At 41.5% G+C, this 261,522-nt stretch overlaps 2 protein-coding genes and 4 long non-coding RNA genes across 8 annotated transcripts in view; 3 read left to right on the top strand and 3 right to left on the bottom strand.

The window, feature by feature from the left end:
• Positions 1-31,597: 31,597 nt before the first annotated feature.
• On the bottom strand, positions 31,598-126,599 carry LOC134158212 (uncharacterized). Its single transcript, XR_009962651.1, has 4 exons — positions 125,911-126,599; positions 92,417-92,515; positions 85,499-85,622; positions 31,598-31,962 (listed from the first exon to the last, which is right to left on the bottom strand). It is a non-coding gene; the product is annotated as an uncharacterized LOC134158212 (long non-coding RNA).
• Positions 56,235-64,770, bottom strand: LOC134158211 (uncharacterized). Its single transcript, XR_009962650.1, has 3 exons — positions 64,531-64,770; positions 64,265-64,446; positions 56,235-56,965 (listed from the first exon to the last, which is right to left on the bottom strand). It is a non-coding gene; the product is annotated as an uncharacterized LOC134158211 (long non-coding RNA).
• Positions 126,600-127,682: 1,083 nt separating the features above from the next.
• On the top strand, positions 127,683-187,656 carry FAM20C (FAM20C golgi associated secretory pathway kinase). Of its 2 annotated transcripts, XM_062607997.1 has the most exons (11): positions 127,683-129,432; positions 131,237-131,409; positions 140,340-140,418; positions 147,033-147,125; positions 173,242-173,334; positions 175,062-175,177; positions 183,000-183,180; positions 183,774-183,883; positions 185,458-185,539; positions 185,640-185,699; positions 186,504-187,656. In XM_062607997.1, exons 1-11 carry the CDS (start codon positions 128,912-128,914, stop codon positions 186,754-186,756), a joined length of 1,761 nt encoding a protein of 586 aa, XP_062463981.1. In that variant the 5' UTR covers positions 127,683-128,911; the 3' UTR covers positions 186,757-187,656. The 2 variants fall into 2 exon arrangements, with proteins under 2 accessions (XP_062463981.1, XP_062463982.1); XM_062607998.1 differs by lacking the exon at positions 147,033-147,125 and having other exon boundaries at positions 127,693-129,432.
• LOC134158247 (uncharacterized) lies at positions 140,431-142,769 on the top strand. The gene is made up of 3 exons (XR_009962673.1): positions 140,431-141,871; positions 141,967-142,309; positions 142,386-142,769. It is a non-coding gene; the product is annotated as an uncharacterized LOC134158247 (long non-coding RNA).
• Positions 187,657-216,483: 28,827 nt separating the features above from the next.
• On the top strand, positions 216,484-221,900 carry FOXL3 (forkhead box L3). Of its 2 annotated transcripts, none has more exons than XM_062607996.1 (3): positions 216,484-216,671; positions 217,528-217,594; positions 217,941-221,900. In XM_062607996.1, the coding sequence occupies exons 1-3, from the start codon at positions 216,565-216,567 to the stop codon at positions 218,421-218,423; spliced, it is 657 nt and encodes a 218-aa protein (XP_062463980.1). In that variant the 5' UTR covers positions 216,484-216,564; the 3' UTR covers positions 218,424-221,900. The 2 variants fall into 2 exon arrangements, with proteins under 2 accessions (XP_062463980.1, XP_062463979.1); XM_062607995.1 differs by having other exon boundaries at positions 217,426-217,594.
• A 35,813-nt stretch (positions 221,901-257,713) lies between these two features.
• The window catches only part of LOC134158244 (uncharacterized), a 4,346-nt gene continuing 537 nt past the window's right edge, over positions 257,714-261,522 (bottom strand). The window contains exons 1-2 of the long non-coding RNA XR_009962671.1: positions 260,884-261,522; positions 257,714-257,830 (exon numbers count right to left, since the gene is read on the bottom strand). The exon at positions 260,884-261,522 is cut by the window's right edge and continues 537 nt beyond it. This is a non-coding gene — a long non-coding RNA (uncharacterized LOC134158244). The remainder of the gene's footprint in view (positions 257,831-260,883) is intronic.

Here is a 261,522-nt window from a genome sequence, read left to right as displayed (position 1 = left end):
CTTTCTATTTCAGCTATCGATTCAAGGTTGAGTGTAGCCTACAGCAGAGCTGAGCTTGGGGAATCAGAGTGCAAGACGAAGACTTGTATTTTTCTATAGAAATTATAAGTTTTCATAAAAATTAGAGACACAGAAAAACAAAGTTTTGATTTATCTTCTAAATCATATATAACACACAGGGATCTGTGTCATCAGATCACAGAAAACCAAATGGGATTTCAAGCTCTTCCAAATTTGCTTGTCTTGTTCAGACTACGAACAAAATAGTTCATTCATTGGATAGGTCTGAAACAAAGAATCTCCATGGAAAATGCAACCTTTATAATTTCTACCACAGACTCTATCAGCAAACTAATGATGTGTCCTGTTTCGTCTTCAGATGCAAAAATGCTGTTCTTACCACTGCATTGAAGAGTAGGGCTGTAGCAGTCTGGGAAAAAGAAATGTCTGCCCTGATACTGCTACATGAGGGAAGAGTATCTGCAGAACTGAAGAATTTCATTTTTCATATCCATTTCCAGAAGGAATCAGACAGAGGCAATTCCCTAGGTGATCTTTTCACTGAACAGAGTGCTTCTTTGTGTGGGCAAAGGGGAATCAAAATGATCTCATGAGTATGAAATATTTGATAATGAGGCAATCTGGGGGGACAACATACGCCCAGGAGATTAAAAAAAAAAATAAATCTACTAGCTTTCAAAATGCATGCATGCTTCTACTGTGGGGTGTTAAATCGCATTACAACTATTGAGACATCAATGTTCACCAATGTTTGCAATTCAAATATAAGCATAGAGTGGAAAATGGTGAAACTATTTAAAGGTGTCAGTGTATGGATCTGTAAGCAGAGGTTTGTGTATAATTTGATAGCTATTTCTTTCTTGTTAATGCTTATGATGGCCTGTGATGTTCCATGTGATACGAGTCGTATCTGATGGGTAAATGGAACCAAATCAGTGTTTTGCAAATACAGGATATTTTCATATTTGGCCAGTGGAACAAAAAGACTTCCTAGAGTGAGCATGCTATTAAAATGCTAATAGACTGTATTTGAGAAAGCTCACTCAAGCCTCAGCAGGAAACATATGTGCCATTTATATATGAAAGATCTAGATATGGTTTTTAACATAAAAGGGTTTCCCTTTCCATGGAATTGCAAGAACCTTTAGAAAAGACCCAGAATAATGGGATAAGCCCCATGCAAATGAAGAAAAATATGTGGAGGGCTAATGAATTTCATTATGTTGAAATACAGATATAATTGTGAGCATGAAGTATGTGCATATAATGTGCTAGCAACCTTTTACGTTTCACGTTCTAAAAGGAAATCAGCCTAGTGAACTACTGGTGAAAAACACTATAAATACTGTCACAATATGCTTCATCCCATCAGAGATTTTAACCTAAAGATGTCAGAGTTTGATTTGTGTGTGTTTGTTTCATTTGCTTCTGGATAGTTCTGCAGCTCAGTCCTCCAAATTACTCAATACTGAAGGACTGATCAGGTGGTGGTAGGGATTTTGCCCATGACAGGAGAGGCAAACAGTAAGAAAAGAAATGGGAGCACAGCTATGATTGAAATGGAGAGGATCTGTATATGGATACCTGCCACCACTGTACAGGGGAGCAGGCAGGGCACTGAGCAGAGCTGACATCAGATAAGGTCACAAACGAGGCACTTACTGTATATTGCATGGCATTCAGTGATGAGCACCGCCTTCCGGACATCAGGATGTGTGTCTGAGAACTGCTGTGAGCTGTAACGCAAAGTTCAGAATGAGAAAATAAAGAAGAAGATCTTGATGTACCACTCAGTCCCTGGTGAATTCATGAGCAAAGCGGCACTGGCTTCAGCGGGATTTGTTCTATATCCAATAATTGAACTGCACTGAAGATGGCAGGGTCAAAGAAAGCAGAGAATTCAAGAAGCCTATAAAAACAGGGTCCAGATTTGCTGGAGTGCTGCAACCTTTCAGAAATGTAATTAAACAAACAGGCAAGGAGTGTTTGGGATTGAAATCTCTGTTTAAACATCCGTTGTTACTTTATTTGAATATCAGAGTGGAAAATAGAGTTCACATGTTGAAAAAGGCCAGAAAACTCCTTTTGTCTTCTTTTTTGTCTTTTCTTTGTTTGTTTTGTTCACTCATTCTGAACACTGAATAAACATAACATGAATTGGATTGGTCAGTAGGGTGACAGGATTTGAACTCTTCCATTTGGAAACAAATTCCTTGCCGAAACCAAATTCTTTTACTCTGGCTTATACATTCCCAGCTCAATAGAAATAAAATACACAAGCTCAACTCAACTCACTGACAAATGGCTTGGATATTCAAAATATCTGTGTCTCAGAAACATTTAATAAGCAGTTTGGGTTATTTTATGTTTTGGCTCCTTTTACCCTGAAGTGTATGTACATCAATTATTTTATGCAAATGTCAGTACAATCCATTGCCACCAGCTTAACACATTTCCTCCAAATGGTTGGACCCCCATTGTAGGGAGAGCAGAAGGCTTAAGACTTCTCCCAGTGACTGAAAAAATAGCAAAACAAAAAAATGGAGGAGAAGATGAGAAATTATTTAGCTCATGGATTTGTTTTGCTTTCCTGAAACAAAATAATTCTAGATTCTGCTTACTGGAAATCTACTTGGTTAAGAAACATTTAAATGAAAACTGCATAAGGCTGTTTTGCTTTGTTGGCTTTTTGTTGCTTAGGCTTTTTGGAAAGGTTTACAGTGGAATTACAAAATCAAAATAAGCAATAGTTTAGCATTTTGCAGAATCACATGGACAAACAAGACGTTCTGATTAAGAAGACTAAATCCCACAGAGTTTATTGGGAACTTTTGGATGAACATTTTTTTGCTAGAAAATGACATAAAAATCTCTTTCTCTAGATACATATTGGTAGTGAGCAATTTTTATATGAAATGTCCCCCCATATACCCATCTTAACCACTGCCTCCATGGCTTCTAGGTCCAAAGGACTTCCAAGACTGATGGTTGCAGACCTGTGATACCACCTCAGTGCTACCCAGTCACAAACTTAGATGAAGAGGAATGGCCCAATTTACTTCTTGACCTAGCAGCATTCCTCGTAAGACCTTGTCAAACCTCAACACACCCTCACTGAAACTGCAGCTATTGGAGCTAACAGGGTCTTTCTGGGAGCCCACAAAGACAGGGCTCAGCTATTGTATTTGCAAAAGGGAAACAGCAACTGTGTGAATCTTAAGTGGAGTTAAGGATGTGGGAAAGTCTCAATCTGCTAACAGTACTGGCTCAGAGGAGAGCTCCAGATTATCTTCCCTGGTGCAGAGCAGAGGATCTGGCAGGAGCTGCTAACCAAGCCCAGCTTGGCCATGTTCAGAAGCTTCCCTGCTCTTACTGTTGTGACAGCTTTGGTGTGCTGGTGGCCAAGAGTATCCGTCCCATGACCTTCATTCCTGATCCTGCTACTGTGCCCACAGGAAGGGTTTCCCTTGTCTATATATCGTTTTTTCCAACTGCCATTCTGGTGTGATATTTACCTTGGGAGTGTGTGTGTGTGTATAACATATTAAAACTATGCCTGTTTCTCTTGCGTGGGTACCTGCAGAGACAAGCACTATGGAGCCCTGACCTCATCTGAGGCCTGAAGACATACACTCCTTTAATGTAACTGTCTCTTAGAAAATACACAACAAACAGACCAGAGGAAACTAATTTTCTGCTTTCTATTTAAATACACTGCCATTCAAAAGGCAGGATCCTTTCATCATCTGTCTTTCCCATGTACAATGTTCAAGCAATTACAAGTAGAAAAAAAGCTGAAGTTGTGCAGTAGTTTCAGCTACTTAAGTTCATGCTCTCAGAGCCAGTGTCCCTGGCGGCTGGCTGAAGTCAAAGCCAATGGCTAGAAAAGCTTCCCAGGGAATCACTGGAAATCACCATTTCCAGGATGAGGTGTATGTGCTGCCAGTCATGAGGTTAAGCTCTTACACAACCCATGGAAGTTTGAATGACAATGAAAGTACAGAAGTATTTCCCCAACTTGCGCTATAGGTTTATGTATTAAATTAATGCACATGTGTACCCTAGAAACCTTGACTGGGAAAAGCCACACAGTGGCATATTGATCTGAATTATTATTTTGCAATAGGTTTGTATTTTTTTTGCCAGTAGGCTTTAATTATACTGATATAACAGCACTGTCAAGGTGCCCATTTCACTTATATCAGCATCCTATCATCTTGAATATGTTTTTTCAATAATAGCAATACTGAACACAGAAAACATTAAGTACATCTTACTAACCAGAAGGCATTCCTCTAATTCAGATATTCCTTCTATAATGGAAACCACTTAAGAAATAGCTTTGATTAATTTTGTTGCTAAGTCAGTACAATCTGCCGCGTACACGGAGCAAACATGAGTCAGTCTCAGTTTACACTTTCTAGGCTTTTTTGGAATGTGTAGAAGTACAGCACTTAATTGCTGCTGTTTAAAGAAAATGTGAAAATCTATTTTGACATATATGCTGGGTAGCTGTGAGTTAAACACAGAGAATATAATATGTAGTGGGTGGGAGTTTCAGATGACTAGTAAATAACAGAAGTGTAGTGATTTGCCCTTTTAAAAAACAGAGGATATGTTATTAAATTGCATGAGAGATGACAAGAGAAAAAGAGAAAAAGCAATTAGCTTTTATTAGAATCCAGATGGTGCCTAGATGATGTCGTGGCCACAAGTAGCACACATACAACCTTGCACTTGGTGCCGCTGAGGGCGTAAAAACCGAATGGTCTGTTATTCTCATGTTCCTCATTAAAAGTCTAAGGTAACCTGGCTCTTACCCCTGCACAGAAATGAGGGAAAAAACAGTGCATAATCTGAGTGCTCTCAGTGCAATAGTACCTCACCAACAACTTTAAAATCACTATTTTGAAAACAACTTGGGTTTGGTTTTTGGCTTAGGTGCTATTTTTGGGTTTTGTTTGTTTTTTTTTAGTTTTCAGTAGACATTATCCTTTAGAAGAGACTTTGCTTTTTACATTTTGTTTTACACTTCCCTCATTCAAGAAACTACATAGTTTAAGAAAGCACGTGGTTTTGTCTCACTCAGTTATAACTGACCCCAGTATACCTGAAACAGCATTTTAAGTATCACTGTTAAGTATTGTATAGGTCACAGAAGAAGCCATTTGCGAACACAGTTCAAGCTTTAATCCTCATTTTATAAAGGGGGGCAGAGAAGAGTTTCAGAGACTACTTAAAATATCACTAGACAAATACTCGAGACAAGAGCTGTGTGATTTCTCTCTCATGTTAAAAGCAGTCCTTGTCTGGCCTGTTCCTTTCCAGTAGGGTCCAGATGTCTTCAGCCCCTTTCAAAACAGGAATAAAACAAAACCACTGATCCCAGCAAATTAATTTTCCAGGCAGTAACTGGTGACCTGCTCTGTTGTCTCACAGAGTGGCCTGGCAGCATCTCTCTGCCAGGCTCAGCCATGGTAACATGCCCTAGATGACCCAACCAGCTGAGGATTGTACACACATATTCCTATGCATGTACATACACACCTTTATGTGGGTATATAGAGGACAGTTTCAGAGTTGCAGAAGAGCTGTGCTACCTTTAAGAAATTAGTTTTGTTAACATACCTTACCTTATATGATTTTAATACCTTTTTTTTAACTGCAGTTAGTGGCTTTTAGACAAAATCATAACAACCGCTAATCACTGGCAACCAGGTTATGTACACAAAGGAAAATAAAAGCCTCAGAATACATATTAGCTTCTGGACTACAATGTTTACAGAACCTCCAGTATTTTGATCTGTGCACATCCCTAATATGCCAAATGCTAAAAATCCAAAACAACTGCCAAAGCTTACATTTGGCCTGATTATTTCCTTGTTTATCATGGTTAGCATTCCCAAGATAAGAGATAATATTGCAAGCTCAATAACCACAGAGAGTTTTGAAGACACACTTAAAGAGAAACACAGCTATTTTCCTAAAACATGGTTCAAAAGGAAACTGGCATGAAACTTGGTAGATTTTAATGGAGTAACGCACAGCAATGCTCTGGTCTCACTCACGAAAAATTCTACCTGATTTATGTCCCAAGTAGATAGATGAAAAACTGAAATGGTTCCTTCACATTGGCATTTGTCTTTCACCTACTAAAACTGTATTTCAGCTGTCTTTTTATAAATCACTGTAAAATCATTCCTGAAATTCCACCAGTAAGTAATTTTTTGCATGCAGTCACAAAGATCTCAACAGAATTGGAAACATCTTGTCCATTTTCTCATAAATCTGGATTATTGGCATAGAAATAGCAATTATTGTATTGCTGTTACAAGCTCCCCATAAAGGTATCAATGAGTTGATAGGACTTACTGCCACAAGCCCCGGCTAGACTGAAAAGCTTAGCAGTATTCAAACAGGTTAGTGCTTTGTTCACTGAACAAGAATTTGCAGATATAAACACATGCCAAAAGGTTTTTGCTGGAGACAAAAAAGGCCACACTTCACATCAAGACAGCACCACATGGTTGGGACTTAGAAAGAAACAACAGAGTCAAAAGGGTCCATTGCAAGCTTTTTCCTCTTTCAAAGCATTCCCCTCAAGCTTTTGCTAGCTCTGGGATGGATTAGATGGTTGATTGCTCTTCATGAACATAGCAATCTCCAGATTCGTAGAGAGCCTTATTGTTCACCATCAGTCTTGGCACAGTGCATCTGGCATGTCTGCAGTTGGATAGCACTCTATAAACAGGTGAACCAGACATGTGAAAAGTTAATATTCTGCTGTTGTGACAGTATAATTATCTCTAATAATAAAGGAAAACAGCTGGTTCAAATAGTCTTTCACTTAGAAAGTGTTTGCATCATTATATTTTGACTTTTATCATCTGTTTTCTGGATAAACTCCCAATGTGGTTTAGGGTTCTGCAAAATGGTAACATCTTATTTTATGAATGACAGACAGATGGGCTTTGCTGCAAGGCTTATTGATAGTAAAGCACGTAAGACTGTTCAAGATGCTTAACTGCAAGAAATACTGGAGATAACAAAATATTGCCTTCTCCCACTTTCCAAGACTCCTGTTACTTATTGTCACTAGTTTCAAGTTTTCTCTTTTTAAGTATTCAGTATTATCACCTGAAAATCCTAAAACTTTCTGATTTTTGTTCCAGCGCACAGAGAGGAAGGGACAGCTGTTTTACAATCAATTGAAAGCCAGTGGAGATGTAGTCCAGATTTCAGAGTAAGGTCTGTTTGTAGGAGATTTGTATGTCATTCATCTCTTTCTCTCCCTGCCTCCCTCCCACCCCCAGCAATCATCTAATTGGATTTTCATGTCCAAATCCTGTTCTCTTAATCAAAAGGCAAACAAAATCAATCTTATGGGTTCCCAGAATCCAAGGGAAGCTTTTAGTCTTAAAGCACTGAGAGACTTATTCTGCAAAGCTCCTCTGTCAGACCCAGCTTACTAAATTAGTTAACCCTTGTCTCTAAAAGCCAAAGTAATCATTCATGAGATCTGCTGCAGTAATGTTACTTTTTATGGTATTAGGAAAGGTTTTATTTTCTCAAACATTTACAAAATCCATGCATTTGACTCAGGGCAAATGGTTGGGGAATTCTTCAGTTGTTTTTTTTAACTGTTATCAAAACTTAAGCATCTGGAAGCAGATACTTCAAATACATGGTGATAGCATGTAACATTCAACCAGGAAAGCATCAAAAATGCATTTTTGTAATTGCCAGATATTTAGTCTGACAGACCAGATCTTTGAAACTGGAAATTCAGCTCTGCTTCTGTCTTCCTTTAAAACCATCTATGTCTTAGGACATAAAGCAAGGGCTGGGTGCTTCCCCACATTGCTTTCACTCGGCTGCACCCTTCCAGCAGTGCAGAGCTGCTTCACCTCTATTCTAAAACCCTCCAGAGTGATGCAGCAGAGGTGGAGCATAGCTGTGCCCCATGATTTCCAGATAGAAAAGTGTGCAACAATAACTGAAACCCCAACTCCCAGCTGCTATACCAGCTTTCCAAGGTGCTAGGGAGCTGGGAGTCAGTCTGCATGGTCCCCAGATCCATCAGCCACAAAGACAAGACACAGAAAGTGAATTAATCTTGCTCAGATTTTGTACTGACAAGTCTATATGGAGTCTTGTGAGAGACACAACTGCAGTACTCTGTGAGCAAAGGTGATTTTAAAGGCTGCACAGTTTCCCACAGAACACAACAATTTGAAATCATCTGTATATGGACTGCAGTAAACAGCTGGAAACCATTTCTCATGTAGGAAATTGAGACTTCTGGTAGTTAATAAAGTGGTGAATGTTTGTGGTCTATGTGGTAAAGGTATTAAGTGATGATTCATTGGGAAAATTTACAGCTTCCAGTTGTGTCCAGTTGCTCAGTGTTCTCTATGTGCAGTGCTGCTGCCCAGGACAGCCTGCACATTCACCTGCAGCATCAACAACGGTGAGTTGCAGAACAGTGTGGGCATCTGTTTGTTTCTTCCCTTTTCTGTATCTTCACCAAAAAAAGAAAACATCTTATTTTTAGCAACAAAATTAATTCCTTGTAAAAGTCCCTGGGAGTTTCTGGCATCCCAAGTGAAGTGCCAACACTAGATGTGAGGGAGCACAACCACTAGCAGCAGGCTGGATGGACGTAGCCCATGGTGTTCTCTGCCTCCAACTTATAGTCAGCATCCCTTAGCATTTGGAAATGGCCTAAACCACAAGTTTTTGACTGGGATGTACCATACACGCATGGTTCATACTGGGGAGGACAGCAAACAGCGTTTTGCTCTCCTTCAGCCCTCTCCTCAGCAAGTGATAAACACAGTTGAGCAGATCTCATTTTCGATCCTTCACAAATTACAGTTAGGAAGCTCACAGAAGGAAATAGACCAGGTAGAATGCAAGAGCACAGTCAGACAGTGCTGCACATCACCTGCTGCAGCAGCCTAGGGACTACTCTGGATTGTGCAGGTGGATCCAGACCAATTGCTGCAGGGGCTATAGGCCCCTCTGTATTGGGTAGTGCATACGATGCTTCATGCCCTTGTATTGCTACGTAGTGCATATGATGCATAGTGTTTATGCACCTTAGCTGAGGTGGCTTTAAAGATGAAACTGGCAAAGCAAAGCCTTAGGCTGGTGGACACATTTTTTCATGGAAATGCTTCTCTAGGTCTTGTGTTTGACATAAGAAATATGAGCTGGCACAGGACAGGCCTTTAAAAAAATAGTGAGAAAAAGTGGCTATGAGATATAATTCATTGGGCCTGCTGAATTCTGCAGTAGCTGAAAAACAGCTCAATTATACAATCCCACTGCTGCATTAAAAATCTGAATATCCAGACTATGAGCGGCGTCTATGCTGAAAAGGGAATAATGAGAGACTGTGCTATCCCAAGTGATGCTTGGTCAAAACCATATATTAAATTCTAGTATCAAGAATTCAATGAAAATTATTCCATGGGAAAGTAATCAGGCATATATACCATTGATGTGTTACTGACATGTATACTAGCAGTGTGGAAAGTATGTTTTAGCTACCCCTTTCATTTGCCTGTGAAAAGAAGCAAGTTTCTTTTTTGTTCATCCAAATCCTTGAATATTCAAGTTGCTTAACTGAAAATGCTTCGAAGGAACAGACAGCAAAGAAAATGACAATGCATAACAGAAGGAGCTTCAAAGAATGCAAAGTTAAATTTTCAACATACTGCCAGTACCTCTTATAGAGAGAAGTCTTTGTCTGCAATAATATCAGTGCTTCTGTTCTCCTCAAAAAGGACCTTACAAACGCTGGCAGGAGCACAACCAATGAAAGCTACAATCTCACTTGTTTACTGCCACCAATGTGCAGCACTAGCCCTGTCCCACACTATCCCTGTTATTATGCAGGGAAGAACTTGAAAACTGCACACTTCAAAGAATATAGCTGAAGTGGACACAGAAACAATACAACACAGGCACTGACATTAACCTCAGGTAACAAACCTTTATTTAAAACCAGATATTTACTTAAAACCTTTATAGCGACTGTTTTCTTACCATGCTCCAACATAGACCCCCAGTAACAAAGATGTAAAAAAATAAAAAGATGAAATTATACCTTTGTATGATTATGTTACTACAGCATCACCTTGCAACTGAGATTCGCCTGTGTCACAGATCCTAGAATCTCACTAGTTAGGGTGTGAGGAGCTCTGCTTTCCTTTGAATGTCTCTGACTCATCCTGAGGCTCTACTGCCATCTGAGCAATGAAGAAAATAATCTTTTTGCACATATTTTTGGTTGCTTTTCAACAGTGGTTGCCAACATGCTGTCTTTCTCAGCTTTCTCACTGAGAATCACCAGAAAGGAAGGCCCCTCTGTTATTCACTCCATCTCGATGAAGTGGCCCCCTGATGCTCAGCTTCTCTCAGACCAATGCTCAAATGAGAGCTCCGCTACCCTTTACTAGGCTGAAGTTACCCTTTCATATCTACAGGTTAGATTCAGCTCCAGACACCCTAACCAGGAATCTCAGAGTCATATTCATCTTTAGCTGTCTCATGAGAGAGCTCTTAAAGCATCACAATGATCACTGCATGGGGATCCAGTTGGGGTTAATCCCTGCTCACAACAACGACACAAAGGAGACCTCTGGTTTTGGAGAGAAGACTCTAACCAGGACCCACCCAAGTAATTTAGGCCATCCTGTCCCAAATTTTTCAGTGGGTTGGAGGAAGTCTGCTTGAGCAAAAGCAAAGAAAATGACCTTTAAAAAGGAACAAAAGGAATTGTACAGATTGCTTATGGCTCACGACAGACTCAAAGTGGCTGTATTGAGTGTCAGTATTGACTGCTGGCTGCAGTTCAACATTACAAGACAGACTGCCAGCTGAAAAAACACAACTTGATCCCAACAAAAATTCTTAACAATAATCTTTGCTGGAAAGTCACTGCGTAACTTTGGGAACCCTATAAAATTCCTCTAGGGAAGAATTTTGCTCATGCTGCAGCAAAGCCAGTGTTTCTTCTAGTACTGAGCACATACTTAGCAGCTTTATAACTTTTTGAAATGTGTTATATCAGGGCTTGTGACAAACTTCCTGATCTCTCTTTTACAGGATACATCTAATGTTTCAAGTCCATTACACAGATTCAGACTGCAAAACAGTTTCTCCAGGAATTGCCTGAATAAATCCAGTGAGACAAGTTCAGAAGCACTTAAAGCCAACAGACTGGGTCAGTAAGGACTGGGGTAGCCTAATCTGTGAAACTGCCTTTGTGATTCAAGGCAAACACGTAATTAAAGACGTAAGTAGAAGATTTACGCACCCATTTATATAGTTATGTTATGAATTCCTCAGTGGGGTATGCGGAGTTGTACCTGAAAAAGCAGAAATCATCAGAGGCACAAAATGTTTGGTGTGTTTTATTGCATCTCATAGACTATTTCTATTGAATGATAGCAGACAGGTCTGCAGCTTGTCTCTTCTGTTTGCCACCTACATGTAGCAAGCATACGATTGCATGGGGAGGGCTCCTGCTCTCCTGGGCAGGGGTACTGCTAATGCAGGCTAGCAAGGGCAGAGCTAACACACATGGGAGCATAGGCGGAGCAGCTACTGAAAATGTTTTAGTTGAGAAGCAAAGGAGGCAGAACATGCAATAACATGTAGTACTGGAAAACACAGAGGCTCACTATAAAAAGCAACAGAAATTGAAAAGCCACACCTGAACAGGAGCCAGTAGCTCATGGATCTTCCTCTTTGGCAACTCCTTTGCATACATTAGAGTGGGAAAACATTAATTATACTACAACAATCCATGCTTCAAAAAAAAAACCAAAGTCTATTCTATTTTCCCATGCTGTTGTCAGCCTTCATCCTAGTTCTGCAGTCATTATTATATTCAAAAACACACCCAGCATTTCAGCTGTAGCTGATGGAAACACCAACCTCACACTGAACACAGCCCACCTAAGTAAAAGAAACAGCTCCAGGCCTCTATCTTATTCCCACCAGGTCCTCTGCACTTCTAACCTCTCATCCCAGATGAAATAAGCAGATACCATATCCCAGGTTTGCAACAGACTCTGTATGAGCCTTATGGCTCACACAATACGAATTGAGCATTTAATAGTCTGAAGAAGTGAAACCAAGTCCTATTCCAAATATTATTCACAGTACAGTAATCCATATCGTCCTAAGAGGAGCCATCAGCTCCATCATTCTGGTCATGCCATCATGTGCCCTGATAATGTCTCAATACAAAATTTCATCCAAACAGAAGCTGATCAAATGGAAAAAATCCAAGTAAAATAGGAATATTAAAATCCACCATATAAACTGCTGATGAACTTTATGACCTAAACTAGAGACAGTGCATAAGAGTAGGACAGGAAGAGGCAAGTTCAAAAGGCCATAGATAGAAGAAGATTTTAGCAAACTTATAATAGTTAGTTATCCAGATCCTAACTGAAATACATTTATGGGACTCCTGGAGACTATGTATTTTTAAAACGCAACATGCAACAGAAAATATAAAGTGCTGGGAACTTGAAAGCATATGTGGAGTGTGAAAGATGAAAGACTCAAGGGCATCCGTTCAACTGTTCAACGATTTCAGGGGCTGCTGTCTACAGAATGAGCCCTGATACAAGCCAGACACAAATGAGATACGAAAATCAACAGCTATGCATAAGTCTTCTATTAAAATAAAAATTTGCAGGTTACCCTGTGTTCAAAACTCAGCATCTCTTGTTGGCTCTGCCCTCAAAACACATCCGGTTGTATTTATGTTTAGTGTGAACATCTGTGCCCATTTTTCATTTTAAATAAACAATATCTGCCTGATGATAAGGTGCACTGGAACACGTGTTCTTGAATGTTTATGTCCACTAACTTCTATATGAACTTAATATATCAGTCTTTGTTTTCATCAGTCTTGACCTGGTTTACAGGGATATAAATCAGAACAAATCAGGTTTAGGTGGCAGTAAAACCAGAACAATTTCAGTGGACATTAACTTTTAAAGCCTTTGCAGCTGACAACAGAGAAGAGTGCATATGAACAATTCTAGCTCCTGGACACCTGATACAACACTGTGAAAACATTAGTGGATCTTTAAACTGCGACACAAGCACAAAAAGAATAAATGAAATGAGAGGGATATTTCCATTCCACATGAGCTCACATTCTGTTTCAAATGCAGCTTAAATACCTCTGTGTACAAACAGGCCAATATCAAGTCATTCCTCAGATGAAGACATGTATTTGCAGCTTTCAGCAAGAAGTTCTGAGATTCTTTGTTCTCAGTCACACATTTGAGTGGTTTTAAAAGGTTGGCTTATTATCATGGTTGAGCATACTCCTATGTTATAAATACAGCATTTGCTCCAGTAAAAAATTTTCAATTTACAAAAAATCAGATGAATTCAAAAGAGGGAGAAAAAAAATTTGATTAACAGAGTTGATGAAAGCTATAAAAGCAATTATTCGTGTTAGTTACTCCTGAGGAAAGAAGTACTGAAATTTTATTCTAATACTCATTTATAGGAGTCAAAGATCCTTCTAATAAATTGTACCAACTGTCAAACAATGGATTGATAGTTCTGCCTCAGCATTCCCAACCTTAAGCATTTGCTGATGCCTTCCCACCCAGTCCTTGAGTACATTCACAGTATTATCTTTGGGGTACATTGTACAACAGTTCCTAAACCTGCACTGCTGCTGAAATCCCCATAATAAGCAAGCATGACATCACAATATTTGATGAAGTCAGTGATGATCTAAAATATTCTTCTCATGGTATCATGGTGGAAACAGGTAACAGACACGAAAATTAATGACTGAAAAAATTTAAGTGGTGTTCCCAAGGTCACACATTAAATTGTTTGCTACAGAGCTAGTCCAGCACCTTAGGAAATCCCAAGATGAGAAGAAATCAGCCAGTGTCTACATGCCCCAAAGATGTGATGAAGTGATGACTCCCCACAAAATACTATTTTCCTTGATTTCACTTTTCATTACAAAGACATGTAGCAGGGCTGAGATTGATTTACTTCAATCAAATCAAAGCAGTGCCCTGTACACCCAGCTGCAAGGGCAATAAATAAACAGAAATCACCTGTGGACTGGAAAACGGAGAGCAAAATGGGCAGAAATAGGGTGAAAGAATCTATTTGTAGAGCTTTGTGTGTACCTTCGGAGCAAGTTTTAAAAGCTGCACAGGCTGAATGAAGAGACCAATATGATAGAGGCCTTTCAAAATGTCAGAATGTAGGATTAGAGACTTAGAGGAACACATCACAGTTTCGTGATAGTAAAATCACTTACGACATGAGGGAGGAGTAATGTTGAAACATAGAGCAATATTTCCTACAGTTTATTTATTAAAAATATTTTGTTTTAGAAATAATCATCTGCGTTCACAGAAACTGCTCTTCTCCAGAGAACAAATGTAGTCTATTAGCTTCCCTGTATATATCCTGTATTGTTATATTGAGCAATACTTGAATCTAATTCTTCTGACACACAGTTATGAAAAAAGTAATTTTAAAACCTTAAAATATTTACAGAGCTAGTGAAACTTACACAATTAAAGTCTGAATCAAATTGTCATTTATATGTGGTATACAACAACAGATTGGTTAAATTCAATCAGTTAAAATAAAAGCAACAATAAAGTATCACCAGACAAGAGGAACCCATTTTGTCTGCATCCAGCTGCTTATTTATGTATTCGTCTGCTTAATAAATTTCTACCAGCTTTGCAGATGTGCACATTTTAACAATGATTTTGGACAAGCAACATAATGGGATTGAGGCAGAGCAGACACAAGCTGTCTTCTCAGCCAGGAGCATGGTGTACTAAAGTTTCCAGCTACGGTAAATTCATTTATTTCTATTATAGCCTTAGTTACAGTAATATTTGGCTGCTACAGTACCCTTTTTGGACTTGTACACCCAGGTTAGAGTCTTGAAACCCACTACAAGAAGCACTATATCACCACACAAACTGGCTCAATGAAAGCTGGTTGCATCAACATTCACTACAGAAACAGTGACTGTGAAGCTTGTATATGTGCTCAGGATGTTAAACTTTTTTCTTGCCTAACAGGTTAGAACCTGTTAGGTCCAGTAACTGCGTTTATACAATGACTTAAGTGATCAAATTCTGTCCCAGGAATGAAGCTCATAGAAAGTATGGGATCAATAATATTAAGAATAATACTACTTATTAGTAGTAATAGTTTGCCAAACTGATTAGTTTTTCTCACTTTTATTTATCTTTTCTGTCTGCATGAACCCTTATTACACACAAAACATGGAAATAGACTTGAGTGCCTACTGGCACCTAATCTTTTTCAGCAATTTTGTTCATTAGTGGGATAAAAGCACCCTGCTGCATTCAGTGCTCCACTATATGTTCTTTGAGCCTTTAGCTTAAACCTTTCAATATTAAGCCAAACAAAGATCAATGTGTCCAGCATTCCTTAGAATGACAGAGACAAGTCTGCTTACTATTGAAACCTCACAAAGGAAAAAAAAAAAGAAAAGGTAAAGCTTTTTTCCTTTTTTTTTCTTTTTTAAACTTAGGAGGGGAAAAAAGTCTTAATTGATTGTGATTAGTAAAGCAAATACTTCGAGATGTTGTCTAGGTTACAAGATTTATTGTCCCTTTCCAGCAGTCTTGGCTATTACTTAGCTATTGGATTAATTGTATGCAGAGTAAATCATCTGCTATTTTATTTTATGACTCATTAAGCAAGTACAGCAGACAGCCATTACTGCTTTTTGGCATAAGAAGATTTCAAAATTTAGGCACTGCTAATGATGCTAGAATTAGGAAAAGCAAATACCTTGGCTGTGTGCAAAGGTCAGAGTAAGCACTAATGGAATACTTATCTGCCCCAAAAGTAAATTAAATCAATTTCCTGAGCTTTGTAAGAGGTATAAAGCTGAGACAGGAAGCTGCAAATGAAGAAATTGCAGTGACACTCTGATGTAGAGCACTGTTAACTGTACAACCCAGCAAGATTTGCCAAGAGACTTCACCACTGTAAGGAGGGATGTGCTTTAGACACTTAGCGCCAGCTAGGAACATGTCTGGATTTTGGGGAAACTTACGTTTAATGAAAGGAAAAAGGTTTTACTGAGACACACATGGCACACTTTGGAAGGACAAAAAGGAGAGAAAGAGGTTTCTTTTGCCAGGATGGGAAGAGTACCTGTCTATGCTATTATGTTTTTTCTGGAGTTGTCTCATGATCTCTCACCCTCAGTCTGTGCTCTCCCTCAATCCCCATTGCTCTCTGTAAGATATATCTGCTCCTCTGGCACATGAGAGCTTTGCCATTTGCCTGTGAAGCATCACATACACTTCTGACCTTAATACTGTAATGCCTCATGCAGATATGAAGAGAAAAAAGAGGAAAAAAGCAGAGCACGGAGTGAAAAAGGTAGAAAATAATTGTTTATGAATAAAACTTGTTTCTTTGGAAGTAGGGTGTGCATTTGCGCATGTCTGGATGCAGAGCAGAAGACCAATTAATTTACATTGCTGATGTGCCTTCTCTCTTTTCTGGATCTCTTGATCTTATTCTCTTTCCATTTCTCTTCAATGTTTTAATAACTGTTCTCAATATTGATCACATCTAGGCATATTTTACACTTATCCTATTAAAAATAGAAATTTTCTTTCATTCTTAAAATATTAAAACCATGGGAACTTAAAGGGGACTATCCTAGTGAAAACTTAGGTCAGGATAAAATGCTTTTACGAGATGGGAAGAGGCAGGTAAAACATGTAAGATGTCAGCACAGAGCCCTCTAAGTCTCACTAGGTTAGGAAAAGCCTATGTATGTGGGGTTATTTACTCCAGGTTTAAAACTGGAAAAGGGCATTCACTAAGAAAAAACCAAAGTGCCCCTATGGAGCCTGTAAATGGTGGCCTATATCAAGGAAACCCACATTACAAAGGCATGACAAATTTTTGGGAGCATGGGAGGAACTCTTTGGGATTAGGTATTAGAAGAAGAAAGGAAGGAACTTGCACGCAATTCCTTTGTGACTGTGTTTCCACCACAGCGATCCACAGCATCAGAGCAAGAGGAAAGCTAAAACACTGCAATACCCTTCTTTTAAATGAATTTCATCTTCTCCTTCATTTGCGTTGTCATTTCTGATGTAAAACTTCAGTGATTAAACAGCAGGGAGGCATCCGGCTTGTGTGGCATCAGGTAACCCTAGGACTAGATGAAGTCTTTGAAATGACTTACTGTTGGTCGTTGCAGCATGTTCTAAGGACTTGCATAATGTTTGTGACCTGTTTGGCTTAATCCTCTCTCTGATAAATGAGTTTTCATAGATCCAGGACAACTTCCTCATTTTTCTTTTCCTTTTCATAGAACTACATAGCACAGCTCCTCTGGAGCTGGCACCTTGTAGGGCTGTTTTATTGTTACCCAAGTTGCTGTAACGCTCTCCTTTGAGTGAATGCTAACGCTGGTTTCCCCCTGCCCCCCTCAATTTACTTTTCTCCCATCATTCTGTGCAACTGCATGAGGTAAGAAAGATGTCTCAGCTGTTTACCAAGAGAAAGGATTGCTTTATTGTGCTTGGAAATACGAACGTTTCCTTGTTCCGCCAGCTTTCCTCACCTAAAACTAGGAAAATACATAACCTGAAAGTGGCCTATGTTTTGGAGATTGAACATATTTTGGGGCTATCAAATACAGGTCAGGTAAACAGATCGTTGTTGCTTTCTTATTTCTATTGCTGGAGGAGAGAGATAAAAATGCCCTATAGACGGCCTGAAGGTCTCAGAGGAAGTCTTCCTCACTGCACAGCAGTCCTTTATGGCCTCATTGGTTACTGTTTACAAAATGTTCTATACTGAAAAAATCTCTAAAATTATTATCAGTAGTATTATTAATATTATAGGTATATTTGTTCATAAAGTACACTTCTTTGCCTTAATGCCACAGAAAAAAAAAGCTCATACATCGTATCACAGCTTCTCACCCTTCCTTTGTTTAATACTACCCAAAGGGTACCATGGAAGGTACTGTTATTTCCTCAGATATCTTCCCCCCATCTTCTTTTCTATTTCACCTCATTTAACATACTAAGTACATGCTAGGATTGCAAAAAGAATTGCCGTACATTACCATCTGAATGCAATAGGAACCCATTTTATACTGCCTTAACTTTGGATTTCTAGTGCTTTGAATGCAACTGGAGTAAGCATTTTGCTTAACAATGGCGTGCTATTATTAAGAAAATAGCAGTTAGTGGCCATATCTTCTTGCTCTGAGAACTCTCAACTGCACTGAAACAAGGCAAATCCAGTATTTTGCTGCTCCAAATGAAAGCACCACTGTAGGTGAGATGTTTTGATTGTGCTGCCAAGAACTGTCCTTTATTCAGGATTTAACCTGCTCAAGTAATTTAGCTGATACATAACATTATTTTAGACATTTTTATTATTATTATTTGCAGGCAATTGCAGTTTATTATCTTACGTGTCTGCTAAACCTTCTATTTAACTCCCCTAGTGTTGCAGGTCATTCTAATTGGCCTCAGGAACATCTCGGGTTCCCAGTGACATGTTTTCTGGAATTACAGCGTCACAGAGCCTAACTAGAGGCTGGCAATCAAATGAAGCAGCTTCAAGTGGAATGGTCTGGCTGTAACAGGCAATGCTGACTGGCAAGGGCTCTGTCTGCAGGTGAGTGAGCGCAAGGTGCCAATCACTGCATGCTGATAACAAGCGGCAGGGGAGCAGCACGCTGTCATAACCCCAGCTTTGGATTTCTACCATTATAATGAACCTGTGACAACTCCAAAATCTCCCAGGTGGCCAGAGGCTTACAATAGCACATGAGCATTCATAAATACGTGAGAGCTTGTGCCTTGCTTGCTGAATTCATCGACCCTGGCATTTCCACAAGACAGGGATATATACACCAAGTTAGTACTCGGTGAAGCAGGGCAAAGTGCTCCCAGTGCTCACCCTAAAAAGATCTGGCATTAAGCAGGCCAAATGAGGCTTCTCAGCAGGAAATGAACATGGATTGTCTATCAATCTGTCATGGTAAAATCAAGCTCCAAGCAAAGGTATTATTGCTGTTATGGACATGGATACACTGAGGTGCATGAAAAGTGGGCTGCCACAAATGTGTTGAATAAAATGACCTGGAAGCAGAAAGAGAAAGGAGAGATGGAAATGAGAGCAGAGATGTTATTAAGGCGGACAACTGAGATAGCCTTGGAGCTACCAGCATATGTGTCAAATAGCTGGTTGGTCAGAGTTTTAGTCAGTGTTCTCAGTTCCTCATCAGCAGACCCTGACTAGAGTCACTGAATTAATTCCTTTCAATATCCTCATGAGTTACTTTTAGAAATGCAATTTTGGTACCTTTTCTTGTACCCACTTTACCAGCAAAGTTCAGAACACTCCACAGAAGTTTCCAAGGGGTTAAAATATATGGCCCTTGTGTTTTAATTGTAAACACGAGGGATAAAATCTTATATTCCTAAGATAAAGTGAAAATACGTATTATGTATTTTGTATTACTTCCAATGCCATCTGCAGCATTTTAACACTAGATGACTTGCTAGCAACCACTATAAAAACCAAAGTGTTTATAAGAAAGATACATGGTACGAGTTGGCCTATTAGTCTTCAATGGTTTATTTTATAACTTTTAAAGATACCAGGCTCTGATCTGCACTCAAGTCCAATTAATGTTAATGGAAATTATGCGAACATTCAGAGTAGTTATATGGCCCTTAAACTCTTGGTACAACAACTCTCATTGTCTACTAGTCTAAATTTACATAACCAATTAATGTCTCATTAATGTCTCATTAGGAACTCATATGGTGTGAGGGAGAAAAGAGCATTAGTGCCTCTATGGAAACTGAATTAGACCATACATGAAAATTACTTTACTGGTTTCATCTTGTTTTGCATTTGTACATGCAGGATAAAAGAGACAGAATTGCAGACACACACAATTCGGCGGAGATCAGCACAACTGCTCTGGAGTAAGGCAGACCTGCAACTGCAGAAAATGTTTCCAGTTAGATACAAGACATTTTGGCAGGGACCAAAGAAAGCCCACTGAGCTCCTCTGACAGCAGAGCAAGCTCAAACCATGTGCATTAAGGTCTGCAGTTAGGAAATCCCATACTGAACTTCAAACAATTGAGTAGTCCCATTGAAGTCAGTTAAAGACTTATCCTTTGCTGGGCTGCAGCCATATTCCCTTCACACTTGCAGAAATCAAAACCACTTAGATTTGAGTTTGTTCTGTTATAATCACTGAACCAACAGGCTAAAACAATAAGTATCTTAGAATCATAGAATAGTTAGGGTTGGAAAGGACCTTAAGATCATCCAGTTCCAACCTCCCTGCCATGGGTAGGGACGCCTCACACTAAACCATGTCACCCAAGGCTCTGTCCAACCTGGCCTTGAACCCTGCCAGGGATGGAGCATTCACAACTTCCCTGGGCAACCCATTCCAGTGCCTCACCACCCTAACAGGAAAGAACTTCTTCCTTACATCCAATCTAAACTTCCCCTGGGATTGCTCCGACCCAGGTGTAGGACCTTGCACTTGGCATGATTAAACTTCATGAGGTTGGCATCAGCCCACCTCACAGGGGTGTCAAGGTCCCTCTGGATGGCATTCCTTCCCTCCAGGGTATCAACCTAACCACACGGCTTGGTGTCATCGGCAAACTTGCTGAGGGTGCACTCAATCTCACTGTCCATGTCAGCAATGAAGATGTTGAACAAGACCGGTCCCAACACCCATCCCTGAGGAACACCACTCGTTACTGGTCTTCATCCCATAGCCTGAAAGGTTGTTCAGGTTACTCTGCAAGGCTGGAAGCATCTTCAGCCTCTGTAACTCCTAGCTCACTGTTGAGGTGTTCATCCACTAAAGACCTCGCTGAAAAAGAGGTGGCAGCATAGGGAGCAGTATTTTGATACTGTATATTTCTAGATGTATGCCCTGGATTTACAACAAATTCTGAGACAAAGTAATTATATTTGCAGGTACAGCAGAGTACCAAAGCTGATATCAGACCTGTCTCAAACATCTGATTTTAAAAATCTCTGTACAAGCTACACCTCCCTAGTAGGAAGGCTGGTCATTGCTGGAAGAGCTGGGGTTTTCACTGTGCTCTGTATTTAGATGAGATCAAAAAATTTGGGTCAGAACAATCTGAACCAGAGCACTGGCATATAAACACTGGCATCTGAAGATCAGAATCTTCATTCTGTCCTAATAAAGCTTCCTGTGAAAAGCCCAAAATTTCTGCAATACTTTATGATGCTGAGAAGCCTTGATGCAGTTGCTATGTGGAGTGTTTTAAGGACCAGCAGGTGAAGGAGCATGTGAATGACTGATATATTCAAGTGGACCCTCTTGAAACAACAGTCAGGAGCTGGATGGAGCCTCCTTAACTAAACTGAAAAAGCTTTATGCTGCCTGAGAGAACCCATTTCTTTCTCAAGGAAATCTAATGGGGATTCATTCTCTGAAGTCAAAGAACTATTAACTGAAAATATAACTAAATGTTCTTGGTGTGTTCATAAACCCTAAGAGAGCTCATCCAGCACTCTCAGCCCCTGTTAGCTGTTACTCATACCTTCAGCATCCTTTTGGGCTGCTTCAGCAAGAACAGCTGTAAAGAGCAGCACGTTTATTCTGAAGAGTCCCAAAGGGATTCAGTGGCTCTAACCAGGCTGTGCTTTCATACGTGCAGTGCTGTTTCTTACATTACTGAAATTCCTCCTGCTTCAGCTGGAATATTGTGGTATCTTCAGTTCAGTGGGGTTAGACAGCCCCTCTGAGTGTCAGCTCGTCAGCCACAGTGCCCTGGGCCAAAGCTTACAGCTGGTGTGCCAAAGAAAAATAGCACAAAGTGCTCTAATTTTCAGTGGAAAAAGGAGATGAAAGAATTAAACCAAGCACAGTGCAGTCCAAAATGGAGAGACAAGAGCAGTTAATCAGAAGAGCAGGCACAATGCTTAAATGTACCCATGGTAATTTATAGAGAGTAATTTTTCTGGATAAGCTGTTTGCTATGCAAGTACATGGAATTAATCCAACACTGATTTGTCAGGATATGGACCACAGCACCTGAAGAATACTCCTGGCAAATATTTCAGATCCAGCTACTCTGAACTGTACCTCTGATAGCTCTGAAAGCTGCTGGAACTGGTGTTAGCTGGATTGAATGAACACATGGGAGAGACCTTTGCCTGGGAAATGGTGAAGATTGCAAAAAACAGAAGACTGTTCCAGAGCAACAAATGGGAATGCTGTAGGACAGCGGGGATGAGACACATACAAGTGGGAAAAGTGCAAGTTTTCTGATGCATTCTTTGAAAGAGTAATTTCTACGTTTCTGTGCAACTTAGAAATCCTAAAAGGCATGAAGGTTTCTAAGAGAAATTTATGCATTCAGTCCTGAGAGCAGATGCAGTAATGCTACCCACAAACCAAACAAGAGTCCAAAGGAAGAAAAATGCTGCTCCTTCTTTTAGCACCTTATCCCTGTCCCTGGAAGGCAGCTTACACATCACCTTTAAAAGAAAAATCACTAAGACAGAAGGTAGTAGTTGGTAATGAGCGACACAACCACATGTTCTGTCTGCGGTCTCACAGGCATGTGGTTTTTCTTTGGTTCTGCAATTCGTTTATTGCTGATTTCTGCATTTTAGGGTCATTCAGATAACTGCAAAGAATTAGTAACCACAGTGATGCAAAATGTCCCCCGTTTCTCTAAAATACTTTTATTTAATATTCTTTCTGGTTTCTGTAAGTAAAATCTGTATCTCTGAGATGAGAATGGATTGTTACCCAGTGGAAAAATTAATACTTCTAGGTCTTGTTTTGAAACCATTTGAATTAGAGGCTTCTGAGTTTGACCCATTTGCACCTGCTAAAAGTAGGGGTAGCTACTCAAATAGCTGGAGGTTGAAGCTGGTGGCAATATATTTTTTCCTCTTCAGATAATCACCAATGCAGAGGGCACCAGAAGTGAATTAAAATACTGAAAATAGAATAAAGTCCCCTCCTTAACTGTGCTGAAGACTGAATTATGACAATCTCTAAATTAATAGAGATCTTACTATGCCACACACTATCTTCTGTCCAACAAAGGTCCCTCTGTAGAGCTGGTTTAGTAACTAGAATTTCAAGACTTGCATGTAGAGAAAACTGAAAACCAGGGTAAGCTGGGCAACCCCTGAAATTCATGTAGTTATACTAGCATGAAGGGACTGACCTCATTGTGTAACATGATGCAGGTCAGACAGTTCTGTGTTTTGAAGACAAAATGGCCCAAGCTCACTGGTAGCCATCAGCACACAGAGGGTTTGAGTTTCACTTAGCATGTGTAGGGTGATTCAATGAATTTAAGGAACTGACCCAGCAATAGCCAGCCTCAGAGAAAGACAAGAGAGCTTTTATTATTTAATATTAAAAGGCAGTATGCAATTAGTTGAGAACTGTGGCTATTTGCAAGTCTCTACCTACCTCCTTGATACCACAGATGTTTTATTGTTTTGCTGAGTGCATCTGTATTGTTCATTGAATCTGAACAAACCCAGCCACTCTGATTGAAATAGAACTTAACTCATGCACATTGGAGATAGCTGTCAAAGGAGAGTTCTCCTGCATATTTGCACATTATTGTAAAATAACCAGTGTTTTCTGGACAGCGTTTTGCAGTGTTCCATAAGCCTTTTGGTAAATGTGTGAAGGACAGCTTTTCTAGTAAACCAGAACAGATCCGATGTATTTTCTCTCCATATCAGAATAACAGTATACTCAGTCTTAATTGTCTTTAAGGGACAGGGAAAGAAAGAGCAACAACACAGATGTTACTGAAATAGTCACCTCCTATGATTAAATGCACTGGCTTCAGTAGGGCTAAGCCTCTCTTGTGTGAGCAATGTCAGCATTCACACCAGTCTGCTAACCACCAGCCTCATGTTTTGCGTGTATCTGTGGATAAAGGAGATGAAACGTTAACCGTGTTTATCTCTACTTTTCCATTCTGCCCTTTTGTAAGAATTGATTTACTAATCAATATTTCCAGAAATGAACAGTGCTTAAAAAAATACTTTTCCTTAAACAGTTGTACTGCTAGTGGGTTTTAAACCACACGTTTAAATGTTAGAGACAGTCTGTTAAATTTTCGTAGCAAGTATGCTTTATTATGCTATAGGACTTACTTTGGACTTTGCAAGTAAAGTTTTATGTCAGCTTTTAATTAAGAGTCTTTCTGTAAAAGTATAATTTATTTCCAGTGGAGTCAACAGACTATGTGAACAAAGCATGCCTCCGTCTCAATCGAGCAGCCCAAAGTTCCAGATGTCTTCTCTGAGGAAGAAAAGCATTTTGGGTTGGATTTTTTTCAGTTCTTAGTTGCAGTCCCCAGGCCAACATAAACCACCATGTTGGCATCCAATAGGACAGTCAAATGGATGGTTAATGATAATGATTTCATTGGGTTTTGGTTTAATCAAGTGAATGATGAGAAAAACATTTGCAAAATGGGTGCTAACAAGTATATTCTCCAGTGTGGTTCTAAAAAGGAAACTAAAGTTAAGACAAACAGGCACAGCACTGAGATACTGATGAACAGGGTTGTATACAGCCTTAATCATAAGAAAAACTGGTTGGTCTACATGCCCTGCAAACAGAGCACAAGCCAGCTCCAAAGTTGACACCGTTGGCTCCTTGCTGGGCTTGGGTTTCTAATTCCAGGCTCTCAGCAAGGCTCGGTCACAACAACTGCATCAAGACAACATGATTATGTGGCTCCTGGGCCAGACCTGCATTGTGGCAGGCAACCCCAGGTCCAGTGGCTGTAGCACCATCTTTGCCTGCCCTTCTGAAGTACCTATGTTGTGACACCCATCACTAACTCTCACAGCTAGAGAGCTGGCTCCCAGCCCTCCTGGAGGCAGCAGTGGTGGCTGCATGGGGCATCAGCTCTGAAGATAACTGCTTTCTTTACAGGAGCAGGAAAAACGGCACCGCATCTGCTTTCCAGGCTCAGCACTTCCATTGCCAACATGACTCAAAAGCAGTGATAGTTTAATTCAACAGTGACACCCAGCACAGAGGCATCAAATGAAAGAGGGAGCACAAGTCAGAGCCCTCAGTCTTCTTGCATCCCTAATTGTTTTCAGACTAAAATCTCAGTCCAAAATCTCAGTCCAGTAACTATCTCACCCTCTGCGTTTTCTACAGTGGCACAACCATAAAACAAACACACATGCTGCTTGTGCTGACAAGTTTGGCTCTGGTGGTTCAACAGTTCACCTTAAAATATGAAAACTTCTTCTGCCAAGAGGGAAAAGACTGTCTGCATAAGCAAGCTTATTGGCAAGAGTTTTCTCCCACATTCTTTCTCTCTCTTCTGCTTTAAATATTATTACCCTAATACAGCTTCAGCCTACAGATCCTTGAGTACTAAAATGCCATAAGAAAGCATGCCGCTGTGTCCTGAGATAGGCTGAGGTTCATAGAAATTGTACAAATTTGTAACATCCTGTTTGTTTTCCTCGCATTATGGAAAGTGTGTGTGTAACCCAGCTTTCGGTGTTTCACTTCTTGATGCCTTGTTAGCAACAATTGCAGCTCCCAGGAGGACGTAACCGTGTAGAGTCTCATACTAACTCTATACAGAATGATTCTTTGGGGAATTTCATACTTCACAGTACAAGCTATCAATACAAAAAATCATAATTGCTGCTGGCCGCACAAATCTTAATGCAGTTACTGTACAGGCAGGAATGTTAACTCTTTAAAGCCCCTTTATCTGATGTTCTCATTTCAAACCACACTTATCTCCCAGTATCTCTGAGGTTCAGCAAGTCTTGTCTGAAATGGCATATTGTAATTACCTTCCTTCCGCCCTCCTCCCTCCCCAAAACAAATACAGGCTTTTATATCTTACCTCCCAAGCTACTATGAAATGCCTTTGTTTTTGAACACAGTAGAACAAAAATAATATTGCATTATTCAGTAGCCGTGGGAAATAGTTCTTTATTTGGATGCAATTAAACTTAAATGGTTAGTTCTGCTTTTTATCAAAAGCCTCTATGAAATATGTATAAACACAGCAATCTTTGCCTGCTCATTTATTCACTTTGAATAAACTATGCAGAATTAAATTGAGCTTTATTTCATTCTTGCTGTTAATAAGGTGGATAACTAGCTAGTAAGTTCTCAGGACATGTTACATGCTGTATTGATCTTGTTTCTTTAATCTACTTCCAGAAAAAAAGGGACAGGATTCTTCAGCTGCCAGTATATTCCCCTACTAAAAGTGTAGCACTGTGGACCAGCTGAAACTGGTGGATTTTGGCCCATCTAGTTCTCATGAAATCAAAGGGCATTTTCTCATTGATGGCAACATCTGAGAGCCTGTGGCTAATTCTCATGGCATAAATCCACAGTGCTTTGGAAATCACAGTTTAATCTGCAATGTTCCTTAAGCTTGCTTTCTGCCCAAGTTTTTGGAGTGGGAGCAGATCTACCTGAGGTTTTCCGAGAAGTACTACCGCAAGGAAGCTTTAGAGGAAGCAGAGGAGGCTCCTGTAAGAGACAGCGTGAGAAATCACCACCAGTTTGCTAGTGAAATCAGCATCCCTGGTGCAAACCCCTCAGGCTGCTCCAAGGTAGAGGCAGAACTTGCACAGTCCAGCTTCATGACTACAAATGCTTTAGGGCTCCCCTGTGCACTGAATGAAACTCCAATCCCCCCATCCAGTTAAAGATCACTTCCATTTTGTTTTAGAAAGAACCAGCAACATTTGAATTTTGTCATTCCCACCAAAAAAAAAAGTTACTATTTTTTCCTTAAAGGAAAATCAGGTTCATTTTCATCATATTTCTGAATGAAAACTTGTTCACAATGAGGGGAGTTCCTGTAGGATGGAAATGTTGAAGATTTTACAGTTTTACCTATTGGAACCATCAGACAGCTGAAGCCACAAAATTATGAAAAAGATCAGGTTGCCTGGGCAACAATTTTTTCACAGTCAGCAGATCAGTCTCACAACTTATTTTTAGCTTTTCTCAAGAAGAGAAATACCATTGCAGAGGGATGCTGGCAACAAACAGAAAAATGTACTGTTCCTGGAAGTAGTAAAAACACTAGTTTCATTACACTGCTATAAAAGAAAATACCATCTATGCTTCTGAAAAAAGGCAAAACCCCAGGCTTTTAGAGTGAGAATTCACAAAACAGATCTGAAACACTCTGATTTTGAACCTGATTTGCATGAGCACAAAGTCAGCTACTTACACATATAAATGGCTAGTTAAACATCTAAGAGATAAACATGTTTTCCCTGTGCAGAACCCAAAATCTGCTGCTAAATCCTACAAAGCAGCCATAATCTTTTATTTAGCAAGACCCTGAAATTTATATTCATGTTATATGCATTTCAACATTTGTGTAAATATATTTGAGAATTTGCCACACTTCTCAGCTGTCATGTATTTTATTTTAGTGCTTGTTTATGTGGAGTGACATTAAAAAAGAAATTAAATAGGAAAGAAATGTATACAATTAGTTATGATGTTCAAAGATAGTTTTTATTACCATTTATCCTTGTGGGCAGGAAAATGTGCTCAGCAACTCAAGACTCAAATAAATTGGCTCTAACAATGCATTTTACGCACTGACATAACATTATCTCTAAGGAAACAGTTCAAATATTTCAAGGGGGAGCAATAGGCAAAAAGCATGCTCTGAAGACCCTGGATTGCCATCCCTTGTTGAAGAGGTGTTATTTCTATCTCCGTTGTAGTGAAACTCCCCAGTGATCAATAAGCCTGGTCTACAGACACTCTGGAAACAGTACTTGTCCCAGTTTTATGAATTATGCCTTATTTCGAAGTATACCTGAAACTCTTTTTTAAGAAGAGATTCTGAGAACCACTTTCCAATTAGATGTAACTGTTATCTCTCTAACCAGCAGAAGTTTGATTTCTCAGCTCGGCACAAACTTCTACTTGGAGTTTAAATGTGGAGAGGATACTCAGGTAGATGTTTTATTCCCTGTTAAGCTACTAAGGCTTAAAAAGTTTTAGAAAGATTTCTTGTAAATGCAGTTCCAGGTGCACTCTGAAACAAGCATGAGTGCTTTACACAGTTAAACAGTCTTGCTCTTTCTAGGCAGCTGCCAAAGCCCTCTGTCTTTCTGGACCTGTTTTGACTTGCTTATACTCAGGTTCTGCAGAGGAGGGATGCAGGAGGACAACTGAAATAGCTTTTCAATTGCAATTCCCTGGGTGAAGAATTTTCTGTCTTTGGAGGTGTCGAGCCAGGCTGCTCTGGATTGTGTGGGTACCAGCAACACTACAGCTCTGGACCATGTATGCTGGCCTCTGCCTATCAGAAAGGTCTTAAGAGGCTACAGAAAGCCCATGAGAGAAAGTGCTGCCTGGAGGGAAAGGAAAAGTTATCATCAGGAGCTGGGTCCCTTCGTTTTTCAGCTGTGTGCAAAATGAGGGTAACACTTGGCCCACCATGTACTTCCTATTCCTGTACAATACATGCATCTAAGATAAGCGGATAGATGAGAGGAGAAGGAAAGAAAGATCAAGTATCAAATGGCCAGCCCTCGGCCAAAACACATTATGTCACTAGTAGCATCTGTGCATACTGCCCCACTTTGTGAACCTTTCTCAGTTCTGTTGCATAACTCTACTGCATCATTAATTAATAACATGCACTAATCTGCACTTACACTTCCTTTGTACCCAGATGTTGATATGACCCCTAGCTAGTAACTCATGACTAGGTCGATATATCATCTGATAAACTCAGGCAGCTTTCCTCCTCTCAAACTGAAAATCTCAGGAGCATAAAGCATCTAGTATCTCAAATAATGAATCTCTGGGTATTTTTTACATCCAGCTCCTATCTGTTATTTCTCCATAACTGGGACACGCTCTGACTTATACCCCCTTACCTGTCACCCTTAATTCTGGTCTGAATGTATGAGATTCAGCTGTGTATTTCAGATGCTACCAGCATTTCAAAACCTAGTGCAATATGAAGGTTTCCTTAGCAACAGTCACTGTAGGAAGCTCTTTAAAGATGACTTTCCTGACTCGTCTAATTCTGCTTTTCAGGGATTTATACAGGTAAATCAGATATAAAGTTTTGATGTAAACTTACAAAACAGCAGCAGAAAAATAAGTGTATTGAGTTTGAATGCAAATAACTTATTTGTGAATATGCTCTCAAAACATATAAGCTCGTAGTATAAGCTCATAGTAGTATATATCCGTCCAGCAATTTGCTCAAAAGAAAGCAGAGGGGATAACTTTTATAAAAAGAATAGCCAAAAAAACTCCTCTCTTCCAAGAAAGCCCATTTGTGTGATCACATTGGATAGGAATGAGCCACACTATGTATTTATTATCTGCCATGTTAAGATAATTAAACAGCTGGTTTATGAACCATTGAACTATTGTGTTGGTTGATTATGCTGTAGGCTTAGTTGCAGTTCATACTCAAGTCCATCTTTCATAATAATTTAACAATGAGGTATCAATTATCATCTTTGAAAGTGTGGAAAATGCCAGTGCTTCAGTAATGTGTTCAGTAATGTTTTATTTTCTCTTTAATTATATCCCAAAAGCAAATCCAGCCAATATAGCTGCAGCAAAGTCACCAGTTGTTTATGGCACAGTAGCAGACCATTAATCAATAGGCTCTGTGCAAGGAGATACCTCTTCTATGCCGATCAAAACAGGAGTTTGATTTTACAGGAGGCATAAGCAATAAAATACCTACCAGTAATATCTAATGTGATGATTCCCTTTTACTTGTGTATCTGCCGCTGTGAAATATTACTGAAATAAGCCGTTTTCAAGCATGATGCTTTCAGTAAATCAGCGTTTCACTGGCAAGTCAAAAAACCATCCTTATTTATGCAAGACCCCTTGCAGAAACATACTGTTTCTGGAAAAGGCAGCCATCATAAAATGTTTCTCTCAGGAAACACAGCTGTCATCCATGACAAAGAATTATCCAGATCTCAAAGCAAGACAGAAGCATGGAGAGTGCAGTGAAGAAGATGAAGCTTTGTTAATGGAAGGACGTCATTTTAATTCTGCTCTCTTTGCTTGGGAGGCTGTCAAGCCTTTCCTGCTGCTGCTAAGGTTTCTTCTCCCTAGCAGCCTATGGACAGTGCCCTCTCCCAGCCCTTCTCTTAGCGCACATTTGCATACAAACCATTTAACAAACAAGAAGTTTCTAGTTGATGAAACTCTAAAAAAAGTAGTAAAAAAATCTGTCCCCTTTTACAGATCCTGATGTCTGCTCTGCCTTTCCAAGACCTCCGCTTCTGGAGAAAGGGATTGCATCCAGCCAAGGCTGCCACTGGGACTATGTGTCCTGAAGCAGGTCAGCCTAGGCATGTATTCCACTCTCTACAGACTCTGTGAGGCACCAATTGCCTGGATAAAAGAAAATGCTTAATACCCCCTAACACCATGAAGAAGTCTTCAGGTATAATCAAACCAGAATATTCCAGGAACAGTCAGAAATTTGTTCAAAACCACTTAGCAAAGTTAGATTTCAAAATAAAGCATTGTTTGGGACAGGAGCAGGGTTTTGACATGGTTTCATCATCTGTGCTAACGGACATCAGCTTCTGCATAGGACAAGCATGTTACTCTGAAACGAAACCTGCCCATTTGATACAAGAGGGTCTGCCAAAGGGCCAGGTCTCTGCTGCTGTTCACATACTCTTAAAGCCTACTTACCAAGAAACACAAGTAGATTATATAGATTCACTTTTTCAAAGTGGCTGGAGTAAAGGCTTGTGAGTTTTGAAAGGTCAGTCATGGTTATCGACTGCTTCATAACAGTACTAAAAGCCTTTTCATAGCAAAAGCACTTGATCACTGACAAAATATCGATTCAGGCACCAGAAAATACCACTATGTAGGACATGAAGCATATTGCAGAGCAGGAGAACTTAAACATACAAAGAACAATTCATAAAAGCTTTTCACAGTTAGCTTTAAAGAAAAAACATTATTAGCTATTTATTATTTTTAATTGCTACCTGAACAAACCACTGCTGCATTATGTTGATTTTAAGGAGCAATATAAACACATGCTTTTTTTTTGCCCTCTATGTGGTTTGCCCTCTTTGACTTTCCCTTCTTAGAGAATCTGTTGCCTGGCTTGTGGCAACTGTGGTATTCACGCCCAAGGGGTTGACTTCTCTCCATATCCATTCCTAAACAAAATCTCATTTCTTCACCTTTTGCATCATATCCAAGGCATTTGGGTATACAATGGGATTAACTTGGAAAAATGGGACAGCACCTTTCAGCTGAACATTTTCTGTTGTTCCAGGTCATTGTTGCAATAGGTATTTTATTAAAAATAGTACAAGTGCCTATACTTGGGAATGAGTGGATAAACGCCAATCCCACAGTCTACACCGTGAATGCACAAAACTTTGCAAGCCACAGATGTCAGGAGATTTCTTGAGTCTGCCAACACATATGCAAGGTTGCTTCCAGAAGGGACATTTGAATGCAGTTTTAGACAACTGCATGAATAGACAAAAGTGCCAAGCTGTCCCTCGGGAGTAAGTTCGTGGCTGCAGTGTTAACATGGAATGTCATTCTAGAGATACAGAAGTTGCTTAATCCAGGATTAAGATGTTACGATTCCTTCTCTTAGGTTTCTAAAGCTCAGGTGGCAAACAAGGACAATTGAAGTCATGCATCCTCTGAGTCTATGCCATAAGAGGAACATACTATAAATAACTTGCCCAATATCCTGTGGCATTTTCTGGGGTTAAATCCTAGAAGAGGGGGTTAGTTGGCCTCAAATAACATCACAGTCAAAACCAGGGAATTTCCTGAAAACAGGAAAACAGAAATGAGCTATGGTGACCTGGAGTCAGCTTCTTCTACAGTTTCAGTGGTAGAAAAAACATAAGAAACATAATTATGACTTTGAAAAACTTAACTTGTGACACTGAATAAAGCATTAACTTATCTGGTATTTGCTTTGAAGCTTCAATAGCACCTTCTGTTTTAGTATTTGCTATACAAGATATACCTTGATCAATATCAAAATAAGATGTATTCCCCAACATAGTACCATCCCCACATGTGATGCTGACGTCCATCAACATATGTTGTTCAAAAGCTTCCTAAATAATCAAACAACATGAATTTGGGAATGGCTTTTGCATCAGAGTTCAGAATTCAAATATACTTGCCAGAATAGAATCTTGGTTTTATTCCCTAAGCAAAGCAAAGCAACTTCAGTGGCAGTGGAATAGTTGTTTGCTACCCATTGAAAATTCAGAGTTTTTCTTAAAAATAATCTCCAATAATGCAGCTCAGTTGATTACTATCACGCATTCTCTTCCCTACATTGCTGCAAGAGACCATTCAGGTTTCAGTCATAGGAGCCATGATTCACCAAGAGGCTACCCTCACTTCCATTAACATATTTTGGAGCAACTCTCTTTTCCAAGCCACAATTATATCTATAAGGGCTGGATGGTTTTGCAAATACACACACATACTTTATAAGTGCACCACTACAAGAGAGACAGATGTGTTACTGATGGTAATAGGAGCAAAAGAATCTCATGTTATCATCAGTCCACCCTGGAACAAAAAAAAAATCCCTTAAATCAATACTTAAATCCCAATGCATTCAGTCTATACTAGCACATACATTAGCACAGTCTTTAAGACATGACAATCTAGGTTGTTTTTTTTTCTGTATGTATTCTGTCTGCTATTCTACTTCTTCCATTACTGCATTTTCCTTTTTGCCTTTTCTCTACTCAGCTTCACAAACGCGGACAATAAAACCAAAGAAAAATGTTTTTTTCTGCTGTGAGAGTCTCATTTTTTTAAGCAAATATCTTGCATTTAATACACTTAGGGAAAGTTCAATTTCTCTTCTTCACCACTGAAGAAGGAGAAAGATGCATCCGAAATTATTTACCTCTGGATAAAATGCTCTTGCTATGCAAGCAGGAGCTGAAACCTGCTTTTTCCCTTCTGTAGGTAGGTCACCTACCTAGCACATGTGCTTCCAGTTGCTATCTAGTCACAAGCACATAATGTAGATGTTTTACCCCAAGGCTGTAAGTAAAGAGGTACTCAAAGAGAACCACTTTAGAGGGATTTTGGAGAAGAATGAAATCTTCCACAGACATCCTTAACAATTATCCCCATGCATGTAAGAAGAGATAAAGATTTAAACCACAGCAAAGAGGCTTTTCACTATAAAAACAGGACAACTTTTCATTTGCTGACTTGTGCACAGAGATCATTTTTGAACTGCTTATGTATGGAGAATGCATTTTTCACACCAGATAGCAAATATGTTCTTCTGAAAGCTAAAACCATACTCTGTGGCAGTGTTTGCTATATGTTCATTAGAGAAAGATTAATCATATAGGGCTAGTTTTTAAAGATGAGCTGCGTAGCACTTTGTTTGCATACTATTGTACTGAGCATATGTTTTCTGCTACAGTTGACAGGTGGTACTTTTTTATTGAAAACAATTAACATCAGGGTCAAAATGGTTGGATATTTCATTTTCCTGTTCCAGGTCTCGTAAAACCTAATTAAAAATAATAGACAGGTGCTTATATTAATCTTTAACCATGCTTATGCCCACTTGGCTGCATAAACAGCCGTTAAACCATAAACATGTTACACTGTTCATACCTCAAAAGGCAAATGAACATGTTAGACCTGAAAAGCTTATTTCCCTCTGAAGTGACACAAACCAACATATACAGAAATTTAGTAGTATCTTTTAGTAGCAGGGAAGTGAGGGGCTCAGTTGGGTTATAGGCAGATAAACCTCATTTATGAGGTCTAACAAAAGCTTCCCCTTTGATAGATCCTGCATTTACACAGCTGGTGTTCACTTGGTCAGTTACAGGGTAATAAGGAAAATTGTAATTCCAACTCCTAATTTGGAGGTTTTATTCCTTCCCCAGCAAATATTTAAAGTAAGCACAGAATTGCATATTTATTTTTTCCTATTTTAAAGACTTCCCAAATTTTCAGTAGCTTTGAAAATCCTAGGAAATATTTCCTTTGGAAATCTTGCCCTGATTTTCCCCAAATGACTAGTAAGCTCTGCCTACAGTGCACGGATCACCTGCCCTTTAGCTCTGTCGTCCGCTGCCCTCAACCGCCTGTTGCTTGTATAAATGAATAAATGCATATAACCTGCTTTTAAAATTTCAAATTGTAGGAGATTTAAGAAGTTGTAAGGTCCGTTCTTTAAAAAAAAACCAACATTGGTCTACTTTTTGCTTAAAGTCTGGATTTTTTGTGATTTATTTTTTATTTCTGCTGAAATAAAAAGAAAAAAAGCTCAAAGCAAGCAGTTGTGAGAATAAGATTACTACAGGAAGAATATTACAACTGGATTTTTATTTACAAGGATCCTTACATCTTTTGGTTTACCAAAATTAATACTTTAAATTAATGACTAAGTAGAAAGTTAGTAAAATGCTCCTTTAATTACAGATTGTCCTCTAGTCTGAAGCAATTGCAGACAAAATACAGACTGAACTGCACCAGTATTTTAAGTGAACTTGTATCATTTAGTGCAGACAGAAATGAGATTAAAATCCCCATCAAACTAAAAAACCACCCAGTTTGTTCAAGCTTATTCACATCATTGTGGGGGGAAAAATGTACTAAACTACACTCAAATCAAAAAATGAAATTTAGAATTTCAGAATAAATCTCTGAGAAAAGCTGATCACCGACCTCCCATATTATAATCATTCCAACTAAGATGAATTTTAGAAGTTATTCCAACTTATGTATTGGACCACTTAAGAATAAAGGATTGTACCTTGATAAAGTACATTGCCAGAGATGTGAGAAAATAAACACGTGTAATGTTTAGCATGAAGCCAGTATTAATGTAGCTATTAAAACTATTTATTCTGTCCACAGCTCTGTGATTTCTTAACCAGTTTCAATACAGTATTACTATTACCATTGCTAAGATTTATTTCCTGGCTTAATGTCCTATTTTAACTTTTAATTTCAAGCCATTTTAAACTCAGCATATAAACTGTCAGTTCAGAAAGCATGTTCATTAAATTACAGAAACAGGCAGAAATTTTGTAATTATCTCTGAGCTAGAATCCAGCTTCTAAACCACACATCCCGATTTTCCCATTATTTAAGAAAAACACTTACATGGGGGAAAAGGCTTCTGAAATTTATTTAAAGGGAATTTTTATCATAGGGATTATGCCTTATCTAAGTTGATGTTATTTAATTTGGCCATCACAAGCACTAAGGTGTTCTCTGTAGATGAATACCAAGTCTCTGCAGCAGTTCTGGGATCAGTGTACATGTATCTGGCTGGCTGAGTTGCTAACTGCGGCGTATGACTTGGCTGAGGACTCAAAGAAAAGCAGGCAGTATGTCTAATACTCATAGATAGCATCCCCTATTCATACCTCAAACTCCAGCAATGTTACTTACTGCTGTACCCAAATTAAAATTACTCCCTGATTGGTATGTGAGGTAGCAGTCTTCAGGACCTGTCACCTCAAGTACAAATTCACAACTTAGCCTAACATCTAACATGAATTCCTATCATGTGGAGCACCTCTCTGGCTATAAGAAACTAATGTGGCAATGAGGAGAAACACTATCCCAGTGTGACCTATTCCTTCCGCTTTCAGCGGCCAGGACCATGCACAGGGCTCGGTCTCTGCCAGTTTACAGTACCTAAAACACCTTGATCTTTTTCCAATTTCCAGTGCATGTTGTGGCAGATTATTTTTAAGAATCCATAAAATAAAGCCAAACATTTTACTTCCAGTAAAACACAGGACTTATTTTGCAGCCAAAATAAAGTCTTTCTCTTTTGTGGGAACTCAATTCAGCATCATCACATCAGCATACTAAAGTGGAAATGGGACTGTGGGAACACAAATCTCAACATAAATCACTGTGAGCTGTCCCCTACCAGCACCTACCCCTCTCCTAGCAAGCAATAACATAGCTGACATTTCTTTTTTTCCCCCCAGGACATCCTGAAGCCAATTAATCTGTTGCATGGATTAATGAGATGAAAGAACACCCTGACAGGTAAGAAACCTGTAAGAACCATTTTGCCATATCTTTGTATTTTAAATGTTAAGAAGTGAGCATAAAATAGATAAAACTTTTATTGGTAGAAACAAAGCTGTAGACCATGATGAATGGATCCAGAAGATCTGGTGTGACAGCACATTGCTTTTAAACATGTATAGTTAAAATGCACTCCTACTAATAAGACTCTCAGAAGTCAAGTTTTTAATCACTCAACTCACATTTGCAAAACTGGTGCACTGTTTTGCACTACCACCTCTGCTGGCAGGACCCAAGGAGTTTATGATGCTAAATACATCATATTTTATAGAGGGAAGTGGCAGATGACTACCATAATCAATTATTCTTATGTTGTAACACCCACCCACAGCAGGAACTCTGCCTCAGACATAACAATCTCAATGACTTGATGCATTTTATCTGTTTGAATTTACAGATCATATAGTAGTATCCGAGATGCTCTTACAGACTCTGCTGGTGCTCACTGAAACTGAGTGCTAGTTTCAGTGCTTGTCTTTGGGGATTCAGAAAGACAAATTGGAGTCATTTTCTTTTAAACAGACAGTTGAAAACTTCATTTGCCACCCCTTATATAACAAAAGAACACAATCTAGCCAAAAAGAGATAAGAAACCTCAAAAAATAATAATTCCTCCATCCAACAACTCAGAAAAGCCTTTTATATTTATACCAATTTATAAATGTATACATTTGTATAATTTATAAATGCACTTTATATTTCATTTCGTGGCCTTTTATTTACAGGATGAGCCTTTTCCATGAAGTCATCAAGCTCGCTGTAGAGACAGCAAGTTTCACTTCCAGAACTCGTCACCCACCAAACTGATGATTCATGGAAATAAATGGCTTAACCATGCTTTAAAAAAATTACTCTCTTGAATAATACTTTCATTTTAATGCAGAAGCATCTCCATTATTGTTCCTGTGTTTAAAACCTGATTTGTCTCTTGCCAAGTACTTCAGAGATCCTTATTGAAAAATACTGGGAATTGCAGAAAAGATTTCATAGAAACTTACACTGCCTATCCAAAACAGCTCAAGTAATTGAAATATTTCCTCCCTAGAATCTGACAAGTCAAGTAGTGTGTATATAAGGTAATGATCCACATCTCCAACTAGAACAAAACAGAGATAAGAGCAAAAAGAGAGAAAATGGATGTACTCCAACTACTGTAGCTCTAAAGCAGGGGAACAGATAACTGTAATATTATGTTCACATCATTAAATATGCTTTAATGTAGACAGTCATGTTTTAAGGGGATCCTCTGGTCAGATCTATGTGACATGGCCCAGACTACACTTTGAATTCCTATTCATGAGCCTAGTGAAGTGCTCTGGTTTAAGGGCATAACCTATGCTAGGATAAAATCTTTTTGGCTGTGTCTTGACTAGAAGCCACAGAAGCCTATTGTTTCACCTGAAAAGCTCTTCACCAGGGATATTATGTCTCACACTAAAAGTGTGCTTTACTTCTTAGCGTTTGCCTGACTCCATCTTTTAGCTACTGCCTCCTGCAAGACCGCACTGCTTAGATCCAGCATGGAATAAAATGCACAAAGAAAATCCTCAGTTTATGAACCCTCTTGCAGGAAATGTGAATCCAGTCGACTGCAGAAGCAGCCCTCACTCAGGACATGTCTTCCAACCTGAAAACCTGAAAACCACTGCTCCAACCTTCAATGCTCTCAACAGCTAAATATCAGCCATTTAACTCTCCAGCAGACAAGACAGGCTTGTTACTCCGGCATAGTTGTCAGCCCCTGCAAAGCAGCACCATGACGATGCTCATTTTCTCCACACAGAAGTGCATAGTACAGCCCTTGGTTAAGTGCATCATTATTTAAGTAGTAGAGTAAGTGCCCTGAAGAAAACATACACCTCTCTGCGCAGAGGACTACTGGAAATTCAGCCATGCTAATGGGGCTGCCTGAAGGGTGGTCTGGGCTCAAAACACAGTTTTCTGTACAACCTGAAGCTCAAAGACTCACAGCCACAGACCCAGCATTGGGGCAGGGTTCAAAGCTTTCTGCAGCTGATGCACCACTTCACCTCAGGCCAGCAGGAAAGCAAGCACAGTTCCCCAAAAGCTCCAGGCTTGGAGAGGAGAATTCAGCTTCTTTGCTGCCCTTCCTCACGGAAGAAAGCAAAACACTTGGGCTTTCTGCAAGCAGACACCATATCACTTGCTCCTTGCCAACTTTAATTCTGTTTAAACATAGGCACTGTAGGCTTCCTCCCTGTGCTGCCCTGCACTGCCTGTCTCCTTTGACCATCCTGACCAGAGCACAAAGACTGCCAACATCATTGTGAAAGTGGCCTGTTTCACTCAAGCACAAACAAGCCTTCTTTTGCCCTCCCTCCTGTTTTCCCCAATAATCTTCCCTCTTCTTGCCACACACTGCAAGTGTTGTTGTAAATAAAAATTCAAACAAAATCACCCCCCAAAACACCAGCTTCCTTAAATCCTCATTCTAACATCTTACACAAAAGATGCTGTTTAGTCCAAAGTGGTCTCAAATCAATATGCAGTTCTTGAGCTGAGTATCTGTAGTGTTCTGTGTAGGCTATAACAACTTGAAACTGTAAAGAATGAGCTAGGGCTGTTTTGTCACCATTTATTATGTTGATTGTGTATTTATTCCTTGAAGCGGGATTCTGCTTAATGTTCTGTGCTCTGAAAAAGCCTGGCAGCTGGTGTAAATGAGTTATAGACCCATTTGCCACCAAATCAAAGCCCAGAGCCAGATCAAAGCCAGATCAAAAAAATCATTTTTCTGTCACAGACTCGATGGCTTCTTCTTTACCCTGTAAATAAAATTGATAATATTTCATCCAACTTCTATTTTCTCCTGATCAAAATATGATTATGTCTAATACTATCCTGTCCAGGGCACTGAAGTTATACGAGATGTGAAAGCTTATTGATGTATTCAATTACTGGATGCAGCTCCATTGTCTGCTGAGCAGAGATGCTCAGTTATCAGTCCTTTAGAGCTGTACATTTCTGCCTAACAAAGTCATAACTCCCACAATTACCTGCCTGATGGATGGAAAACAGAAATATCTCACGAGTCCAATGCCGTTATCAGCTCTTCTCCATCTCTAAAATTGTTTTATATTAATGAGATTAGGACTGTGAAAAAGGTATCACAAAATTTAATTATTTATATTTTTCCTCCTGTGGTAGCAACACTCATGTTTCTTGATCTGCATAATGATTTTTCTAAAGTACAGCATTTCCACAGTAAGAACTGGATGAAATATGAAAAGCAATGAAATGTAACCTTTCTAAAGGCTTAGGAGATTAGGACTTGCATATCTATTTTCCCACCATTTAGATGTGTAACCCATACACACAGTATTGTCACAGTATTGTCACCACCACTCTTGTCACAAGAGTCTTTAGCAGAACCTGCACTGAAAACATAAGAAACAACCTTGTGTTTAATTAGGCTGAACACACAGTGTAAGCCCTCAGTAGCTAAGTGAATCTACTGCAGGCATCCTTACTATTTATAAATGTACTGAATATCAGTGACATTTTTCTCCCTATAGCTTTCCAGCAACAACTGTCCATGCGCTATAACTGTACCAAGTAATGAGCTGGCAAATGCAGAATCCTGCTTGCCAAATGACAATATATTTTCACCTATACTGTTTTCCTAGCAAATTTAGTTGGAGGTTATATGACCGCTGGTGGGGTATTTTACCCCTGCCTTAGGCTTGCACAAGTTTGGGGGCTTTTTTCATCAAATTGAAACACCTTCTCCTACTACAATTTACTCTGACGAGGCAGACAAAGAGAGATATTTTCCACACAGTTGTTGTGGGATGCTAGCCTTGCTGTAAATGTTGAGATTTTAATATAAACAATATAGCTGTGATACAACACAACTGCCCTAAAGGCTGCTGAGGCTAGTTCTATGTTTATTAGTGTTTGTGTTACACAAAAAGGCATTTCAGCTTTGTCATCATTAAACAGAGCAAGTTTCAATCCCACAAGGAAGAAGTTATTGTGGGAGTGAAGCACATGGAGATGACCCTGTAAGTATAGCAAATGGAAAAAAATCCTGGTCCAAACTAGGCTTTTTTAAATGCTGCTGCTCCCTGAAGTGTGCAAATAAAATATTTAACCAACTAAGAGATTAAATTCGCTTTCCTTAACACTTGGTAATAGATGATTTTGGTTTGTTCCAGCACAGGGTGTAGTTTAATGCTGAGGCTCCCTTCACCTCCTGGGAGTGATTAGATCATTTAGCAGCACTTTCTGGCACTCCTGACTGTGTATTGCATGCAGTTGGTGACATTTAATTCATCATCCTCAGCTCCCAGGAGGTGGAATTATGGAGCTCTTCAGAAGTGACCGTACAGCCCCACATCCTGCTACTCCTCCCACCTACTTGTCTCTGCCTCTGACTGATGGTCTTTCAAACAAAAAGGGTTAAAGTGTCACTGCCACACAGATGATTTTAAGCGGTATTTCTCTTGCGCAGCTCATCATTCTGTAGCAGGCTGAGTGCTGCCACCCTCCTTTACTATATACAGCAGATGACAGGAGTAATCTTTAGTTCAGGGATGACAGTTTGTTTTATCAAAACCTTAGCGTGGTGTACACAGTATTACTTGGTATCACTGGCACATAGCTTGAGGTACTCACACCAGTGTCAGGAATAACATCTTTCTTTTAGGCCCCAAATTCACTTTGGATGCAGTAATACAGCATTTTTGCCAGAGTTCATCTGTTGCAATATTTAAGGAGGGAGACATTACACTGAAGGTTGATACTGCATTTCATTCAGAAAAGCAAAATAGGCATTTTTCGGACCAGAGTAATTAAAGCAGTATAGATAAAATCCTGGGACAGCGGCTTTGAAGGCTAGACATCTGCATTTATTTAATGATTGATCTCTTTGGACTTGTACTTTTCACCATTTATCATGGTTTTCCTTCTTCACTCAGGAGCCTGTAGCTCTACTGTAAGAAACTGCGAATCAAGATAGTTCATTGGTATTTGTTTAGAAAGCATATGTTATCATGTGAAGTGGAACTACTCATGACATTTTCAGAAAGCTATGAATAATCACACATCATTAAAACTGTTGATTGAAACAGTGCTTTGCCATGACATTTTTAATCCATGGCGTAAGAAATGTAAAATCTCCCTTGCAAAAGGAAAAACCCACCCAAAACTCAGAATATTATGCCCCAAAGCATTCCATCTACTGTATTCTAGATGTAAAATAAAGAAAAGGAATGAGTTACTGGCAAAGACAATAGTAAAACTTCCACTGATTTCAGTGGGATCAGGTTTACTCCAGTTGTAGTATTTCGTAGGGAATAAAGAGTATATGTTGCCTTTGGAAAGAAGCTCAAGGCTCTGTTCCCTCACACACTGAATCTTTCAATAGCTCTACATTCTTCACATTAAAAAGCTGCTTTATTTCACTGAATTCAGAATAACAGCCTACTCTGTTAAAACCCAAACCAGTAGTTTCTTGTAATGTACATGCTGGGAATAAATCCTCTTGTTTATAGAAATTGTTAAGACCCAGGAGAGTGAGAAATTGAAAGTATAAAATTTAGCCAGCACAGAGTATAGGAGAACTGGTTTACCAGAATATGGAGCAAGTTCTCCTCGTACCCCATGTGGTGGGAGTTGATAGATTTATCACCTACTGCATATGAACTCAGTACGTCTGAAACAGGCTGCCATTTCAAACCGCCCAGGAAACAGTCCTCACGAACATCAAGATACTACTTTTTGCCAAACATGTCTATTCTAAACAAGAAACAACCACCTAGGAAGAGACATTCGTTTCAAACCTGGTTTCTTAGTGGCCAACGGGAATAAAACAAAGTACGTTATGCAGAACAGTCTTTCCTATCCTCCATGGCAGACAATAGTATTTTAAGAATATTTCATTCCTGTAAAGCTAAACTGGAATTTTATATATATATATATTAAAAACTACTAACAAGGATGCTGTGTGTGGCTGACATTTCAGAAAAAAAAAAAGTCATTAAAAAGAAAATTAATCAGTAAAGAACATGATCCAATTTCCAGTAGAAAAATATCTTCATATAGAAGCTATGCACAGGAGAGCATTCCCCACTTTGTCTGCAAAGTCTCTACCCTTTGCTATGAACATTTTCATGCAGCATCCAACTCTGCAATCTAAAGAGAACACCATCAGCCAGGTAGGTTTTCCCTTGTGTCCTAAACCTATTTCTTTAGTAGAACTAGGTGCACTTTCCCATGTGGCTCCACTTCCATTCAAGATTAGTAAGGAACAGGAGGTTGTGAGAGTGCAGCAGACAGCTTGTCTGACTGAAAATCTGAACCTTGCAACAAGTTCAAGCATCATCCTGGACCTAGCCACCTCCCTGTACCCCAGCTCCTTCCTTTATTTTCAGCCTCAATAGCTCTTTCCATATCTCTTAGTTCCACTAATCTCTGCAATACCATGAGTTGGGCACAGCTTTAGACAGAGGCGACTGTCAGCACATGCACATACCCGATGTGAGCTTGCCAAAGACAGAATTTAAGTTCCCAAACCTCTGTCCGAAAAAACCAAACCCAAGTATTTCTTTAAACAGAAAAACAAAGACAAACCCTGTTCAACCCTGAACTAAAGCATACTCAGCCAGATCACAATCAAGTTGGACTATTTTAGGCTGGATGGTATTGCTGAAGCTCATTCGCTCTACCACCATGGTCAGGCATTGTCAGAAAGGCCTGTCCTATCCTCCTAAGCCTGTGAATATTTATAGTATTTATCAATAACACACCTATTCTCTGTGAGATGAGTACATCACTGGAATGAGGACACAATATCTGCAAAACTCCAAAGGGCTACACTAGACCTTCACAGAAGCATTCCATTTCAAGCTTAACTAAAAACCACCATTTCTCACTAGACTTTCTGGCTAGTTTTCCACAGGAAACCGTGGTCCAAGACAGATAACTAATTAACTTCCTCTCAAACTGGTGAAAGTTTGCCAAAATTACAAGCAACTGAAAATGGGTGCGTATGACTCCTTAAGGGTAACTAATGTTTCCCAATGTCACTGCTTTCATCTTGCATAAGAGACTAATATACAGATTTTAAGAACCCCGCTCTAAATATTTCTCAATATTATGCATTTACCCACCTTAGAGAATTGCCCCAAACCAGGCACTGCTATTAAGCAGCAGGCTTTTCAGTTGAATCATATTCTACATCACTGAGACTCATTCCATTTCTCAGTTGTTTCTAAAATCCAGAATCCAGTAGCAAAGTTACAGTTGTGTCTGGTCCCTGTATCTAAGCAGGTGTAAGATATGACAATATCTTGAAAAAAGAAAAAAAAAAAAGAAAAAAGAAAAAAAAAAAAAAAAAAAAGAAATGCACACACTGAAATAAATCCTCACTGCTGTTTTCCATATGCTTTTTATTTCGGACCTAATCCAAAATCCACTGAATTCAGAAGAATCATATTCACTATATTTGGATAAAGCCATTTATGAAAAATACTGCTTCCAAGCATGCTCCGATTAAACATAATAATGTACCCACATCTCTCAAGCAGCAGATAGTCAAAGCAAACAATTTACAGGCTTTATTTACAAGATCTATGCAGCAAATACCTAGGAATAAATAATGCGTTTGCTGAAATCAGGGTCAACTCACACATCAGAGGGACAGAAAACCAAGACTAAATGAGGAATGAATTCATTTTCATTGCATGGGTTAGCCAGCTCTCACTATATGCAAACTGGACAGAGTTGAGCTGGCTTTGAGTTAATTTGATTGGGATTATTTTACTGCACTGCAGGAAATCTGTAGGTTTGGGACAAGGGAATCTGAGCTTTTTTAAAAACATACCACTCCACTCCCCCCACCAGAACATCACCAAAAAGCACACATGGCAAAGCTTCCACTTTGACACTTGGAAGCAGACAGTCAATAGGAAGAAACATAAACCCCAAATAAACAGCCACGTTATACAAAACATCATCCATCAGGAATGGCTGCACTGCCCTCCACAAAAACTCAGCCTGGCTTCATGCCTGCCAACGCGAGGATGGCAGGCAGCAAGCCATCAGCACTAAGCACTGGCAGCAAAACACCACACTGGCTTGCCCAAAATGACTGATAATTGCCTTGCACAAAAGCATATGAATTCCACAGAAATGTTGTCCAAGATGCCATAGAGATGTAGGGTGTGCGGCTGCTGGGGACCATCAGCTGAAATCCCACACACTGATGCTCTCCTTCCTTTATGCGCTTTATAGTGTCATTCTGTGCTGGCAGTTGCTTTTCAGAGCTTCTGGCTCCAGTGAATTTTTAGCATATTCATTAAAAAACTTGGACTAAAGTTACTGCTTTTCTGCCAAGCAGATCTGTTTGTGAAGGTAATGTCACTGGTGGAGATATTTATCTTGAAACATCAACCTTTCAAGCTTATATTGTCCAGTGAATTGTTCAAACAACCTCAGATATCAAACAGTTCAACAGAATATACGTGAAACTTTATTCCCATTTACATCAGTATTACTCCTCTTACAGTTTAAACCAGATGTGAAGTCTGAGACATATGGATCTGTTTACTGGCTGGAAGGAAAGTTTAGCTGCTCATTTTGTCCCTAGAAAATAGTCTGATAAAATAGTCAAATACACATCTCACTTATAACTACAGCTTCCAGAAAGCAGCGTGAATACTTGCCTTATTCAGATTAATTTTTCAAGTGTGCAATTTTATTTCTGCAATAGCATGCAATGTAATATTGTTTAATGCTGTAAAATAGGATCCCTGGGATACCAAATTACCATCAACTACACCTTTTGCAAATGTAACCTAACTTGCTCTAGAAATGTTAGTGAGAGGCAAAACTTATTAGGAATTAAATATTGTCCCAAAAGTAATTAAAAATATTAATGATACTAAACAAGAATACAATTATGCCCTCTGGATGCCCAGTCTGAAGCAGTAAAAATAAGCTGTAGAAACAGAACATGGCAAATAGCTGGATTTCAGAAAGGGCCAAAGAGATTTTCTTGACACAATAACAACATTTATTTCAACTTCTTCAATATCAAATGAAAGCTGTAGCGCTTTCTGAAAACACAGTGCTCAACAGCAGCACCTGCTTGTGCACTTCATTCTGCATGCCAAATGCATAGGCAGGAAATCTTTAAACTCATTTAACTTCACAATTTTAACAAAATAAGAGCTGAACACATGCCAGATCTGAAAAAACCTCTAAATATGGTTCAAGTTCAATGAAATAATCACATTTGATTTGTTTGCACTGAAATACTGCCTTTGACTCTTTTGTGGTAGAGATGGTCATAAATTTCAAGTCTCAGGAGGTTTTTATAGTGTCATCTTTTTTAAACTCTGATATTTTGCTCCCCAGAATCTTACAAGCCATAATACTCTTAACCGCACAGTCAGTTCAAGGGGATGCAGTTCTCAAAATGAGCCTCTATTAAAATTCCTTGCAACTGGATCACAGTTTTTGGCAGTATTAGCAATAATTATTACATCCAAGCAAAAAACTTTTGACAGAAATCTGGGGGTTTGACCAAAGAGAATATTTATGAAAAGTATGTGGTTTTATTTTAAAGGAACTTTCCTTGGAGAAAGAACTTATTCTGATTGCTTTTGGTTTACAAAAACATGAAGTTGACATTTTCTGCAGGAAGTACAGCATTTTCTGATTAGCTCTAATAGCCACTTTTGGAAGATGCTGCAATTTATCCCAGCATTTGAAGTAGTTGAGTGTCATTAATTGCTATTCACTAGGGTATTGAAGGCACTTAGTACCTGGTAAAGATGGGAGCTAGAAATCAGACTGCAGGCCAGGACTGAACAAAACACTTCAACACACGAATGACGACTGAGCTTAACACAAAACTCATGCACTTTGCTGACCTGGAATTGTGCTTTATAAACCCCTGCAGATGTGTCAGATCAAGTGCTAGGTTAAGTATCTGATAGCAAAATGTGTGTCCCTTATTTGTTTTTCTAGTTTCAAAACCTAAGCATCTTTTTTCATATATAAAGTGCTGCTAGAAAGTTTTCCAGATTTTCTCCCCCTACATCACTCTCTCTTCATTCTTCATGTTTCTCAAAAATACTCCCTCCAAACTAAATATCCTTCAGCTCAATATTAGAAACACAACTTTGTCACCCTGATAAACCACATCTTGATAATGACGAAGCTACAGTAATACGTAATTCTCGTCAAAAGAGTCACTTACTTCATTTCCCGTCCTCGGAGATTGGTTTCTGATGGAAACAAATGAAGGCAATGGTTTGTCTTGAATAATAAAGCACCTGCAGCTGTTTGCAGCATTTAGAATGATGGCTTATCATTAGCAGAAATGCTTATATATTCCAAACACCCTACATGCCTTGCAGGTAGGATGCCAGGGTCTGTGTCATTTACCTTAGTTTCTCATAATTTTCCAATAACAAGATCATCAAGGATGCAGCATATACATCACCTGCCTACGAGCCTGGATTCACTCTCGACAGCAACCTTTGAATAAGTTCCCTCTGCCCCTCACCAAATGTCAATAGGAAAGATTTCCTTAGACTTGAATCTATAGAGCAGAACTTCCTTCTGGGTTCAGGAGTCAGTGAGCATAATGGGAGCCTGGCCTGTGGCTGGGCAGTGATAAATGCTAAAAAACTTCAGAAAGGATTTTAAGGGCAGTTGTACATGCAGGTATTCCCCAAGCTGGCAAAGCTTTGAAGACCAACTGCCAAGTTTGTCTGTCTTTGTTCTTAACAATCCCAATGAGGTAGGACCCATGCACACAATCCTGTGCAGACTTGAGCATGAAGCAGCAATACTGCTGGGGAACTGGAAGCAGGGCTGTGCCAGCCAGCTGATATGGGAACTGGAAGCAGCTTTTACAGTGAGTAACTCAACTTCATTCAAAATAGATTAACTCATTACAGAAAACAGGAGAATAAATTGCACAGAAATAACTGAAGGATTTTCAAGGGAGTTAATGCACTCTAAACCACCATGAAGATCCTGTATGACTAGAAAGGATGAATTTGTAGCAGCATAATTTACCATTTAGAAAGTTCAAATAATTACACATGAATTGCTAAAATATTAATTAAGAGAACATGTCAGATCCCTTTACTCAATAGAATAGCTTTATTTTTTTAACAATTCCATAAACACAGCCAGGTGAATCAGTTACTTGTCACTATCATTCAAATCTTTGGCGACCTATTAAGAAATAACAACTCCATGCAGCTACTGTTTCACGATTACATCTTTGAGTCAGCATTATCTCTAGCTGCAAACTGACAAGTTACAACTCCAGTGCAGAGTTAATACTAGATCAATTACTATAATTAACAAGATCAATAATAGGTTAACAATAATGTATTTTTCCTCTTAGGATAAACTGTACTGCCTTCACTAAACTGAAACAGATCCACAGCTGAACACAGAAGCATTAACATCAAGCACAGAACCTTCCTGCCAGTACTTGCATGAATCCCTTCCCAAACTCAGTCTGACATCTGGTTTTGCTTAGGACAGACCATAATCAAAGCACAAAAATTAACTGGGCCAATTTTCACTGCCTTCCATGTAGTCTCATGCAGCCACACCATGGTCTTTGAAACACCACTGACCCAACCCAGCAACACATGTCCAGAAGGAGCTGTACCTGCTGTTTTCAGCATGATGATAACCACATTCGGTTGCTGTGTCTCTGAGCATCCTGTACAGCTTTTGCTTGTCCTATTTTCAGTTTATTTCAGTTTAGACACTGCTGCCTTCAATTTCCTCCTACCCGTGAAAGGATATTCCCAATTCCTCTGCTCCCACTCTCTGCCTTCCCAAGTATGCTCCTTCCAAGAAGCAATACTCTCACAGACATTAGAGAAGACAACTTAGAGCTCTACCAGTCCAACAGACCCATCTCCACCCATCTGAAGGCATACTGCAGCATGCTCCACAAGCCAATTTTTATATTTGCTGCATGCCATACACTATGCATCATCAACCTAGCCCACAACTGCTCTGTCCCAGAAGAAGAAATGAAGGAGGGCAGCTGCCTAACCTCCTCTTTGGCAGTATGAGGCTCAGTGCTACAGAGGAGTGGAGTAGTTTTGGACAAACACAACCAGTTTTCCCAGACAGCTCAGGGAGATTGTGGAAGTGGCACCAGACAAAAAAGAGCAGCAATCTGCAGCCAGCAAGATACAGTTCTCCTTTTGCTGAAAGGTTGATTTTAGCAGCCAGGAGACTGCTTAGTTGTATTTGCACTTTCAGTCAGAGCATGGGAGAGAAGCTGGGAGCTAATGTTGAATAGTCTGGCAGTGCTTCTAGATCAATTCCTGGCCTCCTACTGGCTTTCTGGCCAAAGCACCCTGTCCCGCTTGATACAAGCCATGGTGTCTGATCTTCTTTCTGTCCCCACAGCGACTATGTGACCACTGGCTCCATCACCCCACACAAATGGGCACAGAACTGGCAGGAGAGTGGAGGACAGGCTTGTGCCACACATAGAAGATGAGGGGATGGCTCCTTTCCCATGCATGATGCTTGTGAACAGCTGCACTCACACATGGAGTTAAGAGAAACCTATTTACAACACTGCCAACAAATGAAACTCTCCTTCCCTTGCTCCCCTCAGAAGAAACATGAAATCCTAGAAAAGTAGCACTTGAAAAGTCACATAATGTATGCCCTCAAACCCAAATCACCCTCAAATGTATTCCTAGCAGACTTTGTCTAATCTAGCCTTTAAAAAGCTCTGGAGATGGAGGGGTTTTTTACTGTGCTTGGTTAGGCTATGCATAAATGTTAAGAGATTTAGGTAATAGCATGCAAGCTACTACAGCAAATTTTGCAAGCTTGTGCACAAGGCTATTATCATATTCCAATATTATTGGCCTTTACTTTTGCTGTGGGTTGCTGAACTAATATGAAATTCTGATTGAATTTGCACTGCCAGTGGAAAAGCTGGAAATCAGTAAACACACCAAGAGCAGACAGTGCCTGCAAGAGCACCCAGCAAAAGATTGCCATGGGAAGGAGGTAAAAGCCTTGAAGAAATGCTTCAGAGTGAACAAGCCCTGCTAAGCCCTCCAGAATTGCTGTGGGAAGTCTGCCCTTTGTTGCGGGGATGCCTGCAGTGGTTTGAAGCCAGTGGGTAACACATCATCTAATGGCACTTGAAACAAGAGCAGAAAGAAGAAAAGCAGAGAGGAAGAGATTATTTCAGAAGCTTTGCTCACACCACAAAGAGGTTTCTGCTTTACAGAAAACATCATGTTACCTCGGATTTCTTATACAGCTGGATCTTATGCAATCTGTCAGAGATTACAGTTTGGGTTTATTTCCATGCATTTTCACATCTCTTTGGCGTGACCTTGAGAGCTGCCATTCTGCAGCAGCTGAGTTTCAGGGAATCAGCTTAGCTGAAGCATATCATCTGCAAGGCATTTCCCCTTTTCCTTCCACAAACTTGTGCATTGATGTTAGTTACCAAACACTTGCAAGTCTGATAGGGCTCACATAGTCGCTTTGGCCCCTAAAAAGCCTTTTCTCTTGCATTAAGGCTCTGCCAGGCATGTTTTCCATAGTTCAAGATGAACAAGCATCACTTCCTTCTGAAAAAAGAAAAGGTGAACTCATGGGTAATGCCCAGAGGCCATGCTACTCCATCCCTGGACAGGCACATAAACTCACTGTGCCAAGTGAATCAACACTAAATATTACAGAGCTCCACTCTGGTTCTCAACCACCACAAGGGACTTTAATATGTATTAATTTTATCCTGAACAAGTGCGTGCTTCAAAGTGGTGTTGCAGGCAGACATGGTTGCATACATCTCTTTTCAGTCCTTAATCAACATCTTCAAATGGATGTTTCATCTAAGCATAGACATATCCTATAGGACTGCTGTTAAAAAAACTAATTTTTCTGAACCAATGTAACAACACTAATCATAACCCTCACTATTCTTTTTAGCTGTTCCCAAGTGATGACTGCACATGAGCAACACAGAAGTAAAATTCAGAATTATTCATGGTACCCAAAACACATTGACAACAATGTTACTCCTTCTTGTGTTCACTCTGGCTCTTGGTTTAGGAACAGAGAGCATAAATTAGGATTAGGAGCAGAGTGGAAAGAGTCAGGACAAAGATTAGGATCCAATTGTTTATGTAGCAACCCGTTTTGCCTTGAATCATGGTTTATTTTTCATGTCAAGCCACACACAAAAGGTTTCAGGAGATCTACACTTCATTCCCAACACTTGTACAGATCTAATACAGCTGTGACCAGGCCATTTTATTTCTCTATTACTCAGTTTCCCACACATGAAAAAGCAGCTAATTTTCGAAATAGGTCATTAAGATAAAATGAATAACGTTTGAATGGCTTAGCTATTATTGTGGTGGTCTATGTGACCCGAAATATAGCTGAAGGCAGTGCTCATTTAAAAGAATGTGTAGGGCAAACCAGCTTTCTAGATCAAAATGAGAAAATCTAATTTCAAATCAGAAAGGTAGTTTTACATTTATTTAATTATCTTGCAATTAATGCTTTCACACCCCCCCCCCAACAGAGGATGTTCGGTTTCCTGAAGTGATTCTACAGATGCCTCTTTCAAACCTTAATTTCTCTGAATGAACCAGCCAGATTCAGGGCTAACTAATGATTGAAACTGCCATTCATTCAGAAAAGCAATTTAATTTTGATCAGGACCTACCTCTCAGCTTTGAATTCAAATTAGGATAGACCACAATTTTTGGACGTAGTTACTTTTAAAATGGAAGAGATTTTGCTGCCTGCAAGAGACAGACTCCTACTATACCAAAAATTTGTGTTAGACAGTTGGTACTTGAAACACAATTCTCATTAGAATGGTTTGTAACATTCATGTCCTGAAAACATGAAGAATAGAGACTAACGGATTAATCCATGGAGAGTGCTACAATAATCTTTACCTTCTCCTTGCTAGAATAGCCCTCCTACAATCCCCTTTCCTTTATTCAACTTCTAACAAACAAGGAAGCCAAGCTGAAAACAATTCATTGAAATTAAAGTGGCCAAGAATCTTAAGCATGCCTCTAGTCGTATGGTGCGACATAGGTAATGGCACATCTGACTGCTCCATTAAGTCCAAAACTACCTTATAATATCTGCATGTAAGAGAATGTACATCCGAAAAACGTTTCCAATATTTACATTAGATACATTTTAATGAAAATGCACTATAAAAATAAAACAGCCTGTACCCACAAACCCATCACTTGCATAATACCAAACAGCTGAGATTGGGTGGAATCAAATTTCATTCTTTCCAGCTGCAGTGATTTTTTAAAAATTAATTTCAAGTGATAGCATTTATCATCATGTACTTTTCTAAAAGGAGAATACATTGACTAGTTCACTGTATTTTAAAGCTCCTGTGATAAAGCCAGGAATTAGACATTTGCATGTGAAAAGTTCTGCAGAGGACTGCTCTTAGGCCAGTAATTCTGCCAGCTTCAGCATAGTGACCAGTGAATAGAAGACGACATTATACACATTTCATTTCTACTACTTCACCAATAATCTGACTGAAATATATCCATTGTAGATGCTAACTGTATTTAGAGATTAACTCTATAAAGATCACAGAAGTGATTAAATAACTCAGTAGGTGACTAGACTCATTGATGTAGGGGATCACTTTTGGTCCAATGTTCCCAATTTCATTGCCCATGACCTTGGAGCAGAAAGTCAATATCTGTGCTGCTCTAAAACTGGCATTTCATTACACTTCTGCTTTGCTGCTAAAACAGTCAGTACAGCCTGCACAAGCCACTATCCTTTCAGCTGTCCAGCTACACCGTTTGTAACTCATAATGAAAAGCTGCATACACTGATCTATGAACACATATATCAGCATATCCATCTAAAACAGCTCTGCTCAAACATCATGCAGGTTTATAAATTAGTGGGAAGGGGCAAGATGTGTCAGGCACAATTCTGATACAAGATCTGCCCAGTAGTTCAAAGCTTCTTAAACTTTGCAGTGTCAGATGCTTTCACACTGGTGAACAACCTCATTTTAGAGAGTCTGTAGCATAGGCCTAGCATGATTATTTATGAGACTTGGATAAAAAAAGCTGCCCAAGACCAGGAAGTGAACTGCAATGGTATGAATTTTTCTTGGGTACAGGTGAGCTAGCTCAGCTGTAGTGGGTGTTTGAGCCTTACCTGTGCATGAGAGCTACAGAGGTTTCTATCAATCAAACACATCTGGAAGGTATTAAGCAAGTGAGCAAGTGCTTAAAATCACCTTCCTCCATTAACATCCATAACATCCCTGGAATATTACATATAATTGTATGAATAATGCCAAAATGGCCATTCTTTCAATCCTGACTGGACTGCAATGTCACATAGAGGAAACACAACTATGACTATTCAGTGTCTGACAATGGGGTTATCCAGAGAATGCCTTCCTTCCTGTACCAGTTGAGTGGCATGATGTGTTGTTGGTCTCCAAATCATACTAAGCAAGCTGTATTAACAGACAGAATTAACCAAGTGTACATCAAAAGAGATTAGTTAAAACTTGACTTAAAATTTGGTATCCAGCAGGTAGGATTTCAATTAGAGAGCCACTGCATAAAGAAGATGCACCTCTAAAAGTGAATATTCGAGTGTGAGCTTAGTTCAACTGAGAACCTAATTCTAAAAGATTTTTGCCCTGCAGCAAAAAGTTTGCTGGGCTGAAAAAAAAACAAAAATCAGATATATAGTTAAAGTAGTCCGTTTTCAAAGTATTAAGAGCAGTGAATTGGTGTTTAAAGACTGCAACACTACAAAGCAATGGAGCCTTCCAGTGCCTTGCCTGGCAGGAAGAGTATAGAATTGAACTGAGCATACACAGCTTCAAAAGAAGTAAGTCTGCAAAGTCCCCTTGACTTTTCTATAGAGGTGGAATTAATATAATTGCATCAAAAGAAGCCAGAGTTCTCACCCCACTTTCCTTACCAGCAGTGACTTTTCAGAAGGAGCAGAAAGGAGGAGAGGAATTGTAGAATGTGTATAGAAACAGAGTCCTGTAACGCCAGAAAGGGCAGGTGACAGGAGTGGCAGATTCAATCTGATTTGCTTTTATAGTTCCTCTGTTGCAGCAGCGTTGGCATCAGGGTAGTTTCATCTCTACACATCAGCAGCTCTTCTCCTCCAGTTTCACTTCTTGCTCTCCCCAAGGGGAACGCTGGTCTCACCCTCACCAACATAAATCCACATTTGGTATTTTTAAAGCTAGTAATACGAGCGAGTTTGAAACCGTAAAGCCAAGAGACTGGGAGTGGTTGGTGGAACACTACTCCACACAAATGGCAGTGCCTGGGTACAGGGCACTGCTCCCACCTTACTAAAAAGGTGCAATCTAGTGGAGGCCTGGGTACAGCCAGGCATGAGTAGGGTCAGCTAGGTGTAATACTACACAAATCCTTCCAACCTTTTCATCATTTCTGCTGACACCAGAAACTAGTATAATCCTGGAATACACTAATGCTTAGAATTAAGGGCATAGATGTGGGGAAGTGAGAATCTTATTTCTTAGCATTAAGCTTGAAGATCCATCCAAACTACCCAAGAAGAATTTTCCAGTAGACTTTTATTACTCTGTTCATAACTTTCTATATAGATGATAATTAAACTGTTACCATGTGAGGCAGTTAACTTTACATCACTGCTCAAAAGCAAACACTGCTTTTAAAGGAAATATTCTGGTCCATCATATTTTATTTATTTTTGAAAGAGCAAATTTTAGTTGAAGACACTTCTGTCTGCAGCACAAGACAAAGAATCAAAGACCAAAATAGGGATTTTATAATTCAGAGCAGTTCCACATGGCTGCCTATTCAACACATATAATTCATAACCAATCCCAACCCTGCTTACTCATTGTCATGTACCACTTATGGATTGGATTTTATCTGAAATGGTATTTAAATGGTCGCTAGCAGCATTTTAATATGAATCTACAGAAGTTTGATCACACAAAGTCCAATTAATAGCCCACAGGTCTATGTAATCGAAAGACCTAACTCCAACACCTGTTTTGTATTTAACAGCAGGTCACAGCAACAAAGGTTGATAGAATACCAGAATAAACCAAAACTCTGGGTGAATATTCTCCCTCCATTGAACTACTAGCAGATGAACTATTAACCCCATGATGAAATTAACAGGGCACTTGAATTACTTTAAGAAAAAAAGATGGCCTTTACTTTACGTTCATAACTTGCTTTCTTTTACATTTAATTTACAGTGCAGATTTAGTGTGTACCTTGGCTAGATCTGATACTATTCAATCCCCAAAACAACTCTTTAATGTCTGGATCAAACAGACTCCCAAAAGTGTATTTTTCTGAAACAAGTTTCCAGTAGGGTTTTACAGATCTCATAGAAAGTGCTTTATAAACTTGGAGAGCTAGCACCAGAAAAAAGTGAAAATGGTTAAAACCATTTAGGTTTCTGGTTATTTTAGACAATAGTTAACTCAAAGACAGGAGAATGATTTAGCCTTGACTGCACTAACCCTCCACAGAGGGTGCTCCTCATGTGCAATGCTGAGACATGACAACAAGAGGAGCAGACATGGCCTTCCTGAATGATGCTGCCATTGCCAATGGGAAATCTATGTCTTTGTCCTGGGTTCAGCAGTAGCAGTCATTTTTCTCCTTCTTAGTAGCTGGTGCAGAGCTGTGGTTTTTGACTTTCAGCCTGAGAACAAAGCTGATGACACCGATGTTTTTAGTTGTTGCTAAGTAATGTTTATTCTGACCAAGGACTTCGAGTCTCATGCTTTGCCAGGAAGGAGTGGAAGCCTGAAGGAAGCAGAGACAGGACACCTGACGCAAACTAACCAAAGGTGTATTCCATACCACAGCACCTCATGCCTACTATATGAACTAGGTGGAGTTACCCAGAAGGCCCAGATTGCTGCTTAGGTCAGGCTTGGTTTCAGTCAGCAGGTGGTGCGCAGTTGTATTCTCTTTCCTTGTTGTTCCTCTTATCATTATTATTCTTGGTGGTAGCAGCAGTGGTTTGTGTTATACCTTAGTTACTGGACTGTTCTTATCTCAAACAGTGGGAATTAAATTCTTTTGGTTCTCCTCCCCATCCCTCCAGGAGTGGTGGGAGGAAGAAGGGAGGGAGTGAGCGAGTGGCTTCATGGCTCTGAGTTACTGCCTGGGCTTAAACCTTGACAATCTTTGACATCAGTTCCTCATCTGAAGCAATTGTTCTGCCTGACACAATGCTCCTGATCCCCAAGCTGGGGAAAAAGGCCCAAAAGTGAAAAGCAGATGGTGTGTCCATTGCTCTTGGCTACATCTCACTATTATAGGACCTGCTGTTAAACTAAAGATGTGTGCAGGATAGTCGAGTGGTGAAAAGCCACACATTTCAAGCTAAAGAGTTATGTGATCACACAGACACATATGCTTGACACACATCAAGTCAGGGAAAGCTCCAAATACTAAGATGGTGATGGTGATATTGCCAGCCTGCTCCAGAGGAACATGCACCACTACATACCAGTTGATCTGGTAAAAAGAATGCATTTCCTTAGTACGGCTAGGCACAGTCAATGCCTAGAGACTAACATGACCTTAGATAGCTTGCATTTCTCAAAGTACGTTGTTACATTTCCATCTGAGCCTACTTCATTAGAAAGGAAAACTGAAATACAATGCATGTCTTCTTCCTCCATCTTCCAATGGAGGAATCATACCACAATTTGGTGTCCTAGCATGAACTGGAGCCTAAAGAATCAGCCTAACCTTGAGACTTCAATATAAGTTGCAGCCTTCGCTCACATGATAGTCTGAGAAATGCTGAATGCAGGTGATTGAAAACAAACGTGTTCTCAAATTATAAAACCATAATGAACATTATGTGTTTATAAATGTTTAATGTATTTGTATGTAGGCATACACATGAAATGATAACCCTCTAGAAGAACATCTAGATTGAAAACCTGGTGTCATTCTTCCTGAACTTCTCTCCCTCTTAGTTACCGTTACGTACACTGAGGCCGAGACAATGTTCGTCCACACTTACACATACACCACAATTGTTATCTTAATCAACACAGCAAGAAGTAGATAGAACTTAATCTCAACAAAGCATCTAATCAAAATAGTGTATTTTGATCTAAACTGAAATAGTCATTCCACCTAAAATAAATACCAAGTGTGAAGTACCATGCAAATACAGTACCTGTAAAGACTGTAAATAGCTGTATGTAAGGCAAAGTCAGAAATAGTAAAACCAGGGTTCTGCTGAAATGAAAATTTGGAAAATTGGTGTAAGTCGGGGGCAAGTTCTTGCCTATTTCTGTTCATCTGTGGAATTCATTACAGGCAAAAATGTGTGAGTTATTCCATGTGCGATTGTGTCATAATATGAGAAAGATATTCTTGTACCAACAGCTCCTTAACATGCCCGCATCACTGAGCAATATTGTGAAGGCAGTTTAGATTTAAGACCTCTTATTTTTGGGCATACCTGGAAACACAAATCACCAGACGAAACCCCCACATATTTCCACCTATTAAAATAAAGTTTCAGCATCACATATCTAAAAGAGCAGAGCAGGAGGCAGTGTTGTCGTCAGAGATGTAACGCATCAGAGTAACAGAAACTCGGGCTGACAACTGGCTGGATTTGTTCAGTGTTTGGAACAATCTAGTAGAAACAAAAGGAATTTAGAGCTTAGAATTGTTTTCGATTGTTATTTTCCAACTAGAGCATGAAAAATTAAAAAAAAAAACAACACAAAAGAGAAGAATCTATTGGAAAAGATGCAACACTATCGGCTTTGGATCAAAACCATTGTCTCGTTAAAACTGAAGATATTTCAAAATCACGGTCGATGAAAAGAGTTCAGACACCCTATTTATTGTAGGTGCTCCACCCAGTTTCTTATTCAGTAATATTTTACTCCTTCAGTGAAGGTTTTCAAATGATCTTATTGAGGATTTTTTGAAAAAGTTACGTCAAAGTGGTAACCTGACATCTAAATAAGACTGAAATATGGAGAAATGAAAGCTTTTTCTACAGCTTCTGTGCATTCTGACAGACAAAACCAAGTCAAAATACCACATATCGCTCATGCCCTGCAATCTGCAGTTGAAGGCTTAAACTTCAGCCCTCATCCTGAGATGCTCATGCAGTCAGATGCATAGAAGCAATTCCCTTTGAGTTCAGCAAGGCTCAGCCTCATGGTTTGGGGTTTACTGTACATCCTGGCTCATTCTAGCACAGCAGATGCCAGTATATCATGGCAGTCAGAACCAGAGTTTTTACAGCAGGTTCTTAACTATTCTTTTTAATTCTACTGCAGCTGGGAAACTGTTTGCACTTTCCATTAGACATCTTGGACTAGCAACAGCCTTGTTGCTAAGCCCTCATCCCTCCCATCCTGCCATACACTCAAGCCCAACATTCACAGTGGCTGTTGGCCAGTGAAACTCAGGTGTTCGTGGTCTTCCTCTCCCTACCACCCACCATGATGACACCGTAACGCACCTAGACTGGGGAAAAACTGTTTGGAAAGCAAGAGCTCCAAGGTTGTTTAGACATTGATCATGCTCTTCTTACTTTAGACATTGTTCATTTAACTTCTCTAAGTGGAGAGCTTGGAGAGCACCTGCAATGCAAATCCTGAATCATCAAAACCAAAAAGTGTTAGTCCTTGACTGTTTTGGAGAGCAGACGGACACTGTTACTGAGGCCCCAGGGCAGATTGCAAGTATATAAAGGCGCTTTTCATGGTCTGGCACACACTTCACTAACTCATTTTTGCAAAATGGTGTTCATGCCTTCAAATGTTATCACACACTTCCATCATCCTAATTTTTCTCAAGCCTGGTTACAAGGGACACATCTGTTCTGGAGGATCTAGAATTGCCCAAATCCTACTTTCATACTAACTCTCTGCTGCAGAATCTGTGGTGCCATGAGAAGAGATTAACCTAAAATGTCAACATATTCCTCATAGGACATAACTGAGGCCTAACACAACTGCTGACTCAAAACCACTACCTAGCTCTTCATAGAATCATACAGTAGTCTGGGTTAGAAAGACCTCAAAGCTCATCTAGTTCCAAACCTCCTGCCACGGGCAGGGACACCTAGTGACAAGGAGACAGGGTCTCTCATAGGAACACAGAAGATAAGCTTCTAGTTACAGCCTGGCTTGGCAAAGAGAAATCATCTCTAGAGGAGAATGAAAGAAGCAAACACGAGATTTCTCTCAAGTACACAAGTTGCCTTATAAAAGGCAACTGACCTTTCTATTCCTTCATAAATAGTAACAACAAATATTTACTCTTTTAAAAAATTGGTTGGTACCTAGCAGGAAAACAAAAAAGCAATATCATAACTGATGATTTAGAGCTGATATAGCTGCATGTCTTCATTATCTGTTGCTGTCTATTTACTGCAAACTTCTCAGACCACATTGGTCATCATCACACATGCATGGGGTGGCAGGGTAAGTTCCTTAGTCCACTTAGTTAAACTTAGATTTCAGATATTAATACACAAGGCAGTGAAAGCATTTCCAAAGATCAGGAAAACATCGTTTGTTTTTAAAGTGGTAAAACTATATGACAGCCAATCTGAACCTTCACAGATTTGTAAGTAGGTAGCTATAAATCGCAGTATATTCTGACATTCTTTACCAACTATAACATTAAGCTGACAAATTATACTAATACAGTATGATTTCAAGGTGTATCCACATTTGCAGCATGTGTAAATTTCTCAAATAGAATCCGATGTTTGCTAATATGGTATGATCTAAGTTAATAAGATCAAATTATGTCTGATCATACTACATTAGTAAATGTCACATCAAATTAGTCATTTTCAGAATTATAATGAAGCACAGAAAGCAACCAAAAATAACTTTTCCAACACAAGTAAGCAGTGCTGAAACTGAAAACTGAGCTAAATACCAAGCCCCTAGAGAATGCTTTTTGAATTCAAGGTTAGCTGAATTTTCAGTCTTATTTCAGAGAGCTGTCACACATTACTTAAATAATGGTTCAAGTCACAGTAGAGTCTTGTCCAAAGGTCACTAATAGGGGCTGAAGATAAGGTCAAGAACTAGGAGAAGCTGGCAAAATCTCTACTGAAAGGATGTTAGCTCAGGGGTAGTCATCCGTCTGCATGGTTGTGCTCATTGTAATGGCTCCAAGTAGGAAAATTCATTAAAATCCACTGAAAGGGAATTTTGAAAGAGAAAGCACTTTAAATAGGAAGTTGCATAAACACTTATTAAACTTTCCTCTTTTCAAGTGTTTTACCTGGAAGGTTGTAATTAGGCTTTGTAAGATTTATTTTTCTTTTGTGTTACTGAAACCAAATACCTGTCAGGTGTGCATTTAATATCATCTCATTTATTTTAAAACAGAGTGGGTTTGGTTTCTTTGAACACAGTAGGAAAACACTAACAGCTTCTTAGCTCAGGAAGTCCAGAGTCCGCCCTCAGCAAGCTCCTCAGCCTGACATCCCTGGCCATATGCTGGATCTCTGACCCACAGGCTATTTTTTCCCATGTTCTCCTGCCAACGTGGGAAGCTTCCTACACATTTCCTCCATGTTCCAGTATGTAAAGGTAGAAAATATGTCTCAAATACCCACATTTAAACTGACCTGTCATGCAGCAGAGGCTTCCCAAATAGGGTGCCCACAATCTTAAAGCCTACCCTAAAAATAGAAGGCTGAAGTCAGTCCTGTCAGGCCTCAAGGATGTCTCACGCATAACCTTTCCCAGAACCTTTAACAAGGATAAAAACCCCTGGCATAAGGCAGAAGCATAATGAGCAGAAATCTGAAGAAACATTCAACTGCCCCACGTTCACTGGGAACGAGAGGAATGTCAGCCTCTCCAAAGCTCCCCTTCGTCTACTTCATTGAGAGACTGCAACAAGAGGAAGAAAAATCAACCCAAGACAGCCCAGTAAAGGCAGTATAGGACAAGAGAGATTTCTTCTGCAAAGCTGAGCAGCCTCCCTGTTGGAGAAGGAATTTTGCCCCTATGCCACCAGGTAAACCAGTGTCTAGGATTTCCCCAGGCCATTGCATCAACTCCAAGAGACACAGTTTTTGTCCCTTTTGATGAGCTAAGAGACACTGGAAGGCAACAGATACTTGAGTGATTTCATTTCTATGCCGAGTTAAAATATACCTATACAGCTACAGCTCTCTAAGTCTTCTGGATAAATCACCTTTATTCCCAGCTGAATAAATTAGTACCAGTGAAAACACTGCAAGCTCCAAGCTAAAAGCACTTTACAGAAAAGTGTTTAAGAAAGTGAAGGCCAAGGTGGTGTTGGATACCTAAGCGAGCAGTTCAGTGGGTTTTTAAAAAGGCAGATTAAAAAACACACTAAAGATGTCCACTGTTAAAAGGAGAATTTCTAGCTATTTTCTCAGAAGGCGGAACATATGTTCATTATTGTGACCTATAGTGTTTAATATTAATTTTCTTGATTTAGTATACACTGGCATATGCTTCAGAGTATATTTTCCCCCACAATGGCTTTACCAGTTCCTATTGCTCATGAGCTTTGTTTATTTGCTTGATATTTGTTTCTTTTTAATCCAAGCTGTCTGCATGAATTTTAACTGAATTATGGGTGTTTATATAAGGCTGTCTGTTCAGGGACAAAGTTGTTGATCCCTAGAGAAAGCATTGTTCCTATCCTGCCTGTATTTCAGCAGATTAGGTTTAAACCAGACCTATCATCAAAATACACTCACTAGCACACAAGCTTTACATGTGTTTTAGTTTGAATGGAGTTGTTGTAATAGTCCAGCCTTTTGTTATTAGCAATTATGAATACTTCTGTTGGATTCTGGTATGCCAGTGGACTAGGAACCCTTTGTAGTCTTTAAGCTAATGTCTACATTATTCTGCATTTTTTGCTGCTTCTAATCCTTCCCCTATCCTGAAGGATTTTAGCAACATCTTACTGACATTCTGTTATGATACTTATTTTCCCTTGAGCATGTGGCAATTTCATTAGGTACCTGAGGATCGCATAAAAATCAAATGACAACATAAGCTCAGCAAAAAAAAAAAAAAAACAAACCAAAAAAAAACATTTCTACTTAGCTCAAGACAAAAATAAAAGCACATGGGAGGAGGAGGGGAAAGAAAGAGAAAAATAAGTGAAGCATTATTAGCTGCATTTTGTTTAACTCTTTACTGGCTCTGTTTTGTGGTGGATCTCAAATGGTGGCTGTGCAGGAAAGCCCGTAGGCAGATCACTCCTGACTCCTGTGGTTGTCCACAAGCCTTTCTCCAGCCTGTGGCCTAGGACAGGGCACTGTGAGGCCAGGAGTATCCCCTCTCCACTAACTCTGCTGTGGAACTGGCAGCAATAAGTGTAACTTGAAGGTGGCAACATTCCCTATTTTTGTATGGCTGCCTTTCCCTCTTTCATAAGGAAGCACAAACTATATGCTGTAGTGATGTCCTTCCTCCACCTTGCTCTCCCCATGCCTCCCACCTACTCCTTTTGGCTGAACACAGCTTGAAATTAAAGTGTTGGAGGAAGTCAAGTGAAATTACACAGGATTGGACCTGATGACCCAGAAGACACTTCTGGTGTTTTCCCAGGGAAATTGTTTCAGCTAATCCTAGAAAAACACAGTCACATGTCACAGACTGCTCTACAAACTTCTGCGATTCTGTCTCTGGCCAGATTAGACTGCTTTGGACTGCCTAGCTATTTTAATGGGACAAGGAAGAATTTCCACCATTTTAGCAGGGCAAAAACCTATCCTTCTCATTACATCAAGTTAAACAAGAGGTTCCTTCTCCTTGGGACTATTAATTATATGCTTGAGCATTTTCTGAAACATTATTTGGCTATACATAGACACAACTGATGAGGGTTGTCCTATTGACCTCTGCTTGTAGAATCCAAGAGCTGCTCTTCTTACAACCTCATTCACATTCATTTGAAGTAGTCAGTCAGAAACTCAAGAGCTTGGACATGTAGTGTTTGCATTTACCAGATAAGGAATCTGAATATAGCTAACATCATCTAAAAATGGGTATAAGTCAGGAGTAAACCACTCAAGCCAGCTTTCTGTGTAGCATCACTGTACAAAAGTTTGAATATACGTACATGTTCCAGCTAATTAAGCACAGTTCAACGACACCAATACAGTAAGCAGCATCGAAAAGCTGGCAACAAAGAAAACTACTTGGCAGAGAAGGCACTGTGTGCTGCTAATGCTGTATGAATAACATTTTAATTAAAGCCAGGTTTTCACAAGTCACAAGCCCCAATCTCTTGGCTTTGGCTTAAATCCTGGGTAATATTTCTGTTACACCCAAGCCCCCCTCTTAGGATATAGTATTGCTATGTTTTTACATACACATACACCCTGGAGAAAAATAACATCAGTAAACAGCAACATCAATAAAAAGCAACATCAATAAAATAAGCTTTTCATACATTAATTTATGGCCACAATGCATGGATGGTACCACACAGGCCTTTGCCAGGCACAGAAAAATGGAACGTAAGCTGGCCTTGTAGTGTGTCAGTACAGCAGCTGTGATGGATCACATTTTTCCAAAAAGGAGATTTTTAAATTTGAAAGTGGCTTATATAAAATTGGCTTAAAATGAATTGGTGCCAAATTAAACTGAATGCTTTCTAAATTCTTTCTTAGAATAGGGCTAAAAGACAGCAGAAACAGCTTTTGCTTGTGTTTCAGTATCTTGAATGGGATTTTCAAAGCAAAGCATTTAACTGGCCAATGCTCATTAGGTTGAGGTGAGAACTGGGCAAACCTGAATTGGCTTTGATAAATGCAGTTTAATATTAGGAGTAGAAATAAAAATTCTCCTTTTGTTTTTAAAAGCAAGTCATGTTTACGAGCAAGAAAATTAGAACAGGTCTTTGTTCATCGCAGGAGAATTAAGATGTATTTGAAACATGCAAAACCTTTGCTTTTAATTGCTCCAGAGTTACCCACCCTGAGTGCTTGCCCTGCCTGACCTTTCCAAGAAGCAGTCCTTCCCTCTAAAACTGTTCACACCCTTTGGACACAAGAGGCGCCTACATCAAGACAGCCATCTAGGAACAGACCAGCATCCAGGCAACAGGAAGACTTAACCAAAGAGGGGTTTTAGTGAACAGAAGAGTTTCTTTCACTGCAAGCACAGCAAAGCTCTGTGTGTCCTGGCTAGCCCAGGCAGATGCTACAATATCTCAGTTTTATTATCTTCAGCATTACTAAACAATCGATTCCGGCCTCATCTAGTGCCCTTGAATTAAGCAGTGTAACAGCATTTTCATCTTTGCTTCCTAATGAGCAGCTCTCAATGACCTTTATGAACCGAGGTTGGCCAAGTCTATTATTCTTTGTTCAAGCACATTACGCAGCCCAACAGGACAGAGAAGACTAGTTCTACTGCTCCACTTACTCTAGCAGCAACCTAGTGCTTATTCTGTGACAGGCTGCTCATTTTAAAACTTTTCAGCCACTTGTAGCATTAGATGAAATGCAGACCTGTGTTTAAGGCAGTGGAAGACAAGGGTGGCCTAGGATTTAAGAGACCATCCAAACCGTAATTTTTCTTCTGTTTCTTTGCCAAAGCTAATCCACAGCTGGCCTGTGCCTACAGCACAACAGACAGACAGACACAAGGTTCAGCCCATTCTTTGGGCATTCACCCCAGGGTGGGATTAGACAGACACATTCAGCATCTATTTTCTTCTGTAGAGCTGTTTGAAAAGAGACAAAGAATCTCCCTATTTCCCTCTTACACGTGTGCATTGATAATTAATGAGCCCTATACAGTCAAAGTTCCAAGAGACAAAAACCCCATGATTACTCACTCTTTTCTCATACTGTACAGACTGTTTTCCATACCCAGACCACATCTAGCTAGAAGAATTAAAATAAAGCCCTTCTCCCAGTCTCTCAGCAATTCTGAGGATTTATCCATACCTTATAAAGCTCCATGTTACCAGAATACTCCTGAAAGTCCGCTTGCTACTTGCAGAAATGAGTAGTCAGGTGGACACCAGCCTCTTCCCATGCAGGACACATGAAGCACAGAAGGGTTGCAGTGAGGTGTTGTTACCGGGACTGAGTCCTGCTCTGGGGAAGCTACCCCTTTGCTTGAAGACCTAGACATCAACAAAGACCACCTATTAAAAAACAGAAGTCTGAGGTCTGCAGACATTTGTGTATAAAGCTTTCTACTAAGATACCTTATGTTATCTCAGACCTATTGTTCTGTTTCATCAGTATTTGTTTCTTTTCCTCCCATTCCCTTCTCTGGTTTAATTTCCTGAGAGGTCTTCTGCCCATTTAATTTTTTCTTTTGTGGAAGAAAAAAAAAGCACAGAAGCAGGAAGCAAACAGAGCTTCCTAGAACCAGCATCCAAATAGTCCCCTCAAAACCCACAGCAACCAGGCTTAGAGCATAGCAAAAAAGGCAATTCTGCTACTTCACCTAACTACACTCATAAGAGAAAGAAAAGGAAAACAAGTTAAAAAGCACAATTTTCTCCTTACCTCAAACCCTCACCGAGTCCTCCACCCACGTCAGCTTCAGTCAAACAAGCTTGCTGGAGCAAAGGGAATGTACAAGGGAATCCCCTAATTCAGGACAGCTGTCCCTGCCCTGACACCCCACCATGTACTTAGGGCATGCAGCTGTGGTCCCTCTTCTGCTAGGAAGAAAGACTTAATCCCTTTCCTGCTAATCCCAAATGAAGGCTACAGACATGAGAGCAGACAAAGTGAATGAGACCAATGACTTTTTATGAAACCTTGTGCATGTGATTGCTATCAACTTTACAGCTGAAACAGATTCGATGTCCAAACAGAAACAATTGCCAGACATTGCTCTTCACCTGTGAAGTGACCACACCACATGCTATTCCAGTTCCCCCTTTTTATTCCAGTTTTCTTCTTTTCTGGGATTTCAGCACCTGGCAATGAAACATGGTCTCCAGAGGTTCCTGAATGATGCCGAGTTCAGTAGATCCACATCATACAGAATAGAGATAACAGACGGTGAGTTTGCATTAGTGTGATGGTTCAAGACAGATAGACACTTCAAAGACAATTTCCCAAAGGCCCCCAAATTCAGTTCATCCTGCAGAGAGGTGCAGAACATGTGAAGTGGATTGCTTAGGTAACTTCAGAAGTATTACTCCATGTGCCAGAGGAAAATATCTCCCTGATAGCAAAGGTACCACCAGTAATTGCAAAAACCAGGTGGCAGAGAAAGATGGGGTAGGTGTTGCTATGGAATAGACCGTGTTCTTCATTCGGGTTAATGTGCTAGCTGAAGACGGAAGGGAGATTGTGCAAATCTCCCATCTTCTGTGAAGGCATTTTGCTCCCTCAGCCTCAATATTTCCCACACATATGCTCAATTCTAAGCCTTTGGACTTCGATCTTCTGTAAGGACCAGATCTCATTCTCCACTACACTACTGTACATGGGGGAAATTTAGTGGTTTACAATGGTTTTACTGGAAGAACAAAAAGTCCCATGTGGAATTATAGAAAAAGGATTCTGTAAAGAAAAAAAAAAACAACAAACAAACAACAATTTACAAAAACACAGGGCCCAGCCTGAAGCTTACTGTAGCCTATGTGAATCAGGAGTAACACGGAAAGCTGATGAATTTAAACGGATAGAAGTCAGAGCAGAAGAAGAAAACGGATCTTTTAGCCTTGTAAAAACCAGTATGTGTATTTATCCAAAGGCATTAAGAAGGGGGTTTAGTTCCCACTAGTGCCAACAGCTGCCCCACACTCTCACTTTTCACATGATATCAATCATACGGCCTCAAGACACCTTCATTTTCCCATCAAGAGAGAGCTGCATCTGCTGTTAGCACATTTCAGATCTTATTTTGGATTCTGGTTTGCCCTGTAAGCTCCTGCATGCCATTTGGCAAGGGTTTACGTCATTACACGCAATTAATCTGTGGCCTTTTCTCTTTGGATTGGGAAGAACAAGCTACAACTGTACTCAGCACACACCCTCAGTGGGCTGCAGCTTTTTATCCTGCATCTGGATCTGCTCACTGAGGAAACCAAGCACTGTAAATATATTTTAAAAACACCAAGACTTGTAAACGCTGCAAGAAATATTACTGTCTCTAAGGGATTGAGGAGAAATATGCCCTTTCACAAATGTGAACCGTCTGACCCCAGCAAAGATAAAAAATAAAGAACAAATGAGGGCAAGAAACCGCTATTGCTTGCAGTTGGCTTAATCCTAACTGCAGTACATTGACCTGATGCCACTAGGATTACATCTAATGTCACTGCGTGTTGACCCCTCTTATAGATGTCAGAGGTAGATAATCCCTTCATATTTCCCAGTAGCTGGAACTTGTGTGGGCTTCAATACTGTAATCAGATGGACAACAATACTAGAGGCTTTCTGGTACATGGCTACACGGGAATGATCAGTTTAATTAATTTCTGGGTCATTATAGGAATCAATGCTGGTGTTGTGGCCCATTAAACTACTTTGGTTTGCCCCAGAGCACTTGGTCATTATTAGGTCAGAGTCAATAAGCCACTTTGCACCACCGTTATTAATAGATGAAAGAGATTTTGGAGGAAAAGGAGAAAAAAAAAAGGATGGATTTTGATCTCACTTAGATCAATAATTTCCCAGAAATTGGTGGAATTCCCTGATGCAAAATCAATGTGAGCAAGCTCAAAATTGAGTTGTTTTGCTTTGTCAAGAAGATGAAACTGAGAACTCAGGCTGTGCCTTTAAAGAGAGATGTTTATAGATTAAATATTATTTGCAATATCTGCTCCCCAGAGATTTTCTCCCCATTTATAACATTGAAATATCCGTGTTCAAGGGAGGAGAGGATAGAGGGATTTTGCACATCTGCCTGAACAGAAACTTTGATAGTGCTTTAGGTCAATCATTATTCACAAAAATATTTATTTTATCCTCTATCCTTACTTAAGATAGAGTAACTGTTGCTCCATTTAAAACCAGTATTTTCATTTAGGGCACAGCATTGGAGACATCTGATGTTTATTCCCCATGGTTTTAGCATTAGCCTAACATCCCTACCATGTAGTCTGGTCCAAATGTCACCCATGGGGATGTATCTTTAAGTGAGCAGCCCCATTACCCCATCCATTTTGTGTAAATGCATTATGATTGCAGGTGCACTTTTGAGTGCTATTAGCATCAGACTATCTCACCCTGGGCTATAACATTCTATGGGATAAATCCCAGTGTGACAGAGATGGTGGCAGCCTTTAGGGACCCCTGGAGAGAAAAGCTGCTGAAGGATATATAGATGGACCAATTCCATACAGTAGGTGTTTCCAAATCTTACACTGAAATATGTACATAGGTAAAATAAGCTTTTTTTTTTTTTGCTAGTGATCTTCTTAAAAAGTTCCAAAATGCTTTTAGATTCCTAACTGGCAAATACCAAAACATATTTCACACAGGACTAGAAGATGTGTGTAAAACCACACATAGTAGGCAAGTGCATGCTGTTCTGAGTTCAGACAGAATTAGTTTGTATGGCACCACTCAGTAAAACAGCAGGTTGTAAAATCATAGTTATATGCATTAACTTGCTATGCACAAGCAAAAGAGGATCCCCTTATGCCTGCAAATTAACAAGTTATAGAGAGCTCTTCCTTCAAGTCCAAGCAGGACAAGGGATTAGTGAAACTGTTTTCACCTCCAAAGTTTGAACTTGTGTTTGACCACTCATCCGAGGAAGGTGTGAGTCAGTCGCATAGTCTTACACTTGTGAACATAATAAAAACCATGAATGCTACAAGACAGTGAAGCACACCTTCATGTAACAATCTGCCACTGCTTAAAATTTCAAAGGAAGCTTTTGGTGAAAGAATAAGGTGGTGTGCTGACTACAGTCCCTGAGAGCTCAGCATACCTCCAAGTCCGTGGTATCTGTGCAGCAAGTCAGAGGCTGAGATCTTCAAAGGGTACAGGCAGGGACTGCTGCAGCATTACCCTCAGTATGAACCTGTGGGCACTTGGTTATTTTATAGTAATTGCCTGTTTCTTGCTGCTGTAGCATTTTCTGTATACAAGAAAGTTCCCTTCTTAACTGAGGTACTGCTCATCTACTGGGTAGCTGATAGCAGTTCTTAGGGGTAGTCAAAAAGCTGCAACTTCAACACCTCTTTTTCACTGTAGTGATTTGTTAAGCTCCTTGTTCTGTAAGAAAGTTACAGCCCCAACAGCACTTTATAATCACTGATAACTGGTAATGGTGCTCCCCCGAGCTTCTTTGAAAACCCTAGCCAAAACTGTCATCTCCTTTAGTTATCAACTATCTCACTGACTTACAATGTAAGCCTATAAGATGGAAACACTAAGAAAAGTCATTCTACTACAGTTTTCAGGTTTGGGTTGGTTTTTTTTTTCCTTTCTCTTGCTTTTGGGGATCTTTTTTCTTTCTGCAAAATAGTACATCTGTGCCTGCTGTAGTTCATTTTAGAGTTTTGACATTTGGCAAGCCCCCAGAAGCCCCAAGTGTTCACTAACAGTATGAGCCAATATGCAGCAAGGGGACTGACAGTGTGACACTGAACCCACCTCTTTAGGCTGAATCTTTGCAAAGAGGGAAAAAATGTGATAGCTGAGAAAAGATGCACATAGAAACTTCACACCCATTCTGCCCACCCAACTGAATATCAGCTCCTGTCCCTATTTCAACTCTTCTGCGGTTAATGGATGCTTTGTAATGAATGTTGACTGTTAGGATGAGAAGCACTGTCAGCATGGAGTAAAAGTTGTGATTCAGAACACAGATTAGTTTCCAAATTATCTGTAAAAAATACTGGAGCATCATTATAAACCTGAAAGGGCTTTTGGCAATTCAATCTCCAACACCATTTATAAACTGTTTTGCTACAGCTACCTAAATGATGGTAGTGACAGCAAGATGTGATGACAAATTTTGCTCTGTGGACTCAGAGTGGAATTCTTTGCCTCTACCTTTCACCATCTAAGGAAAGTAAAATTATCACTGCTGTGAATTTTATGTGAGGGTGCACTAGAGGGTTGAATGAGTCCAGCTTTGAAGGTTAAGACAGTTCAGGCCTGAGCACAGTAAGTACCGTTTATCAGACTTTTCAGAGTGCCAATCAGTGCATGAAGCTAAACTCCATGAGACAGAGCAGCAGCTCTGCTGCCTTACAGGTGTATCTGTTTCTGACGTAACACATACCTGTGTTTCCAAAAAGCCACATGAATTGGTATTGTGTGCATTTTAATGTTTTGTTTGTTCTCCTTCCTTCTAGAAGAGTAATTATGGTCTTAACTCCTCTCATTCATTAAATCAAACCTTGCTCCCAGCACAATGATGAGCATTCACCACTAGATATACTTGCTCCTGCGCTGAGACTTTGTCGGCTCAGTTTCAGCCCAAAGCAAATTTTTCTGGCTGGGTTTATAAGCTCTTTAATATAAAGGTATTACAATGGAAATTGTAATTTTGCTTCAACTCTGAGAGCCTGCCTGCCCTGCAGTGTGACATTCAGAACCCTGCTAGACTACTGCACATGCCCTTGTGCAGTGTGAAATGACCACTTTCTTGTGTGACAGCCAAACCTCATGACTCAATACAACTGTGTGGTGTGGTTCATTGCTCCACTGATTTGCTTTTGTAGGAGAATAATTAATTCGCAGTGACTGACATCGCTTTATTTCCACCCCATCACTGACATTTTGTGTGAGTTACATCATATCCCACAAGTTGCCTACCTTTTCTGGCTGCTGATGCTCTTTATTCCCTCTATTCCTTAGTATGATACTCATGATAATCTGCTCTCTTATACTAAGGCCAAGACTCCTGCTGTGTTTCCAGGTAAAGTATTATTTTACTGAGTGATTCATTGGGGAGGAGAGAGGGAAGAGAGAAGGAAAAGCCTTAAGAGGAAAAATATCCAAGTTCCATGATTTCAGAAACTCTGAAACAGCTCCAAAATTCCTTGGTGTTCTGGAGGTCTTTCCCTGCATGATGAAAGCATAGGTCTTTTGTGCTGTTTGCTTTCTTCTGCAATATTTTATGGTTCTCATATATTCTGAGTTGTGTTGATTTGTGGCTAGTTTTTCATTATTAACCCAGGAGGAATTTTCCTTGGAAACATAGGAAAGAAACAACGCCCTGAAGTGAGACACTGCAAATGAGCAACTGCCATCAGACGATGGATTCTGTTATTTACCCAGTTCTTGTAGAATACTGCAGTATTTGATCACCTCCTAAAATGATAAAGTGGAAATAAAAGCATCTTTCTTCTCCCCCCCCCTTCCCATTTGCTTGCTCCATCAGCTCTGTAGGCTATTACATAGTGAAGAAGAAACATAGTCTTCCCCAGCCAGGGAAGTAGGCTCTGTGATTAAAGAGGTAAAAGTGGATACAAAACATGTCAGCTCAATTCCATCCTCCAACACATTTTCTGGAGCAAGCTACCTATTACAGAGCATTGAAGTCCCTTGATTTGTAATGAAACCAATAAAAATTATAGATCTAAATCTTGTTAGGAAGCAAGACTCCAGTCTCTGTCTCAGATGCAGTCTGTGAAATGAGGGTATTAGCATCTCCCAGCTCACAGGCAATAATTGATCCACATAGAGACAGAAAGCACTCAGATTCTGATGCGATGGGAGCTGTTGAAGTATCTACAAATGATGACTCCATCTCCCCTGCTCTTGGGTTATTCCTGATTTACAGAAATATGAATGAGACCAATTTCTCACCATTCCTATGTGAAAACACCTCCACAAAAACAGTGATTCCTTGAACACTAGAATTCAGGATCCTAATTTCCTGTGGATTTGCATCTCTATGCTAGGAGTCCCTCTGGATCCTCTAATAAGCACTGAATTCATGACACAGCCATTCTTTTAACTGGGCACTAATAGGATTTCTCCTCTTCAGGCAGCCACCTACATTCATGAAATGTGTTGAGATTATTCTCCCTACCTGTCTAACTGGCCACCAAGGCTTGTTTCCACTAAGAATCTGCCTTCACTAATTTAAAGCATTCATACCTCAGCTGCTGTAGCAGAAAAGATATAAAGCCTAATACAATTAGTATCAAGCCAGCTTTACTTACATTGGAAAAAAACTATGCTTTCAGTGCTGATCTCCCAGGAGACTTCCAGCATTTCAAATTCTGTTGGTATATCCCTGGAACTACACTGACATCAAATCAGCATAAGTTAAGTGAGAATCAGTTAATGGAAATTTAATCTATATCACTTAAAATTTTGTTTATCAAGATCTTGGTGTCATTATACAGTGTAAGAGGTAGACACAGAGTATTCTCACTATAGCTTGTAGAACTACTCCCAGTGTGCTACTATAACTAAAAGCAAATCTGCAAATATATCTGTACCTAGGGAAAGTGGGTAAAATCACAGAATAGAACGCTAGAATCAACTAGGTTGGAAAAGACCTTTAAGATCATCAAGTCCAACCATTACCCTAGGACTGCCAAGACCACCACTAAACAATATCACTGAGGGCCTCATCTATACGGGTTTTGAAAACTTGCAGGGACAGTGACTCCACCACTGCTCTCATGACCCTGTCTGTGAAGAAAGTGTTCCCAGTATCCAATCTAAACCTCCCCTGGCACAGCTTGAGGCTGTTACCTTTTGTCCTATCAATTGTTACTTGGGAGAAGAGACTGACCCCCACCTCACTACAACCTCTTTTCAGACAGTTGTAGAAAGCGATAATCATAGAATTATAGAATCACAGAATATCTAGGGTTGGAAAGGACCTTAAGATCATCCAGTTCCAACCCCCCTGCCATGGGCAGGGACACCTCACACTAAACCATGCCACCCAAGGCTCTGTCCAACCTGGCCTTGAACACCACCAGGGATGGAGTATTCACAACCTCCCTGGGCAACCCATTCCAGTGCCTCACCACCCTAACAGGAAAGAATTTCCTCCTTATATCCAATCTAAACTTCCCATTTAAGTTAACCCCTTACCCCTTGTCTTTTCACTACAGTCTCTAATGAAGAGTCCCTCCGCAGCATCCCTATAGGCCCCCTTCAGATACTGGAAGGCTGCTATGAGGTCTCCACGCAGCCTTCTCTTCTCCAGGATGAACAGCCCCAACTTCCTCAGCCTGTCTTCATACGGGAGGTGCTCCAGTCCCCTGATCATCCTCATGGCCCTTCTCTGGACTTGTTACAACAGTTCCATGTCCTTTTTATGTTGAGGACACCAGAACTGCACACAATACTCCAAGTGGGGTCACATGAGAGCAGAGTAAAGGGGCAGGATCACCTCCTTCGACCTGCTGGTCACGCTCCTTTTGATGCAGCCCAGGATTTGGTTGGCTTTCTGGGCTGTGAGCGCACACTGAAGCTGGCTCATGTTCATTTTCTCATCAGCCAGCACCCCCCAAGTCCTTCTTGGCAGGGCTGTTCTGAACCTGTTCTCTGCCTGACCTGTAGCTGTGCCTGGGATTGCCCCAACCCAAGTGTAGGACTCTGCACTTGGCTTGGTTAAGCTTCATAAGGTTGGCATCAGCCCATGTCACAAGCGTATCAAGGTCCCTCTGAATGGCATAAGGATGGATAACGTCCCGTCTGATCCTCCTCCACAGTAAAGCCTCCCAGTTCCCTCAGCTGCTCCCCATCACACTTTTGCTCCAGACCCTTCACCAGCTTCATTGCCAATTTCTTGACTCCCTCCAGCACCTCAATGTCTCTCTTGTAGTGAAGGGCCCAGAACTGAGCACAGGATTCAAGGTGCAGCCTCACTAGTGCTGAATACAGGGGATGATAATTGCCCTGGTCCTGTTGGGCCACACTATTACTGATACAAGCCAGGGTGCCACTGGCCTTGGCCACCTGGGCACAAGCTAGCTCATGTTCAGCAGCTGTTGACCAACATCCACAGGTCCTTTCCCACCAGGCACCTATCCAGCCGCTCTTCTTCCAGCCTGTAGTGTTGCAGGCTGTTGTTGTGGCCCAAATGCAGGACCCAGCCCTCTGCCTTGTTGAACCTCATCCCACTGAACACAACCCATCAATCCAGCATGTCCAGATCCCTCTGCAGAGCCTTCCTATTCTTCAGCAGATCAACATTCCCAGCCAACTTGGTGCTGTCCACAAATTTACTGAAGGTGCACTCAATCCCCTCATCCAGATCATCAGTTAAGGTATTAAACAACAGTGGCTCTAACAATGGTCCATATTGAGCTCCTCCTGTTTGCTGCCCATGCTGCAGGCATTATCATAAATGCATGTAAGTTGCCTGTGGATCCAGACTCCAACAGCAGCATGCTACCCCATGGCTCATTTCTAGCGAGCCTGATGTTATCCACTTTCCCCTTCAAAATCCTGCTTTCAGCTTTGTAGTTGAATGTATAGGGTAGCAATTTCAACCTGAGTTTTCTTGGGAGCAAGGAGGAGTGATTTCAGCAGCTTAGAAGGGTGTTTTCATGTCCCACATTGTTCCATAAAGGAAAATTAAAGCAGCAAAAGCTAATTTTCTTTGGAACTGGCTCTTGACTGAGTTTATAAAGACTTGTAATAAAGAAGCACCATCTTTGAAGCATGTATACATGCCCAGTTTTGAATGACAAGCTTCTGATGCAGTCCATATTTTTTACCTACCTTCAAAAGCAAATGGGTCTTTTTTTGGATAACATATAGAACAATGTCTTTTGGATAGCTTTCACATTACGTGTCATTTTATGAAGCTGAGTTTCTTATTCTTGGCTACTCACACTAAAGCTGCAGCTCTTATGAGCACATTTTAATGTATCAATTTATATTCAGAACAAAGAACCTAGGGTTATCCCATCATCAGAAATCCTTATGAGCTTGATTTTTTACTGTTTCCATTATGTAGGGTTATGGTTTCCATAGAAAAAATAAAACAAGGTTTTCCTTTATTTTCCTTTTTTTTTTCCCCTCCTTTCCTTCCACAGTTTATTTTCAGAGTAGCAAATCTTGTGGGGGTTTTTGTTTTGCTTTGATTTTTCCCTGTGCTGTTTTTGGTTTTGTTTTGGTTTTTAACCAACAAGCATTTGTTGTGCATTATAAATCGGAATGGAATTTGCTTTTTCCCACAAACGCATTAACCTGCTAGCCAGATGTGTAGCTTGGCACACTGACTTAATGTTGTTTCTGTCATGTAAAGACCCACAAGACACTTTTGGGCATGATCCATGTTATCTAGCAGGGCAAAATTCTTACAGTATCAACCAGGGGTTCCTTTCCTCCACGTTTTTTCAAAGCATTGAGGAAGCCTTATAAACTCAAACAATTCATGTGAAAGCATTTAAGTGCCTATTAAAGACGCTCAAGTAGGGAAATTTTCACTATCATAAAGAAGCCAAAAAAAGAATAATCTGTTTCTTGCTGATACTCAGAGATCTGCTACTTATTCACAAGACAATGAGATGACATGTCAGTGTTGTACCATTTGCCAGAACGTATGTGTGTGTTTATCAAGGCAGCATGAGTCTATAATTCTCAAGGCAATCTTTTTTTCCAATTCAAAACTGCAAAAAGGCATCAATTCCTCCACCTTCAGAAATTGTATTTTCTTTTGAAAAGCATTTTGATTGAAAATTCCTACTCAGCTCTTCTTTGCATAAATTCTTATAGGTGTAGAAAGAGTAGTGTGAATTCTCCCATGCTCCTCAGTGGGCAACAACGTCCCTTGAGGGCAGAATCTCTTTGAAACTCTTCTTGTACAGAGCACCATCAGCCTCCAAGGACTGTGCACAGACATGTGTCAGACATGTGTCCTTGCAGGACCAAGCTCTTGCCTGGTATTTTTGAATGTTCATTTGCATAATCATCTGTGAAGAAACATGCTCTAAGTATTTTGCTCTTTTTAGGCCCATAATCTCAACTGAGGAAAGGGGAACAGAGACAGAATTAACACCAAGACAGAAAGGAGCTATGCTTCAGAAAAGTCTCCGTCCATCAGCTTAAATTTGTCTTTTTGTTGCCTTCTATACTATAATCACTTCACACAGCAAACTCCTTAGGCAATACCTTCAGGCTTTACACTATTTGGGTGTAGTGAACAATCTGCATTTTTACAGGGTGCTCCACCCCTTTCCTGGAGTCTTGACATGGCTTTGGAAGTCAAAAGAGCTGAGAATGAACCTGGGAATCAATCCAGCTGTGTATTTAAATCAGATAGTGCTGGAAAGATTTCTTCCTGAGACTGTACTCCTCACTCGCTATGCTCACAGAAAAGAATACATGCTGCATCCATGGAGAGAAAATGTGTTATAAAGAAAGCTGGAGTGCAGGAAAAGATCCCTAAACCTCACCCATAACACACCTTAAGAGAAATAGCACCCCACTAAACTACTGAAAGGTATCAAAGATCCTCAGGTTCATTTTGCGGAAGACTTTTGCTTTGGTTGCTTTCAAATCCTAGGGCTTGCTTGCTTTGGTTGCTTTCAAATCCTAGGGCTTGCTTTCTTTTCTATCTCTCACTCTGTTATTCCTTTAGTTACTTGAACTGAGATAGAGTTTGAAGGAGCTTCTTGAATGATACCACCTAGAAAAGTCCATGGACTGGAATTTATCCATCACTGATAGTAGAAATAGATACTTGGCATTCAATCCAAACATGTGACACTGCAGGAGAGAGTAATGGATGTCAAGAACATTTATTTATAAGGAAACGATAATGGAGAAGAGCTGGGCTTTGGGTTTCTGTCCACTACTTTTCTCCACTTTAAATGTTTGCCCAGGCTTTGCTGTATCTCTGCATATTGTATTAGCCCTAGACTTACACAGCTCTGCTTTCATTATTAACCTACAGAGGAATTACTGGATGTAATTTTGGTTAAATCACATAAACCCTCATAGGGCTGCTATGGCAATAGGCTGGACACCAGCATTCCCTTTTTAATTCCCTGGGGAATGGACTGATACTTCAGAGAAGCTAAATAAGTTGCCCAAATGTAAGTTACTTACAGCTCAATATTATTACATTTTTTCCTGGAGAGGTGGTAACAAGAGACTAAACTGTATTTGGGGCTTCACTTTCAGTAACATCCACTTTTCTGCAAAAAAACAAAGTCAACTTCACTGTTTATCCTCACTTAGGATTGCAAGAGATGTTCGGGATCCTGTGCAAGATGATTAATGTCTTCAGCTGCCAGTGAGGCAAATGGGAGTTAAAGATGCTCAGGTTCTCACTTTAGTTAAATAGATTTCTGCTTGGACCCAGCAACTGGACTGCAATGTCTGCTCCTATGGGAATGCCAGCGTCTATGGTTGCTTTGCAGTTAAGGAAGAACTCCTGAAAACAGCCAGGCTGCACCAGAACAACACGCCAGGACTACCTGTTTCCAGGTGTGCTCATCAGAAGATGCTCAGGAAAAGTGGCTAAAAATGAGGATCTGTGTAAACCCACCTTTACCAGGTACAGCCAGTTGTCACCCGGAGCTTTATTTCTGCTTTGTGAAGGTGATGCTATTCAATGTTTCCAGATTGTTCCCTGTTCATGGGACAATGGCATCTCTCTGCAAACAAAGGGCAACATTCTCCATTTTGACTTCTCTCTAACCTGCACTGCACATTTGAACCTTGTCCCTAGCACCAGCAGCACAGATAAATAATACTTCCAGCCCACCAAGAAGAGAAAGGGAATGAAGGACAAAAATGTCCTTTTATTTGTCTTTACACCCTGGGTTTTACTGCAGATTTATTAATGTCTGCGCAAAATCATTAGTATTCTTGAAAAAGTCTAACTCTCCAGCCAAAACTAAAATTAATTTGATAGATTGTCCTTGACTCTCAATTATTAGGTGAGTGCAGAAAATGTTCATAAACATGAGGGACCTTGACACTGCAATCTGAAAATTGCCCTCATAATAAATTAAAGATTTTTAATATCAATTCTCATTGTACGCTTTGCCCTGCTCCTTCTTCCAAAGAAGGCTTTTGTATGTATTTCAAGCTCCCTCACTTTCTCACAGTTGCAAGAACTTTTATGTGACTGAGCTGTGTATTTTGAAATATTACCTTTGACAAATGGTTCTAACAGCAAACACGAAATGAAAATGTGAGCTGTACTGTTCAGCATCACTTCAAGACTTCAGAGTGTTACAGTTTGGTTCAGATGTTCACAAAGACATTCTAATTAAAATCCCAGTGGATTTGCTTTCTAAGAAAACTATCATTTACATGATAATGTTTTATGTCTCAGAGAGAATCTGCAAATAGGCACTGAAAAGAGAAAGAAAAAAATGCCTGTGCTGCAAGGACTTTTTTATATGAAAACTGGGTCAGAAATCACTTAAAGATTACAGCTATCAGAAATACTGCGTTTTCAGCTTGAAATTTGGTTTATCAAGCTGCTATATAACCTTGATGATCTGATTTGAAATCTGACATTGTAACCTGTGTACAATACCCTTCAGTCCTCCCAGTTCCATGTAAAGGAGAACTTACCTAATGAGTTTGATGGCAGTCCACTTTAATAAGCAATGAGAGTTTGGCTCCAACATGAGACACAGATCTGAGGGGGGAGAAGCAGCATTGTGCTAGGCACAGGTATGACATTGTGTCACTGATACAATCCTAAGACATATTTTCCTGAATTTAAAACTCCAGAACCAAAGTACTGTGTAGCCACATATATTTTATTAGATTATTCCTAAATCCCTATAAGCAAAATTTATTTCTTTTTCCCCTCTCTCTCTTTATATTATTCTTGGTGATAGTATCCGTGTCTCAAATGTTAGATAATTTTACAGACTCTATTTTGTCTTTTTTATAAATATTTACATTTTCTCATAGCACTGTTTCTTTCATCTAAGTCACACTGTCTCTGTCTCACTGCTGGTCACACACTTCCATTGCTTGTAAAACTGTACAACATTTTCATGCATGGTGAAAGTGATAAAATTCCCCTTTTGCGGGTGTCAGGAGCACATCAAATTAATTTACTTCAAGATTCTCCTTGGTTTTTTTTCATATTTTAACAGCTAATAAATTGCTCCTTTCTTTGGAGAAACTAAACATTTTACTTTCTCTGACAGTGTCAGAGGCTCAGTGCCAACCCTAATCACCACAAACCGCTGGAGACCTATTGATTTAGACAGAGCTAGATCACTCTAACTACTGAAGATCTGGTCGCTAATGTGCTGTGAAAATGAAGTTTTCCTGGAAATGCAGTGCAATGAACTTACAAGCTGAATAAAGAAAATGTGATCCTTCACTGCCTTTTTTACTGCTGGCCATTCATAAGGCACCCAGCATTATGGCCATCCTCAACCTCTATGTAGCTGGTTTGGAAGATGAAAAAGACACTCCAAGCAGTAAGCTTTAACTTTCAGCTTGGTCATATCCCAACCAGTTTCTCTACATTTTCAGGTGTTTTTTTTCCACAGTGAGGACTCAGACTACAATGCTTTTGTCTCATGGCATTTTAGCACAACCGCTCTAAAATAAAATTGAAAAACCTATATAGAGAGGAGTTCAATGCACACACACACACGTATATATATATATATATATATATATATATATATATATATATGTATGGGAAAGTTATTCTTTCTCCAGTCTTTGCATTCTTCAAAGCAGCTGAACTAGTTTAGTTCAGGCTGCCAGAAATAGCCTTTTCAGGCACACAGACAGCTTGTAAAATGATAGGTGAAGTTTTGAGTGATGGCAGCAGGGGACAGGGACAAAAGCTGCTAAGCCACCTTGGGCGTTTTCTGTGCTTGTGCTCCCACTGTGATTAACCAGTCAGCTGTATTGAGCTGGGATCCTAAACCCCACAGCATCTCCTTTGCTCCAATGGTTCTTTTAAATCTGCAGAAGAACTTGGAAACAAATAGAAAAATGAGTCTGGTGACTTACTGTCGGTGGATGATTAATTGTTCTGAGATTGCAGTCATGATTACAGAGCTTTCATCTCAGATGACACTAATTAGGTTTTTCATTCTTCTGCACACATATGTTGTATCAGAGCAAATTCACTGTGATAGCGCTGGGGAGGATGTATGCAAACCTCTCTGTTTATCGTCCCCACTCAAACAGCCTTAAAAACTACCAGTCAAATAGACGGTTTACTGAAATAACGAACTGTCTCAGTTTATGCAGTGTCTAAATCCCAAGGCCTCTGCTCAGGACAGTTTGCCAGTTGGGTTTAGGAATATAGTTTTACCACTCATGGTAAAGCTGTGCCAATGTATACCAGTCCACCCTGCAGCTACACTTCCAGCTGCAGAGAGACAGATAGGAGATAAATCTGGTGTCTACGCAGCCAAGACAAAGTAAAACACAAGCACTTTTCTCATCAGTGTGTGGGTGAAGTTCAGGCAAACCCAGAAGCCATAGGGGACATCCACTTCTCCCTGGTCCCACTGAAGTGAAAGAGGACATGGGGATCCAGAAGAGCAGGAAATTAGCCTGCCATGCAGGCTGAGATCCACCAGCCTCAAAATGCCTGACAGTGGGTGAGAGCGCAGTCCCTGCTTCAGCTTGCAAATTCAAGTACAGTCAGAGGGAGCTGCAGAGAAGCCACACGCCCTAATGGGGACTGGGATGGGGCTGCTCTCCTCCTGCACACCCAGAGGTCTGGAGAGCACAGGGAACTAAGCTGGTTACACCAGCGACGCTGCTAACGCAGGAAAACGAGGAGGAGAGAGGAGGTCAAAGCAAAGCATGGGAAAGCACATGGGAAATTTGAGAGTTAAAAAAAAAATAAAACAGACTATAACTGCTTAGTAAACATAATTTTTTCTCACTCTGGGAGAACCCTGCTTTTCTGAATGTATCCTACATCATAATGGCACATGGAACAAATTAACTTGCAGCCATGACCTACATTAGGATCAGAAAAAGACTGTTTTAGCTAAAACAAAGTTGTGAGCTGATGTTGTCAAAATACTGAGCTGTTGTTTTTCTTACAGACTTTAGGATGATCCCCTGCAGCAAAAGGCTTCAATGGATTCAACAGCAAAGCATGTCTGCTAATAGCTTTCAAGCATTTAAATCCTCAAATCCCTGGGAAGCATGGCTATCCCTCAGTCATTAGGCTCATTTGATCTAATAGCACAAACATAAACAAGAGCAAAACCAGGGGACTGAGGGAGTAGAAACAACATTTCCCAGAAACATCCAGTAGGTGTGAAGTATCTGGAGTGCCCAGCATAACCACATCAAACTAGTGAGATATATATGTACTTGGCACATCCGTGCTGCTTTAGCCCTTTTGGAGTATAACCAAAGTAGGAAAAAGCCAGGACAATCTCCTTTTCTGCAGAAGAGGCAAAGCAGTATTTGTTTGTTCAAGAGGCTGATGCACACAAATGAGCAATGCACCCAGAGCTTACTGACAGAATGGCTGGATCCTATTTTTGAAGCCGTTATTTTTCACAACCTAAAGATGCAAACCTAAGAAGGCAGAGATGGGCCTTGAGTTCCCTCTGGTTTTACTTTTGGTGCATTTCCAGCAGCCTGGCTCCTGTGTTCACTCACATTACCCATGTTGCAAATTCATCCTATACCCTGTGTGTGGAAACCAGCCTCTTGTGAAAGGATTTGCAGCACTCTCCCATAACAAAAAGCTCCACTGTGCTCTCCTTGTCACTCTATTCTCTGAGGCTCTTGAAGTGGATATACTAACCCAGGAGCAAACAAGCTTTGCCAATGAACTTAGATACCCAGTTGCAATTAGGAGGCTGTGGCTGATGATGCATAACACAGAAAAGACTGACAAGACTGAAGGAGTGCCACAAAATGTCATCAGGCATTATCAACTGCCATTGGGCCTGGAGCTTTCCTGTGGGGAAGCCTGCCAAGGAGGCAAGTGAGTACAATGACTGTGACTCAATGGCAAGTAGTCTCAGACAGTGTAAGAGGCCCAGAGTTGTCACATATAAATCTCCAAAGACTGGTGAAAACAGCTAGTGAAAGCGAGTGAAGCAGCAGGGAGAGAACTCAGGAGGCAAATGTTAGAGCATCACCGAACCATATGCAACCCTACAAAGATAATGGCCCTAAATTACCTCTCACTTGCATTGGTTCATTAAGAATTTGATAGAGCTGTACTGGTGCCACTGAAAGCCTATTCAGAGAGCTAAGTGGACTCTGGATCAGGCCCTAGGACTGGAAAATATATTAGATCATGAAGTACACTATTACATATTTTATAAGGGAACAGCTATCAATGTCTGCTCCACCCAGAGAACATACAAAAAACAGCTGGAAATAAGAACAGCTGTGTATATCCCAGCCACTCTTTAGCAGCAGTTTCTTCCAGCTTCTCCTGTGCTAATGTTAGGCATTTCTATGGCTCCCTATTTGTAGAAGCAATCTTTAAACACTGAGTAAACAATTAGGTTCAGTGACATATGAGTAAAACAATTATAGCGTAAATAAGATATGCTTGACCCTATTGTTATTTATTTGAGCTAACCTCTGGGTATGCAAATGTGGATGATGAGAGATGTGTTTGCAGGCATCTCTGGTAAGTGCTTCTTACACCACAACTTTTCGACCAAGATTTTGGTCTTTGCTAGCCAGATTTAAAACTAGTCTATTAATACACTGCAAAGGAGAGCATCCGTTGCTTATACAGAAGGTTTTTCTATAAAGGTCTTCCGAGAACAATGGTCAGCGGAGATACATAGTGGCTGGAGGTGTTGCTAGTGAGACTGCTACTTATTCCTAAGACAGAAACTTTCAGACCTGTACCAAATGACTTGCCTCTTGGGCAAAATATTTCACTCTTACTCAACAGAGCTGATTTTGATCACACGATGTGCGCAAGATCCATTTGCAAGTCTAACATAATGTCATCTACACTTACAAGAGGGAAAAAGAGATGTATTAATCTGCAGATAGATGGATTCTGTATCTGGAAGTTGGACACCAATGGTGTTCTTTCACCATGATTTTCCTTCTCCTTTAGCCATATAAACTACAGTATGTGTTGCATTATGGCTGCTTGATCATTGAATCTGAATATCCAACAATTGAGAAAGACATTTTATGGCATATAACCCTGGCTCCCTGGGAATAACAGACAGGTATTTAATTAATAGGAACTTGCATTTTTTTTCCCCTAAAGATAAATGATAAAAAATACAAAATGCCGTATTTTGCAGAGCGCCCTTGTGAAAGAAAATGTATCTGAGTGGAAAACTTGGCCAGAGTTTTCCATAACACACCAAATTAAACACGAGCTCCATTTGGAAAAGACTTCGAGTGTGCCTAAGGCTGTTTTTAGTATTGCTCATATGGAAACGTCACACCGTGCATGTCTCCATTGTAACCCACACAAAACTGATATTGCTCCCCAGGAATGCAGTCTCATGGCCTGTGCTGGTGAAGTAATGTGTGTCAGTCTTCATGGATAATTGGGAGATTCCTGAGGTTTTAGCTCTCTCGATCAATGCTAGCCTGAAGTTGCATATAGGACAGATTCTAGCAATTCACTGTCTCTTTCACTACAGCAGAGCTACAGAAGTCTATTCACAAGAGATGACTTTTGGAGTCTAGTGTTTCTAATGCATACATATATCACATATCTGTCCTGAAGTCTTATGTGAAATCCTTCTACCATCTGATATTATCTATATGATAAGAAATAGAATTTGTTCAATCATAACAGAAAAGCCCAAAGCTTATAATATCTGCCAATTTAATGTGAAAGTTGTCATGACAGAGGAATTCCTGGGTGTCACAATGCTGTAATGGCAGCAACCCTTCCCAACACTTAATAAGAAAGCTATTGCCAATGAAGAGGAAGGGCACAGAGAATACCAGTGATGTTAAGTGTCCGGGCCACAAAGACCTAGCCTGTTGAAATTAGTTTTTAATAAATATGCTAAAACAAAGGAAATTCCTGAACACTGGACAACAGCAAGTGTGGTGCCAAAAGTCAAAAATGGAGCTGAAGTGTGAGCCAGCTGGCCAGCAACAATGGGAGGTGAGGCAAGGCAATGAAAAACTGATAAAAAAGAAAATTAATTGAAATAATAAAGCATAAAAATAGAATTTAAACTGGCAATCCTGTTTTTACGGAAAACAGGCCTCATCATATATATCTGATGTTATTCTTCGATGAGATTACAAGTTTGGTTGATAAAGATAACTGCGTAGATGCAACACAGAGTTTGGTGAGTCAGAGAACTCCGCAGAACACAACATGCTGGCTATAAAAACATTACGAAACTTCTGTAGAAGAGAGGTTGTTTGTAGCAAGTTATGGTTGCAGGCCAACCACAGTCAATGGTTGCAAAGCTTCAGCAATCTGACATGCAGGAATTAACACCAGAAAATAAGAGGTTAATCGTGGAGATCAATGTGCATTATTTAGCAATTCTGGGCACTTAAAATCATTTTAATCCAGCCAAATGCAAATTTTCACAGCTGTCAATGAAGAATGTAGGCTGTACTTGCAGCAAGGAAGACTACTTGGAAATCAGTGAGAAGGGAAAGAGTTAATCAGCTGAATACAAGGCCTTGTTCTAGGAAAAGAAAAAATAGAGAAGAGAAGAGGAGAAAAGAGAAGAGAAGAGAAGAGAAGAGAAGAGAAGAGAAGAGAAGAGAAGAGAAGAGAAGAGAAGAGAAGAGAAAAGAAGAGAAAAAGAGAGAAAGAGAAGAAAGAAAGAGAAAGAGAAAGAAAAGAGAAGAGAAAAGAAAAAAGAAACAAAAGAAAAAAAGAAAAGAAAGAAAGAAAAGAAAAGAGAAAAGAAAAGAAAAGAAAAGAAAAGAAAAGAAAAGAAAAGAAAAGAAAAGAAAAGAAAAGAAAAGAAAAGAGAAAAAATAAAATAAAATAAAGAAAAGAAGAAAAGAAAAGAAAAGAAAAGAAAAGAAAAGAAAAGAAAAAAGAAAAGAAAAGAAAAGAAAAGAAAAGAAAAGAAAAGAAAAGAAAAGAAAAGAAAAGAAAAGAAAAGAAAAGAAAAAAGAACACAAACAAATTTGACCTTTGATTACACTAAAAGAAGAAGAGAACTGGAGAATGGATTTTTACCTCTGCATGTGGCACCAGCAAAACTATCCTGGTTTAGCACTTAATTTTTAAGGCTGCTAAATTTTGGAGTAGAAAAGTCTAAAATACCTTAGCAAAATGTTTTACATATTATGTATGGAATTCGATCAGTTTAATTAACCAGCAAGACAATGGAAAGGTGGCTTGATTGCAGTGTGTTTATACATACAAAAGAAGAAAATAGTGAGTATCAAAGGACCCTTTCATCTAAAGGAGCATAGCATAACAAGAAGCAAGGTCTGAGATGTGATGCCATACTATTTGAAGCAAACAATTAAGAACACACTTTAATAGGGAAAGTAGAAAATTGTAGAAATTACTGAGGAAATGGCAGTTTACAAATGAAAACTAAATGCTAGTTGCTTTTCTGGAAAAAAAATTAACTAAGTATAAGTTTTCAGGATAAATGCAGGGGTAACTGGCCTTCATTAAATAAAATGTCAAACTAAATGATCTAATGGTCCTTCCTGGTCATAAACCAAATGAATCTCTGAAGGAACAGACACTGCTTTTTCTTTAAAAAATTGCATGATGACTTTTGGTTTTCAGCCAGTTGAAAACATGCTTTAAATTTTCCAGAGTTTTGACTGTTTTCTCCATTCTGCCTTGAGTATTTCAAGCAGATCAGTATAAATGTTAATAAACGTATTTCCCACCAAAAAGGAGATTGTTCAGTCAATAGTTTCTACTGCCATCCATATATTTTTCTATGTTTATGACTAGCTTTACAAAGAGCTGGACTCCTCTGCATTTCCTGGTGAGAACCAGAATGCTTTGTCATTGAAATGTCCATAAAACTTTGTTTCGTGTTTTTTTCTTACCTGAATTTAATATTTTGTGAGTAATCAATGAAGTGAATGAACTTGACATACAAAGTCATCGTTTATTCCTATCTTTGAAGCCAAAAAGAGCTACATCAGTGCCATCTGCTAAAGTTTTTCATTTCTGTAGCACATGATGGGATCACATGAATGTGGAGCAGTTTCTCACTGCAGCACCATATGTGGTGTCACATTTTCTGCATACCTTCATTGCTACATGATACATCAGCTTAAAAGACAACTACGTGGATTTGTGCAAATTTTGGATCCCAAGCATATTAAAAAAAAAAAAGATAAATGGAGAAATCTAATGGGACGGGACCTCCAGGACCAGTTTTTCCCAGCATTGCTTACGGCACATCTTAGTTCTTCCCATCAATTTCCCCTCATGATGGGAAGGCGCTGTGCAGTTGGACCACGCGGCACTGATTCACGTGGTCTGCGCTGCTTGACACGGTTCACACCCACGTAGTGAAAACTGAAAGAAACAACATCCTTTTGTTTCACCAGCAAGATCAAGACTGTCTTTTTTTTTTCTTTCTTAGTGATATAGCCAAATACGGGTTGGTTTATCTCACTGGGGAATTCCACTTTGGGAAAACAAAGGATGAAGTGGTGTTTCCTAATGAAAAGCATACACTGCTGCAACCTACAGGCCACAACCGGTATGAGTCTGCCAAGAAATGCCTTTTTTTTTTTTCCCCCTTGCATAAGAGATTTTTTACTCTGTTTTCCTCTCAGTGCTCTACTGATTGTAATGGAATTATTTCTGAATTGTTCGCTATCAATGAAAGGAGAATTAGCTGCACTCTGTTTCCAAACTCTTCCTTAACAAGTACCAACATGTTGTCCTCCATCTATCTTCCTCCCACTCTGGGCATTTAGTTTCTTCTAGCAGCATATTCAGAATTTAAAACGGGAAAATTCTGCCACACACATTTGCTTAAGGTATATTTAAACAAGTACAAGGCAGAGTCGCAGTCGGAGCTGCACACTTCATAGCAAACCTTCCTCCAAATGAAGCGAAGGTCTCAGGGTAGGCAAATTACATAGAGGTATCAGTCTGGAGTAACCTCAGGCACCTTCACTAGCTTTTCCCCCATCTACCAACTTTGAGAAGACAATTTGTCAAATAGCCTAGCTTGTATTTCAACTCCTTTACTATAGACATGCTTATAATGCTTGGAAACACTACCTCCTCCTTGAACAGGGTGCTCACAGCCCCTTAGTTTTTCTGATGACAGTCAAAACTCATTCCACATTTCTGCTCAAAGCATCAGTTGTAATTACGAGAAAGATCAACCTGGGACCCCATGGAGCAAGCCATAGGTTTTGCCCAGCAGGCAATGGTCTGACTTGCCATCTGTTCTTCCCTTTGCATTATTTTCCTGTTGGAGGATGGCTGCAACCATCAAATTACAAACTAAAAAAATAACATGGCTGGTTACACTCCACAAATAATAAATAACCAGATCACCTAGAAGACAGTACACACAGGACATGGAAACAGTGCTTTTCTGGTCTTTCAACGCTCATTTGCCACTCACATATCCTTTGTGCTTTTGAATACCTCCCTTTGTACAGGAACACTTCATGTGCTGTCAATGATTTGCTTGAATCATACACATTTCCAAATAACTACATGGTCCAGCACCTAACAGTAAGCTCTGAAACCAGAAGCAGTTTGTAAATCATTCACAGAATCAAACAGAGAACAGAGCCTAGGAAAAGTACTATTTGAACAGCTATAATATACTTAAAATATTGCAATAAAACATTGATAGTTGGAAATCAATAGGGTCTGACAGACTAAGTATAACTCAGAGGTCACAAATATGAGTTTAACTAACTTCAGAAATATTACCTAGGCTGGATGAAGATGAAAATTGGCCTTTTCCTTTACTGAGTGAAGAAAGTGATTTCCTGCACTGTGATCATGTAGAGGTTTCACCTCTGCGCTGCTGTGCTGCTCTCCTGATAAGAAACTCTTTAATCTCCCTGACCCAGGGAACACTGATTTTCCTGATTTTCCAAAGGAAGTCATAACATGCAACATGCCTTCATCTCAGACATGTCCAGAGCCCTGAACAAAGCAGCATGACAGGACGTGCAACAGAGCTGCAGTGAGGCATGAGTCAGCCTCCTTTGGCCATAAATCTAAGTCATTGCAAAACTCCCTTCCATTTGTTCCATCTGATCCTCTCCCCTGATTAATTTTGCAATGGTGTAATTTTCACAGCACAGTTATACTCTCTGAAGGAGGTGCAGGATCTCTCAGGGAGTTTTGGAACAGTGTTGCCAACTCACATGATTTTTATCTCGAGTCTTATGATTTTTCAGCTTTCTTCTGCTTTGGCTGCCAGAAGCATGCAATGACATGAGAAACCCAGCTACCTTCCCTCTTAATTTTTATTAATAGCAATTTTCTAGTCGTTATGGCTGTACCCTAAAGACCCAGAAATCAAAACGCAAAAGAAAAAGAAGCCAATTTCGCCATTTTAACTGTGATTTTTAAGATTACTTGGTAATTCATGAAACCCTGACTCAAGATATTTTTCTATTGAAGTTGGCGGCACTGTTTGTTTTTCATTCTCACTAAACTGCCCCTTAATATATTCCGTCTCGGTTATTAATGAAATGGGGAGTACAAACTCTGTAACTGGAGGCAGAACAGCAACCCAAGTCATTTTTTTGAGGTGCCTGCAAAGGGCTTGTTGGTACTGGATGAGGAACAGGGCCATCAGGACTCTAGGAAGGAGAAGGGATGGAGCTGTCCTAACTGGAAAGACAAAGAAGAGAAAGAGAATATAAACTTGGTCTCCTTAAGGAAATTCCCCTCCATAGGGATTCCTGGAGGAAGGATAGCCTCTTTGAGCTTTTTCCTCCAGGAAGAGAAGAGATGGGCTGGCAAAAATCAAAGGCACCCACCATCTGCAAAGCAGGTCCCCATACATATGGCTGAGTCTGCTTTTCCTTTGGTTTTCACAGGGCTGCAACTAGAACCAGAACCAAGGAAATACTGTTCTTGGGGCAAAGAGGAGTCTGTATTTAGCCTCCTTTGAACCCAGAAAGGCAAATGATACATATTCGGCAGTTACCCAGCTTCCAAGCTGGGATTCTCCTTTGCCTTTCCAGGTGCCAGGGGCTGTGCACACAATACCCAGTGTCACTGCTCTTCAAAAACATAAGGGCTTGCAAATAAACAGCAGGGGTTTAATTATCTTCTCAGGCATTCAGTAAGGGTTTTGCTAAAGTCTACTGTGACCAAACCATGCTACTCACAGGCCAAAATCCCTATGTTGTTAATATAGCAGACAAGCACTTATAAAGGGCAGCTTTGCTATGGACAACCAGTTTTGACCCTGAAGAGACATATGACCATCAAAGCTGCTGTTTCTCAGAGGCTGCCAGAAGGTTGTGCACAAGATGCTTTTTCCTCTCTAAGAAGACCTGCTTTAACATCAGTTAGGCAATGGGGACCGTTGCTCATAAAGGAAGTGCTTCTGCCCAAGAAAACTGTGGCAAAATATTCTCTGGGTGTATGTTCCCTTGCTGAGCTGTAGCACGGTCATGAGCTGGTGGCCACAACATGAGTACTGTCATGCTTGGCATCTTTCTGACAGTGTTACCTACTGAAAGCATTTAATTAACTGATAATTTAAAACCTTCAGAACAAACAAAACAAAACACAACACAACTATTTAGCTCTGATGACTTTGGAGAAAACCTCAAAACCATAACCTGGGCATCCCTTGTAGGCAATAAAAGCAAGTGGTTTTGCCAGGTTTTGTGTTTTGCTTTCAGATACTGTGGTTATAAAGTCAAGCTCATGCTTTTAGAGGACCTGACATGATTTTTGCACGGCAGGAGGCATTAACAACTTATCTGGGCAGTATATTTGAGAGAAAAATCATTTAGTAGATATTAGCTATCTCTGGATAGTAATGGGCCAGTGAAGAAAAATGTGTTTTGCAGAAGTGTTCATTACCATTGCAAGTTTCACTTGCTTTAAAACAACTTGCATATTAAGTAGCAATAATGTAAGCCTCATTAGGGGCTGCTCATATGTCTGGCAGGGAAGGGATATATAGTTCTGTGACTTGCAACGGTAAGCTCTTCCCAACCTTTTCTGCTGGCAATCTCACCCTACCAAGCTCCTCATCCAGGTGAAGGCTCCCACTTCAGCTACTGACCTGCAGTCATTCCTCTTCTCCTTTATGAATAGCTACTCACATATCTTTCCATCTGTCAAGTGGTGTATTACTCTGTAAGTGCAAAATGGATTACTGGTATGTCCATTACTAGATTGGAGTCACAGTGAAACAAAGTGATATTCAAGGAGGATGAGTAAATGTATCAAAATGCAGTACCCGGGAAGGATTCAGCCCACTACAAACGGAGAATTATGCTCAGCTGTACTGAGCTTTGCCCCAGAGAGGAGAAAAGAGACCTGGAAAGCTAAGTCCTATAGCCTGATATTATATACAATATTATTGGAAGAAGGTTTTTTGACAAATGGAACATGTAAATGTGCAGATTTGCATTTGTAAATTTGCAAACGTAAACTTGCACACAGAGATAGAGATTTCTAAGTGTACTGAATATTCTGGGAATATGGAATGCACCCCTTTGAGTGAAAAAAAAAATAAAATCAAGATTTGGTGTATTAATAGCCAGACACAACTAATAATGAAAGATTTCACCCAAAACTGTAAGATATGTTGTATTTTTCATGCCTCTAAGCAATGAATAATGGCATTTCCTGCAATCTATAATAAAAAACCCTTTAATTTCTGCCAAGTATGAAGTTTTTATGAAGTTAAAGGAATAAAAATTCTGACCTTCAAACACAGTCATACCAATAGTAATAAACTACAAAATATGGACAATCTGGTTTACCATTATCCCTCAGTTAGATGAGATTAGCTAATCATGCAGTTTAGTTTTCAAACATCTATATAGTGCTGTTATGTTTGCTTGTTTGTAGTTCTGGCAGACAAGCCTCAAAAGGATGAAAAACATGATTAAGGATTTATTTACATTTTCTTTAAATACCAGCAGCATTATATTACGAATGATGTTTTTAATCACCTACCCAATTCTGCGCTTATAATGCTGCCTATAAATTCTGAGCACTGATTTATTTTTTGACAAAGCATTGCTGGTTTTATGTGCAAACCTACAGAGCCTGATCTAACCCTCATTAGAGTCAAGAATCAATGGCTTTTACAGACATCTGAGCATTCAACCAGGTCCCACTGGTATCTTTTTAAATCAGTAGCAATCACACAAGAGCAACAGAGAACTTGCAGCTTCATTTCAAAATTTCAAGTCATGTTAAATCTACTGTTTTAAAGCCAGACCTTGAGAGGCAGAGGTGAATGCTCCCTTTTACAAGGAGCAGACCCTCTCCTGTGGGTGGCTTTTAGCAGTAGCTCTAAAATCAATGTACAGAAGAAGCATCTTGATCCCTAAATTTCAGATGAAACATGAAGTTACATGGCACACCTGAGCAGACCCATCGGTTTAACACTGCTAAATGTGGGAATTCCACTCCCTTTGCCAGGGCTGCTCCTTCCTCTTCCTTCCCTCACCCCTTGCTCCTGCCAGCACAGCTCCAGCCCCCACTTTGCACAGCCTGTCCCTTGTGAGACACTGAGTCAGCTCAGACCACTAACCTGGCAGAAAACTACCCACTTTTTCCACCTGGTTAGCCAGCTTACAGCACTTCCCTTAAACCCACACTTTTGCAGTTGCAAAGCCAACTTACCGGAGAACCGCCATGATAATATCACAACATTATGTAAAATTAGCAGCATCAAAAGCCTTGACCCTGACTTTACCCCCACTCACACAAACCAAGAGGAACTACACTAGCACATAAAAGAGCTGTAAGTGAGGGGAAACTCAAGGTTTCAAGATCTCTGAGTGTCCCAAACTACTCCTGCCTTTGTGGGCTGCACTCTGGCTGCCCACTCATCACCTTGGATGCTGCCTCTGAAAGGAAGGGGAAAAAAAATCAAAGGCTGAGAACAAAGAAGGTCATTCAGCAGCTGTTTCAATCCTATCTTTATTTAACCATAGGCCCCAAGAGCTGGAAAGACTTATTAGGTCATCCTAAGTCAACTGCATGCTAAAGCAGGAATGCACTGTGTAGTATTTTCTTTTGAGTTTTTATCAGTTTATATTTAAATGATTCAAGTAATGGGGATTCCACCATCAGCCAAACTTTGCTGTTTGGAAAAACACACAGAGAGCTTACATTTCCTTCCGCTCCTTTTCATGCCATTCCTACTCACTGTGTCTCTTTCTACCAACACAACTTTCCCCGTGCTTCTAAAGCAGCTTCCCCATCCCTGCCATGGGGTCATGTTCCACTGGGACAGGGTGGAGTAAGAGGAAAGGTTTACTCATGTGAAATACAGCTTTAAGCACAAATTCATTTTCAAGCCCTTGGGAATATTTGCACCTTGGCCACTGACATAAAACACAGCAATCTTGGGAATGTCCTGAGAGGTTTTAAAGTGCAAGCTGGTGATCCTGACAAACTAGACCCTGCCCTGTTGGGTGACTCCAATGTCACTATGACAGCTGAATTACTCCGCTTCTTTTAGTTTTTATTTAAGCCATTCAGGCTTCTTTTAAGCATCCCTCCATTTACAGCCCTCCCGCCCTAACTGACATCCTTCCAATCTGTGCAAAGGAGCCTTTGTTTCCCCGACCCACTCCAGAGAAACAAGGCCCTTTGCAAATTGCAGACCATCCTTTCAATTATACTTCTATAGTAATGCTGGCACATTAGTCCCACTTATCCTTGGTTAATAGTTCAGCTTATATTCAAACAGCCATTAACATAAAATCAACACAGCAATTTTGTATGAGTTCTCATATCATTAATCCATTTAAAGTGGGTACACAGTTCACACTCCAAATTCACTTAATTATTGACTTCATAACATTTAAAGAGGCCATGGTCTTTGGATCCATTGGAATGCTTTGTTTTGTTATTCTTTTTTCCCTTCTCCCTACTTCTATAGGTTTTCTGAAGAAGTTAATTTTGCAAGGTTTGGGTAATGCTTGGAGATAGGTCACTTCTGTGGGAAACCCCCACCTAATTACGGGTTCAGCCTCATGAGGAATAGCCTTAAAGAGCCCATTGGTTGGTTGGTTGGCTCAATTGAAGGAGAGAGGGGAAATGTTCATGATGGGCTGCATAAAATGAACCCCATTTTTCCAAGCCCCTCTGCAGAAGGCAGCCCTGAGCATCCCAACCTGAAGCATCCCCCTGCAGGCTCCTTTTGGCCTCCTCCACTGCCATGAGATTCGGGAAGCCCTCACGTTGTCCTGCTCTGGTGGCAGCCACAAGCCCTGCTGAGGAAGGGGAGATAATTACATCTTCCTCTGTATCCAATATAATTAGCTCTCTAGCTCTGGCACAGACAGTGGATATATCATGATAATTTCTAAGTACTACACACAAAATTAATAGATTCATCAAAATTGTCTATGGAGAAGCTTGTTTGCCTCCATAATTTAATTCAATACTTCATTTTTCTCACTCCTTCCCCATCCCTCTCTTTTCTCTCCTTGTCGTCACCCATGGCAAATGATGTTCGCGCTTCAGCTGCTGTTACAGGGCAAAAGCAATCAGCAAGCAGCGGGTCTTGCATTTCACTTTGAAAAATGGCAGGTTAGGGCTTGTCTGAATCCTCGCATAATTTGTGCCGCTGTTGGAGGCCTTTCCCAGAGACTGGTCTTCCTCCAGTGGCTCCAGTGGGGTTTGGGAGCATGAACAAAGATCTGGGAAGGATCAGAAAGACATTCAGGTGCCATGGAGAAATGTGTGCGTGGCTGATGGGTCTGGGCACTTCCCCGAGGGTCCCAGTGACAGCAGAGAAGGGTGCCCAGCACCACGCAGTGACCCAGCCTGTCATGCAAGGCTAGGCTGTCGGACTCAAGCAATAGGTAGGTCCATGCTGGACATGCTGTTTGCCAAAGTCCTTGAAAAGTACTTTGTGCCACCCCTGTGATTATCATGGTTCATTTCATTACCTTAAAGCCATTTCTGCTTGCCCTGACTACATAGCAAGCTGCATCTTGCAGTACAGACATATCCTGAACACCCTTTCTCCTCTCCAAGACATCAGGACATGTCCATTTGTAGCACGATTTTGGCAGGAAAATGTACTATAATAGACACAAGTAGATACTAATTACATTAGGCTTTCTGCTGGAGAAGGTTCATTTTAGCCTATGAGGTTACCCTGCTTTTCCCTGTCTTTCAGAGAGAAGTGAATGCTTGGAAGATGATACCAGTGGAGAGGAGCCAAAGTTTATTAATGCAGTCCTACCACAGACATCAGCAAAAGCACAATCATATATGCACAGTGCTGCAGGTTATAAGCAAAGGTTTTAATTTGGATACTGTAGTAAAGAAAAGAGCAGAACATCCCAGGACAGATAACTGCAGTGTGTGGTTTATTCTTCTCAACTGGGCCTTAGGATGTTTCCCACGTCTTCACCACACTTAACACTGTTACCTCTTAATTCAGGCACATGGGAATTCCCAGGTAGAGTTTCCTTCAGACTGCTTTTAAAAGAATGGGTAAGTACTTGATAAAACTAGGTGCAACTTTCCGCCTGTTTTATTGCTTACTTGGTTATTGCTCTGAGAATAAATGTTGTTTCCTATTTGAGATTTGAGTGTTATCCATGCCTCTTACTGGTCCTTTTCTGTTTGTTGTATGCATCTACTTATAAGGTAATCCTGCTTTTACTATAAAACACAATAAAAACATTGAAAGGAGTTGTAAAACTGCCCTAGAACATTGTGACATTTCACAAATATTGGCAAACATCTCCATGTTCTTCCTAAATTTGCCAAAGGTTTTCTAAATATTGTGTTCAGAAAACACAGTCCTCATGAAGAACAGCTTCTCTAAACAAGATCCAGAGGCTGGTTTCAGGCATCATGCAGATGAGCGCTCTCACTGCAGGCACTTATGTGTTCCTTGGGACTATGGTCCCTCTAGCAGTTGCTGGGGAGTTGAAGTAATTGAGAACTTGTCTGCCCCTACCTGAGCATGCAGCAGTGATTGTGGCTCTTGGCAATTTGAAGAGTATCACAGGACAGGAGAAAGCCTACTGAAAAACACAGACTGCTCCTAAACAGCCAGATTCACATCAGCAGTTTCATTATATCACCCAGGTAGTGCATGGTGCTCAGCACTCTGGAGAGTGTGACTACAGTAAGGACTGGACCTTGTGGTGGCATTACAGCACAGCCCAGCAGCTGAGCTTACTGCCCTATGGCACAGCCACCACATCAGAGGCTCGAGAGCACGAGAGGCTTTGTAACTGGAACAGCTATATTTCTACCTAGCATTTTTAAGAGGAAAAAAACGTTAAAACCAAACTCAAGCTGTGGAGGTACAGCACATGAACAGGCCAAGGTGCAGAGCACACCCACAGTCTGCCCAAGCAATTTGCATCAGACAAATCCCCATGCAGTGACTCAGACAGCGCATCCCCCAAGCCACGGGTTCGTGCATGCACTGCTGCCACAGGCAAGCTTTGCAGGCAGGCAGCCCTGCCAGCACTAATGGTCTCACTGTGCTGCTGCTCATCCTCAAACACCCAATCGAGGACGTGTCCAGACAAACAAGGCTACTGAGCTCTAGCCTCGAGCCAGAACGGACTCAGCAGCAGTAGTGGAAAAATACCTCTTTCCCATGTGTATCCATTCACTCCTATGGGCAGCTGCTCTTACCTCCCATTCCTCTCCATACTACACATGAGTTAATATAAACTAACTTGGAGGGCTGCCCTGCTTTCGGGATTCACGTCATGTTGGGCCCCTCGCCATCCTCGTAAATATGTACTAAAGTTATGGTCTGTGTTCCCAGAATAGATCATGTTGTAATCAAATCTGGAATAATGTGGTTAAATATTTTCTCCATTTTACTGGGTCCATCTATTTGCTGTGAAGAAACACCACTGGAGGAAACAATTTAAGGTTGAATGATCCCAAATTTACACCTTCCTTTTGATGAAGATACTTAAAAGGAAGAAAGGAATTGAGACAACGACGGGCTCTTTTGCAGTAACTGTCAGTGATACTCCGTTGGGGGGGATATAATGGATGCCCCAGATGTAACCAACTCCTGTACATATCTTCCCCTTTCCAAGGTGCTGCCTGAAAGGAGCACTGAGACGCTCAGAAATGCAATCTCAGAGATAAAGGTAATTTCCAGCAAGCCAGCAGTCTACATTCTCATTGACTTCAGTGGGATAAAGTTTCAGAGTGTAGCTGTAGGCCTGGAGACCATAAGAAGGTCCAGTAATGCCCAGTTGTAAATCAGAACAAACTCTGATAACTGTCTCTGGAAGTTGGAAGTTCCACAGATCCATTCATACACACCCCATGGCGTTGGCACATAGCAGGTATTACAAAAAGGATACTACAGCAGAGCCTGCTTTTCCTTTCTTGCAGAAACAGAAAAAGAAGAGAAACATTTAATTCCCATGTTTGTATGAAAACATAATCCTGATTATTGTATATGCTTCTTGAATGGTAGAAGGACACATCTATGCTTACATCATTTTATTAATGGAAATGAAAGAGGAAAATGAGAACACATGTTCATACCAATGAACAAGACAGGCTTTTCTGGTGTATGTTTTAGACAGATGGGCCTTTCTTAATGCCTTGGATTTTCGCTCTCCCCACTTTCTGCAGTGAAGATGCCCAGCCAACTATTGAGTCTTTTTTCCTCTCTGTGCTGAAACAAGCCTACCCACAGAAAAAAAAAACACCCAAACCCCTGTGTCCAGCCTTGTTTCACAGAACTGAGAATTCACCCTATTTTTTATAGAACGCTATCTCTGAATATAGAATTGAGCTCTACCCAAACTCCTTAGATCCTCTCATGATTTTCATTTAGAGTTCTATGATCTTACATAGGCCTGATCATTTCCACATAGATAAATGAGGTGCAGAAAGACTGAACCACTTGAATATAACATAAGAAAGTCTGTGTTAAGGAAAGGACTTAAAGCCATATCCACCAAAGCCTTGCTGCTGCCCAGACCACTTTATCTGTAAGAGCATTTTATTGGAGCCCTGGGTCACAACTGGACATCTTGTTCCACGGAGTGTATGCTCAGATGCAGTTCTCCTCCACATCAGAAAACACCAATGTCCTGGGTTCAGCAGTAGCAGTCATTTTTCTCCTTCTTGGTAGCTGGTGCAGCGCAGTGTTTTGACTTTCAGCCTGGGAACAGCGCTGATAACACCGATGTTTACACTGACCAAGGACTTTGTGAGGCTCATGCTCTGACAGGAAGGAGGGGAGGCTGGGAGGAAGCAGAGACAGGACACCTGACCCAAGCTAGCCAAAGAGGTATTCCATACCACAGCACGTCATGCCCAGGATGTAACTGGGAGTTACCCAGAAGGGCACGCTCTTCTTGATCGGGCTCATTTCAGCAGGTCGTATCGTATTCTCTTCCCTTGTTATTTCTCTTCTCATTATTATTACTGGTGGTAACAACAGTGGTTTGCGTTATACCTTAGTTACTGGAATGTTCTTATCTCAACCTATGGGAGTTACATTCTTTTGATTCTCCTCCCCATCCGCCCGGGAGCAGGGAAGGGGGGGTGAGGGGGAAGGAAAGAAAGAGGAGAGTAGAAACTATGTGGCTGTCTGGGTTTAAACCACGCCAACCAACATTCAAAAATTCCTTGGAATAGAAATTCTGAAGTAAATAACTGCTTTTGATGTAAAGACATTTGGGTTCTGCATGAATTAGTTTCAATTTTTGACAGTTTGACAGTTGTAGAAATATAATTTGAAATTCCCCAAAGGGGAAGTGAAGTTTTCTGGTTTACTACTGCAGATAGAGACCATCCCAATACTGTGTAATTTTCTGGTCTTTTTCTCTTTTCCCTTAACAACACCACCAACAAAAGACTAAACAGCATAATTTTACAATTTTGATTCTTGTGGAATTCAGTCCTTGACAAAAGGATACTCAATGAATATCCCTGCAAGCAGTCCTATCCTGTTGTCAGGGGGATGATCAACTGAACATCTGTAGCTGAACAAGCAGATTTTGCTCTTTCTTGTTTTCAGATGTTCATGTACTGCCCAAGCACAGGGTTGCTGTAGTACTACTGCCTCTGCCCTGCTTTATTTTCCTCCTTCCTTTCCTTTCTCAATGCAAGTCTTCTGCAGCAGACCGGGGTGTAAGGCTTGCGTTGGTCAAGCTGTAGTTTGCAGCATGATCCTATAAGTGCTAGGGTTCTCATTGTGAACAAGGATACCAAGAAGTATCTGCTGTAACATGAAGAATAGATAGCTTACATTGACTTTTGGAGACAAGTAGGAATCTCAGATGCTCTTTAGGAAGAAAGGCCCATTTACAATTGTTACATCAGTTCTGCAGTGGAGTTTCACAGTACTCCTGAACTACCTTGGGGGTTTGGGTAGATATTTTTCACTGTGCCTCAAGTATGCACTGCTGTCCATGTGGGATTTTGCTGTAGGCTGCCACATATTTTGCTATTGTCTTTTCCTTCCCCCAAAGTCATTGAAAATGCCTCAGGCTTATGTTTCATTTACAAGTTTTTGTGGGATTGTGTTTTATCAGTGTGGCTGGGTGGGGGAAACTCAGTTTTATGGATTTTTTGCAGAAAATTGAAGAATAGCTTCTCTCAATCTCAGTCATGATCTGCAATTTGTCAGAGACTAGGCTGCTCTGTATAACACAGAACATACATTTCTCTAATTTGGGTCCTGAACTGAAATAAGCTTTCCTCCGAGCAGGCTGCAGTACCAAGTGCTCAAGTCTTAACACTAGACCAAAACAAAACCAGTGTTGAAGTTCTGGTCACAAAGTAATCTGTGGCTGACAGCTTGTTTTCACTGTACTCACTGAATCAGGATAAAGCTCCTCCTATGTTACTCAGGAGTCGAAGATGGAAAACAGATTTCTGCCTTCAGAGTATCAGAATTCAAGGAAAAATGGAAGAAAGACAACATGCAAGTAAAAAAAACCTGTATATAAAGAGCTTAGAAAAAATGTTTGTGTGCAGCACTGTGTCCTTCTTCTTGGGTAAAGATCATACAACTAGTATTTCCTTTGCTGTCCAATCTATCTAGCAGAGCCTATAGCTCCACCTCAGCATGTGGTACATCAGGCAGCAGGTTGTACCAATCCATCCGAGTGATTCTTCCGGGAATCCATGCGCTGAACAGTCCTCCCCAACCAACACACAGGAAAGAAACAGCTGTTTGACCCCTTGGGAACTGGGAACAAACGGGACTGAGGACCAGAAACATTTGTCTCTTGGAGCTAGCAAGAGGAAGAGATCTGCATGAAGTGTTCTGTTTGTGCAGAAGAAGAAAAGCCTCACTCTAGACGAGAAGCCACCCACATTTTTTCAGCTGCATTCAGTACAATTTTATATTTGCATTTAAATCAGTACCCTTGGAACAGGGTGGAGTCCAGGTTTGAAAGCCAAGAGTCATTTGAAAACATCTTTCTGACTGAGCCAAACTTTTCTTATTTGATATGGCTAGAAAGATGGGAAATGCTTTAATGGGACCTTTGAGAGATGCTCGCTGTGAGGCATCCTTTGAGCCTCCATCCACACAATAGCTACACATTGCTCACAACACTCACTGCCTGGTATGGGTGCCCTTAAACTAGCAGAAGAATGTCTGTCCCAGTGTAGCGCATTCCTCCAAGCCTAGGACTGGCTTGCATTAGGAAGGATGTGCTGGTACAACTTGACCCCACACACCCCTAAGGGAAATACAGCTCACACCCATAAAAATTCATTTGTCAGGATAGCTTCAGCTAGTTCTCTGAGCAACCAAGCTATTACAGCAAAAGGAGTTTGTTGCTGTATAAGTCTGTCTCCATTACGACTTTTCTCAAGCTATGAACAAAACACATGTAGAAACATCATACTTCTGTGAAGCATGAAAGTGAAGATCAGCATTTGAGAAAAGATTATTTTTTTAGAAGGAAATATTTATAATCCTGATCATTTTCCACTTCACTGAAAGAAATCATGGGTAGATACTGTTATGAAACAGTTTTGAAGGGAATTCACAAAGTGGTGGTGGAAATTGGCTATTTAGAATTAGACAGAAAAGCTCCTGTTCATGTACGGTACAATTTTACTCAAGTAACTAAGATGGGTGATAAATAACTCATCATACTGTTATTGTATTATTTATAATGCTTACTGCAAATGCAGGACAGATTTGAAATAGGAAGTCAAGCCAGGTTTTTAATTGCTAATGATAAAATGCTTTAAACTCTGCATTAGCTGCAACCAATACAGTGCCTTTGACTCCTCTAATTGACCTTAATTGATTAAATGAATGCACTTCATCTTTGGATTTTACTGCCAGCATATTCTGACACGTTCTATTACAATCCATTTTGGAAGATACCTGGTGATCATACCTGAATACCCTTCTATTTCCTCCTCACTTTCATCCTCTGATTAATTACCTGGTTTCAGCAAACCCAGAGCATGTGTGTCCCATTTCTCATGAAGAGATGGCCCCATTGGCTGCCAGCCAGCTGCTGACAACCCAGCTTTCTTACAGCAAGGGATTCCAGAAGAAACATCTAAAGCATGGCACATCCAACCTGACTAAGAGCAAAAACCTATTCTGCTCGAGGCTCCACCTCAGTCAAATGTTGCACTGCATAAAAGACCCTTTCGGTTCCTTTCCATTAAAGAATCTTTGGGCATTTTTTAATGACATCTCAACATTTGTTTCAATATTCAGCTCAAACCTAGTTAACATTAAGATTTGACATTTACTCTGGGTTTCAGGGTGCAATTCTTGTTCACCAGAGAACCTCCAGAGTGCCTATACAAAGGGGAGGGTAGTGGAGAAAACATTACGTTTGGATAATGTAAAAACCGCAACTGCATTATTCAAGCTAGAGACAAAAGAATTTATTCACCTAGAAAGGAAATATTCCCTGAGACAGCAACCAGTAGCACATCTAAATTATATTTTGCATAACGTTTAACATGAAAGTGTAGGTGCTCAAGTACTCACATAATGAGCAGTGTATTACAGAGTTACTAGAGGAATACAGGCCTGTATTTGGGTTATTTGTCCCTAGGGACTTCAGTCAGAGCTCATCATGCAAACTCAGAATACAGTCTGACCCATATATGCTATCAGAGAATTGCATAGAACACTGACTGGATTTCTGAATGCAAGGGGAAAAAAACGTGTTGGCACAATCCCTATAATCTATATTCATGAGAGCAAGTATTAGCTAGTGGGAAAGACAAACACCATCATTCCAAACATCCCCTTCTTCCTTCTTTCTCCAGCTTTATATGCTGAGCATGACATCATAGGGTAAGGAATATCCCTAAGATCAGTTGAGAGCAGCTGTCCTGGCTATTTTCCCTCCCAGCTTCTTGTGCATCCCCAGCCTCCTCGCTGGCGAGATGAGGAGCAGAAAAGGCCTTGACTCTGTGTAAGCACTGCTCTAGAATGACAAAAACATCTGTGTTATCAACAGTGTTTCAGCACAAATCCAAAATGTAGCCCCACACCAGCTAGTGTGAAGAAAATTAACTATCCCAGCCAAAACCAGCACATACAAAGATAAGAGGAAACAGCAAATAAGTTCTGCAAGAGAAAAATGGACAATTTCTCTTGCTCTGTCATTGCTTTGAAGAGGTAGTGTTCCAAGGAAAGAGAACCCTCCTGCTTCATTTTGAGATATCCTAATGACTGGGGATGCTGTCATTACAGTGATTAGGTAAGGCTGATGAATGATAAACTTGTAAAAGGTCTGTGACTTCACCACAAAACAGAAATTCAAGAAATACTCATCTACATAAGCCTTGCAGCCTGCTAAGGTCAGCAATTTCTGCAAATGATTGCCATGCACGCTAACATGGCATGAAGGATATCTCAGAGCAAACAACTGAACTTCCCCAGCCTCCAAAAGCTCCAGAGGGGAGAATGACAACCTGCAGATGATGCCTTTGTTACAATCCAGTCTTCAACAGGAAGTACATCTGGAGCCAACAACTGGGATTTGCTTTTACTACCAGAACCGTAATTCCCCTGTAACACGGTATAAATCAATGTCTATTTTCTTTTACAAACTGACGCCTGCTAAGTTTTGTCTCCTAGAAGTTGCCTCTTCCAAGTTCCTGCTGCACTTAAAATTTATCTTATGCATAGATCTCTATCTTATCTACTGTATGAGTCAAGTAGGGGAAGAGGCTTTATCTTTCTTAGCCAACAGGGAAGAGCTTAATGAAAAAAATCCTATTGTTCTTCTGTAACAACTGCTTGCAGCTCCCAGTGAGGCTCTGATATCCAATGGAGATACACTGATATCCATCACACCACTACAAACATTTCTGTAGATCCAAATCACAGGAGAGTTATTCCACAGGAGCCCAGGCAGTACTTTATTTTTTAACTCCATGTTCTGGCCTTCTGAGCACGCAGATATTGCAATCCTTACTATTAATGAAGAAACTTCCCAGCTAAAGATCATTAAGTGTGATAAAGTTAATTATGTTTGCACACAAAAGGTGTTTCAGAGTAAGACAGCAGACTTCATCCTGTCATGGCTCTTTCTCAATAACTCCTTGTGCAGACAGCTGTAATTCCATAACATCCTCTCCAGAGCAGACCTTTATTTAGGGCATTCCTTGAATTCAGAAGTTAATACCTTTGCTGCCACAGTTTCAGGAAAGCTGGAAGACAATTTAGTCTTTCTAAAGAAATGCATTAACAAGTTTAACACCTAAAGGAGAGGCACCAAAAGACTATTCCTGCTGAAGTGCTAGGAAGTATTTTGACTTTGCTAATTTATTCCTGCAAGGAAAGGCAAATAAGCTACCCCAGCATATGTTAGCTTTTATGTTTTTAAAAGTTTCACACAGGAATTCATGCAGATGTAGTTTTTTCTTAGCCTTTCTGAATCACAGACACTAGAGACTCAATTCATCAGGTGTACCAAGGGCCACAGCCCTGACTGACTTTGTTTTCCTTTATCAAAATGCAATTAATATACAAATTCCATCTTCTCCTTGCATCAAATTTGTGAAAAGGAGCAATTTTCTTGCAATAAATTCATAAAGATTTCATGACATGAGCAGCAGAGCATAGAAGTGCATAATAAATCAGTCCAAATTCTAGCTGTGTCTAAAGGGTTTATGGAAAGCTCTCTATCCATTTTTTCACACTCCAAAATCTGAATTATAATTAATTTCAGGAATCAGCCAACCTACCCTTACTTTAGAAATGTCAAGCTGAGGAGTGCATTATGTGAGATTACAATTAATCAGAAGTGCAGGCGCACACACACACATCTTCCCACTTAAATTCTTCGGCCCAAAAAAGTATTACAGCAAGCCTTGACAGGTACTAAATGATCTTTTCAAGTAATACTCACTGGTAATAGATGTTACAGTTTTGCAGCCTCGTGCTAATACAGAGCTTTTCGGCAGCAAACAGGAAACATTTGACGACTCCTGCGTTAACTCTAATGACATGCTGATGGCCATGACAGCTTTCCTTCTCCCTCTCCCATCTGGAAAGAGCTCCAAGGATGGAAGAACACAGCATGCTAAATTATATAGAAAGAATTATCAACATTCACAAAACAGTAATGAAACATTAAAGATAACCGTTTCTTAGGACAATGCTGTTGCTTAGTCATTTTCCTGCAGATTATAAGTTGCCATCTTCAGCCCCAGTGGTGCTTTCTAGTCTTATACTGCTCTGATGAAAGGCAATGGGGATTTCTCTGCCTCTTTAACCTATGTGACTGCAACCCAGGCTACCCAATATCCTCACAAAAAGCAGTTTCATATTTAAAGAAGAGCATGATATGTGTTTACCTATATGGCAGGGTCAGGGCTCTGTGGGCACCCAGCAGGCACTGCCTTCTCTGGACAGTGTCTTGTCCACGCTCTGTTTGCTCCGCATCTCTGCCTGTTCTTCAGTGGCCCACCAGCCCTACAGATAGGGAGGAAGGGAGATCCGGATCACAGACACCTCCCATGGTTAAAGCTAACCAAAATATGAGTGATGAGCTTTCCCTCCCCTCCTCTGCAGCAATAGCAGACCTTCCCTCTCCTCCCACCCAGATCTTTCTGCCTGGTAATCACACCAAGGACAGGATTTTACTCAGCCTCAGTTCCTGAGGCGATAATGGAAAAATCGGACAGTCTGTATAAAACAATGGCCCTAGAAATGTCATTTTGCTTCACTGTCACCTGCAAGGAGTGAGCAACAAAAATAGCTGCTCCCTAATTTAATATGGGCTTCAAACACAAACACTTCCTCTCCCATTTATCTACCCGTGGAGCTATTTTTGTCCAGTTCACTGGGAGAATTGTTACATTCCCTTGTGCCTAAAATATTCTGCTTCTTTAATCACTGCACAGGGCTCCTACCTGGAGTAAATGAACTGAGCTGACAAGAGAAATTTATTACAGCCACCAGCCAGAGATCAAATTCTTCTCCCATCAATTATTTGGGCCACTATTGTTTCTAGCAGCTTCTTCTCTTAATAAAACTGATCACAGCTGGGTATTTGGCTGCTTCTGTAGGAAGTGCCAAGACTTGTTATTTCATTATACATGTGTTCTCTTTCCTTGCATATTTTCTGGAAGGGTTTTACATATAAGTGATGAGCATTGTCTGGCTGACTAAAGTACAAACCAAAGAGCTGGAAGATAAATTAATCCTCTCTGCTGCCACTGATTTTCTATGCAACAGTTAATAAAAAGCACTTTCCTTTTACCCCTCTATCAGAGGCAGAGCTGGAAGTTTCCTTTTTAGGGGAGAGGAAAAAGAATAAAGGAGGGAGTCTGAGAAAAGTCCATCCATCTAGTCCAGCATTGAGAAGAGGACACAGCTTCTGTACAACTGTCCATGGAAGGTTTAATAGAGCACTGGATGGTCTTTTCCAAAAGAAAGCTCTTCCATACACTGGGAAACAAATGCAGTGATCAAGGGATATGGACCTAGAACATACATTACTTTTCCTTCTCTTGTAGAGCACAGTCAGGATACCCTCTTCCAAAAAATAAAATGCCTTTGCAATTCCCACTCACCTCTAGAGCAGCTCCAAAGGCCTGTGGATGGGAAAGCAACCAGTCATAGCAGGGGCTAGGAGCAAAACAGGCAGAGAGCTGGGGGTGACAATCATTTGGCAGGGAAAAATGCAACAGCACTGATCTGGGGAGTACTGAAGAGGAAATACGAGGGGAGCTTCTCTCAACCCAGGAGGTGCAGAAAACCTCATGAAGAGTCACATCTCTGCAGTGACATGACTCCTGTGAGCTGAGGATCAGGAAGCTGGAAACAAATACATCCCAGGCCCCTGCATAGGGGGCTCTGGCACAGGACATGAGGCAGAAAAGGACTTTGTCATCTCAGGAACTAGCCAGCTTATTTCTAAGACCTGCCAGTTGCTGGAAGGTGAAGCTGGATCACAGGGTTTATCACTGGAAGCACAGATGATTTGCTGGAGGAGCTATCCTGACAACTTCACAGAAACAAGTGATCACAGTGGCGTGCAGGGAGACAAGCAAGGTTTGCCTGCCACCGTGAGCTTGGCACTGGTGGAAAGGCAGCAGTGAGGGAGCTGCTAGGATCAGGCCTATTTCCATATGTTTGTTTTTGAGCATGGCATTGCCTTGGGAGGGATTAATGTGATCAGGGCTCTTCCGTAGGCTAACAGGAGCTCAACATTCCAGAAAAGATAAACTGGCAGCTTTGGGGACCCTATGCACACAGGTCTGAAGCAACATGCTACAGGAAAAGCACTTCCTTATTCTTGAATGAAGGGCTTCAGCATATTGCATATTGCTGTGCACACACGCAGGGTGCTCCTGTTGGAGGACTAAGAACCATGCTCTCGCCTCCACAGAATGAAAAGAGAAACCAAAGAGAAGGACCTAAGATCCCATAAAAAGCACTGAAATACAGAGCATGTTCCTAGGGTTATAAGCCTTCACTTTGGCAAAGGTGCCATGAGTAATTCTTGCCAGGGATGGGCACTAAGCAAGCTAAAGCAGCACAGACACAGAGAGGCCTGATTGTATCTCAAGGACTTTCCTCATTCATCCTAAAAGCAGCTATTACAGCAGCTTTCCTAATGGCATTAAGGCAAACATCTTACAGCTACTCTAGTTCAAACTTGCTTCATGGATTTTCCCTGAACTCTCGTTCAACAGCCTTAACCAAAGATCACTTAAAAAGTCTTTAAAAGAACATGTTTCCAGAATTCTTTTTTTTCCAGCTCTTTCTACTGTCTCTACAACATTTACTCAAAGGCAACTGAGAAATAACAGCAAAAAAAAAGCAGGTGCTATAAAGCTTTTTACCCTGTGCTTGCAAGCCTCATCACCCAAGCAGCCAGGAGTAAAGACTTCTGCTGTGAGAGACAAAGCAGACAAGGTGCTGAAGGCAATTATTCCAGCATCAGCAGGAAGATCCAGGGCTAACCCATTAGGGCACCTCTGAGCTACATTGCTCTGTCAGGGCATGTAAGCTCTCAAACACAGGATTCAAAAGCTGGGAGGTTTAACATCTCTCCCACTTAATGAACTGAAATTTTATTCCCATAAGATGACTTCTGGGTGCTGTTCATGTTTCTGAAGCTATTTCCTGGCTGGAAGTGAAGCTCCCTTAACAGTGTAGATGCAACTATGATAGTAAACGCCATTGACTTAATCTGCCAGCAAATCCATCCACTACCTAGTGGTACAGCACAAAATATTCTTAATTTTTGTTTCACGGATTGTAGGGCTTCACACAATGGAGAAAATATCTTGGTTTAGGCTTTTTGTAGAACTGGATTGCACATTTTCCTTGTGACATGAAGTGGAAAGACAAATTACAGTCAGCGCATGTCTTATTCCTGACCAACCATTTCTATATGTTTTTTGAAAATACATCATTCTGCAGCCCCAATCTGGGATTTCACTGAAGTCAGTGAAGACTCTGCTTTGAAGACTTTTGAATCACTTGACCACTTGAATTTTCCTCCCATGTTTCTCAAAGCTTAGCCTCTTATTTTCAGCTATGGTTCATTGAAGGAGAAGTTTCAGAGGTCAAAACCCAAAACACCTCAAAGCTCCAGGTTTATTTTCATTCTTCTAGTTCTAACCAACTAGGAAAGTAAGAAAGTAAAGGTAAGACTCAGACCTCATTCACCCAGAACATAGAGGTTGGGTCACCCCTTTAAGAAAGCTCACCTAGCCTGGCTGAGCACCTACATGCACATAAGCAGTGTGAAGAGCAAAATTAAACTAGAGAGAAAGGTTTGTATGCATCCTCCACTGGCTCTGAAGATATCTGCACTGAGTCTCATTTGCCCCAATTCAGAAGACGAGCACCAAAACCACTGCAATGAATGGGGTCTTGCCATTCACGATGAGGACTTCCGGATTACCTCTTTGATCATGCACATTTCACCTCTCTTTTGTACACTTTATCACTTTGGAAAGTGAGAATAAAAGTATTCTTCTACATGACTGAATCACCTTTGAAATCTCCCAGTTTACCTTTGAGGTCTCCCAGTGGAAATTGCCAGTCTGTATTATTACAGTTAGATCAGTTTAAGACCAGCACTGGCAAAGCACATCAGGAGACCTCAACCTTGGAGGGCTAATCAGAGCTCCATATTCTAGTGGGAACAGAGTGCTTAATCTAGAATATGAAGAAATTGTCTTGCATCTACTCTATAAATTGATTTAAGAGATAGATGAAAAATTAAATGGTATAATTACAAAGGTTAACAAACTCAAGGGAGTCATTAGACAAACTGTGAAAAGATCACCAGTTTTTAAAAAAGAGCAGAATTAAAGATAATGGAATTCAACCCTTTAAACTCAGCCTTCCTCGTTTTCCTCAGTTGAGAAAACATTGTAAGCCCACGTCAAACAAAAGTGTTAAATGGTAATTTCTACATCGTTTATCTTTGACTATTAGGTTTAAGAGAGGCTTTATATGGTAAATGCTGGTGACTATTTAACCTGCATCAGTGGAAAAGTATTTAAGATATTAAACATGACCTAAAACTATTGCTCTAGCCCATCATTTCCTAAACTCTTAAATCTTAGGGAGGATTTAAATTATATAAACTTGAGTAAACAAATAAATATACCATATAGGAAACTAAAACCAAAACAGACTACCTGAGAAGGAAACATGCACATTTCAAGTAAGGTTTAAGGGAGAATTTTATGAAGAACCTCAATGAATGAAGAACCTAATTCTCATTTACAGGAACACTTAAGAGCTATGATAAGGAAAGATTTTCTCTAGGAAAATTTTTAACTAGAATTATGTGACAGAAGTACTTATTTTATGATTTTTATGACAACAAAAATACACAGTGCAAAAAGGCTCCTGATCACTTTCATTTCATTTCTCACCACAAAAGTGAAACATGAGAATGAAGGGAAGATTATATTGCCAGGTTTCTCATTATTAATGGTGAAGGAAATAGCTGCCTTAATGCATTTGATTATATCTTAATAATCACAGCCACTCAGTTCCTTTTTAAACATGCCAAATTCTGTAACAGAAAAATATCTTTACACCGACCACAAACTTTTTAGCCCTGACCACTGACAAGTTGTGACAACTGCACCAAGCCTTCTGGGAGAGTGTAAATATAACTGGCTTTGCACCCGCGTGAGTATCATCTGTCAGGATGAGAGCATTATCAAAGCTGCAAGGCAGGGCTGTGCATTGCAGAAGTTTCCTGAGGTGCTTCGGGAATAATAAAGAGAGCAGTGCACGTGTATATATAGGAAAAGGTTGCTCAGTAAAAGCGTGCAATGTAAGAGCTGCTCTCTGAATTCCTGATGTTCCCAGGGTATTCCTGGGGAAAATAAAAAAATAGGGGTTTTTTTATACTGTAGAGCCAGTTGAGGAAAGTTCCCCATCTAAAGTACACCCAAATGCTCAGCTAGGACTACCAAGTGTGGCAAGCTGTCAAAAACTCCTGATCTTTAATAGAAAGATAAATCACTGGAATGTAACTGAAACGTCACAACCTAGAAATGGGCTTTCTTGGATTTGCGCTAAAGCAGTGCAGAGGACTTTCAGGAGCTGCTTCCCTTCTCTTTTTTGGTTTTATATCTATCTCAAGCTTTTAGGTATCTCCTGAAAGGCCGACCAAGCAAGGCTTGTAGAAATTGCAGCATGGCTTGTAAACTGCACCAGACTTAGCCTTTTGTTTGCTGCCCAACAGAACCAAAATTCAGCATCAGAACTGAGACTCCTTTGTGAGGAGCGAGTCAGCAGTCACACGGAAAGAACAAGAATGCCAATCTACCACCCAGCTTCCTGGGAAAACAGAGACCTTTGAGCAGCAGCTGTGTTTGACCACTGCTTTGCCTTCTTTCTCACTGTTAAGTAAAAGAAATTAGAAGCTTGAGAATTAAATGTTAAAAAGCACCACTATCTCAAAGTCAAACGCAGAGGCTTGCATACTGGCACTTGGCATTCTGATACTCTCTGATGAGATAAATCAAGGCAGAGACGAAGAATTTCTTCTACATACTAGACTATCTTGTTGCCTAAAACCCTACGAACATAGTCTCAGCTCCCTTCTTAGTCCCTTACAGGTGGTTGTCCTGAGCAAGATCCTAGAGAGGTGGAAATGAGAGGTGTGAAAATTTGCAGTAAGGGACACACACACATGGAGTAACAGTAGCTCAGCACTGCCCTGAGACTGCTGTAAAACAATGCTGCAGATGGGAAGGGAATAATCTATTCTTCATGTGCGTGGTAGGTTAGATGAGAAACAGAGAGATAAAATTACAGCTAGGGAAATTCAATTCAGACATCAGGAAATACTTTCTAATAGTAAAGGCTGTTATTCCCTGGAACAGATAGCTTGGGGAGCCTGGGGAATATATGGTGCTGGTGGTTTAAAGAGACAGATGAACTAAATGATCTCCTGAGGCCCCTTCTAAGACCACTTTCTTTAATTTAGGGTAAATAATTTCAAATTTCTCCATAGACCCTTGTACCTGAATGACCTCTAACTTTCCAGACTTGGTGGATGTGCTTACTTGGGAATTAACAGTGCCTTTGGGTTATCTGAGAACAGTATATAAAACAAGTAATAATTACAGTATTTTATGATAATTTTACCACAATTATACACAGACTGTAGCTCCACTTAATCCAAGAATGGCTTTAGGCATCTGGCTATGCAGCCTTCATTCAGTCAAGAACATCAGCCGTTTCAGATCATATCCTTCAGCCGCTCCCAAACAACATTCACAGGTTACAAGGCATCAGACTGTATTTAACTGCCTCAGACACTTCAGTGTTGTTAACCGGCATGGCTCAGTTTGTCATTACTGAACAGCCTGATATTGTGCATTGTAAAAATTCTGTGAGAGAAGAACTTTTGGGGGGTGATTTATTTAGTGTTGCCACTTTATTTTATCAAAATCTCAACTTGAAGAGCAGACCTTAGGAGTCAATAAATGAATCCATACAGATCTCCTGCATGCAAAAACCAAAGCAAGACTGGTGATCACTACAAATCCAATCTTGCCACCCATTGCACACACACTGGCATCAACCCAGCAAAGCACTTCAGTGCATGCTTCGTTTTAGGCATACAGGTAGCGCCATTTAAGCTAATGGAATCACGTAAGTGCTTTGTTGGATGAGGGCCAGTCTCCTCAGCATCTTGCAGTGTCAAGTACATGAAGCAAGGGCTTCATTTAAGTGCATCAGACTTTAATTGACAAAAATCAAACTAATGCAGCATTCAGACTGAGCCCATCTCTCTAAGGCAGCTATTACAATCACAGGTAGTAGGACGTGGTTTGTTTGTGCTGCCCCAGTGCCTGAAGTGTCCTGTTGGACTTGATCCACCATGCCTCATCTCTGATATAAGTCCTTTCTCAGCAAGTCTTGTCTAAGTCTTCCATCCAGTATGCTCTCATCGAAACAACTGACTTGTCCACCCACCAGAGATGATTACATTAACTTCTCCTGTAACATCTTTCATACCAAGTATGTTCTACCGTTTGCTGTTATCTGCTCTTGATGTATGCTCAATGCTTAGGCTGTGGACCCTTTTCCAAAAGGGTTTTCACTTGTGCTTTGAAACTTTTCATGCATCTGTGGAACTACCAAAAAAAAAAAAAAAAGAGATAAATTGGGAGAAATGCTATTGATGCTGCAGCAACTGAAGACAGCTCATCACATAGTGGACTAACATCTAGTTACAGAGATGTCAGGCACACAGGCCTAACATCCCCATAACCTGAAGAACAAAACTCTCTAGATATCTCATTATTCAACTTCCAAGCAAAGGAATAGTGCGCATGTGACCCATTAGCTTAGATAGGCTCACCTCTACATAATGTCCTAGAACAGCAACACTGCAGTTCTGAAACAGTTGATTTCAGTAAAAACCCCAAACCTAAGGCAACCAATAGAGCACAGATGTAGAATTAACTTCTCACCACAGTGCATTCTTGTAAACAATTATGAAAAAGGAATAACATGTCTGGGAATTTGTCAGGCTATCAAATTTAGTTAATGTAATTACTGAAAAAGGAGGGTTGAGAGCTTTGTTAGTAGTGTGGCTAGAGCACAGTGACAGCAGTGCAAGTGCTCCTGCACCTGCACAACCCTGCTCACATAAGCAAGCCCCGTGCTTTAATTGCTTTTACCCAAGCACGCATGATGCAAGTGTAAGGCTAAGCCACAAGAAACATTCAAGATACTGAAAGAGTAACTGGGAATGGAGGGTTTCCAGAAACACAATGGGTATTTGTAGCACCTTTTGTCACTGCATTTTTCCATGATCATACTTAGAAAATAATCATCTTTCATCCACAGCTGCTGAATAGACCTCTGACTGAAAGGCACATTTCCCTATCAAACAGGGGAATACCAAGAAGGAGATGGGGAGGATCATGTAGTAGGACCTTGCAATAGCAGCGTTTCTGTAGTAGCTCTCTGAAATGTAACCATGCCTTCAGAAACACAACCACATTTTCCTGTGCCTTCTGCAGGAAGTGGATTTATGCAGTTACGAGCTCAGGAAGCAGTTTTTCACAACACCTAGAAACAACATGCCACTGAACATTGCCCATCTTTGCAGCAGCTGAAGGAAGTGAAGTCCCTTAGATCTACAGCATCTCTACTCTTTGTGCTCTGGTAGAACCTGTGCTGCAAACATGTCGTGACACAGGGATGGAGGCAAGAATAATTCAAATATAGAGGTAACGTTTAACATGAACACATTTAAGTTAGCATGTTCGCAAACAGGATTTACCTTTCTGCACACTCCTCTGTATTGAAGAAGTTGTGTTGAATTTTAAAGTTCTTTGCTACTCCAGACTCCTGTCGAAAGTAAGTCATGTGCAGCAGCTTGGAATACACGAAATTTCAAAGGCAACTTTAAACAGTTTTTTTTCTGGGAAAAAAGACCTCACTTGTTAGCAACCTCATAAAGAACATCTTTTGTAATAACCTTTTAGAGTTTGAGCCCTTCTATGTACTTATAAACCAGGTAAAAATTAGTGATCCTCGATGAACACAGTTAAATGCATGTGAATTTGGATACAGTGGCAATTTTGAAACTCTAAGTGTACCTTCACATTTCACTGGTAATACAGTGAGTCATTGGGACTCTTCTAAGATTACATTATTCCAGACCCTGGACGAATGCATGAACTCTCCAATTGCCCTTTGCAGCCACCTCATGTGTAAGAATAACTTTCTAAAACACATGTGCAAGACAAATTTACAGTATAAAAATCAATTTGAGGAAAAAATATTTTTAAAATGTCAACAAGGCTCTCTCAGCTACTAAGATCTCATATCAAGCCTTACAACTCTAAAGTGGCTGCTTCTACCAGAGCTTTTTCTCCTAAAAACCACATGCTAGCTGCAAAAATAATCTGAACATATTTTTCTCTTTTGTGCCTGTCCCCCAGAAAATGACTTTCAGTTATTAACTGAAAATTTAGCTTTTAATCATATCTGCTCAGAACAGAGCTGAAGCTGTGATGCAATTGCACAGCCTTCCTGCAAAGCATATGGTACTTGAAAAGCAAGTAGAAGGGAAAAACAGCAGACAGGAAAAGGTTCAGACTCCTATAGCCTGGGTTTTGCACTGCGGGGTAATTACACTGAAGAATTCATGACTCACTTTGGTGCACTACTGTGCACAGCTAAATTAGAAGTCTGGCAAGGACACCAGACAAATGATGAAATATATAATATTGGTTTCCCCAGCATAACTCATCACTATAGTCTCATGGTGTTTCAAAGGTCTTTTTTTAGTGCTCTAAGAAAACACGTTCTTTTTTAAATGAGAGCAACATATTGAATCAAAAATGTACTGTACAAAAGTTGACAGAAATAGGTAAAATCCTCTTCAAAAATCAGCCTTGAAGGTAGCTTGGTTAACTGTTCCCTAAAGCCTTCTGAGTCTACACGGAGTATCTTACATGGAGACTATTTAACACTGTTGTGTATTAAAGCATAAATGTGATGTGGAGATGAAGCTCTTCCACTATATAACATTCATAAAGGAAGAAAATGTTTTCTTTACAACAGCTTACAAATGTGTATAGGCAAAACGACTTAGATAAAAGCTCCCTAGTCATTTGACAGCTACAATGAGGCCAAGCACACTGAAAGACATACACATTGGGACAGCACTTAAATTAACTCTTAAAGACAAATCCTTTTTCTCACAAGGACTGCAGTAAGTCTGGAGTTATGCAGCACACTGAATTAATACAGTTTTTCCAGATGCAACCAATCCTCTATGTAATGCTGAACTAGTTATTCTGATTTGTGATGAGAAAGAATTGATACCAGTCATAAGAGGCACCAGTGTTAAAAGCTTGCTGTGTGAGCCAGAATTAACTTACCCGGCTAAAAACCAAAACAAAACACCCAGCTCTCCAGTAGGTTGGGGATGAGAACTTCTAGTAAGCATTTGCACATCTTTTCACAAAAGTTACTGTAACATGCAAGGGGTCATAAAGATTTTCGCAGCTCATAGCAGTCAGAGGGTTTGAACATAGAGATAGTGCTTAAAATGTTAGCAGAAATCCTGCCTATGAAATTTGTCATTAACTTCAAGCCCCCCCTGCATAAGCCTGGCAAACTTTCAGAAATAGTGGAGGCAATTAATGTTAAAGCCTCCATATGCTAAACAACCACTGCTCTGCATATTACGTATTTTGTTTAAAGCACAGAGATTGAAAACAGTTATTTTTAACTCTTTTCAGTATACAGTACATCTGTTGTGGTTTTGATTTCCATTAAAAATCAGAGTCATTTACCGATCTGGATGTCATCCAGATTTCAACACAAAACACATGAACTAAGCCCAAATAATGTTGTTTTATGCGCATGGGTGCATGTATTGTATTTATTATCTGCTTCAATAATTAGAAACACAGCTAAAAATGATGGGGGGGCTTTGAAGGAACAGACTATCATACTTAAATTCTCATTTCCTCAAAGTCCCTGGGCTTAAAAACATTAAGAACAAGACCATGAAAACTTTCTTTATGTTTACATGCTGCTGCTGGGACATACAATCCCATTGACTCTGCTTACTTGAGAAGGGGATCCTGAGGCTGGCTCTAAAAGGGACACAGATCAGGGTGTGCCAGATACCTTGAACATAGCTTTAAAGAACAGGCATCAAGAAAAAATCTCCAACAGTAACGAGCTACCAAATTATCTGCCAACATGGACCTCAGCCAGTAAGTCAAACAAATTAAAAGCTGCAATCACTTCTCTGACAATTCTCCAGCAAAACTTGTCCCGAGTTTTTGTTCCCTGGTGAAAACCAGAAGATAATCAGCATGCACCAGAGGTCAGTAGGTTCAGACTATCAAAGACCAGCAAAAGGAGGTTCTGCAAGGGCACTGCGGAGTGCCTTGCCAGCAGCCTTTTACAAGCTTGCTCCAAAGCCTGTTGAAGTCAGCTTGACTCTTTCTATAGATGCCACCAGCTTCAGGTCACATCCTAGCTTGTTGCAGGGCTCCAGCACCATCCTCTCTGCTGATATAGAGGTGGCAATGCAGCATTAGAGAAAAGGACTCTTTCAAATAAGAGCTGAATTAGGGCTAGAGAGGTCAACACACCACAACACTGCTCTTAACAGCAACTCTGAGCTGAGGAGAAAAACATAAAGACACTTAAATTTGAAAATTAATTCCAAGGTCATTGTCTTGGCAACCTTTCAGCATTTGCTTCCTATGCCTGCATGCAGAGACCCATTTCTAAACACGACCCTTATGAAATCAGCAGGCCTAAAACATGAACAGCCAGATGTTCAGAAAAAGGTGAAATCCAAATTGTGTATTTGATTTCTGATGTGATTGCATAACTGTCCTGGAGAAGATGAGCCTATACCCTGTGGCTTATGCAAGCAACCCAGATGGAGCTTTGCTCATAAGGCAATTCCTGTTATTATTAGCAAAGGCACATCTGGCTGGCCAGGCCAATCACAGCCACAACCAATCCCTAGCACATGTAGGTCCCAGCCCATTACCATTACAAGACAGTCCTCAGCAGGGTGAGCTGCAAAGCTTGTCTACCTTCTATGGAAGATCATAACGCAGAGATGCTATTGGGTTCCTTCACCCCAAGCAGAACAAGCACTCACCATGTGCTCACTCATCCCCAGGACAAATGAGAAAGTACAGTTGTTCCAGATGTGCACAGTTTCAAATATTCCCCCCCTCTTTAAAGGACAAAGTGATCTTCTCTCCTTATGATTTATCTCCCTGGCCTTTATAAGCCTGCTGCATATGGTACTAATTTCACACCCTTTTTCAGATGATGCAATGAAATTAAATGACATGGCCACAGTCACACAGGGATGGCAGCACTAACACTGACTCTGGGAAGAGCTCCTTGTTCTTTTGCTCTAAGTATGGGTGTACCATTTCTTTCATATTGTGTTACCACTCTACAGCTGTCAAGCTGACAATACCATCTTATGTTACAAAACCTGCAGTTCAATTTAACTTTCCTTCAGAAGTTAAACTTCCATGGGAAATTATTGTTGGAGAAATATGGCTTGCATCTGTTTGTGCCAGAAAGCCATTTCTGCCGCTTTTCTCCACAACTGTGATTCCTGCATTTTTATTTTTATTTTAATCATGACTCAGAAAGACTAAATAGACGTTCAGCTTGAGTTTCAAGAATGCAAATGTGCATATTCAGCACTCAGGACAAGCTTTCCCACCACTGGCATTAGCCTGCCCAATGAAAAGGGTAGCACTTCCAGAGGATGGGGCTGGCAGTGATTGGAGTCTCTGCCTGCCCTTTGGACACTGGGGTCTGGAGAGCAAAGAGAAGAAAATTCTCTACAGACCTTCCACTAGAAGGCTTCAGAACCAATTGCCACTGCTGTCTCTCTCCCCTCTTTGAGACTCCTTGTGTGCTGTCTGTTTCCCAGCCCTTCTGGCTGTCAGGTACTTATAAGCAAAGAACTAAATTACTTTAGATGGCACTTACTGTGGGGTACAAACAAGAATGCATTTGCAGTCTTTGCCCGTTTCTTGCTGCCACTGCAATGGAGAAGCAGGTGAATTGCTGCATGAGAACACAGCCTCTATAAATTTAACAGCAGGAAGAGGCTACAGGGGCATACAAACTGCCAATATTTTCCTCTGGGGTAAGGCTATGTGTTGGGTTTGCAAGGCAAGGTTTTGGTAACAGGGAGCTACACGGGTGACTTCTGCAAGAAGCTGCTAGAAGCTTCCCCCATGTCCAACAAAGCCAATGCCAGCTGGCTCCAACACAGACCCACTGCTGGCCAAGGCCATCAGCAATAGCAGCAGTCCCTCTGGGATAATGTATTTAAGAAGTGGAGGCAGGGAAGTGCACAATCACAGTCAGAGAAAGAACTCAAAATAGACGAGAATCTGCTCTGCATACATCAAGGAGAGTGAAGGAGGATGGAGGAGGTGTCCCCGGTGCTGGAGCAGAGATGCCCCCTCAGCCCGAGGTGCAGACGATGCTGTGGCCGGCTGTGCCCCACAGCCAGTGAAGGACCACAGTGGAGCAGATATCTGCAGCGCAGGGAGGACCCCATGCCAGGCCAGGGGGATGCCCAAAGGAAGTTGTGACCCCATGGAAAGCCCATGCTGGAGCAGGCTCCTAGCAGGACCTGGGGCCCCATGGAGAGAGGAGCCCATGCTGGAGCAGGTGTGATGCAGGACTTGAACTACAGCCTATGGGAAGGACTCACATTGGAGAAGTTCATGGAGGACTGCCTCCTGTGGGATGGACCCCATGTTAGAACAGGGAACTGTGTGAGAAGTCCTCCCATGAAGAGGAAGGAGCAGCAGACACAACATTTGATGAACTGACTGCAAACCCCATTCGTCATCTCCCATGCCACTGGGAAGGGAGGAGGTATTAAAAAAATGGGAGTGAAGTTGAGCCTGGGAAGAGGAGAGGGGTGGGGGGAAGGTGTTCCTAAGATTTGGGTTTATTTCTCATTATACTAGTCTGATTTGGCGATAAGTTAAACTAATTTCCCCAAGTCAAGTCTGTTTTGCCCATGATGGTAACTGGTGAGTCATCTCCGCATCCTTACCTCAACCCATGAGCCTTTCGTTCCATTTTCTCTCCCCTATCCAGCTGAGGAAAGAAGTGATAAAGCAGCTTTGGTGGGCACCCTGCACCCAGCCACAGTCAACTCATCACAGGTTATTCATACTTCTGTGCCTTCCAGCATCCTTACCTCTCCTGACCTGTTTTACAGCAATGCCGATGTCACGCTTCTGAGAATAAACCAAAACACCAAACAAAGTATGGAGGGGGAGGTTCAACTATTTTCTACGCAGTCGTTTACAAGGAAAACAGTTTGGGTCTGGATGGAGTCATGAGATCCATTGGCCATTTCAGTCCCATTTTGCCACAGGTTTATAACACTGAAACAGGTGGAAAATACAGTGATTAAGCTCCGCGGCTTTTGTGCTGCCTCTGTAACAGGTTCACCCTGGAGTGTGCTTGGGCATCTGTTACACACTGTACATCCACAGCAAGCCTTGTCCTTACGCCAGTGCTGCTGTCACCGTGCTCTGAGCATCAGGGCAGGGGGAGCACAATTGGAGCAGCTGCACAGCAGAACCTTTTGGCCCCAATTTATATGCTGATCTCCATGAGCTTTCAAGTAACAGCTACATGGTAAGAGTCTAGGAAATAGCATCTTCCTTAGTGCATAAAGTAGCCCTATGGACTTTATTGGCAGTGGTACTTCCTATGTTCTTCTGCACCTGTCTGCATCTGGCAGATGGGACAAGTCACACATTATCAGACCTTCATCAAAGACTTCCTAGGGAAAGCAACCTCCTTCCTATCCCCACACAACCTTCACCCTGCCATTAAGCACGCTCCCAAATCCTGCCCAAACTTAAATACATACTAGTGCTGTGCCCTTTGCCATCTCTAAGCTCCCTGACCACATCTGCCACTATTAGTGGTACAAAGCAAAGCACCCAAACAGCTCTTGACTACTCACAGTGCTATTTGTGTTATCCCTAGGGACTAGAGGTAGAAGTCACTGCTTACCTGTATTTATTACTAGAAGGTACCTATAATTGTCTTTTCTGGGTTAAGGAACAATAAGATATATGAAAGAAAAAACAGGAAAAATAAAGCAAGTTTTCACATGGGAATGCAATCACCTACAAATATAGCTCAAACCACCCTCATAACCCAAACTGCCCCCATAGCCCTTGATATTCCCTTGTTTCATTATTCCTCATGTACTTCATTTTCAGTCCTTCTGAACAAGACATTTTGTTCTCTTACTCCATAATTTTGTTCTTTAATTTATTTGCCCCTATTTCCTTTTGTTCTTCTTTTGATGTTTATCCTTTTAATGTTTCTTTCCAAAAGCTGCCTTTTTTTTTTTCCTCAAACCCTCCCAGTTTCAGTGTGCTGCCTTTGAAGCAATTTTTTTGGATTTGCTGCTACTTTGCTTTTCATGCAATTTTTATTTTTCTTGCTGGCTTATTTGTTATCTGTAGCACAGAAGCCATCAGATACCACGAACTTTACTGCATCACTCCACATCTTAAAGCAAAAGTTAAACTTAGTATTTGCATTTAGTTGTTACTTATCGCACTTGACTAACCTATCGCATTTCCATTTGTAGACTGGAATTCCAAAGTGGACCTTAGTAATAATAAGTAAAAAATCTGTGGCTTTAAATTCCATGAAGGTCTCTGCTATTATGAACGTGCATCTTGCAAAACTTAGTCCAGCAAACTGTTGACCATTTGTGAGTTGACTAGGACCTCTACTCACATCAATGGTGTTACGCAATGAGGTCTCCACCATGAGCTGAGCTGGACCTCTACTCCTGGTGAGTGCATTATGTGCAAAGGCTTCAATAGCCTTTCAACTCAACCTGTTCAGTCATTGAACATCAAACTGCTGAGATGAAGATCCATGATCAGAGCTTCTGTTGACTTCAGTGAGGAAACAAAGAGGCCAGCCAGGTCTTGCTGCCATCTCAAGCTGAGGGAAACCGACTCAACTGCAACAGCCTCTTCCCTGCCGCATCAAGGCAAGGAGCTACAGGGATCCATGGCACTACCCCTTTGGGGACCTCAAGCATAAGTCCTTTTTCAGAGTTTTCTGGCTACAACAGTGCTGAAAGGAGTAACACCTAAGAGGCACAGAGATGCCCTGTTCCTGTGCACTGACTAAGGCATGATCTATATTTGAAGACAGCTGGAGAGGAAAGAGGGAGCTGTATACCTTCACGCAGCAAAATGAGAGCATAGCAGAGCTTTGCATTCACTGTTACTACAAAACCCTTGTGCTCTTGAAACTATTAGCTCCATTAGAAACAGCAGATACACCATTTGAAGGGTTCATATTTATATGCATCACCATATCAGCATTTGTATGTATGGCAGTCATGTTTAAAGGGTCCCAGCTGAGATCTGGGCCGCATGAGCCCTGCTCTAGTTAGCTTTGAGTCTCTGAAATATTTTGAGACAACAGCTACTATACTGGCTTGTACCTACTCTGCATGTTTTTCCATGAGAAAGGGCAGAAATCAGAGCAGACAGCCATGTACAGAATGCTAATCTAAAAGATAATAGGAAAAGCCTTGCAAGGAGATAATTCAATTCACTTTATAACAAGAAAATGTTCATTTTCCACAGTGACACCCAGAATGGTCAAAGCTTGATTCCTGCAGGCTCAAGTCTGTATACAAAGGTCATGATATTTTGTCAGCAAAGAAAACAAAGGTGCTGAGATGGACTAGTCAATAATTGACTGAGCCTTGTTACTCTCTGCAATCTCTATCTTGTCACGATGTTCCTGTCTCAAGGTTTCAGCTACAACTAGTGAATCGCTTCACTGAAAGAGACTTCTTACCTTGAAGAAAAGAAATCACCACCATTGACAACAACAACAAAGACTTCCTATCTGGTTTTGTCAAAGGTCACTCAGCAGTTAGGTCTATTTACACTGTGACTTCTATCAGATGTGAAGAACACAGAACAAAGCACCCACTAATATTCACTCCTTTGGCTTCAAAAATTTCCATGGAAACCTTCTTTTTCTTTAAGTTACCTCAATCTTCAAAGAGCCAGAGAAGGAAAAAGGCTGCACTCAAAACCACTTCCACTTTGCATGTCTGACATTCCTGTTTGCAGCCCACCTGAGAGGTATAACCTTGACATATTTCTTGGCAACTGCCCAAAGTTTTATCTTCCAGCAGAGAAGGTAAGTGAGCAACTGCTTTCACTACTGGATTACAGGCATATTATCCCCATCCTTCTTCTAACCTGTATTCCACCTGAGGACACCGCTCTCCTCCTGTAGGCACTGTACAAACAGAAAAAAAGGATGGGCCCTATCTCAAAGCATTTCCATTCTGAAGAAATAGAGCAGATAAATCAAGTCTTATTACTCCAGCCTATATATGGAACACTGTTGGTGTCACCCAACTAAATGACAACCCTAAAGGCAATTAGGTCTGACTTACAAGGGAGTATGTAGCAATCATGCTTCTAGCTCAGGCACCTGAGCTGTCTCAAGTATTTGAACACATCCCTTGGAGAAGCCCAAGACCTGACAGAAAGTAAGAGAGCCAGAAAACAAGCCTGCTCCTAGCACCCTGACACATTCCCATACTCGTAGATCATCCCTCTCTCGTAACAGCACAGCTGTTTTACCATGAGGTCTACACACATCCTCCCACCTTCAACAGCAAATGCAAAATAACCATATTTCATGACTAGAGTTTACTATTGCAGCATATCAATAGGACAAGGCAAGGAAGTGAGACAGCATGAAAAAGCCCTTAGGGAAGCAGACAAACTTAGGACTCAAGAAGTGCAAATCACTGACAACAAAATTCTTCCAGGAAACCCCATCCTGCTGATGGAAAGTGAGGGAGAGAAACACCAGAGATGCTCATCACCTCCCTTGGCAAGCCAACAGCAGACTCCCCACTTCATTAAGGGAACAGAAAGCCAGCTCTGGCCCACCTAACTCAGGCTAGAGCAGTTTAATTCAGATCAAGGGTGTATAGCAGGAATTGTCACCATTACAGCTGCTGCCTTGGCAGGGTAGCAGCAGCATCAGGATGCCCCGGCAGAATTGGAGAATCGAACAAGGAGAAGCCTGAGACACAGGGTAAGGGGCAATTCATTAGAAAGGAATATAGCACCTAGCTAATAAATTAAGAAAAATTTATTAGGGACTAGGAATATAGAAAGTAGATTTTTTTAATATTTACAAAACTATGCTTCCACTACAAAACCTACTAAGTAACAATTCATAATGTGGGAAAGAAAAAGGGCTGCTGTAAACTCAAGTACCCCTTGCAAGCACCTGCCTTTTGCATGTGTTTCTCTAACCTTACAGTGGATTGTGTAGCAAGGTTTGATCAGACAAATATCATCAACTGGTGGGAAAAGAGGAACCATTCCTTAATTTTTTAATTTTTAAGTGATAACTATTACACAGGAATCTTCCATGGTCAAAGTTTTCAGTGTCTTTAATATAAAAATCACCAAAAGCAGATTTGTGATTGTGTTTGAACAGTGCTCAGGAAAACACTGTAAGGACAGGATGCAAACAAAACATGAGGTAGCAGAAAACCAGAAGGGACTGGGGGAAAGAGGAGGTGCAAGGGGGCTCTCATGAGGCCCTGTACCACTGGAGAGACTCGCTGTGCTCTGCACTTCCAGTCATGTCACACTGTTCTTCGGGATACATGACTGGTTACATATACATAAGGTCACTACTAAGTTTAAGGGGTTTCATGACTCAAGGACTCACCAGAAGTCCCAGCGTTTCAGGCCTTCCTATGTAAAATATTCTTAAGAGTTTCAGTTCCTTCTGGGTTAAAGTCAGGAGTATGAATCATTTTCCAAATAAGTGAGACTTCAAATATCATCATTTTCTCTCTTATAGTGGCTTTTATTAATAGATCTCAAAATGCTCCATGGTATCCTTCCTATCACATGAGGAAACAGAACTGAAGCATCTTTTCAGCATCACATATAGCCAAGGAGCATCCAAGCTAGATAACAGTCTTGGTGTCTCCTGAGGGCAGAGGAATTCACAGCCTGTTAGGTTACACTGCCTAGTTGTAAGACTCTCCCATGAGGGTATTTTATTAGTATTTTAATTTCTATTTCAGGCTGTGGCATGCTTAAAATTTCTTTGTGGTTTGCTCTCTTACTTCAAGTTTTAAAGATATCTGATTGAAAATTTATCCAACAAAGAGGGGGGGAAAAAAGCTCAATTTAAGAAGTCAAAACATCCATACAAATCAAAATTAGACAGCAACAAAAAAAGGAATCCCCAGAACAGCTTCCTAAATATACTATTAAACTGTTCATGTGTGCATGCATTTATATATTCACATGCACTCAAATGGGTCTGTGTGTGACTGCACACTGCAGCATGCAGAAGCTCCCTCTGTTCATGTGTAACTACATCTTGTTTTAACATCAGGACACATTTTCTCCAGGCATAAATCATGCAGCTCCATCAATTTCTATGAATCTGCAAAATAATTGTGTAATTTAGCAAGCCATGTTTTACACACTTTGAGAAGATTCATCCACTATTACTTGAACTCAGAAAGTCCACAAGGAATACAGTTATTGAAAACAGCAAACAGTTGTTATAGAAAGATGAAGTTATGGTAACTCAAGTAGTGCATGCTCTTATGTCATGCACATCAAGATAATTTGTTTTGACTTAATTTAAATAGTAATGTAGATAAGAACACAACTTAACAGCTGATTTTCTTTACAACATCCTAGCACTTCAGAATGAGATTTATCAGCCCCTCCATAATGTAGCTATATGCTAGATTACTACTCCACTTAATGACTAGAGCAAATGTGATCCCTCCAAAGGCCAATCACATTGCTTTAACAACAACAATGACAGGTTTTGTTCTTGCATTGCCAGGCAGCTTTTTGTTCCAGCCAATAGAATAATTAAGCATTGTGGACCAGATCCTCAGCTGATATAATTAGATGGCATTTCATTGAAATCAAGGCCAGCTGACACCAGCTGAGGAGCTAACCCTTGATCTACAGCAGCAACAGCTGAGGCCTTGCAAAACAGGCAGGGGAAAGCCTTCTGTTTCACTGCCTTAATGTAATAATGAGTTCTCTGCTTTCAACAGATTTATCAAGCAACCAGTGGGGTTTTGGATCATTTAGAATACTGGATCCCAAATTAAAGAATTGGAACACTCAAAGCAAAAGGCTGAATCTGGAAGCTTGGGCTTTCTGAAATCAGTTGGGAGTGGTGATGCATTTCCAGGATGAGCTACCCAGCTCTGATGATCTGACAGCACCAGCCAGCTCTGCTGGCAACATGGGAAGCCAATCACATGTCCCTCCTTTCATCACTATTTAGCTCAAGCCTGCAGCTTAATGCCCCTCCAGTCAACCTTAGCAAACCATCACAGGAAGGAATGCTGGCCATACCACCTGGTTGATCTGGAGGAAGTGATTTGGTCAAGACTTATTAAAAAACATCATATAGCTAACAAAATCCTGGTGCTGGAAGGCAACCAAGGCAACATTAGTTTGACTTCTTTTTTTTTCCCCTCCTCATAATATATTAACACACCACTTCAAAGAGGTCTCACTGATCCTTCATGCACCAACAAGAAGTTTACTATGAAATAATCAAGCTTATGGAATTTCCTTCTGTTCAGTACCAAGCATATTCCTTAGCAATAAAGGTGATTTCACAGTGTGGGAGCTTAATATGCAGTACCCACTAGATTGCCAGAGTGATTTGTGTTTACAAGGCAAAGCACCAATAAATTGGGTCAGCACATGAATCTTCAGAGGGAGGAAAGAGAGTGAGAGCAGGAAGAGCACCCTAGGCAGCATCACCAGAGGGGCCAAGAAAAGCACATGATGCCCTTGGGACTTCCAGAATCATGGATAGATGTTTTCAGAAAGGAAAATCCATTTTTCCATTAGGACTAACAATAGAAATATTACCTTGATTGAAAATGTGCAATCAGGCCTGACTTACAGTTAGCCCTGCTGCATTCAGGCTTTACATCAGAAGGCTGTAAACCATTGTAACAGAAAATAGCTGGTATGTTTACTCACCCAAAACCATGCTTCATTTATTTACCTGTGTACATTATCACATACACTCACCATTGTTGCTGCTCAGCGAGGCAAGCAGACAAAAATGGGGAAAATAAACATCTACACAGATTTCATCAGCAGATAAACTATTAATTCTTGCACAAAACCAATGAAGAAATGGCAGGATATACTACAGTAACCACTCCTGAATTCTTGATTAAATAAAAGCAATGGTACAACATGCAAAAAAAAAGCGCTTAGTGTTAATTTGTAATATCAAATTAAAAAGTGTGTTGAGATCCAAAGCAATCTTGGCTTGTGATTGTAGTAATGCAGTGTGAAATTTCCACTAACATTCAAATACTTCCAAGAAAATAGAGGAAAGACATTTTAATTCAATGGCCAAAACAAGAAAATGAGGAGTTGATGTAAAGGACTTGATTTCATTGAAGCTATTGAGATGTATGTAATAACTTATTAATGTCAAAATATTCCATTAAGAACTTATTATGTCCTTGTTTACATCATGCTAGCAATTATAGGGGTAATGCTGGTCCAACACACAGCACAGCAGAAATGAAAAGCTGTTTGCCATGTACTGGAATTCAATATGAAAGCACAGTTTAGATAAGGAGAAATATTTACATTTTTCTTACTGAGCCCAAGACCTCAGAAAGTAAAATAATAAACAACTAACTTCTGCAACTACCCAAATCAGGCTTTATTACATAGACCCCATGGCTCTACATACACAAGCTCTGTGGTTAAAAGCTTGTTTGAAGAAAAGGTTGAACAACAGTCAGCAGTTACCAAGAATTTTTGTTTCCCCATCAACTCCAAGTCTTGAAGGCAAATATCTGAACCAGGAGGAGGTAACCTGCCTGTGAACACTGCGCTTGCACTGAAAGGGGATGGGCCAGAGCATCAAGGTACATAAGCAGTGAGGTAGAGCTGAAATTCAACCAGCTGGACACAAATCCCCATTTCTTCCCTTGCAGCGGAAAAATGGCACCATTCTTTGTTAGGAGCAGCTCACACACAACCCAGACAACAGCAAAGCACAAAAGCTCTCCTGCACCAAACTCACATATGCCCACAGTCAGCAATAAGGTTGTCCTGGGAAGCTTTACCAGCCTTTGTAGCCCTTGGACTTGGTCCCTGAGCCTTCCTGCCCTGCCTGCTCTTTATCTTGTACCTGCTGCCCAATTTCCAGGCTATCCTGACCTTCAAGCCAGCTCCTGACTTGTCTCAGTAGCTTCCTGACCACAAGTCATCTCAGCCCTCCCAACCCAGTAGATATTCAGGTTCTCATCTCCAGCCTGACCCTAACACCAGGCTCCCTGACAGCTCCATGGAGCTACCAACAGGAATGCAAACACAAGATTGTCACTTACTCTGTGTCCCCAGACAGATTATTAGAGAGGCAGGGGGATCCCCTTCACTCACACCCAAGACACATGGCACCAAATCAAGATCAGGGTTGCATTCTTGAACTTCTTAATGGGAAAGAACAATGGGAAAGTATGGAGGCTGGTATCCTCCTAATGTTAAGATGTGCTGGAGATGTTTTCCCCATTCCAGTATGAGCTGCTAGGTATCTCTTGGCTTCATGCCCTTGCTTTACCAATCAGCGGATCTTAGAGGTACAGTGGGCTATAATACACTAGTGGTGCTGATCATTAGCAGACTGCCTCCAGAATGGAGGAAGAAAGGCTTGGGACTCACATGTTGCCCCACAGTCCCAAGCAAAGCCACAAACTTCCTCTCTGATAGTGTTGGCCAACTAGCCAGTACCTCTCATTTAGCAGATGACCACATCAGTGGATAAAAGGCATTAAGAAGCAAAGAATTACCTGATATTATTTTACTTTAAAGCTTGCTTTATTGCACTAAATGAAGAGGAAAAAAAAAAAAGAAAAATCTGATTAAGGTAACAGCACCTGCTAATGCCAGCTGGGAAAGACTGAAGCCTGAAAGACAGCAGGCAATTTAAGGAAAAATATGCCTGCAGACCATCAACAGGAACACAAAGCTTCACACTGACGGCAGCCTCAGTTAGCCACTTTGTGAGATAATTCCCAAGACCACTCACCCATCCTGAAGCACTGGCTTTAACTGCTCCCTCCATCACTCCACTCACCAAGGCACAGACACTTGCTTCCACCTGCCTCCTTTTGTCTCCTTGGGCTTGATTGGTAATCCAGCTCAGCTGAGTTCCCTAAAAGACAGCACCAGAAGCTCAGCAGGAGATAGGCTGCAGCCGCAGGCAGGCAAAAAGAAAACAAACAACAAAACAAAACACAAAACCAGATGTTTTTCTACATGCTATTCATGCTGGGCCCTCATCAGATATCATATCCCCTTCCAACAGCGGTGCGTTCCCCAGTTGAACCAAAGCTGACAGACTCTGCCTGATGCACCTAAAATGTCAATTTGCTAAACTAGATTTAAATAAGCTGAACTTTAGCACACTACATAGAGAGGTAGTTAACTTATGAACAGACCTTGATTTCCCAGGCAGAACCATACAGACTTGCTTTTGAGCAGTGGTGGGAGGCAATGACACACAAGGAACCAGTGTTACTGTCCTCTTGGTCAATTGATCAGATGCCCTTTGACTGAACTGATCTTGGTGGAAAAGCTGATGAAAGATGGGAAGCCTTGCCTTTGGCTTCATAGCAGAATGGTTTGCTATGATTAATATACCAGTTCTTGAAGGATCCAGGGTGAAAGAATGGCTTCTAAGAGAATCAAAGTGCTGTACCTACACTGAGCTGTACCTCTGAACTAAAGTATTATGAGGTCCCCGTAGGAGAGCAAATCTTGTTCCTCCATAAAGGTACAGCGCAGTCCATGGGACCATGGCCCTGTCAGCTCTTTTTGTTCATAAATTTTCTTTTTCTGTGGGAAAAGCATTACTTCCATTGTGCAAAACATGATGACACTGTAACAGTGCATGGATGTGCTTCAAGGGAGTGCATAGCACAAGGCTCTACATAAGCACCCAGTGCAGGAACAGTGCTTGATGGAGTCTGGCAGTGGAGGGATACTTTTTTTGGGGAAAGAAATACTTTAATATTGTTTAATCCAGGGAAAAATGGGCCAGCATGATCAGTGTTGAGATGACTCTGTGGATAGGTGGTGGCGGGTATGCAGAAGCGCTTTGCCACTCTCATTCCTACTGAAGCCATTCTGTTTGAGCCCTGCTAAGGACCATAAAATCCGGGGGACCCCCTGCCCAAAGTCAGAATCAGCAGCACAGAGCATCCCTGCCTCATCACCTGAAGACCATTGGAGTGGCTTGTCCCTTCTTCCAGACTTAGACAACCACCAAGAGCACCCCTTGGGGTCCAGAGGCTGCCCTGGTCCCAGGACCACCAGCTCTACTAGTCATTAGGCCACCCAGCCACAGAGCCAACTGCACAGCTAACAGCAGCAGGAAAGAGGGCAGATTACCCTGCAGTGTGTTCACGGATTATGACAGCCCATAGGATCTCAGATTAAAACTAAGGGCTGCTCCTCCAGAGGAAGCAAAGCACACGGCTTTCCTTGATGACCTTGCTCCGGCGAGGGGCTGGGAGGGAGGGAGAGCTGGACAATGACAGAGCAGAATCGCAGCTCCCAGCCTGGGCACAGACCACGCTGACACTTTGCAATGCCATCCGTGCAGATTCCTCTCTCTGCTACCACTTTTTTCCCTTCCTTTTTTATTTTTTTGCAAACCTTTGTGGAACAGACGCCCTCTCCTTGCCCCAGTTGGAGCTGCAGTAGAATGAAAAGGGGGGTGGGAAGGAGGGAGGAGAAAAAAAAAAACGCTTTTGGTTGAGGTTTTCCTGTTACTATCACTGTAGCGTTTATTTAGCCAATCTCCTAACTATGACGTGAGGAAGGCAGGAATCATGGCTCGCTCATAATATTTAACACACCCACTGAAAGCTGGAGCTGCAGAGCTACTAGTCCAACCAGTCTCCAGAATTCAGTGTAGCTGAAAGAGGTTTTCACTCTGCACCTGCCAAAGATCTCTCCCCCCTCTTCCCTTCTCTCTCCCCCCTTCTCTCTTCCTTTCTCTCTCTCTCTCTAAAAGGCAGATCTGTAAGACCCAGCAGAGATCAAAGACGGGAACTCTTTGCTTAAAAGACCTCTACTGATTTATATTAGTTTCTTTCCTCTAGTCCTTCCTCTCTCCCCCCCCTTTTTTTTTTCTGTGCCATATTTAACCTTTATGTTGCAGTTGTGCCACCAGACAGTTTTGCTGCCAAAAAAACCCAACCCAAGCCAAAGCAAAAGCCCAGCTTGGATACAGCAGCCACCCAGACTTGATCTCAGTTGAACATACTAATCTCTCCCAAGCACTGGACGCGATGGATGAAGAAACTGGAACCGCTCAAAGAAAATGATTTTCCAGCCAATGTTCTTAAACAGTCTCAGAGAAGAGAGGGAGCGAGCGGGAGAGCGCTTCTGCTGCATCACTGGGCACATTCAAAGGAAGGGAGTCAGCGTTTCCAGCACAGCCAAATATTATGGATGATTTTTTATCTTCTGTCGCCTTTCCGTACAGGTTTTCTTAATATTATTCTCCTCCCCTCCTCCACCCCGTCTTTTTTTTTTTTTTCTCCTTAGTTTTTTTACATTTTATTTAATTAGAGCTAGTGTCTGATGCCGGTTTCTCTTCAAGAATCAGTTTTCCCTATTTGTTGTGATCCCTGTAATAAAAAGAGAGAGAAATCGTGAGCAGATGGCTTTATACATTGCAATGCCGCTGGCATTGTTTTCCTCTTCATTTTAAAAGCCCGGTCCGGTGCTCCTTTATTTTTTATTTTTCCTTTTATTTTTTTTTTCTTTCTTCCCCCTCCTAAGTTCTTGATGATACTGAGACATGAGGACCTATTGTTTTTAGCCTGTTTATTTCTCGGCGCCTATGGAGGTAACTTTATTGACTTGATCGCTTGCTTCCCGATCCGAAGGGAGACAGCCAAAGTCCCGGGGGGGGAGCTGGAAGACCCACTCCTGCCCGGGCTTTCTCCGCCAAAGCGCTCCCGACCGACCCGGCCGCCTCCCCTCCCTTCCCCGGTAATTTATTAGCCGCCCCGGCCATGAAAATGCTCCTGGTCCGCAAGTTCCGGGTGCTGATCCTCATGGTGTTCCTCGTTGCCTGCACCATGCACATCATGATCGACCTGCTGCCGCGGCTGGAGCGGCGGGGGACCGAGGGCCGCCCCGGCTGCTCCTGCCCGCCGCCCGCCGCCGCGCCGCCCCGCGCCGCCCCGCGCTGGCCCAGCAAGCACACGCTGCGGATCCTGCAGGACTTCAGCGCCGAGCCGGGCTCCAACCTCTCCTCGCAGTCGCGGGAAGCGGCGGAGCGGGCAGCGGGCGGCGGCGGCGGCGGCGCGGGAGGCGGGGGGGGCACGGCGGCGGCGCGGACACGGAGACTGATCGGCCCCGGGGCGCCGCGCCCGCCGCCCCCCGCCGCCGCCGCCGCCGCCGCCCCGCTGGCCGCCCTCTTCCAGCACCCGCTGTACCGCGCCGCCCTGCCCCCGCTCGCCGACGGCGACCTCCTCTTCAATGTCAACAGCGACATCAGGTTCAACCCGCGGGCGGCCGAGCACACCGAGTGGTGAGTACGGCGGGGCACGGGGCTCAGGGACCGGTTTGCCGGGGTAGGGGTATCCCCGGGGTTTGGGGGGGGGGGGGGTGAAGTGAAGAGGAAGGCAGCGGGGCGCTGGGTGGACGGTGTGGAAACGTGGCGCGGCGCTTCCCCGGGTCGCTGCCTTCCCGCTTGTAACGTAGGGTTTCACCGGGCGGTCAGGAGAATGGATGTAATAGCTGGTTTGGAGCGAGCAGAGGGTTGAACTGGACGATTCGGTGTCACCGGCTAAAAAGGGGGCTTGTACACAGGCGTGACCAGTTGTGCTTCTCGGAAAAAGAAATAAGACAAAGCCCAAAAGCCATGAAATACAGAATAATCACAGGAACAGGCTGGGGTGACGAGGCTGAAGGGTCTGTGTGCCCCAGCTGTAGCCAGAGGCAGATGTTAGCAGTAAAAAGTAGAAGGAGGAGTGAGCCTCCTCTCCAGCACCTTCCTGGTCTCCCAGCAGTGGGACCAGGCAGTAACACATGAACTTCCTTCAAAATCAAGGTCTGGTATCACAAAGGCATTTATCCTGGCAGGTATTTCTGCCTTCGGGGTCTGATCCGTGCTCCATTTTTCATTCTCAATTAATTCCCAGTCCTAGCACCTCTTCTGCTTTCCAGCCTTTAAAGCAGTTGGTTGCCTCTGTGAATACTATGCCCTGTTGGCTAGTAAGAAATGCTGAGAAATTTCAGTGACTGAAAAATCAAAAGGGTTGTCTAATACAACAGCACCCTCTTCCAAACACACTGACACTGTGATGTTTAAACAGCTGCATTGTACCGTGCAAAAGCTCTGTCAAGCCGCAGAGCAGCCAATGTGAGAGGAGAAGTATTTCTGATTTCTGCCCCATGAGCATGTGAATTGTCCAGGCCCCTTCCATCTAATAAAAAAAAAAAACAAAACACTTGGCTGTGAAGTGGAATAGCCTGAAAAGTTCTGGTTTATCTGAGAGGGAAAATAAAAAGTCGTAATTATATGAACATATGGAGATGACTAAAACCATGCAGGACTTACGGATTGAAGATATGTGATGGTTTATGCAGTAGGTGGAGAGTGAAACTATCATTGATGTCCACAATGCAGCTGCCTCTTGTACATATTTTCCTTGGTGGCTGCAGCCAAAGTTCACAGAACTAACATGAAGTTTAGGAGTTAAAAGCCACTTTAACAGTCATTTTCTGTAACAGTGTCCTACTGCTAGGGAAGGGGCAAAACCATCCAGAGTTATTCTTTAGTAACCAGTTTGGAATGATCCAGTTTCTTCTCATTCTTTCTATTTAGAAAAAGAGGAGAGAGTGGGAGCATTTGGTACAACAGGTCAGCTTACTGCTGCGCTCTCCGTTTCAACCCAGGTCCCTGTTAAACAAAGGTTCAGGGTGATGCTGTCCTTTGAGTCAAAGTTGTAAAAGATACGTGCAACGTAATAAAACCTAAAGATGATACAAATCTTGCAGCTCTGTGTTTCTGCTATATAAGGGCCTCTGCTAACGCTCAGTGATGTCACTCTGAGTTTAGCTCGTGACTTTCATGGGCTTTAAATCAGGCATGATGAGTGGAAGTGAAAACCCATCTCCCATTTAGCCCCAGGTGGGAACAGGCTCCTGGTGTGCTGCCGGCACAGGGACAACCTGGGGGCTTCTCCCCTCACTGTAGTGCTTTGCCTTTCCAGGTTGTCACATTTTGAAGCCCTGTTTCTTGATGCCTGTTACAAACTGTAACATTATTTCTTTCTCATTTTTATTGTGTTGTTCTTTATGATTTTTTTTTTTTTTTTTTTTGGTGGTAGGCAAAATGAAGATCATGAAGAATTTTTGCCAACTGGAGAAACCTCCATAGACTCCTACCCAAACTGGTTAAAATTCCACATTGGCATTAATCGGTACGAGTTGTATTCCAGACATAATCCTGCAATTGAGGCTTTACTGCAAGACCTGGTCTCCCAAAAGATAACCAGTGTTGGTATGTTCATATATACGTATATATATATATAATTTTTTTTACCATTATTTGCTCATTGTTCAGGATCTCATTGCTGTTTGAATATTAATATTTTGCATGGCTTCTCTCCGGCATGCCTACAGCATTGCTTCCCGACTTCCGTGCTCATTTTCCCTGTTGAACATAAAGAGATATTGCCATCTCTATATTACCTGAATAATTGCAAAGTCTGCCAGAGAGGCAAACCCCATTCATTTTGGAGATATTTTAGACACGATCACACTGAAAGTACCCAATTTGGTTATTTAAAATAAATAGGGTCATAAAAAAAAGATGGCAAAAAGCAGGTAGCATCGTGCAGGAGCTAGGCCGGTATTATTAGCTGATTTTTATTTAAAAGGCTGTGCCTGGCAGCACTCCTCTTCCCAAGGAAGGAGCAGGGCAGCTGACCTGCAGCCCTGCAGTGATGGCTGCAGGAGCATCCAGCACCGTGGGGCTCTGCGGCTCAGCAGAGCTGCAGCTTCCCCAGGCATCGTGCAGGGAGCTCCAGCCTCCCGCTGAGCAGAGTTCAGCTCTGTTTATTCTGCTTGTAGATCCACAACAGGGAAGTGCCCATGTCAACCTTTGGCTCTGGTTAAACAAGGTGACACAGTTTGGGGCTTTTCTCCAGGGCTGATTAATGAAAATGTGTCTTTCCTTGAATTTAGCTGTGTAGATGCGCAGGGAAAAAATAACCTCAACCCCAAATGAAAGCCCTGGGACACTAAACAAATGCACAGCCAGTGGTTTCCAGAGGTGGAGAGCTGTAGCACATGCAGTGGTTTCCGTTGACCGTGCAGAAAATGAAGTTACTTGTGCTGACCACAAAGTCTGTTTCGGAGGGATGAAATAGCATGAGCTCTGGAAAAGTGCTGGTGGTGTGTTGGCACCAGGGGATGAGGTCAGCAGGTCTTTAACCCTGCAAGGCAAAAATTCCCCTGGCTTCAGCAGGAAATGGCTTGGGCAAGAATAGCACGAGCAGCCCTAAGGTTTACATTTTTCTTTGTGTGAATCACAGCAGCTGCTGAGCAGGGAGCTCCTGGGTCATCAAGAGCGGGCTTATTTAGCTGATGTGGATGGAGTAGGTATGAAACACAGGATGCCACCGGAGAGCTTTACCTCCATGAATTGAGCTGCCCAGTGGCTGTACTCAGCACACAGCTCTGCTCTGAGCTCTGCTGGTACAGGATTTGGGGTAGAGCAGTTTGTGGTACACAGGTGCTATCTCTCATGTTGGATTCAAGGGACGCCTAGTTTATGAAAGATGACAAACACAGGCTCAATTATTAACCTGTGATGGGTTTTCTGTCCCCAAAACTCTGGATTGGAGTGATTCATTAAGGAGCTCAGGTTTGACAAGCCAGGTATTTCCCCTCCTGTAGCTCAGATCTGACACTGTAGGTAGCAGCAGACTTTGCCCATGCTTCTCTGGCCTGTGCTGGAGGGTAACAAGGGCACTGGTGATTTTCTCCTTGACATGAGCCCCTTCCTGACCTCTTCCCTCAATACAACTGATTTCTGGAATATTAGTGACATGTGAGAATGGAGATTGAGCCAGCGCTTGGTAATACATGAGTTAACATTGATCTTCAAGCACATCCATGGAGGAAGAAAAGATGCAGGCTGTACCCTTACCCATCCCCTGAAGGCAGCAGCAGTGTCCCAGGCAGTGACCAGCCTGTCCCCAGCTCTGGGCAGAGGTGATGCTCAGCCAAACCATCTCCTGTCTAATCTATTGAGGTTTACACAAAATGCATTAACCACAGTAATGTTTTGTACTGCATGGGTGCTAAGAGTATAGATCTCTATTTACCTCTTCAACACTTCAGTGTTCAGCTGTGTTGTCTATGCAGGAGGAGAGCAGTGTTTGCAGCACACTTGGCAGCGTTTGAGCCATGAAGTCTGTCACTTCTGCAGAGCAGTGGGATGCTAAGGTTATGTAGGGACATAGGAGGTGGTGGCAGAAAAAGGGAGGTAGGAATGAAAAATAATAGTTTAGTACTCACTCTTCACTTGATCTTCACTTATGCTTCCGGGCATGTTGCTTAACCTCTGTATGCTTCAGTTAACCTAGCAGAAAATGGTTATCAAAAAAATAGGAGTGAAGTCGTGACCCTGGTGACGTAAGTGGAAGCTTTGCCATTTGCTTCCCTGGGGCCATGACTTCACTAATGTGTCGTATAGATGTGTCATGAGGTTTCCATTAATTATGATTTTGATAGAGCTTTCAGATCAGTGCGGAGAAAGGGCTATGGGACCACAGAGGAAGATTTATGGTTGGCTTTTAGTGATTTCCTGTGGGATTGTCTCTCTGTTAATGTTTGAAGAAGGCTCTTCAGAACATGATAGGGCCTCTTATGCTCATAAGAAAAGCACAGAGAAATGGTTTCTATCAATGATTCAGTATAATTTCCATAAACTAAAACATGAGGCACATTTGTTATTGGTATTGGTCATTGTGGGAACTGACAGGGAATTATTTCTACACATCAATCCCAGTCTAAAATCAAGTATATGGAAATGAAAGGGGACTTTTGCCAATGTAGAATACCAGTATCTGAATTTTGCTGGTAGGTAGCATCTACTTCTTGCCCCTGTGGGGATTTAGGAGCTTTGTCAGGTTTCAAAGCAAGAAAGAGCATTTTGTGAATACACTATCCTTTTTTTTTGTTTGTTTTTATTACACAGTGCAGCATCTTTTATGTGGCAAATTCTTTGGGTGTTTAAAAGTACATGTTTTAAAATAATACTTGCCAGTTTTCAGCTTTACTGCAGAGCAGCAGCAGGGATTCAAAAGTGTGTAAGCTGATTAATGGAGAGTAATATATTTGACCGAAGGACATTTATAGAGTTGTTACATTCTTTTGCATATTCCTGCATATCTTTTATTTTTTTTTTTCTTTTTTTTTTTTGTTATAGTCAATTTTTATTGTTTTGCTGTTTTTATTTTTTTAAGGCAGCTGTGAAGATGCCAGGTTAGAAGTATAAAATAAATGGAAATCTTCATAAATGGCCAATCTTCAGGCTTCTTTTTTCAAGCAGGGCAATTAAATATAGAGGCTTACATGTATTAGATGGGGTAGGATATTGCTTTATCCAGTTTCTTTCCAGTGTCCAGATTTGCCTTGGCTCTAATAAAATTAGGTGATTTGCTGTGTGAGTTCTTGATACCTATAGTAATTAGATCCAATCTGCCGCTAAACAGCTTTCTTAGCCATGTTGTCATTTCTCTGGTCAGCTTACATTATTTATGGAGGAGAGTGGTGACCAGATTGATCCCCTGCCATCTATTAGAACTGCTCACATAACTCTGTAACATGCAGTGTTATTTTAAAATGAAAACGGTGACAGAAGCAATTCCCAAGAGCAGGGAGCGCCAAGGTGACATTTTCTTGATGTTAAAGTTTAAATGGAACAAATCCGTGGATGGGAAGGAGCATCACATTCAGCTCCCACAGTGACACCTACAGCTGGCCTTGAAAAGGACAGGGTTACCCAGAGCTTTCAAGCTGAGGATGTATTCTGTGCCCTGCATCGATATATATATTTCGTATTCATTTTATTCAGCATAAAAGGGATAGCTGTTAATTTGATTTAATTCACTGAAAATTTCCTCTTGCCAGAAATAGGAGCCTAGAGAGAACTGGTTTTTCGTTGAGCACTGAAACACAGTTTTCAGAAGAAGCACATGGACAGGCAATTACATACTTCCTTTGCCTTTCATAACTGTTTATTGCATGCATAAATAACCACAGTTAGCTATTTTCTTGCATATTTACAAGACGTCCATGCATAATTGTGGTACCACTGTCAGCAGTTTAACAACAAATATGGCATGGTGCATTGTAGAGACAGTGTGGTCTTGATCTTGATTGTACTGATGTCCAGAGGAGCTGTGTCGTGGGATTGCCTGTGAGGAGAATAGATTTTTGTAATTCCTGTGTTTAGTTGGGTTTGTTTTTTTTTTTTATTCTTTAAATTCCCTGGTTGGTAGGGTTTGGAAACATTACCTGACTGAGTTAATTTCTGAACCTGCAATGCCTTCAGTTTGTACAAGCAGTGATTAGAAAGCAAGCATGCAAGATTACTCACACAGTGAATAAATGCTGCAATTAACTGAGGTGGACTCTGCTTCAAGTCAGGGGAAAAAAAAAAAGACAAGATGCTTAACATTGAATGTAAATTCTGGTGCTAAAGGAAATTATTAAAATCTCAGCCAAAGGAAGAGAAAAAATGCTGTTGAGAACATGTGAAAAACATAATTAAATGTAGCGCCATTGATTTACTGTATAAGAAAACAACGAATCTGCCAAGAGTCAACAGATTGATTTAATGTACAATTCCAGATGAAAGGAGGGACTTAACATGTACATCAAAGCCTCTGAATGATTTCACAGATCTCTTCCCCTCTACAAGTCTTTTACTGTCTTGACTAAACCAAGAAAGGCCTTTAAAAACAAGTTAGCAGAATTGGCTCAACAAGAACAAATTAAGAGATGATGAGGGATTGAATTTGTTCTGAAATCTGTTTTTTACGGTGTGTACAGGGCCATGTCTCTAGCCTGGGGCAGAATATTACTTTTTAAAGCCAACCAGCACATTTACATTAAATTTAAGCTTGGCCTATAAATAGGAATCCAAAATGGATCTGTATGTCCTGTTTCAGATGTTAACTGCATCCCAGGCTTCAACTGGATCTCACTTCTCAGGCATTAGCGTTGGATAATTAAATACATTTTAAGAAGTCTGTGGATCCTGACTAGGGTCAGAAGTCCTGTTGGGACTCTTGCTCTCCATCAGAAGACCATAAGGTCTGGACAAGCCAGTATCATGAAGCAAAGCAGGAGCTCGAAAGCCAGATCAGTTTAAATTACAGATCCTTTTGGGTCAAATCCATTTGGGCAACATTGTGCCTCTGCTAGGAGTTACTATCAGATACTAGCTAGAACCACTAGCATACAGTTATAAGAAGATGATTTGGAAATGATATACTGTGCATGTTTTATACTGGATGGTATCTGTGGATCAGGAAGGGAATTTGGGTTTTGTATGGGTGGGGAGACAAGGTGGGGAAGCAGCAGACATGGCATGTGGCTGTGAGAACTGCCACATGATTTACAGATGTAAATGGAGTGGGGACTTTTGGCGGCTTGATTCAAAGTCCCTCAGAGAAAACAGAAGTAATATCACCAGTTTCACTAGTCTTGTACACGACTGTAATCCCACAGATACTCAAGCTAAAAAGCTATCTTGGAATATTTTGCAAAGCCTCCTAAAATTAGGAAGATTTCTGATCATATCTGGAAGCTCTTGCACTGGGTTAACGGGAAGGGTTAATGCTCCTTTCCATTTCCTTCTACCTTTGGGGGGCAAAAGAGAGACTTGAGATAACCTGAAGATAAAAAGCAATGATGGTATTGGGATTTGTTTTTAACACTGTGCCAGTATGTCCAGCAGCGGTATGAGACTTGATTTGAGGTACCTGCTGTGAGCTACTAGGTTTATAAAGTCTTTTACAGAGCTATTCATGACCTGTGATGTTAAAGTGTATTCAGAAACCTTAAAATAAAATGAATTCAGAGTGTGACTAGCGGTTCCCTTGGAGTCAGTACAGCTTCACATTGCAAGACCTCCTTAAAAATACCTCAGCCTGCCGATCATAGATGTGGCATTTCTTGGAAAATCGTATATGCTGCTTCTGGGTTTTATGAATTCTTCAGAAGTGTTCCTGTGGGCAGTAGGGGAAGGCACAAGAGCATCTCCACGTGAGCAAACAGTGTTTGGGAATAAGCTCCTGGAGGACAACGGGGCTTCCGCTGTTCAGCCGTAATGGTTTAACTGAGGTCTGAGAAGGAAAGGGAGTTACTGAAGGAATAATACAGTTTAGAAAATGAGAGGGAAGCCAACATGCAGATGTAACACTAAGTTAGGACAAGGGAAATAATCTGACCTAGAGGTCTGAGCAAATCATCTTCAATGAGATCTGCTCTTTTCTGACACTGCCACCCCCAAGATTTAGGCAACTCCCAAAGTCAGTTTAGTTTAGAGGTGCATGAAGGGTTGCGTCGAGCTCAGAAGGACTGTCTTAGATGAGGAGATTGCGGGGATTACAATGTTAGGCTTTAACTGGTCTGGACTTGGAGGGTGGCTTTGAATCATCTCCAGCCTGGCCAGCAGTTCTGCGACACTGAGTGAGCAGCCAGAGTGGGAATATCTGTGTGTGAATCCGGATGATGTGGGGAGAAGCCAACATGGACCTCTGGCACGGGTTGTTGCTCACGATGCCTGCCGTAAGGTGTGATGGAACACCATTCCCACCAATGTCACCCTCTGTTTCGGGGAGGTCCAAAGTTTACCCCTAGCAGCAGCAGAGGGACAACTTGCCAGCAAAACTTGTGTTTGGTCAAGGCTACTATTGCAACCAATTAAGGCAATAATACAGTAAGATGGATCTAAAAAGACCATGCTTTTTAGATGCTTTTGTCTTACTTCAGCATAATTCCTTCTGTCAGGAAACCAGGCCTTTGTGAAGAATTATTCTGAATTGTTAATCTTCACACATTTCCCTGCTTGGTGATGACACACTGGTGGTTGAGTTCATCTGCTATTGAAATCCTCTGTTGAATGGCTTCAGTTTTCTGAGAAACAAGTCTCTTAGTGTATCTGAAACTTTGTGCTTACAAAAGGGCATGCTGGAACATCCTTTCTTCTTGGCATTGCTGTGATTTCCCAAAAGCTTGGCTTCACAGGCATGCCCCAAAATAGGCTCTATCTTTGCGTTTTCTCTCACGGGTTTACAGGATCTTTGGTGTATTTTGGACATACATGTCTCTCAGAGGAGATGGGGCCAGTCTCCAAGCCCTGAGCTCCTCAAAATTGAGTGAAAAAGGATAAATTGCATCATTTTTAGAGAAAAAACAGTCTTCAGTTGGTGTGAGCAGTCTACAAGCAGCTGTGTTGAGGTCGATGGGATGGAGAGAGTTGTATCTGACAGCAGGCAATTCTGCCCTTTGATTCTGAGGCTGATATTACTGACCTATTTGGAGATAGCCCATGCAAACAGCAGTGCATGGTTGTGCCTTAAAAGAGTTGGGCAAGTTGTACCTTCATCAGAGGCTGGGCCAGGAAGGTGGTGGGGGATCTCCTAGGCAGGACCATGTGTCCCTGCAGGCATGAGGCAAGGGCAGCTCTAGCTCCTTGGTTGCTGTCCACACTAACCAGGAGTGTTTCCAGGGTGCATAGCTGGACTGTGATGGTCCACATGTACATTTGTGGGGGGAGGATTGCTGCTTCTCAAAGCCTGGGCTGAAGGCCTATGCTCCTTCCCTCAGGTGCATATCAACTGACCTGCTCTGCACAAGAGAGGGAGTTTAATATGTGAAAGCCATGTTCTGCTTTACCTGTTCAGTGCAAACTATTTAATGCCCTTTAATTTCTAATTATTTATTTGTTCCTTTGGGATAAAGTGGAAATGCAAGAGAAGGCTGGGATCAGCAAAACAGCAAGGCAGGAGGGATTTTATTCTAGGAAAAGTGTAATTACACTCACCAGATTTACATAGCATTTTCTTGCAGAAATATAGATTACAAGTGCTGAAAGGGAGCTGACGACCTATCAGTAATAAGGCACAGAGATGAGTAATTAAAAAGATGTGCAGCTAATAGCATTGGTTAGAGACAAAAATGTACAAGCTATATAGGTACAACAAGGGCAGCTTTAAGCTAAAACTTGCAGAGCAAGGTAACTTGACATTTATGTTATTCTCCAGTTGACATGGGTTTTGTCAGAACTGTAGAGAAAGGGCTTAATTATCTGATAATTCTTAGGAAGCATTTTTAAAGGACTAACTCATCCACACAGACACAACTGCCATGGCCTGCCTATCTGAACACAGAAGTGAATAAAGGAGACAGGGTATAGGTCATTTCATTTATTCAGAGGAGTTTTGATTGAGTAGAAAAGCAGCTAGTTTGCCAAAGTATATATTTATCTTTTTAAAGTAGCCTTAGAATTAAGTAAAATGCATTTTTATGAGTTCTTACATTAAAAAAAAAACCCTCTCTCCGACTTTAGAAACACCATGATCTGTCTGTTAACATGATACTGTCCAAATAGTTCAAACTGGTTTGAATAAATGTCAGTCTTAAATTCCCATTAGCTGTCAGCTGCGAAGTGAGCGTATTTAATGTTTGAGCAAAGATGGCCCTTGGTGTGCAGTGTGGACCTCAGTCCTTGCTACCTCCACATGTCCTGTCCTACCCTCCCAGCAGAGCCAGCAACCTGCTCTGCACAGCTCTGCTTTCAAGTATGAACTACCCTGGGATCCCATGAAGCTACTGGGTGGGCTTGGACACATACCCATTGTGCATAGAGGAGATGAATTTACACACCTCTACTACTCAGCAGCAGTTATTAAAATCGCAGCAGAGATCAGAGATTGCTGTAGTATCTGCTCGTACTGTTAATGAAGGAGGTGTCTGCTGAGCATTGGACTGTACATCCCAGCTGCAGTTGTCTTCAGTAGCATCCTATCGCCTTTCCCAATGTGGGTCCCTTGTTGATAGGAATTCCAAAAGCGATTGAACATGGAGAAAACAAGACTCCCATGGCTGTTCCTGTACGTGCTGTTCAGTTAAGGTGCTTACAGAGCCCATAGTGGCCAACTGAAGAAGACAAAGACATGTCGGGAAGTACAATCCATTTTTAGTCCTGGTTGGCAGCTCAAAGCCCTCCCCTGTACTCTGCCCCTGCTGAATAATCTGTTGCCCAGTTAGGATTACTCTGTTTGGTGCTCAGATACTGCAGTGCTGAATCTAATACAGAGAAAAAGAGACATGGTTTTATTTCAAGGAAGCTGAATGTAAGTAGATCCACATGTAGCATTTTAAAGGGGTTTTGTTTTTTTCCCACAGCAATGAAATCAGGAGGCACCCAGCTGAAGCTGATCATGACGTTCCAGAACTATGGACAAGCATTGTTCAAACCAATGAAGTAAGTAAAAAAAGTCTGTGTTGTAAAGTGAAATGGTGTTGGAACAGTCTGTTGCTATTTTCTAAGTCATTAAAAGTTTGCTGTAGTATCTCTCGAGGTTAATGTGTTGAGTTCCCTAGGCTTGCTGCTAAGTGCAGAGCTTCAGGGTCTATTGAAACCTTGCCCTGCTAGACTGGTCTTTGGAAGAGATACTGAGAAAGCTTCAGATACATTACAGTCTTCTCAGGAATGTTATTCACTCTGATCTCTGTCAAATCTTCCATCATAAATACAGGATGTTTTCAGCATTTCTATTTTATATAAACTTACTCTGCAGATCTGAGCTTTATCTAGTGTCAGTGCTCCTCTGGAATATGGCCAGATGAGAGAGATGGCTCAGAGCAGCTTTGAGAGAGCTAAATAGTATTTGTCTGATAAATTATAGTTTAATCCGTTGATTTATTCTTGTTTGTATTAAAGGATTGTATTAGTCATTTGGCTGTGGCTCTGCTGACTCTGCGAAAATGAGTTTATCTGAGAGTGGTACTGCAAGGTAATGAATCTAGAAAGAAAGGGAAGGACTAGGATGATACAGCCTTGATTTGTGCCTGCCCAGATCCCATTGAGATGAGAGAAGTTATTGAGATACAAAGCAGATGTAAATGAGTTCTGAATCCTGACCTGTGTGTTTGTGTTGTAATAAGGAAAATGACTCTCTGCTTATTGTAGAGGGTTTAGTAAAGACACTTGGGGCTGCAAAATGTTTAATGAAGCTACTCAGTATCTGTGTCGAGGGTACCACTGGAGTAATAAATTAATTTCCTTCCTTTGTTCCCACTGTAGGGAAGTTCAGTTAATTTCCTCTAAGATGGTCCATGAAAGACTAAAGTAACTGAGAACGAGTGATTTGGAATATGTGTTGGCACTGTGTTATAGCTATTGAGGGGATACAGCTGCTGGTTGGAGACTGAGAAATTCCATGTTTCACTATAGATTTTGCTATAGACTGACCTCAGACAAATACAGACTTGACTTGATCTTATTTGACTGCCCGAACAGTCAAAGAATTGGTCTCACTTTCCTTCAGCCCAAGTTTGAGCGGGACCCCTCCGTATGTGCATTCATCCTGGGTATAGCAAGGAAATCCCATGAACTTGCAGGCATTGCAAGACATTGTTGCAAAGGCCAAATGCCTTTGTGCTATTTCCCAAATTGCACACAAATTTCTCCATGTTTCTAGTGGATCGGTGATTGCCTGGGAGAGGTCAGAGGAAGCACAGATAATGCTGATGAGTCAGGAAGGAGGTATCAGAGCACCTACTCCAACATCTTCCCTTCCTCTCTCTGCCCTCTCCTTGAATGCTGAGATCATCAGATCACCAATGAATGGGTCCATCCCCTATGTCTGCAAATTTGATGTGTATAGGCACAATTCTTAATTGTGTCTTATCCCACATGCAGAATCAAGAACCATGTGGGTTAAAGCAGCCTTTAAGTATTCAGCAGAATTGTGGTTGTGCTGTTGGCTTTTTACATAGTGTGTGATTTGTTTCTTCTCCCTTTGCTCAGATGCAGATAACCTCAGTCTTTGTCACTGGTATGACACTGTAATTCTGCGAATGCTAATGAGGGCAAATAAAAAGTTTACCGTTTCTACTGTGCTATACACAGCCTCAGCAAGATGATGGATGATGATAGAGGTACAGCCACGTTCCTGAGTAGAAGCAGTTACTACCATCCACTAGAACAATAACAGAAATTGATGATGTCTTAATCATTCCCTTTGGTTGATTTGAAGGGCAGCGACACCCTGTTTTCTCACTGCTCTTTGCATTAGATATACCACTGGAAAAAGCAGCATTAGAGCACTCAGCAGCTGTGTTGCCAGTCACCACACCTTACAGTAGCAATGGTGCTGCATTTGTGCAGAGCATCCCTGAACACATTAGTGATTTTGAATAAGGATGTTCTGATTAACAGTGAAAAAGGAGCCAGATGCTTGGCTAGCATAAATCTTTCTAGGTCCTTTGGCATATGCCCTCATTGGCTTCATTCACCAGCTTATGGACTGTTGTTGATGAAGTTCTTCGAGAGGTTTGCAGCATCATTTCTTTGTACAGAAATAAGCAGCCTAGAAATAAAATAAAAAAATTAAATCAGGTTTTAAAGCTATGAGACTTCTTATTACAGGACCTTCTTCAGGCCTAGATACCTTTCAGGCTGTTTCTGGTGCTCCCTCTTTACTGCAGGGTATCCTTCTGATCCAAGCTTAAAGCTGGGTGTGTCTTCCCAGGACAGGGGGCTATTGGGAGCTCACAGAGCAGGGACAGCCATTTCTGGCAGTGTAAAGGGCATTTCTACATAGCTTAGCTTGAGGATCATAAAATACAATGCTGGCAGCTTGCTTCAGGTAAGCTCGTTGAAGGAAGCTCTTGGTGGATAGTCAGGATGTTTCCATTTGATGTATCCTGTGTATTCCATATGTGTTACTGTGTTATCAGGTCTGTGGCTTTTCCAAGCAGCAGAAATAATGCTTTTTTTTTCTCCTGAGATGATAAATCTCATCATACAAGCACCCTTCTTCATGAACCCCAGATAATGCAACCATTAAATAGTACTGTGTGTCCATCTGCAAATAAAAAGTGGGGCCTCAGTTTATCTTGTAGTGATGAGTTGCATCTATGTTAAACTGAGCCACTGTTGCTTTTAGAAAGTATTGTTAGCATCAGTAGGATTTCAGGCCTGATCCCAAGGAAAATTGGTAATCGGGAGATTCCCTCCCACCTGGGATGTGAAATTCTGAAAGCTGAATGGTGTGAGGTACATGTAGAATAATGCATAGACATGAGGCCAGTCTCTGCTTGGTTGTGATTCATTTGCACTACCTGGAAAGCTGGTTTTGTTATAGATAACTGTACTCAGCATTTCCCAAACTGAATTAATACCAGTTCGAACAGGATTGTGGCAGATAGGGGAGACAATGAAAACCCTTCCCTGATACAGCTGGGCATCTGCTAGTGGAAGGGCAGGTTTCCATACCTTTGGCAGTGACTTCTGCAGGGCAGTCACAGCAAAATGTACTCTCTGGCAAATAGCTTGAAACCCTGCAGAACTCATCTTACTTTCTCTGCCCTTTCCCAGCCTCCCAATTCCACACTGAATTTATCCAGGAAGTAAGCCAGCTCCACAAAGGCCCAGGCAGGATTTGGAAATGGGGAAACCAGAATCTGCCTTTGGCACATTTTGTGCTCGGTGTTTGACATTAACTGACAACTCTTCATCTGGTCATTGATTCAGGCTGGTGGAGTAACAGGAGGAGGGATACTTAACAGTCAGGGAAATGCCATAGTGGTAAATAAAGCCTGATCAGCTGCAATTATTTTATTTATTCGTGGCTCTGCATCTTCATTCCTGAAATAATTGCCCAGAAAGTATTGCAGAGGAAGCCAAATCTATTTATAAAGCCTATGGCCCGGCGTAGATTCCTTTGCTAATTCTAAATGCATCATAGAAAAAGCGTGTATTTGCTAAAACTCCAGGGAAGATTTAATGTACTTGCAATGTATCTTACAGTTAATGTGTAGTTTTATTTAGCTCATAACAGTTCAATCATACAAAATTATTACCATATGGGACAGGAAAAAAATAGCAACCTCCCCTTCTCCCATGATTAGTGTGTCTAACTGTACTAATATTATACAGCATAATAAAATTTATTTACATGATCACTGATATCTGCAGCTGCAGCTTTGTATATGATTTATCAGGTAGAGATAGTGTAGAGCCATAAATTCCAAAGGGTTTTGGCTTATTTGTCTAAAAGGAGCATGTGCTTTATAGTTTTATTTGGTTTCCCTTTGTTTCTGCTAGCTGGTGGAGTTAAACAGCTGGCTCAGCAACAAAACCAACACACTGTTTTTTAACTCCCAAGGCTTTATTCTTGAAGGGACAAACTCTGCTCCAGCAGAGTCAGTGTTAGGATTCCTATTGTATATGCTGGTGCCAGGATTTTGAGAGAGGTTTTTACAGTTCCTTATGGAAAAGCCAAATAGGATCAAATAGAAAATGATACCTTGCTATTGGGGTTGTGAGAAAAGTGTCCTGTGGTCTGTGTTTAAGAATGACATCTCTCATTCCCAGTTTCATAGACTGCCTTGTAGAAATGTGTAGGAAGGGTATTGAGGTTTATTTGTTCAATTCAAAGAAATAATACTGTATCCAGTGAACTCACTTTGGACTGAAACAGGTAAAAGCCAGTTCTGTTCCAGCTTTAGATTTTGCTTGGTATTTTTAACATCATTTTTCTTTTCTTCTGCTTTTACAAGTCACACTGCAGGATTGCTAAAAGCCACATGGCTGTTTCTTTCAGTAGCTGAAGTTTGTGGTCTTAATTAGCAGCAGAGTGGTATCAGGACAGAAGAGGCTTTTGGGGTCATGAAATCTAGCCTCCTTGAATCACAGCCAATCATCCCATGAAACCCCAGTGCCAGCCACAAAATAAGCTGGAAGTCATGGTCTAGTGGAAAGCTAGTGCTCTACAGAAGTGAACCAAGCACACTCACTGTTCAGCTTCTGTAACATTCCTATAGCATATCTGTTGGCTGAAGGCAAAGGTGCTCTTAGCTGGGCTGAAATCTAGCAGTCAAGGTCATGGGGAAGATAATATTTTTGTTTGCATTGGCAAAGCACAGCTCTTTATTGGCTTTTAAATGTCATAGCGACAAAGGATTAGCAACGTTCTTTGAGTTTCTCTTTGATTTCCTTTTAGGATTGCTCAACAAATAATGCATTTTTTGATTGGGACATTAAAAGGCCAAACAATCCCTGTAATACAAACAGCTGTTAATCGCTTTCATTTCCTACAGTTATATTCCCTTTCCGAAGCTGCAGTGTGACTGTTGTACCTGTGAAATGCAGCCTCCAGGCCTGATTATCATATCAATTAGGTTGATGTAATTCTTCGGAATCGGTACCAAAGCTTCCAAATCAGAGGGCTTGGAATGAACTTCAGAATCAGGGCCACTGGAAGATTGCTTTCCTTATTACATTGCATATCATGCTGTTTTGAGGAAATACATTTTTTCAAACCTGTTGCATTTCAGCTGGCAGGCATCCAGTATAAACACACTGTTATAAGTCAACATAGCAATTAAATCAAATTGCAATGTTTTCTCTGAGCAGCTAGAGAACTGATATGCATCCAGTAGCTGCTATGCTAGAAGCCTTCCAGGATTAACACTTCAGCATGCTGGAATGTGCCATGCAAGACCTAACTGAGTAGTGGCTGCTCAAAGTACAAACCCAGCCACTATGTTTTGTCACTTGGCTTAAGCCATGTTACTGTACCAGTCACTGGAGAACGCTGGTTATGTGCAAGGTGTGTTACTGGAGACCTAATGTTGAGACCTCATAGCAGCATTCCAGTATCTGAAGGGGGCCTACAAGGATGCTGGAGAGGGACTCTTCATTAGGGACTGTAGTGATAGGGGAGAGGATAGCAGGTTCAAACTCATACAGAGGAAGTTCAGATTAGATATAAGGAAGAAGTTCTTTACTGTGAGGGAGGTGAGGCACTGGAATGGATTGCCCAAAGAAGTAGTAAATGCTCCATTCCTGGCAGTGTTCAAGACCAGGTTGGATAGAGTCTTGGGTGACATGGTCTAGGGTGAGGCATCCCTGCCCATGGCAGGGGATTGGAACTAGATGATCTTAAGGTCCTTTCCAACCCCAACTATTCTATGATTCTCTGATTCTATGAATAAACTGGTAGGAAAGGTTAAAGCTGCTAATCCCAGCATTCAGTTTATATAGATGTATTTTAAAATTACAAGGAGTGCTGTCTCATTACATCATGAAGAAGAGATCGGTTTTTTTTGCTGCTGGAAGTAATAATCAGTAATCAGATATTCTGTGGACCTCAACCCTGAGAATTTGGGCTTTTTAAGGGCATTCAAATCCTTACCTACCAAATCCCTGCTGAAATGTTTACCTGAGTGAGACTGACAGGCAGATTTGATTGTACTTACATCAGGAATAAGTCTGGAGTAAACTGGACAAATTATATCACTTGATATTTAAAGTACATGAGACCTGAATGTGCTCCTAAATAAGGACAGTAGAGGTTGCCATGTAGTATTTTAGCTCTTTAATTTTTGGTATATTATGCATGAACTGTGTTTCTCTTGCAACTAATCCTGTTCATCACATCAGTCTTCTTCAGTATTTCAATGCCAATTGTATTTTAAGAGTCAGCAGTGCCTCTGGTCCAAATCTCATTTATGCAGATTGGAAAATTTGCAGTGACTTCAAGGAGAGCTGGATCAGGATTGAGGCTGACTGATGGCTCTGGACAGCAATGAAATCCAGTCTGTCTGTCACTGTGCACTGTGTTTTCCTTTGCCGCAGCTCAGCCACTGCTGCCTAAAATAAATGATCAATCCCATCCAGCCCAGGAGCAATTTGTTCTCAAATTCTGAGAGCATGTTTATGAAATGTCCTGAGAGTCAAAGTCTGCAAAGTCCAGGTAGCTCAAAGGTTGTCCATTCCGATTAGGATTTGTAGGGATCTGTGGTAGCAGTGTTTCATCATGCTAGCGGCCAGGACAGGCAAAACAAACCTCTGTCCCTCTCTTTTAGTACCAGCTCAGTTGTGCAGTCTCAGGCCTGGGTTATCCCTGGAGCTGCAAAGGAACTGCTTGGAGCCAGGATGGAACAAAATGAGTCCCAGAGGTGAGGGGGAGCAGACCTTCTTTCGGCAAACCTGGGCTGTTTTGCTGGATATCACCATGTCCATGGGGTTCAGCCCAATCCCCCTTCCTGTCACTGGGAAGCTGCTATCCACCACTGCTGGTGGATTCTCCCCAAAGTCCTTCTCCCCTGACTCCCCCATGGCATCTTCAGCTCCTGACAGGGGAAGACTTCACTCTGCAGCTTACAGAAATGCCAGCCCCATGGTCTCTATGCATAGGCCTTTTGCAAAAATAATTCAAGCCTTGCATTTGTTTTCAACTGATTTGGGGTTTCTCCAGCAGATGATAACGCAATGCTCAACGTGTGCTTTTGTTCTTGTCTTACACAGACACAAGTGGCCACAGATACTGACTGTACCTGCCCCTTATCACCATTTTAAGGGAGAGCTGAGTGGACAGTCATATTTTACAGTAGTGAAGTGTCTCTGCTTGATTAGCTGCCTTTTATCTAAGTGCTTATATACTCTTGCTAATTAGTCTTTAGGAATAAAGACATGCTGCTGCTTATTCTTTTTTCTTTAAACTAGTTATTGCAGCAGCTAACAGGTTTTTTTACATGTTACCACGATGTGTTAGGAAAGAAGCATCTTCAGTGTCTGATTTTAATCAAGCTACTTCTTCATTTTAATTGTCTGCGTACCAAGAAATGCAGTCCTGTGGCTTCATCTTTTACTCAGAGACCCAATTTCAGTTCCTCAGTTTCTTATTTAAAACATTTTACCCTGCATTGGCAGTGCAGAAAAGCAGCAAATGTTATCAAGGGAAGAGCTGGCCTGAAATGCATAACCTGTAATTTACTGCTAAGTAACAGGGCTTGGTACATGGGGGACTCGGTGTAGCAGTGAGGTTAGATGTCCTTAGTAAATCTAACCAAAAAAATATGCCCAAAATGTTTTCAGTGGGATATGCAGGCAACACTACCCTGAAATATTTCATGGCAATTTGCCTCCATTTCTCTACAATTTATAATCCTTAAACTAGGCTCAAGAGACTGAAATTCAGGGAGGGAAAACAATTTGTGCAAGACTCGTGGCGTAAACCAGAGGCTGAAGCTGTTTTCTCTCTGGAGCAGCACGTATGGCTTTATCCTGGAGATGAGTTGTGCTGTGCTCATATTCCCCCTTGGAAGCAGTTATTTTTAGATGTTTTATGGAGCTAAATTGCTCCCTCTCTGCTCCTGGTCTTATCTGACACAGGGATAGCTCTGGGGATCCCCACCACTTTGGAGGAGGCAGATGGGGATTTGGCCACTTGCGCTGAGATTTGTTTGAAGTTTGTGCTCTTGTTACAAGAGCTCTCAACATTTCTGCAGGTTTCTTGAGTTAGGGCAGCTGGCAGTGGGAAAGGGCAGGAGCTAAGCAGCAGTCAGATGGATCTGATGAAATAGCTAGGACCCACATCCAGCTCTGCAGGCGACACAGCCCCATGGTCACTGATGACGTGAAAGCAGGGTGGCTTTGGGAGAAACTCACAACCGGAGTAAGAGCATCTTGCAGGTTGAGACTGGAAGGTTTTGACAAAGCTGAGAGGCTTAAGAGTGCACACAGCACACGTCCAAATTATGCTCTTGGCACAGTGCTGTTGGTGGCTCACTCCTGTAAACAAACAAAACTGTGTGTTTGAAATAGGCGTAATACCTGTTAATAATATGGCTGTAGGACACACTGGGTATCTCTGGCTTTCTGTTTCTTCATTTACAGTGTCTGGCTCAATAGTGTTAGTACCTTTCTTGTTAACATTTTTCCACCCTCCTGCATGTGGGTAAATACAAGTGAGAAAGCCTGGAAGACTCATTTGCATGTGAAGAAGTAGCAGAAACCCAGAGTAAATAGCATCTGCAAATGTGTGGGAGCTGGAGAGTAGGGGGGGGGACAGCAAAACTGTTGTAAATAGAAGCAGTTGAAAGTGCTGGATTATGTGCTGTGGATAATAAAACACCCCAAGGCAGCACGTAAACCAGATACTGTTCTCAGCAGCAGAATCCAACTGATCCTGTTAACACTTCAAGCTCCTTTTGCTAATTGGGGGTCCAAATTCTTCATGTAGGGGTGGTCAACCAGCCAGAGAGTAAGTAATGCCATGGCTGTACATGGAGACCTGTAACAGCAGAAATACTGCATGCAGACTTCAGATACACACAGTCTGTATATGGATTTTAAACTACTTTGATTAGCTGGCATGAAGCAGCAAAATAAATGAAGATATTACATTAATCTGTAGATTTAGGCAGAAATCTAGCAATGACTGGTGTATTTCCTTTGCTTTTCAGTACGACTGGCTTGTATTTTGATTCTACCTCTTGAAACAGAAGATTTTGACCCAGCATATTTGCGTTTCCTTCTCTTTTGTGCCTGTTTGAATCACCACAGTATGATAAACCATCCAGAATTTTCAAGCCAACCTCTTTTGCATCTGATTCTTTAGGGGTTTATTAAGCAGAAAATCTGATTCCTGGGGCATAAACCCCAGAGGTTTTTCAGCCTTTCATGTTGCAAGCCCAGGTTTTGTGTCAGGGCCCTGAGTGAGCCCCAGCCAGGAGGAGGGGAGAGCGATGCTGTGATTCGATCACCAGCTCTGCCTCCTGGGGCTGAAGACGGCAGAGGCAACTTAAAGCATCATCCTGCTTTTCTCCATCAGATTGAAATGTGGGGCTGGGGATGGCTGCCAGCAGAAGGACAGGGTGCAGTAAGGAGGGTTTGTGCCAGCCCTGTGCAAAGCAGGGACAGCATCTGTCCCCTTCAGCATGGACCCAGTGCCACCACAAGCCTCCAGGTCTCCCCCCTTTCACAGTAGCAGCCAACATGACATCTCAGGGCTCTGACACCAGCGAAACAGGGTACACAAAGAGGGGGACAGCCTGGGGTCACCGTTGCCTGCTTGATCTTCCTATTCCCAGAGCCAGCTTCAAGTTGAAATCATCTTTTTCTGCAGCCTCCTGACCCTGGGTACAAGAGCTGGGTAACTGGGAGTTTAGTCCAAAACATGCCCTTTTTTGCTTTGCCTGACCTACTTGTCACTGCCCACAGGGAGCCACGGGGTTTGTGATCCTCTCATGCCTTTGCTTTGGAGTCAAGCTTTTGTACTGCTGATAATATCGCTGTACCTTGAAGTTATCTTGGTGTGCACTGGGTATTTTGGTACAGAAGCTGCTTTTTATGAGCTTCTGTAGCACTCAGGGGCACTGAAGCATCAACGAAGCCTCCTCTTTGGTGCTGCGGTACCACGGGGCAGTGCCAGTTGAAGCAAGTCCATGGCGCCAGGAGGCATGAGGTATAGCTAGGTCCTGCTCTGTTAGCAGTCGGCAGGGCCATGTAGAAGAGATGGGTTTTGCAGCATATCCAGGCCACCTATTCAAGTCCAGGCTCTTCTGAAACCCGTGAAATTGTCTGACAACTTGTGAGCAGGCACCGTGCCATGCCAGCAGATGGGCATGAATGTCCTGGCTGCCAAGAGCCTGGGATGTTCATCTGACAGAGGAGCGAGAGCAGAGCTCCTCAGTGCTGGTGTCCAAATGCCTGTCCCTCCTGAAGTTACCATGGAAAGACTGGGCACAGCAATGGGGTGTCTGGTTTGGGCATGGGGTGTTTCACAGCAGAGATGGTACCCCCACATTTTCCCTCTGGTTGCTGCTACTCCATCGCTGAGGACAAGCTAGTTTCTGAGCTGCTTTCAGCCCAAGCTCCTCAGTCCATTGGGGACAGCCAGTTCCTGGCACTTTCCTGTGTCCTCCAGAGACTCACCTTGAAGGCAACAGCACAGCAATTCTTTTTTTACTACCTCTGCTCAGTGGCTTTTCAATGAGAGCCTGGCTCTTGCCAAAAGTGAATCCTGAGATAAAAGGATTAAAAAAGGCTTCACAGAAATTGTCACAAGAGCTTTCTTTAAAACAGAACTCCAGAGAAGGCCTTAATGCTTCTTGGCCTGAGGGGCAGCTTTTCTCACACAGGCATACTTTTCATGATGATTGACACATCATTAATTAACTGTTATTAATTAACCCCATAATCTGAAGGGATGGGGGTGGAATTCCTTGCAGGCCTGGATCCCGTCATTTCTTTGAACGCAAGTCCTCTGTTCTGCTGCACTTCCAAACCCATCTGTCTTTGGGACTGAAGAAGCTCATAAAGAAGACAGAATTAATGAACAACCTTTTATAGCCCCCCTTCAACCGCCTTCATTTCCTGACAGCCGCAGTTTGAACATGATTTGTAGGAGCGAGACTATTTTATCTGTTACTCTGAGTTTAGAGGAAGGGAAACATGGAAACAAAATCAGTTGTTGCCTTTCAGCCTCCCCTTGTTCCCTGCTGTGTGGGATATGATGCTGTGAAGGATACGGGATCCATCTGAAACATAACGCTGGGCCCGTGTGTGGATGGTCACACGCCTCCTTGTAGGCTTGTGGTGCTATGAAAGCTCAAAATTAAAGCAGAAAAGCACTCTTGCCTCTCTGTTTTAGCCATGCTAAAGTGCTGAGCTGCACCCCCAACAGCAGCAGAAGGGACAAATTCTTCCTGTGCTGACTTCAGTTGGCTTTGCCAGTGTCCTTGAAGACTTTATTTTGCTCGAATCATTTTGAGCCAGCCCATATCTTCTGCCAGTTCTGCCTGGTGGCCTCTAATAATCTCATATGTCAGGCAGCAGAGTGATTATAGCTTTATTTAACTTACTTTGTCTGCATTTGCCTTTCAAGGAGCAACAATGCAGCAATTCTGTAAGCTAAATGTGGCCTTAGAAAAGAAATTTCCTGTTTATCCACAAATACCAGATTCTTGGGAGGATGCCAATCTTGATAAGACATCAGTGGTGCTGAGAAGCCAATAGTCATAATCATTGATAAGCATTTTGCTGATGTTTTGGCAAGGTTTTGTGTCCAATATTGTTGACCCTATGCTTTTCCTATTATGTACTGTATCCTTTGGCAAGAGAATGACCTTCTCAGGGATCATAATGGTACCTATATTGCAGGAGGTGCCTAAACCCCATTATGTTTGGCATGGCTTGTTCTTTTTATTCAGAGTTGAGTATCAGGGTTCATCTCTCCCATGCAATCTCAGCCACAGCAATACTAATCCTGCCATTTCGCATCGCTGCAATTGGGAACAGCCTCGCATTGCTGACATCTGAATTACATTTTTAACAACAATTTCCTTTGTTATATAAAATGAAGCCAAAACAAACACTGGCGTTGGAGGCTCACTTTCTGGTTTAAACAACACGGACCTTTAAATGGATGAGGGTTATGAATCATTTTTGTGTAGGTTTTGGGTTGTTTACTTGCTTGTTTGTGAAGGAGTTTGTTGCCTTTTTGTTGTTTCATTGTTTTCCCCTGGCAATGTAAGTCTGTCACTCTTGGAGCAGTAGACAGTTTGGAAAAGCTCCCTGGTCCCTCTTATCTAATGGTACTGTTATTAGATTATTGGATACTCGCTTCTCTCTCTTCCCCTAAAAATTCCCTCACTAAAAGAGTGAAATTGCAGTGTACTGAATTGCCTGATATTGCACTGATTCTTTATTGCAGCATCTTCTAGATTTTAATAGCTACAGGCTTTGAAACTATTTTGGTGTTACCAGACACATTTAATATCTGTGAACTTACAGCAGGTATTTTCTGACAGTCAGCAATGACTCCAAAGCCCCAAAGAATTTCACTGAACAACCCTGAATTTCAAAGCCTGACATCACTTCAAGCAAGGAATACAAATCCATCAACAGGAGCGGGATTTTAATTGTTTTGTGAATGATTCTATAGAAATCTAAAATTGCTTTGTGGAATGGAAAAAAAAATCCCCACTTTTATCTGTGAAGAGGTTTTAATTCTGGTGAATAAAATAAGTGACTGCTGTAATAATACAAGATTTTTTTCCCTCTGACTGTGTAGCTGTTCCTTCAGCCCCTGCCTGCTGGGATTTTATCCTTAATCAGTGAGACATCGGAGTTCATCAGATATTATACATGGCAACTGCCAAACCAGGAGAGGCTCTTCAGTGGCTAGATTTGTGTTTCTATTATGTTAGCTGTTAAAAAATGAGACCACCTGCATTCTTCTGCAATGTGACCTTCTCTAGCTGGTCATATGCTACGTTTTCTCTGTGATCTGATCTGATTTTAAGGGTAATCAAAAGGCCAACAGGGCTTTAAAACCCAGTAATACCTTGACTGTTGCTTTACAGTTTTCTTTTCCTTTTTTTTCCCCCCTTTTTTTATGAAAGAAACTGAAACCTCTGCAGACATTTCTACATCTGGCTTAGCTTCTGCTTAAACACATCCTCAGGGAATGCTGGAAAATATTACTTCTGTTTAGAAGAGAAGTAAATGAGTCATATTTTCCAAAATAGTTTTCAAGGAAAAGGATATCAGATCTTGTTTGTATTTTCCTGTTTAATGGCTCTGGTGAATACTTAAAAATGATCTGCATCACAGGAGAAACACCACCAGAGTGTGACTATTTCTATTGCCTTGGCAAATGGCAAATGCCTTTACAGCTGGCATGGATCAAGAAAGTGTATATCCTTATATCCCAGGGACAGTGCAGGTTGTAATGATCCCTTCCCTGTCTCACCTATCTGTCCTGTGTGCATTCAAATAATGTGGCTGCACCTTGGGCTGATATGGGGCCAGAGTCATATCAGTGAAGGGTGGAGGAGGGCAGCATGTCTCCTACCCTAGGCAGGTTTGCAGGCGTAGCAGAAGCCCTTTTCCTGCTCCTTCACCCCTTTGGTGGACTCCAAAGGGGGTCTTGTTGATCTTCAGGGGTTTGGGGCTCTCATGTCTCTGCAGGTGCAGTGGAAGGACTCTCCTGAGTTTCTTGTCTTACCTCAGCATTTCTGTTTGTGAATCAGCTGGAGGAATCCCCTTTCCCTCACCTAAAATATTCGGGATGCCTGAGGGGGGAATCACAGAAGGGGAGATATTCAGGGACCCCAAACTGGAGACCATAGTGGAGGTGGGGGCTCATATCCCACCTCTCCACTTGGCTTCTTTGCTAGAGAAACCATTTCTGAAACCCTGAACAAGCCTCATCCCAGGCCAGGGCACAAAAAAGGCATCGTATCCCCCATCTCCACTCCAACCAGCATCACCAATATAGCTAAACCTTTGCAAAGGCTCTCAAGGACGTGAGCAAGCAGCTCTCAAGTGGAGCCATAATAGCATCTAATACTGCTCAGCAATAACATTTTCTTATCCAGGCATTAAAATTATTATTGAGCTGGATTTAGAGAAAAAATAGAAGATGAACTAGTATTTTGTATTTTAATTAGAATTAAACCTACAAAAACATGATTGGTTGCAGAATCTGAAATTCTGCACTGATATTTTCCCTGTCATTTGAAGCATGTTGATATTGACATGGATTAAAGTATGTAAAACCTTCCTATTGAGGGCTTTAAAAGATCTTTAGTTGTTTTCAGAAATAAACCTAGCCATTACTGTATCTTTGAAGGGCAATTATTTTGTCCTTTCTTGCATAACTACACATTTAAAAATACATTTTAAAATAATTATTTTTAATTTTTGTTTTTTTCTTCAAATTGACCATAACAAACCAGAGCTATCTCTTCAGGATTAATTTTCCACCTAGCTGAAGAAATTAGCTACTGCATTCTCCCTCCCACCTTGAAGCCTTGCTACAATGGTTACCTGGATACCCTGCCTGTAAAGGATGTATGTGCTGAAGCAATTTAAATAGCCTGATTTGTCATCTAACTGCAGACATCATTAGCAAAGCATTATTTGGCTGGAACATTGTAGGCTGAACATGGATAACTCCTCTCTGTTGAGGAGAGATTCAATTTAACCACCTTGTGACCACGTATTGCCTCCTGAGTGTGGAGTTGCAGCAAGTCTAGTGTGAAGAATATGAGCAGTATCTGGGTGGGAAATCGTTTTCCTGTGGTGTATAGCTATTGGAAATGTATTCTGCAGCAGGATGAAAAGAGGGTCTTTTAAATATGTTGTTTCAGAATCTACTGATTTATTTGGGGGTAAGGAGGTAATTTCATATGATGGAGAAGAGGGAAGGGAAGCCTGGCTTTTGCTTTTTTCCCTATGGCTTTTCTCTTCGTCACATTCCCACTTTCAGTTTATTCCTCTGGTTATCATCTTTCGTTTCAAAATGGCACATCTGTCGGGATAGAAGGACCCCTACAAGCAGGATTTTAAAAACAAGACAGTGAAATTGCAATGATGACTTAAAATTCATTTTACCACATATGATAGTGTGTAAAGTAGAAAACAGTGGCCTCCTCTGATAAATCAGAAGGCAAAAATAGTAATTTCCCTGGAATTTGACTATTGGGCATGGTCAAGGAGGCAGTCAGTGCATAACAATAAAGGAACATGTAAAAACAAAACTAAGCTTTAAAAAGAGCATTTTGTTAGTTACCAGATCACTTTTTAGGTCTGGAATGACCCAAACATACTATTTTAAGGCTTTAAGTCAGATCAGGTTATTTATTAATGATTCCAATATGATTTGGATAACTCAGCTGGAGTCTGGAGATTTGTCAGATAGGTTCAATAGACCTGCATCCTCCCATCTAAACTAAATCTGCAGCTATAGCTGAATTGTAGGAGCACCACAATTGCATTGCTGCCAGTTACGTATTCCTGAACATCCTTCTTGGCAAATCAACTCGCAAATCATGTTCAGGAGTCATAGTCTTAAATGAAGCACGGCTGCAAAATACTCTTGCTGATCTGTGGTGCAAGTCCTTTTCCTTTAGTCATAATTGATGTTACAAAATATTTTATGGCTTCTGTCATTAGTATTCCCAATTGGCTCAATCTGCAATTTATTTCATGCTGTAAAAATGCTAAGAATTTTCTGCTGATGAGCAGCAACAGCAGGGCATGTTTCTAGATTTATAGGCATGGGATATTTTTGGGTGGGTGAGGAGTCTTTTGTCTTTGAATTAAAATGTGTCTAGACACTCTTTTTTGTTACAAATCTAGCAAAACGAAGATACTTTTGAAGCAGTAATTAAATTCCTTCAGTGACATTCAGTATACTGTGCACAAGGCTTCAGTATAATTTCCAGGAAATCTACAGTATTTTCCTTGCCATTTGTAGGACTCAGCATATAAATAATGCAGTCCATGCTGTGCTGCTTTTCAGTTCATCCCAGGAAATTATGCCATTAAAAATGCCACGCTTCTTTCAGGCACACACAGACACAGCAGGTAAAGAGAATATTCATGAGATGAACAGTGGCAGAAGCAGCATCAGCTAAAACCTAACCCTGCAAAGCACACCTCAGACCATGAAATTGTTTGTGGTAATTATAGTGTAGAGCGAGACTGTTGATTAACTTAACATTGTGGCAGTCAAACTATGATCCATCAAAGTAGGCTCTGGATTTGGGACCCAGGGTTAGGACTTGGTGCAAAATAAGGTGAAGAGAAATGATGAGCACTGGAGCCTCTCCTGCCACCCCAAACATGCAAAGCCAATAACTGTAGTGAAAATGAAACTTCATTTGAGCAGTTTTTGAAATAAAAGGTCCCCATAAATTCCTGATAGACTTGCTTTTGTACGTGAGCACATGTTGCTATTTGAAATCTTCAATTCAGACATTAAAAAATCCCCTCTGCAAAAATAGTGGTCGCTCCTGCAGTGTTCAGATAGCAAAGATCACCCAGTGTATAAAAACAAAGATGTGCCCCTTTGCTCAGGAAGGTAAGAATGTTCTGTATGTTTAAGATGGAGAATTTGCCATCTATCATTTCATATGCATTACTTATGCATAAGCAGAGCTTTAGTACATGTTGCAAATGGAAATGAAGTACATGATGTGCCTGGAAGGAGTTTATCTAACTATTTATGGGCTGATCACATTTTGAGGTAGAACTGACTTGGTTATTTTTAGTTAAATAATGTTACAGTTGTAGTTGCTTTTATAAAGAACCAAGAAAATTCTCCTGCAGTTCACAGACCTTTCTTGCTGGGTCTCATTTCAAACCTTAATGGCCCCATGCTCAGCTGCTCCCTGGAGGAGAAGCTGAAAATCTAATAGCATGGGGCTGCCTGTCTAATTGCAGATCAAGGAGTTGCAGCTCAGAGACAGACTTTAAGCAACCACGAAGCAGCTTTATATGTCTTTGTGCCTTTCTTTCTTCCCTCCAAGATGCACACAGAGCACTCAAATGGGTTTTGCCAACTTGGAGCCACCTGCTCTGGTTTGGAAGTGGACCATGTCTGCTCTCTGGCAATCCACATTAGGCTCTCCCAGCCTTCAAAGGTGGTACCCACGTGGAGTGCATGTTTGCCTGGTGCTTTTGGCAGAGATTAGTTTTCAGAGTTGGAGTTAGGTGTAACTGGTACAAAGGGACTTTGTACAGGAGTGGATTCAGCTGAGCATGAGGCTCATGTGTGAAAAGTTTTTGCTGGATCTCTCAGAACAGTTCAAAAAGCCCCAAATTCTCACTGTCTCCGAAAAACAAAAGCCTCAGTCTGCTCTCTCATCTTTATTTTCATGATAAAAATCAACAATTTCAGGCAGTTGCTCTTTGATAAGCCTTTAGAAAGGCATTCCAGTAACTTTAAAGTTAAGATGTAAAACATAGCTACAGCACATCATTAGCATGAGTGACTGTTCCTTTTCTCTAATAAAAAAGGAACAGAAAACCATTAAAACTCACAAAATAATAAGGCAGAAGCATCTAATTTAATATGGTCATCTATTTAAAAATGTGCATTGTGCATAAATAATCAGATGCATCAGCAGGGGATCCATAGCCGTCTAACAAGTAAGTTGTTTTGCAATTGCCATCTGACCTGTGGATAAGTGGAAACAATGTCTTCATTAAACTTGCAGAACTGAATATTAATCATTAGCAAAACCAGCACTGCAATATGCAAGGGAAGTCTTGCTATGTCCCCAGGAGCTGTGTGCGTGTACCTAATGGTGGGATTTAACTATTAAGGTCATATCAAAAATAGATATGCTGTTTGTCTACAGTGCTTACTGGCCTCCTACAAAGGCAATCAATCAGATTTAGGAGGTAGTTTAAAGACTTACTGTATGCTGGGGGAGGAAAAGTTGTATCTAGAAGTATGTCCTAGAAGGCTTGACTTCACAGGTGGTGTCCAATGAAGAGTCTTTACTGGGGATGAGCTGGGTTTTTAGTGGGGATGAATGTTGTACTGAATGTACTTTCTTAGGGACAGAGTCGCTCCACTGCTCCAGCAAGCTACGAAGCAACCTGTACTAGTGCAGAGCTTTTGGAAAGCACGTTCTGCAACCCTGCCTCAGACTGCTTTAGCCTGGTCTAGTCTGTGTAGGTTTCTCCAGTGATGTCCAATAGCACTGAGCTGGGAGACTAATATTTTTGAGGTGTGGTTTGTTCTCTTTTCCTCTTATTTTCTCCTCTGGGTGTAAAAGATTACGAACAATTGAGTGGTTAATTTTCATAGGACTTTACAGAAGGTGTATTTTTGTTTTCTTTGTTTGCACTGCACTGTCTTCTGCTCCCTGTTGGCAGAGGTGGCCCAGAGGAGGGTGGTGGGAGCAGGAGGTGGCAATGCCTGAGATTTCAGGGGCAGTCCATATCTCACTTTCAGACTGCATAGTGGTTATGTAGGTGATATCCCTAGTTTAAAGAATATGATTGATGTGATAGTGTGGCACCAGTATAGGCAGTGCTGGAAAATCAGAGGATGAAGCTAATATTTTTAAAGATCTATGCATGTGTAGAAAATGGAATGGCAAATTTAATCCTGCTTTACACTTTCATGTCATTTTGCAGGTATTTCTGTAGGTGAGCAGTGAACCCCCTTTATTTTGTTTCCTTTGTCTTCTTCTTCTACCTGTTTCAACCAATAAACCAATTCAGTCAGAACGTAGACTGTCTGTAAGTAATCCCATAATGCTTCCTTGACATTCATACTGCTGTGGAACATTTATGTCAAAACAGTCATTGCCCGTGAGCTGCATGGAAAACAGTGCACAGGGAAAAAAATAATGCAGGTTTCATTCTTACCAATATTTGTGATAAAATGAAGATCTCCACTCAACTTTACTGGAATTTACTCAGGCATTTAGTAATAGCAGCTGAATGGAGACTGCTAAGGAGGGAACTCAAGAGACCTGATAAAACACAAGAAGGTGGCTTGCGTATTCTTTTTATCCAAGATCTCAGCCCTGAAAGTGTCAGACACGCGGTGTGCTTTGGGCAGAGCTGAAATTCCAATATTAATTTAAGACTCTTCCACTCCTGCACTTGCTTAATCCTGCAATATCTGCCTTGATATTAGCAGGAGCTGTGAAAGGTGTCTTGGGTGTGCTTAAACTAAACACTAAAAACAGAGGTTGTATCTTGTGTCCTTCACATACAGGCATGGACAAGAACAGGGTGTTTGCTGTCACAGACAGCATGTTTAGTTATTCACTTTAATCTGCATCTGTTCCACCCTGCACTGAAGTCAACAGGAGGCTTTTCCTATGGCTTGGCTGGCCTTTAAATTTGAGTACAGGCAGATTGGGTCCCAGTTTATGAACTGGCTTTGTCCTTTATCCAGCTCACCTTGAAATCAGTGGGAGACCTTGCACTGAGTCGAAGGAAAGTTGGATTAGACTCAGAGAAAAACAGTAAGTGCTGAAGGAATGAGATGATGAAGTCCAGTGATTAAATCATGCAATCGCTTTGCTCCTCCATACACTTATCCTCACAGTTAATATTAAAAGGTAGGATATATATATAATACAATCATCGTTGGCTTTAAGAAAAACATAGTCCTCTCATTGAAACCAGTCTCCTACAAAACTCCCGTGGGCTATGCACACACATATCTATTGCATTGTACAGTAGATAAGCTTCATATTTTATAGACATTTAAATGCAGCTAAAAATTCAAGGAGAGGTAACCAGACATGCACTGTTAAATAAAAGCAGCTGCATGTCATAAATCAGCTCCATCTAAAAAAAATTTGGGAACAATGTCATTTCACTAAAGGTTTTACTGCACATCTTTTGCAGATTTTTCTTCCCTTCTCCTGTCCTCTATTCTCGACTCTTTCTCCTTGTGCTGTTTCTTCTAAGCTCTGCTTTTACTGTCAACCCTTACGTACTATATTGTAATCTCCCATTATCTTACCAAGAGACTTCAGCATAGGTAGGCTTTTAAGTTTAAACTGATTTCTAACTATTGTGAATGGGAGCACACCAGGTTCGCACTGAACAACAACTGAGCTGGGTCTGGCCAACAAAAAGTGTTTCCCTCTGCCTGTATGCACACACGTACACACATACACATGCATGTACCCTTCTTTATCTTCACTCCAGGTTTGAGTGGATGTGTTTTTGTGATCCACCAAGCGTGAACATTTCTCTGCACCTTAAGCGCGGGAGTTCACTGAACGCATTGCACTTGATGGGAGATGTTTATATACAACAGCAGTTGCCCTGAGCAGCCGAGCCAGTGAGAGTGTTTCTTCCCTTGTAGTGCCATGGAGCAGTTCCCCTAACATCCTTCTGGTGTTAATTTTTTCATATGGGATATTTTTCAGAGATTTCAATAGGTCTTTATTTTCACTTAAAAGGAGCAGTTTAGGCCAATATTGAGCCCTTTTAAAGTCCTGTCTCTACTGACTTTTTAAGTGATGCTCCTCAAAACCTCCTCCTGTATTATTTTTTCCTGAAATGCTGTGACTATAACTAGGATTAAAGGAGGAGAGAGATAATGCTCTATGGAGAGTGGGGACCGCACTTGCAGCTCCCAGCAGTGGGGCCCATGTGGAGGCCAGGAGGTGAAAATCCTCCTTCTCCGTGGAGATGCAGAATTGGGAAGAGATGCTAATACGGCTTGATTTTCCCCTGGAGTAACACAGTGACTCCCTGTGGGCTGTGGAGCGTTAACCCACCCTTTATCCAGACATTTGCAAGCTAAAAGGACCCTGATGTGCAATTTCCAATGTAATTTGTGACTGTGTGGTGTCCTTAAAATAAAGCACGGATTAGCACTGGGGGTTTCCAGCCTGGAAGAGGAGAAGTTTAGAGGGAAAGTAAAGTTTTTTATAGTTTTGTAAAGCAGCACGAATAATCTGTGAAATGGCTACAAAAAAGGGCTCCCAACCCAGTATATTCTTATGTATTCTTAAATGAGCATGCAAGGTTGACAAAGATGCAGTTAGTTATTTCAAATGTAGCCACGGAGTAGAACGTTTGGATTGATACTAGAGTGGTCCTTGGATTCTTTCTTCTTGAAAAGTTATGGTATCCTCTGAGGCTGAGAAACACTATTCTCAAGTGATGGAGAGGTTTAAGAGCACCCTGGAGTATTTGCACTTGTAAATCACATTGGCAGCCCCTGGACAGAAAGTAGCTACTTGAGAAATGCTCAAAATGGCAAAGTGGTGATGCCAGCACATTCCCAATGATGCAGATGGACATAACCCAGATGGGATACGTTGGTCAGGGGAAATTGGCTTCAGAGGTGTGTTGCCAGCCACTGATGTTGGCAGCAGGATGGGGCCAGTGCCCATGCCAGTGCCAGCTGGGAAATGGTGAGCAACAAATGTTGTTCTGTATTCCCTGTTCAGGCAAAATTCTGGTTGGGAAGAAAACACATGAAAAAAGGGAGGTTTGCCTGTGGACTGCAGAACCAGCTTCAGGCAAAGAATAAGCTAGACAACCTTCATGGAGGTTGTGTTTGCTGACAGGAGTAGTAATGACACGTGAGTAAAAATAAAAGAAGAGGGAGGTTACATGGTTTGCTTTATTAGAGCAATGAAATACCACACCATATCAAAGCAATTCCTGTTTCTTTTGTAACCACAAAGTAGTCTGAAACAGGCAATTACACCTCCTTTCCAGCTCAGAGAGGCACATCACCCTTTGCTACACATTAAGGAATGTTAATAGCAGCGGTAAGGCGAGTTCAGGGGTGGGTGTGCTTTATTGGGAAATCACACCTCCGAGGAACTAGAAACACTCAGCCCTGGGGAGTGATTATCATGCAGCAACCAAATGACTGCTGTCCTCACTGGAATAATTATGGAAGATTCTCAGGATTTGGGATTAAAGCAAGCTTGAAATGCAAAACTTCCCCTCTGGCCAGCCGAAGGGCTGGGCATCAGCACATCCTTGTGTGTGTGGCACCCATAGTGGAGAACTGATGTGTAGTGGCTTTGGCTGAACTGCCTGCTGGCACTCAGAAGACCTGGGGTTTGCAGGAGGAAATTGTGCAAGAAGCTTTGTTGTTCTGATCCCCTGTTTCTCATTTTGCACTGGATGTGAGAACAGTATCCAGGCTTCGCGATCCATAGCTGCTAAAAGCAGCTCACTGTACAAATGAGGATTTCATGCTTTTTTTATGTACTGGTCTGCTCACACACCCCATGTAGGCTCTGTCCTAGTAATGATTTTGACGGTAATTATTTATCTGCAAAATCTTGGGCACTTGGTTAACTCCAGTGCAATTCATTATCCAGCAGCTCTCGCATGGTAAATTATAAACAAAATTCCAAAGTGTTTGACTTCCACATAGGTAGGCAGGAAGGGAGGAGGGAGCATGCTGTAAGTTAGCATGGTTACTCCTTTGGGGTCCTTGGGAAAGTGGAGCTCCTCTATACAAGTGCAGACATACAGGTCACCCGTGACAGAAAACAGTGAAATTTTAACAGAGTTTTCATTTTCATAGCTGGAACCTCAGCATCTTTTTATTTATTCTTCCAAGCTACAATAAAATGACAGCCTCATTGTGTGGCTGATAGAGATGTGTGATTATATTAGATTTTATCCTTATTATATGATCTTAAGGACTGCAAACATTTCATCTGAGGGAGAGAGAGAAGAAAACTACAAACTGGAAGAGGTAGCTGTACCAAATGGGCTGAATACAGACTGCAGACACTGTGGTGCTTGGAACTGTCAGTATTCAATCCAAGCAACTTCTTCCCCTTGGGCTGGAGAGGAAAGTGTGTTGCTCATATATTCTGCCTGTGGCCCTTCAACCCATTCCTGTACCTGGTACAGCTCACATGGTGTTTCTGGAACACAAGAAGCCATAAGATTTGCCTGAGCTTTACTGGATCTATTTTTATTTCCCTGTGTGTTGGGCAGAAGACACATTGAAAGCCAGGATTTGAGTCTTATTTCTGGTTAATCTGACAATAGAAGTAAGAAAAGTTATTTTTTGTTCAGAGGTGGTGCAGTGCTTTTTGTGGTGCAGATATTCAGGTACAAGGAGTCTTGAGCACACCTAGGACCTGTAGACCTCAGAGTCAACCTGAAACATGACATCTGGGGTCTAATGAAGCCCATAGCCAAACCAACAGTTACTGTTGGCAGAGTGACACTTTTCTTCCCTGAAGTAGTTGCTGTCGTGGAAGAAGAAGAAGAAATAAAAAACAAGTGTTGAGTCTGGAAGTGGATGGGGTGAGCAGCTAAAGCTGCTGCAGGGATCTGGTACTTATCACTGGCTTGTTCTTGCAAAGTGCTGAGCACAAAAGAGCTCCAAGGAAGTATTAAGTCTATGCTTCACTGTCAAGGACACACATAGTTCACTGGCTATATATGTGCCCAAAGTTAAGCATGTGCTTAATGAGGCTAGAGCGCTTCGCTTAGGGCAGAGCTGAATCCTTAATAGCTCTTTTGCTGAAAAAAAGGGGCTAATATTTTCCTGCTTCTTGGGAGATTCTGAGGACAAGCTTACTTGCGTTCCTGGTTCTCGTAATGATGGCAAGGAAACTTATGAATAAAAAGGAAGAAGTAATGTATCAGATTCACAGTAATTACTTTTTCCAACCTATTTTGAACTGGACCATATTGTGAACTCTGGAATTTCAGTAGCACATATATCACGTTCAGCGGAAAGAAAAAATCCAGCAAGCTGAAAGAAATTTGAGCTCTGCTATGCTTCTAATATGTTTAATGTTATTGTTCCGTTAAATCCCTGCCCTTAATGACCCCAGACATATTAAATAACATTCTCAGGGCTGAAGAAATGCTTCAGACTTCTAATTTTACACATATTTTTCCTCTTGCACTCTCCAAGCTCTACAAGTATTGTATCTTGAAAAACCTCTGTAGAAAGTATTAATGCAGTCTTTTTCCTGAGGAAAGGCTGAAGGTACCTGGGAACTCTGTCTGCACTGCCTGTTTTTCAAAAATAGGCTTTTCAGTTGTATCATTTTTCATGTTTGCAATATATGGCTAGCAGACGATGTACAACAGAGCCTCAGAGGGATACATCAAGGGGAAAGATGACAGATATGGGCTTGGTGTGGCAAAAATGCTCATGCCACTTGTTTAAGAGCACAAAAGGAATGCTAGCCATACAGGGGCAGAAAATACTGATAGTGCTACAGTTTCTTAATATAACTTACAGAAAGGTATAAAATATCATCGTAATACCTCATTAATGAGGCCTCCTGCTTATTTAATTGCTGTGAGGCTTTTTTCTCTTTGCTGTGGCAACATCATTAACTGTGTTAACATCGGCACTGGGAACTCTTTTGCTGTGATGTTAAATACCTCTTAAATTTTTCAATTCCTGTATGCCAAGTCGGGTTTCTATCTCAAAGATGAGCCAAACCTTATTTCTAGGTTAAGAATTCTTTTGTCTGCAAACTGAATTAGTGACAGGAGCTTCCCAGAGCTTGCCTTTCTCTTCATACCGTGACTCATTTGTCTTTCTGTACAAGCCTGCTTTTTTGGATGATAGGAAAACATTTCTAGCCAACAGGTACTGCCACTTAGCCAACCATGGCATCAGTGTTTATCTGTTCTTCGTGCCACATCCCCTCTTCCCACCTGCATCCCAAAAAAGAGAGGCAATGAATTTGTAGCAAGACCCACACCTTTGCGCACCTGCAATTTCTGCATGCGTGTGCTACCTCTTGCTCAATCAGCATACACAAGTACGGATAATATACCTCCCACCAAGCTCCCTGTGCAGAGCGTAGGCTTCTTTAAATCAAGGTATGAAGACCTGAGCTTCTAATTTTGGAAATACATACTTCAATCCCCACTGCTGGCCAAAAAGCAGCCGTGCGTGCCATTACTTACAACAGAAGCACCCCGTACATGGCTTACGAAAGCAGCTATGAAAAGCATCCTTATTGCACTTACCCCAACATTTTGGTAATAACCAAGATCAGCCCCTATTCTGTAGTGTTGGAAAACCTCATCTTAACTGAAATACGTTAAACTTGCATGTTTTCTAACAGTGTGCCTGCCTCTTAAATTTGAGATGTCTGTGGGGTGCGGGAGAAATACAGGCAAATGTTATAACAAACGATCCTACTTGTCTGCTCACATCATGTCCAGTACCACAGCAGCAGTATGAGATATTGTTGTAAGTGTTGGATGATACGTTAGGTGCACCTGCATGCATCAGTCTAGAGTTTGGTAGCACTGGAGCTTATCTCTCTGGTTTTGTTTGGCTTACCTGCTTTGTAAGAGCATTTCATTGTGCTTTCTTTTCAGCCAGCTTGTAAATAATAATAATAATCCCCATAAACAACTGTGAATCTGAGATGTGACCAGGCTGAGAGTGTAGTCCCTAGCACAGGGACCCTCTCTCTTTAGCTGTGTTCCCTGGGAGCAGGAAGGGGACCTCTGGCTGTCACGCTGAAAAGCAGGGCTGAGGAAGACATCCTGACAAATGTGCTTACACTGGTATTTTTTTTCCCATTTGTTTTTCCTGTGGTGACAGGCAGCTACTTACTGGGCAGGGCTGGAAGTAATATTCTGAACTGCTGAAGGAAATTTTCCCAGTTGATCAAATTCGTTATGTGGTTTGTGCTGATCAGAGATTCTCTTCATGTCTTCTGTATCTGAAAGCACCAAAGAGTGAACGGAAAAAAGAGCTATTCTGTGCTGATAGACAATGAAATGATGATTGGTGAGATTACGCCTTGACTTTACTGTCAGCACAATGTCAGGGAAGGCAATGGTATAGAGAGGGTACATTTTACAATATTAATACCAAATTCAGATCACTAGAAGGAACAGAAAAGCCCCAGAGAGGAGGAAAACGTCTGGTTTTATTATTATTTTTATATTTTAGTGCAGAATAAAATAAATATTTCATATTCTTGGGGCATATTAGTTACCCCGATTATTCATCCCTTCATATTGTATCTGCTTGTGTAGTCAGGAGTGGCAACTCATGTTTTGCTCAGGTGAAAATCTGGTTTTAAATATGTATATATACACACACATATACACACACATGCACACGCACGTACCTCTGTGTGAGATGTCAGGAACCTTTCCCTGGTGCTCCTCCGAACAAGGGACTGGTTTTGCACAGCCTTTTTGCAAATGCCCTAATCTACATACAGAAATCAGAGGTTCCTTCCTTGTCTTCTCAAAACAGTGCTGGTTTTAAGGGGAAGGCCTAAAGCAGGCTTTCAAAGGTTTGAATTGGTTGGGGTTTTAATAAATTAAAAATAAATGAATTGTCCATAGTAAGGAAAGGGCCTCTGAGCTGAAGAATATGCAGTCTAAAGGTATTAAGGCTTAATTCCCAGGTCTTGGCTAGGAGATGCTTGTTTCAGGAATGGGAGTCAGTTGTTCTGGCATGTCTATTGCATATATTCCTCCCTCAGAAAGGCACTCACATCAACTGCAGCAAGTCTTACGGTCGTGGTTTTGCCTTGATCATGGAATGAGGAGGTAAACTGAGACTGGAAATTAACAGAAGAGTAAAGCCAGCACATGGGGACAAAGAGGAGAAGGCTGTAGCTACGGGATTGTGAAGGGCATTTTGAAGATCGTGTTATAACAACATCTGTCAAGAATGGTTTAGGTCTAGCTGATCTTGCCCTGGGACCAGGGATTGGTTTAGGTGACCTCCTGCGTGTTTTTTTGTCTCCTAAATGGAAAGAAAGCCACCTTAATAAACTGCTTCCCTGTAGATTTTCTTTCCCTCTTCCCCTCACTGTCCTCCTGTGCCAGATAACAAGATACTTATATATAAAAATGCTTTTTTTGGAAGCTTATTGTTGTTCTCTTCATCAGAAGTTTATGATTTATATTAAGCTAACTGGTCCTTGAGCATGTGCTGTTGTCAAGCTCTCTTCGTCTGATCAGCAGAAGAGCACTCCGGGGCTGGCATGCAACAGCATGATCTTGGTATTTATCCTTTTGGCGGTTTGCTAATTATTCCTATTGCTATCACATCCCCGTGCGAATTTCTGTCTTTGTGCCACTGTAAATATTTTCTCATTTTTTTCTAGCTGCAGAACTGCTGCTTTAATGGGAGAAGCCGGAATATCCTGCAGAGGCACATATTGTCATTTCAGTGATAGCGATTAAATGGGCCAAACATCCTTTCTGTACCACTTCAATTGCATGTCTTTGCATTCATGGATTGGCCGCTCATTTGCTGGCCTGCATTCTGCTCTTGTAAACAGCTCGTATGGGAGTGCTCTTTGTAGCAGAATGCTTTGATAAAGCCAAAACCATCAGCTGCCAAGACTCCTTATGGAGTCAGAAATAGGCACCAGATATCCTTGTTACTGTAGTTGTAGCTGCATTAGCAATATCATTTATCTTCCTAAGGACTTACTAAGCCACTGAAACATACTGTAAAATTAAATGGCATTTTTTTCCACCTGCTCCAACTGGTGGCAAACTCATAGAAAGCCTTCCTGGATGATACAACTCTGCATACAAAATCTAAGCACCCTCCTAAGGTCTGCAGCTGCCTCAGAGACATTGTTTTATTTTCCACGGGCTGCCTCTTTCACTTAGAATAATAAGCTTTAGATTATCTCAGGGCACTCTAGATCCCTCTGCCGCACAATCCAACTTGACATAAGTGTTGGGGCAGGGGGAGCAGAAAATCTTGCAAGCAGACGTTGGACTTTCAGTCTGAGCTTTCGACTAGTGCGAAGAACAAGTTCACAGGCGAGGGTTGGGGAGGTTTCATGCCTGTCTGTGTTGGAAGAAAAGCTCTCCAGACTTGATAGAACATCTGTGCTTCAGTTGTTTGCCAGAGCAAGGGGCTGCCTACAAAGCTCTACCATGGTGCTTCCAAATGCGAGAAATCCCCAGGTTCCCACAGAGTAATTGAAACAGCAGCCCACTGCCTTTTAGTCTTGTTTTAACTATACTTTAGCATTTAGGTAACACTGTATATAAACTGTTGAGCCTGCAATTCAGCTCCAGGGCAGATATTTAAACACCTTAAATACTCCATGGAAAGAGAGGGAAGCTGCTTTCCAAAGAAGAATAGCAACCTACAGCTGTGGGTAGACTCAGGTAATCCCCAGTTACCTGTTCTGATAGGCACATTACACTGTTAACCAACGTCGGTCCTGTCCCTGCCAGTGCAATTACCATTCCTTATTGGCCTGTTATGTCTCTGAGTGGTTTTTCTGCTGCCAAATTTCCCTGGCCAGAGGGGTCACGGTCGCCGCCTGCGAAATTATCCAACCCAAGCAAACCTGGTTCCTGCTGCAGAAAAAGCTTGTTGTTGTGATCCATAATCATCCCTAATCCCTGTGGCTGATTCCCCTGATTACGTGTCGGAACAGGAGCACAACCTATTTAAAAGGAGCTGTTTTCAAATCAGCAGCACGTCTGTTCATTAGTTAAGATACCCGCATTTGACACAAAACGTGTCTCTGAACTATCTCTGGACTGCGGCATAGGAAGACAGCATGTGTCTGTCAGGATAACACTTAACTCAGATTGGGCTGTTTGCCCTGTTTTCTAGCTTTTTGGCTGCTGTACAGATAAGAGGACCCCTCTGGAGCAGAGGAAGTCTGGCAGTGAGGCAGGATTCTTTCAAGTCATACATGGCCCTGGTGGGTATTAATCCTGGTAATTTAGGCAGGTGTAAGCAAGTGATCCTGGAAACTAAATATAGATTTATGTTAAAGGTTTAGTTTCTATAACAGTGTTTTCTGAAACGCCAGAGAGCTTGCAGAGCTCATCCTGGTGATAAGGTTTATAAATGGCAGAACAAAACACCCAAACCAAACTAAACCCCAGTAAATTATTAACGTTGCCTTTGGCAGAATCAAGTAATTGGCAAAAAAAAATGTTTACAGAAACATTTAAGAAAAGCTTGAGGCTTTGCAATTATTTCTGCACGCAAATCACCACGTTGGTTTATCCGAATACTACTGAATACCAAAACATGTCCCGACCATAGCTAGAATGGAGCTGACTCACCAGATTTATTCATGACTGTTCATTTATCAGAGGAGCTTTATTTCTTCTACCTGTAAGCATGAGTTGCTTTTGTAGCCACAACATGAGATCACAGTTGCACCTCATCTTGTGTCAATGCAAGCGTGTCTGTGTCCTGCTTAAAGTCATTCCTTACTTCCTGTGTTTTCTCTGAGCTGTGCCATGGTGGGGAATTTTTTAAAGGGTTTGATTTCCCCATAGCTCTTATTTCTCCTCTACTAGTGTTACCGTGCTGATTTGTCTTTTCCTCATGCTGTAATTGGTCTGGTGCCACTGTGTAATTTTTAACTGTGTGCAGTATCAACAGACCTCCATCTGTCTCTCCTCCAGAGCTTCCCAGCCTGCCATTATATCTGCCAAATCCTTCTCCAGAGAAAGGATCACCAGATTCCAACTGTTTGCAAAATAAGAGCCACTGCCAGCCTCTCCCACCGTTTGCAACCTGTGCAGAACCCGTGTCCTGCATGTTGTGAGATGTTACTGCTGGCACTGGGGACCTCTGACCCTTGCTTTCATTTATTGTCCTTCAGGAGCATACACTTCTGCAGAGGGTTCAGTATATTGGTCTCTTTGTTCAAATACCTCGTTATTCATGGCTTTTTATTATTAACCTTCAATAGCCATCAGGTAGTAAAACCAAAATAACTTGAGGGCTGGGGGGGGCAGGTGGTTCCCCTGTAAAATGCAATGCTGATTGAAAACATGCTGGGGGGTGGATCACATCCAGTGTTGTTTTATAAGATACTTTACTTGATCTGGAAGGGACACAGAGTGCATGAGAGAGACTAAGGGCCAGTTACCATGATCAGAGTAACTGACAGGATTTGCTGATTGTACATTGACGTTGCTGAGAGTAGAATTTGGTCTTCCACCTGTCTATACATATGCATCAGAATAAATCACTGGAAGAATTAGCACCAAACCAGGCAATGCATTGATTAGATTGCACACACGAAGAAATAGCAACTTTTTAACATGGATGAAATAACATTATGTATAAACATATTTGGATAAAGTGAAAAATATAGATGATGATGTAGGTGCTCTTTTAACACTGTTAAAGGCATTCTCATAACAGTCCATGAATTCCATTGAGTCAAAGCTGTGTTAGGCTCATGTGGCTTTTTAAATTCAGTGTGCACCTTAGGCTGTAATCATCACATCTTAGTGTTTGCTGGTGGTACAGCAGCTTACTGTGGCTGAGGTGCTGTTGCAGACATCAATTAACAATAAATGTATGTTTAGATAAAACTTATCAGCTAAAGTCAGATGCAAGCAACAAGGTTCCTGTTCCATGCATGTGGAATAAGATTATTTCAGGAGAAGGTTTCATGTTTGGATCTGCTACATCTTAGTTGGAACTTTGCAAAGGAACATAAAAAATGTAAAGCGGTTTGGGAGTTTGATAAATCCTCCTTCCTAACTACATGCAGAATGACCCAATATTTCCAAGACACAGAAAAGTGGGTACCATATTGGTTTGCCGTGGGTATTGACCAAGCACCTGAAGCACCGAAGAATCTCAGGAATCTGTTTCATGATGTATAGTCAGGTTCAAAAAATACTGCTATTTCCATTGTCTGGATAGCACTGTGGATCTGGTGTTCATTTCTCAAGGTTTTAGGACAATCAAGTTCATGATTTTCTAGGAGGGTGTGCTATGACTTAATAATACATTATGACAGGAGAGAAATAAGTACAAACAAGTCTAAGCCTGCAGGACAGCTGTACTTGCTCACAAATGAATAAAATCTTCGGCCATTGCCGGGGGTGGCAGGGACCAAATAGAAAAGTGAAATTAGAGAGACCGGACTATCCCGGAGGTGATGTACTGACTGCCCAGCATGTCAAGTTTGCAGCTCAGAGGAGCTGGGCTGGGGGTATAGCTGTGCTTGCAAGACTGAGATCTAGCCCTTATTTAAGTCTGATTTTCTGGAGCAAGACTTTCTTGTAAAGGAACAGCATGATTTGTTTAAAGTCTTTGGGAAATAAAAAGCGGATGGCATTGATTAACTAACTGTTAATATTTTCTGCAACTTACTGGCTGTGCTGATATGTGTAAAGTTTGCAAAAGCTTCGGATGAATCTTTCTCTCTTTGACTTGTTCAAGTAATTGAATATTTTAAAATCTGGAGGGGAGGGAAAGTTACATACAAATGTGTAATTTTCTGCCCAACAGAAATATGTTAATATCTTCCTTTGAATTTATATTTAGGGCTTGTTTCTTCATTTTTGAAGGGTATATTCATAACAAGGTTGCAGCTCTCCTAGCTCTTGTCTTGGTTGCATGGTGTGTTGTGTAACGTGCCATAGGTTTCTGGCTCTGCCCTGTTTCTTTTTATAGGTGAGCTCCTTCCATTTTTGCATTTATTAGGAAGACAAAGCAAAATATTTTTTATTTTATGCCAGGCTCACTTTTAGCTTGTCTCCTTGTGAACCCTTTGCAGCCGCAGCAGAATCCTAGTGGGGCTTCTGCCAACTGTTGGCCACCTCTGTGAGCACTTCTATGACAGTGATTAGTGCTACTTTGGCTAGAGCATCACTGGGGTGTTGGAGGCCCCCCTGACCTTGAATTACATTGGGTGCAAGTCAAGTACCTTGATGTTTTTTCTGTGATGGCACTTGTTCATCATTTAGGGTGAGACAGAATACCTTGTCAAGATACTAATATAAAGAAGAATGTGTGAGAAAGGATGTCAGCCTTTCAAACCCTGGTGGTTGCATAGCAGAGTCTTCATATAGCCAAAACACACAAGACTTATCCAGTTACTTCAGCAAGGTGGATACAGGGGTCTCCTGGGCAGATACCAGTCCTGGTAGTCATGGTGGTGGGTGATCACAGCTTTGGGTTCCCAACAACCCCCATAATTAGGACTTACTGCAAATTCTTTGAAGGTTTGAAGGTTTGGGCTCTGAACCAGCAAGTTCTGAACAAGCCCAAAGCCTTCCAGGCAACAAGGTTCCAGTGCAGAAGCTCTTTTAATTGGTGTATTTTAAGTGTATAGTACGGGTGATGCACAAGCTGTCAGCTGGCCACCTGTGACAGTGGGGAATGAGAAAGGGCTTCGTTTTCCTCTTCTGCGGAACTGTCCTCCCTTGCAGATGCTCTGCAGAATAGCTTTGCAGTGCTTGTCTCCCATTTAAGATTTCAAAACAGGGCACAATGCAGGTTGAGGTGGGGCACAGACATTGTACTGGTCAACTTCATGAGTTGTGCTCCATTCAAAAGCCATCAGAACTGAAAATTGCCTGAAGTGAGACAGGTTTGCTCGTCTGTTATGCAGAGCTTTCTGTTTTCCATGGCATTCAGTACTGTATCCTTAGCCTTCCTATTTCCATCAGAATGACATATTTTATTGGTTCTCAAACTGAAGAAACAACAAATTCTTCATCGTCTCTGGAGCATGGTCTTGTTAATGTTCTTTGAAACATGACATGTGTCGTGGCCATCAAACTGCAATGATCCCATTTCTTCTGAAATAAGAAAAACATGTCACTTTTGGCTCTCCTAATACAAAGGGAGAGTCATATTTTAGATAAGAGCTGCATGGCTGCCAAAGATGAAAGAAAAAATGTTATTACTTTTGGAAGTTTCATAATTACAGTTAATGATAATTTAATGAAATGACATTGTCTTCACCACTATCACTAATGAAATGTTTGAGAGTGATAAAGCAGATCTTGTTAAATAGAGCAAAGAGTCTTGAGTGGAATAGCTTTGTGACAGCGGCCTGTGTGTACAAGTCTTGAATTCCTATTTTTTGTTGCAGTAGTTTAAAAAAAGTAGATAAAATGAAGGCTACGTGGCAAATAATGCATATATGGTGTATTTAAAGGCCTTCCACTAAGCAAACAATACTGAACTCCTGAATAACATGCTAATGACTGAGTACTGCTCCTTAGAAATGCTAACCCTTCATTAAACACTTTCCTTGTTTTTCTTTGCAGGCAAACCAGAGAACAAGAAACCCCACCAGACTTTTTTTATTTCTCAGACTATGAAAGACATAATGCAGAAATAGCAGCATTTCATTTGGACAGGCAAGTAAAACGGGTTTGCATTAAAAGAAAAGTGGAAATACTGTGATATGTTTCTGCACTTGGCCAGCCCTGTGACTGAATTACTTTTAAAAGAGGGGAAAATGAAACAAATGTGGGCAAATGCCATGAATAAATGAAATGGCAGTTGATGAAAGGGTAGATTAATTATTAGGAAGTGTGACTTGCTTTGGGAATGAGAAACCTGGCAATAAGTACTTCTCAAAAAGAACGAGAAATTATATTGAAGGGAAGATGAGAAATGAATTTCCCCTGGGATCTTGAAGTGCATATGGAGAGGACCCATCTCCCGGGGAATATGTCACGTAAGTGTAACAGGAGTCTGGCTCACCCCAATTAGCTCCAGGGCATGCAAATCCAAGCAAGACATGGGGAATGGTGTAAGTATTCAAAGAGGAATAATTGAGATAGGGAGGGAGGTCTGATTTCACAGCAAAAAGCTGGGGCTCTCCCATATCAGGAGAGGGCAATGGTAGTCATCCCGTACTCCTATTAGCTGAAAATGTCCCCTTGGGCAGAGGTAGTGCAGGGTATAGTGAATACCCCAAGACTGGCGAGAGACTGCAGTCCCGTCAGCCTGCCTGGATTAGGAGTGGGAATTAATGATGAAGTATGAACACTATGGGTAGGAACCATGCCATTTCACAAGCTGTTAGAACTGAAGCATCTTTCACACCCTGGAGTACCAAGAAATATCCTTCCAAAAGCTTGAAGCTTCAGGGCCACAGATTATTTGGGGGGTAGTATTGCTGCCTTCTGGGTTGATGGTTAGGATGAGGAAAACTATCAGCAGCTGACTCAGGGTAGGTTTGCCATTAAGAGCCATGCTGGTCTGATTCTTCAAGGATCTTCCATATTTTACTGTTGTTGACCTTGGTGTTGATCCCTTCTGCTTTACATTTTATATTGCCATTTTAAGCAGATGGTGCTATAGGAAAAAAAAACATTCATGGAGTTCCTACAGGAAGAAATGTTAAATATCCACACACTAAGCAGAAAAAGCAGTTGCTACCCAACATATAAAATCTTACCAGCAGACAGCGGACATAGAAACACCACCTGTGGCGAGGCTTTGTATGGGGACTTTGCTCATTTACTGTATCTAATAGCAATGCTTTGTAGGGAATTTTTAATCTACTAAGGCAGGGAAGTTTGGAGTAGAAAAAGGCTCTTCACTCAGCCTTTGACAGCAGGAAAATCTTTGGTCTCAGGAAGATTGTTTAGGTTGGTATAAGGGTATTAAAAGAGACAGGAGCAGAAGCAAATAAATCAAACAATTACTAAGACTGTCAGAAAAGAAAAAAAATAGATGGAGTTTATGGAAGAAAGAGGCTGAAATCCCATTCCTCAAGTCACTTGTGGTGAGCAAAGTGCATGTTATAACAATCCTGAAGTGGCACAAAGTCAAAAATAAGTTTCTACTATCTGGAATTTTACGTACCTTCACCTTTTTCATGGAACAGTGTCTCCTGATGCTCTTCTGTATTTTGCATCTTCTCCATACTATGTAGGCAAGTCAGAGCTAATCATATTCAGGACATAATTTGTAATATATTATACAAAGGATTATCTAGTTTAAAGCTGATGGGCTTTTTACTCCAGGAAGACCACAGATAAATGTCCCTTCAGAGTGTAATGAGCCTTCCTAAAAACTATCACTATTATAGTTTAATCCTTTACATAAACTCTCTCTTTTCTTTCTCTTCCAGGATCCTGGATTTCCGTCGTGTGCCACCAGTTGCAGGTAGACTGGTTAACATGACGAGGGAAATACGAGATGTTACTCGTGACAAGAAGCTGTGGAGAACATTTTTCATCTCACCAGGTAGTCTTCAAAATAACACTATATTCTTTCTATCCTGCTGAACACGTACTTAAGGGAACGATGTGTAGACTGCTTAATTGCTCAGATATTTCTAATAGAACTGTCTTCTAGACCTTTGAATAAAAATAAATGTGGAGACACAGCCTACAAAGAAGACTTTATTGTTTTGAATTGAATGCCTTTTCCCCTTGACAAATTATCCACAGAGACAGGCTTTTATGTTCACAAAAGCAATGTATTCAACAAATGTTTTATGTAGAGCAATTTCTAAAGCAATTTCTTCTGTTACTCTCAGTTTACCCCAAATCTTATTACTTACCCCATTAGTTATTTGAACTTTTTTCTACTGCAATGTGATCTGTCACTTCTGTTGGCCAGATGCATTTATTTCTTGGTTTTGACTGGAGGACCAAAACCTAATTTTCTCAGAGTCATGTACTTAAGGTTTTTTTACAACAGGAGTTTGAAAAAAAAAAAACCCAAGCAAATAGATGTGTAAGATATCCTGCTTCCAGATCAAATTCTCCACTGAGTAGAGGTCAGGGTAGGAATGACCTGAATTGTTCCCAGTCCTTGTTCTTGTTTTGCAGGCTGACCCCAGGAACCAACACCGCTCTCTATTATTCTTCATTCTTTCACAACATCTGGTGGCCCTAGCCAAGGATGTAGCTCCACATGGCGGGGATTTTACAAACACAGGGTAAAACCCTGCCCAGCTCACCAGAATATACAACTGGAATAGATAAAGATGGGCAAAGGGTGGGAGAAAGTGATATCATCTCTGTTTAGCAGCTGGGATGCAGAGGTGGAGAAATTAAGGGTCTGAGTTAAGGCACAAAACCACATGCTTAAGTATCTTCTTAGAGAAAGCATATATAGGGAAATGTTCAATTTAAAGCATGCAGCTATGTTCCAGTGGGTTCAACTCATATTATTTCAGCTGTGTGCCAATGTGCTTTGCTGAACTCAGGCTGTGACTTGTGTAACTGGCAATCTGGAGCAGAAATCTCTGGAGATCTCTCCCTCGCACTGTGTGTGATTGGCCAGAAGCTATTTATCCCTAAGTCAAGGTCCAAAGACTTAATTACAGTTTCTCCTGACGTAACTGTAATTTGTTGCTGTTAGCCAGAAACCAGAGCCCTGTCACTGCAGAGCTTTCACTTTTAAAATGTTTATCACACTTGTGTGATCACCAATAAAGTCATTATTATGGCTGTTACTCATAGCTTCATATTGATGTTCAGCTGTGCAGGACACAGTTGAGCAGGCAGTTATTTATTCCAGTAACTTCACTTGTAAAATACATTACATAATTGCAAAAGGCTTCATCTTACCCTGTGTTATGAGTGCTCCAATTTTACATGTACACTCGTGGTGACAGTACATGATGAAGGCGTTCTCTTGGGGTTTTGTAGGCAAACAATCACACACAAAACAAGGGGAAAAAACCTCTTGTAACTTTATGCACCCAAGGTACTTTGGCTCATTTGAAATATAAGCCATTTTACTCCTGTTTTAGCTAGTAAGACATGGATTAGTAGGTTTGCTTGCTTTTTAGCCTTCCCAGCTTATATATCAAGACTTGGGGTGAAGTTGAATGATATCTGAGAAGTACAAAACTGTACTCAAGTATTGAGCAGCTTACAGCAGCCAGAGCAATGCAGAGTTAAGGCTGTTGGTTTGGATGAAGATCTTTATCTTGTAATTATGAAATTCCAGACATCCAGGGGATGATCCAAGCATAATCCTTTATTCAGATTTATTTAGAGGCCTCAGATAAATTTAATTAAAATATTTGATTAGCTAATCAGGCTTTTTTGGAGAACAAAACACTTAAGCAATTAATTTTTCTTTCAATTTTACATTTCCTAAATCAATATACTTTGTTTAAATCATGTTGGTTACTTGTCAGAGTTCTTCTTTACAAGTCCCTAATATAATTAGTCGGATTCTCATTAATATATGCCAAACCTCTGTCTTGTATTTCGTACTGACCTTAAAAGGCAGGCATTAATTAATGCTTAATGAAGAAGTAATAAAGTTCCTAAATTAAGCATTTAGAAACAAATTCATAAACCTAGCAGGCAATTCAAGCAGCAGATTGAGGGTAGAAAAGGAAGAGGAGGGTGCTAGGGTGAGCCGCATGGCCTGGGAAGGTAAAGATGGAGCAGGGGGAAGACTGGAACAGGCTGACTTGGTCCCTTTGGTAGATGAGGGACAGCAAATTCAGTTGGTTTTGGGGGAGAACTGGTTACAAAGATGAGAAATCAAGGTATGACATAGAGATACTTGCAAGTCTGTGCACCTGCATTAAGCTGTTGAGACCGAGACCACTCTGCGACTCCCTTTCAGTTGGCTGTGTCTCTCTATCTGCATCCCCAGAGGCTCTCAGTGACAATGGTCATGGGGGCACATGGGGCCTGCTGGCAATGTATGCATGCCTCCCTGCACCCAAGGAGCACCAAAGGTAATGGATTTTACAGAAAGCTTTTCCCATTGGGCTGGGAGACCACTGCTTGCAGTGGAAACCCTCAAAAGGTAAATATTGATGATGCTCATCAGTATACTGTGTTACTCCCTGGACCAGCAAGGACCTGCATTTCGATGCCTGGGCTGTCTCACTTGTCCCATCTGGAATGGAAATCAGGGCCAGGAAGCTGCAGGCAGTTGTAGCTTCAAAGCATGCTGTAGAGGAGCATCCTTTCTTCCGCTGGAAAGTGGAAATGGCTGTGAATGGGCAGGTCAGTTGATGCATTAGGCTGCAATCAGAGAGAAAGCAGATTGCAGAAAAGTGCACTTCCAGGCAGTTTGGGCTAAACATGAGAAATGGAATTAGGTCAGTAATTATTTAAATTAATTTTACATCCTTTGCAGCAGGGCAGACTGCAGTAGCCCTGCTACTCCTACAAATGAATGGTAATTTGGTAGGAAAAAAAGAGACATATTAATCATGTCAGCCTTCGTTTTGGAAGTAATTGAGGCAGCAGCTTAAAGAAATCAATGTTACACAGCTAGTAAGCACTATGTTTTTGTTCATATTAACCAGTTCCAAGGGATTATGGATTTTTTTCTCTCAGCAAACAGTAGCAATTCTGCATTACCTATTATTTTGAGCAGGTAAGAGAAAGATCTTTTCATGCATTGCTTTAGTAAATATTCAGGATTCTTTCCAGTACTCCAATTGCACAAGCTTGCTGAATGTCCTCTGTTAACAGTCATGCAAATCTCAATAGAAGAATTGCTCTGCCAAGCGGTTTGCTTTAAGGTTATCTCCACTTGTTCCTTTTCTTCCTGAGAAGAATTATTGTTCAGCTATCAGGATGGCACACAGAAAATGTGCAGATGAGTACACAGACACTCTGTTTTTTAATTGTTGCGATTAGCTGGAGTTTCAATCACCAGACCATGATTTTTGCATGGATTTCATTACGAATTGCATCCATTCATCTTCAAATAATGAAATCAGACATTTAAAACACTGCTTGGGATTCTCTGGCCTCTCTAGTGCTTAGGAGAAATGGTTTCATTTTGTAATGAAGCAGGAGTTTGCATGCTGCAAATTTGCACATTTCAGCATGCGTGAGCATCCCTCCTTTCTGGTTTGCCAGCACTGCTGCTGTTGCTGTTCCTACCCGCTCTGCAGGAACACAGATTTCTGGCGGTTGCTTCTTTTGCAGGTGTTCTTAGGGAGAGGGATATGTATGGAAACACTTCTACTGGATGAAAGAAGACCATAGGGGCTGGGCAATTTTAATGGGAAGAGAAAGACCACACTCCAATAGAACTCGTTTCCCCTTTCCCCCTTATTTTTGCCTTCAAAAGGCCAAACCCTGCTCTCAGCATGGATTTGCTGGTTCAGCCCTGGGTTCGTGTCTGTAGCTGTAATTTCACCCTCAGCCTGCTGTGCAGAATGTGGGTCACCTATTTAGGGTTTCGAAGAGTCTTGCTACTGCACCTTGAAGTCTTAAATGAGAACTGTGCTTTCCTATATTTGGTACCTTTTTTTTTCTTCTTTTTTTTTTTTTTTTTTGAGAAACCTTAGAAATGAATGTTTCCCCAGAGAATTCAGGCTACTTCATCTCACTGCCTGTAGAGAAGAACTAGGATAGACATATCAAGATGCCTATTCCGTATCAATCAAAGCAATTAATTTCTTTACTAGAAACTTGAGATGCAGCATCCTTTCACCTCCACTACCCCAAGAAATCCGATGGGAGCAGTGGAGAGTAAGTACCACGGGTCTGGGACCACAGGAAGAGTAACAGCTGGCAGAAAAAGCTTTGCCATTGAAAGTAACTTCTCGCTAAGAAATACATTTGTGGTTTTACAGCAAGTTTGCTGTCTTAATGACAAGACACATTTTACCGTAGCTTGGAGGACTGGGCTCCCGTTGCAGGCAATGGGGGGCTCTGTGAGAAAATCAATAGCTAGAGGAGCCCAGCAGGAGTAGGGATGAACGGCCCGGCATGGTACAGGCAGCACACATGCTGGCTGTGTCGCTGCAGCAGCGAATGCCGTCGCTGCCATAGCCCCAGAGCCTTCCTGAAGATTCATCTGGATACAAATGTGTGATTACTGTCAAATGATTAGTCCCAGTTGCTTTTGTTGACAGTATGGAGCAGGGCTTCATTCTTCCTAATGCTAAAGTCAGAAGCAAACTATTAAACACAGTATTTATCTTCCCACTGTGCAAAATGCTGTGTTTAATATAATTCCTTTTTTGAAAGGTCAGATTTACATAGTGAGCAGCAGAGGCTGTGATAGCGTGCAAGGGGCATTGCTGGTTACGGTGGCAGATAACCCAGCATTGGCTTCCAGCTGCCAGGTGGAAGCCAGGTCATAGAAACCCGGGAAGAGAAATTGTCTCAGGTGATCAAGATAAATCTGCGTGGGTTCCCTCCCTGCACAGCTGAGTGGGTGATGCTGACACAGCTGAGCTGAAGCACAAGCAGCTTCAATTCAGTGAAAGCATAAACCCTCACTGAAGCGCAAGGGAGGGCCCTTCCCACCACCTGAGAAATAAGGGAGCTCTATATTTCCTAACTCTTCTGTGCTAACCTGCAGCAGGCATCCTTTGTATGTGTTTTCTTATAAATCATCCCTTATGGGAGCCTGGCACCCCTTGAAATACTTTGTCTTCAATTATTTCTTCTAAGAGTATAAATCACAGATGGTTTTCCCCAGTTTTTACTGGCTGAGAATATCCCAACCTTCTTGAAGGTCCAGTATGATCCTCCCATTTGCAGGCCACCTGTAGCTGGCAGTGCTGCCCACAGTGCTTGGACAACTCTTTGCTTTCATCCTGAATTATGGAAGAGGTTCAGAGGAGTCTTGAAGCCCTCCTGGTTTTTGCCAGGATGATCAAAGGCAGAGTTGAGGCACCTGTGTTAGCCTTGCAAAAGCTATGCCAAGTCCATGCTGTGATAGCATTTTTGAAAAGGAAACCCATGAGAGGTTATAAAGTGCAGGGCAGAGCGCCCAGAGCTTGCGTTAGGTTGGGTTTGCCTAGATGTTGACTTTACACTTGATTTTAAAATGAGCAAGTCTGAAGGAGAGCCACTGAGATGGTCCTGGAGCTCGTGCATCTAATGAACAAGTTAAAACTGAGGGCTTCAGGTGGTTTTTAGCCTGGAAAAGCTGTCCTGAAGCTGTAGCTTGGAGCAGAGGCCTCCAGAGTCTCTTCCAGCCCAAGTTTCCCTAACTGTGATTGGTTTTTTTCTGCATGCAATTCGTAAAAAGTTCTCAAAACTTCACTTTCAGAGATATGTATCACTGAGTTACTTAAAATGAAAAATGAGTGGGGTTTCTGTTCAGACATTATTAGGTGTTAAGCAGCAAAAAGACTTGTGTTGGGGTTCATAGGAAATGGCCAAGTGGCTTATTGACCAAGGACATGGTCACTTCTTAGCTCATGGGAAGTCTCAAACTACTGTTCTTTTAATTAAAATGTTAAGGGACTAAGTATGCCTTGTATGTAATAAAAAGCTTTTGAAAGAATTTTTAAGGGTATTCTGCATGCTAAAACACTTTAAATTACAAAATTAGAAGTACAGTCATGCTGAGTGCTCCCTTCCTTCCTTTTGTAATTTCTGTTCCTCATTTTCTTTCCTGAAACGCTTTTCTTTTAGTAATTGTCAACAAGGTTTTTGACCACAGGGTAAGTATTTCTGGACTGAGTCAGGATATATTTAACTGGTATGAGCCAACCCTGTGAATGTAAATATACAGTTTGGGTTGGAGTTGTTCCTGAGCACAGATAGATGGGTGGTCCTTATGAGTCAGTCACAGCAAAGGGATTTGAAAAGGCTGTCTCCACAGTAAAGTAATCACAGTTTAATGGACAAATCCGATAGCCATCAATAGAGGCCTGGAAATGAAAAGCTGAGACAAACTGTCTAGAAGTAACACATCAGTCTTATAGTCCAATTATAGTAATTCTGTGCTCAGCAGTCAGTCCCAGATAATGCACCTAATTAATATAATCAAAAACATCAAAAGACCTTATAGTTTTTCCATGTTCTCCTGCTCCTCCTTCCCCGATTGCAGCTCTTTGCTGTGCTTCTCCTTCCCTTCTGTGATCTCCAGAGCACTGGGGTCAGGCTTGCTCCCTGTCCTCTTGACTCATTGTCTCCCTTGCGTTGCCCACCAGCAATGTACCATCTCCACCAGGCACTTTGCTGGCCACAGGTCAGGTCTGAGCAGGAGGGGGACATCACAGTGATGTACAGGGTGATGTGGTGCAGGGCATCACTGCGATGAAACCCCACCAGCTTACCTCTCCAAGCCATGGGTGGCAGGCAGAAAATTCACCAGCCCTTCCTGCCTCATTTATGCTGAGCCTGCCCAAAGGGACGCCAGCTCAGAAGCAGTATTTGAATTTAGAGGCCTTGTGGGGAATTAGGAAGCAATGTGACTTCTCAGCTTCATGGATAACCATAAGGAAAGGGCACAGTCTTCCTCTAATGACATTTTATGTGCATAAAGCAATGACAAAAGAGTTGTAGCACACTGACAAGAAGATCAGCGGTGTGCTCCTATTCTTGTTCATATCCCAGTGTTGGGACTGGGGGATGAGCTGATCTCTCCCACCACCAGTGAATTCACATGGGAAGGGTGTTCTTGTAAAGAAGTGGCTGTTCCTGTTGGTACAGAAATATGTGGTGGCAACTTTGGGGAGGTTTTAAAGTAACGCATGCTCCAGAACCTGCTGCAAGTTCTTTTTGTGTGGTTGTTGGAGTAACGTGATGTGTGGAGGAAGAAATTTGTGTTTGGGATGCATGCTGACAGAATTACATCTGCGCTGTTTCCACCTTCCACACATACCCCCACGTGAGCCTTCATGGTAAATAATTCTCCTTAGTAAAACTGCCAGTTCTTCTCATACCAGCAAGTAAATGAATGAAACATTGTTGTCTGTCCTAAACGAGCCAAGATTTTGAAAGGTGACTTAATTTTGGGCACGTGCCACTTGTTCAGCTGTGGGATTTGGGGTTCCAGCCTGGCATAAGAAATATTCCCGAAGGATGTATCAGTCTGGGAAAATGAAGGGAGAAGGGAAAGGATAAAAAAAACCTCAAACCCTTACATTTGTTTTTTTGGAATATAAATAGACTGGAAATAGTCAGAGAGAGCTCAGCATACGGTATGATCCCAGCCACTGAAATGAATGTCTTTCTAGTGGTTTCAGTGGAAGAAAACTATGTGTGGTAGCAGGGTTTTGGGTCTGAGATTTATTTCTGCTCATACAAACACCAGTGCTTTTATGAATTCTTGAACACTAATTTAAGCACAGGTTTTAAAACTCTTCTCTTTTATTTTCCAGCCAACAACATCTGCTTCTATGGGGAATGCTCCTACTACTGCTCAACAGAGCATGCCCTGTGTGGAAAACCAGATCAGATCGAAGGGTCCCTGGCTGCTTTCCTACCCGATTTGTCTTTAGCTAAAAGGAAAACCTGGAGAAACCCTTGGAGACGTTCCTACCACAAGCGCAAGAAAGCAGAGTGAGTAGTGGTGAGCAAAGGGTTTGCCAGCTGCGAAGGGCAATAGGGAAATACAACAGTGCAGCAGTTCCTGACCTTGCCTGATCTAAAGCATTGAGGCTTAGGAGAGTATCTGCATTTCTTCACCTGGTCCAGCTTCTGGGAAGGAACAGAGTACTTACACTTGCAAGGAGCTCCGGCTTACGGTCCTGAACCTGAAAGGACCTTCAGTGGCATAATCTCCAGTGGCTTTGACAGGATGCAACGGGACCTGCCTAAGAAGTCCTATAAGAGGGAGAAAGATTCACTGCTATCAGCAGCCCTAAACAAAAGTCTCAGATGTTTTCATCATATGACTGATGGTGCAGCTGGTTTCCTAAATCTTGAAGCTATTAGCCAGATAGTTTTGAGTCTTGTGATTTTCTTCCTTTTTCATCAGTCAGGCTTTGTCAGTTGCCTGCATTACTGGAAGCAGCCTTCAAAATTTGCTGCTGCTACTTGACCCTGTCCTCAATCGAACATGATACAACTAGATGTTTGCAAAATAACTTTTTTTTTTAATACTCAGTAAGCTTTGTATGTCACATAAAATATCAAAACATTGGCTTTTCCAGATGGGAAGTTGATCCAGATTACTGTGAAGAGGTTAAACAAACACCCCCGTATGACAGTGGGACCAGAATTCTGGATATAATGGATATGACAGTTTTTGATTTCCTAATGGGTATGTTTCATCTCTTTCAAAAATTAAATGCAATACTTGATTAGGATAAGAACTATTTCTTTCTACAGCACTCTGCATAGTTCAGCATTTTGCTAAAGCATGGTTGAAGCTGAATTTACTGTATGTGCTGTTCTAGGTGATTATGAGAAAATGCAGATTTACATGGTTATGTATTCCCATCAGTGCAGATTAAAGGACCAGAGATGTTCAGAAATGCAGAGTGATGATGAGGCCAGGTCAGGCTAGTCTCCTTCACAACAATTAAGGGCTTCATAGTTGGCTTTAGTGAGTGCTTTACCATTGTAGTGTATAGCTGCTGGATGTATATGCAAAGTCTACTCATTATTGGCATATTGTTTTCAGCCTGCAGTAGTATTCACTGCTGTTTGCTCTGTAAACTGTCAGAGGGGGAAAAAAATACAAGAGGTGTTGCTTTGTCACAAAAGCAACGCTGGTATGTATCAGGAAGGGTTTTTTTCTGTTTATTAACCTGATTGGAATAAAATACATTATTAACAAGCAGGTGATAGTGACCTATTCCAAACCTATTCAGTGGTTAACATCAAGACATTCTAACACAAGACCTGTTCTGCTGCAATTATAAGCTGTAAGAAGCCAACATACATATTTGATCCTTGGACACATGTCAGCATGGACATATCCTTGGCCATGGCCAATACTGAGATTTCTGCAATAGGCAGCAGCAGGAGAGGCCAAATCACAGCTCAGGAACCATATGTGGCATCTCTAAGTGGCTCAAGACCCCCACCATTCATAGCTTGGCACCAGTGCTCTGCACATTGACCTTAAAAAGTAGATCACGTCTGCCTGTCATGGGTGCCCAAAGAGAGCTGTCCAGGTCTACTGCTGCAGTAGCATCCTGATCCATGTTAGAGCCATAACATTGTTTTGGCTTTGCAGGCAGACAGAACTTTGTCCAAAGTTCTTATTAGAGGGAAACCAGGATGTTTAGTCATGCTTCAAAAAGTTTAATACAATATTGGCAAGCAATAATATTAATACAATATTATGGATTAACATCCCTGCTTGAAGGATGCATTTTCCTCTCCCTAAGCTAATCCTCACATCCATTATGCATACCATGGCTGCTTTCCATACCATACTGACCCATGGCTGGAGCAGCAGGGCTCGTTTTCACCAGTGAAGCTCTGCTGGCTTAGGACATAGCTACCTTATGGATGACCAGGCTCCCCAGACAGTTGAGATGCCATCGTACTTGAGAGGGATTTCCTTGGCATACCCTAGGAGGGGTTGCTGAAAGGTGGGAAGCTTGGCTTTGTCTTCTGGTAAGTCCTCTAGAGCTTAAGTTTAAAAGCTACAGAGAGCTTGAAAAGCTTCCAGAGGCATAACAGCCCATCTTCCACTATCAAACGCTTTGGGATTTCCACAGTAGAAGCATATGAGCTTGGTAGATCCATTGCTTTCTCTGCCCTGCAGAACTTTGAGGAATGCTGGGCTTCCTCCTGAACCATGGCTTTTGTATTGCCCTGACCTGCAGGCTCAGCAGCAAGCCAGAGTGAGAAAGGTCTTTTTTTTCTCTCTTTATTCCATAGGTAACATGGATCGACATCACTACGAAACCTTTGAGAAGTTTGGAAATGACACATTTATTATCCACTTAGATAATGGAAGAGGGTAAATACCCTTAATAATCTTGGGGGGGGGGGGGGGGGGGGGGCTGGAAATTAGTCTTTAAAACAGCCTTTTTCATGTTCTTGCTCTTATCTTTGAATAGGTTTGGAAAATATTCCCATGACGAACTTTCCATATTGGTGCCTTTAAACCAGTGCTGCAGGTACGCCTCACCTCTGGAGCTGTTTCCTGTTTTATACAGTTGTTCCCACTAACAGGACTGAAACGTTCAAATTGATCTTTCATTGCACAGCGTGGAGAGGCAGAGATGTCATGAGCCCACCCAGGGACCCTGACCCAAGCTGACCCTTAGTGTTGGCACTAGCAGATTAAGTGCTTTTTTGAGATCAGGACCTTGCAGGAGCATGGCTGTGAGAGAGGCTTAAGGACAAAATACGTGTCCCATGGAACCCAAGTGGCAAAGCTTAGTCCAGCTTGTTCAGATGCTTCACAGCAGCTTTCCTCAGTGCCCATGGCCAGGATTTTCAGGTAACATTAGAGTTTCAGCTTAGCACGAGTGGAACACAGGGTGAGCTCTGTGTCTGTGAGGGCTCTAGGTGTCTCTGCAAGGTGAGCTAGCAGGATCCCCCACTGCTGTCTCCCATGCCCCAGCTCAATGCCACGTGTGTCATGTGTGTCATTGCCAAGATGGACATGTTCATCTGAATGCTGCTCCGGATGCAGTTGGTGCTGTACCCAGCCAAGGAACAAGAAGGCTGTCTGCACTTGGCTGTACAGCTGTACTCCAAAACCTCTCCACCTCCAAGGGCTCCTAAAGGTCACTGACCAGATGACAGTGCCAGCTGCTCATTAGGACTGTGTCAGTGCCTGGTTCTCATCATTTCAGATCACATAATAAGGTTTTTACACTATTACTGCTATGCTAACTATAAGCCTTTTAGCCCTGTCAAGATCAATAGTGAGGAAAGCACTAATTTGCATTTTTTCTTCTCTTTTTTTCTCTTAGAATAAGGAAGTCTACCTATCTGCGATTACAGTTGTTAGCCAAGGAGGAATACAAACTCAGTCTCTTGATGAAGGAATCTTTACTAAAAGATAAAATAGCTCCCATTCTCTACCAGCCTCACTTGGAGGCAATGGACAGGCGGCTGCGGATTGTCCTCAAGGCTGTTAGTGACTGTATAGAAAAGGATGGTTATGACAATGTGGTTGAAAATGACTTTAACACTGATGTTAACACTGTTACGACTGAGAGGTAGTGAAATCGCAAGACTACTTTTTTACCAGCCAAGTAAAGAAGATTCAAAGAGGAAAAAGAAAAATAGAGTCTTGCAAAAGACTGTGTATGCCATTTTGTGAATTCAGTGAATTCAGAAATGAGATATAATTGTTCCCAAAGTAGGTAAAGTGTAGACTCTGCAAAGGATTAGTCCATTAAGAAAAATAAGTCTAATGTGATGCTTTTCATTAGTTCCTAAAGAGAGATTATGGAAAGATTCAGAAAATACTCAGATCATTGACGGGCAACAGCCTGATAGCAAAACACCTCCTGTGCTTTTTTGTATAGAAAGGAGGCCTTTACTTAATATTTTGTATTTATATATGGTATATCTATGAAACCCCAGACCTACCTACCAAATTTAACTGAGAGGGACGGCATAGTTTTGTGACTCACACTTTATTTGTGGTGACAGTCCACTTAGTATTTTGTGTTAACCCTTTAAGTGCTCTAATCCACTGTATCTTATTTGAATTGAATGCTTTTTATTTTCTCCAGCTACTCAGCATTTAAAGGGTTAAGGCACTATGAACTTTTAAAGGAAAAAAATAATAATAATTATAATAAAGATAAATACAGTGGTTACCAGAAGGGAATTTCACTAATTGTGCATTGACAGGAATACTTGAATGTTGGTTTTACAAAGTGATGTAAAATGACAAGTTGTACTATTTGTCCATAAGGAGGTGGCAGCTTTTATCTTTCTAGACTATCATAGCTAAGCTGCTACTTTTCAACTTTGCTTTTGATAGTTTTGTGTAAATATATACATATATGGGTAAAAAGCTGCTTTCAGCAGCTCTAGGCTTACTTTTGCAGCATTTTTGTGGAATTGTTTGCAACGTGGTAAAAGTGCAATAAAGATACGGCAAAATGTGTAGCCATTGTGTCTAAATGGATTAATTTTTCACTGGAAGTCTTGTTCAGAGCAAAGCTGTGCACACCAGCCACGTATTCCAGAAGCAGTTGTTTAAATTGTCATCCCCTTTTGTAGCAATAGCAAATGGAGCTAAAGTGATATTGGTGATCAATGTACATTACAACTCCAATAAGGACTAATGTGTTGAAAATGGCTGATCTTCCTTCCGAAAGCGTTGTTTTGACTATCATTTCAGCATCCCTTCCTCTTGCAGTTATAGCTGTAGAAACAAGCTGTAGAGCAACACCTTGAAAAGATTATGGCTTGACATGCTGCCCAAAGGATTTAGATACCTCAGTGCCTCTGACTTGGGTAGAAAACCCCTTGTGCTACCCAGAAAATCTCATCTTAAATTATCTAGAAACATGGTGTTTTTAACCAGATAGTTTTGAATCGTGTTCACCAGAGTTCATGTAATATGTGTGGAGACTTTCAGCCTGAAAGCAAGCTATAAATTGAACAAGTGGCTGCATGTGACTTGTGAAAACATGGTGTGGTACAGAAGGAATCCCTCATCGATCTTTTGGGTGAGGAGAGAATTTATTATGACAATATTCATTACAACTATAATTCAAAACTGTAATTTGTTTCACCTTATGTCTTCTCAGGGATTTATAAACATACTTTAAAAACTTGTAGCCAGATAGACAAAAATGTAGTCATTTCAGCATATTAAAACTATGAATGACAGAACAAGCTGCTATATCAGCTCATTTACGTCTTAGGTTGATATCACTAAAATAATACATCTTTTAGTATTTTACTGCCCATTTCAAATTCCCATGACTCACATACGTAGCATACAAAGACAACAGAACGGCTCAGGTTATACAACTGTCCATGAACTTGGAACATTTCTGTTATCCCGTGGCTTTTTTTCACTTTCCAAGGCCTACCTGTTGTAGTAATGATGTTCTCTGTAATGCAGCACTTGCACTGCAGCTCTCTCTTTCCATTAGCAAAAAACAACCCCAAAGCGCAGGGCTGTAAAAAGGTGACATGGGTGACATTATCCATGCTTTATCCTCAATGCCTGGCAGAGGTTTTCCTGCAGGTGCAGCTTTTTCTCTCTTTGAAATTGTGCCAGGACAGCAGACAAGGGCTATAAAATCACCTTCCCAGTGCAGCTCTGCTTTCTCCTTCTGAGGTCAGGTCAGACACAGGCTCTGGGTCTGCAAACCAGGTTTTCCTATGGAAAGCAGCACTTGGCAGCCCCTTAGCTCAGAGAGGAGCAGATACAGACAATGGCAGCAGGTACAATTTGAGGGTGCCTTTGATAGGAGCACCTTGTTCTTGGGGGTCTTTGTAGGGAAGGCACAGCAGGTTTGGCATGCAGAGGTCATGCACGTGTGACAGCAGATTACCGCAGTGCAAGACGACGGCTCTGAAAGGGCTGTCACTGTGCATTAGGGCAGTAATCCATGAGGTAAGGAGGATTAGCATGATGTGGTGTAACATCTCTTTAGGAGTCCTACATATTTACCAGGCAAAAAGATTTGCTCTAAGGATATAAATAAATGTCAGAATTCAATTGGTTTGTCTCCAGATCTTGAAAAATGGGTGTACCAACAGCACCTAGACAATAATGTACCAAGAAATCTGCAGTAGTCTATCAGGGCATAATACGTTCAGCACAATAAATATAGTATGCACAATAAATAACAGATAAAAATAGATAATATACTTCTAAAAGCACCTAATTCCAACCGTATCTGACAGCCTAGAGTAGCTTACTGTATTCTCCTGAGTAATTCAGATGAAAGCCTCATTTTGTTTTGCTGTTTTTCTGTTCTTTAAGCATCAAAGGAAATTCGTACAAATTAAAGGAAAAAAGCTCTCATTGCTTTAATCAGATATCCTTGTTGTGATCAGCAGTACTGGGCAGAGCCTGTAATGTATATACAAACTAGAAGCCTGAAGGAGATTACAATGCAAGAAGCATTGTGTAGGAGGAAGGAACCTGGGATTTCAGCCTGACTGTTGCCTTTGGGTGCTGAACTGAAAATGAACTTACGTGGCTGTTAAAGGGGGGAGTATCCAAAGGCCTTTCTGGTTCCTGCTAGTGGATCTGTACATGGTACCTGTAGGTCTGAGGGGGAATGTCCTATTCCCTTCCATTGCAATGGCATTGTCCCCTTAACACACCCAAACTCCACCTGAAGACTGTCCTTATGTTCAAGGCTTTTGTGGCCCCAGCCTTAGGGTGATGAGTTTTGAGCTGGACATACAATAGAGCCTTGATAATTTGCATCCTGATGGAGCAAACTTTGTCCTACTAGTGAATGTATGGCCACAAAATTAGTTTCCCAGATATTATTCCAAATAACAGTTCTTTCTGTGGACTTCCTTGCGGTGTTTATTTACTAAAATATTCAGGGCTCAATACGCACAAATGAACATGCACAAGAGAGATTCTTTTTAAACTGTACATTGAGTGTTTAAGGGAAATGGTGAATTGCCTGGGACAAGTTTTCACATGGAATTTCAAGTTATTACCAGTTAGAAGCTGCTGGATTTCTTGAGACTATTTTTTTTATGTTTAAAGTGACTGATAGGTAGCCTCCAGCCATAACTCAGGCTCTGACCAGATCAAACTGAATTATCTGCTTGCTTCTACATTTGCATCAGTAACGTACCAATCCAATGCTTTGGGGGGCTATCTGGAGAAAAAATGAAAAGCAATTCAATTTGGTGGGTCAAGAGACCTAAGAATTCAGGTCAGACCAGCTCCGGTCATGGATAAAAGTGAAGCATAAGCAAAAAGGAAGCTACTGATTTGGCAGTAGCAGTACCTCTTCTTCTAATGCAAAGTCAGAGCAGAAGTTTGTGTCTAGAGGTTGTCTTCAAGATACTGCTCCATCTTTTTAGAGTTATAGAACACTTTCCAAAGTTTTACATTTATGCAATTTTGATGTAGTTAACTTGAAGAAGTAAAGAGATTTGGGGCAGGATTTTGGGAATTCCCACATTTGTATCCAGTCCAGTATATGAAGACTGATGTGGTGGGGGACCAGCTCCTCTCTTGCAAATGCCCTTCATATGCAGTCAGCCCCTGTCCCATCAGAATGTGTTATGCCTTGAATCGTGCTCAGATATGGGCCCAAATCCAGCAGTTTGCAGATGGAATTGGCATCTGGAACTGAAGCAGAATATCTCAAAATCGGAGGTTTTCGATCAGAGCACTCACAATTTCTATAAATGTGGGAATCTGGGTCACATTGTACTTTGGCCTAATGAGTGGCATTAAGATCCCTACATAAATTCCGCTGCCAGTTCTTCTTGAAGGTGCTCACTGATTGACAGAAAGATGTACAAAACCACCTACATGCTTTAGTTGACCCTGACATAACTCCAGAATACATCCCAGGGTGGCTCAAGATAGATCCTACCCAAAAGACAGGCAATTTAAAATCCCATCCCTCCAAGTGCTGGTTCTGTACTAATGCCAGCCAAGTGTCACTCCAGAGGTGGCTGCTGGAGTCTGCTGAAATATAGTGATCTCTACATCCCTGTCCCTCGCTGGAGCACCTGGATGCCTGCAGAAGGTGCCATAAATCAAGCAAGGACTACAGTCTGCATGCATCTGAATCCTCTTGCACAGCTAAATGACAAATGAAAGTTAAAGCTGTCAGCATACAGTAAGCAATTCAGCTGAGGAAGCCCAAGACAAACCCAAAACAACAAAGGCAAGTTGGTGGTCAAATCCTTTCTTGCAGACGCTGATACTTAAGCCAGGAGCAGCACTTATTGCTCTGATCTCAGGCTGAGCTTTGGAAATAGGGGCAAATCCTCTTCTGATTTGTAAACTAAGCAAATCAGGCTATCCAAAATTGCAAGCAGATTTCCTTCTAGTGTATCCTATTTAGTCTTTCACCATAACGATTTGTGCAACTTCTTAGAGTAGCACCAGGAGTCTTTGCCACAGGCAGCACATTATAAATAGTGATGATAAAAGGCTTTTCTGGTTAGCCCATTGAGTGAAGTTTGCATTGTTTTCCAGATCAAATCAGAACCCTTTCTGCTCATTTTTAAGCAACTCCTTCCTAATCAGTGAAGTCAGCAAGAGATTTACAGAAGCAGAATTTAGACTCATTATCTTCTTTCACTGCCCTATTTACAGATGAACAGTCTCTCTGACTTTCTCATGGCTTTCTTAGCTATAAGCTTAAATAATTTATTATTATTGTTTATCTTTCCTCTATATTTCTAGCTGTTTGCTTCACTGATTTGCACTGGATTTCCATTTTTAATGGATGCAGGTTTTGCCTGAATAAACTCCAACAGTCATTATTTATAAATTGAGGCATCTATAGCCAAGTCTTTGCATTGTAATTGGAGCTTTGTTTAAATTCTGGAAGTGGCCTTTACACTCAACTGTTTGTAGCAAGATTTCTTACATTGACCATGCCTACAGAACCCTCACTTTTTGACACATGTAGTAGACTTTTATAGGAGTTTGTGTGATAATTCCTGTGAAATTACTTACTCCTCCAAAGCCCATTTGTGAGAGCCTGACCAAGTGCTTTACCCTCATTGTCCATCTGAGGGCTATATTTGAGAACATCATCTGTGCTATTTGTCCCTGCACAGATGGAGACCCTGCCTCTGTATGTGTAGAAAAGCCTTGCTGAATTTTGCTCCTTAAACTCGGTATAGCAAACCCCTTCTTTTCTTCATTGGAAGGGACTGCAAGTGTTGAAGGCACAAGCCACCCACTTGTCTGGTGTAAGAAATAAAACAGTTGTTAGTGAATCAGTACCTACACATCCTTCTGGCTCCACTTGTTATCCTGACAGTTGTACTGAAAGTGATATTTTGGTCCTTCAGCACTGCTCTAAATACAGAGAGTTTGGAGGGGGTTGTTCTGCCATGGGAGCTGTTCTGCCGTTGTGTGTTGGCAACAGGTAAAGTAAAAATAGTAACTAGAAGTTTAGGTGAATCTCCCTGGTTCCTCGCTGTCATAAAGGCTCTTGACAGCTGTTAAGAGCAGGGTAAGCATGAGGAGTCTGTTGGCTATCTTCAGATTTGATGCAGGAACTGGAAGGAAGTTCTTTTCTCTGAAGAAGCCAAGGCAAGGTTAGTAAACCTGTGTTGTGACTCAGGTTTGAATGACAGATCGAGTGAATAAATAGGGTTTTTAGTGCTCAGGATGTACGATCCCCACAGTGGACTTTTTCACCTCTTAAATAGGCAATGGCAGAGCCATCCCACAAAGCCTGAGATGATGAGTGTTTTCCTGTTAGAAGACCTAACCTACTGAGATTAATGGAAACCTTCCCACTGGTTTCGAGTTCTTTGGATCCAGCCCAGAGCAGCTGCAGAGGACCAGTGGTACAGAGCTGCTCTCCTGAGCTTCTGAGAAACACCCTGAAAATAAGGATGTTAAAAATTAAGAGAGATTAATGGTTGTACCAGTGCTTGATTTGACCTCTTGGACCCAGGTTAAAGAGTAACCCTTAGCTGTTTACACAGGCTCAGTTTTGCAACAGGTGAAAATAAATATTGGGTACCAAGGAGGGAGACTAACGAATCAGAAGAAAAATATATGGACTATACAGTCCTGTGTAGTCTGCAAAGAGGATGCAAAGCAGCTGGCAGACTGCTGCATGTTTATGAGAGCATCTCACACATCCTCACTCTTATTAGAGCATCCTACCTCAAGCCTGTCATGCTTGATTAACACTTTAACAGGTTCAGGCACTAACTTAACCAGGTCTCCACACTTTGCACCCCAGACTGGATGATTCAGATGTTGAGTGCTGGTGACTCGCAGGTGTGTTGCCTGTCTAATAGCATCCACAGCAGTCTGAGAGCCCATTCCTTATGCATTCCTGTGTTGCTGGAAACTGGTTAGCTGACTGGTTAGGCATCACTTCAGCCAGGCAACAAGCTTGTTGCTTCATCAGCCTTCAAACCCCTTTGTAGCAATTCACCTAAACCTGCGCAACAGAGAGTTGCGGATTGTCCATGCTACTTGGCCATCTAAGGCCCATTCAGATGTTCAGTTTTCAGCCTTCAGTGCAAAGCTGCAGAGGTACCAGGAATAGTGGTCTCTCACTGCAGCAAAGACTGGTGTAGTTGTCCAGATTGAGTCAGAACCCAAATAAGATTTAAAAGTTGTATAAAATAAGTAAACATGATTAAATAGGACCACTATTTAAATAAAGAGGTCAACATGCACCAGTATCAGTTTTAAAGAGCAGCTCCTACTTCCACAGCTTCTGTGCTGTATATGCACAATCTGCATGCCCAGTCTGCATGCCCTGTTTCCCTGTTGCCATGCATAAGTGAGTGTCTAGCTTTTGCTGTAAATGTAGTCATTAGAGGACTGCAACAGTCATGCTGGTTGTGAACCACATCATCTGAAGGAAAATATCGGCTATAGCAATCTGTTAGCAAGTGGGGAGTTTGGTGGTACTAAGCATTTCAAGGCCTATGAGCTGGTGATATTTTCCCGGAAAACTGTCCTCATTTCAGTGTTCAGAGGTGCTGGTGCACATCATGCAGTTGTGGAGCAGATTTTGGCAGACTGTGGAAGTGATAAGCGTCATGCTACAGATATACACCCTATAGGTGCTCTCCTGACGGCTTTCTAGCGTCTGAATTACTTTGGAAAAGAATACATTTTTAGAATTATCCTCTGCGTCATTGAAGGGGAAAATAAAAGCTCATCATTTAGTTCACTTGAGTAAGAAAAGTTGCTTTCCTTTCAAGAAAGGATCATGTCCGAGTTCCAGATTCTTGAGTGGAGGCTGATGTCTGTTGCCTATGTTTATCACTGCTGCTTTGGACTTTGCTCAGTGTATGAAACCATGATGTGCCAAAATGCATTTGGAAGTGCAGCTAGCAGCCCCTTGTCTTCCTGCAGCATGGATGTGGGGGAGGCTACATAATCTCCCTCCCCTGCATTTCTCAAGGCAACTGTCCAAAGGCATTTTTTTCTTTCTCTCTTTCAGTGAATGTACTATGGGGAGCTGCGTTTTCTTCTTTCTCTGCAATATGTTCTAATTTATAGGATGAGATTTGTGATAATTGAGTTCAGAGATGAATGCTGAGCCTTCTCCATATCCCCTGGGGTTTTCACGGGAAGAAGATGGTTGCCCGGTATGCTTTAGGCAAAAAATAATGAATGAATAAATAAATACATGAATAACAGCATGCCTCATTTTGCCTATCTCAGAGAGAGAGGAAGCTCATTCTTTAAGTATCAGGAATGTGTTCATTATGCAAAATGGCAGAGCAGATGCACATATTCATAATAAGTATATTAAAAATCTCATTTTAGCTCCTAGAGGACAAGTGCAAGTGCAAAATAAGGTGCAATTATATTTATCTTCCCACCTATGGTGTGCTCTCATTTGAATGTGTGTTTGTTTGAGCTGGTTGCATCTAGAAGCATGGAGTTTGCTGTGATTGAAAAAAAGAAGATTATTATGACTACCAGCCTGTGATACTTCTCATCAAAGGCTGGATCTAAGGTCCCTCAATTTACTAAAAAAGCCCTTTTGAGTCCAGCTGGCTTTGCATTCATGCAAGGGCTGGTCTCTGGCACAGGCAGTGCTAAGTTTCTGCTAATAGCAACACAAAAGAGCAGAGGACACAATACAAGGGGGGGGGGGCTGTTCATCATAACTACCATTTAATCAAGTGAAAATGATGAACTGATAATTGGATGTCCTTGCAACTACTGCACAGAGCCAGCACTCTGGGTAGGGTCCCTTTCATACAAAGAAATAAATCAGACAAGTAGTCTGCTGTGGGCAGAGATTAATCTTTGGCATGAGCATGAACAATAGTGGAAATAAGTGTTGCTCATGAGACCATCAGTCTGTGCCTGACTGCAGTAATATGCTTGGTACTTGCAAATGAAAGATGCTCTTTCCTACCCTTAAAGTAGCATTAAAGACTGTTGAAGCTCTACATGCTCGGTTTATTAAAAGGCTGTAATGATGAAAACCTGACTAAGCCTAAGGCATCTGCTTCAATAGATATTTTATATGCTTTCACTTCAGCAACATGAAATAAATGTGGAGATACGAGACTAAACCCAGACAAGGACAGGGACAATGGGAAGAGACCTGGAGAACTTTCCTACCCAGGCAAGGAAGACGGACAAAGTCTTCCACTGGAAACTCAGCAGCAGGAGTATCCAAAGATATATTCAACATTCTTTGTAATTAACAGTAAAAGTGGGATTTGTGTTCTCCAGAAATCCCAATCCCTGCACCATCTGGGAAAGTGTTACCATTTTTTTGAGAAATTAAACAAAGTAGCTATGAAAAACAGCACTGCAAAGGCCAAAAGTCAAATGAACAGTAGAGGAGAATTTTTCTTTCACGCAATTAACAATTTCACACAAGAACAAGAAGAAAATGCTGGAAATGTTCATAAACAAAACCGCTTCTTAAAAAGTGGCTTTACAACATATTAACTGGAAACTCTTATTCTCTGTTCTTTCTTATTCCTGCCCAGCCAGCTTGGCTGTAAGGCTGCAGTAATGACACTCTTAGAGTACTTGTGCAGTTTCTAGTACTGCCCCGTGTGATGGGCATTTGTCACAGATGGTTTTACTCAGCCACTGAAGTATGCACTAGCAAAGTATGTATTTTGTCTGGGGATTTTTTTACCCCTTTTAACAGATCCATTACTCTGATTCCCCTGAAGAAGACAAAGCCTAAGAAGCAGCATTTCCATGTCAGGATCAAAGCAGCGAGCAACAGGGTTTCCACAGCCCCTTTCTTCTGCAGGAGCACAGTGCATAACCTTGGAGAAAGCTCTGTCTCCTACACAGATGAATTCTTCCTTTACAGACAACTATTTTGCCAGAGGAATGGAGCCACTGCCTGCCTATTCCAGGGTACTATGTAATATATGTCAGCCGAAAATCTGCTTTTTAAGCTTTGGCAAGCCAGGATTAATTGCAAACAGTTTGGCACTGCAGGTTCCCACTTGGCTGCGTTTCTTCACTCACATATTACATGTGATCTGAAGCCAGCTCTTTTTCCATATTTCTGTTGCAGAAGCAACAATGATTCTTTAACTTTTTTTCCCTCTCTCTCAAGCAAACAAGTTAACAACTACATTTGCTGTTCCATTATCCCTAAAATAAGTGCAAGTCCACAGTTTGAGAGTTGGGATGCCTTCAATTTCATGAGAAGTGCAGAGTTACAGGATAAAAGCAGACAAAACAAAATTTAGCATTGTGAATAGTGCGACATTCAGCATCTGTGTCTCTAATTTTATTTCTTAAATGAGTGTTGAAACGAGGATGATGGGCACTAATAAGACATTACAGCAAGAATGCCAGTTAATTATGTGAAGAGAAAAATCTCTGTTAAATCATTCTGGGGTTATCGTAAACATAACCAGAAATAACAAAAGGCAGTACTAGTTGCAGTTGTTAGCAGAACAACCTGTGTGTAATAGGAAGAAGAAAATACTGTGCTTCTCAGACTATTTTTATTTCTATAAAGACGACTTTTCATCCTCTTCCCCACACCAGAGGAAAGGTTATCTGCTTTCCAAGACTTAATGAGCAACACTTTTGAACACTGATCTGGACTTAGAGGCAGTTCAATGAGCATGGTGCCAGTGGAAAGTCACCGTTGTCCAAACTAAAATAAAATACAGCTCAAATAACAGAAAATCTAATGTGTAAGACTGCGACTGTGGAATACAAAAGCTGAGTCTTTCCTCAGGACTATGAGGTTGACACAGAATGGCACCGTTAAGGTATTTAATTGGGTCTAGTTCTGCCCCATAAGATGGGTAACAATTTGGGTCAAGCCCTGTGTACGGTTCCTGTTAGGTCTGCTGGGCCACATTCTGATCTCCCTTGCTTTGCACATTGGCATAAAACCAGTCAGGTTTTGTCAGAAGGGAGAGGTCAGGGTGACAGACATCTGGAACAGTGTGCTGTCCTTTACAAACGGTGAAAGGAGGAGAGTGGAGCTGAATTCAGTTTCCTAAAAGGAAAAGAAACAAGATACATTGGTTTTTTTTCACATTCTATTCTTGATTTCCTTACTTAGATGGAAGCAAAGGCAGCAAGACAAATAGAGTGTGTGACATTTAGCTGAACAAAAAGCAAGGTGAACTAAGCTGCTAATTATACCTCCTATATAATGACAAAAGACATTTTCCAAAATAACTAAATATTGTACATTTATCCATAATTAGGAGAGGATATTGCCAGAGAGGAACATGAAGGTAAGGAGACAAAGACAGGGAAGGAGGTTTTTTTTATAGCTAGGGGTTTTTTAAGCTCATTAAAATTGTCACCAGAAATATGCTGGAAAAGACAAGTTTGTGGGCAGAAGCACCACAGAATGAGAAAGAAATGCCACAGGAAGGAAGAAGAGTAATTCTAGGAGTAAACAGCTACTTTTAGAAAATACCATCTGTCCTGAATATGAGTTTGCCATATATTGTGACTCAAAAGTCTTTTTCTATTGAATTCCCAGCTTGGGCTTTCTTAAAAGTCAAAAACCTTAACCTGACTCGGATAAGGTCATGTCCCATGATTAATATATACCTTCATCTGGAGCCAGAAGTTACAGGCTAGGAGAACCTCCAGTTCCAGAATTCATCTCCATTTCCCCTGTGATCTCATGACATCTGCATTTTTTCACCTCTATTTCTCCATGTATGGAAACTCACAAAATCCATCTGCCTTGGGAAGTTTATGGGTTAACCTGCTCTCACTTGCTAATGCACGTGGAAGATAAAACAGTAGGTAAACACCAGGAGTCACCATTGCAGTAGATGCTAAAAATTGGATATTGTTTAAAATCACAGTTGGCAGGACATGAACAACAGGTGTAGAGGGGGTCACCTCTGTCTTTTGCATGGAAAAAGCCTGGGATGTCTAAAATGCACAGAGAAATGAACAATTTAATGTAATGGAAGGAAAACTATATTAATAAGCAGCTTTGCAAGCCATTTATGCTCAGCTTTCTAATTATTCACAAACATTGGAGGTGGGAAGTTGTCTTCTGAAATATGTTATTCTCCATCAAAGACTGTTTTCTTCAGGGCTTTCTGTGATATCAGTAGGAAATCAGAAAATAAGAGGGAAAACAATTAATAGATATAACATCAATCAGGCTGGAATATGAGCCAAAGAATTTGATCCTTTGAGGGAATGAGGCAGGCTTTCATCACCAAGTCTTAGGCAACTCCTAAAGGATGAAGAACTGAGCAGCAAGGGAAAAAAAGATCCAGTTGAGGATTACATGGGAACAAGCTTAGGCAAAGATTGTCCTCAAATGGCCTTCTTAGGGAGAGAGGCTTTTTTCCTTGTATTTTCCCCAGAAAGACTTCCTTTTGATTAATAAAACTGTGCTGGGAACAAAACCAAGCAGGAGATCCAACACAGAGTTGTTGTGAGTCTAACCAGAGATGATTCCCCAGCCCCTTCCAGATGCAACATGGGGGACTGTCACTGTCCCATCCATCTTTGTACAGAGGAGCAAACTTCTAATGCCTCTCTTCATCCACCTGAGCTAGCAGCAAAGAGGAAGGATTAGAGTGCCTAAGAGGGGTATGTCATGTCAAATGTCTCTTGGAGTTTATTCTGACAGCACAGGTTTTAATAGCACCCTTTGCAGATGATCATGATGGGGGGGAAAATACATCCATCAGCAGAAAATTAAAATGAGGATGAAATTGCTGATTTTGGCAAGAAAAATGAAGCAGCAGGTATTGCTTCATTATGTTCCAGGTAGCAATGACCTTGTCTGGAAGTTGCTGAGTGTGGTGCAGCACATCTGGGACATGGAGCCTGACTGATTCCTCTTACTCTGGTTTCACTGTGCTGCAACTCCAGGGCATCCTATGAATTTTCCACCTGATTTATCCATCCATGCATAAGATTACAATTTTTTTCTCTATTTCTCTATGTAGTCTCAGCTAGTCCTGCTCTCGAGCTCTGGTAGCAAGCAACACTTTCACCCACAAGTGGCTCTCTGACTTTAAGAGGATTACGAGTGCAAAGAAAGTCTTCCTTACATTGAAGTAAGGGATCTTGAAACATGGTCTTGCATGAAGGGAACAAGCCGAGCATGTTGAGATTTGTGGCACCAGATGGAAACACTTTTTCTACTGGTGCTGCTTTGGTGAGCTGGTGGCCACTGATTTACACAGTCAGATGTCCAGGGGAATCTCCCAGTTATTTCCTATCTATCACCCACTCTTATCCCTTCCTGCAGAACTACAGTGTGAACACACAGGCTCCACATGATGGAGGCATGTAGGACACACACACTTTATTATCGTATAAACGCTGCTTATCCCCTCCGCTAATCCCCTGCACAGTAGAAGCTTAAAACCACAACTTGCCACAACCTGCTCTCACACACCAGTGTCCAGAACAAATTATATGTTTCAGCATGGGTAAAAAGAGGAAGGGGAACTTCAGGGAGTCAGGCTGCTCTCAATTAGCAGTTATCTCCAGCAGCTTGTCCGATTAATAGCTGCACCTCACACTGTGCCTATAGAATAGGTGGAGGGAAGGTGCTTTAGAAGTGCCTTGCTCCTAATTACTGTGGAGACTGAAACGGTGGGTATCTCTTGTTAGAGTAAACATCTTCTCCATCCTTCCCCCAGCTCAGACCTATGGAAGTGCCAGTGCAGTGCCTGCACAAGATACAAGGTGGGAGTGTAGCAGGTACCAGTTGGCTGGTGCCAGCAGGAGCCTAAGCATGATGGACTTGAGTAAAGTTATGTGCTTCCATCAGCACTAAGCATCCTCGCTTCAGGGGACTTCACACCCTGCACCAGAGTCGTTCTGCCTTCATGGACCAGAGTCCAGCTCTTTTGGAGCTGATTGCCAAGGTACAAAAACACTGACCCGTCACACCAAAGACAAGCCTTCCCAAAGACAGAGAGCCGCTACACGTTGGTGCTTAAGCATCAGCAGTTACAACATACACGTCAGCCCCAACTCATGGCTGAACTGCAGTCCCATTCCCTTTTCTTCCACAGGAAATGACTTTGGACAAATTAATTCATTGTGACTTTGAAAAAAGGCTAAATTAAGTTTGCACATACTTGTGTCTCAGGGTAGCTTAGCTGACATATGAACAGCCGTATTGTACAACTGGACCTAAACTGCTGTAACTTGATGTCTGCCTCAGCTTCTCAAGAGCTTGTCCACCCAGCTTCTGGCTTACAGGAACCTGCAATGTGCTGTAACTCTTTCCCAGTGAGTTACAGGAAAACCTGCTGAGAAAAAACTCTGATACTCAGTGGACAATTTGTTCCATGCCAAATCTAGTTTAACAGTTACAGAGCTGTCTCTCATACCTACTTATAAACAGGTCTTTAGAGTTGTTTTAGGAAATCATTTTATTAGGAAATGCTGGTGCAACTTCCAGGCCAGACCAATCTGCTAAACTGGTTTCAGCAATGTGGGGCTCTGGCACGTCAGGGAGAGATAAGGATAACATCCTCTTCACCAAGGAGCTTCTTTGTTTTGGACATAAAGGTACAGATAACAGTAGTCACCAGTCAAGAATTTAGAGATCTTTTCAGAAAAGTCACTTTACCAGCACCAAGCCCATGGCTCTGCTATGAACAGGAATGCAACAACATTGCCCAATCACAGCTGAATTACATGAAAATTACAATCAATTCACAGCTATCTGGGCGACCCTATTCTAAACCTTGCTTCCCTCTCTTCCTTTTCAGTGTGTTCACTTAATTGCACATTCACTGCAAAGTAAAGAAAGGTTTTAAAGTACATTTACCTTGTAAAAATATCAAATCTTCCTTAGAAATGAGTACTTGTGAATTATGAATGAAGGCATGCAGTGCTGAAAGTCCCTGCTTATACATTTTTAAATGTAGCCTTTCACTTCTGATAACACTTCTAAAAACCCACCGGACTGGAGCTTACAGACTATTGCAAAAACCAGCCATATTCTATGCCATCACATTCCCTGACCTGAAGAAGTCCCATCTGCTCCAGTCATGCTGTCTCCCTTGTAACCTGGAGAAGAGGCCAGCAGCCCTGAGCAAAGGTCACCTTAAAGGGCAGGAGAGGAAAAATTCATTGCAACTGAAAATTATACATGGAGAAGAAAATGTAAAGATTAAAGAATAACAAAATAAAAACCCCACAAAAATTCAGACAAATTTCTTACTTTGACGCTTTGCTGGGCAGGACGGTTGCTGGTGTGGACGTGCCCAACCCCACTAAAGGATATTCATGGGCAAGATGTTTGTCCGGCTCCCCAGACCTGGGGACAGACTCAGATCTGATGCCCAGCTGTGGCATGTTGACCTGGCAGGTATTGCAGGGGACGTGTTACCTTGAAAGACACAGTGAATTGCAGAAATGTACAGGAACAAGCTTTTCAGTGCAGCTTCTGAGCACAGGTTTAAGGTTGTGCCAACACAGCTGTATTGTACCCTAGTGGCAGCTGGGTCAGAGCCAGTGATGGATGTCCTCAAATCCTCACAGGTGCTGCACGTCCTTAAAAAACTATCAAAGCTCTCCTTTGCAAACTTAATTTTATTCTGCAGAGAATGAGACCTACCAAGCTTTAGTTGCAAGAAGCAACTAAATTCAAGTTACATGAACAAGGGAGAAGAAAATCCCCAGCTTATCCTTTCCTCTCACACACTGTCTCTATCAATCTTTCTTCAGAGACAATTTTCATTACTTTGGACTTAAAAGCCAGGAGGGGACCTTAGACCTCATCTAAACCTGATCTCTTCCTTATGTCAGCGTTTCAGCAGGTATCCCTGGGCTGAGCCCTGTGATTATCTGACCAAAACAGTTACCTGAAAGGCAGCTACAGTTGATTTGAAGCCACAAGGAAATGGCAAAGTGACCTGCTTCCTTTGTCAGCTTCTCCTGACACCCTCCATTTAACATGGGTGCCTTTTCTCAGCCTGAACATGTCACATTTTTTTGCTGTGTCCTTTTTCACCATGTTACGTATATTCTGCAGTCTCATTCCCTTGAACCTTTCCATTCAGCTAAGCTCTTTCAGTTTGGCAGTGCCAGTCCCTCCTGAGCTTCCATCAGCACACTCAGACCCTTCAGCATGCAAACAGTCTGCCACTGGCATCATATGTGCTTGATCAGAAGCAAAATGACCTCCTCCTACCCACCTACTCCCCAGCCCAGCATATCAGGGCACATCTAGGCAATTATCAGCTTTGTAAACTTAGGTCTTATCTAGAAAATATGTTCTCTATTTGTTTAGCATTAACTATAGTCCATGCATTTTATCTTCCTAGGATTCACTATCTACCTCTTGGATGACTGACACAGCAGTAGCATCCTTCTTAGTCCTGGACTTTACTGCATTCAAGCTACCCAAAAATAAACTCCCACAGGTCAGAGGCTTCCCTGACCAATTCTTCTGAGATGCTTAGTGACAAGAATAATTAAGCCTGATTTTTTCACTAGCAGATGATGCCTAACGCTCTCCTAGCTGGATGGACCAAGAGGTACCAGCCAAGCTCACATGAGAAGAGAGCTGCTTTCCAAATACAGAGGGTATCTGTTGGATACCTCTCCCTTTCTCATGGCTGTATCAGCTTCAGTATCTCTACCTAATATTAGGTAGGTGATGTTGCTAGGATATGTTTTTGCTTAAAAACAAATCTCTTTTTTCCTTAACCCTTTCTGCTCTGGATTTTTGGATATACACAGATCTCCCCCTCATATTAATATTCTGAACCAAACAATCTCTAGTTTGTGTTGGCTGCTGCCCATTTCTACGCACACTTTCTTGTGCCATATATGTTGCTTTTTCACTCTAGCTTGTGCACTTATTTCGTCAGTGAATTGAAAGTAAGCTTTCACCTCAAGTTGTTGTCTACTGTCTCAAGTGGAGTTTTTGCATTTTAGGAACTGGCATCGGTCTTATTCCCATTTTCTTTCCTTCATTTTTTTGTTTGTTTTTTCTCCTGATCACTTCCATTTGACAGCAATAGCTTTGTAAAATATCTCCTTTGCATAACACTACTGGCTTGTTCACTAAAAATTTGCACTGTGGTTCTGAGCTATAAATACCCAAAAACTGTTAAACCAGGTCTCTTACTCAGTTCTGGGATATTTCCCTGTCGGACCTCTGAGACTCTGTGCATTTTCTGACAGAGACTCCTGGGTTAAATAAGTACACTGAATAGACTGGTTTAGGTAGAAACTTAATGTGCAAAATATCTCAAGGTACAATACAGTACAGTGCAAATCCTTATATACCATATGGATCTGGCTGTCCTCCCAACGCTAAAGGGAATTACCAGCAGTGCAGTGTTCCAGTTCCCAGCCATTGGCAATACGCCCTCTTGTAAATGCAATTAAAACATCTCTGCCCAGAAAAAGAGACCCCGATCAAAACAAATTAGTCTTTTCTGGAATTTTTTATCAGACTGCACCATCTAGAGGGCGGCAGCAGCATCACCCAGCGCCAGCTCTGAACCGCTCCTGGAGGGGTACCAGCGCTGCCCTGCACAGAAAATATTCCTATATCCCTATCGCCTCCCTGCTGTAGTCGGCGCAGCTCTGCAGGAATTTATGCTGCTGAAAAGGTTTTCCTGGCCGTGTGCGAACTGCTGTCAAGGTGCACAAAGGAAAGGGACTGTGTTTACCACAGCGGGATAAAATACTTCCAAGGACATAAACCAGACTGTAGTAACTCTTCCTTTAACCCTTTGCTACTATGGTCAACCTCCAATCAGTAAGAAACCTTAATACAATATGATGTACACAGACCTCTTTCATTTCTTCTGCTTACATTTATTTTTTTTAATACAAATCCTCACCATCTCCTCATGAAAGTTCACTGTCATCAAGCATGTCCTGCAATAGAGCCAGCATCTGCATATGTGCCCTTATTAAATTCACATTAAGCTTGACGGCGATGTCTTATTTGGCAAGGGAAATATTTCCTGGTTTCCCCTGTAACAATCAAACTGTTGATCAGTCTATTATTAGATTATTAGCAGGTATATTTAAGTGCTGGGTCTCACACTTGGGTCACAACAACCCCACAAAACACTACAGGCTGGGGGGAAGAGTGGCTGAAAGCTGCTCAGCAGAAAAAGACCCGCGGATGTTGGTCAACAGCAGCTGAGTATGAGCCAGCTTGTGCCCAGGTGGCCAAGAAAGCCAACAGCATCCTGGCTTGTATCAGGAGTAGTGTGATCTAGCAGGACCAGGGCAGGGATTGTCCCCTCAAATCCTGTATTCAGTTCTGGGCCCCTCGCTACAAGAGAGACGTTGAGGTGCTGGAGTGGGTCCAGAGAAGGGCAACGGAGCTGGTGAAGGAGCTGGAGGGCAAGTGTGATGAGGAACAGCTGAGGGATCTGGGGTTATTTAGTCTGGAGAAAAGAAGGCCTGGGGGGGGATTTTATCACTCTCTACAACTACCTGAAAGGAGAATGGAGTGTGGTGGAGCCTGGCCTCTTCTTACAAGTAACAAGTGATAGGACAGGAGGAAACAGCCTCAAGCTACACCAAGGGTGGTTTAGATTGGATATTAGGAAAAACATATTCCCCAGAATGGAACAGGCTGACCAGGGAAGTGGTGGAGTCACCATCCCTGGAGGGATTTAAAAGACATCTAAATGTGGTACCTAGTGGCATGATTTAGTGGTGGACTTGGCAGTGCTGGGTTAACAGCTGGACTTGTTGATCTTAAAGGTCTTTTTCCAACCTAAATGATTCTATGGTTCTACTGTACTAATCCATGTGAAAGTTTTTGACAGGTTATATAGTGATCCATTAAATCTTAGCTAGAACTGAGGTCACCTGTGAAGTTAGTTACTTCTTCTGAATATCAAGGATTTTCAGCCCCTTTGAACCATGTTAAATAACTCCTGAATGGATAATCATAGAATGGGGAAATTCAGAGGTTTTCCAGTCTATCCCTCATCTAATAACAAAATACATTGACAGACTGAGAGATGGATGCACTTGTAAGACTCAGATTGCTCAAACAGGTTTATGGTGTCCTAGGGAAAACTGGGGACATCCCTTGAAATTTGTGAAATGAACAGTTGCTCTTTGCTTCCAAATAAAGATTAAGTTCTAAATTGCCCAAATCAGATATGGATACACTGGGGCTGGAGCCAGATGACAAGCTTCAGATCCAGACTCCAGCAACCAAAAATAACCTAGGGAAACAATCTTCTAAACTCCAAGTTTTAATTGAGAACATCCATCCCCACTCGTATTCCAGGGGAATGAATCTAAATACATTTCTGGCTTTCTGCTCGATGCTGTTCAACCCCATACCAAGCAAACATAAATAGCTGCAATGCCTTTTTTTTTTAGGATAAGTTTTCCACACAAAAGCTAGCAAGCGATAAATAGGCTCTTAACCACAAAAAGACTGACATGAATTTTGCATGCTCCAAATTTAGAGTAAGTGGGATCCAAGATTTCTACCGAGTTCTATTTCCAAATGCAAGTAAAAGTTCATGATTCAGACAGCCCTTCCATGATCTTCTCATCCTGGTGTCTGGTTTTTACTTATTAGATAAAATGAACAAAAGGAAGTTCTCTCTCCTGAGCTTAGTTATTGCAGAACAGCTCAAAAGGACATTGTATGACCCACAAAACTCCCATGCTCCAGTTTTCTCAACTGCCACGCACAGTGATGCACTGCCAGCAGATTTCTCTGTGATACATGCCAGAATAGGATTGTCTGCTTATTTTAAGTGATCATTTGGCTGCTTTGCATCCTGCTTCCTAGAAATCCTAATTCTACCCCAATGTCTTCTGTCAATACCAATACATCTCTCCACATCTGAGCCATTTTCAAGATTGTTTCTGTTCACAAGCTGCTTCTGCAGTGTAATTTGCCATTAGCAGCCCAGGCAAGAGGCTGCTTCAGGCTGAGAAAGTTGGGGCTGTTCAGCCTGGAGAAGAGAAGGCTGCGTGAAGACCTCACAGCAGCCTTCCAGTATCTGAAGGGGGCCTATAGGGATGCTGGGGAGGGACTCTTCATTAGGGAATGTAGTGATAGGACAAGGGGTAACAGGTTAAAACTGAAACGGGGAAGTTTAGATTGGATATAAGGAAGAAATTCTTTCCTGTTAGGGTGGTGAGGCACTGGAATGGGTTGCCCAAGGAAGTTGTGAATGTTCCATCCCTGGAGGTGTTCAAGGCTAGGCTGGATAAAGCCTTGGGTGGCATGGTTTAGTGTGAGGTGTCCCTGCCCATGGCAGGGGGGTTGGAACTGGATGATCTTAAGGTCCTTTCCAACCCTAACTATTCTATGATTCTACACTGAATAAATAGCACCAAGCACCACCAAGCCCAACGAAGTCAGCAAAGAACCATACTTATTCTGCTGTTGGACACTGCATTGGAAAAGGCAGCTCACATAGACAGGTTGCTCCTGCAACAGATCACTGCTTCTCATTTTATCACGGGCACACTGTTGTTTGATTAGGAAAAAACTAGACATGAAGCAAAATATTAAGCAGCATCTTGTATCACTGCATCCTTTCAGATCAATTCTGTGTGTTGTGCAGTAGGAGTAAGTGTTTTGGAGGGTCACCACATGCCTCATTAGTCTCAGAGCATTTAAAAATCCTTTCTGTGATCATGCCTATCTTTTATTCCAAATTGACTGCTATTGAAGAAAAAAAAGACTACCAGGCAGCTACAAAGATGGTTTAAATCATCCCTTGTGTTTCACCTCTACCCACTGATCACCCCTTCATGGACCTGTCTACAAATGTTAACACCGAAGTTCCAACTTAAAGAGTATCGTTAACAACAGGATCTGCAATTAAATATAGACACATTTCTTGTTTCCTGGGTCATGTCACTACCTTTGTCACCACCCACATAACTCCTCCTTCTCTGCTCCCGGTCACCCCAAGCAGCTGCTGTGGTGGCGATTGATACAAGTCCTTTGCTTGTGGCTCTACAAGTACAATGTTGGGCTCCATAGGTGCCCTTGGAGCTGTGGCTGCAGACTGTTGTGTGGGCAGCAAACAGGGCACAAACCTAGCTCTGTTGCTTGTGAAGCTTCATACTGCAAGATGCCTCATATAATACCATTTTCACCACACGGATGGGTCACAGCTTGAAGGAGAGATGTGCTTTGTCCACTTTGGGGAATATCCACCAGTGTTAGAGCAGATCAGCACATAATTAGTTGGATTTAGAAATATCTTTTGCATGGTAAAAGTGCTAAGTTTGCTCCCTTGTAATTTCTGAGATCCTATTTGATAGCTTTTGAACATTGTTTGCCTAGAAATTCCCAGCACCAGTTAAATACATAAGTCAACATCTATTATTTCCCCAAGAGTTTTAGCAAGAGATCAAGAATTAGGACCAATATTTCTAAACTCTGAAATCCAGTGAATAATTTGTAGGAATTGTGGAACAACTTGGAAAATAAGGAAGATACTAAGGAAAAATAAGCTACTTTCACAAATACTTATTAACTGAGAGCAATGCTTGTAAGTAGCCACCCCTTTGCTCACACACCTGGTCTAACATATGATTGCCAAAGTAGGTTAGTCAAAAAATACAAAGGATTTAACTTTCAGATAAGGAAATCTTCAACTGTTAGTCAAGATTAGCGGTTTTCTGAACTTACCTATATATACCTCGAAGCACCACACACTCCAGATGAATGGGGAGATCCATTAAAATACTCAGCTTCTTAGAGGTTTAATTTTGTTAAACTCAGCTGTCTAAAGGTAGGCAGCAACATGCTGAGCATAAGGAAAGTGAGAAACTTTGAGTGTTCCAAGTTGGCTTCAGAGACTTTTAAATCCCAAAGATATTTCAAACGGATCAAACTGAAATGATGATGAGGAAAAGTAATCCAAGGTCAAAACTTAATGAGGAGAAGCAGAAACAAAGCTGGTTTATATTTATATATATTCTTTTATCACGCTTACACAGTTAGAATACAAAATAAAACTTGACAAATAGACACACAGCAAATCTCCCATCCTTCCTAAAGACAGCAGAACCGAGGACTAGCATTATACTACAAATATTTTCACCTGAAACTACTAATGGTAAGAATGCACTTCAGGTGGCAGAGATCAAAGCTTATTTCTCTTTAGACTCTGCTGTGTGCATTGGAAAGCCTCTCATAAGATGAAAAGGATGGAAAAGCAAGAAGGGAGCTTACACCTCTTTAAGGAGCTATCAGCAGAAACCTCAAAATACAATGTTAGATGACAGTTCTCTGCTGAGAGTTGCTTTCATGTGATAGATAGCCAAATACTTGAAGGATGATAAATGATGAACTGTGAATGATTATTCTAATTCAGAGGAAGAGAAAAAGGCTTATGTCTGGCATTGAGGAAAATGTAATCGGATGTCCCTGACACATTAACCACCAAAAGTTTATCCTGGAATGAAGTCAAGTAGTTTAACTTGTATTATCAAAACATTATTTTTTTTTTCAGAATGAATAAAAGCCTTGACAATTGAACTTACTTACAGGGAGAAAAAAGTCAAAGTCTTAGAGTTAGGAGGAGTGGGTTAGGCAGAAAAGAAATCATACTGGTAATGGGGGAATATTATTACCCCTTGGTAACTAAGAAATGAAAACATCTTACAAAGTGTGATCCTATTGTAAAATGGGTATTGTGAAAAACTCGAATATACTAGGGGCTTTATGCAACAACAAGTTGCACTGTATTGAGAAATTAGAAGTAATTATGCCTGAAGGAAAACAGGTAGATGGAGAATCTGGAGAGAGGTATTCCTGCAGTTCAGTGACGAACGAAGATGGAGCCCTGGTTGCCATCCCCTTCTTCAGTAACAGCACTCAGGGGCCAGTTTCCAGTTACTTTTGTCCTGCCAGTTTGATCTGTGTTGTTTTAGAATTGTTCATGCAGCTCCCAGAAAACTTCTGCGTGGGTGAGAGTTATGAGTAAGCGAACTGGAATGAATTACTACTTTCATATGAAAATAAAATCAGCAAAACATAACATTGCCTCTCCTTATCCCTTCTGTTCCCCAAGGTCCAGGATTTGTAGCGCTAAATGTACCAGCAGGGTACAGAAAGAGGCAGTAAATCACCTGCTCAGCCTGCCTGTGTCCTACAGCTATGGATCCTGGCTTGATACACACTACCAAACCTCACAGGCTTGTCCAAGGATGAAATCAAGAGTGAGAGGATTCTCGATTCAAATGGCCCTTTGATTTAGACTTGATTCAGAGAGTCCCTGGAGGGTCATGGCTTTTACAGTGAGACACAGACAACATAGACAAGCTGCACATGTGCTCCAGCAGCTCAGAGCCCACCTCCTCACCCATCAGGAAGCTATTAACCTGCATCACCATAGGGTGGCTACCTTTGCATTTACAGGACCATGTGTGTTCACTCCGCTTGGGCAAAGCTAGCTTGCACCTTGTATTTGCTTAACTTGTATTTGTCCATTTTACAATATCAGCTAATAAAACATCCCTGATTTGCTGACTCTGAGCTATGTGCAAGGCAGATGGGAGAGACAGGTTTGAGATAATTCAAATTTGCAGTGTCGTGGATCTGTGAAGTGCTTGTGTGACCCCAAAAATCCCTTAAACCAAGGAACATGTGCTAGAGAGCAGACAAAGCACCACAGACACTGGCCAGGCCCTCCAGCCCATGAGTAGTTCCCAGACTCCTAAATATTGCAATTTGTGACTGGGTAATATGAGGCTGTTCTATCATTTAGCTTTATGGCAGTAGGAGAGCCACATTGCCTGTGGGATATTTGATAGGCACCCCTGAACCCTATTGGTGCCACAACAGTAGACCTCAGCTCAATTGGGAATTAGCTTTTTTGCCTCATCATTGCTCCTCCATGCCTGGCTGGCTGTTGTCCTTTCTCCTCTGGAATAATTATGATGGCTGAAAATAAATGTGCCAGTTTCCACAACGTAACAGCACATGGACATTTGTGTGAAAGTGTGAGCCAGGGTGTTTGTGTTCATTCTCTTAATTCTCTCGACAAAATGCTTTTATAAATAATCAGGCTTTAATTGTGTGATTCCAGTTAATGCAGAGGGAGTTAATTAACATCTGGAACAAGTTTCCAGGCCTGAGTTATTAGCTGTGTCTGGTGCACAATTCAAGCTATGTATGAAGTGAGGCCTATAGCAAAATGATTTTGTACATAGCTGAAATGAGAAATGGCCAAAGATGGATGAGGTATGGCAGCTGCACCAAGATAATACCCGTTTTTGGTAAACAAGTGTAGACTGAGTCAAAGCATGATTGCTGTGCTGGTCCAAGAGGTTCACTATGCGGCAAAGAGTAGGCATCACCTCTCAATTTATCCATTCTTCAAACCCTCTAGCTCTCCCTATTTGTCTCCAAAAGCCTTAGGGATCATTGATTCTGGAAACTTTCAGAGCTAGGGGAAGAACAAACCCACCAATGTAAAGGTCAGGGCTCCTCTTCAGCCTTGCACATCCCTATTGAGCTTTATCTCATCTATCTGCAAAGTCAAAGAGAAGGATTCAATTGCATATCATACATTGGAGTGCTAATTTTTGTAATATTATTTGCAGTCAGCATGAACAGCTCCACCAGGAAACTCAGTGCTCCCAGGAGCTGGTCTCACAGGCATGCAGGCTTTCTCCACAGCTCCTGCTTCTCACCAACTTGGTGGTTGTCCCTTCACTTTTTTGAGAGTTTCTTGCTAGAAAAGGATTTGCTACTCCCTGGGAAAGGCAGGTAATGGTAGATAAAGGAACAGTCCATCGCCCTGGAGAGTGATGGAGCTGGGTACCAGGTCTGTACAGCAAACAGATAAGAAAGTGTCATCTAAACTCCCTGGCCCAAAGGGAACTGAAACAAACAAAAAAACCCCACCAAATAAAAGTTTTTTGACCAATAGTCACAACCCAGGAGTACGTAGGAGAAATGGCTTTTTACCCTTTTTACTCCCTTTTTACTCTTCCTATTTTTCACTATGAAAACAAACTGAACATCTTCAGAAGTGGATTTTCACATATGACTTGTGAATCTCCATATCTATCTAGGGCACAGATAATGAGTCTGAGCTAGTTTATACAGTTGCTCTCTTATTTATCACCACCTTTAATGCAATGAATTGTTATTGAAGGTTTCTTATTCATGTTCCTGTTTCAGTAGAAACAGGGGCTGTGTCTTACGCAAGTTTTACACTGCTGCAGCTCGAAGGCATGCAGATGAGGAATGCCTCTCCAAATAACCCCCTAGCTAGGGATATAAACAATTCTCACTGAGCTCCAGCAGAAAACCACAAATTGTGGTGCAGATTGTATTTCCATGAAGTTCTATGTAAGAACACAAAAGAGAAGAAGGGAAAGCAAATCAGCCAATGGACGTGGGTGAAGCAGACAACAACTTAGGATGAAATGCAGGTGGACAATGTGGCAAGACTCATTGCTTTCCTAGAAATGAGGGCCACTGAATTTAATGTCAGAAAATCCATGATATGGGGCATCTGGTACCACTGCAGCCAATTACCCAGCCAAGTCTGGGGAACATTTCTTCTCCTTATACCATATCAAAGCAACTGGAAGAGTAAGTACTACCACCTTCATTTCCATATCTTCTTTGCTTGCCAGAGCTATAGATCTTCTACTAAAAAGAAAGAAGCTTACTGGTGGCATAGATCACCACTGGGTGATGCAAAGCCTGCTGATGGCCACTACTTGTTTCAACTGATTTATAGAATCATAGAATCACAGAATAGTTAGGGTTGGAAAGGACCTTAAGATCATCTAGTTCCAACCCCCCTGCCGTGGGCAGGTACACCTTACGCTAAATCATATCACCCAAGGCCTCATCCAACCTGGTCTTGAACACTGCTAGGGATGGAGCATTCACAACCTCCCTGGGCAACCCATTCCAGTGCCTCACCACCCTAACAGTAAAGAACTTCCTCCTTATATCCAATCTAAACTTCCCCTGTTTAAGTTTTAACCAGTTACCCCTTGCCCTATCACTACAGTCTCCAATGAAGAGTCCCTATAGGCCCCCTTCAGACACTGGAAGGCTGCTATGAGGTCTCCATGCAGCCTTCTCTTCTCCAGGCTGAACAGCCCCAACTTCCTCAGCCTGTCTTCATACAGGAGGTGCTCCAGTCCCTGATCATCCTCGTGGCCTCCTCTGGACTTGTTCCAACAGTTCCATGTCCTTTTTATGTTGAGGACACCAGAACTGCACACAATACTCCAGGTGGGTTCTCACAAGAGCAGAGTAAAGGGGCAGGATCACCTCCTTCGACCTGCTGGTCACGCTCCTTTTGATGCAGCCCAGGATACGGTTGGCTTTCTGGGCTGCAAGCACACACTGAAGCCGGCTCATGTTCATTTTCTCATCAACCAACACCCCCAAGTCCTTCTTGGCAGGGCTGCTCTGAACCTGTTCTCTGCCCAACCTGTAGCTGTGCCTGGGATTGCTCTGACCCAGGTGTAGGACCTTGCAGTTGGCATGGTTAAACTTCATGAGGTTGGCATTTAAACAACAACAAAAAAAAAAAGGTAGATTCATTTTGAATATAAGGAAGAAATTATTTACTGTGAGGGTGGTGAAACACTGGAACAGGTTGCCCAGGTGTTGCGGATGCCCTATTCCTGGAAATATTCAAGGTTAGGTTCAATGGGGTTCAACGACCACCTAGAGGACCCTTGGGAAACCCCAACTTTGGAACTGCACATGTGCTCACTAAACTATGCCCATCATTATCATAGTAACACCTCTCTAAGCTTCATATGCAAATTAGGGATAACACCCCAAAAGAACATGAACATAAAAGTGCAGGGCTCAGGTCAGAGGGAGAGCCTCCCACTACCGACAAAACCCTGGGTGAAGAGGACCAGCAAGACATCACTGGATCCATGGGTTGTGATACTTCTCTATTTCTTTCTTTGCCTTTCATTCTCTCTCTCTTCTCCTCTCCTCTCTTTTTCACTGAATATTGACTAGATCTAGGTAAAAATGCGTGGCACGGGACTTGCTGATCCAGTTAAAGCAATCATTGTTGAGTTATTGTATCTAGCCACATGCCTTTTATTTTGCCTTAATAAATCATAAAATTGGTTGGTGGGTGTCATTTCACCTTAATTCAGTACAAGGTTATCATGAACTTGGTTGTTGGTCCCAAGGGGAGGGAGATAATCCAAAACAACTCCTTTCAGGTTGCAACAATAAGCTGCATGGATGCTAGGAAAAAGCTATTGTACATGTTTTGCCACCCTAACACGACACCTGCTAGCTCCACCATGGTACATATGAGATCATGTTAGCATTGCTTTATGAATATTGTTTTCAAGGATTATAATTGGGTCATGAATGTGGGGATAAAATATCTGTATGTAGGCTTTAAAAATTACCTTGAGAAATACGGATCTAGTTTTGCATATATGGATTTCAGAAATAAGTTTATGAGAGATAATAGAATTTGTTTCTTGTTGTATAGGACTCAAAAGTGTTCTGCATTCTTCTAATGGTCTGCATGAATTCGCAGCAGGTGAATGTAGTGATATTTACAAAGCCAGAAACTAAATCCTCCAGCCCACTGCTAGCTATCAGGAAATAATAATATTTATCCACAGAGTATATTACACAAATGGCAATGGCAGGCATTTCCTGTCTATCTTGCCAAACTGTCCCTCCACCTACCCACGGTCCCACTCACTCCTGGGGTGCTGCCCAAGGGCACTAGCCCTGGTTGTTATGACCCACCTCCATTTGCCATATTTAGTCTCACAACCCAGCCACTGAGACAGAAGTTAACTTAAGTGTTATTTTCCACTGAAACGGGTAAGGAGTACAGTGGCCATGAGCTCTTGAACAGAGTAGAGCTAATTACCAGCTGTAATGCACTTACTTATATATGCGCTAGACATGGGAGAGCTGATTACACTCACCGTAGCAAGAAAATACAAAATTGAGGTAATATAACATTACTAAATGTGTATCATTTGCTCTAATTCCTGTTACACAAAACTTTACTGATTCTATACTGTCTGTAAATATGTGAGGATTTTGGTCAAAGCGTATTGTCTGGCTTTTTTAGCAAGACAGTTTTCATAAATAGAATAGGAAGAACTGAGAGAAGGGTGCTAACAGGTTGTGTAAAATCAAAGTCAACTAACCCAGTTCTGCGTTTTATAAATTATTATAAATCAGAAGCAAGACTCTTTGAATCACTGGAATTTCAGTGAAATAAAACACCTCCAAAGTGAAGAACCACTGCTGAAAATCATGTGAACATTTACTTCTGTCTCAAGGATTTTACTAAGGGAGAATATTCCCAACCCTGTGGTCCAGCTTCTTCTTTACTTTAAGCCCTCTATGCCTGTTGGACAGAGTATGAAGATCAGGCATATTTTGCTCTCCACCACTGAATCTGCTCTAACTTATTAAAGCCCTGTTAATGCCTTAGGCAGCAGTAGCTGACCCTTTATATTAAGACCTCCTCTGTAGCAGACGCCTCATGCATATGCCTATTGATGTATTTTAAAGTGAAGATAATTTTTTTATTTTGGGTATCTTCTCTTGATTCAGATTCCCAAGAAAACACCTCTTGGATCTATTTTTCCATGCTATATATTTCCCCCTACTCCCTGCTACAATGTTTTGCTCTATACGTACAAAGCTTTTGTATGTCGATCCTTGTCAAAACTTTAGGAGCCTCTTAAGCATCACTTTAAAGGGCTCTTTACCACTCAGATGAATTTTCCTCTAATTGTATCCTTTAAGTCCAAAAGGGGTTTGGGGAGATACTTTGTAGGAAAGATACTGTAGAAAACAAAAGTTTCATTGCTAGTGGTTCTGCTTTTATACTTCCACCCAGGTAACTCCGCACACCAATTTGCTTTCTCTTTTCCAATACCCGTTTCCTCCTGGGGCTAGTTCCTGTGACAGAGCTGTCTTCAAATAATTTAATTATCCTGTGGCACACACCTTTTTAGTCCCCCCTGAAATGGCGTGTGATGCCTTTGGTTTACATCACTTGTTGAAAAACACTCCAAAGCATTGAAAAAACTATGAAATTGTTACAGTATTGGATGCCAACACACAGGACTATTAGTCTAATTCATCCTTCAGATCAAAGCCCACACAAGCAGCTCTCCTGCCTACAGCTATTTTCCTTTTACTTTCCTGCTTGACAGTAGTCCCTCATATCCCTCTGTTCTGCTTTCTTTGAACATACACATTTTCCTTTAGTCATGGAAATATAATTTATGTCTATTATACTGTATTATAGATTGCAGATCAGGACAAGCGTGCATTACTGCCTGGAACGTCTGTTTACTGTACATCGGGTTTCTAAAAATAAATAAATAAGAAAGCCACCCTGCTTCGCTGGGGAGAGAAAAATAGGAAGGGGGAGGACTTGGGGGCTGGGGCGATCTGCACTCTGTTCTTAAAGTTTAATTTCCAAGTAAAGACCTTGAAGCATGATTTATTAACATCATGCTGTTTGCTTTTGTCACGTTGTGGATGTGGCTGGGGGGGGGGGGGTGTAAGGGGGTGAGCGCCAGCCCCTCTCTAGCCTGGACCACCCAGCGAGCTGAGCAGAGCTACTGGCAGCACACACTCCGGTTCAAAGGTTCACCCCCAATTCACCAGCTCCATCAGTCACCAGCCGCCTGGCTCAGCCACACCATTGGAGGCAACAGCAATAATAATAATAACAATCCCCCCCCCCCCCAAAAAAATAATATCCTAACAGACAGGCTGTCTGGGGCGCGAGAATTGCAAAAACAATCCCCACCCCATCACAGAGAGTGTGTGTGCACAGAGGAGAGGGAGTGTGAGGAGGGGGGAGAGAGGGTATGAGACAGACAGAGGGGAGGGAAGAAGGGAGGAGGGAGTCCAAGCTCTGAGAAACATCACTCCATCTCTCTCACTCCACAGGAGCTGAGCAAGGAGCAGGACAATGTTTGACAACACGCAGTACCCCTATAACTGCTTTAATTATGATGGGGATGATTATCCTACCTGTAGTTCTGATGAAGAGAAAAAATTCACCAGACCAGCATACAGGTAAGATGAAGTTTTTCCAAATCCCCTCATTTCTGGGGTGGTTTCTGAGCTCTGGGGTGGTGGGATTATAGATTTTGGGGGGACTGTGGGACCTCTCCCCAGGTGCGTGCAGTGGGTCTGATTTCCCCCCTTCTCTGTGTTTGAAGTGTCCATGATTTGTTTTCTCCCGTGCGGGGTCACAGCAACTCTGGCATGCTGTTGAGTCAGCAGATCTCAGATGGTGTCCTCCAACCTTCAGGAGCCCCAGGAGAAGGGGAATTAAATATGCAATGTGCCAGTGGGTGAATTGGATGCAGATAATCCCCATCACGGTGGGAAGAGGTGCAGTGTAGATGTTCACAGGGAACCTAAGGTCCTTTACACCAGCAGGCAAGGTCTCCAGTGACACTGTCTCTGAGCCTGGACTGTCTCGCTGCAGCTTTCCAGCTCAGAGAAACTTTTCTGCTGGAGTTTGAGAGGTGGATGATTTTTCTGTAATCCTCCTGTATCTAAGCCCTCTGCACTGAGTGCCAGAGCAAAGAGCCTGGCTGGGAATCAATCGCCTGGAAGTAACGCCTGTGTATCACCCTGGAGGCTCGGGGCTAAGAGGCAGTGACCATGCTCGGGACTTATCCCCGGGATGTCTCATGTCAGGGTGCAGATCCACTGGGAGAACTTTTGGAAGCAGGATATAGGCACACATGTGCCCATGTGGTCCTAAAGACTGAGTACGTGAGTAAGGTGACGGTGTAACAGCAAGTTTTCCTTTTTTCAGCTACATTGCCTTAATTGCAATGGCCATCCAGCAAAGTCCTTCCAATAAAGTCACCCTCTCTGGCATTTATGACTTTATAATGAAGAAATTTCCTTACTACAGATCAAATCAAAGAGCCTGGCAGAACTCCATCCGACATAACTTATCACTTAACAGTTGTTTTGTAAAGGTAAGATCAGTAACTGTATATTTACATACACACTGTGCATGGCTAAAAAAATATATGCAGGGATAATCTTTTCACTAGGAAAGAAGGAAAACAAACAGCTGAGCTGCAAATCACTTAAAATGTCTCTGAGTTGTCAATTGTGAAAAGTATATCTTTGTCTGGTGTGTGCTAACAGATAACAAATTGAAGAGGATGGAGTTTACATCCTATTCATACAATGAAAGAGAATAGGCTTAAAAGTCTTGTCATATGTGTTTACACCATTCTTGAATGTAAATGAATGCAGATGTGAAGCAGCAGCATCTGTAACACATACAAATACTGAACTGCCTTTAAATAAATACAGGTTCCCAGAACAGAAGGGAATGAGAAGGGGAAAGGAAACTATTGGAGCTTTGCAACAGGATGTGAATCCATGCTGGATCTCTTTGAAAATGGGAATTACAGGCGAAGACGGAGGAGGAGGAACGTGAAAAGGGAACATAAGGAGCAGAGACCAAGCAGGGGGAAAAGTCCTTCATCCTCCGATACGTCTTCTATGGACTCTGCTTTAAACAACATTTCCTCTTCTGAAAGTAAGCACGGAAGAATTGAACCAGGCCCAAGACTGCTGGAGCCTCGTGGGTTTGTTCCAAACGGCATGACCAACAGGCAAAGCCTAAGCAATTCCTCCTTGGCAAAATCGGATTCTGAAATTAAATTCAGCATTGATTACATCCTTTCAGCCCCCGACCCTTTGCCTGTCCTGCGATCTCAATATAATATGCAAGAAAATAAATATCATCTACTGGAGGCTCAACAAATTAATCTCCAGTTCTGGACAATGTGATATTATTTATTCATGGCAAAAAAGTCTGAGTTGCAGTGTGTTCAGCAGCCTCATGTCACTGAAAACCAGCTGCCTGCCTCCTCGTTGTCTTCACAAGCAGTCCTCAGAAAGGGTTACTGATTCACCAGCTGATGCTCTGTCTGTAACCAAAGAACTTTGCTAAGATTAGAGCATAAATAACAGTTACCAATGTCAGTTTTCATTATGCTGAAATTCATGAAATTCTAGCTTTGGTTTCTAAATCGTCGTGGGCACCATTTAACACCACGAAGAATTTCCTTTCTCAAGCAGAATCTGACAGAAAAAAGACTTGCTTATCACCCATTGCTTTATTAAAGACAAAGTGAACTTGATTCCACTTTCACTAGTGGAAATTAGGATTAATTCCACTGAAGTATATAGATCAGAACTTAAGATGATCTAAAATAGTGTAATTCTGTCAACTTACACTGGCTGAGAATGTAAAGGGGGGTGACTTCACTTTCTTAAAAGGAGTCACAGAATATCACTCTCTCTTACCTTAGTTTTTATTTTAACATCTTGTTTTGAACTGTTTTGCAGCTTTCACTCATCCTTAATGAGAAAACACAGTTATTAATAAGTGTTTAAAGTATATTTTTGTTGATATTCAGGGCAGAGTTGTTTAAATAGTTGAAGTGAAATTGTATTCAAAATAATGTCAAGAAAGCTAATTGCAAGGCTGTTGAAGTTTGGTACACTTTGATGGGTAATGTGACAGAGGCATAGGGCCTCTTAATGCCTTGGATTTAAAAAAATAAACAAACTTCTCCCTCTATACTATCAGAAAGATTCCTGAGATGCTGTAGGAAAGTCCTTGAACATATTTCATTTAGCAAGTGTGAAGGGAGACGTGGCTTTGCAAGAAGCTGTATACAGCATTGACCAAAGCTAGAATTCCACCTACCTGCTTTGAGACAAGTTGTATATTTGTATTAAACAGATTTATATTGATCCTTCTTGCAAGCAGTTAGCAAAGTGGTACTTGATACAGTTTCAGCAAAGCTAGTGAGATTTATAATTTGCAGATTGCAATATTAGGTCATGAGCTCCATTTCTAAAGAAAGCCGTTTCATTAACGTTTACATGAGGTGGGATATTTCAGAACAGAACCTGATGGACAATGATGAACTGTAATGAGCGTTGAAGAGCTTGCTTTTATACAACTTGTCCACGATGAATTGCTTCCCAGTACCTAATGGCAGTATTAATAAAGACTCCACAAAATCTTGGTTTTGACTTGGCTACTGCAGTCTTCACCTACTGCATATGTATTTAAAAACAAAAAACAACAACAAGGATTCTGGTGGTTTTAAGCCATTACATACAGAGAGATAAAATTATCTTTGCAACATGAACTAAAGGTAAATGAAGGTGCATGAGATCAGATTAAACAAAACTGTGCTAGAGGTATGCTCAGCCATGACTTGAACTTTTATGCAGGTTTGACATTTCACTAAGTTATTTTACATTGTGTCTAATATATATTGTACATTTATACTATATATTCTTATATATTGTTATTGAGAAAGGGAGCAGTATCATTGCATTTATATGTTGTAAAAATGCATGATGTATGTTGTCATGATGCTGAAAATCCTGCCATATACTTAAAATTTACCGTCAGGGGTGTTTCACACTGGTTGGTAATAAAGGCTCATTTTTTTGGAAAATGATAAAACTTGCTCTCTTCAGGCATTTTCACAGCATGAAAAGTCTTTGCTTCTTCTTCAGAAAAGTCTGAATGCAAAATCATGTCAGGTACATCACTGCATGTCTTCCAAACTCTGAAGGAATGACTTCTTGTCACCAAACTCAGCCTTCAAATGGAAGATTTCAGTTCTCTCTGAATCAGTGGTTATTCTGGGCAATTACCTGAAAGCAAAATTTGACTCATTAGACCTGATTGTTCTGCTGTTTACATTGACATTAAAAAAAAAGAAGAAAAACTCTGGGGTCACTGGAGAGATGGGTTCTTATTTGAACAGGCACAAGAATTTGCTCCTTTAGTATTTATGCTCTGTAGTAAAGAGGTGTGGGAAGAGCATGTCCTCATTTAGTACTTCAATGTATGCATGCACTCACATGTGGGTTGGTACCTGTAGGATCCTACATTTATATATTCATGCTTTACACGCAGATTTTTTCTTGATTGTTTTAAACATGGCAATGCTGCTGTAGGCTGATAGTTATATACATCTGCAGTATATTTGAAATATATATTTTTTTTGCTGCGAAATGTGCAAATATGATTCTTGCTATGTCTTCTTTGTTAATGCTGTTAGCAAAAGGGAGCTCAATGACAGCAAAAGTTCCTAATAAGCAACACCTTACCCAGGTGAGGCTGCTGAGGCCAATGGACATATAGTTATGGCTACTAAGCAAGATAGGATTCATGTATTAGGAAAGGCAGAAATACACCCAGGTGGATTTATAGCAGAGATCCAAACCCATTTTCAGTACAATGAATTAATATTCACAAATAGCCATGTCCTTTGCTCACAGTAAAGTGCCTGCTAGGGAGAGACTGTCATACTTGAGTTTCCCTAACACATAATCAAAGAAATTTGTGTACAAATAGGTGTTAACATTTGTTTTGCAAAGGATATCAATCATATTTCAAAAAATGAAGGGACATATTTCAATTTACCTAGTATATTATATTCTGACGACTCCAGAAAGGTTTCCAGCACTTAAAGTGAATGGCATTTAATATAGAACAACATAACAGGGGTGAGGGCTAGATGTGACCTTATTCAAATGTCGTAGCCATTACAAAGCCATTCCCAATGTAATTATAATTAAATACTTTATGCCTTTCTTGCAAATCCTCTGATCGATCATTGATATTAACATTAATATTGTATTACCCCCGAGCAACTGTCTCCCACACAAGTGTTATGGATCACCAGGTTTCCATTAACAAAAGTTGTGAGCTATTGCCATATGCTGGTCATGGATAAATTTACGTAAATTACCTTTTCTCAGGGAAGGGGGGAAAAAAGTCCACATTCTTTTCTTTTTATCCCTGCACTCTGAGTCTAGAGCTGTTTCTTCAGCTCTGTCACAGCCTGTCAGCCACTTACATAAAGCTGAAATGAAAGGAAAAGAATCTCACAGGAGCATCCATCTTTGCCCTATGTTGAAGCAGGCTGAATGTTCTCCACACGTAAGTGTTTTGATACACAGGTTAAAAGCTGAGCCGAAGCCAGGGCTGAACAGTGCGGGGAAGGGGTCTGCATCCCACCAAGACCATCACAGGGCTGGTTAGGCTGCACACAGAAGCCAAAATGATCAAAGGTATTGGTGTTTGGCTCAATTCCCCATCTCAGGAGGTCTTCCTGACGGGGAAGAGAAGCCCAGAATGAGCCCTGGATTTCCTGACCCCAAAAGAAGAGCTTCTGCTGGGGATCTGGCACTGTCTGTCCCAAGCCAGGGGTAAGACAGGAGATGGAGGCAGGAGAGCAGCTTCTCACTGCTGAGCTGGTGGGCAAGGCTTTTGTCCTCTCCTTTTAGGATCATAAATACCTTTGTAAAGGAAAGATGAAAGGTTTCTTTCTGGAGAGAAGCTAGGCTCAGCCTCAGTGAGGGACCCTGGGGTGTTTTGTTTATTTATCCTTTTAAAAGAAGGCGTCCCATGATAAAACAAAGATTTTGATGGAGCTACGCCAGGTTATTCTGCAGTCGTTTGACTTCTGATGATTTCATTTCTTACACTTCTGTCACTGGAGTCACAAAAGCGTTTTTTGCACAGCAAGATGATCCTCTACCTCAGAATGGAATTCAAAGTACTTGGTCAAGGTTGTAGCACTTTATTCCACCTCCCCCACTAAAGTAAGGCCAGATAACACCTAATACAGACCAGTGACTGACCTCACCTATAAGAACTTCCCCCTCAGCAGAACCTCCTCTCATTATGGAAGCATTAATGCAAACTAGGATAGCTGAAAACAAACCTTTTCTTTGACAGTAAAGCCAAGCTCAAGTTCCCCTATTTTTCTGCCAGTCAGATAGATCTTATTAGTTGAGAGCCATTAACTCCCCGTATAAACAGAAGTTGTACTCAAGGAGCATTTGAAAGTCAAACCACACTGGACAGCTGGTTCTCTCCACACCTTTGCTTTGCTGTGCTCAGTTTTGTTACTTGGGCTACCACAGCCTTCCTCAGCCACACAGCAGGCTGGTCCTCAGAGCAATCTGCATGTTCCTTCGAACCTGAATCGAGATTTTTGCACCATTTTCTGATCACAGAGGGTTTTCCTTTTGGATAGCGATTGCCTTTTAAGGTCCAAACCTTGTGTGCCTTTTTAACTCTCCACTGAAATGGGACACACTGAGAGGGGAAAGGGTTTGGATGGACAAGCGTTAGGGAAAAAGCTCTACTTTACATGTTTCAGTAATACAGTCCCAGAGTTAGGACTCTGCAAATGGTGCAGGGCAAGAGCCCTTGAGCTGCGTATCAAACGTCTACTGTAAATCAAGGGCAGCATCTCCCCAGTGTCCCACGACACTCAAGCTCAGACAAAAAAGGGAGCCTAGCCCATATGCCCCTAAGCAAACAGGGCTTTAATCTTCACCTCTGGCAGTGTAACACAAATCCCTGTCTGTGATCAGCACTTCAGATCCCAAACCCAAGACAAGAAAATCCTGCGCTTCCCATTCCAGCTGGGCTTTCCCCTCTCTGCCTCCTCTGGGGTGTGTTCTCCTCCTGCTCTGTGGGTGTAAATCCTTGCAAATCCATTAACTTTGGTACAATTACTTTTGGAACTGAAATACCAAGTGTGAAACTGAACTTCGCGTATTATATACAACATCTCACACAGTCTGCCACACTGTGCCCGCAACTGGTGAGTTGTCCTAGTTAGCATTCTCAGCAACAAATGGTCCTGATTCTTTATTTTGCCTTGGCATCCAGCTTCTAATTGCTTTCTCGGTAACATGGGTACCATATGCACTGCAACGCATGAAGGACCTAGTACATGTCCTCTGCCTCTGTGTTAGTAGGAATGTCCTTATTGCGCTTAGGGTCATTAAATTAAAGAACAGGGTAGGTCCACATCCTGCAGAACTTGAACTGGATCTTTTTTACCCAGAGAGCTAACATAAAATAACAAAGTTGTGCTCCCTCCCACCCTAGTTACAGCAGTTGGAGGCAAATCCAACTGTGAGAATTTTGCCTGAGAAAGAACTGCCGGATTTCTCCCACTGTGAAATCCAGCTGTTAATTCAAACAGAAGGGATGGACCTGACCAGATAGGCCAACTGGCTTGTTTCCATCCTGAAGTCCATTGTGTTCCACAAGTTCCTAAATTTATGGTCGTGGAGGTCTTCCAAGCCCTGTAACAAAGTATGGCATGCAATGTTTTTGTTATGGAATGTGTGCTGCAAAGGAAAAACAAGGTTTGAATTTATCTTTCAAATGAAGATCCTGGAATCTCTCAGGATAAACAGGCTAAATTAGGAATCAAAATACACCATGTTTCTCACCATAATTATAAAACTGAAAATAGCACTCGCAGAGTACTGTCAGAGAAGAAAACTAGAAGTTGCCGTAAGCCCAACCAACTTTCTTTTGGTTGTGAGTGTTTTTCTCTGTGTGTTCATTGTCACTTCATAGCAGGGGTCAGCAGTGTTCAGCAACAGGAACTACCTTTCATCTTTTGGGGGTTGCTGCTCTGCTGGAGTCTTTCAGAACAAAAAAGTCCACTTTAGAATTGAGCTGCTGGTCTCCATCATTAGGAGATACATCACACACTTACCATCTTGTCTTGCTCTGAGCAGGTTGGAAATAAGATACCGAAATGACTTGTCAGCCTGTATGGTGCAGCTCAGTGAAGCTTTCTTGTTGTTACAGCTAACTGTTCTGCATGAAAGCTGCTCCCTCTTAGGTCTTTGATGAAGACATGATGAAGGCTTAATAGGCTTGGAAGTTAGTTCAATTTTCCTAGTGGTATCAGCATTTCTAATTAAAAGAATTAGGCTTCCTGAAATTTGCACAGCTATAAGAATACTACTCTTTCCCTCAGTCATTAAAACCTTTTGTCAGTACTAGCACTTGGCCTTGCAGCCCCATATATGTGGATATAACTGTCTCCCTGAAGCTGCAGTTTCCATAGCTGCTAATGGTGAAACACTGTTATGTTCTCCTTTATCTGGGAAAAAAAATAGGACAGAATCAACTTTCCTCTTGAGCCCAAAGGATCTGCTGACCATTAGCCATCTGTCCCAAGCAAGATCTGCCCTGGCTGAAAATCCTTTTTGAGGTTTCATGCCATAGATATTTATTCCTACAACAAAATTGTTCCCTGTCTTCCCCTCTTTGCCTTGAGGCATTACACTATGCTAGTATTGACTGCAACCAGCATCCTGTGCTGCCATCCTGTCCTTCCAGCATGGCTTCTCTGAGACTGGGAAAAAAGAAGCAGTACTTTCCATAAAAGTCAATGTGGAAAATAAAAGGTGCAATGAGCTGTTTAGTGATTAATCTATCTCAAGTTTTTCCAAGGCTGAGGGCTATATGAGTAATTATCAAGCCCTGAGAGGCATTTCAGTACTAATCAACCCATAACATTGTTCTGCATTGGAGCATCTGGGACTGGCTCCATGGGTTGAATCCTGAACCTCATGAAATGAATGCGAGTTTTGCCATCAGGTTCAAGGGACCAGAACTTCATCTCCTGTTGCCAGGACCAGAGATTAATCAGATTAAAGGCTATGTGGACTGCAGAGAAAATGAAATACCTTCTAGCACTTAACTTGGTGTTTTCTTGAGACAAAATAGCAACTTCTTTTCCACAGGTTTCTTTGGCTCCGTCTTTCAGCTAGACAAAATACTTCCTGAATTCAATGGGAAATGTGTCCAAATAGGGAAGAAGTTCCCCAAAGCCCAAGGGCTGAACACAGCAGAACCAGATGTTGGCATTTGGGTGAGATTCCTGGTGTAGAGATGTTTGTATGTTCTTTGAGAGCACCTCTGTTCTGGGGCTGGTGTATACACTCAAATAAAGTTACACTAAGCCAATACCCAGGCTTGAGATCTCAAATTTTCTTTCAGCAGGAAACTGTCCCAAAATCTGCTACAGTTTGGCAAACAGATGACGTTGTATTACTTTCTATTTTGTTTTGCTGTTGTTGGAATTACAGGAAAATAAATATTTTCAAGATGATACATCGAGTATCCCTAATAAATACCAGGGTCATTTAATATAAACTATGGACACATGGTTTGCTTTGTTGTTCTAAGTAACCATTTCCTTTTAACCAAATGAAAAGCTGGTTGTGCTGTGATGCTGCAGATTATAAATTAGCAGTTCTCATATGGTTTTGTGCAATTGTTTCTTGAAGAGCTTTAGGCAACTTCAGACAAAAATTTCAAATAAAATGTGAATTCATTGAACTGTAACTTGTGGTATTAGATTTATAATAAACAAAGGTAGGTCACATAATCATGTCATGGAAAACAACGTTTTAAAATTCAAACAGCAACATTTTAATCTGGTTTAGGTTCTGATCCTGGAGTAGAGAGGAAGCTTGGCTCTTTCTGCTTCCCAGTGCATGAAACCAAGACAAGCTTACACCAGGTGGAAAGCACGCAGCTAGGCATGCACTTTCAAACAAGGTTGATGAGGCGGGAGATGAGAAGACTGATTTCTTGTCAACCAAGAAATAAATGACCCAGAGACAGTGGCAGCTTTTTGCCATGCCAGACCAATATGCGTACGTTAGGTGAAAAGAGGAGGGGGTCCTGATCCCGTCCTTCTTCCAGTGCTTCCTCACTGCTGGTCCTCAGCCATGCTTGGAGGAGCAGCTGGGAAAGAGCTGAAATCAGGGCTGGCCACAGCAGAAAGGTGAGCAGCTCCCCAGGGAAGCAGACTGCTCAGGGAACCTGCCTGATTTCCAACCTCATATACACAAAGGACTAAAATGAAAGGATCTCTATCCTGTGCCAATGCACACTTATCTTGACATGGCAGAGGTGGAGCTGTTTTCTAGAAAAGATCCCCGTTGCCTTTATGGGGATGGGAAACGTGATTTCCACAGACAGTGGTCTCCTGTGTTGTTTTATAAAGACACTTGGGACAATCTGCCACTCAAAGTCCATCCTTTAGCCCAGTTTCACCTGACTTCTCTCCCAGGAGTGAATGGAAGGGACAAGCCATGTGAATTGCTCCTAGGAAATCCCTGCTCCCAGCAGCCTGCTCTCTCCCATGTTCCTTCCCCTCAAGTGACAGCAGAAGGGCCACAGGGCCACTGCGGAAGATGAGCAAGGACAAGACTACCTCATCTCTGAAGATCACTGCCTAATTCATGCCTGGGTCTTAGTTCCTTGGGGAAAAATAGTAGCACATTTTGCATGGTTGAAAACAGTGTAGGATCTTCTCCTCATGAGATACTCACTTCATACATGCTGTGCAGTCCAAGCATCATCCTCACCGCAGTCCAAGCATCATCCCCACCGGTGATGGGGACAGGCAGCAGAGCAAGGTGTGGGTACCACTAGCGTGTCCACCAACACTCACTGGCAGAGGATGCTTGTAATAAAGTGCTCTCACCTGAAACACTCCTTGTTTGACAGATGTTTATTTGAAAGGAGACTCAGTTCTTTCTGTGGGTGTTTGTAAGACAAAATGAATAACCATGGCAGCTCTGTGCTACAGCATCACAGAGTTGTAGCTTGTCACTTAACACCAGCCATTCATTTCAAAGAAGAAATCAATATACATTAATGTATAGGAAGTTTTTTCTTTTCTGCTAAGCTTAGCTGAATCTGAATCACTTATACTATGTCAACAGCATAAGCTGAATTTGGAGAGCAAAGACCATACCTGAGCTGCAAACCCAACTGCAATTTATTCCTGTAAGGAACATTCCTATTAGCAAGTGGGTTTTCTGTGTACTGGGCACATGTGTGTAGAGCACATGAAACTGATATCTCTGTCTTAATTCTTGGTTGCAATTACTAGAGCTGAAGTTTAAAATATTCCCCATTGCTGAACTCACAAGCTAAATGACTGTATAGCTACTGAAATTGATTATCAGGCTTCCTGTTTCCTCGCTTGTGATCCAGCAATATTGACATACGGTACAAGGAAATTGCAATCTGAACTACTAGTAGCAATAGCTGGAGGCAATTACAAAAGGAGTATTGCTGGTGGTAGCACATGGACTCCTATATTAGATTTAACTATACTCTGATTATAATGCACTCCTTCAAAATAGGAGGCAATTCTGTATTTCTTTTTAAACTGTTGCCAAGAAAACCTTTTTGTTTGCTTCTGTGTTTCAGCCTTTTCTCTGGAATAATCTAAGAAGAAAACCTTCTGGCTCCAGAGATTCATGTTATTTTGTCTCCAACATGGGCAATGCCTTGGGGAAAGGCATTTTTCATCTCTGTGTCTCCACATCCCCATTTGCAAGGCAGTACAGAGAGTTCACCTTTGTAAAACATTTTGTTAGAAACATACTATATCAGCACGGTTATATCATTGACCTTCTACATTCTCTTCATTTGCTGTCACCTTTCCTGCTTGTGCTTTAATCTTCTCTAGCGGATTTCGTCCATACTGCCACTGAGCAGTTGCGACAGAGCTTCATAGAGAACTGAGTTGTACATGACTGTACAAAAACTACGGGCTCCTCCACTTTCACACGACTCCAGGAACAGGAATTTTAAGAAACACAAAAAAAAAAAACACTAAAAAAGAAAAGATTACTGGGATCAGCTTACAAGGCTTGGAAACATTCATACTTTTTGAAACTAATATTCTTGCTCCTCATTTTCAAAATGATGTAAAGCATACCCATGTCTCCAGCTAAATGAAAGAAACTTTCCAAGTTGCATCACATAATAACTCACACTGCTGCCCGTATTAGCAAACATTGTGCCATTATAGCAAGGAGAAGCATTTTACAGCCAATTCTTTCCAAAAATGCCCTCAAAACAAACCTTCTACTGGCAGTCAAAATGAGAAGAGAACCCTTGCAATTTTAAGAGGAGTCTCTAGCATTAGCAGTGATGGTATTGCAATGAATTATTGAACCACTGTCTTCAAAGGGTCTCTATAATTCCAGGGTATTTGTTCAAATCCAAGGAATCCACGCAGGAGCTTGAAATTATTTTGCCATAGCATTTGCTCCCCGGATGCGAAATCTCAAGGAGAATACAGCTTGGTGTTTCTTGGGATATTCCCAACCCTGTTCTGAGGGGGCTAGTATACAATGTCCCAATTATAAAGGCTTGACAAGAAGAGAGCTTTGATTTTGCCTTCAGAGAAATTTCCCAGGCCAAAACAAGCTCAGCACTTAGCATTTGCTACTAACTTAGTTGTGGTGCCATCCTGAAGTAATGATCCATGGCCATCCATCACACAGAGGCTGAGAAAAAGTGGATTGTCATGGATTGTGGCTTCTCGACAGGCCAACCTTTACAGGTGAAAAGTTCAGCAGAAGTGGGAAAGTTCTTTAGGTTTGTTTTGTTTCGTTGTGTTTTGTTTTACTTGCCTGTGTGACTTGTGAGAAAAGAGCTTTTACTGATGAGCTCTGCCCTCCTCTGTCCTTCAGAAGTCCTGCGGCTTTGCATGTATGACGAAGCCATAGCAAAAACTAGCTGTGAGTGTGAGTAAAACAGATAAAACTGCACTGTAATTACAGAGATCCTCCACCTGCAATCACTGCTGAAAGTGTAAGGTAGCGTCTGTTGGAGCCACTGTAAGCTATATAAGGATGCTAGATAGGACTTTCCCGTCTCCTTGTAATTCAAAGAAAAACTTAACTATAATGAACCCTGACTTTTAAGGCTTGAAAACCTTCAATGAACCTTGAGAAAAATGAACATTTAAGAGTGAGGAAGCAGATGTGCCAAAATACAATGACAGTAACTTTCCTTAGAGAACTTTTCTTTTCTCCACATGGGACAGAGTGGAAATTTCACTGCTATCATGGACAAAAATAAGAGGAATTCAGAACAGTTTTACAAATATAACCAAATCTGTCAGTTTTTTCAAAGCTCAAGTCTCAGTCTATCCTTGATCATGATGAAATGGGAGATGAGTGTACTTGGCAATTGGGCAAGCCTGTCACATCTTCTACATGACTTATATGGAGCCCAACTGCGTTATACACAACAAGGTGCTAATCCCTTTTGCTTGCAATACAAAAGTTAATGGGAATTTCATGTTGATTAAATGTGTGCAAAATGATGCTTGAAATGAAAAGTATAAATGACTTTTCAACACTAAATTCAGTTTAAGTTGAATAATGTTTTTCTTGTTAAAATAATTAGTCCTCAATCAGGGTAATTTGGAGGTTATTTAAAGAAAGTGTTATTCATTATTCAAGAAAGTTCTTTTGTATTTGAATTATTTCCACGAAATGATGCAGATAATTGTTTAACACTTTATCGTTCTACTATATAATCCCTCCGCATCTGAACAGTACTAATGGGAGCAGAACTTGGCAAAACTACTTGTATTTTTTCCCCAATCTTTTCCATGCCAAAGAGAGAATGTCTCAGACAATGAGGTGTATAAACTTTCTATTTTCTCCTGCAAATTAATCCTGAAATAAAATGTATTCCTCTGGGCTGCCACCTCAGGACTGCTTTCACGTCACTTTGGTTTTAATACGTTACATTTTAGCCAGGTTTAACCACAGTCAATAGGTGCACCTTGGTTTCCCAAGATAAATAACTTCACTAAGCAGAATCAGAACCCAAGACTCATTTGTCCTTCATAAAGGTTTGTTTTGTTTGTTTAAATATTAGTACCCACCAGCTGTGCAAAATAGACCTTTTTCATTAGTTATTTGATCATGGTGGGAAAAGCTATTAATTTAGTCAGGTCCCTGCAATGAGCTCTGGGGTTGCTACCAAACCACAAACTGATGAAAACAATAAATGCTAGACTGTATTAAATGTAAAGGTTAATCCATAAATCAAAGGGAAATGTCAGATGCCTTTTAACATTGATTGAGATGTAATTTGGTGTTGGTAGTGATATGTTTGTTACATAAATTCACAAATGCACTCAATTCCTATTAGGATTCCAGGTCTTTGTAACGTAAAACAAATTAAGTAGTTTGTTTTATTTATATAACCATATAAAGATTGATTACCTCATTCTGTTTAAGTTACAATATATAACCAATATTAAAATAAGTGAATATAAGTATCCAGATCTTCTTCCAGGGTACTTTTGATTTCATATGAAAATGAATAAGCTGTTGTTTTTCCTGAAAATATGCCATTACCTTAAATATGTTTAAGGCACTTGTTCTTTTAATTTTTTGGGTTTGATTCATGTTTTTCAAATTACAGCATAAGAATTAGCCTTTGTATACATGTGCTCAGAAGTATAGAACATATTTCCTACATTAGGGATACATCATATTTAAATATATAACATAAAGCAACAAATATGAGGAGGAAATGCCACAAATTAAATCAGAATGGAATACAGTAACTGACGCCAAAACAGCAAGGAAAAGATCATTACGGTCACTCATGGAAACGTTTCTTTCCACTACTCCGCATGAAAGAAATGTGGGGCCAGGGAATTCTTCACTCTTTGCAAATGAGAATCAGGTCACCAGGAAATAAAACCAACCTTTCTAGCTTTATCTACCCAAAAAAAGTGCAAAAGAAGGTCTTCAAGAGTGGGAGCATCACTCCCAGGTCACCATCAGTGAAGAATTGAAGCTACCAAGCTTTTTTGCTAGCTGTCACTTGGGCGGGCAGGGTGCTGAAGGCTGCCAAAGCTGGGAGTACTCTGCGATTCCAAACACTTCAGAGTCTCTGGCTCAATCTTTTTCCCTCGTATTTCTTTCTTAGAGCGAATCACGAATGACACGGCTTAACAGGGTAATTGTTGCAAGAAGTCCGTAGGAGTAGTATTTTAAAGGCAGTCAGGTAGAAGATCACCATCATTTTCTTCGGCTTAATTTAGCAAAGCAAACAATGGTGATGTTTTCCCTCACATTCCTGAAGGGCATCGATCCAAACAGGTATCCAGAATGCTTCTAGTGATATAAAGATGTGTAAGGACACAGGACTCAGTCAACTTAAAAATGAACTTCCTGCACAAAGTTCTTCATTGTGCAGTAACAGGTGTATTTGAAGCCCAGCAACGGCAGCCCAGTATTTCAGCAATGGAGATGGGCTGGGGAGCACCTTCCCATGTGGATATAGCAGTTAACTGTAGCTTGAAGCTCTGAGCCACTGCCTGATCAACACTAAAAAGCAATTTTATTGTCTGTTTCTCTCTGTCTGTGCACATAGATTGCAGTGAGATAAAACATATTCCTTACTTATCTAGTTTTCGTATTTGCTTGCAAATGCCTCGTGAACGTAATTAGACATTTCAGTGATGTTTTCCTTCCCTCCAACAGATCTTGGCCTATGTATGAAATTTTAGGAGGGAAATTCCAGGACACATGTGAATCCTTCTCTGCAACCCTGCTGTCCTTTGCAGCCCAATACATAGGCCATGATAGGCACAGGTTATACACCTAGAGAAGAGGGTATCAGATAAAGGCAATATCCTCAAGCTCACTTGGCTTCATCTTCTGCTTCTGCTGTCCCACAGCAGCTCAAAGGAGCTTGTAGAGGCTGAAAGGGCTGGATAAAAGGCAGAGAGCATGGAGTCTGAGGGTGATGTGCTCCAGCATGGTGCTGCGGCTCTGCAAGCGGGATGGGAGATCTGCATGGTGTTGGCACTCACTAAGCCCTGGGGACAGTCTGCTGTGGCTATCTAAATTAGGTCCTCGGAAGAGGGCAGAGAGAGAAAGATGCAGAAGGAGGTTAAGACCACCCTGACCTCCAACCAGCTCCCACGGCTCTGTGTTTTGTCCTCAGAAGGAAGTGGAAAAATGTCTTTGTAATCTGAGGCAATGCAGTCAAACATGAACCACAGATCCACACGCAAAGAAGGCATTCTGATAAACATTACGACATATTTTGCTGGGAAGAGCAAATCTCTATGCTAACAGAATCCTGCCTTTCTGTCCATGCTCTTTCTGGGGTTTTCTTTTATTATTGGCTTTTTCTCATCATATCAGAGATTCAAATTCACACATTTTTCAGCTACATTTGCCTTCTTTCTATACAGCGCTCCAATAAAACGTTCAATACTCCTCACCTTCCAGGACAGAATTGTAATGAGTTTATAATGAGCTACTCCACAACCACCAGTTCCCATGCCTTTTAAACTAGCTTCAACAACTCTGACATCTTCAGCATAGATTAGTGGAGCCCTGCTGATCCACATGGCTATTGTCCCTGGAAATAAATGAAAATCATATTAATATTCACGCTGTCATATGAGTGTATGCTAATTGGAAGGACTGCAAAATAAACTACAAAGAGAAACACAAAAAGACGTGTGACTAGGGCAAATCTCAAGGACATGAATAATAAAGAGTTGGCTGAAGAAGGACCTCTGAAACCACCAACTACTGGGAATTCCTCCTACAATCCAACTGTCACACAAATGAAATACGGAAGCCAGCCCTCTGAACAGTTATCATAGCCATGTTCTTATCCTGTGGACCAGTACAATTGGTAAGCATGACACAAACAGGGTAAGAAAGTCTGCAGAGGTTGAGGTCCCCTTGTAGGTGGAAGAAGGAAACCCCACTGGGAACTCAGCTGCATCTCTGCCCGTGGTGATGAGTTTTATCAGCTGCAGGTGGGTGTTATCAGGCTTTCATAGCAGGCAGATGATGAGAAATTCCTTCTTGCTCCATCTTCATGTCTGAATCATCTCAGATGAAACATTTTGATCATTGCAATGCTTTGCTGATATTTTCCAATTTAAATGACACTTGACTGTTCATCTTCTTTGTTTTCTTTTATTTCAATTTTTTTTTTAATTGTTTTCTTGATTTCTCTGGCACTGTTTCAAACCCTTGAATTTGCCAGGTCAGGACTAGGAAATGTGGATTCACCCGTAAGGAACTATACTCTATATATTGCTTACATCTGGCCAACTCTAAAGGGAAAGGAACTACATATCAGTCTATACAGTCGTCCATGATCCAGTCCTCCTAGCAATCTCACACTAAACATCAGGAGTGATGCTGCACATTTAGCTGAGCCTACTCTGGTGTGAGCCCATTTAATTATGTGCAGAGCTCCCCATCTGAAGTCTCATATGGCATGGCAATACCAGCATCAGCAGCATGTGAATATAAGAGCAGTGCTGGATTTTGTCCTGCTGCTGTTGTCTTGGGACGCTTGAACAGAAATATGCAGAACTTTTTCCCTTTTGAACAAACCATGCATTCCTCTGTCTAGCTGAATTATTTTCTATATTAAATAAATCAATAAGAAAAGAAAAAAAAACAAACAAAAAAAACACAAGGAGAACAGAACACACAGACACAGAAGCTAAGAGCAGAAGAACCACTAATTCCCCATTTCTTTTTTATGCCCTAATCACAGAAGAGTTGAACTGGATCTAAATTATTCATTAGGAATTAAAAACAACTTGGATCTTTTTTTCCTCCTTTCTATTTGCTAATTCTTTTCTCTGAGCTATTGTTTCCCCTCCACTCCTGGTGACATCTACAGCACCAAAGGCCAAAGCCAGACCATATGTGAGCGGGCACTACAATGCTGAGGTCCAGCCCCTTTCTCCATGCTCGAATTTAGTGCAGAGAGCAGGGTCCCTTGCCCAGTTTTGTATGTCAGAGCTACTGCATGAAAACTAAGGAACACACAATAAATACATGGAACAAATTAAAGGGAGGGGGCAGGGCAGGTATGCAGATTTTTAGCCTTATAAAAGTTTCTATATTAAACTATGTCCCATACTCTAAAAGGGTCACATCCTGGCAGAGGAGACTGCTTTTACTGTGAGCAGAGTTTACCAGAGCCTTCTCACACCTCAGTCTCTTTCTTTTCCTACATGCCAGCTTAAAGCACTGAAGACCTTTCTTTCCTTGCCAGCCAAGAATTCCTCATAGAAGCCTCTCAGCAACTCCTTGGGTGAAAAACAGTTTTCCAGCTAAGAGAAGCTATCTGAACTAACATATTTAAGCTGCAATTTAGTTAGATGAGTTTTAAAAGCTTTTGAGTTCTTCTGTACCTTAATGGGTCCAAGGTCATGTCCCTTAACCCCTGGCTACCCTCATAGAGAATTTCCAAAATCTGCAATTTAGTCGGGAAAATATTCTGACTCAATCTGGTTTTGGTCCTCTCCTTGGCAGGAGACACATCCAGTCTCATCTACTGTAATGTGCTCATCACTTGCCAGCATTGCAGCCTGGTTAAGGCAGCAGCGCTGAAGTCCTGGAGCAGAGCTGACAAGTATAAATAAGGGACAGTTGTCACATTTGGTTAAGGGAGGGCAGCAGAGAGGAAGGTTGCCTGCAGCAAAAACAGCCAGGCTGAGACAAACTCTCCCATTGTTTGGGGTCATCTGGTCTACAAACTGTTTCACATGAGAAAATTAGATTATGCCAAACCAACTTCTTTGGAGTACTTTTTTTTTTCTAATCCAGCATTAAAAGGATGGAAGTAATCGTAAATCTGGAAGCAATCACACACACATCACTTGGAAATGCTCTGCCTCAGTGCAAGAGAAACAGAATACATCAGCGCTGATTGGCCTGGGGTATCTCTCCCCCCACCAAGCCCATGTCCCAGACAAGTTAAATGTTTCATTAATTAGGCGCTAACTATGGTTAAAATTAGGAGAGCTGCAAGGATCTCTCCTCCTCCTTCAGACTAATCCTCTGATTAAAAGCAGGGCCCCAGTTTAGGCTCTCAGGGTCACTCCCCATTGCTGGTTTGCATTTGCTGAGTCTGGGTTTTGAGTCAGCCTGGTGGGGTCTGTGGGGCAGAAAGGGATTTGGGTTTGGTGCCAGAGCAGGGGGCAAATGGTAGGAGCAAGCTGGAGGAAGAGAACATCGCTAACACATCAGTGTTAGCATTCTGTGTGTGATGGATGTGCAGACACCCAATTGCTCCCATGAGCCTGTGGTAAACCCCAGCCATATATGAACAGAAACTGAGCAAATCCCACCATGGTGTTCAAAGGAAATTACCTCCAGAGAGGGTCACTTAGGACATCCACCATGTCCTTTACTCGCACGTGGAGAAGCTGCAGAGGCCACAGCCCCCATGTCTTGCAGACATCCATCCCCTCCATGATCCTCCCAGATCTGGGACACCATCTCTAGCTCTTACACAGCTCTGCAAGGCAAAATGCAAATACAACACTCCAGACAGGAAAAATCTGGGTTTGAGGGTGCTTTTTCGCTTGAAGAGGCTGAAAGCTCCTTTCTCCTCCCAGGCTCTTGGTTTTTATTTTGACTGTATGCAAAGCCGTACGTTTTGCAGCACTGTTTGCCCAAAAGGGATCAGCATGGGGATTTCAGGACTGTTGTCTTTTTGAGAAGCAGAGAGAAGATCTCCTCCATCTACTCATCCAAAGCTCTGTCAGACTGTGATATTCATCAGAAAACAATGGTTTTGGCAAGCCATTCCTCCAAGAAACAAACCCAAACCTGGCTATTGAAGGCAAGCAGTGAGGAAAGCACACCAGAAAAGAAAACAATGGGGACATTCTGTAGTAACCACAAAACCCCAAGCTTTCAGCCATATTCTGTTTTCCATAAATGTTGGCCTCACTTTAATGTAGAGCAGCCAAGAGATGCTTGTATGAATTCAGCCTCTGCAACCAAGAGCTTTAATCAACTATAAATAAAGTTACCATGGCAGAAAATAACAAATATAAATTAACAATGCACAGGTACATTCTAGCACCTTTCAACAAGCTAGAAAACCAGGAAAAGCTGCTAAAAGGCAGATGCTTCCAGACAAGAAACCAATACGTCATTAGGTGTAGTAACAGTCAAGGAACAGCCAAGGGGGAAAGGATGAAGCACTGCCTGCCTTACAGCATCCAACACCTCAAGAATCAAACCCAAATACTGGTTAAAATACCTTCAGGTTTGCTCAGATCTTTCCCCCCAGGTCAATACCTTCTCTGCATTTTCAGTTTCCTCTATTTGCCATCAAGCTTTTGAGAATGGGGGTTGATTTAGCACATATTAAGCACGTTTTGCTCCCCACCAATCCAGAGGGTTGAAGATGACGTTCTCATAATGAAAAGCTAAAATTGCCAGATGATGGACTCAGCTCCAGGAGCTGAGGCATTTTTATACAACAAAATCAATGAGATTGGCATTGACATCTAAAGAGCTGGAAGGTCTGAGGATGCCACAACCAAGCAGGATAGAGGAGACAGGTCATGAAGCCCACATGCCCTGGTCTTTGGTTAGCATATGTGCTTTCTCAAGAAGTACCAGGGAAGGAATGTCTACAAGCAAAAAGCACCTGATTTTTAGCTTTGAACACCATGTATCAGGAAGTCACTTCCCAAAGCAGTAAATCAACACCATCTAAGGGAAAGCACCCACTCCCCAGACCTCCAGGATTACTCCATCTGGGCAGCAATGCCTCACCAGCTTTGACCCTGTTTACCTCATGAGAGCTGATTCCTTCCTAGTCTGAAGCAGGGATGGCTGGAGGCAGGAGAGATACCAAATAAACAGTGTTTGTAATATTACCCCACAGCAAAAAGAACCACGATACATTATTTTAACTCTCCTACTGTGCCAGGGAACTTCATCAAAGTGTGTGACCTTGGTAATCGTACATTTTGGAACCTTGCCAGAAACAAACAGTGAGTTTGAAGTCAAGTAATCATTTCAATGCCTTTTTTTTTGGCTTCTACTGGCATTGAACTCTTAACTTTAGTTGAACATACTTTTGTCTCTAATACTAGTATGTACAGATATTTGCAGAAAAAACAGGGTGAATTACACTGGAGGGGAAGATGCTGAAGTCACACTGCTGAAGTTCAGCTCATAAAGAGGAAAAAGAAAGTCCTGATGTTATTTCAGCTGGGATAGCTGCTAAATTCACTACTAGCAGCTTTCATTGCTGAGAGCAGCACCTTTAGCCTAGTTGATGCTTCTGAGAACTTGAGACAAAATTGTCATTAATTGCAAGGAACTTTTTTCTAACTGAGAATCTGGATCTGAGTTTGCATCATGAGCCTCGACAACTGTCATTATAACCTACCTAAAATCCAGCCTTAAGAAAGCTAAAGCCTGGAGAAAACACCAGCTCTCTTCTTACCATGTATAGAAAGGGTGTATGTATTTTCATTGACTGCTTAATAAGATCATGCACAATTTGGTATCTGGCAACTAGAGATTCCTTCTCTCCCAACAATGGAGCAACAAAAAAAAACTTGTAGTAAAAATCCCATCAGATTGACAGAGTGAGAGCTCAGCCTCGCGCTCGGCAGGCCAAGCCATGGAGCACTCTGAAGTTTTTCCATGTAGATGTGCCAAAGACTGTGTTTGCCTCATGTACTTTTTTGCTCAAGAGTGCAGTTCAAAAGGGTGAGTCTTGCTGTGATTAAAGCCCTGTTATCTTTTGATGATACTTGTGGCAGGCTTTCTCAGTAAATTGATGGGGATTTGTGGTTGTTGTAAGTACTCGGAGGGTTCCATGGATACATTTGATCAAATAAAAGGAAAAACATTCAACCCACACCTCAAGCTTTGGGGGTGGGGAGCTGATTTGGGCAGAAGCACAGCTTCTGGCTGGCAGAAGCAGTAACACAACATGAGTCATTAAAAAAGGCATCACCGGGGTCATCAGACAAGGCAAAGGTGGGAGAAGCAAAGCAGCTTTGTGGCCAAATGGCCATGTGCTAGGACGTGGGTGAGCCACCTGCTATGGCTGAGAAATGCTCAGCAGCTCTAAAATAGAGGAACGAGTCAGCAGAGAAAAAGATTGTTACACTAGGAATGGTGAATGGATGATACCACACATCAGTGGGCAGGGAAATGCAGGATAGGAGGTTTTATTTTCCCCTCAGCCTATCCTTTTGCTCTTTTTCTCCTATAGCCAGCTATAGCACAGACGTCTGCCTGTTCAAGAGATGGGAGGGTTTGCATAAACCCAATCTGGCAATTTTTCAAATAAGTCAATTACTACTAGTTCAATGAATAAAAAATAAAATACAGGACAAAAATAGTTCTGAAATCTTTTCAGTGATAAAAAAAAAAGAAGGAATAAAGGCAACGGAATAATTTTGATGAATTTCAAAATAGATTTTTTCAATGTTTACTATGTGAAATGTTTTATTCTGAAAACTTTCGCAGTTCATATTTTGATACTTTTCAAAGTTAAACTATTTGCCTTCCTGTTTTGCAAAAAATCACTTCACGAGCCTTACAATAGGATAAATAGCCTGAAAATTGAAGACAACACTGCATTCTCAGTCAAATGAAAACACCCTGATTAATCAAAGTGAAAACTTGGGGTGGGGTATGTTACTTCATTCCATTCAATAATTTCCACGAACGTCTTTCACTTAAACTAACTTCTCCCCCAGCTTTGCTTTTTTTCCCAGTTTGGCTTCAGAACCACCACAAGTCCTTCATGCCCGATGTCTGTCAATCTGGGACTCCTCTCCCACAGACTAAACTTTTGAAGAGGGAGAAGGGCAGCCACTGGAGCTGTCTGGCTGCTAGGGGGACAGGCTGTTCCCATGGTGGGCAGGAACACAGCAGCCCAGGAGCCATTCTTGGCTGATGCCTAGAGGAGCTCTTTGTTCAGGAGAGGGACATGCAGCTTCAGCATGGTCTGGTCTGGTCTGAGTTAAACCAAAGTTGAAGCAGCCAAGATTTCCTGTGACATCCCTCATACAGGAGAGGAGGAGAAGGCTGAAGATGGGGCTCATTGCAGTGGGCTGCATACCCCAGGCCCTTCACCAGCTCCGTTGCCCTTCTCTGGACCCTCTCCACCAGCTCAATATCTCTCTTGTAGTGAGGAGCCCAGAACTGAACACAGGGTTTGATCGAAGTGCAGCCTCTCCAGTGCCAAGTACAGGGGGACAGTCACTTCCCTAGCCCTGCTGGCCACACTATTTCTGATACAGACCAGGATGCCATTGGCTGCCTTGGCTGCCTGGGCACAAGCCAAGATATTCATTGCTGTCTAAACATGACTTGCGCCTTTTCATGCAGCTTTTTCAAACAGGTCAGCTGTATGGTGCCATAAATGTCTTTCTGTAAGTGGACTGTGGCAGGGGGAATAGGGTGACTAATTGTAGACACTGAACTGGGATGAACTCATTTTCTAACCCAAAAAACCTAAGGAACCCTTAAACAAAGCCTGAATTGGTAACGGGCCTCAGTAAATCTGCCCTGTAAATGAGCCAAACAGTAGAATCATTAGACAACCTGTAGGGATAGGGGCATCAGACATGTTAGATGATAGCAGTATTTTTAGACCTAACGCATAGCATACGGAAATACTGACACTGGCCACAATCCCTGCTCTTAACCCTTGCTCTCTGGACAGGCCCTTGGCCACACAAAGGAAGAAAGGCAGAACAACAGAGGAAAAAAGGGGAGAGCAGAGGCCAGGATTAAATGGAAGTAAAATATGGGGATAGGTATGGATCAAATGCTTGGTAACTTTTATTTGCTGAAATGTGCAGTCAAGGAACAAGACCTGAGGGGAAATGGATATGGTAGTCCAACTGGGACATACATTGTAGGAGGATTCCCTAACCTACTAGTTAAAATATTAGGCAAACTGCTGAAATAACCAAAATACAGGCTTTTTGACCTAAAACAAAACAAAACAAACAAAAAAAAAACCACGAAGAAAAAAGAAAATAAAATCATATAGGTTTGCATTAGTAGCAAGGCATCTGGTTGCTCTTCTCCCTCTGAAAAATCCTAATTAGATGTATTTCTAGGGGAAGCAAAGAGCAAAGTAGAGCTCCGCAGACAGCTACGCAGCTACCAGAATTGCCCTGCATTTTCAGTCCCATCAGGTTACCTTTCATCCAAGATATTTTCACCCAAACAGCACAACACGGCGCTGCTTGTGATGGGGGTTATTGCATCAACTGGAACTCTCCAGCCTGGTTATAAGTCCCCACGATGGGTGCTAGGGGGTTAGCACAGGAATTAGCTTGCTGTGTCTATCTGTGTCTTCAGGGAAAGTAGGTTAGGGGATTTCTACCCATGCAGTACCCATGACATCACTAGTTAGGGGGGATCATCGATAGCCAGAGACACTGAGGAAGAGGTTGGGAAAGTTGCAGGAAAGCTGGAGGATGCCTTGTCCCCAGAGCTTGGGTTCAGCTGAAAATGCCAGCTCCTTTGGGGTAACTTTACTACAGATGCTATGACTTAAAACATTCAGGAGCTTGCTGCATCCAATGCAAAGATTTCTCTGAGAAGGCAAAATAAAGATTCTTATTACTGTCATTATTAAAAATATGGGAGTCTCTAAATCCCTCTGAATACATTTGTTACGAGAGAAATCCATAATGAACAAATTTTGTTGCAGCTAACGGAACCTTTTATTGGGTTTCACCACATGGTGGCAATAGTAGTAAAGGTTTGACACAAAAGATTTTTCTGGAAGCTCCCAAGCCATTAAAACTATAAACCGGGCTGCTGTTCAGTCTACCTTGTGGCATAATACAGCTCTGTTTTTCTGTGTGGAGAAATCAACTGTCACAGCTCCCTTATTAGAAACTGTGTACACTTCCCATTCTCATGCGTCTGGTGAGGACTATAAGCAATTCCAAGATTTCTTTGAATATCTTCTTCACTTCTTTTTTTCCCTCCCACCTTTTCCTCCTCCAAAACACATAATTGCAGCTTCTGTGAAATATTAATTCACAGAAGGTTGTATTCTCAGAATAGGGAAAATTGCAACATTCAAGTTTTCTTCAGCAAATGAGGGAGACTTCAAACACAAAAGTTGCCTAAGTCTTCCAGTAAGGTCAGATATTTGTCTACCAGTTCGGTTGCCAACAGAAGAAAAAAAAAACCAACACACCAAAACAACAACAACAAAAAAAAAACAACAAACCAACAAACCAAAACCCAACCACCAAGCAGTATGAAAAAAACCAATACTTCATAGATGAAGTATGACTTCATTATACAACTTCAGTTGCTAGTGGTGACTGACCAATGTTGCAACATCATTTAGAATCATAGAATGGTTTGGATTAGAAGGGATCTTAAAGATCATCTAGTTCCACCCCCCTGCCACAGTAATAATAAACTCCTATCATCTTTCATTCTGCAGAAATACAAATTCAGTGCTGACATTCACCCACCCATAGGGTGGAGCAGGGTAACCAGTTTGCACCAGACACAGCATGCACCTTTTCAAGGGAGGGGAAATCAGCCATAAGGAAAAACAGGGTGCAGATCATATTTTAGGTACTCAAATAATTATGTATATTGTGGTTCATCTGAGAGACTTGTGCCCCTTAAAACAACCATGAGGAAGGACTCTAACAGTGCTTATGGTAGTCACACTGGTTTGTCAGTTGTATCATGAGAAGAAGCCCAGAGCAGGAGATTGCTCTCATGCAGGAATTACAACAGGACAGCATACACATAAGAGTTAACACCCCATTCCCATGAGAAGTGCCAGGGATTTATGGCTCTCCCAGGGGATTTGCTGCCGTTGCAGCCGTGCTCCAGAAGCCCCATGTAGCATTGTCTGCAGTGCTGGATCAGCAGTGGCATTTCCTGGAGCACCTGTGTTTTTCTTGGAGGTCTCTCATCTCTGTACTGACCAGACCTGATGTTACTTATCTTCAGTGATTAGATCAGCTCATATCTCCAGGACTGGAAGGAATGATATAAAAACATACCATCCTACACCATCTCGAATGACCTGCCAGGGAGCAGTTTATTTATACGTCCCAGGCGCTCAATCTACTGTGTAGATATGTGCAAGTAGGCAGGTGCAGATTTAGCAGGAAAGTGCCCCAGTGAAGTTCTTTAACCCTGCTGTCATCTATTTGCATTAGAAGGAAGAGCTACACACTCTGCTGCATCACTCGGGACCACCTGGGAGCTGCCCAGTCTTTGTGGCCCCTGTTTCTGTGGTGGCCATGTACATCCTGGCTAGTGGAATATGGTTGTCCCACCTCTTGCTGCCATCACCTTCTGGGGCTAACCAAGGTGCTTAGGAGAAATAAGATGTCACTGAAGTCAGGCTTTTAAAAATGGCCCTTGAATAGAAACCAGGACCGGCTATCAGATGGTGCTGAACTGTCTATCAGTGCTAACAAATACTGCTGCCTTTGCTCGGAATCAAACACATGAAACACCAGCCCAGGCTGCACCACGTGGGGCAGCTCCCAGCACATCACTCCACCATGACCACCCACCACTTCTCTCCCAGACTCCATGCTCTGCCCTTCCTTCCCCTGGCAGCCCCAAAGAAGCTGAACAGCCACTGAAAACTGCACTAACATTACTGACGTGAGTAGGACTATGCCAATTTACCTCAACTGAGCATTCAGTCCAGACATCTGCAGCCACATCATGCACAACAGAGAGCTTTCCCTGCAGTAGCTGTGCCTGTGTGTGCTGTTTGGGCTATCCAGTGGCTCTGTTTCAGAAACAAAGCTGTTTGCAGCTCAAATGTTTGATGCAACATGATTCCAAGAAAGGAGCCATCAGTAAAATTGATCTCTATGTCTGAGGAGGAATCTTGGCTGAAACCTTCCCCTGCGAGTCCAACAACAACAGCACATCAGTTACTCCAGTGGATTTCATTTCTCAACCCTTTAACATGTAATTCCTGGACAGATGCCCTAAACTGAAAAAGTAAAATACTTTGCTCCTGGCCACTTGAATTGCATAAGAGTGCATGCCCACTGCTAAGCCATATACAACTAGTTATTTGTACTATACTTGAGACTGCCACAAACCCTGCAGTCTCAAGGGACCAGTATTTTTATATTGGTTTTCCTGAATAATTAATATAAATCACTCAGGGAGGGCCAGAAAGGAATAATGCTGGAATCTCTTACTGAAACTGCCTCAATTTATCAGGTTAACAATTATCATACATGAACATTGTATGTAAGAGCTGAAACTCTGGGTATGCCTTTGGGAATTTATAGTTGCTTTTTGAAAAAGGAGAGGCAAGATACTACTGGGGTTGGACATCCCTGGAGACATCCTTTGGTTCAGAGCTTTGGAGTCTTTCATCCTTGCTCAGGAAAGAACAAATCCCTCAGGCACATCTTTTCTGTGTGCCCTAGGTCTAGTACTTGAGCTTTTAAATGAAGCCTTTTTTTTCTCCAAGGGCTGTGAATATCCTGGGAAGTCTACATGGAAAGTGTTCAAATAGCAGAAGAAAACGGTAAGCCAGTTTAGTGGGCTATTGCCTTACATCACACTTTAACAGGTGTCTGATAGGTTTTTTTGTCGTTTAGCTAACTGAACAATGTTCAAGGAAGATGTACCTTATCCTCATTTCTTCCTTAGACACCTTAATCATTGCTGTAGGAGCCCATATGAATCCATCAAGGAGAAAACTAGGGGAGAGTTGCAACCGAAATCATATACAGGGTAGCTTACCAGGCAGACATAGTAGGAGTTGCCTCATCTTTTCCCACAGAGGGTTGGATGCCATTCAGCCCCCAAAACTGGGTAACAAGGAGAAAGTGAGGGTTTGGCTGCTGTGCCTATTTTGTTTTAATGCATTGAAGTATATTATGGATTGAACAGATGCTTGTATGAGCAACAGTGCCTTTATATGCCTGGAGTATTTGCCTTACAGTCCCCACAGCACTCGCAAGTACTATGAGTCAGCAATGTGCACCCAGCTGGGTCTCTCCTGTCTCTCCTGACAGAAAGACGAGGAGGGTCACACAGCCTCACACTACCCACATCTGGGGCTGTCCTAAGCAGCACCATTTAGTCAAGTGTCATTTAAATCAGGCCCATTATATGATTTGTGGGTGTGCATATATATATATCATTAGCTGTGCTGTTAGTCTGCTCTACAAATGTTACTACTGGTTTTTCTATAGACAGAAGCAACCTTTTTCCAAAAGATTTCCCTTTTCATATATCAAACAGTATTAATCAGCATCCAGTCTTCAGTGTTATATCTCTTCCCAGTATGCAAGACCTTAATAAACACCTCTTCTGATTGGCCATCACATAGGGCATTAGAAATTCTTAATTTCTTTGGAAATTTCTCTTTGTTTCTCTTACCTTACCTGTATCTGACAGAAAATATTTCAGGCAGCAAGAAATGTTTAGATGTAATAGAACTTCCTTACAGTAAATATGTTGAGTTAACAAAGTGATAAAACAGTAAAGGAGGGTCAGGCTGACACCAGGAGTGCATGGTGCCCAGTTACTCCCGTTGTTAGTAGCTGGTGTCTCAGCCAGTTCCTGCAGGGACAAGGGACATAGCTGTGAAACCTAAACAGGGACAGTGTGGAGATAAACCTGATTACCATGTTTCCCCTGAACAACATCCACTTGTTAACACAGTTGTAACTGAGTGCATGCCAGCGCATGCTATTCTCTCTGACGCTCTGATTTCTTTTACCCCATGCCTTGCTCGGCTGCAGAACATGGATTCTCCAGCCATACCTCCTTGCTCTGAAGAAGGAAGGTAGAAGCTGCTGAACAGAGCCAAGCACACCCCATAGTTCTGCTTTTCATCTTGCTTTTTGAAGACTTGCTGCCTAATCTCTTTCTGAACAGGAGCCAGTTCCAAGAAAGCAAGACAGCAAGGTCCTTAGGACAAGATGATGGATGGAGACATGGAGTTCAGAGCACTTTGTTCAGCCACTCAAGTTCTTTCTTTAGATAATGATAAAGTTAACTGGATCAATTTTAGAGCTTTATAACAGCAGAATGACTATGGATTGAAGAGTCATGAAGTGCATAACCCACTTAGATGTCATCAGGCTGACAGAACACAGACTGTACCTGGAATATCCAGTTCTAGTATATTTTTAATAAACTAATTATCTTGCAGATTACATGTCTTGAATAATGGGAAAACCATGACTTACCTGTTCAATATTATCCTGGTTTATTTTTTAATATCACCACCTACTAACTGGGATAATACTCAGGCTTTCCTAAGTCCATGCCAAAGCACCCATTAACTACTGTGTGCTGACAGTTCTGAGAACAGGAGCAAATCCCCATGGAAGTGAATCAGTGTAACTCCATTAACTTGAATGGAGCTTTATTTTCTCACAGCAAGCAAGTAGCTCTTTCTCTTAGTGTCTGAATTAGTCCCACAGGTAAAGCTGCACCTTTCAATGGTTTAAATCAACTCATTTTGTTTTGATGCAAGATTGACCATAAGGAAATGGTAAAGCCATGTCAACTTACATTGGACTATGGACTGCAAAGATGCAGAAGTCAGAGCGGAAATCCTCGGTTTTGAACAAAAAGCACTGTAAATTGTGCTTAAACTGTGTTGTTGGTACAAGTTTGTACAACTTTTCATCTTTAAGTTGTCAGTTCACTGCTTCCGGAAGAAGAAGCAATGGAGTGAAACTTTGATATTGTTTAACAAAGCAACCTGTGTGTGTGAGTAAGGGTGAGGTCTTGGCTTTCAAGTTGGTTCCTGGCATGCAAGTAAATCCAGCAGCCTTTCCCAAATCAGGGGATTGCTGCTGAATTTCCAGCCCTAATTTTGGAAGAGACATGACTGCCCCAGGGTTATTCTATATATCTACCCTGATTATAGCAGTCATGTTTTAAGCTGGTAAAAGTGAGATGAGACCAAGGCTTGCTGAAACACTGTTAGCAACACAATTCTGCTTTTTGCTTATGCTGAAAAGAGATGACACAGCAGATTAGGTGCAACCTTCTCAAACCGAACAGGTCTAAAATCAATATATTGAAATAGCACAGGAGAATTTGGATCCCTGGAGACTTCTGAAAGCTGAAGCAGCATTGTAAGGGGAGCATATTGCTTTAAACCAGAAGTTCTCATCTTCACATCTCACTTGCACGCTGAGTTTTCAGTGGTGTAAGTCAACACCTGAACTCAGTTCATTCATTTCTGCTCTTTCCAGCCTTCCATGTAGAGCCTGATGAGATCACTGTTTGTTTGCTTGTTATTATTTCTTGGTTTCTGCCTTTGACAATTTCATAAAACAATATTGAAATTAATGGATCAACCCAGAAGACAAAAATTTACGTATTTTAGCAAGCTGAAAAAGCAAATAAATTTTATAGCTCGCTGTGACACCCACAGAATGGCTATTCTGGGACAAATGCTATGTTTCGCTTCAAGTTTGAGAATTTTTATGAAAATTTGGGTTGTGGGATTTTTTAATTGGCATTAAGGATGGTGGCAAGTGTGAAGATATTTGTTCTGGCTGGAAAATCAAAACATTCTGTTCTGAAGGGTGCTTTTTCTGAATGTTTGTTTACCTCAGCAGGAACAATTCAGCAGAAACGGGGCAAATTCACAAAACGTTTTCATGTTGCTGAATTCACGTTAATGCCAAAACAACAACAACACAAAAAAAGCAGCTAGACTTTTCCCAGAGCTACTTCCAGACTATTACAGAAATTAGAGTGAAATGGTACTGATTAAGATGAGGGGAGGGGGGGTCACCCTAGCAGTAACTCTATCCAAGGCAATGGATTTACGTGAGAGCTGATTCTTGTCCCTTAGTCCTTATAAAGCCCATAGTCTACAGTGGCTCATTTTCAGAACATTCTTCTTCAGTGACATGAGGGTGGAATATTGCAGATAATAGCCCTCATGTTTATAAAGGATAAAAGAAGCAAGATTTACTCAGACAACAACATGCATCCTGGGCGATAGGCATGGACGCAGGTGGGCAGTATGTTCACTGCACTCTGTAGCCACCTGTCAGGAGAGCAATGTCAGCATATGTCTGGTAGGGACATGTCTTTTGCTTCCTCTTCCTCCTCTCACTTCTTTTGTTATTTTTGTGCATCTGGTACATCAAGTTCATCAATTATTATTTCCAATGGGCTGTTAACCCATGTCTTACGTGTTCCACCCTTCCATTTTGCCAACCTGTGGCAGCTCCACTTCCCGTGCAAGCCATTTATGTTATCCAGGAGCCAAACTTCATACATGGGAGTGAGTGAGAGTACACCACTGTGAAAAGGCCATGGGTCTTTCAGATGGGGGCATATGCCCTTCCAAAGAGTGCACATGGTTCCAAGGGGGATGCAGAGGAATTAGCATTAAAATAATGTGTTGGTTATGGGAGCTAAAAACATACGCATAGCTGGAAAACACTCTCCCCCATAAACTGGAAAAATATCAGCTATTGTGGGCTATTTGCCAAGGATTCAAATTCTCATGAACAAGCTCCTCTGAGCTCATTTGAAAATCCTCATGAACTCTGCTGCCATTCACCCATTAGATTCAGGATGAAAAGAAAACCTGGAAGCTGCTGAGAAACCAGAGGGCTGCCAGCCTTCCAGTTTCTGAGCGTGGGACTCAGCCGAGCTCTTCCCACCCCATGGAAAGTGGATGACATAACACTTGGGCACATTCTGTCCACCCCTCCCGTGGTAAAAGCAGAGACAGGAATCAGTTTGCTTTTGTTTGCAAGCTTTCACAAGATCAAAGGGTTTAGGAGAAAAATAGATGTCTGCATCCATATTTGCATGTAAGCCCAGGTCCAAGGCTGCTCTCCAGTTCCAACTTGACAGTTTTCCACATTGTGGTCACAAAAACACACAGCCCATCTGGATGGTCTGATCATAGAATCATGGAATAGTTAGGTTTGGAAAGGACCTTAATATCATCCAGTTCCAACCCCCTGCCATGGGCAAGGACACCTCACACTAAACCATGCCACCCAAGGCTCTCTCCAACCTGGCCTTGAACACCACCAGGGGTGGAGCATTCACAACTTCCCTGGGCAACCCATTCCAGTGCCTCATCACCCTCACAGTAAAGAACTTCTTCCTTATATCCAATCTAAACTTCCCCTGTTTAAATTTTAACTCATTACCCCTTGTCCTATCACTACAGTCCCTAATGAAGAGGTCCTCCCTGGCACCCTTATAGGCCCCCTTCAGATACCATGTGGTGGGTTCAGTCCATTTCAAGGTCATTTGGCCCTTTTCTTCCCGTGTCTGGCTTTTGACAGAAGCTGGGGTGGGTAATGTACTAAAGAAGCTCATGAGTCATGAGGGTGAATGAAGTCAAACCCCAGCCCTCACTGCACAGTCAGAGTTGTGAGAGCTGGACTTGCTGTTCTGTAGAGATTGCTTTTGTCTGAATCACAAGGATGGGATCCTGCTTGTGTCCTGCAGTGTATCACACAGCGGTCATTAAAAGGATTCTTTTGGGTTTTATGTATTTCACTTTGCTTGGATATCTTTCCATGAGCTTAATGCACCCACAGCCATCCTTATCTGTACCTGGAGATTGGGAAGCCTATAAGCCAATGAACATGAATATTACCAACTGTGTGCTCATGTGGGACTACCTGTAGGTAGACATGTACATGTGTCAACTTTGGTGAACTGATTCAAGCATGCAGCAGTGGAGCAAAGGCTGCGCATTGCACAAACTCCCTTAGGTGGGAGCGAGCGAAGGACCCCCGTCACAAAGTGCTTATTTGATTTCATTTTAGATAAGGACATTCCGAAGTTAAAACCCAAACCTTGATAGTAGTGATGGAAAAAATGAGACTGGTGTTTAATGCTCACTGCCATTCCTTTTATTAATTACCTTTTTTCCCACAAAGACATGGGCAAGATGTTTCTAAATTATTAATAAAATACCTTATCTGGGAAAGAGGGAGAACTCGGAAGCAAGGCTCAGCCTTGTGGCTTCCTTGCTGTGCAGCTGAGTAGCCAGCACCAGGACATGATTCAGAGACAGTCTGTGGGCATATTCATAGCTGTGCACAGCTGACAAAATAAAAGACCCTCAGCTATGGCAATAACCCAGATAAAGCATCACCTTCCCCTCCCAGCAGCCAGAGGTGTCACTGATTTCCCCAAAGCCACAGACTGGAGTCCAGTGTCAACCCCATTTGTGGCAGCGGGACATGCAGGTGGCAGTAGCACATGACTGAGGTGTGTTCATGAAGTCAGTCACCTCTGGTTTTCTCTTGTGCAGATTTGCACAACTCCAGACACAAAACTCAAATACACTGTGTGTTATCCCACGGTGCAGGATGAGACTGGGGACCTGGGAGCATGACTGAGGCTGTCTGGGTGACCCTGGCTGGGCCATCACTGTTGCTAGGAGAAAGCTGCTGAGGAAGGATCTGTAACATCTAGCATTCATTTTTTGGATGTCAGTGCCAAAAAATTGGGAAATTTGTCTCGTTTTGTTTAAAAGAAGCGTTCTTTTAAGTGATTGTTTTTGAAAGGCTGCTGATAAACCCCAACACTGACATCCAGGTTAATGGAGGAGGAGAGGTTTGCATGGGAGAGCCTGAGTTTTGGAAGAAACCCAGTAAAGATCAACCTGCTATAGCCACAAATCTCACACAGGCTTAGAGAACTATTTCAGGCTGCTATCTGCACAAAGGAGGTTTGATCTTTCAAAACTTGTTTTGTCAAAATCCTTTTGCAGTTTGCAAGGGGAAAAGCAGTGATTATTTCTGATGCAGATTGCTAGGAAGGCCACAAACATCTGCCACTGCTTTCCTTCCAGCATCCCAAAGCACTTGGAAAGGTAACTCAGGGAGAGGGATATTAGTGTTTTCTTTGCTGCTATTTCAGTGTATGGTTTGCAAATCTTAATTCTAGTGATGACATGATGATATTCAGATGGTCCAGTGATGTACAACCAGAACTGTGTGATCGGCAGCAGGGGTAGAAGAGGTGTTTGTGGGGCAGCTCTTGAGATGCCCCGCATTAGAAGTGCACCAAGTCACAGTGCCTTTCTGAACATGAGAAAGTTTAAAAAAGTGATTTAAAGCTAAGGGGCAGACTGGCTCATTCAGGGGGAACCCTGAATCTGCACCCTCCCTGAGCCTGCTTTTAATATCTAATTATCAAGACTAATGACTGATTAAGTGTCTCCAGTCTTTTCGACCTTTAATAATTTCTGTACCAACATGCTTTACTGCTTTCCGGGGGAAATGTTATCTGAAGTGTGAAATTAACCATTCTTTTGTTATGAACTCACCACTTGGCCATAGCTGCTAAATAGTTTCAAACCTGAAACATATTTGAACTGTTTCCAAGTTCATCTAGAGCGTGACCTTGTGTGTTTTAATAATTATAATTTCCTCAGTAAAGTACAACTCTAGAACCAGAGAAAAAGACGTTCAGACAGCTGCAGGGGTGGGGATGGCTGACTGTAATGATGAGCTTTACAAATATAGCAGGGGGAAAGCAATAAATCTCCAAAACCAAAGTGCCTTCTCATTTTAACCCTTAGTATACAAGTGTGCCCTGATGGTACAGATGAGCAGACCTTCCTGCAAGCTGCCCCATTACAGAGTAGATGGGAATGTGGAAGGATAATATGGGGGAGGAGGAGGAATAGGTATCAGGTTGAACTTTGTTTTCCCAGCAATCTTCTCCCGTTTCAGATTTTTATCTCCAGCATATTGGTGTAAATCAGCTGAAAGCAGCAGGATTTATCCCTGCTTTGCAGAGAAGTGAGCTGCCATCAGGCACACAGTCGCGGTATGCATGCACATGTGAGTAATCCCATTGGAATCAAGGACTTGAAAGAGAAGCGCGCACATGAGTAATGTTTTGTAGATACAAGGGCTGGAATCTGGGCCACATGGCTCAGGACAAAGAGACATGTCAGTTCTGCATAAATAACACAGTCATTCAGCTTCAAAACTTCAACCTACTTAGCAGGGGCAAAAGTCACTCTTTCCATCTCACATCTAGGAAAGCAAGGACCAAAGGAGCAGGGTGACCTTTGCTGCTGCATGGTGAGAGCTGGGATGAGCCCAGGTGTTGGGTGTGCCTGGTGCCCAGGGAGAGGTGGGTGCACAGCACCCCTTTTGCCCAACACCTGCATGCTCTGATGGGGCAGGGAATGGGATCCTCACTGTGCAAGCAAGTGCTGTGTTTTGTGCTGTGATCTTGCTTGGAAGAAAAGCCTGCTGTAAGTAACAGCCTTGCTGCAGGGGAATTTGGACTAGTGAGAGGAAATAGCCTGTTTCTCCTCCAAGCACTTTCCTTCTGTACAGCAACCACCTCCTAAAGCCTCAATGAAACAGGGTTAAAAAACAATAAAAGGAGAGAGCCAGTTCGACAGACCACCCAGGTCAGGGTGCACTTCAGGCACACATCACTCCATGCAATGTAAGGCTTCTTTTAGCCACTTCTGGGAGATTTTACCAGGAATACAACTAACACAACACTTGGCAAAGCAAAGAGTAATAGTGTGATTGTTCTGTCGGCTTCTCCCCTTCTTGACTAATATCGTGCTGAGCAGTGTTCGAGTTAGCGATCTGAAAGGCCTTTTCATTATTGTATCGAAAAGTCCTCTGACTGCAGATCTCTTAATCAAAGGACTTTTATGTAAAGTCACATTTTTTCCAAAACCAGAAAAGTTCAGGCTCAGAGCATAAACATTAGACTCATTATTTAGAAATAGCAAGGAAGTCCTTTGGGTTCTGGTATCAGATCAAAGCTAAAAAATTAAATTGCTTCAGAAAAAAATAAAAAATTAGTTCGTTTTGGGAATCAGCATATTTCTTGTTTGCTTTTTTATTATGCAGCTAAAAAAAGGCATAGTGAGATTCTGTCGGTGGTTTTCAAGTGTTTTCCAAAACTGGATGGATGCTGCATGCTAAGTACTTCCACAGTCTGTGGAGGCAGAAAATATTTTGTTGACATGACAATAAAAACATTCTGCAGACTTATCGAATTATTTTCTCCTTCACCATCCACAGCCACAAGAAAGCAGCATGATCACCACACTCATGTGGAATAGAAACCTGCACTCAGCTGACACTGCTTTTGAACTGAAGTGCTGGAGCCTGACCTGACACGTGGAGGAAGAGATTTTCACCCAAGCTGTGGGTGAGACTTGGGGAGTGGCCTCAGTTCAGCAATGTCCCCAGCCAAAACATGGCCTGACCACGCTGTCCCAAAGGAATCTCTCCTTTTGGGGCTGTTCAGTAGTAACTGGTTTACTAATGGGCAAAGATAATTAGCTTACTACTGCTAAGGGGTTTAGTCCCACTACTCTGGTCACCAGTGCTATCCTATCTTCCACCAGTACTACTTATCCTCCTATCTTCTCCCTGCTTGTGGCCTGCACACACTTTTTTAGGCTATGCACACACAAGCGATGGAATTGGCTTTTTGTACAGGACTAGCATGGAGATGTGGGGAGGGGGGAGAGCCATGTCACACAGATAAGCCACTACCAAGACAGGTGCTTTCTCCATCCAAGAAAAATCCCACCCTGGAAACCACTGCTCCTGACAGTGGTTCTCACCCTTATGATGGTGTCGAATCCATGGCCATGCGGCATCTCAGAAGATGGGGAAAGAAGTGTAGAGACAAGACTGATAAATTGAGATGCTTTTTTCTTACCATTTCCTTCCTGATTATTTTTTTCCTCTAACATCAATTACCTGTGTTCTCACAAGGCAAACATGACCAACCTTCATTCCTGCTGATTTCTGTGGACTTCGCAAGTGCCTCAGAGAGGTGGGACTCTCAAGAAGTACTGAAGGGAGCAGGCTGCCAGGGGCTGAGGAATGGCAGAAATGCCCACATGTTTTCTGTTTGTGACACCGCCACTGATGGGAATCGTTTAATCACACAACGAGACTGGTTCATAATACCTTTACACCAGTCCTTAAGATGTTTCCCTTATCTCTGACTTTCTGTGGTCTGCTAGGTTTTCCCTGCCCAGTTCCTCTGTCATCTAGAAATGGCTTTAAATGCTTATTCCTTAGGAAATGTGAGTTGTCTCCGTGACTCAGCCACAGTTTTCCTGCTTGGCTGTCATATGGCATTTCATCTTTTCACTTCTCAGGTCCCCATCTGTACAAAGAGGTTAATAGCCAGACGAAAACAAGCGTAGCAGGGCCAGCTACACACAGATCCCCAAGTGTTGAGGGGCCATATAATTCTTAAACGAATCAGTCACATGATACTCTTTTCTTGTTTTTTCCACCCTCCTTTACTGGGTAATTGAAACTTCATAGACATCAGGAATCTGAAACATGCATAGCAGTTATTTATATACAAATAGCCTTTTCTCTGCAAACCGAGGTTCTTGTAGGGAAGAAAGTCCTTCTGTGAACACTGGGGTGAACAAGCACCTGTTTCCACAAGTGTTACAATTCCCACAACTGGCATGAACAGTTGATATTCAGGGTATAAAAGCAAATTTTCCATCTCTGCATTGCAACATAAGCTATGCTGTTCCCAACCAAACCTCAACCAGAAAATACATAGAGCTTTCCAAATGACCGTCCCCTGCTCCCTCTAATAAGGTCTGCTTTCACCTAGCCTAACTTCTGCCCAAGTTTTTGCAGTGAGCATTTCCTATGGGCTTGGCACTTGAAGACCTGCAACTAGTCCCCTAGACTCGAAGGTCTCCAACTAGGTGGAGATAGGAGGCCCAAGAAAGCAGGTGGATGAGCTTGGTCCTCCAGATCTTATCAAACATGAGACACATAGCTTTCAGACTCAGCACCATGCCAATGGAAAGGCAAGAGGATTTAATTCCTCTGCTAAGGCAAGAGGATGTAATTTGACCTTGTAAGTTCAGTAACATGGGAACCAATTACATGGAGATTCAAGCTTCAGCAAGTAAGACTGCATTCTGGTGTTAGCTGTTCTCGGCTGCTCAACACTCAGCAAAGTTTAGGATTGAGCTGATGCTGAATTGTCAGCAATACCGAATCCTCTGGAATTCATGCTTTGTCTTCAGTGAGGAACAGCAATATATATAAATGTCTTCTGGCAGCCCACTTCCATGCTCCCATTAAGCCCCTGACCCACTATTTGAGAAACAGCTACTTGAGAAAGCAAAAGATAAATCAGTGTACAATAAAAAGGTAACTCAAAGCTCTTTCTCAAGGCAAGGAATCAGAGGACAACAGAGTCCAAGCTTTCATGCTAGTTTAGTAAAATTGTGTGATTTTGTATATGAAGCACAGCAAAAGAGAAAGGCAAGCTCTCCTGAAGGCATTGCTGGGCAAGGTTAAGGGAGAGGCTGGGGGAAAGAACGTTGCTCAAGGAGGTAGCAGTGGTTCTTTCTCAGATGTCTCCCTGACTACACGCAACACAGTCCAACGGAGCTCACTGATCCCACCATGAGATCACTTTCTTCCACAAGGATATTGTGTGTTAAAGATACTTGAACACAGCAAGCTGGTGCTGGAAGCCAAGCAAGCAGCCAGCAAAATAGCTGAGGGAGCCCCACACAGGCACTGCCACCCTCCCACGTGGATCTGGCTGTGGAGCCCTGATCTCCAACTACCCCTGTACCCCACTCAAGTGATAACACAGCATCTCCCCCATGCTGCTGCCTTCATATCATCCCAGAAAAGCCATTTTCAAGGAAATGGGAATAACACCAACACCAACACAAATTGCTCCTGTCTGAATTGCTCATGGACCTTCAGATATCATTAGTGTCGGAAGAACAGTTTGTGGCCAAAATCACTGACCCTTCACTGGGAAAGGGAAGGGTCAGCAGTAAAGAGATATTATTATGTGTTTAAAGGAAACACTCATCCAGACACCTATTTTTCTTTCTGTAACGGAGTAAATTGTCCATAGCTGCAAAATGAAATGCGGTGATTTGCTTCAGAGCAGAACACAGAATTAATGTTAGTTCATTGTAATTAGAAATTTCAGAGTTCAAGGGGTAGAAATATTGTTTTAAAAAAATAAATACTGTAAAATTTTATAACCTTATACTTAACTGTTTTAGTCTGTAAAGATGGGGAAAAAAGGACATTATGAGCCTTTGAGGAGCACATGGGAGTCTAAGACCCAGGGAGACACCTGGTTATCTGAAACTGTTAAGTGGTCACCTTTATCTTTTAAACTCTTCCCTGCCTGTGTTTTACTGGGTGGCAGAGATGCTCCACTTGCTTTTCAAGCCCAGGCTTTACTCTTCAGTCCTCCACTTGTTCCCTGCACACCTTGAGTCCTGGCCATCATTTTTTCCCCTCTGTCTAGAGCCCCTTTGAGCAGTTTTCATATGTCTCTGGGCTACAGTCTCTCTCTGTTTCATATCTGAACATATCCCTTCCCTTCCATATCTACACTTCTAGAGTATCTCTTCTGGTATTACTTACTCCTAATAACTTTATAATTATATTGTGGAGCCCTGTCAGGCTCCCAGGAACAAAGCTTGTATGAAGGATGCTATACAAAATGGACCTCTGTCAGAGGGGAATTTGCTCTGTGACAGAGACAAGGAAATTGTTTGCTCATTACTCTTATCTAGAACAAATTTCACATAATAACCTTTAATATTTTCTATTAGATCTTGTTCCTCAGACAGACATGATTTTTCAGAAAATTAATCTGCATTTAACTGAATCATCTCAGTATATCTGAGTCCCCAAAATGAGACACTTAAATGTGCATTAAAAAAGAAACAAACGGCTACTTCACTGAATGTGGCCCTTGTTTCACTGCCCTTGACACAGGCTTAAAAACTCAAAACTGTTGTATTGACTTAAGATAAATGCTGCAAGACCATAAGCAATCCATTGTTCTTATGGTACCCAATAATCTAGTCTTTTTATTTAAATATGATAGTAAGTAATCCCAGAGCCAATGAAAGCATGGAACCAGCTAGGTGCTACGTTCCACAAATACTATATTGCATAGGAGAGTTTAACTCCTTATCTGAAAAACAGTTGGCTGTGACCGCATTAACAATTATATTATCAGTTTTACTTGGCAACATTTATGTGTCAAAATGTATCATGAGTTTCACAGCTTAGTTCCAGAAATAGGCTGTGATCTGGATGACATCACAGCTCTCCGTAATACCCTTTTTTTGCTTTTCTTCCTTCCACAAACACTTGTACTCCCAGTCCTCTACTGAACCCGCTCAGGCTGTTAAGACAAAATGAGCTCTTCCCACCTTCAGCTCTATGGCAATTCAGAGAGGAGGGTTGAAAAGTTTACCAAAACAGCACGTTTTGCTCCTGGAGGACAGAAGTCTTTGTGGCTCTTCTATGGTAGAGCAGGAAAAACACAGAGACCGTATTAAAACCATAAGCATTGTGCAATGAAGAGACACCAAAGGCTGACGATGACTGAATGAGGCTGTCAGTTCGCTGCATGATGTAAAAGGGTAAGAATGTGTTATGATTGGGAGGCATAACTCCCTTACTCAAACAACATCCCTGGATGAGCTGTGCAGATAGCTTAGCCTGGAGCATGGAGGAGAGGTAGTACGGTGAAAGATTACGAAAAGCCAGGAGTGGGCAGAACTGAAAGTCTCCTCTCAGAAGCCTAACTGGGATACAATAAATAGTAAGCAGCTGGGTTCAAATGAAGCAGTAGAAAGTGGCATTGTGAAACTGCATTGCAAAATTCAATTAAGTGAAGTGGCAAATAGCTACGTAACTGTCTGTTGTGTTGGGGCAGGGAGTCTGGGTGCCATTTTGATGATTCATGACCAAGTATTACAGTCTTTTCAATTTTTTCACAAATGTATACCAGGAAAAAAATAAATTATTCTGTAATTTTGTTTATAGCATTCAAAGAAGAGGAGATAAGGCATTCTGCTTTCTGTATGTTAATCTTTTCCCTCAAAAAAACAATGAAGGATGGAGTATAATTAAAAATATGTAATAAATTGCCATGGCCAACTCAGCATCTTCATCATCTAAGTCACAGACTATAACATTTTCCTTTATTTTGAAGGTCCAGTTTCCTGGATCTCTGCATAACTGAGTGTTATGTTCAAAATCTAGAAAAACATCCTGGAAGTTATAAACTGAGGCAAACAAGCAAACAAAAAATAATCCATCACTGAATTGAAAAGCTGTCTCGGGAGCCATTCAGGAAAACTTCAACAACTAACCTACATTTTGAAATGGAGCATTTGGACCACATTAAACTCTGGGGCAGTGTTAGCCATTCCAGCTTTGATGTAATTTACTTTGGAAAAGAGTTAAGCAACAGTGAAGTTAAAGTAGTTCGGTCAGAAGCTGAAGGGAAGCTTTATAATGTACTTTAAGGTCTTCAGGGTTTTTTGGAAACTCCTGTGAGCTTCATGCAAACAGCTCTTCTGAGTATTGGGGGTGTTGTTATCAATTCCTACAGAGGTTTGGAAATGGCACAAAGCCCAAAATAAAGGTATAATTAAGACTTTCTTGCTGGTTTTCTGTTTTATTTTTCATTTCCATTTCCTTCTTTTTTTCCCCCCAAACCCAGAGGCAAAATCAAAAATAAATAAATAAAGGGGAAAGAAAAAAAAAAAAAGGGAAATTGCAGAACAAACAAGATGGCAAAATAGCAAAACTATTTTTCAATAAACTGGGAATTTGCTTCAGTATGCAGCTCTTGGAGGAGAGGCAGTTTCTGTGAGCTGGCCAGATTCCCTGTTGCAGACATATGGACACCTGGAAAAAAAGACAAAAGAAAGTTTTATTCTTGCATAATCCTGATTTTTGTAAGAAGCAGAAGTACTCCTTATTAAGGAAAGATTGAAAGATTACAGAACCCATAAACTGAAGCTTTTATTGGTTAAATGATAAAGAGGTATAAACCTGGGAGCTTTACTCACCCTACAAATATAGGATAACTCCATTAACACTGATGGTGCTACAGAGTTAGTAAGCTGGTTTTGAGAGGATAGTCCAGCTGGTGAAAATAAAATACACTGAAAATAACGCAGTGGAGATAGGGAGGGAAAAGAGGGAGAAATGTTGTAAAGAAAATCTTTATTTGAATTAAATTCTTCTTGATCTTTAATGAATTGTTTCCTGCGGGAAGAGAGGAGTAGAAACTGTTAATGGGAAGAAAAATACTTGTTGAAGATTTAGAAGATATTTTCCATAGTCCAGCCTTGAGGCCGAATGGGAACAGAGCTGGACTCACCCAACAGAAAATACAAGATTTGTGAGGAACCCTATAAAATCTAAAAGAGAAGAGAGATGCAAAGGTCTGTTTCACTGAGACTAAGCAAGGAATAGAGGAGGATCGGAAGCTGAATGTTGTTCATGTCTTCAATTTTTTTCAAACCTAAGCTATGTAAAGCTTCTTAGCCCTGTGACAATTTTGCTGGTCTTTCTAAACCTCAATTGGTTAGTTATGTATTCTCTATCATGATTATTTATTTTAATCTAGTAAATGGAGGCTCGGACTAGCTGTGAAGGTGATGGGAGGGAGCTCTGGAACACTACAGCATCTTGTGGAGGGGTGATACAGAGCATATTCAGTGGCATGATGTTGTGGGGGTCCAAGAGAGGCTGGGCAAGGGGAGAAGGCAGCACTTGATGCAGTTTATCCTGAGCTCTTTTTTAGTATGAGATGACCTGAATTATGCCTAAATATTGGCAATTGTCCTCAGCTGCTTTACAGGGTTCTCTGGTAGCTCTGGGCACTCTTCCTGGGGACATCTGTGGTGAAAAAGCGAAAGCAAAATAGCCAGCCTGCTTCATCAAATGTTCTCTGAGCTATGTGTGCTATTAAATGCATTTATTTTCTTAGTAATCTTTTGTTGCTGGTTTCCAATGAGGCACCGCACAGAAATCTCCCATTATTCAGGAGGTCTGGAAACAGACATTCAGTCCTGCCTGTGACTTTAACAGCAGTTGGATTTCTAGAAAGAAGTGGGAGAGTGGGGAAATCTCAAGCCTTCTTAATGCACCAAAAAGGAAAGAGGGTATTTCCTTCCCTTGCCTTGCAGATTTTCTGTAAAATAGGGTAGCTCTCTTTTGGGCAAAGTATGTGCTAATGTGTAAGGAATTGCGTCACTCAACTAGATTTCATCCACCACTTGTGACATTCATTTTTTAAGTGAAATGTGTTTTGCCAACAGGACTTACAGCAGTAATGTTACCAATACTAATTTTCGTACTCCATAAGCTGCAACCACATCAACTTAAACAGCAAAGTAGCTATTACAAGGAGGTATGTGATTATCTAAAGGCAATATACATGTTGCAGGTGTTTTATTGGAATACTTAAGAGGCACTTTCTCATTAAGGGCTGACACAGATGTGGTTGTACGTTTTAGAATTCATATTGGGTTACCAAACCTCTTAACATGTGCTTGCCAGGAGGCATTAAAAATACCACCATCCCCCTCATAAAGCACTTGGATAGGCTGTGTGTATATGTCAGTGTAAGTACAGTTCCTGGGGTGCTGTCTGTGTGCTCCTGCATCAGGATTTAGACTGCTTGTACCCTTTTATAAAGACTTGTAGAGCATGTTTCTTAAGTCACCACCAGCCTGTGTCACAAGTTCATCAGAGTACTCCTTAGCCTCTGGGATGACCAAGTCTCTGGCACTGGTTAGGATGGGGAATGCAACTACCTAAATGGCATCTTTGAGCACTGGGCCTTGTTTCCCATATATGGCCTAAGAATAAAAACAGAATCTACTAGAAAAATGTATTTCTCTTTGCAGTTAGAAACAAATATTTTTATGATATCTCCCACAAAGGAAGGTGAAGGCAAAAATACTGAATGATCTACAACACCAAATAATGGGACTTCTTAGGTATCTTCTTCCCACTGGCACACTGGTAACAGGTGTTGTGGGAACTGGTAGGACTTTCAGTCCCTAGGTCTAGAACTCATTTGGCCACAAGATAAAGATAGAGCTGAACCTATTCATAATCTGACTATAGTGAAAAAGAAGGAAGTGGAGCAGAGTGAGATCTGTCCCCTCTCAGGAGGACCTGTCACACTCGGCTAAACTTGATGGAAGACCTGGTCTTACTAAATCACTAATTTGAATAGAAACATGGTGGTGGACATTAATGCAGAAGAGCAAAAAGGATGTTTCTGGCCACCTAGTCACCAAGGTTTGCTTCCCTCCATGTCACTAGTGTAGTAGGGCGCCTCTGGCCCATGGATCCCTCCCATACTGGATGGCGTCTTCATACCAGAAGCAGAGCTGTAAGGGACAAGTAGCAGCACTCACAATCTGTCATGAACATCGCATTTATGCAGTCACATACATCCTGTCCTTGGCTGTCACAAGTCAATATGTGTCAAGAAAATGCATTTGTCAAACGTACCTGCTGACTTTTCTGAACAAGTTGCACAGATGCTCACCTCTCCTTTCTAAAAAAAAGGATTGTGTTGCAGCCAGGATTGCTATAGGAGCTCAGGAACAAATAAATGTGTGGCTCAACTCCAAGGGGTTTTCCTGCTTGTTTCCTCACAATTGACAAAGAAGCCAATGTTGTTTAAGAGTAAGGCAGGATGACAAATCCATGCATGTGCTCTACTTTGTAGCTGTCTGAGCCTGCTGCTGCAGAGTTTTCTTAAGAATGACAGCATTATTATATATTTCCTGGCAGAGACAGTCTAAACTGATGCCCATTTTCTTCGTTCTGTCCTGGGAACTGCAACCCAGGATGTATTAAAACAGGAAATACCATCTAAAATGTTGAAAAAGCTAGTTGACAAGAAAAAAAAAAATAAAAAATTCAAATCTTACCAGTAGACAGATTTCTGTTGTAGTTTCATAAGTGGATGTAAAACTGAAATAATCTTAGCAGAGCAATTGTGTACTGTTACACCATGTTGTATCCCAAATTATTTCATTCAGTGACATTCCTTGGCACTTCTACCAGCATGAAATAGTTGAGTGCAGATTGACCTTACAGCAGTTTGAAATACATGTCCATCAGTGGAAACCTTAGCCAATTGGAAAAAACACAGACAGGTGCCCATCAAACATTCACAGCATGGACTTGATCTTTGTCAGGATTTTCCTAACACCTAATGACAAATTAACCTAGTCCATTAACCTGCAGGGCTTTTATGCAAAGGAAACCAAGCTCCATCAGAGATGGATCCCATGCAGTTTGTCACAACCAGAAGAACTTCTCTGCTTCATTTGCTGCTCTTGTGTGTCTGAAATTTCCCATGTCTAGGGAGTCAGGCTTGAAAGTTAATCTGGAAAGGCTACAAGGATTTTGCTGTGGAAGCTGCTACTGTGAAGTTATGATCTGATAAGAGGGAGAGACAAACCAGAGTTGGTTAACAGCTGTCTTACTCCTCCTGCTTCTGCCACTTACCTTTGGCTGCCCTTCTCCCAGACCCTGTGTTAGGATGGAGAATATGGATTTGCGAT

This window comes from Pezoporus occidentalis, unplaced genomic scaffold, assembly GCF_034315485.1.
Source record: "Pezoporus occidentalis ecotype Australia unplaced genomic scaffold, CSIRO_AGI_Poc_V1 ctg128, whole genome shotgun sequence".
NCBI classification, from domain to species: Eukaryota; Metazoa; Chordata; class Aves; order Psittaciformes; family Psittacidae; genus Pezoporus; species Pezoporus occidentalis.
This window is presented reverse-complemented; position numbering and strand designations above follow the sequence as displayed.

Bases quoted from the DNA above. Each gene is read 5' to 3' on its own strand.
- FAM20C (XM_062607997.1), top strand. From the start codon at position 128,912: ATGAAAATGCTCCTGGTCCGCAAGTTCCGGGTGCTGATCCTCATGGTG. The intron at 131,410-140,339 runs GTATGTTCATAT...TTTTTCCCACAG, and splicing joins CCAAAAGATAACCAGTGTTG to CAATGAAATCAGGAGGCACC. The intron at 185,700-186,503 runs GTACGCCTCACC...TTTTTCTCTTAG, and splicing joins CCTTTAAACCAGTGCTGCAG to AATAAGGAAGTCTACCTATC.
- FOXL3 (XM_062607995.1), top strand. From the start codon at position 216,565: ATGTTTGACAACACGCAGTACCCCTATAACTGCTTTAATTATGATGGG. The intron at 216,672-217,425 runs GTAAGATGAAGT...TCCTTTTTTCAG, and splicing joins TTCACCAGACCAGCATACAG to CTACATTGCCTTAATTGCAA. The intron at 217,595-217,940 runs GTAAGATCAGTA...AAATAAATACAG, and splicing joins TTAACAGTTGTTTTGTAAAG to GTTCCCAGAACAGAAGGGAA.